This window comes from Delphinus delphis, chromosome 5 (genome assembly GCF_949987515.2).
Source record: "Delphinus delphis chromosome 5, mDelDel1.2, whole genome shotgun sequence".
Classification (NCBI taxonomy): Eukaryota; Metazoa; Chordata; class Mammalia; order Artiodactyla; family Delphinidae; genus Delphinus; species Delphinus delphis.
Window position 1 is genome coordinate 105,642,227 of NC_082687.1, and position 234,070 is coordinate 105,876,296.

A 234,070-nucleotide genomic window follows, 5' to 3' on the forward strand; every position below is an offset into this window, starting at 1 on the left:
GAAAAGATAAATCTCAAATCAGTCAATTTTGCATTTGTCAGCAGCTCAAGTGAAATATTTGGTGGAGTTAGGGTATAAAACGATTACCCAAGAGGAAGATTCTATTCCATTCATCACACATGTATTGAACTCTTACTCGACACTGTTAGAGATTGCAAATGCAGAGAGGTTCTAAATTCAGATGGTTTGGGTTGGAATCCTGGACCTAACTATTAACATGGGTAAGTTTCTTTAACTTTCTGTATTAGTTAGGGTAAAGGCCATGCTTCTGTCACAAAGAGATTCCAAAACATAGCAGCTTAAGTCAGACAGTCATTTATTTCTCTCTCTTAAAATAGTGCAGATGGGCTGTGCTGCACAAGATCTTTCAGGAACCCAGTTTTTCCTAGTTTTGCACTGCGATGTTCCCTAAATATATGGTCTTCATCTGCCTCACTGAAGCTGGGTCACTGCCATGTCTTCATTCAAAGTCCCAAGGGAAATGTTCTAAGGCCAAGATTCAGAAATGAAACATATCACTTTCACTCACAACTTATTTGCCCAAACCCAGTTACAAAGGCAGAGCCAGCTGCAAGGGAGTCTGGAAAGGGTTGTCTCTAGCAGGGCAGCCGTGTCCATCTTAAACTAGAGGTGCAGGCACCATGGGTAGAAGGTCAATAGCAGGACTGCTCACAATCTCTGCCACACCTCCTGGAACTTCTGTTTCTTTATCTCTAAAATGGGATTTATCATAGCATCTAACCCATAGGGTTGTATAAGAATTAAAATGAGAAAGTGGAAGACAGGTTTTAGCACAAGTGTCCAGAACATAGTTAGTGTTTAATAAATGTTAGTGATTATTATATTAAGAAAAAATACTTCATCTCCAATGTTTGCAATCCATCAGTGGAGAAAATTACTTAAATCATTAGTGTTGTAAGAGCACATAGGAGGGTACAATTAATTTTATGGAGTGGAAAGAATAGGAACTAGAGGAAGGATTTTTAGCAGGGGTGACAGTTGAGCAAGTCCTTAAAAAAAATAAACAGGATTTTGCAGGGCAGCAGCACATTCCAACAAAATAAAGCAACAAGAGAAGGCTTGGCAATAAAGAAGTAAAACTAGGCAGCATTTTTCATCGTGTGATCCTTGAACCTCTTACTTTAGCATCATGTGGGTCTCGGCCAAGATATACAAAGTAAAATGGCTGGTCCTTGAAAACTGCTTTTTAAAAACTCTGCCCAACATATTGTTATATGCCTCAAACTGGGTCAGAACATAGAGATGCTAAGGCAGAGGGTGATGAATTTTGTGTGGATTACAAAGAACTATGCTGCCTATTTAATGAAAAGCTTTCTAGATAAATAATATTAAGTGGTTTTAAACTACTAAAATAAAATGTCACCATTTTCTATGCATTCAGTTCTAAGGTCAACCACCTTAAATTAACAAATGTAGGAACTGAGAACAGCTATGGTTATTAGCCAGTACCAAACTGAAGAATACACAACATATTCCACAAAACAGGTGTGTGTTCACACAGATTTTGCCAACACAAAGCTGGTTCTGATATCTTGTAGCCTTTTTGAACACCAAGAAATACTTCTCATCATTGATAGAATAATGTGTCTTCCTAGAAATTGCCACAAGCATATAAAAAAGCATCTTTTTCTGAATGCTAGTAGGTATACATGTAAGATAACAAAAAAATAACTGAACACATGTGATCACTATCTTAACTCTGCAGAGTTTTCCTAACAGATGAACGGTTTTTGTTAAGATTTTTCATCATCTTTCAAATTTGAGTTGCTAAAGAATTATCATATTTCTTTAGCCAAGACCCTAAGAGTATTTTCTAAATAACCACTGTGAAATAAATTGGGATGAGTCATATCAGCAAAACAATAAATTCTAATCAATAGATCAAATATTTTTATTTAATTTTTAATTTTATAGAGCCACAAATGCAGTGTCATTTGAGTACACACATAATACATGCTATTAAAAACTGCAGAGAAAAATTTTACATCCCACAGCTACCGTGACATAGGTGAAGCAATGTGAAAACTGAACAGCAAATTAAGCGGCACCATGAGGTTTTGTTACACTATTTGAACATCAGTTGTGCCACGTGCTGGACACAGAAAGTTCTGTGTTAAGACAGTCAGCGTAAGATGTAGAGAATGAACTCGAGGACACGGGGAGGGGGAAGGGGAAGCTGGGATGAAGTGAGAGAGTGGCATGGACATATATACACTACCAAATGTAAAATAGATAGCTAGTGGGAAGCAGCTGCAGAGCACAGGGAGATCAGCTGGGTGCTTTGTGACCACCTAGAGGGGTGGGATAGGGAGGGTGGGAGGGAGACTCAAGAGGGAGGAGATATGGGGATATATGTATATGTATAGCTGATTCACTTTGTTATAAAGCAGAAACTTAACACACCATTGTAAAGCAATTATACTCCAATAAAGACGTTAAAAAAAAAGAGCGTAGCATGAAAAGTTTTCATCTCAACAAGGAGTTTTTTGTAATGTGCTAGGCCAATACGGTTTGTAATATTTTTAAATACCAGATTCCTTTGAGTTATAAAAATAAATAATTTCATCTATATTTTAGGTGAAAGACAATACCTTTAATAGAGAAGAAAAACTATTTAGATCTTTAGAAAAGACTGTGAGGCACTGTGTGAAGAACATTTCATTCTGTCTTCAACATGTACAGGTGGGTAAGACACAACTGTTTTCAATGTTTCCACAGAAAGGTCTTGATGTCTCTGGTTATTATGAAGAGTAAATGTGACTGTTCATCATTTATATGATGATGCTTATTGTATCAAATTTGGGAGGCTGCAAGCTGCTGGTGAAGGAAGCTAATATAAAGACTTGGGTTTTGCTCTTTGTTCCCTTACCTCTTCCATCCTTCTCCCAATCCAAATTGCCATATGGTGGGACGTTTGTTCATATGATTGCCACGTAGGGCTGGACCATCAGCATGTTTTCTCTATAAAAGGGATGAGTTAATTAATGCAAAATGGCAGACAAGGCAGAAATGTGATTTGTTTGATTATACTAACATATCTCTTTCCAGTACCTGAAACACATATTTACAAATTTAAGAGTAGCACTGAAGGAAAAAAGAAAATCAAAAGGAGACATAACATAAAATTAGAGGAGTTAAAAAGTAAAAAATGCATAATATAAATGCCCTAAAACCCACATGTGCATCTTAAATTTAGCTGTAGGCTACCTAGCAGCCAACCCAAAAAGGGGTATATGATCACACAATTCTAAGACAAACCAAACACCTCTATTTATTTTATAACCAGTGTTTTGTAATGCCCCCTTTACAGTTCTGAATGAAATTCATAGATAATTTAACCTTGGGTATGTAGGTATACATAAAAGAATCAATATAAAGGAAAACATGTTCTAACAAAATATTATGAACACAGTATGCAAATATCCCCACACAATCAGAGTAGAAGACAAAAACACCTCCACAAATTTCCAGTCCCCTAGGTTTTCCTGCCCTTGTTGAGAATCACTGACTTAGACAAACCAGCTGGAGTACAGTATAATTATGTTCAGTAGAAAGACCAGTCAGGAGTTTCTTCTGATGGATCTCATAAAGGGGACATAGTGTCCTTAACAACATCCTGACAATGGTCATGACTATGAGACATAGAAAGTTAGTAGAATTACATGTAAGTTAGTTTAAAAATTGTTCCTTTCTATTTTCCAGTTTTTCTTTTGGATGTCTGTTTTGGAAGATGTTTGCATTCTTTGATAGACTATCACACCAACAGAAGATTAAGTTGACAGGCATAGTGATTTGGAGACAAGGTTCTATGTCACATAACCAACAAGCCACATTCTTTTCTTATTCATTAACTGATGCAAAGCCTGATTTTGCAGTCAGGTTTGCTAATCTCTTCCTAAAGCACTGCTTTCTGTGAAAGGAAAACAAAAACATAGCTATAACATCCAGAAGGCAGTGAGAACCCTGTCCTTGATATACTTTTCAAGGAGTCAGTGCCTCTTGGGAATATCTACAGAAAAGTCTTCCATTTCCACTAATTGATTCAGAAAAAGTACGAGCATGTTCTCTTAAAGAGAAGATTAAATTCACTAAGGAAAACTAAAGACATAAAACAAGAGTGATTTTTAAAATAAGAGATCTGTAAGAATTGAATGATGAAGAATGGCTAAAGAGGGAATTTAAGATGGACTTCACATAATAAAAGAGGGTGTCAAGGGACAGGACAGGAATAAAGATGCAGACGTAGAGAATAGACTTGAGGACACGGGGAGGGAGAAGGGTAAGCTGGGACGAAGTAAGAGGGTATCATTGACATATATACACTACCAAATGTGAAATAGATAGCAAGTGGGAAGCAGCTGCATCGCACGGGGAGATCAGCTCTGTGTTTTGTGACCACCTAGAGGGGTGGGATAGGGAGGGTGGGAAGGAGACGCAAGAGGGAGGGGATATGGGGATATATGTATACATATAGCTGATTCACTTTGTTATACAGCAGAAAATAACACACCATTGTAAAGCAATTATACTCCAATAAAGATGTTAAAAAAAAAAGGGTGTCATAACTACGGAGCAGTATGAGAAAGTGACATGGGGGAAAAGTAAGGAAATAGATTGTTATAGGTAACCTGATTGTACAAAGTGTTCATAAAATTTTTTCCTTCCTTTTTTTCTTTTTCTCTCAGTGGTAATAGTTACGTTGATGAAGTGCACTTTTAGGATACATTTAATTGTACTGACTTCAGAACATTGCCCTTTGGTAACTTTGTTCTTGGGTTTCAGGATGCCATGCCTTTAGCTCTGCAGAGTGTAATGGAGCTCCAAGAGATTTCACACAACAAAGATGAGGATGAGAGGGGCTATTCAGAGGCTCCAAGTAATGCCCCAAATCCCTCTGATGACTTTGTAAGTTATTTATACCCGCAGATGAATACAAATGAAATAGTAGGATTAAGAGAAAAGCTGCTTTTCATTTACTTTTTCGCAGTTAAAAATAAAACATGCACTAAAGCAAATACTAATGTTAAAATTAGTAGATTTAAACAGGAGATTTTTTTATCACTAAATATTTTGAAGTGGATTAGTGAGGCTTTTACTATAATCAAAATTTAAGAGGGCTGCAGACTGTGTTTCTAGGGTAGTCAGTGTCTGTGCAGCTTTTTAAATCAATATTTAGTTTAAGTCTGCATATGGTGTATCAGGGATTTATTAAGTTAGAAAGATGTGATTTTCTTAGAGGAGTCTCTGGAGTTTTTACATGAGAAGCAAAGATACTTTCTGAGGGTGTGACTTTTATTAACATATTATACACTGGAAATTAAGGCCTTCCTATTCAGAAAGTGCTTTATTTGAGTCATATATCTTCTGTTCTGTGGTAAAATATTTGTTTTCTAAGAGTTCTGTAAAATATACAGAATCATAAAACATATATTGGGAATCATTAAAAACATGCTTGGGCTGTATTCCAACTCCAGCCAGTTTCAGAACCCAGGTCGGGGGAAAAAATGCTCAAAGTCTGAAAGTTCTTAACACACAAATAGACATGCCCCAAAGAGGGAATTTATGGCAGTCTTATTTCCCAGAAGTTGCCTGGATCTCTGGATAAGCTGTTCCTTCTGTTCAGTAGATAAAATTCTGCACACATGAGGATGGGAGAAAGGGCCACTGTCCATGGAAAAAGAAAACAAGACCTTCAAGGGAGATGAAGAAACATAGGTTCAAATCCAAAGCTGAGCCCCGGGAACTGTGCAAACAAAGAAGAGAAAGGGAAATCTCTCCCAGCAGCCTCATGAACAGCAGATTAAATCTCCACAATCTACTTGATGTACCTGCATCTGTGGAATACCTGAAGAGACAACAAATCATCCCAAATTGAGGAGCCATGTGAATGAAAGGCTCTTGGTGCTCCAGCCAGGCATCAGGGCTGTGCCTCTGAGGTGGGAGAGCCAACTTCAGGACACTAGTCCACAAGAGACCTCCCAGCTCCACGTAATATCAAACGGTGAAAATCTTCCAGAGATCTCCATCTCAACATCAACACCCAAATTCACTCAATGACCAGCAAGCTACAGTGCTGTACACCCTATGCCAAACAACGAGCAAGACAGGAACACAACCCCACCCATTAGCAGACAGGCTGCCTAAAATCATAATAAGTCCACAGACACCCAAAAACACACCACCAGACGTGGACCTGCCCACCAGAAAGACAAGATCCAGCCTCATCCACCAGAACACAGGCACTAGTCCCCTCCACCAGGGAGCCTACACAACCCACTGAACCAACTTTAGCCACTGGGGACAAACACGAAAAACAACGGGAACTACAAACCTGCAGCCTGCAAAAAGTAGACCCCAAACACAGTAAGGTAAGCAAAATGACAAGACAGAAAAACACACAGCAAATGAAGAAGCAAGATAAAAACCCACCAGACCTAACAAATGAAGAGGAAGTAGGCAGTCTACCTGAAAAAGAATTCAGAAAAATGATAGTAAAGATGATCCAAAATCTTAGAAATAGAATAGAGAAAAAGCAAGAAACATTTAACAAGGACCTAGAAGAACTAAAGATGAAACAAGCAATGATGAACAACACAATAAATGAAATTAAAAATACTCTAGAAGGGGTCAATAGCAGAATAACTGAGGCAGAAGAACGGATAGTGACCTTGAAGATAAAATAGTGGAAATAACTACTGCAGAGCAGAATAAAGAAAAAAGAATGAAAAGAACTGAGGACAGTCTCAGAGACCTCTGAGACAACATTAAATGAACCAACATTTGAATTATAGGGGTTCCAGAAGAAGAAGAGAAAAAGAAAGGGACTGAGAAAATATTTGAAGAGATTATAGTTGAAAACTTCCCTAATATGGGAAAGGAAATAGTTAATCAAGTCCAGGAAGCACAGAGAGTCCCTTACAGGATAAATCCAAGGAGAAACATGCCAAGACACATATTAATCAAAGTATGAAAAATTAAATACAAAGAAAACATATTAAAAGCAGCAAGGGAAAAACAACAAATAACACACAAGGGAATCCCCATAAGGTTAGCAGCTGATCTTTCAGCAGAAACTCTGCAAGCCAGAAGGGAGTGGCAGGACATATTTAAAGTGATGAAGGAGAAAAACCTACAACCAAGATTATTCTACCCAGCAAGGATCTCATTCAGATTTGATAGAGAAATTAAAACCTTTACAGACAAGCAAAAGCTGAGAGAGTTCAGCACCACCAAACCAGCTTTACAACAAATGCTAAAGGATCTTCTCTAGGCAAGAAACACAAGAGAAGGAAAAGACCTACAATAACAAACCCAAAACAATTAAGAAAATGGTAATAGGAACATACATATCGATAATTACCTTAAATGTAAAAGGATTAAATGATCCCACCAAAAGACACAGACTGGCTGAATGGATACGAAAAGAAGACCCATATATATGCTGTCTACAAGAAACCCACTTCAGACCTAGAGACACATACAGACTGAAAGTGAGGGGATGGAAAAAGATATTCCATGCAATGGAAACCAAAAGAAAGCTGGGGTAGCAATTCTCATATCAGACAAAATAGACTTTAAAATAAAGACTATTAGAAGAGACAAAGAAGGACACTACATAATGATCAAGGGATCAATCCAAGAAGAAAATATAACAATTGTAAATATTTATGCACCCAACATAGGAGCACCTCAATACATAAGGCAAATACTAACAGCCATAAAAGGGGAAATCGACAGTAACAAATTCATAGTAGGGTACGGTAACACCCCATTTTCACCATTGGACAGATTATCCAACATGAAAATAAATAAGGAAACACAAGCTTTAAATGATACATTAAACAAGATGGACTTAATTGATATTTATAGGACATTCCATCCAAAGACAACAGAATACACATTTTTCTCAAGTACTCATGGAACATTCTCCAGGATAGATCATATCTTGGGTCACAAAACAAGCCTTGGTAAATTTAAGAAAATTGAAATTGTATCAAGTATCTTTTCTGACCACAATGCCATGAGACTAGATATCAAGTACAGGAAAAGATCTGTAAAAAATACAAACACAAGGAGGCTAAACAATACACTATTTAAAACAAAGTGATCAGTGAAGAAATCAAAGAGGAAATCAAAAAATACCTAGAAACAAATGACAGTGGAGACACAACAACCCAAAACCTATGGGATTCCGCAAAAGCAGTTGTAAGAGGGAAGTTTATAGCAATATAACCCTACCTTAAGAAAGAGGAAACACCTCGAATAAACAACCTAACCTTGCACCTAAAGCAATTAGAGAAAGAAGAACAAAAAACCCCCAAAGTTAGCAGAAGGAAAGAAATCACAAAGATCAGATCAGAAATAAATGAAAAAGAAATGAAGGAAATGATAACAAAGATCAATAAAACTAAAAGTTGGTTCTTTGAGAAGATAAACAAAATTGATAAACCATTAGCCAGACTCATCAAGAAAAAAAGGGAGAAGACTCAGATCAATAGAATTAGAAATGAAAAAGGATAAGTAACAACTGACACTGCAGAAATACAGAAGATCATGAGAGATTACTACAAGCAACTCTATGCCAATAAAATGAACAACCTGGAAGAAATGGACAAATTCTTAGAAATGCACAACCTGCCAAGACTGAATCAGGAAGAAATAGAAAATATGAACAGACCAATCACAAGCACTGAAATTGAAACTGTTATTAAAAATCTTCCAACAGGGGCTTCCCTGGTGGCACAGTGGTTGAGAGTCCACCTGTCGATGCAGCGGACGCAGGTTCGTGCCCGGTCTGGGAAGATCCCACATGCCACGAGCGGCTGGGCCTGTGAGCCATGGCCACTGATGCTGCGCGTCTGGAGCCTGTGCTCTGCAATGGGAGAGGCCACAGCAGTGAGCAGCCCGCGTACTGCAAAAAATAAAAAATAAAATAAAATCTTCCAACAAACAAAAGCCCAGAACCAGATGGCTTCACAGGCGAATTCTATCAAACATTTAGAGAAGAGCTAACACCTATCCTTCTCAAACTCTTCCAAAATATAGAAGAGGCAACACTCCAAACTCATTCTACGAGGCCACCATCACCCTGATAACAAAACCAGACAAGAATGTCACAAAGAAAGAAAACTACAGGCCAATATTACTGATGAACATGGATGCAAAAATCCTCAACAAAATACTAGCAAACAGAATCCAGCAGCACATTAAGAGTCTCATACACCATGATCAAGTGGGGTTTATTTCAGGAATGCAAGTATTCTTCAATATATGCAAATCAATCAATGTGATACACCCTATTAAAAAATTGAAGGAGAAAAACCATATGGTCATCTCAGTAGATGCAGAGAAAGCTTTTGACAAAATTCAACACCCATTTATGATAAAAACCCTCCAGAAAGTAGGCATAGAGGGAACTTTCCTCAACATAATAAAGGCCATATATGACAAACCCACAGCCAACATCGTCCTCAATGGTGAAAAACTGAAAGCATTTCCACTAAGATCAGGAACAAGACAAGGTTGCCCACTCTCACCACTCTTATTCAACATAGTTTTGGAAGTTTTAGCCACAGCAATCAGAGAGGAAAAGGAAATAAAAGAATCCAAATCGGATAAGAAGAAGTAAAGCTGTCACTGTTTGCAGATGACATGATACTATACATAGAGAATCCTAAAGATGCTACCAGAAAACTACTAGAGCTAATCAATGAATTTGATAAAGTAGCAGGATACAAAATTAATGCACAGAAATCTCTGGCATTCCTATACACTAATGATGAAAAATCTGAAAGTGAAATCAAGAAAACACTCCCATTTACCACTGCAACAAAAAGAATAAAATACCTAGGAATAAACCTACCTAGGGAGACAAAAGACCTGTATGCAGAAAATTATAAGACACTGATGAAAGAAATTAAAGATGTTACAAATAGATGGAGAGATATACCATGTTCTTGGATTGGAAGAATCAACATTGTGAAAATGACTCTACTACTCAAAGCAATCTACAGATTCAATGCAATCCCTATCAAACTACCACTGGCATTTTTTCACAGAACTAGAACAAAAAATTTCACAGTTTCTATGGAAACACAAAAGACCCCGAATAGCCAAAGAAATCTTGAGAAAGAGAAACGGAGCTGGAGGAATCAGGTTTCCTGACTTCAGACTATACTACAAAGCTACAGTAATCAAGACAGTATGGTACTGGCACAAAAACAGAAAGATAGATCAATGGAACAGGATAGAAAGCCCAGAGATAAACCCATGCACATATGGTCACCTTATCTTTGATAAAGGAGGCAGGAATGTACAGTGGAGAAAGGACAGCCTCTTCAATAAGTGGTGCTGGGAAAACTGGACAGGTATTTGTCAAAGTATGAGATTAGAACACTCCCTAACACCATACAGAAAAATAAGCCCAAAATGGATTAAAGACCTAAATGTAAGGCCAGAAACTATCAAACTCTTAGAGGAAAACATAGGCAGAACACTCTATGACATAAATCACAGCAAGATCCTTTTTGACCCACCTCCTAGAGAAATGGAAATAAAAACAAAAATAAACAAATGGGACCTAATGAACCTTCAAAGCTTTTGCACAGCAAAGGAAACTATAAACAAGACCAAAAGACATCCCTCAGAATGGTAGAAAATATTTGCAAATGAAGCAACTGACAAAGGATTAATCTCCAAAATTTACAAGCAGCTCATGCAGCTCAATAACAAAGAAACAAACAACCCAATCCAAAAATGGGCAGAAGACCTAAATAGACATTTCTCCAAAGAAGATATACAGAGTGCCAACAAACACATGAAAGAATGCTCAACATCATTAATCATTAGAGAAATGCAAATCAAAACTACAATGAGGTATCATCTCACACCAGTCAGAATGGCCTTCATCAAATAATCTAGAAACAATAAGTGCTGGAGATGGTGTGGAGAAAAGGGAACACTCTTGCACTGCTGGTCGTAATGTGAATTGGTACAGCCACTATGGAGAACAGTATGGAGGATCCTTAAGAAACTACAAATAGAACTACTATATGACCCAGCAATCCCACTACTGGGCATATACCCTGAGAAAACCATAATTCAAAAAGAGTCATGTACCAAAATGTTCATTGCAGCTCTATTTACAATAGCCAGAAGATGGAAACAACCTAAGTGTCCATCATCAGATGAATGGATAAAGAATATGTGGCACGTATATACAATGGAATATTACTCAGCCATAAAGAGAAATGAAGTTGAGTTATTTGTAGTGAGGTGGATGGACCTAGAGTCTGTCATACAGAGTCAAGTAAGTCAGAAAGAGAAAGACAAATACCATATGCTAACACATATATATGGAATCTAAGAAAAAAAAATGTCATGAAGAACCTAGTGGTAAGACAGGAATAAAGACACAGACCTACTAGAGAATGGACTTGAGGATATGGGGAGGGGGAAGGGTAAGCTGTGACAAAGTGAGAGAATGGCATGGACATATATACACTACCAAACGTAAAGTAGATAGCTATTGGGAAGCAGCCACATAGCACAGGGAGATTAGCTCGGTGCTTTGTGACCACCTAGAGGGGTGGGATAGGGAGGGTGGGAGGGAGGGAGACACAAGAGGGAAGAGATATGGGAACATATGTATATGTATAACTGATTCACTTTGTTATAAAGCAGAAACTAACACACCAATGTAAAGCAATTATACTCCAATAAAGATGTAAAAAAAAAAAAAAAAAAGGTTGAGCCAAGAAAGTATTTGGGTGGCAAACCAGTCTGAGTAATACTAATTTAAATTTAGTATCTTGTGTTCCATAGGTATTATTATTTCATAGTAGTATTTCAAGGATTATTAAAAGATATATTAGACTCCATCATCTTGAAGATCCTTGAAACTGCCATTTTTGTAATGTTATTATAGGCATTTGGGGTCAGACAAATCTTCATTGAGTTACCCTTGTGTTGGAGGATGTTTAGCTTTCCTACCAGGCTCTAAATCCCAGTAACATCCCCCATCTCGTATTTCCGAATTTTGGGAAGGGATACTGCGACAGTGCCCACTCCAATAGAAAAATACCCAGAAGCATCTAGCTTTCCTGGCACTGAGGAATGGAAAGTAATGATTACATCTGAACTAAAATGGTAGATTAGATGGATGAGAGGGAGGAAGGGAGAGAGAGAGAGGGAGAGGGAGAGAAAGGAGAAAGTCAGTTTCTACAACATGTTAAATAGAAGAAGTGTGCCTAGTTCTTTATATGTTTTCTGGGCTTAATTACTGTAAGCACATTTTAGAAAAGTCCTTAAGGGTTTGCTCTCTAGCTTAATGCTGACATTAGTTAAGGTAATAACTATTTATTGAACACAGGAAGAGCATGGTATATAAGTTCTCCTTCATCAAGCATGCCCCAGAACTTGACAGAATGAAAAAGAAGGTGTCCTTCCCTACCTTGCATAAAACCACAGGATGATAAAGTATGCTAAATTAAAATAATTATCAGAAAGCTCAATATAAAAGTACCTTTTTATGGTAAGGTATATTGAACTTTTTTTTTTTTTGCGGTACTCGGGCCTCTCACTGTTGTGGCCTCTCCCGTTGCGGAGGACAGGCTCCGGACGCGCAGGATCAGCGGCCATGGCTCACGGGCCCAGCTGCTCCGCGGCAAGTGGGATCTTCTCGGACCAGAGCACGAACCCGTATCCCCTGCATCAGCAGGCAGACTCTCAACCACTGCGCCACCAGGGAAGCCCCTGAACTCTTTTTAAAAGTCAAATATTAAGAGCTCGAATCTATCTAAAGGCAGAGCAATTGTTTTTATCTAATCGTGAGAGGTACCTATCTACACATTTTGTATAGCACAGAATATTAGAATAAAATCTGATTCTTATTCGTTCCAACCATAATTCCCAGGTACAGATGAACTGGTTCATGTCTGTGGGTCATAGGACTTATATATCGTAATTATATTGTAATTCTGTAATTAGATTACCTGTAGAATTCAAGTATGTCACAAACACAGTAATTTATCCCAGAACAGTAAACAGATTCTTTGCTTAGTTGAAGGACTCATTAAATAGTCTGCAGGTATATAATGATTATTTTATAAGATAGACATCAAATTTAATCTGTGTTGGCTATTGCTGGTGCCAGTAAGAGACTGGTTTCCCTCCTCTTCTAGATTTCCCATGAGTTCAGACAAAGTTACTAGAGGTCACTCAATTAATACAAGCTGCTGCTCAGATGCTGATTCCCTAGAACATCTTTCAGGGTACAAAAGAGAAAACTACTTCCAAATTGCCATAACATAATCATGACACCCAAGCATATATGATAAATTTGGGCAGTCAGCAAACATAGGATACTGGTGTACTTCAGAATACAGGGGAGGAAAGAGAAATAGAAGAAATTAAATCTAGGGTGCTCAGTTGCTGGCATGGAGTTAGGCATTAATACAATGTTCATTTTCAATGACTCAGACCTAAAAATATAACAATTTAGGACACAGAATCAGCATCAGCTTAATCCTTCAAAGTATTTAAAGAGGAAGCAATAACTCTCTGGTCATTTCTATAACAGGAACAAAATACCTGTAATAAGGGGGGACTATCTGTATAGGGGATAGGATTCCACTACCAAAATCAGCCACCAGGGTAGTCAGGGAATTGGATGTGGGAGGAGTAAGATACAGCCTCTCCTAAGACCAATTGTCTTCCTTTTATTAGTAGCAAAGAAAGGGAATGATATGTGAATAAATTATGCAGTCTTGGTAGTCAAAGGTGGAGATTACCCCCTAGCCCATGTTCTGGAGAAGCTCCAGTTGGCTCTGGGATTAGAAAGAAGGGGAAGGCGAAGTGTTGTGGGAGGTGACCCCACTGACAAAACCAATGGCTGTAGAGAGAAGGGTGGAGCATAGTTTGGGTGTGCAGGTTTCAATTTTTGTATTCTTCTTCCTGTTCACTCTTCAGGTTCAACGTTAGAGTCTAGAGTTGCTGTTTTAAGTCCTTGAACAGGTTTAGCTAGACTAAAAAAAATGATCCCATGCTCTTTCAACTTGCCTAGATACTTTCCTGCCTTCCTCTGTGCTGCTGCAGGGAGGAGGTAAGCCTACTGATAACAACTCCAGACATGGTATTGGGTGTTCCTCCTTCTGTGATGGAATTGTTTTGCTCTTTTGGCAGGCAGCTCATTTGCAGAAGCTTGTCCTGACGCCCCTGTCAGCCCTGCGGTCCCTATTCCCAGGGCCCCAGAAGCTAATCCAGAAACGCTATGACAAACTGCTGGACTACAACAGCTACCTGCAGCGGGTGGTGGCGGATGAGTCAGACTTGGCCAAAAGGGAATATGAGGCCCTCAATGCCCAGCTTGTGGAAGAGCTCCAGGTGTTCAACCGGGCTGCGCGGAAGATTCTGTTGAACTGCCTGTGCAGTTTCATCACCCTCCTCAGGGACCTGATGCTCGTGGCCCAGAGGGTTTATTCCACGGTGGTGCCGGTAAGCACAGCACCAGCACTTGGCTACCTTGGCCTACGGAATCTGTCAGAAAGTACAGCATGCAAAGCAGCCTGCTCATAGCGTGCCTGAGTGTAGTGTATGGTGTGGCTTCTATTTTAGCTGAAGCCAGTCAGAGAATATTCTGCTCCTTATCGCTCTTCTGCACAGGAAGGTAAAATCAATTTTCCTAGTGCTGGTTTGCTGTGACTTATACCCTTGGAGCTCTTTTTGGAAATTCCTTTTCAAACACCAAACATCTTTCCGCTTTGCTCCCCTCATTGATGGAACCAATGTAGCTCCATCTGCCTGATGCTATGTTGAAGCTTATCAACTTATATTTTGTATTCTCTTCCCATTTAACCGTTTTTAAATGTTAACCATGACTGAGACATGGATCCAAAAATAAGGCCATCTCACTGTAATGACAGAAATAGGATATCAGTCAAACCAGTCTTTGTTTTGCTTTTGTTTTCCTCCAAAGAAGAGAAGCCTGATGTGTGTGTGTAAAAAAAAAAAAAAATATATATATATATATATATATATATATATATGTATAAATATATGTATATATCTTAGCTTTCCATTAGGGTATGATTTTAGAACTATTTTCTTTTTTTTAAAGATTTATTTATTTATTTTTTGGCTGCCTTGGGTCTTAGTTGCAGCACACGGGATCTTCGCTGAGGCATACAGGATCTCTTGCTGCAGCGCGCGGGCTCTTCGTTGTGGTGCGTGGGCTTCTCTCTAGCTTGTGGCATGCGGGTTTTCTCTTCTGTAGTTGTGGCACGTGGGCTCTGTAGTTTGCGGCACGTGGGCTCTCTCGCTGAAGCACGCAGAGCTCAGTAGTTGTGGTGCGCGGGCTAGTTGCCCTGCGGCATGTGGGATTTTAGTTCCCTGACCAGGGATTGAACCCACATCCCCTGCATTGTAAAGCAGATTCTTTACACTGGACCACCAGGGAAGTCCTTATAATTATTTTCTGAAGAGGAAGAAAGATATTTACAACCTAATATCAATTTAAAAAAAATCAGCTTCGTTTCTTGGCCCTTCATTTCAAGTGTATTACTTATTATTCAGCTCGTGTGATATTTAATGGACATTTCGAGGAAAATTAATTGTCCCTACTTTACTTTTTATTGTATAGTTAATTAACTTTTAACTTATCATCTGAATTAAATTAAGTTGAATAAAGAGGTGCTACATTTACTTGGCTCAAAAGGAAGAACTATTTAAAAATAAGTAAGCAGTCCCACACTCATTCTGTGCCCAAACCCCTCCAACTCCTGCTCTCACCCCAACTGATATTAGTTCATTTTTATATACTTAGAGTTTCTTTGTGCCATTAAAAGTAAATGCAAATATATATTTTTATTTCCTACACAAACTAGCAAACTATAGTACATTCTGCAACTTGCTTTTAACATCCATGTTAGTACATAGAGAGCTTCCTCATTTCTTTTACAGCTGTATATTAGTCCACTGCATAGTTGTACAATAGTGTGTAATCAGCCTCCTATTTTTTTGGTAACAACTTTATTGAGATATAATTCACATACTATATGCTCCACCCATTTAAAATGTACAACTCAATGGTTTTTTATATTCGTAAGAGTTGTGAAACCCATCACCACAATCAATTTTTAGAATATTGTCATCACCCCCAAAAGAAACTCTGTACCACTAGCAGTGACTCCACATTTCCCCCTAACCTCCCCAGTCCCAGACAACCACCAATCTACTTTCTGTCTCTACATATATGCTTATTCTGGACATGTGGCATAAATAGAATTATGCAACATGTGGTTCTTTGTGAGTGTCTTCTTTCACTTAGCCTAATGTTTTCAAGTTCCATCCATGTTGCAGTGTGTTTCAGAACTTAATTCCTTTTATTGCCAAATAATATTACATTGTATGGATATGTCACATTTTATTTGTCCATTCATCAGTTGATGAACATTTAGGTTATTTCCACTTTTTGGCTATTATGAACAATGCTGCTATGAACATTCAAGTTCTTAGTGGATGTATGTTTCCATTTCTCTTGGCTATATACCTAGGAGTGGAATTGCTGGATCATATGGTAACTCTATGTTAACCTTTTGAATAAATGCCAGTCTGTTTTTCAAAGTGGCTGCACTATTTTACATTCTCAACAGCAATGATTGAGGGTTCCAATTTCCTCACATCCGTCTTTTTTATTATGGCTATCTTAGTGGGTATGAAGTGATATCTCATGTGGTTTTGATTTGCATTTCTCTTATCAGTCCCCTATTTTTAAACTTTTAAAGTTGAAGTGTAACTTAAAAGATTATATACAGTAAAATAAAAGAAGGAGCCTTAAAACACCCAGTCTTCAAAGGGACAAGGGGAAGGAGTAGCTATAGGAATGTGCAGAGAGAGCTAACTGGAAAGGTTTACCTGACAGGATCTGTGACTATCAGTCAATACTACAGAAAGCAATAAATACTAAAGAAATTTATTGGGAAATAAATTTCCTTATCTCACTTTCCTCCCTTCTTCTGATTTCCTGTGGGTGCTTCTCATTGCAAGAACCCATCTGGAAACCAGAGTGCAAGGAAGCTGTTGATACACTCTATACTGGTCAGCCTTCCAGAGCACAGAGCAGGATGGAAATGGAAAAAGAATAAATTTGAAAAGACAAACAAAAGATATTCAGCACACAAAGTGAATTCTGGTTAGAGTTCAGCAATACCACACTATGATTACTTTTTATGTATAGCTTTTTTGTTTTTCTTAAAGTTAATAATTGTGTTTGTCTTTTATCAGCTTAATTTTCAATTGCCTAACTTTATTTGCCAGTTTGACTGCATCACTTCTTAAGACATTCAGATGTGTGATATATTCTATTAATTGTGTCTTCTTGCAGAAATCTCTCAGAGAACTGGTTATCTTTTTTATCTCATAATTAACTGTAATCCTGGGATTACTTCATCATCATTCTGGGGAATCCCTTTACCTCTCTTCTGTGTGGGATCTCACATTTCCTTATCCCATGTTGACCTTCTTTCTTGCTTTCTGCCTTTATTTGAGGGAGCAAATTTCTGAGTAGTTTCTTAAGAAAGGAAAATTGGGAGGTTAATATTTTGACACCTCAAATATCAGAAAATGTCTTTATACTATCATCATATTTAATTGATAGTTTGTCTGGGTGTAAAATTTTAAGTTGTTCTTCCTGAATTTGAAAGCATTCCATTGTTCCATTGTCTTCTAGCTTCCACTGTTTCTGTTGAGAACTCTGGGTGCATTTTGGTTCTTGATTCTTTGTATGCACTTTCCCCACCCTATCCCATTCTAAAAGTTTATGGAATTTTCTTATTGTCTTCATCAGTCTGAAATTTAATGATGATGAACCTTGGTGTGTCAGATGCTTTGTGGGATCCTTTCAACCTGAAAATTTATGTCTTCCGCTTCTAGAAACTTTGAACATTTCATTGATGATTTTTCTCTCTTCCCTTTCTCTTTTCTCTCTTTCTGAAATTCCTGGGTTGTTCCTCTAATCTTGTATCTTTTTCCACTTATTTTCTGTCTCTTTATTGCTTTGCTCTACTTCCTAAGAAAATTTCCTACTTAATCTTCAAACCCATCTTTTGATTTATTCTTATTTCTGTTCCCATGATTGTAATTTTTGAAAGTTCTTTTTGGCTTTCTTAAGATGAAAACAGGTTGCTTTTATTTTTATTAGGTTCTTTCTTTCTTGTTATAGTTATGACTTAGATGTCTGATATACTTGATCATTCACCACTGATAAAGAGTTGAGGACGAATTGGCAGCATTGAGCACCTAGATAGGCATTGAAAACTCTAAGCATCCACTACTGTGTAGAGTAATTTGACTGCAATTTCATTTGGGAACTCCTGATGATAGCACCATTAGGTCTTTCCTCTTAGGCTGGTCAGAGTCTCCGGAGATGTCCCTTCAAGTTTTCTGCCTAAAGGGTAATGGTTGACTGCTAGGCCTGGTTGGCAGGGTCTCTGGGTCCAGTCTATATCCACTCACTTAACTACCCTCTTTCTAACATGGGTCCCCCACCATTATTTGTGCCTAGTGTCCCCAGTCTAGATACTCTCTGATTTACCATTTGCAGAAAAGAAAACTTCATCTTCTGCTAAGGTAGGGAAGAAGCAATCACCAAGATTCACTGAAATGGAGAAAGAATCTGGGGATACAACTGCTTCAAAACAATTCCAGTTGTCTATATCTGCATAACAAATTACACCAACCATGGTGGTACGAAACAACCAATAGTCATTTCTTACTATTGTTTCTCATAGTTCTGGGGTTCACTGGGATCAGGTAATCATTCTCAGTGTCTCAGTCAGATAATAGCTGGGGCTGAAGTGGTCACAAAGACTTTCTCAGGCCTCTAAGATTGGTGGTGGACAGAAGACTCAAACAGCTGGGGACTGGAATAGCTGGGGCCCCACAGACACCCACCCATCCCACCACCATCCCCACCACTCCCCACTCCATCTTTCAACATGGTCTTCTGATATGGTGGACACAGTGCAACTGGACTTCTTCCATAGCAACTAAAGTCTCCCTAAGGTGAGTGTCCCAAGAGAAACCAGCAGAAACTGCATGATCTTTTTTAGCCTAATCTTGAAAGTCAAACAGCATCACTTCCTTTATTCTATTTATTTCAATATTCTATTCATTGAGGCAATCATAAATTCCCACCCAATTTTGAGGGAAGGGGACATTGACTCCACCTCTTGATGGGAAACATATCAAAGAATTTGCTTATTTGTTTTAACCACCACAGGATCTTAACCAATGTTTCTTGTTTTAGCCTTTTTCTCCTTCCTACTGTACCACCCCACCACATTGGAGAGCACTAGTGCCATCAATTACTGAGTCTTTCTTCCCAAAATTTTATTGCTATTGTAATTTTTTCTCTGCTGTTTCCTTTTATTTAAGCTTGAACTTAAAAAAATCCTTGTCATTTTTGTGGGATTTTTGGAGACAACAAATTAGATGGTTTTGATATAGGAGTTTTAATGTTGCCCTAATTTTTCGCTGTGGAATATGGTATAATTTTTCACTGTTCATCACAGATCTACTAAATTCAATACCTAATATGGTTAAGTATTTGTCTGGGAACGTCGTATTTCTACCTACAGGTACCACTGTTGGCTTCAAGCATCTCTGAAATTCAGAATCGAGTACTAGAAGAGGTTCAAAATCTGAATTTTGTGAAGGATAACAGTGCTACATTTATTGAGAGAAAACTTAGTTTTGAAAGGAAGAAGACTGTGCAAATTCTGGTGAGTTTGGTAGCATTCAGTAACAATGATGACTATCACTTTTTTGCCTTGATCAAATCATAATATATTATTTTCCATATCACTTATGTCATTCTAATATCCTATAGTTTACCTACTTATTATATGTAGAATTTCTTGTCTATTTCTAGCCTCTATACTATGAACTCCATAAGGTCATAGATTTTTTACCTGTTTTGTACATGATGTGTACAAAACAAGTGCCTAAATCGTGCCTGACACAAAGTAGGCACTCTATAAATATCTGTTGGATGAATGAACAGAATTTTATAGAGCAAAATCATTACAGTTCGAACCTTTCATTTTTCTCGATAAGGAATCCCAGTTTGCAGAGATGAAGTGGCTTTCTCAAAGTCACTTAGTGGCAGAGCTGGGACAGGGGCCAGGCCTCTTGACTCCTGCCTAATTTACTGATATTATTTCCGGGAAAAATACATGCACATGTACAATTTACTTAATTAAATATTATTTATCAAGTGCTTAATACACAAGTGATTGCCTACAGCATGGCAAAGAATTAAAAAATTGTTCAACATCAAAGAAGGATTAGAACCTCTGCCTTCGTATTCTCAGCTGAATTTTCTTTTTTCTCTACAACACTGCCCTCATGTGCTAACTAGAGAATCTTTACCTGCATAACTCAGCTAAATACTTTCACATAATAACTTGATCTCTGCCTCAACATTGAAATAATCCTTAATCAATGTATGGCTTCAATAGTTAAAAAATCTCCAGAGAAGAAATATCTACCAATATTTATCTGTGCGGATTTTATTATACATCTATCTGAACCAAAAGCTCTCCTTACTTCTCCCAGCCGGAAGTGCCACGTCAGAATGACACTCACCGCTGCAAACTTCTATCCACGTACAGTACAGAGGAACTCTACCAAGCTAAGCGCAAGTGCAACGCTACACAAGAATATGACATCAGTCTTCTGGAAGGGGAGTTGGTGGCTGTGATGGAACAGAAGGATCCGTTGGGGAGTACCAGCAGGTGGCTTGTTGACACAGGAAGTAAGTTTTTTTCATAAGAAGCAAAGAACTTCCACCTCTCTTCTAGTTGAGATTTTCCCAGGGGGCCTCTGTGTCCTTCTCTAAATGCAACTGTTTGGAAAGAGTTATAAATAACCATGTTTCTTCTTTCTATTTCCTATCCAGTTATAAAAGGATATGTGTATTCCTCCTTCCTAAAACCCTACAATCCAGCAAAAGTGCAGAAGGTGGACGCCGAGAACAGGTTCTGTGATGATGATTTTGATAACATCAGCCTCTTTGTGTCTTCACGACCAGCCAGTGACAGTGTCACAGGCACCCCAGAAGGTAGCATAAGTGATAGCAGCTCATCTCTTAGTGGAACATGTGGGAAGTCTGAAACAAACAGTACTGATGTTGACAGTTTTCAAGAGGTAGATGAACAGGTAAGAATTTGAACCTGATGTAAAGACGCTTGGCTGTTGGAATCATGAAAGATGTTCTGTCTTACTGTGAGACTTGGTGGAAGTGTCAGCTTCTCTGTAGCACTTCTCTCTAGCACTTCCTCTCTGTGCACCTTTTTGCAAGGAATTTAATTCTCTGAGCCTGTTTCCTCAAATGAAGAAAAGAGGACAATAATTCCTACTTTGCAGAGTTGATGTGTGGATATTAGAGATATTAGATATTAGAGATAATTTTATATGTAAAGTACCCAGCACAGAGTAGGCACTGAATAAATAGTAGCTGTTACTACTTAGAGTGAAGTGAAGATGGTCTCTTTATACTTCCCCCATGAGAGGAAAACAGCTCAATACTGAACAGATCACCGCCATCAGCAACATGTGGAAAACTGACCGTAGTTCCTCTGAGAGCAGTATCTTCATTGCGCTATCTATGAATCAGTCATTTTTAATCTCTTGCATAATGACATATACTACTGACATATACTGAAACTTTTAAAAGCTACCTTTCTCTCACTTAACCAGTGCAAAGGCTATTGGCATAACCCTTTCCCAAAATGGTAAGTTAACTATAATATAGGGTTCCTTTTTGCTACCTCAGAAATGTTAATCCCCAAGTGGTGACGAACTAACTGGTCCCTTTTTAAACTTGTTTTTTTTTCCTTAGTGGCCTTTTTTTTAATCTGTATTGGGTCTTCGTTGCTGCCCGTGGGCTTTCTCTAGTTGTGGCGAGCAGGGGCTACTCTTCGTTGTGGTGCGCAGGCTTCTTATCGCAGGGTCTTGTTGCGGAGCACAGGCTCTAGGCACGCGGGCTTCAGTAGTTATGGCACATGGACTCAGTAGTTGTGGCTCGCAGACTCTAGAGCACAGGCTCAGCAGTTGTGGTGCATGGGCTTGTGGGATCTTTCAGGGCTCGAACCCGTGTCCCCTGCATTGGTAGGCGGATTCTTAACCACTGAGCCACCAGGGAAGCCCCTAGTGGCTTTTTATTAATTAATTTTAACTTCTTTTTTAAAAATAAGGTTAATACATGTTCTTTGTGGAAAGTTAAAACAGTAGAAAGATATATGTAAATTAATAGTAAAGGTCTTTATTCTCTCCTCAGTCCTACTTTTCAGAGACAACATGCAGGTATATCTTTTCAGATATTGTATTTACGTGAGTGAATTTATACTTAGACGAGTGGGAACATATACGTGGTACATAATTTTTTTCAGTTAACAATATATCTTAGATAAAACAGTACCTAAATATCTACCTTCTTCCTTAAAAATTCTGCATAGTATTTCATTATCTGGATACATCATAATTTATGTAACTATTACCATAATAATAGACATTCAGAATATTTTGAGGTTTTTAAAATTTCAAACAATATTTCAGGCCAGATCCTTGTTCATCTATTTTTATACACTTATATATGAGTATATCTGTAGGGCAAGTTCCTGAAAATACTGGAGTGTCAAAGGATATGTAAAGTCTTGATATACATTGCCATACTGCTCTTCAAAACTACTTTTATTCAACTTCTTTCAACAATACATTGATTGCTGTCCAATTCATGACTGATACATTAAAAAAGTTTTATTAAGTTCTTATTTACATATCATACAATGTATGCAATTTAAGTATACAATGCACTTTTAGTATATTAACAGGGTTTTGCAACCATTACCTGAATCCAACTTTAGAACATTTCCTTCACCCTAAAAGATCCTTTGAACCCATTTGCAGCTCCTCCTCTTTCTCACTTTTAGCCCCAAGAAATCTTTAATCACTTTTTTCCTCCATAGATTTGCCTTCTTTGTATTTTCTGTATTAATGGAATCATACAATATGTGGTGTTTTACAGCCAACTTCCTTCACTTAGCATGTTTTTTGAGATTCATCCGTGTTGTAGTATGTATATGTATTTTGTTGCTTTTCATTGCCTAACGGTATTTTACTCTATGAATATAGCATATTTTGTTTATCCATTCACCAACTGATGGACATCTGGGGTAATTTCTATTATGAATAATGCTGCTATGAACATTTGTGTGTAAGTCTTTGTGTGAATTTCATTTTCTTGAGTAGATCCCTAGGAGTGGAACTGCTTATTGGTAAGATTAAGTTTTTAAAAAAACTGCTAAGCTGTTTTTCAAAGTGACTGCCCCGTTGTATGTACCCAACAGCAATGTATGAGGATTGTGAATTGCAGTTTCTCCACATCCTTGCCTTATTGTCTGTCTTTTTTATCACAGCCATCTATCTTAATGGAAGTGGTGTCTCATTGTAGTTTTGATTTACATTTCCCTAATGACTAATGCTATTGAGTATCTTTCATGTTCTTATTGGCCATTCCTGCATCTCCTTTGGCGAAAGGTCTTTTCAAATATTTGCCCATTTAAAAAATTGGGTCATTTCCCTTCTTATTATACAGTTTTAAGAATTCTTTATATACTCTGCATAGAGTTCTTTATCAGATATATAATTTGCAAGTACTTTGTCCCAGTCACTACTGATTCTAAGCTCATTTATACATTACTATGTGTTCTTACCACTTTTCTGTCTTGAAGTTTCAAACACCCTGTTTTTCTATTACTCATTCACTCTCTTAGTTTATTCAGAGTTTCTATAAGACAATATAATGTTATAATACCAACTGATAAATGAATTTTTATTAGTGAAATCTATATACTTGATTAAATGTCCTGGCTGGCTTTTAATAACTTCTAGGTTACTAAGATAACTTTCTAAGTTATCTTAATAACCTAGGACAGACACTGGAGGACCAAATTTGTGAAGATGACCTAAAGCTGGCTTGATGTTGAGTTCTAGTTTTTACTTGGCTTTACAGGGACTTTTAGATTAAGCACCTCACTTAGGCTCTTTCAGCATGAACTGTATAGTCTAAAATTGCATCTAGTGCCTACTAGCTGCTACTGCAGAGTAACTGTCTTTGAGTAAACGTATTATGTATCATGAGAATTAGATCCATTAGAAGTTTCCATTGCTGAGAGGAAAAGTAATGAGATAATTTTCTTTTGCCCAAAACAGAAAGTATATTAATGATATCTCTCCATAAAGTGCTACTTGTTTTCTTTCTCCTCTGAGTTTCGAACGAATTCAAAACAGACCCTGGTGTCAGGGATATAAATCTAAACATTACTACAAATATAGCTGGATTAGAAAATGCAGCTTGGATCTGCGGCCACATAGAATCCCCTATACCTTTGCTTTGAGTTGAAATAACACAACCCAAATTGCAGGTCTCTTCTGATCAAATAATAATGGCATGATCTGTATTAGTTTTCTATGCTGCATAACAAATTGTCACAAACTAAGTAGCTTAAAACAACATAAATTTATTATCTCACCGTTTCCATGGTCAGAAGTACAGGCAACAGCTTAGCTGGGTGCTCTGCTTGGAATCTCAGAGAACTGAAATCTAGACGTTTGCTTGGCTGTGCCTCTTTCTGAAAACCAGGGTTGTCTTCCAAGCTCATGGTTGTTGGCAAAACTTAGTTCCTTGTTCCAGTAGGAACAAGGTCTCCATTTTCTTGCTGGCTATCAACCAAGGACCACTGTCAACACTCAGAGGCTGTGCTCAGATCCTTGCCACGTGACTGTCCCTATAGGCAGTTCACGACATGGCTGTTGGCTTGCTCAAGGCCAGCAGGAGAGCATCTCTCTGATTTCAAATCTTTCCCTTCAGAGGTGACTGGACTCTCTTTTAAAGGACTCACCTGATTATGTCAGGCCCACTCAGGATAGTGTTCATCTAACTCAAAGTCAACTTATTAGGGACCTTATTAGGCACCGTTGTAAGATCCCTTTACCTTTACCATGTAATGTAACCTAATCACAAAAGTGAAATCCCATCATATTCACAGAGGGGATTATACAGAACAAGTTCAGCAGGAGGTGGTAATCTTGGGGTTCTCCTTAGAATTCTGCCTACCACAGTATGTAAGATGCCTTGTTTGGCAAGCAGGATGTTGGACTAATGTGATAATCTTTGGTACTTCTTGAAGAGGACCAAGTTTAATAATGGCTAAAACCAAGTTTTAGAGGGAAGTAATGGCTGAGAATCAGTGCTCTTTTCTTTTTTCACATAAATAATACTGAGAACATAATTTTTGACATCAAAAAAGTTGTTTTGCACTAATTCTAGATTCATTGTCCGGTCCCTCCTCTATACATTTTTCAGCTGCTTATGATGATAATGCTATATATCTAGTGTGTCATTATTTTTAAAGTGCTTCAAAAGTCAGCAGGCTGTAACATATTTAAGTAGTCATTAAATGATGCTTTAGAGAGCTATTTATTGACATGAAAAGATTTTAAAATATATTTTGAAGTGAAAAAGCAGGTTGCAAAAATTATGTGTACAATAATTACATGTTTATTACCACTTTAGGTAGGTAGGTAGATAGAAAGAAAAGTGGAAGAAGAAAAGGAAGAAAGGATAAAAGAAAAACAAGATATTAATAAAAATTAGTAAATTTCTTTGTTTACCTTTATTTAAAATTGTTTTTTACAAAAATTACTTGTGTAATAACAATTCATAATTGTTAACTAAAGAACAAGAAAGCTTGCTCCTGGTGGGTAAGAGAGAAGAATGAGCATTTTTCATGCCATATAACTATCTTGGCTTCCTGAGCTAATATAATACTGTAAATGCTGGTTTTGTAGCTTTTTAGTTTTGGAAAGAAAGATTAAAATACATTATGATTTTTGTTGTTGCTAACTGGAGAACTGGGATGAAATCAATAAAATGAAATTCAGTGAAGATAGGTAATGTGGCCCACTAAGGGAGAATAATTAAATGCACAAATATAGCATAAGGAAATGCTGAACTGGCAATGGTACCACAAGGAAAGAGCTGGTGGTTATGAACAGTAGGTAATAAATTGGGTATGAGTCAATAATACAGTAATACAGAGTGTTATTTAAAAAGAGTAAATGCTGTGGAGAACTGGGTTGTAGTCATAAAATATTGTCCATAAAATGCATCAGAGCTTTACAGATTGCAAAGAAGCAACTAATAAAATATATTTTCATAAATGCCAAGGTTTGGAAAAAACGGATTAGACGATTATGTCTTAAATTTACAAAATTTTAATGTGTCTGGACCAAAACATAATAACACTGAAAGTCCAACAGCCTAGAACAATTAAAATATTTTTTTAAAAAAGAGAGAAAACCTTTAGCTCTTAAATCCATAACAGATTGAAAACTTCTAACCTGTAGTCAAACGTGATCAACTACCATCTCTTTAAAAGCAGACTTACTTCCATTTTGAGTATCTGTCTTAAGTGGAAGCACAAACATATATAAAACCCGAAAAATCCTCATCCTAAATTAATTTTGGACTATGACCATCTAAAATATTGAAAGTATATATTATAATTTTGTACTTTAAGTTTACAATTTTATGAGAATCTATATTGAGCGTTTAAAATATAAGCTTTGCCATAATTTCATACCAAATAGATGTAGGTGGAAGATTTTATATTGCCCTTGAGAGTATATATGCCAAATTGAAAGACCACCACAAATATTTAGGAATCATATATTAGCAGGTAATTTGACCTGCTAAAAAATCTATAGCTGCACTGATAAAGTATATACATTATGTATAAAAATTGCAAAAGATGGCTAGCAACTGCTATTGTGGGCTCTTAAGATTATTTCAGAAGCTGTGTTATGATACATGATATTCCTGAAAGCTTTTGCAAACCAAATCCTCCACTCTGTTCTTGTGAATATATTCAATGTCTTCACTTTCTAAACAACAAAACATATTAGAGATTCCAGTCCCTTTCCACAAGAATACACTCTGCACATCCTTGCTAGAACAAGAGTTTGGTTCCTAAAGTGCTATGAGAAATGGACCAAGCACAGGATTTGGAGTTAGAAGATATGGTCCTAGCAGTACCAACTAGCTCTATGATTATGAGCTTGTTACTTCTTTAAGTCACAGCTCACAGGGTTGTTGAGGATAAAGCACATTTGACATGTAAACTGTTATGAGAGTTATAAAAGGTGGTCATTATTGCTACCACTCCACTGCTCAAGAATTTATGGCATCTCCCTTTTTGTTCTCTCTTTACTTTTTAAAATTACAAAATAACCCATGTCCACCAATCTGTCTTGTATGTATCTTGTATGACACAAGATGATCTCTTGAATGTTCTTGTATGATATCCAAGCCCTTCAGCCTTACTTTCAAATCAAATCAACATATATTTGAATTCCTACTGTATACCAGATGTGGTCAATGGAAGTTGAAATGTGGTTCCTCTCTCTGAGGTGGAGCTCATGCTAGAGCTGATGAGATGATATGTAAGTCAGTGGTATCAGAATACCATCAAAAGCTAAATAGTTCAAGATCTAAAGAATAGCTTACACTGTACCTATATAGTTGACCCTTGAACAACTCGGGGGTGAGGTGTGCTGACCCCCTGGGCAGCTGAAAATCTACAAAAAATTTTGTCTCCTCCAAAACCTAACTACTAATAGCCTACTGTTGACCAGAAGCCTTACTGATAATATAAATTCTTGATTAACATATATATTGTATGTTTATGTATTATATATACATACAAGAAAGCTAGAAAAAAAGATTAAGAAAATCATAAGGAAAAGGATACATTTACAGTACTGTACTGTATTTATAGATACTCTAAGTTTATGTCATCTGTTTACAAAATGAATCATTTAATACCCACTTCAATATTGTATTATATGATACAAAACACTGTAGGTGTTAAATGTATTGCTAACACTAGACATCAGAAATGAAAAAATAATATGAAAAAGCAATTCATATTTATTTACAGGTATAATGATTCATGCATTGAAAACAAAGCAGCAGCAATAGGATTGCTTTATGGTAGCCTAGTGTAATCAATATGATTGCTTCATGGTAGGCTAGTCTATACACTAATGACTGAATCATTATCAAATTTTTATGGCATACAGTATTATAGCCATATTCCTAGTACAATATTGGAAACATTGTTTACTTTAAAAAAAAACACTTACCTGTGATGATAGGCTGATACGCAGTCTCTCCAATTATGAGGAAGAGGCATACTGAACAGTAATATAATTCTTTGAAAGTAAAGTTATAAAACAGTAAGAAAACGAACACATTTTTTTATGTTAAATATCACTCATCTTATGCCTATGCAAGTAAGGGTAGACTAGTTACTATATATATTTTAAGCACTCATGACATACCTTACTTTTTCTTAATTTTTTTGATATTTCTAAACTATGTGGTTCATCTGTGAGTTTTTTCAAATAGTTGCAAATCTCTCCAAATTTTTCCAATAATTTACTGAAAAAAATCTGCTTATAAGTGGACCCACTCAGTTGGGTGTTGTCCAGGGGTCAACTGTAGTCCCCCCTCCACAATACCCAGTCTCTTCCCTGCTCAATGGAGTCACCTTATTTCTCATAATTTCCTTTTTATATTGACCTTCAATTTTGAGAAAGTTAATCTGCTTGCCTTTCCCATATACTGTTTCCATGTATTCATCTCTGTACCTTTGAATAAGACATATCCACCCCTTTATCAACTTCGTCACCTGTAAAAGGTTACTTCTTCCAAAACACAGCTCACAATTAGCTGATATATATATATCACCTGCATTTGTAGGGCGTTTTTTGTTTTGTTTTTTTGTTTTTGCATGTGCTCCTTTTTATTGGCATTTGTTTTGCCTAGCTGGGTTATAAGTTCTCTGATAACATAATATCTGGTTATTAATAGATACTTAATAACTTCTAATTAAATAAATGAATGAATAAATGTTGTTAGTTGATTGCTAAATTTTATACCATAACCGAACATTTTTATTAACAGTCTTATGATTTTAGTGGAGGAGGGACTAGTCACTTATTTAGAGGCTTCCTATGCATCTAATAATTATGAAGTACTCTTTTGAGGTTAAAGAAAAATTCTTTTGACAAATATATTTTATTAGTCTCTCTAGGTCACTCAAATAATTTAAAATTATAAATTTAATACATTGTCATTATAAAAGTTTATAAAATGAGTTAACAAATAAAAATGAAAATCACCTCTAATTCTACTACTCAAAGAAAACCATCTAACAATATTAGACACATATTGCACATCTGATTCTGTATCTTTTGGGTGGGGGCGCTGAGCACTTTATCATAAGAATTTTCCTGTGTTATTAGTCTCAGAAAACACTATTTTTATGACTACAAATTTCCTTAATGTAAGTATCTAGAATTTAATTTTTGCTGAACCTTTAGTGTTATTCCAACTTCCCTCCCACTTTTCACCTTATAAGTAAGTCGGTATTGCAGTAACATTATTATGCAATAGTCTGTGCCAATGTTTCTATTTCATAGAAGAGACTCTTAGAGCTATTTCTGAATCAAAAAGAGTTAACATTTAAAAAATCTAATAGAAAGTGCCAAATTGCCTTCAAGAATGGACAGTTTAGACTCCTCCCAACAGAACAATAAGAATGGAAATTTCACTCTATTTTCATCTTGGGCCATACTTTAGCAAAATAAATCCAACAAAGGAGTTGGGGAGTGACTTTGGAAAAATAAGAAAACTTCAGCATTTCTTCTAAAAGCTTGGAAGTCTTTATTATGTTTGTCTAAATTTTTAGGCTCTGCTTCTAATAATGTTATTTGCTTCTGTGTCTAGATTTTCTATGCAGTTCATGCCTTTCAGGCACGGAGTGACCATGAACTCAGCCTTCAGGAATACCAAAGAGTTCATATACTTCGATTTTGTGACCTAAGTGGCAACAAAGAGTGGTGGTTAGCTGAAGTTCAAGGGCAGAAGGGCTATGTTCCAGCTAACTACCTTGGGAAGATGACTTATGCTTAAGAAAATAAGCCTTTGACTTTTATTTTCTGGCAAGTTGTTGACTGACTACCTCATAAAACCGACATTACAAAATGTTGACCTAGGAATCAAGAAACCTCCAAACTACATGAACTGATACCATACCAGGTTTTAAGGAAGACTGTACTTCCAAACAAGATTATTTCAAAATGTATTATGAAGAATACATGTTGAAGGAAACACTAAACAAACAAATAGCAAAACAAACAGTCAAAGCTCCAACTATCAACTAGTTAAAAGTGATCTTCTGAAAGGGTAAATGTATTCTTTATCGTCATGAAAGGTTGGATTTAAGGACAAGGTTTTTTCAATTTACTGTATTTTATTTTTCCGTATTATATATTTTGCCTTCAATGTTTTTGTTTTTCATATTCTCTTTTGCACACGCATGCACATATATACATACACACAAATATATACCATATACATTACATGGTTTACACACATATATGTGTACTATATGGTATAGATTATATACACATATGCATGAACCAGGGAGTGTACTAAAGAGACACAAGAATAGAAATTGTACACTTAATTAACAGTCAACTAGAAGTCTGATATGGACCCTCTATTTTCTTTTTTTGGCCACACGGCACACCACAGGGCATGTGGGATCTTAGCTCCCCAACCAGGGATGAAACCCGTGCCCCTGCATTGGAAGCATGGAGTCTTAACCACTGGACCACCAGGGAAGTCCCTGGACCCTCTCTTTTAATGTAAGTTTCGAACTTAAAAAAAAAAAAGAAACCTGAATAACATAATAGTGATAACATTTACTGAATGCATACCACGTGCCGGACATTGCTATAAACACTTTATATGTGGTAACTTATTTGATACTCACAACATTATGAGGAAACTGTTGCCTAAAGAGGTGAAGTAATCTATTTAGCCCAAGTCACACTGCTAGTAAGTGGTAGGGCTGAAACTCAAACCCAGGTCTGGTTCTGCGGTCCACACCCCTAACCACTACATGGTATACATTTACTATGAGCAAAGAACATAGTGATAAAAGTAATGAACATTGATGAGGACCATTTTCCTCTTAGGTCCATATTTAAGTATTGAGAAGTTTTTCAAAATCAAGGGCTATAGGAACTTCCATGATAAGCCTAGAGAAAAGGAAGCACCTAGGTTTATTATTTTTATTTTTTGCTTAAACATTTTTTAAAGTATAATTGTTTAAAAACTATCCTACGTGATCACTAATGATACTTTAATGAGAAAATATTTTTGGATCACTCAATCATGTAGATGATGAATGGGGAATGTGTGTTCCATGTTCTGAGCTAAGATGTAAATAGTTTTAGTTGCTGATTAGTACTTAGACCAGGTAGGCATTGAGGATAACATCTGCTGTAACACAATGTCCCGGAACACTGAACTTTAATTTAGGAATAGCTCAGAACTGTCCCCTAAGATTTCAGGCATATTTTGTCCCAAGACATTTTATTGAACTAAAGATGCTTCTTTGAAACAGAAAAAAGATTAAATTTGACTTGGTGGTTTCCTTTAAACACCAAAATAAGGTGGATTTTCATTGTCCATATAAAATGTGTTAATACACTAAATTTTAAGATTAAAATTACTTTCAAAGATTTGATCTCTATAATATATATCGTTACATATATTACTGAGGAATACGAAAAACAAATGAAGAATGCTGCTTCTCAGAGAGCTGTTGACTTTAGCATACATATGACATGTATAACCACAGAAATTCATGATAAGGCTTTACATGACAGAAAAATTTATATTTTATGATACTGTTTCTAAAATTCTTAATTTAAACCTGGACTTATAAAGTTCTACTTATAAGTTGTTTCTGCATAAAATTTTTCTTGATGAATAATTTGCACAATTTATTTTGCTTAGTGAGTTGTATGCTACATCATTTAATTGATTTAGAAAATAGAAAAAAATGTAAATATTGGATTTATATATTAATTTATGTTACCATGCTTATTGTTAAGTATTTTGAATATCACCCATGGAAAGGCCCCATATTGGAGCCAGCAAAATGTCCAGTGGCTGTCTTCACTACAGAAGGAGGCATATTTCTTTTATTTTTAAAACTTTTTTTTATTGGGGTATAGTTGTTTTATACATAAAATATTTTTTTGAGTTGGATACCAAAAGAAGACTGGATATATAGGGACTTTTTGTCTTTTAACTTGTGCCAACTATGAATATACCCAACCCGTGGGGAATTTTTATATAATTTAAATTAGTTGTGACCTAAAAACTCCCCCCACCACCCCCAAAATGAAGCATTATAAAAGTAACACATATCTGCTTTTCTGGCTGATATAAGTGACTAGATGTATATGAGAAGTTTTGTCTACCTGTGTGGTCTTAGGATTGATGCTTCCAGTCTGACCTTACAAGACACCACACCACTAAAATCACAGCTGCAGTTAGTTGCTGAGCAAGAGTTGTAATGAAGCCACCTTCTGCAGTCCCCCACTATTGTGCAGAACATCCATTACATTGTTGCTATTTTAAAAATACAACCTACATTTCATATGCCATTTAGGCTTTTTTTTTTTAAACATTATGCGATACATTTGTTTTCTAAGTATGTTATTTCAAATCAAGTAATTGTAATTTTGAGGTCAGGAATTATTTTGTTGGGTCTAAGGGAAATAAAATCCCAAGACAGTTATGATGTATATAAGTCTTCAAGAAGTTTAAAAAGATAAAACTGTTGGTGCCATCATTACAATTTAGGCAAGGTATGCTAATATAATTATATATTCTTTCTTTATATCTTTAAAATTAAATGTTATTTTATAGTATAGAATTCTCTGAAATAGGTATTTTTACCAAGAATGAAGGGGAAATTTTTGTGGCTAGTTTTCTTCACAAAACAAATAAACAGGTGTATATATACATTTTATTTAGTATTTATTTTTAAATACAGATGCCTTAAACTATACACATAATAAAGTTTAGAAATTATAAAAAAAACAGTAATACAAAGTTACCATGGGTGCTTAAGTCATGTGAAAAAGTCACAAGGCCACTATATGAACATTCCTTATATTTTAGAAAAATATCTGGTCTTAGTATAAAAATTCTATGAAGGAGGAATTGTGCAGAAGAAATAAAATGCACATTGTTAATCATATAAATGCAGCATTGCATGGAATACTTTTAAGTGCTGGTATATTCCATATCTTCCCTAAACTATAACTTGGACTTTTAGAGATGCTTGTCACTATTTGTGATGAATATTTAGATGATTTACAAAAATTAGTAAACATGGAATTAAAAACTCTTCACTTTTCCATAAACTTCTTGGACTTTTGTCAATTGCAAAAACCTCTCAAAGTTCTGTGAGTAAAGAGAGGAAATCTTCATATTCTAAGATGGCAAAACCACTTTACTTAAATCCTGTTTGTCAAAACTACAGTTTCTTAAGGCACTCAGTGCACCCTTCAATACTGAATACATCTAGAAACCTCACAAAATTTAAGCTAAATTAGGCATATAAGTTTACATTATAGTTGATGAGGAAGGAATTAAATTTGATTGATTGGAAGGACACTAGACTTTTTACTCTCGAGATAGCCTACTACTTATGGAATGATACTATTTTTAAAGTCTATTTAAAAAAAATTTTTAAATTATCTCCCTCCTCTTATATATACTAAATAGTATATATATAAAAAGCCAGTCATTAAATTCTCTGTGATCTACAAGATTATTCCAATATAAAAATCTTTACTCCAGGAATTCAAGCTGAGTCTCTGTAAGCCAGTTACTGCACACACAATATTACACTCTAGATACAGACAAAATTTGCTTTAATTTTTCAGGAAAATAAGTCATTTTAGTATATACCAGAATAAGATGTTCTTGTTCAAAAATCTAGGGAATGTATTCTTAGTTAATTAAATACAGCTTATCTTACTTTAAAGAAATAATATTATGGTATGTAAATGTATGGCTTTCTCTACTTGCTTATATAATTTTTATAATTATTGCACCAAGTGTATTTCTATAAAATGATGTATTTCCTATATAACCTATGGTCATCACAGTTTATAATCTGTTACTAATAAACAGTACTACCACATCCTTGTTAAGAGTCAGAATCACCTAACCTTTGAATATTAGAGGTCTTTCATTTGATCTCATTCATTATCATCATACAGGGGGAAACCAAGATTACACAGCTAATACATGGAGGGACTGGGATTCAAAAACAGGTCTTCTGACTTTAAGCCAGTGTTCTTTTAACGTTTTCTTTAAGTCACTAAATTATCTGATTAAATAATCTAATGGAAAGCACGATATACAAAACAGAAAAGTGATATTGACCAAATTTCTACTAAAATGGGATTTGAACTTACAATCCTAAAAGCTTGCTTTTTGGCTCAGCTATATATCTGTCTATTCATTCACTGAGCCAAAAGCTGCAGTGGGAATACCATGGTGTGCAAGACAAACAAAATCCTTGCCGTCACACAATTTAAATTCGATGGGAAAAACAAACGATACATAACAGAATAAAAGAAGTGATAAATATTATTAATATAAAGCTGGCCACTTTCATCACATGCTCAGTTAAAAAGCCTTGTAGCTCACTTAATGATACGGTAAAAGCAAGGTCTAAGAGCTACTTGAGGATAAACTCTAATACCAAATATACCTCTATAAAATACCAAACTGAGTGAGTTATACATTACTAGATGTATGCATCCTACACATATGTGAAGATTCTAAATATATATTTATACACATAATCTATACAAAGAGCCATGCTCAATAAAAGTTAAATTACTTCCTAAAGTTTTCTAAAGTCTTCTCTGAAATACTATAGAAAGTAAAATAATTGCTTCTCTTTTCAACTCTCTTCAGCAGATGTTTTGACTATGATGGGATAAAATTTTCCATTACAGGTGCCAATTGCCAATGTACAACTGTCTGCATTATTGCTTTAATTTCTTGTAGGTACTGAGGTTATATTAACTGTTATAGTTGTTGAGATGAACTTGTGTCACACTGTCGTTTTATCCAGTTTAGTCCAAACTGGCCCTGAACTATAAGCAAATAATGATGAATATACATTTTTTTTTTGGTCTTTTGACACTAAAGGGGACTTGGAGTTGATGCCAAATTGGTATTTATTCCACAGAAATCTGAGTTTCTCAAAACAAAAACATCTGCAGGCAGATTTTAAACATGTAAATAGATGTTTACTCCACTTTGTAAGCAATGGATTATTTCAGTACTGAATCGTAATTTACCATGAATAATTTAGTGCCATTATTTAACAAAGCAGTTTAAAATATCTTTCCTTAAAAAAGACCAAGTTTACTTTAAAAAGCTTTAAATTCACAGAAATCATTTATCAATATATTTTAGAATAATAACATGAGGAAAATATAGGAATTAAGGGAAAGGGTTTGAGATTAGAGGTTTATAGTGAAGTGTTACACCAAAAAAAAAAAAAAAAAAAAAAAAAGTAAAAAAGGGCTTCCCTGGTGGCGCAGTGGTTGAGAGTCCGCCTGCCGAAGCAGGGGACACAGGTTCGTGCCCCGGTCCGGGAAGATCCCACATGCCGCGGAGCAGCTGGGCCCGTGAGCCATGGCTGCTGAGCCTGCACGTCCGGAGTGTGTGCTCCGCAGTGGGAGAGGCCACAACAGTGAGAGGCCCGCGTACCACCAAAAAAAAAAAAAAAAAAAAAAAAAAAAAAAGTGAAGTGTTAGTTGCATACATCAAAGCTGAAAGAAAAAGGCTGCTCAGTCTAGTGAATGTAGGAATTTGCTGGACTTCTAGTTTCTGGATGAAATGAGGTATTCATGAAGTATAAAATATATAAAAATGGCTGCTACATTTTGCTATTGCTCTGATCCAGAAAGCCTCATGTCTTCTGTCAGAGTATGTATGTAAAACAAGAGCAGGATAATTTGCTAGCTTGCAAAGTCAACAACTCAGACCCTTCATACTTTCTGACTTAATGTACACACAAACACTTCAAAAGAATCTCAAGAATTAATCATTATATGGGAGCTTCTTTTATACAAAGTTAACTAAAATTAGGTAAATTGCTGTAATATTTTGGGCAGTAAAAATAAAATCGCCTTTTTTTTCATGGTATAGGAAGATGCTATCAGTATGTAAACAAATCAGAAATTATCCATCCACAAAGACTCTTGGAATGGGTATTTTCCTCAAGAATTCTCAGGAATGTGTGTAATCAGGAAAAATCAAAAGTCAACATTTATTAAGCATATACTATGTGCATATGTTACACTGGCAATGTGATGAAACTGGGAAATGTGAGAAAACTATTGCACTGAAAGGGCATGGGGGTTCACAATCTATTGGAAGAGATAAATCCCTAAATAACTGATATGAGGTGACAAAAAGGTAAAAACATAATACAGGGATATGAGAACTCAATTATGAAAAATTAATTTTGAAAATGGGGAGATGAAATATTTGGGGGGAGAGGGAGAATCAATTGAAATGAGGCTGGGACTGCCAATGAATATCCAGACTATGGCAGGGCGGGGAGTAGAAAACTTGGGTCATCCCTGGCTCTTTGTAAGGCATCTTATTCAGCAGGATCAATTATTGGGACTTTGCCAGAAGATGAATTTTTAAAAAAAATTCACATATGCTATCAGTCTTCTGGAATTCCAGAAGTTTTCATCGAGAATTAGTCATTCTAATCATTGTTTTCACATACTATGAAAACTGTCAAAAGAAAAATGCTAAACAGATTTAAAATAAACATTTCCAAGTTTCATTAACTACTAATTAGCATTTTAAGGTAAGAAATAATAAATTTCATTATGAAGATTTTTATTAAATTATAGTATACTACAGTTTATGTCTTAATAATAAGATTTTAATCTTTAGGGTAATATGATATAAAAACCTACTTGGCCACATTACTTCTTGAGTTTCTTTTGGGCAGCCTTCTTCTTGACCATCTGTAATCGCTTCATGGCATTGAGTTGTGATTCTTGTGAAGTTGGACCTTTAAGGGATGCTGAGGGAGAGCTGCTTGATTCTGAAGTGGTTTTGTTAGTGGTACTTCCACTAGGCCCTGATGTCCCACTATTTCCATTCCCACTTAGTTGGCTGCTGCTTCCTGGAACCAAACTACTTGGACTGGGAAGACCTACTTTGCTAACATTGTCACAACTAACTGAGCGACTAAGGCCAGTTTTGCCCAAAGTTAGAGGTGGAGGTGGTTTCAGTGGTACAGTGGGTGAAGTGCTGTTACTGGAACCTATTTTGGAACCTATTCCACCTTTGGATGATGTTGCCAGACCAGTCAAACCCACGGGCTTCTGGTTAGCTGATGAGGTAGCAGGTTTCCCGCTATTGTTTTGGGTTGTTGAACTCAATTTTGCTGTGGATGGACCAGCAGAAGAAGTTTTGGCTGCAAAAGCTGCCCATCCAGTTAGGCCACTAGTTGCTGAAGAGGAAACACTGGTACTAGAAGAATTTCCTGAAACAACCGTGGATGCCTAAAAAACATAATATAAATATTAGAGCCAAGTGTAATTAACACCTAATATAATATTCTTAAATGTATAACAAGTTTAATGGTTAAGACATTTTATACGAAAATGATCTGGGAAATTTAAAGCATAGCATCAAAATTAAGTTCCGCTAAACTGATCTGAAAAAACACATACAAGAAAACCTATCCATAGCTAATGGGTGCTACCATTTATAAAGCAGAAATTATGGGATGTCATATTCTTCTTCTAATCACTGCAGAAAAAAATATATGGGAATTCCTTTTTGAGGACTGTTCCTAGATTTGGTTACAAGCCATATCAGAAAATCAGATTTAATGCTTTAACTTGTTTTTCACCCAAAAAGGTTACTATTTAGCTCAGTAAAACATCTAATTCTTTAGGCTTTGCTCCAAATGACTTGTGGATCATTTCAAAAACAGAATCCACTCTTAATGGACAAAAATGCTCACGCCCAGGATATGTAGGAGATGTCTGAGATGAAGAGATTCACTCAATAAATATTGAGTGAATACATAAGATTTTGAACCTATTTTTAAAAATCCCCCACAAATTTTGAGCAAATAGCTACTGCATTGCAAAATATATACAGATACACCATGTTAACTACTTGGAATTGTACAACTCTAAAGGTCGAAATATACTAAAAAGGTCTCATGACTTTATTTTCACAATTTGTCCATGTTTCCACTGAAACTATCACAAAGAGATCCCTGCTTCTGTATAACATTTTTAATCAACTGCCTCATAAGCTGCATAGTGACATTTTGGGTATGCCTGACTCACTCCCAGATGTATTTCTTAAAGGTATAACACTTCAATTTCTCTAATTAACTTCCTTGGCCAGTCAAAAGCTAACAGTGATACCAATGTCGCTACATAAATATTGTTCTTATTCATATGAGAACAATTTTTTTCACCTTAACGTTTAGGGAAAAATGCACTTTGTTCAAATTAATTATGGACTGAATTTCTCACTGGCACTTTTTCTACCTTCATATTCTTGAGATTCACAAAAGTGTTAAATACGTAAAAGGTAAAGTCTTACAAATAGTATCTTACTTTAAAATATGGTAGTTATCATGCTTAAAATATACTCAGTTATATTTTAGAACTGAACTCTGAATGAGTTGAGAAAAACGTTTTTAGTTCTTACAAAGTAGCCATCAATATTGTCTGCATTAAACATTTTAAACCAATGTGAAAAATAATGTAAACAGAGTTCTCTGAGGTCTTTATCAGAGGAGGGTCCAGATTATTGTTCACATACTCCAAAAAACGATAGGATTTTTTTTTTTTTTTTTTTGCCATACTTGGGCCTCTCACTGTTGCAGCCTCTCCCGTTGCAGAGCACAGGCTCCCGATGCACAGGCTCAGCGGCCATGGCTCACGGGCCCAGCCGCTCCACAGCATGTGGGATCTTCCCAGACCGGGGCACGAACCCGTGACCCCTGCATTGGTAGGCGGACTCTCAACCACTGTGCCACCAGGGAAGCCCCGATAGGATTTTTTACAGTAACATCATACAATGACTATCTCATAAGGTTATGCAAAGAAGATAAACTTTACATCAATTACAAGTTCCTAGAGATATGCATACAGGTAATGAAAAAAAGTTAGTCAAGGAAGCAAAAGGACACAGGTGTAGCAAACTTTTAATTTTCAGTGATGAAAGATCTGATTTTTTCCTTTTTTTTATATTAAACATAAAACTGCCTGCTATATGGCTAAATGATCTTTCAACAAACTTCACAAAAGAAAACCCATCTGAAGTAATCAAAAAGACCAACACTTATGAAGTACAAAGCAAGTTCTGTGTGTATGGCATTTTATTTTAATGGTTTGCTGTTACTGGTATTGCTTTTCAACTGAATGACAGATGGCTTATAATACTATCAGGATGCACAAAAGTAAAATAACACAGACAACGGAGACCAAGTAATTTCTTACTATTCCAGTGCAGAAAATAAATTTCACAATTGTTCTCAACTAAAAATATTTTCTTGCCTATTATCCTAGTTAGAAAGCTATTTTTAAATTGCTTTTTATATATAAATGGGAACAATTTTTTTCATAGTAAAAATTTATTGTATTTTATCATAAAAACGTCAAAACCTCTTCTTAATCAGAACAAACATGACAGCCAAGGCCTTAATTTATTTGCTGTAAAATAATTTCAAATTGGTTTCCTAAAAATAAACTTTAGTAGTAACAGGTTAGTATAAAAAGCTACCTAAAAGTGATTTAAGTATAGAATATAGCAACTCTAATTATTTTCAATAAGTTATTCTTACTTCTATTCTAGCTCACCAAGTTTCTATGTGACAAATCAATAATGGATATCCCTTGGATATCAGCTCTTCCCTGGTAAATTAAATTAAAAATGATCTGCAAATAAAATTATCAGTATCCTTCTCAGAGTACTTTATACTCATATTCTTTATCATCAAACCAATGTTCTTGATCTTTGCTACTTACAGTCACTTGGACAAGGTAACAGCTTTAGAATTTTCTGGGGTTAACCTTTGAGAATTTGGGGCTAACATTTTTTTCTTCCATCTTTAAAATTCCATCTTCTGCTTAAAATTGGAATGTGAAACTCAATAAAAGCATTCTTTTTGTTATAAAATTAGATTAGAAAAATATTTTATTCCATGATATCAAAATGCCAGAATATTAATAATAATGTAGCATGATATCAAGGATGAAAATCTAGGAATGAGAAAGGTGATACTCTCACTAGATAATCTGGCTCCTTAGTAGAAGAGAGGGCCAATTCATGGGGAAAATTCATGATAATAATAGAAAAAAATAAGACAAAGAAGAAAACTTCAATAGCCAATAAGCAGGAAGAAAAAAGCTATGGGGCCAATCAGCACAAGTAATGTGAGGAGCAAAACTACTGCTACTGAGGAAAAAGGTATTTAGGATTTAAACCAAATTCCCAATTGGAGAGAAGTGGCTGACTACATAGGAATGGTAAAGAATGTTATCTTGGAATGCTCACAAACAGTTCCTAATCACCATAAAAAGAGAAATAGCAGAGCTCAAGATTAAATAATTACATAAATATTCTCTTTCTACTTAATGTTAATAGTAATGTAGTCTTAATGTAGTCTTAATTTCCAACATATGGCCATTTAGTATACAAAGTTTCACATTATTTTTTTTCCCAAGTAACTATTAAGTCAACTAAATTTAAATCCAATCTTAGATAAAAATGGAATATACTATACCTTGACTTCTGATCTCTTAAATGCTAGAAAAGTTAACTCTTGCTTGAGTTTAGTTTCTGGTTTCTTAACCAATGGATCTTTAACAGCAGGAGCTACAGAAACAACTGTGGGGGCTGGTTTCTGTGGTGGTTTCTGAGTTTTTTGAGCCTGCAAAAATCAGTGTTAAGATTAAATTAGCTACAAAATCTTAGTTAAATGCACAGAAAGACAATAAAATCTATCACAGGACTCCTCATTGAATTGAAATACAGATGAACATTAAAAAAATATTGTGATGACACTGAAAATATAGATTCTTTGACAAATTATTTGTATCATCATATTAATTAATGGTTTTATAGATTTTATTAGTTTCTAAACAGTAAAGATAATACGAAACTTTAAAAATTATCCAGATTAGGGTTAATTAAATGTCATTTTAACAAAACCAAATTGATAAAAAGAAAAAGAAAAAAAAAATCACATAAGCATTTTCAGTTTTATTTTGACCAAAAATTGACTTTTCCTTTATTTTATATTAGGTACTTTACTAGACTCTCTTGTGAACTCTAATCATTTTTCAGTTTGTTCTTTAGTGTTCTCCAGCTAGATAATATTAACTATATAAACAGTATAGTGCAGTGTTTGAGAGGACAGTCTTTGGAGTCAAACAGAACTAGAATCAAAACCCAGCTCAACTACTTCCCTAGCTATGTTACCTCAAGTAAAATATGTAAATCTCTAAAAGTTTCATTTTCATTTGCAAAATGGGGATAATATCTTGTTTCAAAGGTGGGTTATGAGAATGAATTGTGATTACGTAAGCCTTTACATAGTGTCTGGCACATATTAAGTGCAGACAATAATAGTTACTATTTATTCATTATCATTATTTACAAAAGGTAAGAAAACTGAATCTGAAAGAACCCATCTCTACGGGATGGGTAAAGATGCTCCCTGCCATTCCATTGTCCTTGACAATCCTAATAAGGCCATGCAAGACAATACCAGAAAATTTATTAATAATGTGTTCTCATTTCTGGAAATTTGAATGCAGCTGTTTTATCTCTGTTTAGACTTTCTTGTGCTATGGTTTGCCATACAATATAATTTTCAGCCTTAAGTCTCAATTCATCTCATTTTTTATATTACATACTTTCCACATGAAAGTACACCTAATTTCAGACATCACTTATAAAGCAACACTCAGATCAAGAATATTATTAGGGATGCTGTTAGATATCTATGATAAAAACATCTCTTATGACCAAGAAAGATTATCTTACCCTCTACTGCAAACCACGTTATGAAAATGTAGCCTTCAGAGTAAATCAGAAATACATGGTTCCATACCCATGGCTTTCAATCTTATACTTCCCTCTATGCACATCAGTAGATGTGGTTAGACTCTGAAGACCCACCTAACTTGTATGCTTTAGCAGATGAAGATTCATTACAGTGAAGCCCAGAAAGAACCTCTGCCTAGGAGATCATGTTTGGATCTTTTTCTGCTTCCTCTATTTCACCTAGCCATCTTAGAAGCTGAGTAAGTAATACCCAAAACCCTTTGTCCTTCGCTGGTAATACTAGTTTAGGGAACTAGGATATTATCACTGCCTCAGTGTTGCTCAACAAAGGCACTATAATTTTTCATTGGGTGACTGACTCACATAGTGCAGAATATATGACATTCACCACTCAAGGCGATAGTTGCCAGTATGGCAGCAATCAAAATTACCATGTATTTCTATTACTGCTGAGTAGGAGTGTGTTACTACCTTAGATTGAGAACCACTGCAGTAAGTCATGAGTCTCTCACCTAGTGCTGGGGCAAAACCCATTACCTGGTAGGCAGAAAATTACAAAACAAAAGAATAATCTTGGACCCTGCCACCCACCATTCTTAACTCTGTCTTCCCGTCTTCCTATAATAATGTGTACTGCAGAACCTGCCCTAGTTAAGAAATTAGTGCAAGGAGAAAGGGGATATAAGATGTTATTTATGGTATCCTTGAGATATCTTGGACCAATAACCAATGCACATATATATGAGAACGTCACTGAAAGCAATTATAGTAAGAATGACTGGATTTAGCATCCCCACCATTTCCAAATTTCTTTCTCTCACTAAACATTGTGTTTACCAGATCCTAATCTTCAGGCTCACTTCAGATCACATCTTTTGGTATTTCTCCAGGTCCACTCTTGGTGTATCTAATCATGTTCTGACATTAGTCATGGCCCCTTATTCAGCACTTGACTCTTGGACATACAGACTGAACTTACTGACTGCAGATTTCTGGTGCAAATCTATATTTTCTCCATTTATGTATCTTAAAATGAGAAGAACAGAATGTGGGATGTGTCCAGTCCTGAGCTTTGCTCTGGTGCTTTGCCAGTGAATGAGACTAGGTCTTAATGACAAATTAATTAGACATTTAATTTGCAAAGTTGATAAAGAATAAAAGGTATCCCAGATGAGGAGAAGCTGAGAAGCAGGACATATGGGAACACGAAAAGTTCACCACATACTCAGGGAATGAACCATTTGGTCTGGCATGGCCACAGTATGTGGGTGTATATGATGAAGTGGTGGGAGAGAAGGATACAAAGGTAGAGTTGGGTCAAAGAGAGAAGGTCCATACATCCACCCTAACAAGGAAAACTTCATTATATAGGTAATCGAGAGCCACTGGGCACACTTAAACAGATAAAGTTAGATAATTACTTTAGAAGAATATTCTAACTGCAGTGTGTAAAGTGGACTGAAGGAGCTAAAGCAATAGACAAGAAATGAGGGGTTTGTGGGACAGGGTAACAAAAGTGAAATGAACAGATTTGTGAAATACATAAGAGGTAGAATTAACAAGTTTGGTAAACAAAGGGATGTGGAATTAAGAGAGGCATCAAGGATAATGTTTTCTAGTTCAGGCAACTGAGGAAAAATTGAGTGGAGAAGAAAACAATTTTAATTTTAAAAACATTGAACTTAAAGTAACTGTAGGATATCTGGTCAGCTGCCAAAATTCATTCCAGGAAGAGGGTTAGAACTATAAATATAGACCTGGTGTAAACTAAGTCACAAAATGTAAGGGAGTAAAATCTTAGGAGAGAACGGTACTTAACTTTATTAAGAGACTTACAATAAAATAATAATAAACTTTGAAGCTATACTAAAGAAAGATTACTGTCACAAATTATTTATTTTGACTACCAATTCTTAGTGACTACTTGTGTCAAGGCACTGGAATGCACTGTTGTGCTCACCCGTAATTACTTTGGTTGAGGTCCTGGGGGGCTAGTTTAAGTAATAAACTAAATAAAAATCAGATTGAGCAGAGAACAATTGTATCATGTCAAAGAAATTTCCCATTACAAACAGAAAGTATAAATACTACTGAAATGTTACTACTTTTCCTAGGAATAAAACATAATCTATTTCTGATTTGAGTGATTAAAAAGTAAAGTAGGCATCTTGATTTTTTTTTCTTACTTTTAACTAAGTATTTCTAACTTTAAAAAGATATATTTGGTCAGAAAAATTTATGTAGAAACTCACTTGGTTAACAATATGAGAACTCTTCTATCAAGAGTCCCTAATCTTCTGGAGAAAACTACAATTCAAAATGATACATGCACTCACTATGTTCACAGCAGCACTATTTACAATAGCCAAGACATGGAAGCAACCTAAATGTCCACTGACAGATGAATGGATAAAGAAGATGTGGTATATTTATACAATGGAATATTCCTCAGCCATAAAAAGAATGAAATAATGCCATCTGTGGCAACACGGATGGACCTAGAGATTATCATACTAAGTGAAAGAAAAAGACAAATACAATATGATATCATATGTGGAATCTAAAATGTGACACAATTGAACTTATTTATGAAACAGAAACAGACTCACAGAAAACAGACTTGTGGTTACCAAGGAGGTGGGAGAGGTGGGGGAGGGATGGATTGGAAGTTTGGAATTAGCATATGGAAACTATTATATACAGAATGAGTAAACAAGGTCCTACTGTATAGCACAGGGATATTCAATATCCTGAATCACTTTGTTGTATACCAGCAACTAACATAACATAAATCAACTATACTTCAATAAAAAATAAAATTAAAAAAAAAAACAAAAAGAGAGTCCCTAATCTAAGGCAGGGGAGGGCGAATGGGGGAAGCAAACAAGTCACTGAAGTAAATAACAACTTGATTTCTTTAAAAGGAAGATGATAACATTCATCCATCTACTATTTAAATAAGTTAGAAAACTATCCAATATAACAAATGAAAACATGTTTCAGTACGAAATTAAAGACAGTTATGTTTGTGAGCAGTAAACTGAGAAAGTACTGGGGAATATAGGATAAATGGTCACTTAAAGACAATGAGAAGGAAAGACTAAGGAACAGAGAGAGAAACACAGGAGGAAAGACAAAGATGTATATACAAATACTGCCTCTGTACACAGTTTGTCAGTTTGGTGGTTTACACTCACTCAGGAATAGATATTTCTAATATTTCCTTACCAGACTCAGCAGAGTCTGGGGCTTTGTATCTCACCACTTCCCACAGTGCTTTGTAGTATTTCTAAATGTTTGTAAATACACTGACATACCAGTAAGGAATATTTATATTTTGTGGGTCTCCAATTCTGATTTTTATAATAGAACAAGTTAAAAGCTGAGCAGAGAAAAATGCATATACATGGTCTGGTCCATTTAGGCATAGACACAAAAATCACACATATACACAAACATTTAAATCATCAGCTTATAAGATTTTTTTTCAATAACATAAATGTTCAAATTTTTATCTTAAAAAGCACATATCAACAAAGAAATTGACAGAGATTGTTTAAAATAGAGAAAAATGATTCCTACCATTCTTTTCATTTGTCTGGTACACCGGGCACAATACCACACAAGGCGAGGGTCATTCACTTCCTTGTCTGTCACCTGTGGCTTATGGCAATCTTGGTGGTAGAGATTATGGCATTCCTGACATTCTACTAATTGATTACCAGATGCCACTGTCATTTGCCTAAGAAAGTATACCATTAAATATTACATTTATTTGAATGCAACAATTTAAAGCCATTTTAGGGTTGTTCTGGTAAAGTTTGATAAATTAAAGAGGGTAAAAACCCCAGAAAAGCCAAAGAGCAAAGTAACGAATCCCAACATTGTAGCCTGCACAAACAATTCATTTCTTTTAAAGGTTATGCTCAGCCATTAAGAAATGTATAAGATGACTTAAAGACTAAATTTGGCTATATTCTCCTTGTCATTTCTCATTGCAATTTTTTTCTTTCTCCCAGAAGGTACACAGTAGACTTTGGGTAGTCCTCCAACAGTCTCATAACATCTTCTTTGTACCTCTATTAAATTCATTTATATTTGCTGCCTACATATTGTTCTATCTTCTTCATTAATATTTGAGTTGCCTAAAGTTAGAAACTGGACCTAATTAACTATAAGGCCTAGCACATTACTGCGCAGACACAGGGTGTTCAATAAATAAATGTCTTAATCAACTAAATAGAATGCAGTAATATGTGTATCAAAAAAGTATAAATTCCAACAGCAACAGCCTTAGACTATCATAACAAGTCTCCTTAAGGAGGGTTACAATTACTAGTCCTTTCCCCCTTATTTTTACCATTTACTTCTTTATATAAAAATGATAACTCTTATAGTAGATAAAAGTTGAAATAAACAAATATATGTTAAAACAATGAAGCTCTAACGAAATGATCCTATTCAGAAGTACATTAACTGATTCTCTATAAGTTTCACAAAAGTTTATAGGTATGCACTCAGTCCCAATGCACCAGAATTTAACATTTTCATGAAGAAAACAGCAACAAAGGTGGTAATTTTTTCTGTTGTGCTAGGCAATGAAAGTCATTAACAATTAAAGACATAGCTCCTGGCATCAAGGAGTTTAAAATCTAATTATTCTGATTTTTAAGATGCATCTTCTACTAAGCAGAATTATCTATGTTTTTATAATTATGAATCCATGTTTCAAAACAACACTCAGAATAACCTACATGATCCATTAATTTCATTTCCATTATCCTTAGGAAAAGATTTAATGGTATTTTAGAAAATGATATATAACCATTTACTTTATAAATACTATCAACACTTCAGGAAAAAAAAAAGCAACATAGTCTTCTTAAACAGAAAGATGAGGGGCTTCCCTGGTGGCGCAGTGGTTGAGAGTCCGCCTGCCGATGCAGGGGACACGGGTTCGTGCCCCGGTCAGGGAAGATCCCACATGCCGCGAAGCAGCTGGGCCCGTGAGCCATGGCTGCTGAGCCTGCGCGTCTGGAGCCTGTGCTCCGCAATGGGAGAGGCCACACAGTGAGAGGCCCGCATACCGCAAAAAAAAAAAAAAAAGAAAAAAGAAAGGTGAAAATAATTAAGTCTGCTGAACAGACTCTTTCTCACTAAAAAATAAAGCAATAATTGCTTTCCCTCTAGAAGCCAAGAACGCAGAAAATATTACTACAACATAACTGATTAAAGATGCCTGTCAAGAATATAAAATTTTGACAATTTTTAAGACACTAAATTGCCATATGGGAGGTTTATCTACTTATCGATCTACTTATCTCCTACCCACCTCCAAATTATAAAAACAAAATAAAAAACACACCCAACAATTGGTCTTTTTTTTTTTTTTAAGTTGTTTGCTCTTTACAAAGACACAAAAGAATCTGTGGCAAGGTACAACTAACCTACAAACAACACAGGCCAATCCCATCTCCATGGCAAAATCATCAGCACTGGTCTCCTCAAAGCTGGAAAGGTCAGTCATAGCTAAATCCTTGCTGGTTTGGACAGTAATGGGAGAGGACCGTGTCTCTGGTTTCTCCAATCTAGGTTTCTTTGGAATATCAACTCCTTCAGTGATGTCTGATTTCATCTATAAAAAGCACCCAATCAGAAAGTAACACGTTAGAATAAACTTTAAATCACTGAGAGATGTGATAGACATCTATCACATCTATCACAAGATAAGATAGACAGTGTGCAATGACCAAGTCCACTCAACAGATATTTTCACATAGCTAGGGAGAGATGTACACACTAAAGACCTGGAGAACATTTATAATAAATTCATAATCAGAATGTTAAAAGACTCCAACAAGGTAGAAATAAATAAATCAGAACAGCTTAGCATGCATCTGTATTTCTCTTTGTACTCTTTTATCCATTAAAGAATCCTGGAAGTTCAGTGGATTTACTTACAGTGCCCTCCCAACCCCCCATTGGATGCTTTGAATTGAGAAGCCATAGTACTACTAAGGCTATTTTTAAGGCTATTTTAAAATTTTAAATAATGAAGTAGCGATCGTTAATATATATTGAAAAGAAGTAAATAATGAACTTCTACCAGTCGTTCAGGCTTAACACATTGCCATACTTGCTTCAAACATCCACTATGTCTAATAATGTTGAAGATGTACCCATCCTATTACATCCACTTATAGGTATACATCCTATAGAAACTACCACCATGTGGGCAAAGACATACGTATAAAGCAGCTCACTGAAACCCCACTGTAATAGAGGAAAAGGAGAAATAAGCTAACTGCTCATCAGCGGGGGAATGGATTAACTGGTTTATTTATAGAATTAATATTCCACATGTTAGCTGAAAGAAATGTTCAAATCTACGTGTATCAACATAGGTAAATTTCAAAAGCACATTGCTGAGTGGAAAAAGTTGCTAAAAGATATATATGAGATATATATATGGAAAATAGAGATATATTTTCTAAATATTGGCTATTCATACACTATATTATATTGTTTTCTGTGCTTTTAAATTTATATAAAAACAATGCAATATAGTGTATGAATAGCCAATATTTAGAAAGAAGTATGAAAACACCCCACCTTAAGGGCAGGGGTAGTAAAAGTTTTTTTAAATGTATTTTTTACTAAGTGCTAAAATCCTAATAATTATGTGCAGAAATCATTCAAAATAGACAATCCAAGAGTTATCTGTATCTGTTATCTGTAACCCTGTTAAGGTACACCATTCTGTAACAAATTTCATGTTTAGTCATTTACATCTTTATTCTTTCCTCGCCATCTTTTCTTTTCAACAACAGTTCCATCTAGAATACTTGAGTTATACATGAAATTAGTACATCTTCTAGCGCTCAAATATTTATTGACAACGACTTCAGTAAATGGTTTTAAAATGTTTCTAAATTTTAATTTCAAAAAACCAATATCCATAATTATCAAAATATATTTACTGAGTGGTTATTATGTACTTTTACCCACTATTATATACAAAAAGTAAGCACAAAACGTTTTCTGGCCTATAAACTGATTGATTCATTGACTGATTTACTAGAGTAAAATAAAATCTTACTTTATCAGCAGGTCTCTTTTCACCTTCCTTCTTTACCTTTTCAGTTGTTAGGACCTTGCCATTATTATTGCCAGAAGGAAGAGTGGATGATGTTTTGGGCTCTTGCTTAATGGAAACAGTTTTTGTGCTTGAAATTTTGGGTGGTTCCACATCCTATAGGTGAAATTAAAAAGATACCCATAATTAAATATTCAGACTATCTAATATACTATTAAAAAAAACAGATCATAAATCTAAACAACTATCAGTTAAAAATTAAGACATCATGTAGTGACCAATGTGTTGCCTTCTTCTTTAAACAATTTTATTGAGGAATAACTGATATACAAACTGCACCTAGTTAAAGTATAAAACTGGATATGTTTCGCTCTATGGTTTCACGACAATCAATATAAGGAACATATCCATCATCTCACAAAGTGTCCTGCTGGTTGACCTTTGTAATAACTCTTAGAGGTAGACATCCTAGAAAAACTTCACTCTTAGAGGTGGACATCCCAGAAAAACTAAGCTACCCAGTCTCAGGCAACCACATATCTGCTTTCTGCAACTATAGATTAGTTTGCGTTTCCTAGAAATTTTCATAAATGGAATCATGCAGTATATACTCTTTTTTTCTGGCTTCTTTCACTCAGCAATATTTATTTTGAGATTCATCAATGTTGTTGAGTGTAGCAACACTGTTGCTGAATAGTACTCCATTGAACAAATACACCATGATTTGTTTATTCATTTACCTATTAATGGACATTTGGGTTGTTTCCAGTTTGGCCTATTACGAATACAGATATTATGAACATTCAGGTACAAATCTTTATATGGACATATACTTCCATTTCTCTAGAATAAACATGTAGGAGTGGAATGTCTGGATCACATGGTAGGTTTATGCTTAACTTTTTATGAAACTGCCAAACCATGTTCCAAAGTGGTATACCATTTTACATTTCCATCAGGAGTATATGAGAGTCCCAGTTCCTTCACATCCTCATGTCCTCACCAATGCTTGGTATGGCTAATTTTTTTAATTTTAGACATTTTAATAGGTATGTAGTGGCATATCACTGTAGATTTAATTTCCATTTCCCTAATGGCTAATGGTGTTAAAACATTTTTTTCAAGTGCTTATTTGCCACACATTTATCTTCTTTGCTAAAGCATTTGTTAAATTATTGAGTATAAAGAGATCTTCATAGATTCTGGATACAAGTCCTTTATCAGATACATCATTTGCAAATCTTTTCTCTCAGTCTGTGGCTTATCTTTCCCTTATGTTTTAAACTTGCAATCCTTGTTATTTTTACTCTTTGATATGTATATATATTTGTTATCTGTTGCTGTTAAAAGAAAGCTTATGCATATAGTAGCTCCTTGGAATTATCCCCAGTTGATAATGTTTATAAGCACACCACTGCTTCTAGGTGATTCTCACACAATTCTAGAGATGGAAATGTCCAGTTAAAGACTAAAATTAAATGAATCTGTTTTAAAAACACCTAGCAGAGTATTTTCTCTAAACTGACCATGAGAAGTCATTTCCAGTTAGAAACCTAAGGGCAGGAGGCTTTTTAATTGTAACAAATTTCTTATGTACTTTAACAGATGAAATTCCTTCTGTTTTAGAATCTCAAAATACTGCTTCTTTAGTAATAATAGGAATTTCCTGTTTGGCCTATATCCATACTCAGAGCAGAATGAATTTGTTAGTATATTTTGTTGAGTTTTATTAATTTGGTTGGCTTGAGCTCTTTGAACCTACCAGAATGAGAATGGTGAAAGAAATGAAGTCACAATGGCTTTAGTACTCAAAAGACAATAAAAAAGTTTGAGAATACTAGAGGTAGCTTTCAAAGAAGGCTGGGAGCAAAATATCACTGATCACTTGGACACTGAGTCTGGGACTTGGCCCTGTCTTGAGTTTGAGATTCTGGATTAGACTGAGCTAGTCGTGTAGTTCTGTCCTCTCCTTCTCAGTTTGGTATCTAGGTGTTCATAGACCTGGGTGACACGAAGTTTCAAGGCTAGAGCTTTAGAATGGTTTGAAAGAATGTCTTAGGTATTAGAGAATCTAATAAGAGCTATCATTCACTAAAAGTCTATTATGTACCAGGTAGACACTGCACTAGGTGGCTGACATACTTTATCTCTTTTAATTTTCACAACTTTGTAAGGTAGTTCTTATTATCCTCATTTTAATAATAAAGAAAGGCTGGGTGAAATGAAGTTACTATGTACCTCAATTTCCTTACTGTAAAATAAAAATAAATAATACCTATCTCAAAGGATAATTACCACAACTAAAATTAATGATAAACATATACCACTAAGAAAAGTACCTAGGACACAGTAAATGTTCACCACACTAGTAAGAGGTAAGCTGGGATTTAAAACAGGTTTGTCTGGTTCCAAAATGTATATTCTTTTCACATAAAGCTGCTTGGTCACTTTGTTATTATTATGGGAGCTACACAGTTCTCACATTTCATCTATATCTCCTTTATTCCTTACATTATCCTATACATATTTAATTCACTTCATTGCAAAATCCCTGTCCTTTTATTTTTCGCCCCTAAAACATTAGAGAATAATTATAACACAGGTTATGGTTTCATTCAGCAGCTTAAAAAAATACTCTGATCATAAGGAATTAGAAACTGAAATATATCTTAAGTGGGTTTCTATAGGAATAAAGTAGTAGAACTGAATATCCCCCACTCCCAGCTAACTTCTCTATATAGTGTAACAGTTCTCTGAAAGCTTGAAGGAAGAACACTATAAATTTCTTCATTCCACAAGGAAAGATTATTTGGCAGAGAGATTGTTTCGAGACATTCTAAATGTTAACACTGTTCTACTACAGGCTTTACAAAACTTCCTCCAAGCTTTTTATCCAGGTAGGTACCTTTTGAGATGGACGGTAACTTGAATCAATGCCCCGAGCCAAAGATTCATCAAGTAGTGCTTTTAGCTTTTCAGCAGAATCCTTACTCTTTGAATGTAAGAAGCCTAGTGCTTTCAAAAAAATGGGATCAAGTTCCAAGTTCACAGTAGCAGCCATTGCAAACACCTGAAGTAAAAAAAGAGAGGAAAGTAATTTACAGACAACGGGTAATTATCTGTCAAAGTTTTTCTTATTCTTTTGTTTATAATAGGTAATACTGTGCACCTGATACAAAATTCAAACTGTCCAAAAGGTTATTACGGATAAAAGTAAATTTTCTTCTTTTCTCTAACTGGCATTATCCAGTTCCTCATTAAAATGTCCATGATGAAAAGGAGTAAAGCTGCCACTCCTGAGTGCACTCCTGAGTGCACAAGGGAACACAGCCTAGTCTTTCTACTGACCTAACTTTTTTGGTTAGCTAGAGAGCTAACAATCTGTATTATGAGGTACTGAAAATATTGAAACTTAGAAGAATCCTTTTAATATACTAGAAAAACCGTTACTTGAAATTTCTATGCTGAAAATTAGAAGCCAAGTATTTATGGTTATGTATTTCCATAATCACAGATAAAAGGTTTACATTACAGATTAGGTGACAAGAGTCAGCACCTAGATTACGAGACCAGACCACAGATCACGTCATCAACACCAATTTGGAGTCAGTTCTTTTTATATGATCCTGCAATTATAAAACTGAACAGACTTTATACCCCTGCCCTAAATTACTAACATATTCCTCTAGCCAGTGGTCTCCACAGTGGAATACAGAGAAAAAAAATGTTAGAATTTCTTTTTTATTTTTAATCTTTTATTAAAAAAAGCTATTAATATACATAGTGATAGCAGTGTATGCATATAATTGGCAACTAAATACACATATAAGGAAGTGAGCTCAATTTTTTTACTCATGGAATGAATGATGAGAATACTTTGGAGACAAATACTTTAGCCTTTCTAGCAACTTCCAGTTTCCCTTTCCCTATTATATATACATAGTGGCTGCTTTAAGGTACAAACTTACCTTCCCCTTGAAAATCCCTCCAGCACTCATTCAGCTCAGCCCTTCCCGCTCTCCACATTAACTTCATTGCTAGTTGCCTGTCGTCTTCTAGCCCCTACTTATTACCAACGTATTCCCCTATATTTTCCATTTTTTTCTCAAGCAGTCCTTTTATCGCTTTACCTTTACTATCCCCACTCATCCACACAGACATCCCCTGTTTTACAGCCTTCTCCCAAGTAATGAGTTGTTCCTACTCAAAGAGCAAAGAGCAATACTCCATATCGCTGCTTTTGGAAAAATATTCCACGATCACCATTTATCAACATCTTCTCCTGAAATCCACACCTGCATCGTCATTGCTGCTATGTACAGAACATTTGCACCAAGCTCATCTTTTCCTCTCCCCCTGCCATCATCTTTGGTAATTTTAGCATATATATTGATGTTCTTCTCCAACTTCCTGCACTAGTTTTATTTAGATCTTCAACCTCAAGGAGCTTCATCTTCAGCCACTGAAACCTGAAACTTGACACGAGTATTCTCCTGCTTGACTACAGTCAATTCTCCTTTTTAACTACAATCTTCCATCACTCTATCTCTTTTACTGCTTTGACCCAGGAGCCTCCTCAGGGTACCAAGTCAATCTTTCTTTCTTTTAAAAAATTTATTTACTCCCATTCGTCTATCCTTTGAATTTATAGAGACCTCCACTTTATTGGTCCCTCTGCTTTCTCCTTACTGGCACCTTCTTGACCTTGTCCAACAGAAAAAACAGGAGTTGGGCCTAAAATAAAACACTCATGGTTATGTGTTTTATCCTTTATATTTTAGTTTTCTATCTTCCTTTCCCTCTCCCTTTTCTATTGCCTTCTCCAGTTTCTATTACTTCTCCTTTCTTACCAGCAAACGCACACACAGCAGTCCCCCTATTACCTGTGGTTTCACTTTCTGATATTTTAGTTACCTGCAGTTGGAAAATACTGAATGGAAAATTCCAGAAATAAACAATTCATAAGTTTTAGATTGCACGCCATTTTGAGTACTATGATGAAATCTCATGCCAGCTCCTTAGCTCAGTCCATCCTGCTTGGGATGTGAATCATCCCTTTGTCCAGTGAATCCCATCTGTTAGTCACTAGCCAGCTCAGTTATCAGATTGACTGTCATGGTATTGCAGTGCTTGTGTTCAGGTCACCTTATTATTATTTATTTAATGCTCCCAAAGAGCCAGAGTAGTGATGCGTGCTATTCAGATATGCCAAAGAAGTTGCAAAGTGCTTCCTCTAAGTGAAAAAGTGAAAGTTTTAAACTTAATAAGGAAAAAAACTGTATGCTTATATGCTGAGGTTGCTAAAATCTATGGTAAGAACGAGTCTTCTATCTGTGAAATTGTGAAGAAGGAAAATTTGTGCTAGTTTTGCTGTCGTACCTCAGAGTGCAAAAGTTATAGCCACAGTGCATAAGTGCTTAGTTAGAATGGAAAAGGCATTAAATTTGTGGATGGAGGACATGAACAGTATATGTTCCAACTGACAGCAATATGTTGGGCCAGAAAACATTGAACATCTACAAAAACTTCAGCAAGAAATCCCCTGAAATGAGTGACACCAAGCCATTTACTGCAAGTAAAGGATGGTTACACAGATTCAGGAATAGGTTTAGACTGAAAAATATAAAAATTACTGGAGAGGCTGTGTCTGCCAATGAAGAAGCCACTGCCACATTTCTGGCAGAGTTGAAGAACCTGAGGAGAGAGACCATGTTCACATAACTTTTATTATAATATGTTGTTATAATCATTCTACTTTATTATTAGTTATTGTTGTTAATCTCTTACTGTGCCTAATTTATTCATAAAACTTTATCACAGGTATGTATGTATAGGAAAAAACCCAGTATATATAGGGTTTGGTACTATCCATGGTTTCAGGCATCCACTGGGAGTCTTGGAACATATCCCACATGGATAAGGGGGGGCTACTGAATAGTGAAAGAAATTTATTTCCTGCTACTGAAGTCCTAAAGAGGTCAGCAACTGTGTAAATTTGTGTAAATTTGTCACTTTATCTCCTTTATTATTTCCAAGAATATTTTCCAAGAGTTACACCAAATCATGTTACTTCTATATAGTTCTTTCCTGTATATTCTAAAACTCATGATCAAAATAGATTGTAAAAGAGCTTTCTTATTGTGGATTAGAATTCTAGAAAACAAAGTCCTAGGTGTGTGTAGATATAGATACAAATATATACAGAAATTTAATGCTTTAAATGTAGATTTAATTTCAAATCTAGATGTTGCTTTAAAAAAAGAAGAACGCAGAAAACTAATAATAATCACCACTTTTAAAAATGTCAATGGCCTAGGAAGGTGGCAATAGTGGTGTTGGTGGGAACAAAGTCTTAGCTCACGTTAGGAGCTAAGACTTATATAACTTAGTTATATACAGTAAATGTATATAAGTAACACAGAAATTCCTACTTCTAAATAATCATCTTTTTTCTCCATCCTTTTTATCCTTTATGGTCCAGCCTTTCAAAGACTCTCTTTTAGCACTCTAAGCATCCTTGTCCCATAGTTAGTTCTACAGTTTCTTCTACTTTACAGTCATCCATCCTATTTACCTTCTCCCTGCCTGCACCCAAAATCTAAGTGCAGCTGAGAGGAATACATACACTCTGTATCTTCAGAGTCACTAATCCCACCTAGGCACTCAACACAACTTAGCAATCCTATCATGTTTCTCTGGTCAACTCACTTCCCCACTTTCTGCAAAGACCAGTCACATTTTCTCCATTTTCCTTGAAACTGCTTCTCTATCTTAGTAGATGTCCTCATCTACTTCACAGAGAAAACAGAAACTGTCAGAGAGGAACCAAATCAACTTTCTGGCACATCTACAAATATACCTGCTCCAATCCTTTCCTCTTTCCCACCTTTTAAATAAGAGGGTGGCTCTCCATGTAATGCCACTTATGCCTGGAACCTATCTTTTTCCTCCCCCCTGAAACCTTGAGCTATGAACTATTCCTATGTCTTCTCCGCCACTCACAAACCTCCCTCCCCCGGCCTCTTTCTTTCTACTGGCATCTTTTCATTGACCTTTAAATATCTTCTATCCTATCTTCTTCATTTTATAGCAAAACTTCTCCTACATTTTATACTTTTTCTTCACTCCTTCTGCTTATATAGCATTTCCCGCAATTTGGCCTTTGTGCCACCATACCATGGAAATATTTTCACCAAAGTATTCACAGCCTTAGTCAGGTAAGTATAATAAATACTATTTTTTCCTCCTACTTCTTTCTTGGTCTTCTTTGTAGATTCCTCAAAAATCTTGAGGAATCAAAAATGAGTTGCTCAAGATTAGGTTCTGGGTCTCTTCTTTCACTCTACACCTTCTTCTCAAAATGTCCCCTTTGGATCAGCAGCAGCAGGCATCACCTGGGAACCTGTTAGGAATTCAAACTCTCGGTCTCCACAACCATAGCTACTAATGAAAACACTCTGGGAGTGAGGCCCAGAAATTTGCATTTAATCTTCCAGATGGTTCTGATCTACTCTAAACGTTTCAGAATTACTGCCCTAGACAATTTGACCTATACCCTTTTGCCAGTAATTATATATTTATCTCTCCAGCCCATGCATCTCTTCCAAGATTCGACTGCCAGCTTGACTTGGATATCTCACTGGTGCCGCCTATTCAACATGCCCCTAACAGAGCCACTCATAAACTCTTCTCTCAACCAGTTCTTCCCCTAATCTTCCCTTTCTCAAATGATACTTATCCCATTGCTCCAGCCAGAAACCTGAGAATCAGCTTTAACTCCTTCCACTTCAACTCCTGCCTCCCATTCAATCACCAAACCTCTTATATATATTTCAAATTCATCTACTTTTTTCAATCCTTATTACCACACCCTAGACCAAGCTACCATCATGCAGCTATTATCTGGCCCACTGTAAGAGCTTAATCAGAACCCCACAATTGGGACTTCCCTGGAGGCATAGTGGTTAAGAATCCACCTGCCAATGCAGGGACATGAGTTCGAGCCCTGGTCCAGGAAGATCCCACATGCCATGGAGCAACTAAGCCCCTGCACCACAGCTCATGAGCCTGCACTCTAGAGCCCGTGAGCCGCAACTACTGAGCCCACGTGTCACAACTACTGAAGCCCGCGTGCCTATAGCCCGTGCTCCGCAACAAGAGAAGCCACTGCAATGCGAAGCCCGTGCACTGCAGAGAGTAGCCCCTGCTCGCGGCAACTAGAGAAAGCCCGCGCCAACAACAAAGACCCAATGCAGCCAAAGAAAAAAAAAAGAAAAAATTCAAAATCACTCTTGCGCCTTTCCAAATATTTTTATATCATCCACTTGCTTAAAATACTCCTTTTCACTTCTTACTGTCCAAAGGTTAAAGAACAAGATTCTTAAAAAGGTCTCTAATGCCCTACATGATCTGGTAATACATGTAAAGCAGTTACAACAGCACCTGGCACAGAGTACAATTGCTCATTAAATGTTACTTAGTATCTCAAGCTATTCCCACTTTCTGTTGTAACCACATGACTTATTTCAAATCTTTCAACATATACTCTTTCTTACCCCAGCTCTTTAGTAGAAAGCGTCCCTTGCCTCATCTTATTCACCCTTCTCGTCTCAATTTTTTTCTGTACATTCCCCTAACAAAATAAGGAGTCTTACTGTTATATGGTCCTAAAACATCCTGTATTTACAAGTCATAGCTATTACACTGTTAACTGTGTAAACAGGGTTTGTCTTTCTCACTAGAACGTAGGTTCCATGAGGGCCAGCACTGACCTTACCTACTGCTGTAATCCCTGTTTGTAGCAGAGTACCTGGCAGATAGCAGGCACTCAGTAAATGCTGGCCAAGTGAATACATGTTATTCACTTTCTCTTTCAAAAATCTTCCTCCTCCACGAGTAACACTCAGCTTTCCTGGTTTTCTTTTTCTATCTCTGGCTACTCTTTCTCTGGGTCATCTCTTCATCCCCATTGCTCTTGGTATTGCCCAAGTATCTATTCTTGTCTATTTTCTTTAGTTCTGCTACCAATTTCTTCCGTGGTAATCTTATATATATCATGTTTTCAACTTGATTTCACATGTTTATCCCCATTCCAATCTCTATTAAGCTCAAACCCCACAATTCCAACTGCTTAGTAAACATGTGTACCTGGTTGCCTTAATGGTATCTCAAATTCAGTTATGATTGAAATTGAGATTATGAATATCTTCCCCCAAAAGTTCCCTGTCCTGCACTTTCTTTCAATAAATGACACACTCTCCATTAATCGGGTCTGAGGCCTAAATCTCTGCCTCACTGAGTCCTCCCCAATTCCTTATATCTAAACAATCTGCAGGCCTTTCCTGTGAATTCTGACTCTGAAACGTTTCTCACATCTGTTGCTGTTTTTCATTTCCACAGTTACTATTCAGATTGAGGTCGTTATTTGCCTTTTGTACTATAGCAACAATCTAGTTATTCTTGACTTCAACACTGTTGCCATATTAATGTTACTGCAACACATTTTTTTCTTCCTTCTTTCCTCTCTTTCTTTTTTCATTTTTTTCCCTCAAAAATTAAGGCTTCCCACTGCCTTTAAAATAAAGCCGAATTTCTTGGCCTACCATTTAAAAAGATTCAGTAACTGGCACAAAAACTTTAATTCTTCATCCCCAGACCTTCTGTAGTGCAGAGCCATTAGCTGGGCTTGCTAATTCTACTCATTTTTTTCTGACAAGCTTATAACCCATTTTTATATTTCCAAATGCTATCAAGTCCCAGTTCAAATACGCCTTCTCATGAGAACGTTACTCACAGCTACTGTGTTCCTCTCTACCCCTTATACAACTAATCTTGTCCTCCTAGAATATCTCAAAATGCATTCTCATGGTACTGGAACTTTCCACCTTGAACCACACTCTTTTTTTGTACATTTGTATATTCTCTATAACACTCTGAGTACTTTAAGGGGAGAGGCTCTCTTTTTTGCCTACCCCTTCGCTATTTTGCAAAGTACCACAAAATAATGGCTTTGGAATTAATAGAGATCAAAGTATAAAGGTCTTTCCTCTTCTTCTACACAATTCTAATCATGTCCAAAATCTCTTCACAAAAAGCAATAAAAAAGAAATTCTAAGCCATCCCCACCTAACTGCCCCGCCCCACAAACCCTCAAACATCAAAAAAAGAAAAGCAATACAAAACAAAAACACCTCTTTCATGACTGGGGACTTGTACAATGTCCCTATCTGCAATACTCTCTTCCCAATCCTTCATCCGATTTAAATTCATTAATCCCACTAGACTGTAAACTCCATGCAAGCAGGGACTTGTTATTCAGTTATATACCTAGTGCTTGGAACTTCACAGATTCAAAAGTATTTGTAGAGTGAATGAACTAGGTTTCGTTTAAATGTCACTTTCTAGGGCTTCTGTGATTTCTCCAACCGAAATTGGGTACTCATATATAAATATATTCTTTCCTCTAGATCTCATTTCCCACCCTATATGCGAATCTTAAAAGAAGTCTAAAGTTGGTCATCTGCATGTGAACGAGATGAAGGAAATCAACCCTTTTCACGCAGAGTGCAATATTAGGGTTGCCATCACATAACGGCTCTAGAAAGCTTTTCTCTTTATGTCTTTGCAAGCTCTTGCAACCCATTCTATAAACAACCTTTTAAAGATGCTGCCCTTTTCATTCCCTCACTGAGTTCTTGGCCCTGGATTACACTGAAACCTTAGGCATACGTCCGGAAACATAAGGGAAGCGGAAAGACCCTGATTCCAAACCAACCAAGTGATAGTGAATCTGAAGAGCGACCAGAGACACGCAGACAAGGACTGCCAATCTTTTTTGATCAAAGTCATAACACACCCAAGGCCTAGCACAGGGGAAGGTCCTTGACAAGTGAGCTCGAGAGAAGGTGAGAGGCCGACAGAGGGAGCTGTCGAGAGAAGTCGCCAAAACCTTCCGAGGAAGGTCGGAGACAGGGTTCCAAGGACCTAGTCCCTGGGGCTGTGCCCTCGGTCCGCGTGCCCCCGGTCCGCGTGCCCCAGCCCGCCACAACCTCCGAGGAAGCACTACCCTCACTTAAGGGGTGAGCAGTCATCCTGGGCACTCGACCGCCTGCAAATTACGAGGTGTCCCCACAGGGAACGAGGAAACTAAGACCGCACGGAACTACTCTCCCACCTCGCCCCTCGCAAAAGTCTTGAGCCTCCCAGAGTCGACTGGGAGCCGGTGAGCTGGTAACAACTCACCGCTCCGCCCCGCTGCCCCGTCAGTTCCCAGTGGCCTCACGAACCGCTCCCGGCAGCAGCCGGCTCCGAGAGCGGAAAAACAAAGGTTCCCGCAGCAGGGTCGACCGGGGAACGTATTGGCTGTGCGACGGTAGGAAGTGACGTAACCCACTCCTTCCGGTCCGCCGGATTATGAATGATTGCGGGGGTCGCTGCTTCCCTGGCGCGATCTTCGTTGTTTCTTTCCCGGCTTCGTTGGCTGCGTGTGGCCCGCGGGCGAAAACTTTCTGAAACGGCCTCGGGAAACCCGGCTCGGGCGGGGCAGGAATGAGCTAGCGGTCCGTGTCACCCACACGCTCACGCACCCTCCCTGCCTGGCCGCGCCTCTGCGACCAGGTAAGGAGGGCGGGCGCTCGGGCCGCCGGCTCCGCAGTCCCTGAGACGCCGTAAAGCCGCCTCTTAGCATCTGGGGAAACAGAGTTGAGGATGTGGGGAATGGCGGGAAGGGTGGAGGGGTCCGGGCCCCTTCTCAGTTTTTCCAGGACCAGTCCCCGTGGCTTCCTCTATTGATGGGGGCATGGAGCAGCTTCCAGTTGCAGCAGTCTGGGGTCGTTTGCCATTTGCTGCTAGGTGTGGTTTTAAGGCCTCTTGGACCGCGCTTTAACTTTTTTTTTTTTTCCACTTAGTTTTTTATTCCAGCCCTTCCTCACTGGAGAAAGCAGTTGTATGTGAATACTACCTAACAGTTACTCTAGTGAACTTGCTTCATTTGGGGCCATTTGCTTCTGTTACACCATCAAAGCAGTGTTTCGCTTTGGTTTTAAACTTCTATAGAAAGTTAGAGTTTAACTTACATGAAAATTGCTTTGACTTCCAAAACGTTTACTGATACGAGTACTTTCTCTACTTGGTTTGGGATTAGGTGATTCGTTCCCCCACTCCCCCTCTTTATTCTTAACGTCATGATACCCTAATGCCGTGATCCCATTCCTTGTCATAAGTTCTTGAATATCAAGAAAATGCCAGCATTTAATAATATGTCTTCTGTTAAATTATTGATAAGAGAAGATAGAGTACTACTTTTTTCTAAGCTTATCTAGAAACTGTTTAAAGGAGAAAGTGCAAAAGCTGGCAAAAACTAGTGGTGACAATTTAAATTTTAACCATGGTCACTTAAATATTGTGAAAATAAATTCTTTGTTATAAATACAACTGAGTGATTTGCTATCATATTTAATAAATCAAACGTTAAGCTATGTGACTTTTCAGCTGCCTGGTGGGGAATATACACTACTGAAAGGATTGCCTTAAGCATACTTATTATTTGAAATTATGTTTGAGTTATACCTGAAGGCATTGTTTTAAGAGTCCTAACTTCAAAAATAAATCTGAAAAAGTGAGATTTGACATTTATTTTATCAATTCTTTTATTTTTTTACACTTCTGTTACATGTTTGCCTGCTTTAAACAAAGCTCAAACTTTAACTTCTGTAGTAGAAGGCCCATAAGGGTCTTGGGGGGTTTGTTTTTAGTTTTGTTTTAACCTGTGTTTACTTTGTAGCTTTTATATCACCCGTGATTTGAAATAAGAATAAAGACTGAGTATGCAAGTGGGTAACAGCAGCAATTTAACAGACCTTGAAACTTAACAAATTTTTTTTTGAAACTTAACAAATTTTGAGGCCAGTCAACTAAAATATCTGTAGTATACACAGTTCCTTAGCATATGTTGTTTTTATCTTCAAGTTTTTAAAGTAGCCTACTGAATTCTGTTATGATTAGTACTTGGAAAGCAAGGATTTAAACCATTTAGTTCATAATAAGCACGGGTATTGGTAGCTGTGGGTATTCAGTAATTTTATTTCAGGCTTGCCGATGTTTCTAACATGTTAGCATTTCATGCTGTGGATCCCTATTAATTTTGAGGTCAGGCTTAGCTGCAAGCATTATGATTCTATGGCAACAGATGATTCCCTGATTCTCCAGAGAGGACACACTTCCCTTATGGCTAAGATTACAGTACGCTTTTTTAAACTGTTTTTTTTTATTTTTCACTTCTTGCCCAGATAAGCAGCTAATTTTAATCATAGGATTTTGTCCTCTAGGACTTAACGATATGTGTCCTCACATTACATAATGTAGTGAGCACTGAAATGGCTCAGTTTTTTCTTTCCTTTTTTAAACTTTACTATCTAAGGTAATAAGCTGCTATCTAACTCTGTAGAGGCAGGCTTTTCTTTGTTTATCTATATTATTGAAAGAAAGTAGTGAGATTTGCAACCAAATACTGTTATTGTTATGTATAAAACACAAGCTAAGTTCTAATATTCATAATGTTGAACATTTGATTGTAGTGGGGAATTTTAATGGGTTCAAATTTAAATTTGAATCTTTAAGAAAAATAGGAGTTTGTGATTTTTTCGTATTTGTAAACTGCTTTGAACTATTTATTCTGTACAATATAAGCAGTTAATATTCAAGTGGACTTAGGGTGTCACATTTATATTCCAACATTTTGTGACTCCCCAGCTTTCAGCCTCAGTAACAAACAGATTTTTTGAATATTTGGTTGGAGAAAATCTTTTCAATTCAACACAGATCCCTTATTTTCCCTGAGAAGTTTGGAAGTATAAAGCATAATTTAAGGCTTGAACTAAACATTCCTTGAACTAAAATTTGAGTACTCTTCAGCACTGGAGATATGTGAGGTAATAAGTGCTGTATTCCTCGCACATAGTAGCAAACTCAGTAAATATTTGTTGAATGAGTGTATGGGTTTCTCAAATAATTGACCTAATAATTCCAATAAACGTCTAGAATAACAGCTGAAAAAAAAAAGTGATGTAAAGAAAAAGAAAGCAGAATAAGGGGCTAGGAAGTGATGGGAGTCCTTTTTCTCAGGATAGACTGCTCTGAGTTAAAATTCAGAGACCTCAGTGAAATGAAGGAGCAAGCCATGTGAATATCTTGGAGAAGAACATTCTAGGCAGAGGGAATAGCAGGTACCAAAATTCTCAAGCGTGGGGACATTGCTGGCGTCTTCCCAGAACAGCAAGGAGAACTGGCTGGAGGGAAGTGAACAAGAGGGAAGATGGGTAGAAGATCAGGTCAAAAAAGAAACACAGCTAGGGTCACATCAGGCCCTAGAGACCATGATAGGAAATTTGGATTTTATTTTAAATGTTCTGGGGAGCCATTGGATGGTTGTGAAGAGAGGACATGGACTGATTTATGTTTTTAAAGGATCACCCTGACTATAGTTGCAGAATGGACAGTTGTATTGAGTGGAGGAAAATAGTTAATGAGCTTTTGCAGTAGTCTTTGTAAAAGCTAGTGATGACTTAGATTAAAGTTATTGGTAGGGGTGCTAAGAAGTTAGATTTAGCATGTATTTCAAAGGTAGAAATAGGGTAAGAGAGAGAAAAAAAGAAGTTGAGTGAGACTGCAGAATTATGGGCCCAAGCATCTAAGTAAATGGTATTGCTGTTTTATCAAGAATGGGGACTACTGGAGGAAAGAGGAACAGGTTTAGAAAAATGTCCAAGTGAAGATGTCAAGTAGGATACATGTATAGGAGTCTTAGATGATATTTACCCCTATGACACTGTAAATCACCTCGAGTAGTGCCGTTGTAAGTTGTGGCCCATAGATCATGGAATCACTTTAGTGAGTACTAACCAACATTAAAACAATGACACAACCCTGGAGGAGAAGAAGAAGAAAGAAAAAGCAGGGTGAACTGTCAGTTATATCTCATGTGGTAGGATAGTTCTTGGTGATTCTTTTGTTTCAGTATTATTCAGTGTATAATGACTTTCATTATAAGGTTTATTTCTTATTGAGTGGCATGATCAAATTTTGAAAGCCAGTAATCAAAGGGGTGAGTGTAAGTTGAGAATAGGGTAAAGTACTGAGCTACACGTCACTAAGAGGTCTGAGGAAGATCCAATAAAGGGAATTAGGAAGGAACTATCAAAAAACTTAATCCAGTGCTGAGAATTGTCAAATAACTGCCTTTAGCATGGAGGTTTTTATCAAGGACAGTTGCTTAGAATAACATAATTTCTGATGGTTTTCACTCTGGTGAAATTGTTGCTGTAATAAAATTGCAATATGCTTCAATTTATGAAGTTTATAAAGTAATGCTATTTATGTTAGAAAAATACCTATTCCTTAATGTTTTCCAATAAGATCCTTTTATAGATTCAAATAATGCTTTTGGATTGAAGTACAGTTCTTATCTATGTAGTGGGAGTAAAATGTACTTTTAAAGATTATTAGGATTGAAGTAGTGCACAAAAGTTCTGTGTGCTAGCACATAGCTGGTGGACAATAAAATGTACATAATATTATTTAGAGTTGTATTCTTTGTTCATTTAACATTTATTAAGCTCCTATCAAATCCCAGGCCCAGTGATAATTTCTTATTTTAAAAAAATCAACTGGTTAATATTTAGTTGCAGTTGTACACTTTTTGGTCTTTATATATAATATACAACTTATTTATCTATTATGTAATATTTAGTTGCCATAGATCCAGACTTGAATTTTGAGCACAAAAGTTTTAAACTATTTTTCCAGTTTCCAGAGAAGTATGCTTATTTTCATACTTATTTATGGTATTTTTTTCTTTCTCTCTCTATATACATATGCAAGGAGTAAAGTAGTAAAATGGTTTTAGATAAGAAAACACCTATTAAACTCATTTCCCCTTTCATGTGTGAAATGTTTCATTTTATCAACACCAAGATATATTAATTGGAATGAGAATGAAAAAAAAAGATTAAATTCCTAATTAAACCTGTGACTACTTCGTTTGTTTAAAAATATCTTTAAAGATTCCCAAATAATGAAACCAAGGCTTAAGTATTTTCTTTTTACCTGTTTTTATTCCCTCTGCAACATTCCCAAGCAGGCTGGCCTTTCCAGGGAGGAGATGCACACTCCATCAGCTCTGTTCAGTATCTCACATTTGTGGTGTTGTCTGCTGCTTTCTCAGTCCATCACAGGAACAGTTGCAGTGTGGCACCTGTCAAAGCTGAGAAAGCAAATGACATACAGCACTTCTGTGCTTGGCAGGAATGTAGTCTGGACTAACAAGAGCTATGCCCCCAGCTCTGTGTGTTGGAGACCCAGGGGATGATTCTACAGCACCTACCTTTTTTAAAGCTCATGACATAAAAGTAATAAAATAAGGAATTCTCTAGGTAGAAATGGAGAAGAAGAAGAAAAAAAAAGGTTTCTTTTGAGGGTATTTGCAGACTTTAAGCAAAAACTGTGTTCTACTTTCTTGAAAAATTAAAGACATAGTACAAGCCAAAACGAGATATCAAATTTGTACAGGTTTGCTAATACTTAATATTTATTTTTGAAATTACAGTAGTATTTAATGTGGAGAAATTGCCCAGGGAGAGTAATTTTTTTTTTAACTCTTCATTAAGTAACATGTTTAATCTTCAAGGGGAAGAAAAAAAAAACATCTATATTTAAAGAAATAAATTATGTTAAGAATCAACAGTACTGGGACTTCCCTGTCGGGCCAGTGGTTAAGACTTCACCTTCCAATGCAGGGAGTGCCGGTTCGATCCCTGGTTGGGGAGCTAAGATTCCACATGCCTTGCGGCCAAAAAACCAAAACTTAAAACAGAAGCAATATTGTAACAAATCCAATAAAGACTTTAAAAATGGTCCACATCAAAAAAAAAAAATCTTTAAAAAGAATCAGCAGTACGTTGCATTTTCTCTTAGGCATCTCATTAATTTTTAGATATCTCCAAGGGCAGATTATTGCTATTCTATTTTGTTGACATTTAGCATTTATTAAGTGCTCACAGCAAAAAAAGTTTCTAGAATGTGTAAAAGTTAATTCTCAAGGTTCTTATGTGCCTTGGGAAGTGGCAAATATACATGTACTTTAATTTTTAAAAAAATGTTTCTGCATATCCTAAATCAAAAGCTGTAAAATAGTATGATGTTTTTAGTTTTTTTTGTGTGTGTGTTTTTTTTAAGTGTTAGCAGGACTAGTCTCTAATTACTATTTCCTAGACTGCTGGGCAAATGAGGAAATCGATTATGTTTTCTGTCAAATCTGCTTATTGGGGAAACATTTAGGGATCTTTATAGCATCTCACTGTCAACAAAGGGAGTTAAGAGGATTGGTAAATTAATCAGCAATAGATATATAGGGATAAACTCTCCAAAGAGACTATCGATTTTCTACAAAATGTTGGTTTCTTTTGCCTGTGAGCTTTAACAAATGCCCTTTAATATTTTGTTTTAAAATCAGCTCTAGGTGGAGGAAAAAATAATCCAAAAGGTAATTAAGTTAGCTCAGGGAGAAAATGGTTTCCATGGGTTAAAGTGTTGTTGCTTTTAAATTACATGAAATAAGTTACCCTTAGATAATCTTTTAAATAAGTAACAAACCATGGTGCAGATCTGTTATGTTTTAACAAAAGAAGTATAAAACACTGGTGATCACTTGCATCATCAAGAAGTTTTCCATGACAGTACTTTACTAACAATATCCCTTTGTTATAATGGATTATTAGCCCTTTAATAAAAAAGTTGAGGACCAAGATGATTAAAGAGTACTTAACTATTTTGCTTTTGAATAAAAAAAAAATCTAAGGAATTTAGAATATAAAGGAAATTTAGTAAATTTTAGCACCCTAAAATTCAGGTGCACTAATATTTCAAATACACTTAAAAGAAAGAGTTGCATGTGTACTTTTTAAAGGCTTTTAATATAATTTTTAAATAATTTAAAATAATTTTTTCTCCAATATACCATTTTCCTGTTACATGGTGAATGCTTTTAAAGAGTGCCATCTAGTGTCAGTTTTGGAATTTTGATTTATGTATTAGAACATGGGGAATTTTAGACCCAGGAAATGTAGAAATCAAACAAAAAGTCATAATTGACAAAAGTCTTAAGGATTGTGACTTGAAAACACCCATCAATAATTTGACCACAAGATTGTGTACGTTTGCATCTTTAAAATAACCAACATGTCTATTCGTCCATGCATTCACTCAATATTTCTTGACTATATATATATATATGTATATATACACACACACACACACACACATATATATACATATACACATATATACATATATATGTGTGTGTGTGTGTGTGTATATATATATATATACACACACACACACACACACACACACACACATATACATATAGCAGGTCCTGTTTTAGCATAGCAGTGAATAAAATAAAATTTGTACTCTCATGGAACATTCTATTGGGCTAAGACCAAAATAGATAGCGTAGTATGTTACAGTAGTAATAAATGCTGTGAAGAAAAGCATAGAAGGGGATGGAAATGTTTTTTCAGGAAAAGTGGGAGTTGGGGTTTGCAAGTTAAATACAGTAGCCAGGGAACATCTCAAAAAGTTGATATTTGAGTAGGTACTTAAAGGAGGTATGGATGTGTTCTAGGCACTAGAAATATCAAGTGCCAAGGCACTGGGGTGGGAATGTACCTAGTGATTTAGAGGAACAGCAAGCCACTTTTGCTGAAGCAGTGAGCGAAGATGAGAGCTGATGAGATGGACAAAGAGACAAAGAGAATTAGATCAAGGAGATCTTTGTAGACCATTGCAGGAGCTTTGCCTTTTCTCTGAGTAGGATGGGAAGACATTAGAGCGCTTGAGCAGAGAAGTGACGTGATTTTATTTCATTTTTAACAGTATCATTTTTGCTAGTATGTTGAGAATAGACTAGAGGATGGAAAGCAGGGTTAGGAAGCAATTGCTATAATTAAGAAGAAAGGTGATGGTGGCTTGGATCACAGTGGAAGCAATGAAGATGGAATGAAATAATCAGATTCTAGGTATATATTGAATGTAGTGCCAAAATAAATTTTTAATGGATTAGTTATGGGGGTGTGAAAGAAAAGAGTAATTTAAAATGATTGTCCAGGTTTTTGGCCTGAAGAGCTGAAGGATGGTGTTCCATTAACTGAAATGGGGAAGATTCATGAGGAACAGGTTTTGGGCGTAGGGAGAGAATAAGAAACTTGATTTTGGACACGTTAACTTTGAGATATCTCAGTTATCAACATCTAAGTTATGGAGAATTTCAAATATTTTTTTCTATTGTGATTCAGCATACAATAGCTCATCACATATCAAAATCCACCTTGGGAGAATCCATTTCTTGTGAGAGAATGAATATTTCCCCCCCTCAATTATTATATTTTAGGAGCATAAAACAAGCAGTATTCATCAAGCTTCTCAGAGCTATTATCCCCAGACAACTCTAGGTATTCTTGGTTATTTCTTATGTCCCATTCTATTCATCTTTTGTTCTCACCTGTGGTGAGACCCCGAAGTATCAATACTTGACTGGGAGAGTTCTATTGCCAAGCACCTGAGGTATGCTCTTTTTAAAGGAGCTGGATATAAAATCACCCTTAAGACTAGTTAATTGGGCAGGGTAGGAATCTTTCTTTTGGAAGCCATTTATTCATTCCAAGAACCAATTCTTGTAGAATCATATCTATCACAAATCCCTGCTGATTTCTAGAAAATGTTTTTAAAATGTTCATCTTTTATTTTAGCTTTGCAATTCCTATATTCTAAGACCTATAACCACTTCAATTTATGCTTCAGGTAACCCAATGAAAGAAGAAAATGAAAGGCATTAAGAAAAGTCTTACAGAAGAATATCTATACTTGGACTTTTCTCACCAAAAAGAAGGGTGCATCTTTCCTCTTCATACATCTATAACTTTATTTTTGTTATCATACTGTGACTGCAAAATCTTTAAAGTTTGCTTAGTCCTCACTGGAGAAAGCACAGGCATTTCACTACTTAAAAGTGTACTGTCTGAGGATGTTGAAATACAGATTATTTCAAGGCAAGAGCTTCCACCAATAGTCCAGAGTTGCTGTTTACCTGCAGTAGTAGAAAGACCAGACAATTTCTGTAGAGCAGGACTTGCTGTTGTTCTGAGACACATAATCCAGAAATCATATGAAGCAGACCCCTCAAAGAAGGAAATTTTGGAACTTCTGGGTTTTAAGAAGACTTGCTTGAAAGCCTGTGCTGAAGTAAGTATAATGTCTCTTTTCTGTTATTTAAAGCCATAAGTGACAACACATTCACTTGAATATTTATTTGAACTTTCTGTTGGAAAATAAAATTTAATTTACTTAAAAGAAAATACAGTAACCAATGAAAGAGTTAAAATAGCCCTTCACATATACCGATATTTCAGTGCAGTATTGGAAGATAAGAATTTAAGATTTAATTTATGAGGTTTAGAGACATTATTTTTAGGGAAAGATTTCTCTTTTTTTTTTTTTCTTTACCTTTTAATTACGTTGAGGATTTTTAAAGGGGATTTTACATATGAACAGGAGCTCAAAGTAGCAGTGTTTCGGAAACCGAGCTTTTTTAGGGGGAGTGTACTTTAAAGGCTTTGGGAAGTGAGGATTTATTCGGTAAGTGGACACAGGAGAATAGCATATATTCCAGATACAGGAATGCTGAACCTCCATTGTTTAATGTTATCACTTCTGAAGCACTGTAATGTCTCTTGATAGAGCGTAAAAGCCTAGCCCAGAGATGGTTTAGCTCAAGACTTAAATTCTCTAAACCAGTCTTATTTCCCAATAGAAAGTTATTTTTCTTCAAGCTATGTTGAAAGTAAAGAATCCTTTCATTTCTTGTTTTGTTTTGCAGGTTAGTCAGTGGACCAGGCTATGCGAACTTACCATCCCTTTAGCTATTGAGAATTTTCTCAAAGAATCTTCTGACCAGCCCCCAGCTATCCCTGCTGAAATACTAGAGCTTGAGAAGAAGCTTAGTGAGCCCGTTAGGGTACATAATGATGACAAACTCCGGCGGCAGAAGCTGAAGCAGCAGAAGGCTGCTGGGGTTAGGCCTTCCCTTTCTAAGGAAGAAACGAAGAGCAAGGTCCATAGACAGGAAACATCTGAAGAGGTGGACTCTTCATCGGCGAGCCTGGAACTGAGAGTGGCATTTTCAAAGCTCACAGTACATGAGGAACCAGCTCCTGCCAACAGGGAGCCTGCTCACGTCAGAAAAGCGAAAGCTTCTGACCTTCCGCCTCTGGACCATGTGTTTGTAGAAGGCCTGTACTTCACTTTGGCAGATATTGTGCTCTTGCCCTGTATCCATCATTTTTTGGTAAGGTTTATCAGGAGTGGATACATTGCTGTATGTTTCAGTCTATAAACTGCCCAGGTTTGAGTCCCTATTTCATTTCTTAATACCATTATGCTTCTGGGCAAGTTATTAATATCTGTCTCCATTTTCTTATATGTAAAATAGAGATGATAATAGTGCCTTCAATACATGTTAGTAATTATTATGACTTTTAGTTTTGAGTTGCTAAAAACATTAGCATTCTTTATAATTATTAATTTTAAAATGCTGTGGTGATCACCTTCTAATACTAGAGGTTCCAGTATTAAAATACTAAAGACTCTTGTCAGCTATATTTTATAATTATGTAGTTTCTTCAAATGCTAATTTCATTATGTTAAATATTTTTAAATCAGAAATATTTTACCCTCGTCTCTGTTATGTTACATAGCTGGCAGTACTATTCAGTGCTGTGGGAGATTATATAAGGAAAGTTTCCTTTTTCAGGTACACATATATGTATATGTCTGTGTACATATATGTGTGTGTACATATATATACATATTTATATACATACATATATAAGTGTATGTATGTATGTATTTTTTTCTGTCTGTGGAGGGAAAAAGGACAAGGTAAAAGTAGTATCAGAGTGAACATGGGAAGCTAGAGCTCTCTGCAGCTTTCCAGTTGGTTTTCCAGAACTGCATTTTTCTCACTTTGAAGCATTTCACCGTTTCCCTTATGAAGGAATCAGATATTAGATTTCATTTTGATTATATATCACCAACACTTCAGGCATCTCTACTGACAGATGAGAAGAGATTTCTAATGAAAATCTATATATTTGGGGACCAGGCTTCACTAATAAGTTAGGTGGCATTAATCAATTGGCATTTTCTTAAAGAACATTTTTCTTTAAAATGTAAACGAAACAAGATTAGAAATCAAAATAACTTCAGAATCAAAGGATGTGAGAACAAGAGATCTAGGAATCGTTTAGATGTTGATTAGTATTGTAAACGTCATGTGTATTCATATTGTCCATGGTGCTGGGTGGGGAGAAAAACATAGATTTTTTTCTTTTTCGTAGTCAAACGATTTCTAAATTCTCTTGTCCCTGACTCCCCCCAGTCCCCCACCTCTGCTGTTATTACCGACTTCAATCATTAGAGCAGTCATTTGGTGCATATTAGGAAATACTGTTGGTATTCATGGCTTCTTGGTCTCCTTGGATAACTATTTGTTCCTAATTTCATAAAAATCGAATCAAAGCGGCACTACCATTAGTTCATTCATTTGAGAAATTTATTGAAAGCCTACTGTATATGTCATGCCCTGTTGTATGCACTAGGAATACAGTGATGAACAAGACAGAAATGGTCCCAGCCCTTATGGAGTTAATATTCTAATAGAAATAGAAGAATAGGGAAGATAGAAATGAACACGTAGACAAATAAATAATACATATTTAAATAATGGTAAGTGCTACAAAGAAAATCAAACAAGGTGATAGAGAAGACTTGATTATTTGCTTTCAAAGGCAACAAAACATAAAAATTGGATTCACCTGCATAAAGGTTATTTTTAGATCATTATCCAGACATCTATCTTCAGCTAAATTGCATTTAATTTTAGCTTAATTTAAATACTGTTTACCTGATGAGGATCAATTGAGGTGGAGGTGTTCCTAATTGAGAGGATTTTTTTCCCCCTTTAATCAGGTGGGACATCAGCCTGACCACTGCTGAGTAAATCTACCTAATATTGATACAACTAAGGAACTCTGTTTTCATCTCAGTTTAAAATAGCGGAAAACTTTGTTATTACATTTATTCTATGATTAAATTCTTCTGTTTTGACATTATGTAAACGAATTCTCTAAATATTTTCCTTTGTTTGTTTGTATTTTTCCTAGATCATCACATTTTCTTTCAGGAGTTAATCTTTCTTTGCCAAAGCTTTGATGTTATTTCTGTTGTATTTATTTTCCTCCTGTAAGTCATCTTGGGTTATGAAGCAGCCATTTTAGTTCAGACGGTGGCTATGAAGCTGAGCCTTTACACTTGTATTAACACACATTGAGGTGATGGAGTAGTGGTCCAAATGATCAGAATTAAGATCAAGTTCATGATCAGGAATGAAGTTCAAGTTACTAGGTTTGGATCAGAAACATGGAGTTGAATCTAGGGCCAAAGTATTTAGCCACAGGAATAAGATCAAGAATATGAAAGAGCAGTCAATTTTGCTAATTCAAGGTTTGGTATACCAGAGGTCAAAATTAGAAGAGTTAGGGAAAATACCCAGTTTTGCTAAACAGAATAAAGCCAAATATGCAAAACAACAGCAGGGAGAGAGGCTGAGGTGTTACATCTAAACCTCTGCTCCAAGCTTCTCTTCCTCTTCATAGGATGTTAGTGTGCAAAGTTAACCACTGATAGCCCAACACTTCTTCCTGGAAGGTGCCTGATAAAATCCTCTCCTCTGGAAAGTTTCAGGAATGGATTAAAAAAGAATAAATTAAAATGCATCTTATGATTCCCCCCTCCCGTTATTTGTTAGAACCTTCTAGTACACAGAATAGGAAGCAGATGGGAGAAATAATAATGAATAACCATACTAAGGCAAAATCTTGCTTCTCTCTGATGCCAGAACATTTTATAGTTATTTTTAAGTTACTGCTACTAAACAGGTACACTTTGATAGAACTATTTAAAAGATTATTCTACTCCTGGAAGACAGAGAAGTTGACATTTTATGAAATATTTTTGTAACTTGAACATTTATGATTTAACTTAATACATTTTAACTTCTAATGCTTTGAATTTAGTTTTTTAAAAGTATGATGCATTTATTACTAAAGTAAAATCATTGTAGAAATTGATTTTTGAGCAAAAATACCTATGTTAATTACCTCTTTCACTGTTCCCATTGGCATAAAATTGAGAATAAAATGGGAATCTCACTACTGGCTGGCATATTGCAAAAATTATGGATTCCATAGTTAATTTATATTTTCCATCCCCTGTCCTATTCCTTAGGTCCTTAAGAATTTTCAGTTTTAACTCACCAGTTCTAGACAATAAGAAAAGACCCTGAACTAGGATTATATTTCCATTTAGACAGGTTGTTTACTATTTTTTATACTGCTTACACTGCTCACCTAAACATTTGTTGATTATGATGTGTTTTTGAAGGGGTAGACATGACTGAGGAAATGACATAAAAGAATTACAAAATATTTTATATAATAAGTGACTGGAAAGTAATGCAGAGGAGGAGATCTTTTGGATAGGTGTAATATCTTGCTTCTCTTTTTATTCATACAAGTTTTTCTGCCTCTTGCTATAATTAAATACAAAGCCAGTAAGATTTCAGTTTGTGGTCTTGATAGCAATTTTTTACCAATATTTTGAGAATAAATTATTTTCTTGTCCTTAAGTAACTCTGGTATTTATAATGTTTTGATCTTATCAGCCAGGTAACATCTTTTAAAAATTATTTCTTAGGAACAAATTTAATTTTCATTTCACACATTTAACATTAGCCTCATCCTTAAATATGTCTTCTCAGGTGTAATTAATGAATGTGGTGCCGTACCTCCTGAGCTGTCTGGGTATTAGCAGAGCAGCCTGGCATATTGATTAAATGGGATGACCTGTCATGCAGAGTAAAACTCAAATTTTTTAAACATGAATTATTGTTTAATCACAACTTATTTTCAAAAGAAGGGCAAGATGTCATATGCGTCTAGCAAGTAAGAATAAATCACTACCAAGGGGAGTAAAGGAAAGGTGAGGAAATGAGAAATTTCTTATTTGATTAATTTATCATGGCTTAAAGTTCAATTCCCATAGCACATAATCTGTTTCCAGGCAATTAAGTATTTTGTTGAGATTTAGAAACTTTTTGGCTCCCAGAGTACCATTTAGACAATATTTTTCAAACTTTTTTACTTTTCACAGTAAATAATGCATTTTACAAGGTGACCGAGCATACAATTACAAATATACATCTTTATATTATATATATGAATATAGATATATAAACAGAAAATAACCCACCTTACTACATGCTATGTACTCTGATATTTTCTATTTAATTTCATTTAAAACAAAAAAAATTTTTTTAATTGATTTTTAAATCTCCTAATGGGTTGTAAGCAGCAGTTTGAAAAACACTAATTTAGGGGATTATTCTTTGAGGTCAATAAATGGTTTCTTGATCATTTGTTCATTCACTCAATATTTTTTGCAAGGCAGTGTTTTAAGCGCTTGTAGTATACAAAGAGAATTACACATAAACCCTATTCTTATAATCAATTCTTATTTAACCTTAAAGTCCAGTTAAAATAGACTATATATATGTGTGAAATTTTTCATTAATTTTCGTCCTTTCTGACTCCTGTTTTGGCACTGATTATAGCTAGATACATTTGTCGAGATTTTCTGTGACTTGACCTTTTCATTTTATCTGTTCATAAGTCATAATCTGTTTGTAACATTATAACTGTTTCTATGGAAACAACATTCAGTGTCTCACAAAGAAGCAAGAACATTCTAATTTTTAAAGAAATTGAAGTTTGGTGGTGGTGCTGGAGAGAAAGCATCTGACCAAGAGAAAATAAACATATTAATTTACATCAGGGGTAATGGTTTCAAATGCTTCTAATTTGAATAAATAAAAGGTTTACTTTAAATGCTGCATCATAATAAACAGAAACAAACTACTGATAAATGCAACTACATGGATGAATCTCAAAATCATATTGCTAAGTGAAAAAAGACACATTTTGTGATTCCATTTAAATATATGAAATTTTAGAAAAGGCAGAGTTATACACATGAAAAGCAGATTATTGATTGCCTACAACTGACTGTGGAGCAGAGACTGATTGCAAATTGTCACAAGGGAACTTTTTGGTGTGACGTTGAGCGTAATGGTACTGGATTATGGTTGTGCAACTATAAATTTACTAAAACTCATTCTTTAAATGTGTGAGTTTTATTGTATGTAAAGTTACCTCAATCAGCTCTTATAACAAACAAAAATTATATAATAATGTGTTTTGTTCTTTGTAATTGCCTAGGTAATTATCTGCAAGAAACTTTCTGAAAAGCTGGTAGAATTTCCACTGCTGGCTGCCTGGTACCAGAGAATTCAGGAAGTGCCAAGAGTAAAAACAACAGCTTCTCAGTGTGGGATCCAATTTCTCAATTTACCAGAATTACAGACCACCTCGAATGAACAGCAACCAAGCTTAGATGAGGTCCCATGTGTAGAGGAGCAAAATGATCCTTCATTTATAGGAGGACCAAGACCCACCATGACTAAGTTAATGGTAATTAAATTGTTTTTATTAAAATTTTGTTTGAAAGATTCCATGTAATAAAGTTGCTGAGCATTTTACCCCAACTTGTATAACATTTTTGTTTTAACATTTTATAAATTTTATTTATATCTCTCTTGACCAATTAATATTTGTACTAGTCTTTGGATTTAAGTGAAATATAGTAAATTGAAGATTTTTAATATTATGTGTCTTTGGAGCCAAACAAGTCAGAATATATATTTTTAAGAGTATTTTTCTCAGAATTTTTTGTTTTTATATTCGAGACACCAAAGTCATATCACACCTGGTCAAGTTTATTGTTTTAACCTGACGTTTTTCTGTTGCAAGGAACTGTTTCTCAGTTTCTTAATTTTGAGGTGATGATTTGAATTAAAGGAATATGAAGATGATTATCTCAATATATTTTCCAAGGTTTTGTCTAAATTTAAGATTTTTGAATTCTTTGAATTCTGTTTTTACTTTATTCTTTGATTTTATGACTTTTTATGTAATAAGAGCACATGATTTCTTTTTCTCTCTGCAGCATAATTTGTTTCTAATAGTACTAAGTGTAAAAGTTTTCACCAATAGGCTTTCTTTTCTCTGTCATTCAAAACAATCTGCGAAAATGTTTTGCTTTTAACTTAGACTGTTTGAAGATTTGTTCGAATAGAAAATTCATGAAGTAATTTAGCTAGTCATCTGAGTTGTATTGGAAAGAAAATCATTATATTTTTTAACTTGGGTTAGGAAGTATTTGAGTTCTATAGTTAACAGAAAGTTTGCTGATTTAGAAAAGCAGATTTTAGTAGTGACACCAACCCCTTATCTCTTCAGCTAAGCTTTGTTAGCCTAGTGGTGAAACAATGAAACAGATGGTACAGTTGATTATAGAAGATATCAAAGCAGGTCCAAAGTTTGATGTGTCTTGATCAGATGGTTATATTGCTCAGTGATCTCTCGTTTACCTCCTGAGTGTTTTAAAAAAAATAATTGTCAGGAGAGTACTCTTGTATTAAAATACTAATTTTAAAAATTTCAACAAACCAAAAATCTGTACTTTTATTTTAATTCATACGTATGCAGTCTTGAAAAAGAGATTGGTAATTCAAACTTTTGTACCTGTGCTTTTCCAGCAATAAAATGACATCAGGAAAGATATTTGCATTTGATACATTTTAAAATATTTATAAAAAAGAGACAGGTGACTAGAATTTAAATTCAGAAAAAGTTAATAAACAATTGTACCGTAGAAACTAACACAACATTGTAAAACAACTATACCCCAATTTAAAAAATAAATAAAATACATATGGACAATAAAAAAATTATAAAAATAAGCGCTTTTGTAATAATATAAAAAATATAAAGGAATCCTGAATTTTTAATTTACAGGGGATGTGTTAGTTCAGGTCCTCCAGAAACAAATTCCAAGATGGGGTTAGATGGGCAAGAGGTATACTGAGGGAAACATCTGTGAGGGAAAGTGGGGAGGGAGCCAGAGGAAGCTGCGGAAGCCTTCAGAACGTGGTGCAGTTTTGATCCCTGTGCTTGAAAATGGGAAAGGAAGGAAGGTTGGGTCAGAAGAGTCAGACTTCAGTGCAGTTCTAAGAAAGTTTTGTTAAGCTAGTGGGGAATCCTTGAGCCTGAGTCATCTGTCAGAGAGTTCCATATTTCTCAAAAATGGTCTGCCACTCAGTCTCTGAGCCCGAGACTCTCAGTCATTGGCTTGGGAACAGTCCATGGGAAGGCTATACTAGAGACCAGGTGACTTGGGTTCTAGTCCCAGCTTTGTAGTCAAGCTAACATTATTACCTTCAGTAAGTCACTTAACCATAGGGTCTCACTTTCTCCTTTTATAAATTAGGAGAGTGTACTCCTCTGTACTCGTACAGAGGAGACTCTGTACGAGTCATTTCTGATTTTAAATTTTATGATTATATAAAAGTTGACTAGGACATCACATCTGCAATTTTATAAGAACGGAATGTTCAAATCTAAAATGTTATCATTTCAATTTTCATGTAATTCTAACTTGATAGTGTATATTGGATACATTTTCTTTTTTTTTTCTTTTTCACTTTTCCAACCTTATTAAAGAAGTTCACCATAGTAACATTTTCCTTTTTAATAGGGCATTGTTTTTGCTACTTATGAGTTTCTCTATTGTCACATATTTGAAAGACAATATTATATCAAATTAACATATTCTATGAATGTATTAATTTTTCTTTATACTGTAACGTTTCATTTCTGTATAGTCAGGGTTTTTTTGTTGTTTTTTTGTGTTTTTGCTTTTTTTCTTTTTCTTTTTTGCCAATTGCAATGAGGACACATGAAATTGGCCCTAAGCAGATGTGTAAAGTAGGAAAGGTTTTCTTAGGAACACTCACATCTCGCCTTTTTTTCCTTCTGTTTTCTTACGCACAATCTTGCCTCCAAAATCTCCCTTATTCTATAGAGGTTTTAAATTTATTTATCCAGTCAAAAAATGTGTATGTGTCTACTAAACACCAGACATTGTTCTGAATGTTGGATGTATGAAGAACAAATTGGACTGCCTTCATGGAGCTTACTTTCTGGTGGAGGAGGTAAATAAAGAAAAAACACAAATAAATGTATAGCACATTAGGTATTGATAAATGCTATAAAAAAATAATGTGGGATGAGGGGGGTGCAGATGATTGAGGTCAGGATCAATTTTTAGATAAGGTGGTCAGGAAGGCTTATCTGACTAGGTGAAGACATTGAGCAAATGACCTGAATGAACATTTGAAGATTTGGATGAAGTGTTCTAAGAGGATCCAGCTAGTAAGAAGACCCTGAGCAAATCTACAGAGACAGAAAGTGGATTAGTAGCTGCCTAGAGCAGGGAGCTTTGGGGAGAGAATGGAGAGTGTCTGCTAATGGGTATGGGACATCTTTTTTGAGGTGATGAAAATGTTCTCAAATTAGATAGATAGTGGTGATACACAACTGTGAATATTTTAAAAACCATTGTATGCTGTAAAGGGACAGATTTTTATGGCATAGAAATTATATCTCAATATAGTTGTATTTTATGGAAGACTCTAAGTTAGGAATAAGTGTGATGAAATGAGGAATAGCAGGAAGTTCAATATGGCTAGACTAAGGGAGATAGGAGAGAGGTAGATGATGTCAGAGAGATGTGTTTAAAGTTAGGAATAAGTGTGATGAAATGAGGAATAGCAGGAAGTTCAATATGGCTAGACTAAGGGAGATAGGAGAGAGGTAGATGATGTCAGAGAGATGTGTTTATCTTTCTGGGGGAGGTAAGTACTCTAGACCTCTATACTTGTAGCTATACCTCTACCCCAACAAAAGAACTTTGTACTATTTCCTTTGGCACTGAAATTCAGCTAGTTTTCATAATGGAAAGTAATCTCACGAACTAACCGATACAAAGGGGTTAATGATAGATTCTCAGGGATTTTTCTTTTGAATAGGATATTCCTGCAGATAAAAAAAAAATCTAGAACCATGGATATCTATCCTGTAGGCTGTGGACACAGAATGTGATTGAAAAGGTTCTGGGAATCCATGTGTATGCCATGCCACTGTCTATAGATCAAATAAATAAATGTATAACTTTTAACATGAGGAAGGAACCTGAGAATTGTTTTATATATGGAAGAGGGATGATCATTTTTTAAAATGGTGGGGAAAAAAATGTTGGGAACCATTTGGTTAAAACAAAGGGATCCTTTTCTAGAGACTTTGTAGATACTTGTAAAAGACTAGTATGGATGATATTTTGGGATGAGTGTTAAAGTAGGGACTTTTTGATTCTGTGAATATAGCTCCTAGGCTGTGGCAATTTTTGTATAATCCAAGACAGAACTTGATGGACATATGCAGAGTCAGTTTTGATTTTGTGGATTGTTTTTGACAAAACTTTTATTCTCAGGTGACTTTTCTTTTCGACACGCAATATTTATAAGTAGCTTATTACTTCTGTGTCACTTCAGGTAATAATTTAAATAGGAAATTTAATAATAATTTAATAGGAAAGTAACCATGCTGTTAAGAAACTCAACATATGTTTCTTATGTAACTAAATATTTTGAGGAATACTTGATGATTATTAAAATCTGTGTCCCTCCTTGCCAGTATAGGAAATAGAAATTTGGTCTTCTAGATCATAACAGGATTTTATTAATTTATTAATTTGGAAAGGGCTTATCTCCTTTTCTAGGAAAAAGGCATTGAAGTGATGTTTTCTCCCCACCCTTGCCCTACTTGGACCCTTGACTGGGATGCTCTTCCTGCAGCAGTGAGCCCAAAGGAAGGTAAGGTTGTTTTTTTTTAATCTTTTTTTTAAAAATAAATTTATTTATTTTATTTTTGGCTGCATTGGGTCTTTGTTGCTGTGTGCGGGCTTTCTCTAGTTGCAGTGACCAGGGGCTCCTCTTCGTTGTGATGCACAGGCTTCTCATCGCGGTGGCTTCCCTTATTGTGGAGCACGGGCTCTAGGCGCATGGGCTTCAGTAGGTGTGACTCACAGGCTCTAGAGCGCAGGCTCAGTAATTGTGGTGCACGGGCTTAGTTGTTCCACCGCATGTGGGATCTTCCCGGACCAGGGCTCGAACCCGTGTCCCCTGCATTGGCAGGTGGATTCCTAACCACTGCGCCACCCGGGAAGCCCCTTTTTTTTAATCTTTAAATATTACTCATAATCTGGATACCCTCTTCAGATCCATCTTCTAGTTCTCTAGTTCTCTCTTTGTCTATATCTAATATTCTGATCATACTATCCACTGAGTTTTCATTTTATTTTTATTACAAAATTTTACAGATACACATTGCTCTGATTTAATATTTCTCATATTTTCCTACACTGCTTCATCTGTTCCTTTTTTTGTCTTTGCTGAAGTATTTTGAAGCCTATCCCAGATAACACATCATACTATAGTACACACATCTAAAAAATATTGACATCTTAAATAATCACGTCATTATCACGCTTTATAAGAATCAGCAAAAATTCCTTCATCATCTGATAACCAGTTCATAATCATTTCCAATTGTTTAAAATATTGTTTGAAAAAATATTTTGATAGTTAGATTTTTAGTTAAATAATATTTTTATTGCTAAAAACTATATTTGGTTTGTTTTGATAATAAACTTTTCCTTGTTCATGTTTCAGTTTCCTCTTTTTATAATTGTTTAACCATAGTGATTTTATATTGTGTATTTTAACATAGTGATTTTATATTCTGTATTTATTATTTCTAATAGCTGATGTTCATAGAGGTCTAATTCTGCTGTTTGTTGTTTCTGTTGACTTCACTGCCAGTGTCTCATATCCCTATTAGTTCTGTAATTTTAGATTATAAATTGATTTTTTTGGTTATTTAAATCTTGGAATCTTGTGGGGCCTGGGATAGGAATGAATTCCCATGGAAAGGATTTATATTTGTTTATGCCAGACATCTTAAAGTATTTAACTTAAGGCACTAGATCTTAACATATTATTTTTTCACGTTGAGATTCCTTCAGCCTTTTCTGTCTGGGACTGAGGTTTAAACAGAAAAGTTAACTTTTTTCACCTTCCTTTGCTGTTGGGTAGAACTCTTTGTTTTTCAATGCATTTTTTCATAATCAATATAGCTTTTCAAGGTTTCTGCTTTCATGTAGTGATATTAGTTTCAACTCTCCATCATGCTAGGGATCAAGGACTAGCCTATCTTCTTTGTCTTGCTGTTAAAGCCTAGATCTCTGTTGTCAGCAAATACCCTCCAGGGAGCTATAGTGTCAGTTCAAGATTATTACACTACTTTTTAGTTCCTATCCCCCTTTTTAAGGCCCTATGGATTTTCCTTACTCTCAGAAGTCCAGTTAGACATGTAAAGGATGATTGTTGAATTTTAAATGCCATTGTAGGTATTTTTAGGTGAAGAATTTTTTTTAGCTCAATGTTCTATTTCTTTAACTGTTCATGTATTCTTTAGTTTTATACTAATCCAAATATGTTTTGATTTTTCAAATGCTCTTTGAAATCATTTGTCTTCCTTTTTCATATTCTTCTCTTCTATGATGCTTCCTGATATTGCCTGTATCTTACTAATCAATTCTGTTCTGTCAATCGAGGAAATACTTTAGTATTGTTCCAAAATGGAAGAAGATTATGTTGGATAGTTAAGAACTCTGTTGCAAAGATATTTGTATAAAAATGAAATCTATTTTTTGTCTTTTATTAAATATATGAAAAATAGTCACTAATGAATTTGTTAATGTTTTACTTTAAAATATTTTGACATTTTACAAAGCTTAAATGTTTGTTTTTATGTGCAATTAAATTTTCTATACTCTTCAGTTATAGTATAGATTCCGAATGGGTTAAACCTATAATTTACTAAATAAAAGTCATATTTTTATTAATATTTATATTAAAAATTAAAACAGCTTTTAAGTGCCACATGCTTTGCTTTGTCTATAATGTCTGCTATGAAGGCAAAATAATATTTTCACTTATTAATATGAGGACTCAATTACATCTGCTAACAACTCAAAGTTGACATTAAGCATTCGTGTCTAGTCATTTTACTGGTTAGAAGTGCATATCTAATGGAGCTCATGGAATATATTACTCATTATATCCCTTTAATTGGATCACCTTGTTTTCATAAATATTATGACAAAGATGGAGCTATAACAGCAAAGCTACATGGTGTACTCACATTTCATTTACTGTTTCCTAAACGTTTATAGTCTTGTTAAACTAAGGTAGAATTGTGGCATTTTAGATGTTCTGTTTTCAGTTCTGGCAGTTTCAATATTGCATAGTCATAGGATCTTTGTGAAATGAAATTATTCACATAGAGGTGCAGAGGTCACTATGAATGTGTTCTCATGATTTGTGCTCTGGTACCGTCTTTTAGGAGAAATTGAATTGTAATAAGGTATTATTGGTACTTGGTTCATTTAGATGTTTCACAGACTGCGTATACTGACTGTATTGAGTTACATCAAGATTGTGGTGCATATTATAAGAATCAGCTTCTTTACCATCAAAGACTATATTATATTAATTCTCATGATGGAGTCTAATATATTTCATAAGCCTGTCTAGTCTCTTATCCTCTGCTCTCACCCATTTCTCTCCCTACATCTTACATAACATTCCCTGAACTTTTTGCTGTTCCTTATACAATCTATATTTACTGTCTCCCTGCCTTCACCATTATTTTTCCTCCAGCCTTATATATTCTTCTTTCTTCTTCCCATTCCACTGAAATTATTATCATCTTTTAAGGATTAACTCAAATGCTGCTTCCTTCATTAAGCCTTCTTCATGGATTATGGAGTCAGCCTGCCTGAGTTTGAAACTTGGGCTACTAGCTAGCTAGGTAACCTATGGCCAGATTCTCTACTGAGAATGTCTGAATTCTCTGTTTTCTCAACTGACAATTCTCTGTACCTCAATGGCCTCATCTGTAGAATGGGGATAATAATACTACCTACCTCATGAGATTGTTAGTACATTCAATGAATTAATATATAAAACAGTACAGTGCCTAACTATAATAGTAAATGTTAAATAATACTAATATAGTAGTCAGAGTAGTCAGTAGTAGTCAGTAGTCAATCATTTTCTCTCAACATTCCTTTAGTACTTTCTTATACTTCATTTTGATACTTATAGAATACTTCTGTTATACTAGTTTACATGCATGTTTTCCTTCTCCAATAAACTGTGAGCTCTTTAAATATAGGACTCCTGTGGATAGGTCCTCAATAATTTTTTATTAAATTGAATTGGATTGAGACTATAGATCCTTTTTTTAACTTCCCAAGTTTCTAATTAAACCATGCAACGTTTTTGTCTCATATAGATTTAAAAGGCTAAAATAATTGGGATTATTTAGTTTTAAGAAAACAGAACTGAATATTTAATTTACATTATCATTCTTATAGTTATCATTGTTAATATTATTATTATTACATATCTTTAAATGGACTTTTTAGGAGTAAGTTGCAGACATCATGACTCTTCACTTCTAAATACTTAACTGTCTCCTTTAAGAACAAGAACATTTTCTTATATAGCCATAGTACAATGATCAAAATAGGATATTTAATTCAGTACATACTATTGTCTACTATTCAGTTCAGTAGATTGTAGTACATTTAGTTGTCATGTCTCTTTAATTTCCTTTAATGTGAAACAGTTTCTCAGCCTTTCTTTGTCTTTCATACCATGGACTTTTTTGAAGAGTTCAGGCCAGTTTTTTGTAGAATATTTCTCCATATGGATTTGTCTGATGTTTTCCTCATGATTAGATTAAAGTTACACATTTTGGGCAGGAACAACACAGAAATGATGTTGTGTCCTTCTCAGTGCCTCATTATCAGGAGGCATATTATGTCTGTTTGGGCCCAGTGATGTTAACTTTAATCATTTGTTTAAGGTGGAGTCTGCCAGGTGTCTCTACTCTAATGTTACTATTTTGCTCTACTGAATTAATAAGTAGTTCATGGGGAGATATTCCAGACTACATAATAACTTGTTTCTTTTCAAACTTTCACTCACCGATTTATATTCGTTTGATGCTTTCTTGCCTGTGATAGTTGCAAAATAGTGATTTTTCAACTCCACCATATTCTATATTTATTAGTTGCCACTCTACTGTAAGAAAGTCTTCTTTCTCTCTTTTTTGTCTTTCTTCCCTTTCTTTCTCTCTTTCTTTCTCTCTTTCTTTCTTTCTTTCTTTTCTTTCCTTCTTTTGACTCATGAATTTTTGTTTTATTAAATAAGTTATAATATATCACTGTCATTATTAATTTCAGTGCTCAAGTTGTCCCAGGTTGTAGGTGCCTTCAAGCTGGCTCCTGATCCTTTGGAAATGCCCCAATCATTCTATGATCATGTCCTTAATTTCTGGCATAACAAAATAATTACAGGCTCATTTTGTCATTTCCCTGCCCCAGCCATAGAATCAACTGTTTCTCCAAGGAGCCCTTGTTTCTTTTAGTAGAGAATAGTATTTAGAAACTACGATTTGGGCACTAGGTATGCTCGTTGCCAACAGTATTGCTTCTAGGTTCTTTCGGTAGAGAGATGTATATATAGACAGATTCATTAGGAAATAGCTGTATGTATACATAACATCTACATACACACACATACATAATCATACACATCAATACCTACTATATCTATATATCTATGTCTATTATCTACATATATTGAAAATCATGAGTTTATGCAGATACCTCTAATTCCAATCCGATACCACAAGATTCTTCCTAGTTTTTCTGAATTCAGTATCTGTATCTACATTTTCCAACAGTAAAAATTAAAGCACCAAACATCACCTATGTATTTGCTCATTTGTTCAGTCCTAGAATATATGGACAGTAATTTGAGTTGCTTTACCCATATCTCTGTGAAAAATACACCTACTAAGTTGAGTTCCAATTTGTTTGCAGTTATTTTCATCTTTGAATTGAGGGTATATGGTCACAGTTCTCATGCAGGTAACTGTGATCAGATGGTTCTATGGAAGATGAACTATGAAAAGTGAAAAATGAAATGTTTAAGTTAGTATTAGTCATGTCCCCTGATAGAAAATCTTCAACCAACATTTCCCTGCACTGAGAAGATCCAGGCAATTGCATGTTCTCTACTACCTGTTGTCCTCACATACCTGTGATTTCTTACTCTAATGAACTAGGATAAATACTGTGAACCTGAAGACTCATTTTGTTAAGTCCAGAGACACCTTTTGTTCTTGACCTTTGAATTTTTGCCCTCTGAGTATGAAAGAAAGAATGGATATAGTCTTTTGCCTTAAGACCTAGAATAGAGCTGCTCTAAGTCACACTCCATCGATATTTCCCTACGGCCTTTCTGTTCTCCAGTAGTTTTTACATGGCTGGTTCCTGTATTAGGAGTGGCTCCTAGTCCCTAATAACCACATCAATCACGTAGAAGGGAGGAGAGTCAGAAGCATAACCTTATAGAAGAGAAAGGCAATAAAAAGATAGTTGCTTAGGTGTTGTTCCAGTTATAATCTCTTCTTTTTTGTTTTTTAACATCTTTATTGGAGTTTGCCTTACAATGTGTTAGTTTCTGCTGTATCACAGAATGAATCAGTTATACATATACGTATGTCCCCATATCCCCTACCTCTTGCGTCTCCCTCCCACCCTCCCTATCCCACCCCTTCTAGGTGGTCACAAAGCACCGAGCTGAACCCCTGTGCTATGCAGCTGCTTCTCACTACCTATCTGTTTTACATTTGGTAGTGTATATATGTCCATGTAACTCTCTCACTTCGTCCCAGGTTACCCTTCCCCCTCCCCATGTCCTCAAGTCCATTCTCTACGTCTGTGTCTTTATTCCTGTCCTGACCCTAGGTTCATCAGAACCACTTTTTTTTTTTTTTTTTTTAGATTCCATATATGTGTTAGCATACGGTATTTGTTTTTCTCTTTCTGACTTCACTCTCTATGACAGACTCTAGGTCCATGCACCTCACTACAAATAACTCAATTTCGTTTCTTTTTATGGCTGAGTAATATTCCATTGTATATATGTGCCACATCTTCTTTATCCATTCATCTGTCGATGGACACTTAGGTTGCTTCCATGTCCTGGCTATTGTAAATAGTGCTGCAATGAACATTGTGGTGCATGACTCTTTTTGAATTATGGTTTTCTCAGGGTGTATGCCCAGCCTTGGGATTGCTGGGTTATATGGTAGTTCTATTTTTAGTTTTTTAAGGAACCTCCATACTGTTCTCCATAGTGGCTGTATCAATTTACATTCCCACCAACAGTGCAGGAGGGTTCCCTTTTCTTCACACCCTCTCCAGCATTTATTGTTTGTAGATTTTTTGATGATGGCCATTCTTACCGGTGTGAGGTGATACCTCACTGTAGTTTTGGTTTGCATTTCTCTAATGATTAGTGATGTTGAGCATCCTTTCATGTGTTTGTTGTCAATCTGTATATCTTCTTTGGAGAAATGTCTATTTAGGTCTTCTGCCCATTTTTGGATTGGGTTGTTTGTTTTTTTCATATTGAGCTGCATGAGCTGCTTGTAAATTTTGGAGATTAATCCTTTGTCAGTTCCTTTATTTGCAAATATTTTCTCGCATTCTGAGTTGTTGTCCTTTCATCTTGTTAATGGTTTCCTTTGCTGTGCAAAAGCTTTTAAGTTTCATTAGGTCCCATTTGTTTATTTTTTTTTTATTTCCATTTCCCTAGGAGGTGGGTCAAAAAAGATCTTGCTGTGATTTATGTCATAGAGTGTTCTGCCTATGTTTTCCTCTAAGAGTTTGATGGTGTCTGGCCTTACATTTAGGTCTTTAATCCATTTTGAGTTTATTTTTGTGTATGGTGTTAGGAAGTGTTCTAATTTCATTCTTTTACATGTAGCTGTCCAGTTTTCCCAGCACCACTTATTGAAGAGGCTGTCTTTTCTACAATATATATTCTTGCCTCCTTTATCACAGATAAGGTGACCATATGTGTATGGGTTTATCTCTGGGCTTTCTATTCTGTTCCATTGATCTATATTTCTGTTTTTGTTCCAGTACCGTACTGTCTTGATTACTGTAGCTTTGTAGTATAGTCTGAAGTCAAGGAACCTGATTCCTCCACCTCCATTTTTCTTTCTCAGGATTGTTTTACCTTTAGCATTTGTCGTAAAGCTGGTTTGGTGGTGCTGAATTCTCTTAACTTTTGCTTGTCTGTAAAGGTTTTAATTTCTTTGTTAAATCTGAATGAGATCCTTCCTGGGTAGAGTAATCTTGGTTGTAGGTTTTTCCCTTTCATCACTTTAAATATGTCTTGCCACTTCCTTCTGGCTTGCAGAGTTTCTGCTGAAAGATCAGCTGCTAACCTTATTGGGATTCCCTTGTATCTTATTTGTTGTTTTTCCCTTGCTGCTTTTAATATGTTTTCTTTGTATTTAATTTTTGACAGTTTGATTAATATGTGTCTTGGCGTGTTTCTCTTTGGATTTATCCTGTATGGGACTCTCTGTGCTTCCTGGACTTGATTGACTATTTCATTTCCCATGTTAGGGAAGTTTTCAACTGTAATCTCTTCAAATATTTTCTCAGTCCCTTTCTTTTTCTCTTCTTCTTCTGGGACCCCTATAATTCGATTGTTTGTGTGTTTAATGTTGTCCCAGAGGTCTCTGAGATTGTCCTCAGTTCTTTTCCTTCTTTTTTCTGTATTCTGCTCTGCGGTAGTTATTTCCACTGTTTTATCTTCCAGGTCACTTATCTGTGCTTCTGCCTCAGTTATTCTGCTATCGATCCCATCTAGAGTACTTTTAATTTCATTTATTGTGTTGTTCGTCGTTGCTTGTTTCATCTTTTTTTCTTCTAGGTCCTTGTTAAATGTTTCTTGCATTTTGTCTATTCTATTTCCAAGATTTTAGATCATCTTTACTATCATTATTCTGAATTCTTTTTCAGGTAGACTGCCTATTTCCTCTTCGTTTGTTTGGTCTGGTGGATTTTTACCTTGCTCCTTCATCAGCTGCGTATTTCTCTGTCTTCTCATTTTGTTTAACTTACTGTTTGGGGTCTCCTTTTCGCAGGCTGCACATTCGTAGTTCCCGTTGTTTTTGGTGTCTGCCCCCAGGGCGTAAAGTTGGTTCAGTGGGTTGTGTAGGCTTCCTGGTGGAGGGGACTGGTGCCTGTGTTTTGGTGGGTAGGGCTGGATCTTGTCTTTCTGGTGGGCAGGACCACATCCCGTGGTGTGTTTTGGGGTGTCTGTGACCTTAGTGTGATTTTAGGCAGCCTCTCTGCTAATGGGTGGGGTTGTGTTACTGTCTTGCTAGTTGTTTGGCATGGGGCGTCCAGCACTGGAGCTTGGTGGCCATTGGCTGGGGCTGGGTCTTAGCATTGAGACGGAGATCTCTGGGAGAGCTCTTGCTGATTGATATTAAGTGGGGCCAGGAGGTCTCTGGTGGTCCAGTGTCCTGAACTCGGCTTTCCCACCTTGGAGCCTCAGGCCTGAAACCAGGCTGGAGCACCAAGGCCCTGTCAGCCACATGGCTCTGGATCACTGTGATGATAGAGGTGCTCAGCACCCTGTACCTTGGGAGGATGCTCTGCCCCCTCAATCTCTTTTATTCTTATATTCAGAGTTGCACTGTCTTCGAAATATGGCCCACTTAGGTATACATAAGGCCTTGGTTTTGCTTTTGAGGTACATGAGAGCACTAACTCCTAGGGATACTGATATGAGGGTGGTATCTAAAAACTTTAAACATAACCACTCATTCACCCTTACCCCCTGCCCCCCAGTTTAGAGTATATACTTATCAGCTGAGATAAAAGAAAAATTTAATGGCAGAGTTTTACAAGAAGGAGGTAGTAAGATCTCACCTTTCAAGAGGGTTTTAAACCTAGTAGATTTCATTTGCTTGGGACAGGTATGTATGAATTCTTAGAACAAGAATTACAACCTGCTATATTTTAGTTCCTGTTATGTAAGTCACTGATTGAATTTATGGTTCTAAGGGAATGTATCATTTTTCAATCCTAGCGGCAGATTATTCAATTAGTAGTGAGATGTTCCTTTTTATCAACCTTTATATATAGCACTTATAGATGACTGAGGTTTTTAAATTTAAAAGTGTATCCTGATGAGGATCATTTATGTAAATACTCATTTTTTCCCTCCATTTGTTTTCCATAGAGTATTTGGGGTGTAAAAGAATGACTGATCCTTGACGTTAGGAAAAAATATAAAATAAGACAGTGATACATGATATAACTAGTAAAAGTTGGCCTCAGTGCAAAGTCTCTGCCCTCCCCTGACCTCTTTGTTATATGCTTCTATAAACCAACAGGGTCACCCTTTCTTTTTCCAGCAGAAGTGATGGAAGGGAAGGGTGTGGTCAAGGTCTTTGGAGAGAGTTGTATCCAATGTGGAGAATGGAAGGACTAAACAGAGCCTTTTCCTCTATCAGTGATTCTTAACAACGTTCTTACCAATGCTAAAGGATATGGTAAATAGCATTATTTATTGCTGTTTGTGCCAGAAGACCAGGGATGCTAAAAGTTCACCATAATGAAGAATTGTCTCATCTGTAATATAAGCATTGCCCTCCTTTGGGGAAAACATAAAAGTTTGTTTTAGAGTCTCTAGTCAGGGTATAAGAATGCTACATTGTCCTAAACCATTGCTTCTCAAACTAGGACATCCATTGGAATCATTTGGATGGCTTGTTAAAACAGATCGATGGGCCCTACCCCAGAGTCTGAGAACAGGCCCTAGAATTTTCATTTCTAAAAAGTATCAACTAATGCTGCTTCTGCTGCTTTGGGGACCACAGGGTGTGAAGTTTCACTCCAGGTAACTGGTATCGTGCATGCATGGGCTGCTTTGATTGCCACCAAAGTAAGATGAACAAGATCAAAGTTTTCTAATTTTTTTTTTTTTTTTTTTTTACAACCTGAAGAATTATTTTTTGGCCCTTAGCACGGAGTACATCAAATATAAGCATTTGTGCATACCTCTGGACCATCTGGTAACTATGAAAACTTCTACTTTAAGCCAAATATGCTAGCAAATATAAGTGGAAGTAGAAATATCTTGATAATGTAAATAAAAGTAACTGTCTCTTTCAAGAAATTTTTTTTCCTGAAATACTTGTCCTAGATTCTTACGATGAGACTCAAAATTAGCATATTTGTTTTCCTACTTTAAAAAAATTATTCTCCAGTGAGACAATGTAAGGATATAGTCTCCAACACTTTATTTATATTGAATAACTTTAGACTATAAGGCTGTTACATTTTGAACTTTTTGGCACTTAAAATACTAAAAGCACACCAAGAGAATGAGATCAAAGGTTTTTGGGGGGTTTTTTCTCCCCACTTTTCTGGAGAAGAAATTCTCTAACATAAATGTTTTTCATTTCTCTAAGTTATACTTAGCTGTGAAATTCAAAACCTGACCATATTTGACTCAGAACTCTACAAATTTGTAACTGTTTTCTCTCCTTTCAAGAGTGAGGTTCTCAACAAGAATTTTGGTGCTTTACCAAAAGTAATACAATCTTGTATTTAAACTGCATTTTAATCTGAAGCTAAAAGCCTCTAAAACATAGTATGTATAAATATAGACAGAATTTATGTTAAATGTTTTAAAATATAACAAAGTTGCAAAGAACAAGTTTGCTGTTTGCTTAGTGGTGCTCTTTTGATTTAGTGCCAAACACGAATACATATAGATGTAGAGACTGCGATAGAGAGATATATCACATATGTATTATATTATTATATATTATGTATACAAATGATATAAAGCAGACCACGTGTTAAATTCATCTCCTTTTCTAGTAGAAAGTTAGTCAGCTAAAGTAATAGTAGAAGGAATTGAAACTGGCAGAGAGATGTGTAAATTTTTACTAGGCAAATTCTTCCAATTATTATAGCATTAGACACTCCTTATATAAAAATGGTGGTCTTTTATAAACTAATTAATTGTACTAATTAATTGTACTTGGTAATCAAGAGAGGTTATACTGATGGTAGGAATTTTTTTATGTAAGTTTGAATGAGTAACCATTAGGTGAATGTTTTAATTAAAAAGAATTAATGTACTGTATTGTAATCTTTATTTGAAAGGAAGGTAATATAAAGAGGTAGAGAACTAGTGGAAAGTTATCTTTATTTTTTCAGTGTTACTTTCTTCATGTGGAATTTTAAAAGGTTTAAAGTTTCTTCATGTGAAATGTTAAAAGTTTAAATAAGAAAAAGAGAACTATGTAAAATACACACTTTTGTTATGTAGTTGACCTTTGAAAAACGCAAGGGTAGGGGTGCCAATCCTTCCTGCAGTTGAAAATCCCTGTATAACTTTTAGTCAGCCCTTGGTATACAAGGGTCCTCTCATATTTGCGGTTTTGCATCCACAGATTCAAGTAACTGTGGATTCAGTTAATACTATTGTATTACTGTGAAAAAAAATCCACCTATAAGTGGGCCTGTGCAGTTCAAATCACAGGTCAACTGTAAATGTGTAATAATAATTCATTGATTTTTGTTTATTTAAACCTTTTTAATTTAAACCTTTAAAAAAATGATATACCTGTTAAAATTTCACATGAAGTAGCACTTTAAATAATTTAATCAAATTCTCCTCAAATTTATCTATAGGTTCAATGTAACTTTTATCAAAATCCCAACAAGATTTCTAGTAGATATAGACAAGCTTATTCTCAGTTTTATATGGAAAAAAAGAATTTAGAAAAAAAAAATGGTAGAAAGAATCATTCTATTCCATGTTAAGACTTCCTGTACAGCTATGGTAGTTGGAGAGGTAGACATCATATAGATCAATAGAACAGAATAGAGAACCTTAAAAAAGGCATAAAAGAAGGACAGTCTCTTCAACAAATGTTGCTGGATCAATTGGACATCCATAGGCAAAGAAAATGAATATCAAAATGCATCCCTTATGTAAAAGTTAACTCAAAAAGGATCATAAATTTAAATGTAAAATTTTAAACTATAAAACTTTAGAAGAAAATGTGGAAAAATATAAAAAAACTTTGGGAACTGGGAGTAGAAACAGAATTCTTATACATGACACCAAAAGCACAATCCATAAAAAAATTTTGATAGGTTGGACTTCATCAAAATTTAAAATGTTTGCCAAAGATTCTGTTATGAGGATGATAAAAGAAGCTAAAGACTAGAAGAAAATATTTGCAAACCAGAAATACATGCAAATCTGACACAGAATTTGAATCTGGAATGTACAAAGAACTCTCAAAACTCAGCTGTAAAAAACAAACAAACAAGGAATCCAATTAGAAAATGAGCAAAAGACATGAACAGACATTTTATCAAAGAGGATATATAGTTGGCACTATGCACATGAAAAAATTTCTGCTTCTTAACCATCAGAGAAATGTAAATTAAAACTACAGTGAGATATAATTACACACCTATCAGAATGGCTAAAATTAAAAAAGTAACAAGAGCAAATGTTGACAAGGATGTGGAGAAACTGAATCACTCATACCTTGCTGGTAAGAATGTAAAATGGTGCAACCACTTTGGAAAATAGTTTGGTACTTTCTTACAAAACTACAGATACAATTACCACAAGACAGTTGCACTGCTGAGCATTTATCCCAGAGAAATGAAAACTTATATTCGTTCAGAAACCTGCACCTGAATGTTCATAGCAACTTTATTCATCATAACCTCAGACTGGAAATAACACTAATGTCCTTCAATGGGTACGTGATTAAACAAATTCTGGTGTGTCCTTGCTATAGAATCCTACTCAGCAATAAAAAGGAATGGCTTAGTCATACTTGTAACAACTTGGATGGATCTCAAAGACATTATGATTAATGAAAAAAAGCCCGTCTCGAAAAGTTACGTGTACTATATGATTGCATTTATTTAACATTCTCAAAATGATAAAACTAGGGAGGTGGAGACAGATTAATGGTTGGCAGGCAACAGGAATGGCCGTGGAGGGGTGCTACTGTCAAGGGAGTTCCATTGTGGTGATGAGGTGGTTATGTGAACCTATACATGGGATCAAATTGCATAAAACTGTACATATGCTCACAAATAAAGGCGTGTGGTGAAAACTGAGCAAGGTCTGTGGTTAACAGTATTGTACTAAAAATAATTTCTCAGCTTTGGTATTGTACTGTAATTATATAAGATGTCACCATTGGGGAAACTGGATGAAGGGTTCACAGGATTCTATGTAATATTTTTGCAACTTCCTGTGAGCCTATAATTATTTCAAAATAAAAAGTTAAAAATAGAATTTAAGTAGAAATTGGAAAGATCAAGAAAATAAAGAATACTGAAATTATTTCTCAGCTCATCTTTTTCAAAAATATCAGAAAACTTCTAGAGACTATTTATAAATCAAATGATAGTTTGATACAAGGCAAGAACTACAAAATGAATAACAATGCAATGCTAATATACACAGTTAAACCTTGACTTTAACTTTGACAGACAGTCCATTTCACAGGTTGCTATTCTCAAGCTCCTAGAGAAATGGAGAGTCAAGCATAACATAATTTGAGTCTTTTTATATGAACATTGCTTCAGAATATTAATTGGTATGATCTAGGAATAGCCCTAGTATAAATCCTGGCTGATAGTTTGCACTAGGGCTCCTGGCTGCCACCAGAAAACTTCAGGGTTCCTTGAAGCTGTCATGGTGTTACATATGTTATGGTGATAGAGAGGGATGTTATGTTCATGAGGAGAAGTAGAGAGAGATCTTTCATACTGAAAGTTTAGTCGTGTCCAATTTCAATTATACATTTGTATTTCAAAGTACTGAAACGTAGGACTGAGTGTTTTGTTTTGGCTGTCAAAATGGTTGAGTGATTAAGTTTATTTTGAACTTTAAATCAGCTCAGGTGTGGAAATGACCCAGGTGTATAATGTACTACTAGCTAAATCGTCTGGAGCCACTTTGCTGTAAACAAGGCCTGAAAAAGAGTAGCAAGATTAAATTCAAGTTTTATTACTTCCATGTCTGCAACAAAAATAAGTGCCGGCCAGTATCAACCAGAGAGGCAGATATTCTTTAACTAGGGGAGCATTGGTAAAATGGTCTCACAGCTTTGGTACCTTATATCCACATAGCATTGGGCTCACTGGGTTTCTTATCTCTTTTTTTTTTCCTTTTCTGTTTTTAAGCCATGAAACTGGGCTGTCTTTGTAGGAAAATACAATGCTTTTTTTTTTTTTTAAGTGCACTTAATCATGGCATGTGATTAAAGAAAAAGTTAAAAGTCTTTTTTTCTCCTGGAGTTAGATTTGTTGTAATTCCTTCCAGTATTACGTTATGCTTTGTTCTATCCTTTAGGATTAGACTTCAAGAACCCTATTTATAGACCATGTTTTTAAGTACTTTGCAAGCAGAGCCCATGATGACTGGTTACCAAGAAAGGTTTTAATGGCCAGTTTATCTAAGGTGGATTACATGGAATCTTCTAAGAGTGTTGCTTTTTAAAACAAAATAAATAAAAGTGTTTGATGTGAGGAAGTATCTATGTGAGTAAGCAATTATCTGAATTTATTAATTAGGTCATATGGAGAGTATGAAATTATTTGGAAACTTTTTGTCTGTGTACAAATGAACAAATTGAGAATTTATTGAACAATCAAGGAGATTTGGGTCTATTCCTAACTTCACTAAGTCATTTATTATAGCACTAGGCAAGTTTGAAAGTTACCATGGTTTGTTTTAGGAATATTATTAATTCACTGATAAGAAACCTCAAATTATCCATTCAGGTGAATATTGTTTATTAGTATGTTTCAGAGATCAAATGGCTTCAACAGATTGAAATAGGTTTATGTGAGTAATGAAGTACTTATTTCTGAAAACCAGTACTAGGCAAAGGTTCAGATCTCTTTAGTTTGTGTTGAAATGTAGTTGGGATGGGACCATTTTAATTCAACAAGACTTACCTGGTCGGTAGGTCTGGAGCATCCTTCTAGTCCTGCTAAGTTTTTAGCAGCACCAAGTTCTCTTAGGGCTGGAGATGTGTACCCATTTTAAGATAAGACTTTTCCTAAGAATTTCATTCCATTTTTTTCTTTCAGAATTTTTCTGATGGGTACTGTAATAACAGGGTTTGATGTTTTATTTACTTATTTATTAAAAAAATTAATTTTTTTAACATCTTTATTGGAGTATAATTGATTTACAATCGTGTGTTAGTTTCTGCTTTATAACAAAGTGAATCAGCTATACATATACATATATGATCACATAACAAATATTTTATAATACTAGGGTAAACTCAATTTCTAGGACAATTCCTTATCTTAAAACAAATAATTTATTTTTTTGTATTTTTTAAAAATACTTCAGTATAAGTGAGATCATACAGTATTTGCCTTTGACTTATTTCATTTAGTTTAATGTCCTCTAAAACAAATTATTTTACATGACAGTTTTACTCTTTGTCTACTGCAATGAGAAAACAAAAGTATTAATATTTTTGTGGCAGTGTGCACATCTAACAAACTAGACATGCATGAAAAACTACAGGGTTTTTTGCAGGGGAGAGATTAGATAGGGCTAAGCCCTCCCCTTTTTTTTTTTTTTTCTAAAACAACTTTATTAACTAAATACTTTCATGCCCAGGGTACCTATTCATACTTAAATTTTTTCAGCAACAAGGAAAGGAAGGAAAACCAAGCTGTCAAAGGCAGTGTTAAACAAAATGACTTTCCAGTCACGCCTCTCTGCTTTCATCTAATCTAGATGGTTTACTGTAAAATCAGGTAATTGTTGGACTACTATGATCTAACCAAAAAGTGTTTTAAAATAATTTTATGAAAGAAGTGCTTTTGATAAGTTTCTTTCAAGTGACCTTAAATCTCTTTAATAAGCAATATTCACATTTATAGTTACTTTTCATCAGATTCTGACTTACATTCTTGATCCAATTCTATAAAAAGTGATTGTATGAGTCAGATTCCAGAAAGGAAAAGATGACACATTCAAATTGGGAATATTTGAGGGGGTTTATATGTAGAGACATTAATTATAAAGTTGTAGGCAGGATGTCTTAACTGTAAAGGGATAGGGCAGGAACTTGGCATTAGTAGCCACAGAGCTGTTTCTATCTCTAGGCCTGATTGGACACAAAGAGGAAAAAGAAAAGAGAAAGTCCATAGAGCAAGCTGCTTTGAGAGGGGCAGAAACCTTCAGGCAAGAGACAGAGGCAGCCTCAAGTGACTGAAGGGGTGAGAGGAGAGTAAAATTACCCTGCCCTCATTCTCCTTTATTATTACCATCTATCTGATCTCCTGCTGGGGCTTTTCCCTGACCAAACCCATCCAGATGCCAGAGGGCAAGGAAGCCTGTTGATGTACCCTATGCAGGTCACCACCAGGGCAGAGAGCTAGCTGAATTTGGAGGAGGCAAACCTACGATACCTGGCAGAGTAATTATGGAATTCAGGGCTGAGAGAGACACTAGAGATCATCTAGAATGAGGAAATCTGAGGTTTGTGGAGAGGATAAGCAGCCTGCATTGTGTTACACACAACAGAGACGCATTGTCTGTCAGTCAGCTGTGCCCAGAACTGGAGCTCTACATTCATTATGCTTTGTAATTATGCCACAGTCACCTCTTACAACATCTGTGCACATCTCATGTGGGAAGTTACACTGATTTGTACTGCTGTTAACAAAATTAATAAAATTTGAAAATTTTTAACCTGGTGGGTTGCACTTATTAGAGGAAATGTTTTGGCATAGTACTTCATCCCATAAATCTTATATCAGCCCATACTATAATTGCCTGAAAATTACTTTCAATGACTGTACTTGCTATAGAAAATTGCTGTTTAATGTGACTTTTCTTAAATCCTAGAGTTGTGGAGGTAAGATAGGGAGAGGAATTAGAATAACCCTCTAGCTATTGGAATCTTTGCTTTAGAGGTTTAAAATTTGGGACTCATTTGATTAAAATTAAAAGCAGTCTATAAAACTCTTAATATATTAAGAGTATATATTGTTTGCCTTTTTTATTTTAGAGAATATTGTTTGCCTTTTTTATTTTAGTTAGCAACATGTTTTTCTTAAAGCTGAGAAATTCCAGTTTTATGTTTTAGTTCTATTTTGTATACAGAAAACTGTAGCAGAAGTGGGCAGTTTCTATAGGTCCTTAAGAGGATGACAGTCTCAGGCTAAACACTAGCACAGAGTCTGCACTCTAGGAGTCAGCTAGCAATGGTAAGATCAGAAATCTGAGATTATTTTTTAAGTTGTTTGTGTTTATTTTTCCCATTGAAAAAAAATTTTATTGGAGTATAGTTGATTTACAATGTTGTGTTAGTTTCAGGTGTACAGAAAAGTGAATCAGTTATACATACACATATATCCAATTTTTTTAGATTCTTTTCCCATATAGGCCATTACAGAGTATTGAGTAGAGTTCCCTGTGCTATACAGTTCTTATTATTCCCTGTGCAATATAGTTCTTATTATATACTTTATATGTAGTAGTGTGTATATGTCAATCCCAATCTCCCAACTTAGCCCTCCCCCCACTTATACCCTGGTAACCATAAGTTTGTCTTCTACATTTGTGACTCTACTTCTGTTTTGTAAATAAGTTCATTTGTACCCTTTTTTTAGATTCCACATATAAGCAATATTATATATTTGTCTTTCTGTGTCTGACTTATTCACTCATTATGGCAATCTGTAGGTCCATCCATGTTGCTGCAAATGGCATTATTTTGTTCTTAAACTATGTGTTATTTTATTTTATTAATTTCCTATTTTTTCTACCTGGAGTATTTAAAAAAGTCTTTTAAAATCCCAGCCTGTCTCCATTGTGCTAATGGGAGCCCAAGAAAGGTCTTTCTATTATTATTTTTAGTTGAAAGAGAATAACATACCCTGAGAAGGCAGCATGAAGGTGGAGGTGGCAATTCAAGTGAAGCTCAATTGAAAGGTGAAGCTGAATGGGACAAAGGGAGGCTACTTGGTCCAGTTGTCTTACACCTGGAGGGTTAAATGTTAGTAGTTGGTTTTAGTTCAGTAAAGAAGGTGATTGATTACTTTCCCAGATACTGTCTCTCCCCCAGACAGCTCCTTGAGAGAGAATCAGGTATTTGTGTTTGTAACTCGTGCCTGACTGAGGGACCAGTACAACGAAGGCAGAGATTTAATGAATTCCTGAATGAAATAATGAATGAATCAAATGGGGGGAAATAGTATGAGAGGCAATTGGAGTTTAAAATATAATACTGATTCTGACTACTGAGCATCCTCAGAAGAAGAAAATAAATTAAGAAATATCTCCTCGTTAAAATGGCCATACTACCCAAAGGAATCTATAGATTTAATGTGATCCCTGTCAAATTACCCATGACATTTTTCACAGACCTAAAACAAATAATCCTAAAATTTATGTGGAACCACAAAAGACCCAGAATTGCCAAAGCAATCTGAGGAAAGAGAACAAAGCTGAAGGCATAACCCTCCCAGACTTCAGACAATACTACAAAGCTACAGTAATCAAAACAGCATGATACTGGCACAGAAACAGACATATAGATCAATGGAACAAAATAGCCCAGAAAAAAAACCCACGCACTTACAGTCAATTAATCTTAGACAAAGGAGGAAACAATATACAATGGAGAAAAGACAGTCTCTTCAGCAAGTGGTGTTGGGAAAGCTGGACAGCGGCATGTAATCAATGAAGTTAGAACACTCCCTCACACCATACACAAAAATAAACTCAAAATGCATGAACATGTAAATATAAGACATGACATCACAAAATTCCTAAAGGGTAAAACAGGCAAAACAGTCTCTGACTTAAATCATAGCAATATTTTCTTAGCTCAGTCTCCCAAGGCAAAAGAAATAAAAGTAAAAATAAACAAATGGGACCTAATCAAACTTATAAGCTTTTGCACAACAATGGAAACCAAAAACAAAACAAAAAGACAACCCACAGAATGGGAGAAAATATTTGCAAACACACACACACACACACACACACACACAATGGAATACTACTCAGCCATAAAAAAGAATGAAATAATATTTGCAGCAACATGGATGGACCTAGAGATTATCATACTAAGTGAAGTAAGTCAGACAGAGAAAGACAAATACCATATGATATCACTTATATGTGGAATCTAAAAGATAAGACAAATGAACTTATTTACAAAACAGAAACAGACTCACAGACATAGAAAACAAACTTATGGTTACCAAAGGGGAAAGTGGGGGTGGGATAAATTAGGAATAAGGGATTAACATATACACTACTATACACTACTACTATATATATTAAATAAACAAGGATTTACTGGATAGCACAGGGAACTATATTCAATATCTTGTAATAACCTATAATGGAAAAGAATCTGAAAAAAATCTGAAATATATATATATGTATGTAACTGAATCACTTTGCTGTATACCTGAAACTAACACAATATTGTAAATGAACTATAATTCAATTAAAAAATTATATCCAAGTTCTGATTTTTTAAAATTTACTGAAAACAATATTTGCAAACATCTGGATGGTCTCAGAACAAAAATGAACGTTTTTCTTTTCATTATTACAGTGAGACTCATGTTTTTTAATGGAATGGTCAATGAAGTGCAATACATTAATTCTTCGAAACCAGTGTTTTGAGATAACTCATTCTTATAATTGTGTCCCCAAAGACCTGAGCATGATAGATTTTGTACATCCTCCTCAGTAGGACATCTCACTGAATCTCTGAAGCCTGCGTGTTCTCTACTTTCACAATATGAAGAAGACCAGTCCAGAAAACTGATGTGTAACCTAGTAGTTTGGTCAGTTAATAGCACAAACATTTTGCTAAGATTTACAGAAAAGGATGAAAGAAAGAAAGAAAGACACAGAGAGAAAGAAATAAAAAATAACAGAAACTTCATGTACAAAATACAGAGTTCTAGGTCAGTAAGGGCTTCCTCAAGAGATTAGAGCCACCTGATGTTGAACTTGGAGAGTCAGCTTCAGCAGCAGGATTTCCTATTTGGAAGCCCATAGAAGGAGATAGCTCCAGTAAATCTATATTGTTTTAGAATACATATCTTCTAGAACTTCCTTTTTAAGGAAAACGGATTTAAAAGAATTAATTTTTTTCTTAATCCCCTGTTTACTGAGACTTTGATCTTACCAGCTAGGTTTTGCCAAACATATTACGTTTTAGGAACATAATTTCTGCAGTGAAAGGATTACTGAATTGGAAACACTGAAGCAGTAGCTGTTGTAAAAGGCCACAAAAAAAGAATGTTGATTTTTAGTTGGGAAAGATGTCAAGCAGTTCTTGAATTTGTCCTTGAAACAGAGTAAATTTTAGATTAAAAGAAAGAAGAATGTGAATTATTCTAGTGAGAGGGAAGAGCATTAACAACCCTAGGGAAAATGGGTATGGAAAGGAAATTTCAGGTGAATATCAGAAAACTAGTTTTATGATGTAATACCAACTAGGGATGATTGTTTAAGAGGAATCAGCTCATTGAGAGCCTTTAATGTCATACTTTATGGGGTTTTTTCCTCTCATAATAAAGGCCAGTTTTTGTGGGGGGTTTTTTGAGGGGGAAGTGGAATTGCTGTTTTTTTTTTTTTAACTTCTTTATTGGAGTATAATTCCTTTACAATGGTGTGTTAGTTTCTGCTTTATAACAAAGTGAATCAGCTATATGTATACCTATATCCCCATATCTCCTCCCTCTTGCGTCTCCCTCCCACCCTCCCTATCCCACCCCTCTAAGTGGTCACAAAGCACCGAGCTGATCTCCCTGTGCTGCTTCTCACTAGCTATCAGTTTTACATTTGGTAGTGTATATATGTCCATGTCACTCTATCACTTCGTCCCAGCTTACCCTTGCCCCTCCCCGTGTCCTCAAGTCCATTCTTTACATCTGTATCTTTATTCCTGTCTGCCCCTAGGTTTTTCAGAAACATTTTTTTTCTTACATTCCATATATATGTGTTAGCATACGGTATTTGTTTTTCTCTTTCTGACTTACTTGACTCTGTATGACAGACTCTAGGTCCATCCACCTCACTACAAATAACTCAGTTTCGTTTCTTTTTATGGCTGAGTAATATTCCCTTGTCTATGTGCCACATCTTCTTTATCCATTCATCTGTCAATGGACACTTAGGTTGCTTCCATGTTCTGGCTTTTGTAAATAGAGTTGCAATGATGAACACTGTGGTACATGACTCTTTTTGAATTATGGTTTTCTCAGGGTATATGCCCAGTAGTGGGATTGCTGGGTCGTATGGTAGTTCTATTTTTAGTTTTTTAAGGAACCTCCATACTGTTCTTCATAGTGGCTGTATGAATTTACATTCCCACCAACAGTGAAAGAAGGATCCCTTTTCTCCACACCCTCTCCAGCATTTATTGTTTGTAGATTTTTTGATGATGGCCATTCTGACTGGTGTGAGGTAATACCTCATTGTAGTTTTGATTTGCATTTCTCTAATGATTAGTGATGTTGAGCATCCTTTCATGTGTTTGTTGGCAATCTGTATATGTTCCTTGGAGAACTGTCTTCTTAGGCCGTCTGCCCAGTTTTGGATTGGGTTGTTTCTTTTTTTGATATTTAGCTGCATGAGCTGCTTATAAATTTTGGAGATTAATCCTTCATCAGTGGCTTCATTTGCAGATATTTTCTCCCATTCTGAGGGTTGTCTTCTCATCTTGTTTATGGTTTCCTTTGCTGTGAATAGCTTTTAAGTGTCACTAGGTCCCATTTGTTTATTTTTGTTTCATTTCCATTTCTCTAGGAGGTGGGTCAAAAAGGACCTTGCTGTGATTTATGTCATAGAGTGTTCTGCCTATATTTTCCTCCAAGAGTTTTATAGTGTCTGGCCTTACATTTAGGTCTTTAATCCATTTTGAGCTTATTTTTGTGTACGGTGTTAGGGAGTGTTCTAATTTCATTCTTTTACATGTAGCTGTCCAGTTTGCCCAGCAACACTTATGGAAGAGGCTCTCTTTTCTCCAATGTATATTCTTGCCTCCTTTATCAAAGATAAGGTGACCATATGTGCGTGGGTTTATCTCTGGGCTTTCTATCCTGTTCCATTGATGCATATTTCTGTTTTTGTGCCAGTACCCTACTGTCTTGATTACTGTAACTTTGTAGTATAGTCTGAAGTCAGGGAGCCTGATTCCTCCAGCTCCGTTTTTCTTTCTCAAGATTGCCTTGGCTATTCAGGGTCTTTTATGTTTCCATACAAATTGTGAAATTTTTTGTTCTAGTTCCATAAAAAATGCCATTGGTAGTTTGATAGGGTTGGCATTGAATCTGTAGATTACTTTGGGTAGTATAGTCATTTTCACGATGCTGATTCTTCCAATCCAAGAACATGGTATATCTCTCCATCTGTTTGTATCATCTTTAATTTCTTTCATCAGTGTCTTATAGTTTTTTGCATATGGGTCTTTTGTCTCCTTAGGGAGGCTTATTTCTAGGTATCATATTCTTTTTGTTGCAGTGGTAAGTGGGAGTGTTTCCTTAATTTCTCTTTCAGAATTTTCATGATTAGTGTATAGGAATGCAAGAGATTTATGTGCATTAATTTTGTATCCTGCTACCTTACCATATTCATTGATTAGGTTGTCCATTTCATTGGCATATAGTTGCTTGCAGTAATCTCTCATGATCCTTTGTATTTCTGCAGTGTCAGTTGTTACTTCTTTTTCTTTTCTAATTCTACTGATTTGAGTCTTCTCCCTTTTTTTCATGATGAGTCTGGCTAATGGTTTATCAATTTTGTTTATCTTCTCCAAGAACCAGCTTTTAGTTTTATTGATCTTTGCTATTGTTTCCTTCATTTCTTTTTCATTTATTTCTGATCTGAGCTTTATGATTTCTTTCCTTCTGCTAAATTTGGGGTTTTTTTGTTCTTCCTTCTCTTATTGCTTTAGGTGTAAGGTTAGGTTGTTTATTTGAGATGTTTCTTATGTGTGTTCTTAAGGTAGGACTGTATTGCTATAAACTACCCTCTTAGAACTGCTTTTGCTGCATCCCATAGGTTTTGGATCGTTATGTTTTCGTTGTCATTTGTTTCTAGGTATTTTTTGATTTCCTCTTTGATTTCTTCAGTGATCTCTTGGTCATTTAGTAGTGTGTTGTTTAGCCTCCATGTGTTTGTATTTTTTACAGATTTTTTCCTGTAATTGTTATCTAGTCTCATAGCGTTGTGTTTGGAAAAGATACTTGATACGATTTCAATTTTCTTAAATTTACCAAGACTTCATTTGTGACCCAAGATATGATCTATCCTGGAGAATGTTCCATGAGCACTTGAGAAGAAAGTGTATTCTGTTGTTTTTGGATGGAATGTCCCATAAATATCAATTAAGTCCACCTTGTTTAATGTATCATTTAAAACTTGTGTTTTCTTATTTATTTTCATTTTGGATGATCTGTCCATTGGTGAAAGTGGGGTGTTAAAGTCCCCTACTATGATTGTGTTACTGTCGATGTCCCCTTTTATGTCTGTTAGCATTTGCCTTATGTATTGAGGTGCTCCTATGTTGGGTGTATAAATATTTACAATTGTTATATCTTCTTCTTGGATTGATCCCTTGATCATTATGTAGTGTCCTTTGTCTCTTGTAATAGTCTTTATTTTAAATTGTTTTATCTGATATAAGAATTGCTACTCCAGCTTTCTTTTGATTTCCATTTGCATGGAATATCTTTTTCCATCCCCTCACTTTCAGTCTGTGTGTGTCCCTAGGTCTGAAGTCGGTCTCTTGTAGACAGCATATATACGGGTTTTGTTTTTGTATCCGTTCAGCCAGTCTATGTCTTTTGGTGGGAGCATTTAATCCATTTACATTTAAGATAGTTATCGATATGTATGTTCCTATTACCATTTTCTTAATTGTTTTTGGTTTGTTATTGTAGGTCTTTTCCTTCTCTTGTGTTTCCTGCCTAGGGAAGTTCCTTTAGCATTTGTTGTAAAGCTGGTTTGGTGGTGCTGAATTCTCTTAGCTTCTGCTTGTCTGTAAAGGTTTTAATTTTTCCGTCAAATCTGAATGAGATCCTTGCTGGGTAGAGAAATCTTGGTTATAGGTTTTTCCCTTTCGTCACATTAAATATGTCCTGCCACTCCCTCTGGCTTGCAGAGTTTCTGCTGAATGATCAGCTGTTAAACTTATGGGGATTCCTTTGTATGTTATTTGTTACTTTTCCCTTGCTGCTTTTACTTTTTTTTCTGTGTATTTAATTTTTGATAGTTTGATTAATATGTGTCTTGGCATGTTTCTCCTTGGATTTATCCTGCATGGGATTCTCTGTGCTTCCTGGATTTGAATGACTATTTCCTTTCCCATATTAGGGAAGTTTTCAACTATAATCTCTTCAAATATCTTCTCAGTCCCTTTCTTTTTCTCTTCTTCTTCTGGGACCCCTATACTTCGAATGTTGGTACGTTTAATGTTGTCCCAGAGGTCTCTGGGACTGTCCTCAATTCTTTTAATTCTTCTTTCTTTATTCTGCTCTGCAGTAGTTATTTCCACTATTTTATCTTCCACGTGACTTATCTGTTCTTCTGCCTCAGTTATTCTGCTATTGATTCCTCTAGAGAATTTTAAATTTCATTTATTGTGTTGTTCATCATTGTTTGTTTGCACTTTAGTTCTCCTAGATCCTTGTTAAACGTTTCTTATATTTTCTTTATTCTTTTTCCAAGATTTTGGATCATCTTTACTATCATTAGTCTGAATTCTTTTTCAGGTAGACTGCCTATTTCCTCTTCGTTTGTTTGGTCTGGTGGGTTTTTACCTTGCTCCTTCATCTGCTGTGTGTTTTTCTGTCTTCTCATTTTGCTTATATTATTGTGTCTGGGGTCTCCTTTTTGCAGGCTGTAGGTTCGTAGTTCCGGTTGTTTTTGGTGTCAGTCCCCAGTGGCTAAGGTTTGTTCAGTGGGTTGTGTAGTCTTCCTGGTGGAGGGGACTGGTGCCTGTGTTCTGGTGGATGAGGCTGGATCTTGTCTTTCTGGTGGGCAGGACCACGTCCAGTGGTGTGTTTTGGGGCGTCTCTGACCTTAATATGACTTTAGGCAGCCTCTCTGCTAATGGGTGGACTTGTGTTCTGTCTTGCTAGTTGTTTGGCATAGGGTGTCCAGCACTGTAGCTTGCTGGTCACTGAGTGGAGCTGGGTCTTAGCGTTGGGATGGAGATCTCTGGGAGAGCTTTCACCGTTTGATATTACGTGGAGCTGGGAGGTCTCTGGTGGACCAATGTCCTGAACTCGGCTCTCCCACCTCAGAGGCCCAGGCCTGACAACCAGCCGGAGCACCAAGTCCCTGTCAACCACACGGCTCAGAAGGTAAGGGAGAAAAAAGGACAGAAAGAAAGAAAAAAATAAAATAAAGTTATTAAAATTAAAAATTGTTAAAAATTTAAAAGTACAAAAAAAAGAAAGAGAGCAACCAAACCAAAAAGCAAATCCACCAATGATAGCAAGTGCTGTAAACTATACTTTTAAAAAAAAGCAGAAACGAACAAAAAATAATTCCTCTGTGTGGGAATCTCTCCTCTTTGCCCTCTGCACCCCTATTGCTGCGCTCTCCTCCGTGGCTCCGAAGCTTTCCCACCACCACCCCCCGTCTCTGCCAGTGAAGCGGCTTCCTAGCATGTGGAAACTTTTCCTCCTTCACAGCTCCCTCCCAGAGGTGCGGGTCCGTCCCTATTGTTTTGTCTCTGTTTTTTTCTTTTTTCTTTTGCCCTACCCAGGTATGTGGGGAGTTTCCTGCCTTTTGGGAAGTCTGAAGTCTTCTGTCAGCGTTCAGTAGGTGTTCTGTAGGAGTTGTTCCACATGTAGATGTATTTTTGATGTATTTGTGGGGAGGAATGTGATCTCCACGTCGTACTCCTCCACCATCTTGTAGGAGGTCTCTCTTGCTGTTTTCTTTTGATTTCAAAATAATTTTTATTATTTCAGAACTCTTCTTAAGGACAAATAGCAACTAACAATTGTATATATCTCTTTATAGGTTTGCTTGTTAATTCCTAAAAATGAGCTTTCAGGAGAGAAACAGATGACCAGTATTGATATAATCTATTAGTTTTCTGGACCTCTGGACATTAATAAGTGACATTATAGAGTATGAGTACTGGAAACCTGTGACTAGTCTATTAAAAGAGCAGAATAGATTATCTTTCTCTGCGAGAAGGCTGCAGTAAATTTACTATATTTATTGAATATTAAGTGGTGTTTATCCGGCTTCTTGATTCTCCGGACCTTTATTTGACTCTGCCTGTTGTCTTTCACGTAAGGGCTAGAGCATTTTTATGAATTCCTCCTTGACCACGATTTTGTTTATGATATAATAAAAACCTGGTATTTCAGTGCAACGGACAGCTAGCTGACTTGTTTTGCCATTTGTGTCTGGAGTGTAGCAGTGTGGGCACACACCATGGAAAGAAACTTGACCAAAAGCACATGGAGAGAATTCCCTCTGTTACTTTTGCTAAGGGTACATTAGCCTTTTTGTGTGCTTTAAATCTAAGTCACCTTTTTTGTGTGTGTGCTTTATCACCCTCAATTAAATCTGCTTGAATTTGAAAATTGTATTTCGGGAGTTGTTCTTTACTTGCACATCACTGAGAGACCTCATTTACTTATGTCAGGGAGGGACTGGATAGTGCTGGGTATGCCACAGCCCCAGCTCCCTGAGGCAGAAAATTCCCCAGAGGCTCTGAGTAAGACAGCAACATATTCTTTTGTTGTCAGATTGGAAGTATCTTTGCCTTCAGTCCCTGAGGCCAGGTTTCAAGTGTTTTCCCAAAAGAACTTCTCATATGGAAAATAGTCAGCCCTCCCCAGAATAATTTTTATCACCAAAAAAGTGATTCAGATCGGGGCTGTCAGCACTATGGTGGACACCTGACTGAAGAGGGCATGTGAGCGGCAGATCGTAGCAGTAGGTTATATATTTCAGGCTTCAGCCTGAAATCCTAGATGAATATGTTCTACTTCACTTAAGTTTCCCCCACCTGCTTTTTTAGGATATTCTTAGCATTTACTTGTATTGAGCCAAACTATGGAGTTACTTGGAGTTAACTGCTTTTTCTAGGTCAATTAACACATCTTATTTAAAAGTGATAAACACTGAAACAAATAGAAAATGATTCCTGAGTGGGTAGGTCCTAGTGGATGCAGTTTTGTACCTGACCTGGCTAATATGTCTGACCTGTTACTTCAAGGAACGTAGCATCAGGTGTTGCTATTTTTCTGAACAGCAGTTTGGTCGGATTTTGTAGGTTGTAGGATATGCTTAGCGCAGTGTGAAATTGACATTTCAGAGCTCCAGGTTGCCATTTACAGTGACTGGTTTCAATTGAGGAACTTTTTGCTTTTTTTACTTACAGACCCACATAAGCTTTTAAAAATTGACTGTTTTTTCTGTTGATTTATGCCTTTATTTCAGATAAGGTTATTTGAATTTGTCTGAACATTTTTATTGCTGAGAGAAATATATCTGTTGACGAATGTCTTCCATTTTACTCTTTCCTTCATGTTTCTAAGTAAAGAGAAATTTTAGATTTTGAAAGGTTAGTCAATTCAGCTGTTTTCAGTTAAGAACAGACTTAATTTATCCCAGAAAGTACAATCTATGTCATTAAAAAAAGTACATTCTAGGTACGAAAAATACATTCCAGTTATAAATGTCATGGAGATGTAATGTACAGCACGGTGACTATAGTTAATAATACTGTATTGCATATTTGAACGTGGCCAAGAGAGTAGATCTTAAAAGTTCTCATCACAAGAAAAAAATTTTCTCTGTAACTATGTATGGTAAAAATGGTAACTAGACTTAGTGTAATGATCATTTTGCAATATATACAAATATGGAATCCTTAGGTTGTATACCTGAAGCTTGTATGTTATATGTCAATTGTACCTCAATAAAAATGTATGCATACTATACATAGCCAGCTGTCACTCCCTGTCATGAGGCAGAGAGCCGCAGAGGGTCAGTCTTTGTGAACTAATAGTCTATTGATGATGAAGGAAGCAGCCCGTAATGCATGGGCAAAATTGACATACCCTTGGTGACGACATTTTATGAATCCACAATTGGAAGATGCAGTTTATTATCTGTTGCAGCCTCATCTTTCACCACCACCCTGTTTTCCCCAGATTTGTATTCCAATTTTTTGCTATCTTTAGATCCTTGCAAGTCTCTATATGATTTCTTGCCTCTGTGCCTTTGCAACTGCTGTTTTCTTGTCCCAGGGTCCCCAGAATTGTTATCAATTCTTTAAGCCAAATTTTTAATAGTAGCTGTTTTTGGCTGGTGAATTTTATAGTTGATTCTTTTATTTGTTTTTTAGTTTGGTTGGTTGGTTTTTCAAATTTTCTACCACTGGTATAAATCAATATATGTAACTTTTACAATCAGAAGACAGATTTAATTTGTTTATTCACATCTGTACTTTTACAGGGCATAACAGAGATTGCCAGAAGAAAAAAAATTGTGTAAAAGTACATTTTAAGTTAACTTCAGAGTGACAAATTGTATTGAATGTGAAGCTCAGGCAGGTCTTAAAAGTTCAGCACAGGGCTTCCCTGGTGGCGCAGTGGTTGAGAGTCCGCCTGCTGATGCAGGGGACACAGGTTTGTGCCCCGGTCCGGGAAGATCCCGCATGTCGCGGAGAGGCTAGGACCGTGAGCCATGGCCGCTGAGCCTGAGTGTCCGGAGCCTGTGCTCCGCAACGGGAGAGGCCACAACATTGAGAGGCCCGCGTACCACACACACAAAAAAAGTTCAGCACGGGTATAGCTGTTCTTTCTCTGTTCTATTTCTTATATTTTTCTTCTGTTTAGTCTCTTGTGCTCAGCATATTTTATTTTAGCACTTCCCCACATATACCTTTTTGAGAATTACTTGCTTGACAAAAGTTAACTATTTGCCATTTATAATCTTAAAGATTCTATATTTATCTTGTCTCGGTTTCTTTATCTCTGGGATAAGGAAATTTTGTTGGATGATCTTTATGGGGCCATCTATCTCTAATATGCTATAGTATGATTTAAGGAGTTGTATTACTTTATAATTGTTCCCCCAGCCTTCATTTTCTACTTTCCTGCAGCCCACTCTTAAGATTGCTGCCAGATTTATTTTCACAGTGTATAACTCTGATCAAATCTAACGGCTATTCTGGAATGGAAAAGACTAAAATGATAGTAGCTTTCTTCATGTGTTGGGATTATTATGGAATATGATTTATTAAAAGCCTACTAAATACTTGTTAAGCAAAAATATATTGACACGTTTTTGTGTCTGGTACGTTCTTAGAACTAGGGGTACTGAATTGATTTCACATTTATGCATCTCAAACTAAGGGGAAGTTCAAATCCTATAATTTTGTATTTAACCTTCATAGGGGATATATATGCTTGTCTTTCTAGTGTTAATATTCCTAATGCAGACTATGGACCTTCCAAACATAACATTCCCAGAATTCCCAACACCTCTCCATCACTGCCTGTTCGGAATGGTTTTCCTCCCTTTCTCACATATCTATTTATCTTTCAATACTCAGATGTTACCTACAAGGTTTTTCTCAACCTCTTCCTTTTCTTTTTATACAACATTACTTTTTTACCTTGTGCTATAATTTATTTAGGTGCATGTTTTCTTCTCCATTAGACTATCACCTTTGAGGGCAGTAAGTAGTTTAAGAGCATAGGCTTTAGAGTCAGACCAGGCTCTGTCATTTATCAGTTATGACTAATTAGACAAGTTCATTGTTTTCTCTAAGCCTTAGTTTCCTCATCTGCAAAAGGGAGATGGTAATAATGACTTCTTTATAAGGTGATTAGTACCCTGCTGGGCATATTGATAAGTGTCCAATAAATTCAAGGCCTTCTTAATAACACCATTGTTTTATTATATAATTAAAATTATGTTAATAATCCCTTCTTCTTCCCTGTGACCTCTTGCAAATAGCTAAGTGTCTAATGCATACTTTAGAAAAATTTTAATGAATGCTGTTGAATAAAGGCTTATAGAAACTCAGAAGAGGGAGTGATTAATTCTGATTGTGGGACTGAGGAACACTTGATTGCAATTGGCATTTGAACTTTCATGTCTGAGGTATGATTTTTACAGGAAGAAATGAGCAAAAAAGGGCATTTGAAGCCAAGACAATAACGTGCAATTTCAGAGAGAAGTGCAGTCTTAGCTTAACATTAATAATAGAACCTACTTCATAGGATTATTTTGGAGAATAAATGCATCTAAAAGTACTGGCATAGTAAGAATGCAGTAAGTATTAGCTGTTGTTTTAATAACCCATATATAGACTATATGTTAAATAACAAAAACTCATATGTATATATGTATGTGTGTGATGCACGCATTCTTTCATATAAGCTTGAAGGGCTTCTATATGGCAACATTTCCTTAATATTTTTGTTTGCAATACCTGTTAGAAAGTAACAAGATAACATTTATTTTAAAATATTGTTTATTCCAGCTATAGATTATTTTTCCTGTTTGTTTGAGTTAGTGAGATAATACTTTGCAAATGGCTTTTAAATTATCAGCTGTTAAGGATTATCATGCCATTGTTCCCCATTGGTTTAGCTAAATTTGAGAAAAAACTATTTAAGTGACAGCTTACAACAGCTGTAACTGCATGATATGTGAAAACAATCAAGGGATATATATTATGTGAAGCCCACGGTCACTTTATTTTAATTAAAATTGCCTTGAATTATAGTAACAGGATTTTTTTGGTTATAGTTTCTTTAAAACTTTTATTTTGATATACTTTCCAGACTTACAAAAGTTGCAATAATAGTACTAAGAATTCTCAAATACCCTTTATGCAATGTCAACATTTTGCCATATTTTCTTTATTCCTTCCTTCCTTCCTTTTTCTTTCTTTCTTCCTTTCTTTCTTTCTTCTTTTCTTTCTTTCTTTCTTTCTTTCTTTCTTTCTTTCTTTCTTTCTTTCTTTCTTTCTTTCTTTCTCTTTCTCACTCTCTTTTTCCCTTCTCTCTCTCACTCTCTCTGAACTATTTAAGGTGGTTGCAGGCATGATGCCCATTATTTACTCCTGAATACTTCAGAATATATTTTCTAAAAACAAGAAAACACCAGGACATTTTCTTAAATAACCAAAAAATAATCATCAAAATTAGAAAATTAACATTGATACAATATTACAGGTCTTATTCAGATTTTGCCATTTGTTCTAACAATGTTCTTTATAATAACAGAAAAATTCCATATTTTGGATTGCATTTAGTTGTCATATCTCTGTCTCTCCTTTAATCTGGAACACTTCCTCAGTCTTAGTCTTTCTTGACCTTGACAATTTTAAGAAACACAGGCCAGTTACTTTGAAGAATGCACCTCAATCTGGATTTATCTGATGTTTTTTATGATTAGATTCAGGTGATGCAGTTTGAGGATGAATATCACAGAAGTGATATTATTTTCTTCTCAGTGCGTCATGTCAAGAGGACACTAGAAATCTTAAAAGATGAATTTTAGTATGGAAAAGAAACACCATTATAATTCTTTAGAATATTTGCAAATTTATATTTCTCTATTTTTATTTCATATTTTTATTTTTTAGCCTATCAGTAAAGTGTTCAGTATTGTATAACACTCTCCCTGCAATGTTCTCTCTGTCAAATTATTGCAGTTTGTCAAGTATATTTATTGTTAAGTGAAGGTAAATGCAGAGACTCTTTAGTAAGAAATTTAGTATCTATGGCAGTAAGTGATGACATGAGTTTGAGATGAAACAGAATATTATGGCAAGTTTTGTTTGTCTGTTTGTTTTTGTCAGATATAGACAAAGAGCTTGAAGTAAGTGGTTTGAGAGATATATTTTTACCAAATTTTGTCACCAAAGTTTGAGGCCACTGACAGGGAAAGAATTGAGGCATCTCCTATTAATGTTCATTTAGTATTGGTTAGCTTTTCAAAGACGTTCAAGAAAAGTTGTATTCTGTTAGGTCAAAATTCATTTTAAATCAGCGGTGCTCTTTATATAGATAAATATGTAATACTCAGACTTTAAACCTGATCTTTCTTTTTTCCTTATTTTCCCCTGAGTACTGCCTGAATACAAAAGCTGCTGCACAGATGTTGTATCTAATTACATGTTCCATATTGTTCCTTGCCAACAAATACATGTTAATAATAATGAATAATCAACCTTGCTTAACAAGGGCAGCACAAAATATGTTTCTGCCATTTCCCATGATGGATAGACCCAGGGTTGCGTCAGAGATGGTGTCCTCACCACATTGGTGGCCCATGGCTTATTAACAGCAACCTGCTCTAGATGATGAAGTGTGAAATTGATGGCTCTGTAGGGAATTTGATCTGAGCCTTTCAGACTAGGAAAGAGCTGTCTTATAATATTCAACTGCTGTGTTCACTGGCTCACTGGTTTCCCCTAAGGCCTCTCTTCATCATGCTCTGGAAAATTTTTCCTGGCTAGGTTAACATATGTGCTACTGTGTCTGGCTAGCAACCAGATTGCTAGGTTAAAGCTAGGAAATTTTACTATGTCCTGTTCCCCAGCTGGTAACAAGAAGTCTGAGCCATATAAAAGCTGATTGGACAGAGAACAAGTGGATGAAATATTTGAGTGAGTCATTATGAGGGAGCGTAGTCTTCACTAAGGAAGATATTATAGACATCAGAGGAGAAAATGTACTGTTATCACCTCCTACCCTTTTTTAAAAAACATTTACAGATTAGTTTCTTAGTGATTCATACAGTTGACACAAGTCTGGACATTCTTTTTCAATAAGAAGGGTTAATTTATAATTTTTATTTCATCTATGAAGTTGATCAATTAGTCAAATTACATGTAGATTAATTTGTCAGAGAGTCTAAAAGGCCAGTATATATTATATCCCTAAAATTCATTTCAAAATTTTTTGTTTATTTCTAGAGTTCTTTACCCCCTGATTTATTTGAAAAGTCAAGATATTCTTTTTTTTTTTTTTTTTGGCTGTGTTGGGTCTTCGTTTCTGTGCGAGGGCTTTCTCTAGTTGCGGCAAGCGGGGGCCACTCACTGTCGCAGCCTCTCTTGTTGAGGAGCACAGGCTCCAGACGCGCAGGCTCAATAGTTGTGGCTCATGGGCCTAGTTGCTCCGCGGCATGTGGGATCTTCCCAGACCAGGGCTCGAACCCGTGTCCCCTGCATTGGCAGACAGATTCTCAACCACTGCACCACTAGGGAAGCCCAAGTCAAGATATTCTTATGTTACTGTAGTATTAGAAAAATTCCAGGGAGGCAGGAGAGGGACACGCAAGGTAAACTTAGTTTTCAATCAGGCCTGAATTTAGAGTCATTTCCTAGGTGTATAATCTCAAGTAAATTACCTAATCTCTCCAAGCTTTAGTGCTCAGAGAATCATATTTATCTCACATTGATAAGTAAAATAGTATGTAAAGTATCTTGCCCAGTGCCTACCTCAACTTTCTCCTCTCACCCAGTACTTTATTTTTTTTGTTGAGACACAGAAAATGGAAAAGAAATGTTAACATTACCTGGTATTTTATTTTATCATGAGATTTCATTTTTCTTTGAACTTCTTAAATTTGATTTTCCTTTCTCTAAAACAAAAATAACTTTGTGGATCTATTAGCATTCTTAAGAAGTATTCTGCAGCAGAATAAAAGTAGAATAAGCAGGGAAAGGTGAAAATATTTCTTTTACTAAGGGAAGGAAGTACTAAAACACAAATGTATTTTTGGTAAGATGGTTAAAGATGAAATCTAAATTTTCAGATTTTTTTTGGTCATTTATGACCCTGTTTCTTGGTTTCTTAAACTATTTAAATTTTTCTTTGACAAGGAGAATACAGGTTTGGGGAAAGCAGCTATAAATCAAAATGCACCTTACACAGCTGTCAGAGATTGACTGACATGGTGCTGTTGTTCTGGAAGGCGTGTAGTATCTCAGTGGGGGGCAGTTCACATTCTGAAGCCCAGGGACTGTTCCCAGCAGGAACTGTTTTTCAGTAAGTTGCTTTGAAAGATGTTTTGCTTCATTTAAATGCCCTGTCAGAATAAACGTGCCACTTCTTATGCCCACCTTGTACTAGGCCAGCAACCTCTGTACTCTGATTGCCCCTGGCAACACTAAGCCATGCAGGTTAGCCTGCACAGGCAGGGTGATTGAAAGAAAAAAAAAAAGGGAGAGAATATGAGGAACAGAGGAAGAGAAAGAGAAATAAAAAAGGAGACAGACAAATCTTTCATGGCTTCATAATACTTAGAAATTATGATTGCTTCAGAATTTTTAATAATCACCTCTGATCTCTTGTCTTAATAAATATACAAAGAATTTACTTCAGGTTTTTCATTTTAAGTTATATAAAAAGAATTATTGTGTTTTTGTTTGTATATTGTATATAAAAAGAAAAAACTGCACCCATTTAGCCTAACCTCAAGTAATTTTTTCTTTAACGTCAGTCATCTTGTTGCTAATAGCAACTGCGCCAGAACATAAGTCCACCTTATTTATACAGGGCACTTCTCACATTCTTTCTTTTTGTTTGAGATGGACGATTTGTTCGAATTTTGACCTTTCTTGCTCTTAGAGGCATAAGTTTGCACTGATTTATTTGGTTAAGACTGGATATTGCACCTGGTGTGGATAAGACTAGATTACATCTTCAGGAAATTGAACTTCTTTTTACCCTTTAGAACAAACAGCTTTCTGAAATAAATATGTTGGGTACAGTGTTAGCTTTTTTGTTTTTTATTTTTTTAACTTAACTCTGCTACCTAGAATCTTTTGGCTTTACGAAAAAGTAGTTTCCTTTTGCTTTATCGAAATGATATACACACTTTCTGAAACTTAATTTCTTGGTATGTTCTTGATAAAACTCAATGTTTTTTGGTAGTTGTTGGTATGTATGCTTTAAAACTTTTATTTTAATATAATTCAAACTTACAGAAAATTGCAAAAATAGTGCAAGAAATAACCAGATTCACCAGTTGTTTACATTTTGCCCCATTTGCTTTATCATTCATGCTCACTTCTCTCTCTCTCTCTCTCTCTCTCTCTTTCTCGCTCCCTCCTCTAGTTCTCTCTATATGTGTATCTGTGTGTATACATATGTGTGTATACATATGTATTTTTTTGAACCAGTTAAAAGTAAGTTGTAGATGTTTTGCCCATTTTTATATAACCCATTCTCTTATGTAACCACAGTACAATGATCAAAATCAGCAATTTTTATGCTGATACCATATTATTATCTCCATAGTCTATATTCAAATTACATCAATTGTCCCAATAATGTCTTTTATATTTATTTTTTATCTGGTTCAGAATGTAGTCCAGGATCATATTGTATTTAGGTTGTAAGTTTCTTTAGTTTCCTTTAAGCTGGAATGATTACTAGGCTTTTCTTTGTTATTTATGACCTTGACATTTTTTTTGACCAGACAAGTTATTTTGAAGAATATTTCCATGAATTTTGGTTTGTTTGACACTTCGTCATAATTAGATTCAGGTTATAGATTTGGGGCAGAAATACCACAGAAGTGATAGGCACAGAAAAGGCACATGATGTCAGTTTATCCCATTATTGGTAATGGTGATGTTGGTTACCTGGGTTAAAATGGCACATGCAGGTATCTCTACTATAAAGTTACTATTTTTTAACAAATAATTTGTGGGGAAGTACTTTGTGATTATGTATCTTGTTCCTCATCACATTTCATTTAGCATCCATTAATGATTCTTGCCTGAATCAATTACTATTAATTACTATAATGTTTACAAAATGGTGATTTTCTAACCTTCATCATTCCTTCTATATTTATTAGTTGGCAAACTAAGGAAAAATTTTCCCTTCTCCCCCATTCATTTGTTTATTTATTATTCTCTATATCAGTATAGATTTCTGGATTCCTATTTTTTCAATGGGTTACACTCCATTACTATTATTATTGACTTTGATACTCAAACTGTCCCAGGTTTGACCAGTAGGCACCCTTCAAACTGACTCCTACATCCTTTTGACATGTTTCCATCATTCTTTGAGCACTTCATTAATTTCCAGCACAACTAAATATTCCAAGATCATCATCTTGTCATTTTCCTGACCTAACCCTGGAAGGAGCCTTTATTCTGAGATCTGCTTACTACGTATAATAATTGAAACTGGGATGCTACTGCTTCTAGGCCTTTTCAGTGGCCACAGCTAGGATATAGGTGTGTCAGTTTATGTGTGTGCTATATCTAACAGATGCACTTCAGGTTCTAACCCAGCAGCAGGGAATTCATTCTAGTTCTCTCACGTTTGGATTTCTTCTCTATGTTTATATTTGCTTTCTCCAACAGTAAGAAACCCGAGAATGCTATTATTCTTAATATATTTAGTCATTTGCTCAATTGTAGAATACACAGAATGTAGTTTCAAAGTTGCTAACCCATAACACTTTTAAAACAAACCTACTATAAAGTCATCACATGAAATTAAGAAACAGACCAATATCTCTTGAGTATAGATGTGAAAATTTTCAGAATATTAGCTAACCAAATTCAGCAGCAGAGTTTAAAAAGAATTACGTACCATAATCAAATGGGATTTACCACCCCCCCCACCCCACCCCACACCACCCCAAGAAGGCAAGGTTGGTTTAACATCCAAAAGTCAGTGGATGTAATACACTATATCAAGAGAACACAGGACACTTATTTATATCAGTGTTCATCATGGAGTCTTATTCCATGGAGTATACTCCATTATTGTCATAATTTACTTTGACATTCAAATTGTCCCAATACATACACACAAAAAGGCATTTGACAAAATCCAACACGCTTTCATGATAAAAACACTCAACAAACTAGAGGAAAAAAAGGAACTCCATTAACCTGTTAAAAGACATCCACAAAAAACCTGCAATTAACATCATATTTAATGGTGAACGTCTTGAATGCTTTTTCCCTAAGATCAGGAACAAGACAAGGATGTCTTCCCTTTCCAGAACAATTAGGAAGAGAAAGAACTAAAGAGACATCCAAATTGGAAAGGAAGAAGGAAAACTATCTCTGTTTGGAGATGGCATGATTTTATATATAGAAAACCTTAAGAAATCCACTAAAAGACTATTAGAACTAGTAAGTGAATTTGCCAGTGTTTCAGGGTATAAAAGCTATATACAAAAGTTAGTTATTCTTTTATATACTAGCAATGAATAATTTGAAAATGAAATCAAGAAAGCAGTTCCATTTACTATACCATCAAAAAGAATTAAAAAGAAAACCCTACATCAAACCATATTCAAAAACTAACTCAAAATGGAGCGATGGTATAAAAGTAAAACCTAAAACTATAAAACTCTTCGTAGAAAACATAGACATAAATATTTGTGATCCTGAATTACACAGAGCCTTCTAAAATACAACACCAAAATCAGAAGCAGCGAAAGAAAAAAATAAATTGAACATAATCAAAAGTTTAAAATGTGTATGCTTCTAAAAATATCATCAAAAAAGTAGAAAGACGGCCCGTATAATGGGAGAATATTCTTGCAAGTAATATGTCTGATAGGGGGCTTGTATCTAGAATATGCAAATGATAAAAAGACAAATACCCAATTAAAAATGGGCAAAGAAACAAATAGGCAAAGGATCTGAGTAGATATTTCTTCAGACAAGGTATATAGATCAACAATAGCACATGAAAATATGCTTAACATCACTAGCCATAAGGGAAATGCAAATTAAGACCACAATGAGCTACCACTTGCCACCTAACAGAATGGCTACAAACAAAAATGACACATAATAGCATATATTGGTGAGTATATGGATGAATTGGCATCTTCGTACACCACTGTTGGGAATGTGAAATGGTGCAACCCCTCTGGTAAGCAGTTTGGCCGTTCCTCAAAAGGTTAAACAAGATAATATGACCTAGCAATTCTACTCTTACGTCTATATTCAAGGGAAATGAAAACATATTTACATAAAAATGTATGCAGTGAATGTTCATGTGTGTGACATATGTGATATATGGATTAGCAGTGATATATTTAGGTAACTTATAAATATTGAGAACTGGAGACATGCTCAAAATATTTTTTTACTGATAAGGAATAAATAAGTGTTCAAAAAGGCTTAGAGACCGTGGCCTTAGAGCAACAGTTCTCATACATTTGCATGCATCACACCCAGTAGAAATGTCTGTTGAAACACAGATTTCTGGGCCACATCCCCAGAGTTTCTAATTCAGTAGGTCTAGGATGGGGCCTGAAAGTTTGCATCTAACTGATTTCCAGGTGATGCCAGTACTTCTGGTGCAGGGGTCATTCTTTGAGAACTTAGTTGTCCTTCTTATTCTAAAGCTTACCTAGGAGGCTTGTTAAAGTATGGCTTTTCAGACCCCGTCCCTAGAAATTATGAATCATTAGGCGAGGTTTGGCTTCAGATTTTGCATTAACAGTGACAATAGGTGATTCTGACTCCGTAGGCCTGAGGATCATCACTTTTTGAGAAATACTGCTTTGGGGCTTGCAGAGTAGAGTGGTGGGATGTCAGGTGTCAGGCAGGAAGGAGCAGCACTGTCCCTTTTGTGAATTGGCAAACTGTTCTTCAGATACTCTCTTGGGCTAGGAATAAGTTCAGAGTCAGGAAAATTCTCTTTAGCTTTCCTTTTAAAGGACCTTGATAGAAAAGACATGAGTGAGTGTAAAGCATTCAATAAAGGAGAAATATTTAGGGGCTTCCCTGGTGGTGCAGTGGTTGGGAGTCCGCCTGCCGATGCAGGGGACACGGGTTTGTGCCCCGTTCCGGGAAGATCCCACATGCTGCGGAGCGGCTGGGCCTGTGAGCCATGGCCGCTGAGCCTGCGCGTCTGGAGCCTGTGCTCCGCAACGGGAGAGGCCACAACAGTGAGAGGCCCGCATACCGGAAAAAAAAAAAAAAAAAGTAGAAATATTTAGAAGCTTTTCTTTTTCCTTGCAAGCTAGATTTATACTTAAGTTTTATTTGCAAACGCTTTTTCAAGACTGTGGATATTATGTAAAGTACCTTTTTTGTACCATTATTACATATATTTACAACTGTTTCTTTTCATTAGATACATTTATTGACTAAAAAAACTGGCAAAATGAAAGGAAAAAATATTCATCCTGATCTCACTAACACTGTAAAACTTCTGAATTTCTTGGCAGTTCTTTTTTTTTTTTAAATGCAGAGTTGTTGTTATTTGATTTCTTGGTGTCTTTACTTTGTATTAGTGATGATACTGTATATGCAGCTTTGTTTCCTTTTCTCCCTCTGAATTATTTGTCATAAATAATTTCCCTATGGTTTTGTGAAAACTTTATAAGTATGACCTATTGAATTATAGCTGTATCACCATTTATTTTACATTTTTAGATATTTAGGAGTTACAGTTCATACATTTTCATTAGACCCATAGAATATTATAATTGGAACTTTCAACTTTCCCATTTTACAGATAATTTAAGTGACTTTCCCAAAGTCACAAAGTTAAAAAGTGGTGGAGGTGGTGCTAAAACCTATTTCCTCACTTCTATGCTACTGATTATTCCAGTGTTATGCTGTGTACTTTAAAATTGACTAGAAATAGCATTAAATTTAAATTCACCATTTGCTAGTTGTTTTCTGTCTGTCCCATTTGGTAGTTGTTTCTTTTTTCCTTTTTTTTCAACCTGCTTTGGGATATTTTGAGTATTTTTTATGGTTCCATTTTTATCTTCACTGTTGACTTGATTGTTCTATCCCACTTTTAAAAAAATTTTAGTAGTTTTCCTAAGGTTTAAAATACACATCTTTAGTTTATCGTAGTCTCTCTGCAAATACTTTTTTCAAAAAGTACTTTAGAATAAAATAAATTCAGGCACATAACAAATATATCTTATTGATTTAGCATAGATAGATGTGACATTTTCTACATTATTGACTTAATAATAAAGTAAATGTATTTCTCATATCATTCCCGATTTTTTTTTAATACAAAGGCTAACAAACCTGCTTTGTTCCTTAATCCAATTTCTGAAGTGGACAAATGTGAATTTTGGAATATTTAATTAGCCTTTATAGTCATATCCATTAACAATGCATACTTTATAAGGAAAGGTTTTTTCAAGTTTTTCTTCTTAACTGCAGTATTGCTAAGTAGACTTGGGACCATAGCATGCCCAAAGGCAAATAAACAAATCTTGAATCTTACTTTAAAACTATCGTGGATTTTTAAACTATGAATTTTACTATAAGGACATGAAACTGGAGTTTGTGTGTCTATATGTGATTTCTCTATGCATTTGCTATCAACATAATATGTTCATTGAAGCAGAGCTATAAAGGGACTCAAAAAAAAATCACTAAACTTTTTTTAACAGAGAAGAAAACAGAGACTGTACTAGTTATTTATTGCTGCATCCCAAAATTTAGTGGCTTAAAACCGGTAACATTTACTGGTATTATCTCACAATTTCTTTGGTTTAGGAACCCTGATGGAACGTAGCTGGGTCTTCAGGCTTAGAACTTCTCACAGGCTGCAGTCACCATGTCAATTAGGCTGTGGTCTCAACTTGGAGACGTTTCACTTCCTTACCCATTTGTATGTCTGTTGGCAGGATTCAGTTCTCAAGTACTACTGGAATGAGGGATCACTGACTTTTGACCTTATTTCCCATAGGCTTCTCCATAGGACAGCTCACAGCATGGCATCTGGCTTCTCTCAGAGTGAGCCAGAAAGAAAGCAAGCTAAAGAGAGAAATCACAGTCTTCTTATGACTTAAGTATTGAAGTAACATCCCGTCACCTTTACTGTATTCTGTTCATTAGGAGTGAATCACTAGTTTCAGCCCACAATCAAGGGGAGGGGATTGCACAAAGGTGTGAATATTGGGAGGGGTGATCATAGAGAGCCATCTTGGAAGCTGCCTCCCAATACAGATCCAGAGAAGTGAAGTATCCAAAGTCATACATACAGTTTCTTAGTGGCAAAGTAGGGTCAGCTTTCTGATTTCTCAATTCCCAGTCCACTATGCTTTTGCATTTTAGTCATTGAAAAGGAGTTGATGACATAACTCTTTCTCTTTGAGAAGAGAAATGACTTTTAATTTCCCCAGCTCATGAGATTACTTATAATATTGCAGTAGGGGAAGGATGCAGAGAGGGAAGCATAGCATAATATTACTAATTTTGCTTTCTACTCAATGGAAATCATGCCAAGTTTAGAAGCAAGGTTGTAAGGGAGAACTTAGAGATCTCCCAACTAAGCCTTCAAAATATGCAGCTAGACCCATATTTCTTAATTGGGCACTTCTATAATAGGCTCACATTTTAAAAGAAAATGATTGATGAGAACATTAGTATGCTCCGTAAGTCCTTACATAAATTACAGTACTAATACAATATATTATAGGCAAGTAGTGGTGTTAATAAGATTTAAAAATATGAAAGGCATCAGTAATAGTGTGCTTGGGTCCGTTGGTGCTATTGCCATCAAATGCTGAGGAATAACCTTATAGCGTGCTAGGGGTTGGAGTACAAAGGAGGACACCCCCAATTTGTGATTTGTAGAATAGATGCGTTAAAAAATAAGCAAGACAAATTATCGCTACTGCTGCCTTCTTAATGTTATGTTCTTAGAGCAGTTGTTAGTTCCAGAGGAAGTGATAAGAATCAACATCCAGTCAAACTTACTGTTTTATCACTGTAGTAAAGCATGGCTAGCTAATATACACCTAGCAAACAAGGATTTGTTATGTCTCTCTCAAGTACTTGAGATTTTTTTTTTTATGGTCTAAAATACAATCCATAACAAAAATAGAAGACAGACATTCCTCTGTTATAGATTGTGAAGACTGCTAAGAAAAAAAGAACAAGGAATGTTAAGATATAGAACTTGCTTGGTTATTAATGAGTAAAACATGTTTTTTTAAAAAGATGCTTTGAATGACCCCCTCTTGTCACTGATATATCTCAATGCAAAAATTACTTCTTCAGAGAGGTATTTCTTGACCACCCAGTCTAAACTTACTCCTTCCCTGTTACTGTCATTATCAGGTTATCCCGTGTAATTGTTCATAGCACTTACCTATTTTTAAAAATTGTCTATTATGAGACCAGATACTTTTTCTATCTCATTCACAACTGGATTCCAAGAATTTAAAATACTACCTGGAATATAGTAGATATTTAATACTTATTTGTTGAATACAGTATTCCAAACACATACAGCAAAAGAATATGTATATCAGAGTTTTCCAAACTTTCACCTTTAGAGTGCCTATAGTTTTTTTCACAGCACCCCTAGACCAATGAAATTAATGAGCATGATTTACAGTTAAAACTGTGAACTATCTCATCTAGTAATTTGTGTGGTATCCAATAGATGTTCAGTATAGCTGTGTTTCCTTCAAAAATTTAAAATATCCTACAATACTGCTGTAAGTTCACTATAGCTCCCTGGGGAACCATAGTCTAAAATGATTCATCTCATTTTTTAATGCCATAAATTGAAAGTTTGGATGTCCAGGAAAGAGGCTCAGTCTATTCCTATGAATACATGCAGTACAGAGAGCATCAGAGTCATTACCAGATCAGGGTCTGATGCATCGACTTAGAAGAATCAATCATAGTAAATACCTAAGTAATTAGAATCGGGGCACGTTAAATAATTCTAGAGCAGAGTCAGGCTGCTAAACAACTCAAGAACCTCTAAGGTCAGATCTAGAAGTGGGTGAAATATCATAATTCAGAGTATTGATAGGTAGATGTGTAAACTCACTGGCCTTTGTATAATAAAAAGACTTCTGGGCTAATTCTGCTGTTTTTCAATCAGCAGCTGAGAGGATGGCGTAGCACTTCACCTCCTAATGGATCCTCTCTTCTCTGGCTCTTTTTGGGTATTTCCCAAGATTCTGCATAGGATCTTCCTTTGTGACGAGGATTAAGATAGATACAGATTACAATTGTTTACAAAACATAGAATTAAATAGTTTATATTTCTAAACACTCTACAATACCAAGTGCATTTCAAGATATTTTTTGCCTCTCTTTGATTTTCAGTTTTAATAAAATGTCAAATAAATATTCAGCTTTGTACTGAAAGCACTTTAAGCTATTTATAGTTTCATTTCTTTCCCTTCTAATTGCTGGAGTCTTTAACAGTTAGTGTATATCTTAATAATTGTGTTAACTTATCTATATGAACTTAGGTTAATGTATATCTTAACTTTTCTAAGAATAAAATATGACTCATAAGTATGTAGTATTTTAAAGATTCAACTGCACTGAGTCAAGGCAAGTGAAATAATCTTAACTCTTTCCCAAAGAGTCAAGTGATAAATGTATTTTAGCTAGGAAAAAAAAACTTCCCAAATTAGAATTTTCAGATAGACACACACTGGTGTAGTAGAAAAAACATAGTAGAAGACAGAAAATCCATGTCCTACCCCAGCTCTGTGCTCATTAGTGGCATAACCTTGGGCATGGCTGTAAACTTGCATAATTTTTCTCATTTGTAAAAATCAGAATAGTTTTCCTACCTTGGCTACTTCACAGTATTGTTGTAATAATTTTTTAAAAGTTGCACCTGTGTTGTACAAAGGACATAGAATATGAACTCAGAAGAATTTGATATTGATACATGACATTCTTTTCCATTTATTCACTGTGTGGTTCAGCCTAGCCATTTTCTCTCTCTTAGTCTTGGTTTCATACCTGTAAAATGAACATGCTAATAGTATCCTCATAGAATTATTGGGAATATCAAACAAGATAATGCTTTTAGTATCAAAATTGTAGTCTGAGTACAAAATATTATTATCATATTGAGGAGAGTTTCCCTGCACTGAAAATGACATTGGGCCAGATGACCCATAGGATCCTTTGTAAATCTCTTTTAGATAAATGATCTACATAATATCACAATATTATGATCTACATAATATGGCAATATTTTTATACTTATGAATCTTTTCTGCTAGAAGGAAACTTAAAAATCATCTCCTTAAATGTCCTCTCCGTTATTCTAATTATAATGGCACTCAGCCCAGGAGTCAGTTTTATGTACAAAGGTGAAACAATCACACTAAAAAAAGCTTGTTTTTATGAACAAGAAAAGCCTACAGTTTTCATGACATAAAGCTTTTAAATACTGGGATCATTGAGATAATAAAATCTGTAATCTTAATGTATATAAATTTAAATTAAAATTGGTTAAAATAGGCAAGCTTATGGTGAACACTTTTTATAAAAGCATAAGAACAGTACTGATATGTATTAAAATCTTACTATATGCTAGGCTTTATAATTGTTAGCAAATTCTTAACCCTCTTCTAATCAGCCACCACCAATTAATTGGAGTTGAAACATCCCTAACTTGTAACAACCTATAATAGTAAGATGCCTGCTAGTTTATTTAGCATACATGACACTGTAATTTAACAAGATCTTAATAAGGGTTCCTTGTATTCTGTTAGCTTATTTTCTAAATTCTATCTCTAATCAAAATGTATTCAAGCAAACAAATATATTTTGAATGTTTTTCTTACATGGACAGGTTCCTGGCCATTCCTCTTTCTACCTACCTTGTAGCTTGGTAAAATACAGCAAGAAAAGATGTGGAAAGGTTGGAAAGTAGCAGCTTTCTTCCACATATCTCTTTATACTTAGAAATTCAGAGCTCTTGTCCCCAGCCCCCGTTTTTTGAGAGAATCTCTGAATAAGATCTCCATTGTCATCCTCTGGAGGACAAAGAATTTAATAACACTTCGTTTAAGATTTTGCCTTGATTTCTTCTCTAAATGATAAATTAGTTGGATGCCAACTGATTTAACAAATTAGAACTGGAAGAGTAAATAATTAGAAAGCGTGAGTGGCAACAGCAAGAGATGTTATTGTCAGTAGGTTCCTCTTAGCAGTATAATCTACTTTTATGAAATCAGTCAGAAGTATCTAGAAGGAAAATGAATAGGTAAAGCTAGCCACTTTTGTGAGGAAAAAAAAGAAATAAGAGAATGGGTAACTGTTATAGAATAAAAGATGTAAGAGACATATTGACTTAATCAGTAAAGAACTCATTTCAATCTTGATTCAAGTAAATAAATTGCAAAAATACATCTTTGAGAGAGTTGAGGAATTTGCACTCAAACTGGGTATTAGGTGATATTAAGAAATTATTGCTAATTTTGGGGGGTATGATACCATGAATATGTTAGAAAAAAGAAGGCCCTTATCTGTTAGAGATACATACTGAAATATTTAGAAGTAAAATAATATGATTGTCTGGAACTTTCTTTAAAATTGCCTCAGGGGGGCTTCCCTGGTGGCGTAGTGGTTGAGAATCCGCCTGCCGATGCAGGGGACATGGGTTCGTGCCCCGGTCGGGGAAGATCCCACATGCCGCGGAGCGGCTGGGCCCGTGAGCCATGGCCGCTGAGCCTGCGCGTCCGGAGCCTGTGCTCTGCAACGGGAGAGGCCACAACAGTGACAGGCCCGCATACTGCAAAAAAAAAAAAAAAAAATTGCCTCAGGGGGGAAATTCAGGTTGGAGGTAGATAAAACAAGATTTGCAGAATTGTGCTATTTATTGAAGCTGGGTTATAGAATTTCATTATACTGTGCTGTCTACTTTTGTATATGTTTTTAAATTCTCGTTTCTATTTTTTTTTTTAATTGAGAAACAATGTTAGCCACTTTCTCCCAGCAAAAAATTTATCATGGTTGTTGGTGGTTATTAGTTGCAAAGTTAATTATACCACTGGACGATTTCAGAGTTAGAGTCTCACCTCAGATTTTCTGTAGCATTCTTTGGTAGAAGATGTCTGGTTTTTCTTTGACAACCGCCTATTTCTTGGTAGAGAACAGGACCAAAATCCTTATATGAAGATGTCCTCCTATCTATTTAGTTTCCAAAACCTGTCTCTGTGTGTAATCTTTATATCTTCAAATTTAATTTTGAAAAAAATAGGACAAAATAGAGAATAGGCAAAATCATGGTTAACGTGGGGAAGTAAAAGCAAGAACAGATGGGAATGCATGGTGAGAGGGAATTATAGTGCCCAAAGTATCACTGACTGGAACCAGATGTGACTGTATTTTCAGGTGAGAAAATTCTCATGAGGGGGTAATTTCCTATGTGGTAAAGCTGTAGACGCATGATAAAAATATTGTGGAAGATGTTACTCAAGACCTTCAGTCAACCCAAAAATTAAACTTAGCTGCTATTTTATATCCTTTCCAAAGGAAATATTTTCTTTTTTAAAAAAATGTCTTAGGTTTAATTTTAATATTGTGAAAGTGACATAGTAATATAACAGGAAGCTTTTTGAAAAGAGAAAACTATATAAACCAAACAACTGATATCATTTGTGTATCACTCTTTCCAGTCTTTTTATCTGCATGTGATGTAGTCATACAGACAAAATACATGTTGTGATTTTTTTCACTTATAGTTATTTCATTTGCATCTTCCAAACGCTTTTTAAATCTCTTGCAATCTCACAGACTTTCTGAAAAGTACATTTATTCATGAGTACAGTGACAAACGACTATCAGACATATTCTCAGAAGTCCTAATTATGATTTGGCCTTTAAAACATAGTTAACCATTAGTTTTTTAGTTCATTTCAATATATTTTATTAGGACTAACTCTTATACCCGAATAATGTAAAATATATTTCCTTAACTGGGTATGTGCAAGAGTGGTTTTGATCAAAGAACATGAAAATCTACGGAATCACACTCTGTTTTGTGCACCAAGACTTGTGCCTTGCTTGAAGCATCTGCTTCTTTGGCTGAACTATAGTTAGAAAGATTTCATTCCAGTACTCTTAGGTGAGATAAAATTTGAATATATTATATGGTTCAAATGCCTTGCTTTCCACCCTAGGATATCACTGAAATCAGTGGTATGATACACAATTCAGTGACCCAAGTCTGAGATTTGCCTTGATAAACTCTGAGTAAGAAGATAAATTCTCTGTGGAAGCAACCACTTTACTTTCTATGTTGAAGACAGACAATTGTGCATCTCATCGTTGGAGCATTACTTATTCATAGTTGTAAGAAGAACCCTGCTGAGCCACTATAAATATTTAAGTAGTTATCACTACCAAAGAAGATACAAAAGAGGAAGTAGGAATTACAATGGGAAAAATTAAAGACAGAATTATTTGTGTTTTGATTCTAAGTTGGCTCTAACACATGAGAGGTTCAGCTCCCTTCCCAAGCCTGAGCTAGGCTCACAATGGGGCTGGTAATCGGTTACCTTGTAAGACTGCTGTGAGGATGACATGAGATAATGTACTTAAAACACACAGCTCGGGCTTCCCTGGTGGCGCAGTGGTTGAGAGTCCGCCTGCCCATGCAGGGGACATGGGTTCGTGCCCCGGTCCGGGAAGATCCCGCATGCCGCGGAGCGGCTGGGCCCGTGAGCCATGGCCACTGAGCCTGCGCAGCCGGAGCCTGTGCTCCGCAGCGGGAGAGGCCACAACAGTGAGAGGCCCGCGTACCGCAAAAAAAAAAAACAAACCAAAAAAACCACACAGCTCTTGGCACACAGTGAATGCTAGAGAAATGGTAGCTGTTATGCTTGATTCCCTCCTTCCCCTCATTTCACTCTACCCCTATCCATTTAATCACTACGTCTTATGGTTGGGTTGTTTTTTGAGTTATATCTCTGAAATTTCTTTCACACCCTGTGTCCTCTGTCACTGCCCTGTTAAAGGCCATCATTGTCTCTCAGACGGTTTACTGCAAGAGGCTACTAATAGGTCTCACTGCCTGTAGTCCATTCTCTACTTCACATCTAGAATGATCACAAAGCTGGATATGTCATTCCTATGCTTTAAAATTCTTCAGTGCCTTTGGACAAAGTCCTACTTCCTTAACATGGCTTGTGTATTGCTGCTGCCTAACTCTCGCCATTCTCCCGAACTCTCTGCTTTACCTGTGCTGCACTGTTTTCAGCTCCACTGCCTGAAACATTCCTCCTCCCCCTTCACCCTATCTTTAAGTGTTGGTTCTCCTAAGAGCTCCCTTTGTTCTAAGTAATATAGATTTTAATTATGTTTATTTCTCAGTGCTTTATCCTCCCCAAAACTGTTTTAAGTTCCTTGATCAGGGACAATGTCTGTCTTGTTGGTTAGGAGCTTTATAAATATTGGAAGGGAAAAGTAACAGGGGGAAAGGAGGAGAGAGAGAGAAAAAAACAACAGAATTCTTTCTAACACATGCACTATTTTTGTGTTGTTGAGTTGAATTGAGTTGCAAAAAATTTTGCCTTTATGTTAAATTCAACTTCTATTTTTGCATTTGCTTTTCCTAATACCATACTTATATTTTTACATGCATAATTAAGGGGAGGTGCTTTACAATGTATAGCTTCTATCTCAAATCTCAGTATACTACATAATCTTGCGTCTCACCCCCCCCACTCCTACCCACCCCAGTAAAAATCTGTCCTTTTTCCACTAGCCAGTAAAAGGGATTAATTGGTTTCTGGGTATTTTTTACCTGTATAAATTATGTGAGTGTAGCATAAAGCCCACCCTAACAGAGCTATGCTGTGCTCTTTTTGAAGTTGGATTAAGGGTGCACTAAACAGGGTGTGCCCATTAAATTATAATGTTGAAAAGCTTGAATCCTGGCAACACATACTGCCAATATTTGGGGTTTTAGTAGGATTAGCTCTACTATGAAAGAATTTGAGAACTTATGTTCCTGTAAAACCGTGTTTGTGGGTTAATTTGATATGAAAAGAGATGAGCTGCTTTTCCTTCTATGCCCAAAAAAGATTTATTTGTTTATACTCTGGGGATTTGAAAAATATATAGAAAATTAGCATCTCATGAGGTATTTTAATCCTCATTAATCTATACAATAATGTTTTCTTATTCATGTTATTGAAATATAACACTAAAAACACTTCTTAACTAAATGACATTCTGGGAAAGGAAAAACTACAGCTACAGTAAAGAGATCAGTGGTTCTGGCGGGGGGCAGTTGGGGGGAGGGATGAATAGGTGGAGCACAGGATTTTTAGAGCAGTGAAAGTATTGTGTATGATACTACAGTTGTGGGTACATGTCATTTTACATTTGTCAAAACACATATAATATACAACATAAAGAGTGAACCTTTTGGACTTTGGGCTATATTGATGTAGATTCATCTTTTGTTTTTTGAATTTTCTTTTATTCATTTTCTATATAGCAAGTTCTTATTAGTTATCTGTTTTATACATATTAGTGTATACATGTCAATCCCAATCTCCCAATTCATCTCACCACCACCACTCCGCCCCGCGGCTTTCCCCCTTTGGTGTTCATACGTTTGTTCTCTACATCTGTGTCTCTATTTCTGCCCTGCAAGCTGGTTCATCTTTGTAACAAATGCACCAGTCTGGTATGGTTGTTGGTAGTGGGGGCGGGGGTTGTGCATGTGGAGGGGATAGAGGGAATATGGGAACTCTGTAATCTCTGCTTAATTTTGCTGCAAACCTAAAACTGCTAAAAACACAAAATTATAATTATCTTTAGTGTATTTTTTCCTGAATTGCCCACAAATTTTTAACAACTTGGATCTATAGAATGTCTTCTATTGTAAATTATATGCCTACCAGCAAAGTAGATTCATATATGAAAAAAAACTTATTGAAATCTTTTGCATTTTCAAAATTTGAGTTGGCTTTTTCTTTTTCTTTCTGCCATGTTTTTTAGTTTATTATTTCTGCTTTTATCATACTATTTTCTTCCTTATATATTATGATTGTTATTTACTTGATTTCATGGGTCAAATGCTTCAGTCATTTACCTTTCCATGCTTCTTGTTTTCCAATAGATTTATGTCTACTAAAGCCTCTAGACTTTTTTTTCTGAGACCTGCTTTGGCTATATCTCATAAATTTTTATATAGTGTTCTCATTGTTATCTATTTCTTAATAGTATGCAGTTCCTTTTTAATTAATATTTAATCCTAGAGGGTTTTTTTTCAGTTATACATATAAATATATCTATTCTTTTTCAGATTTTTTTCCATTATAGGTTATTACAAGATATTAAATATAGTTCCCTGGGCTATACAGTAGGGCTTTGTTGTATATCTGTTTTATATATTAATGTATATGTGTTAATCCCAAGCTCCTAATTTTTCTTCCCCCCGCACCCCAACCATCCCTTTTGGTAACCTTGAGTTTATTTTCTATGTCTGTGAGTCAATTTCTGTTTTGTAAATAATGTTCATTTGTATCATTTTTTTAGATTCCACATATAAGTGATTTCATATGATACTTGTCTTTCTCTGTCTGACTTACTTCACTTAATATAATAATCTCTAGGTCCATCTGTGTTGCTGCAAATGGCATTATTTCATTTTTATGACTGAGTAGTATTCCATTGTATATATATACCACATCTTCTTTATCCACTCATCTGTCAGTGAACATTTAGGTTGCTTTCATGCCTTGGCTGTTGTAAGTAGTGCTGCTATGAACATTGGGGTGCATGTATCTTTTTGAATTAGGGTTTTCATCTTTTGCGGATATGTGCCCAGGAGTAGGATTGCAGGATCATGTGGTAACTCTATTTCTAGTTTTTTTAAGGAGCCTCCATACTGTTCTTCATAGTGGCTGCACTAATTTACATTCCCACCAACAGTGTAGGAGGGTTCCTTTTTTCCACACCCTCTCCAGCATTTATTATTTGTAGACTTTTTAATGATGGCCATTCTGACTGATACAAGGTGATACCTCAGTGTAGTTTTAATTTGCATTTCTCTAATAATTAATGATATTGAGCATCTTTTCATGTGCCTGTTGGCCATCTGTATGTCTTCTTTGGAGAAATGTCTATTTAGGTCTTCTGCCCAGTTTTTTATTGGGTTGTTTGGGGTTTTTTTGATAAGCTGTATGAGCTGTTTGTATATTTTAGAAATTAATCCCTTGCCAGTAGCATTGTTTGCAAATATTTTCTCCCAGTCTGTAGGTTGTCTTTTCAGTTTGTTTATGGTTTCCTTTGCTATATAAAAGCATTTAAGTTTAATTAGGTCCCATTTGTATATTTGTTCATTTTTATTTCCACTATAGGAGACAGATAAAAAATATATATTGCTGTGATTTATGTCAGAGAGTGTTCTCCCTATGATTTCCTTTAGGAATTTTATAGTATCCCATCTTACATTTAGGCCTTGAATCTATTTTGAGTTTATTTTTGTACATGCACTAATTTCATTCTTTTACATGTAGCTGTCCAGTCTCAACAGAGACTGTCTTTTGTCCATAGTATATTCTTACCTCCTTTGTCATAGGTTAATTGACGATAAGTGTGTGGGTTTATATTTCTGGGCTTTTTATCCTGTTCCATTGATCCATATGTCTCTTTTTGAGCTGGTACCATACTGTTTTGATGACCATAGCTTTGTAGTATAGTCTGAAGTCAGGGAGCCTGATTTCTCCAGCTCTGTTTTTCTTTCTCAAGATTGCTTTGGCTATTCGGGATCTTTTGTGTTTGCATACACATTAAAAAAATGTTGTAAGGGGCTTCCCTGGTGGCACAGTGGTTGAGAGTCCGCCTGCCGATGCAGGGAACACGGGTTCGTGCCCCAGTCCAGGAAAATCCCACGTGCCGCAGAGCGGCTGGGCCTGTGAGCCATGGCCGCTGAGCCTGTGCATCCGGAGCCTGTGCTCCGCAACGGGAGAGGCCACAACAGTGAGAGGCCCGCGTACCGCAAAAAAAAAAAAATGTTGTGTTCTAGTTCTGTGAAAAATGCTTTTGATAGTTTGATAGGGATTGCACTGAATCTGTAGACTGCCTTGGGCAGTATAGTCATTAACAGTATTGATTCTTCCAATCCAAGAGCAGAGTATACCTTTCTGTCTGCTGTGTTGTCTTCGGTTTCTTTTATCAGCATCTTATAGTTTTTGGAGTACAGGTCTTTTGCCTCCTTAGGTAGGTTTATTTCTAAGTATTTTATTCTTTTGTATGTGATGGTAAATGGGATTGTTTCCTTAATTTCTCTTTCTGCTCTTTTGTTGTTAGTGTATAGGAATGCAAGAGATTTCTGTGTATTAATTTTGTATCCTGCAACTTTACCAGATTCATTGATTAGCTCTAGTAGTTTTCTGGTAGCATCTTTAGGATTTTCTATGTATAGCATGTCATCTGCAAACAGTGACAGTTTTACTTCTTCTTTTTCAATTTGGATTCCTTTTATTTCTTTTTCTTCTCTAATTGCTGTGGCTAGGACTTCCAAAACTATGTTGAATAAAAGTGGTGAGAGAAGACATCCTTGTCTTGTTCCTGATCTTAGAGGAAATGCTTTCAGCTTTTCACTGTTGTGTATGATGTTAGCTGTGAGTTCATCATATATGGCCTTTATTATGTTGAGGTATGTTCCCTCTATGTCCACTTTCTGGAGAGTTTTTCATTGTAAATGGATGTTGAATTTTATCAAAAGCTTTTTCTGCATCTATTGAAATAATCATATGGTTTTTATTCTTCAGTTTGTTAATGTGGTGTATCATATTGATTGATTTGTGGATACTGAAAAATCCTTACATCCCTGGGATAAATCCCACTTGATCATGGTCTATGATCTTTTTAATGTATTTTTGGAGTCAGTTTGCTAGTATTTTCTTGAGGATTTTTACATCTATGTTCATCAATGATATTGGCCTGTAATTTTCTTTTCTTGTGGCATCTTTGTCTGGTTTGGGTTTCAAGGTGATGGTGGACTCATAGAATGAGTTCAGAAGTTTTCCTTCCTCTGCGATTTTTTGGAATAGTTTCAGAAGGACAGGTGTTATCTCTTCTCTAAATGTTTGATAGAATTTGCCTGTGAAGCCATCTGGTCCATGGACTTTTGTTTTTTGAGGGTTTTTAAATTACTGGTTCAATTTCATTACTGGTAATTGGTCTGTTCATATTTTCTAGTTTTAACTGGTTCAGTCTTAGGAGATTGTACCTTTCTAAGAATTTGTCCATTTCTTCTAAGTTGTCCATTTTATTGGCATATAGTTGCTCATAGTAGTCTCTTACGATCCTTTGCATTTCTGTGGTGTTGGTTGTAACTTCTTTTTCATTTCTGATTTTATTGATTTGGGCCCTCTCCCGTTTTTTCTTGATAAGTCTGGCTAAAGGTTTATCAATTTTGTTTAACTTTTCAAAGATAAAGCCAGATTTTAGTTTCATTGATCTTTCTAATTTTTTTTAACCTCTATTTCATTTATTTCTGTTCTGATCTTTATGATTTCTTTCCTTCTGCTAACTTTGGGTTTTGTTGGTTCTCCTTTCTCTAGTTGCTTTAGGTGTAAGATTAGGTTGTTTGAGGCTTTCCTTGTTTCCTGAGGTAAGCTTGTATCACTATAAACTTCCTTCTTAGAACTGCTTTTTCTGTGTCCCACGGGTTTTGGATCATGGTGTTTGGATTCGTTTTTCTTTTTTGTGTTTATATGTATTATGGATTTTTGGTTTGTGGTTACCATGAGGTTTTTGCATAGCATACTATAGTTATTTATGGAGTGTTTTCAATTTACAGGTGCTTGCTTAGTATTTGTTTGTTTTGATGACTTTATGACAGTTTTTATTGCATTATGATCAGAATCTCTAAACCAGTGCATGATCAGTTTTCAATGTTCATTCAAAAATGTGTATTCTGTCTGTGCTGGACAGAAAGTTCATATGTGTGCACATGTATGTGTTCATAAATAAAATATCTTAGATTCTTTTGAAACACCTAGGAACATTAGGCCTATAATCTCACTGGGAATAGCTGGGTGAAGCTGAGTAAGAAGCCTACCCCCACATACACTTAGTTAGGGAGGTCATTCACTCCTCGGCTCCAGCCAACTGTCTATATATGTACACATACATATAAACATATACCTATAGATAGTTGACCTGGTTCATTATTTAAACACTCAGTCCCCTTACTTATATTTTATTGATTAAATTGTAAAATGTATGTTATAGTTTCCACTTTGATAATGGTTTGTCAAAGTCTTCTTTCATTCTAAATTATTTATTTGATATACTTCGATACTTTGCCATTTGTGCATAAAAATTCAAAACTGCTGCATGTCATATAGTCTACCTTTCATTAGAGTGCTTGTTGATTATTTTAGCCTTGACTTCTTTTATCTGACATTAATATTGCAACTCCTTTTTTTTTTTTTTGCTAGCTTTTTACCTGGAATATTGTTATTTGTCCATTTATTTCCATTTTCCCCTATCATTTTATTTTAGTTGAATTGTCGTCTTTTTTATTATTATTAATCCTGAGCATCCATATATAACATTTACCACATTTGGTCTTATTTAGGCCATCTAGCTTTTTTTTTTTTTTTTTTGGTCATCATTTCGTATTATGTTTAGTTTTCTCTTTTTCTGAATTTTGCTAGCTTGATCACATTTTCTTGCCCCCTCCCCACCTTTTTACTTTTGGTTCGTGGTGTGAAAGTCAACAACTGGTGCCCCTTAAGCCAGATGAAAACACACTTGTGTTCCTTGGCCCACACACTGCTAAAACATTTTTTTTAATTATTTGCCAACTTTTAAAAAGCTACAGATTTGTATATGGGTATTTTTTGGAACTGGCTAAGAGGAAATTGGATTGAATATACATTTAGTTTGGATTTGGGGACTATATTTATGTGGCTTAGAGTCACTTTCATGTATAGTAGAGTTCTTGCCAGCCATCCCAGCAGAAGATTGCCTTCAAAGAAGTTCTTACAGCCCACTGTGCTGACTCCATTTCTTTCTAGGCCAGAAAGGTTACATCACCTCAAAAAGACCCATTAGGGTATGGAGGAAATTGGGGAGGGAGCAGTAAGTGATGAAGATATGTGGGTTGTGTTTGGGATTGAGCAAAGGAGGCCTAGTTTGTCAGTATAGGTACACAGACAGCAGCACGTCTCTCAGGAGTTTGGTGCTCAGACTTATTAGATAGTTTGTTAGAAAATGTAACTCATATTCTTTCCCACTACTTCACCTTTCTTCTTGCCTTTTACTTTCCTGTTCTCTCCCTCTCTTTGGAATATGTATATAAGTAGTTGGGGTAATATCACATGAAGATTGCTATGTTAGTGTACTGTACTTCAGAAAGGAATGGAATTCTAAAGAAAGTTTGCTAAGAGTACAGAGCATGAAGCTCACATGTTGGAAAACAGAAACTCCCTCAACTTCATGGCAATCTTAGCTCAGAAAGATACTGTCTCTACTGGCTTAGGCTAATCCCATCCCTATCATTTCCTGAGTGTCTACCATAAAACCTCTTCTCTCCCATGTCTCCCCTTTGGCTTCAAAGCTTAGCTCTTTGAAAGTGGGTTTGCCCTGTGTCTCTTTCCTCTCATCTCATTTACTCTTAAACTTGCTGCAGTCTGCCTGCTCTTTGCATCACTTTGCTGAAACTAAGCTGCCTAGAGTCATCTCTCTAGGATGACCTCCCCTCTGTCAAATTCATTGAACATGTTTCAGTTCTTAACTCACTAAACCTCTCTGTGGCATGTATCACTGTTGTTCAGCCCCTCCTTGGTAATAATCCAGGCTCTTGCTCTTGCATCTGTGTCAGTATGCTCTCCTGGTTGTGACTTTACCCAGTCTTGTTCAGTGACTTCTCTTCCTTGCTGTGCTCTTTAAATACTAGTATTCCCTAGGGTCTGATTCCACTTTCTTCTCTTCTAAATCCCACATTCTACCTGGGACACTTTATCTTACTTCCATGGCTTCGATCACCACATATGTGCTGTTAACTCTCAAATTCATTTCTCTTCTGAGCTCCTGACCTATATTTCCAAGAGTGTTTTGGTGTCTCTGGTGGAGGTCCCATTGTATCAAAAATTGGACATGCCAAAAGCTGAACCCATCATTTCCTCTGCCCATATGCTCAATTCCATTCCTGTGGTCTGTGCTTCCTTTTAAAACTGTTTCTCTTCTATTAAGAGTGCAGTGTTAATATCTCCTTAATTTCCCAAGTTAGAAGCATGGGCGGCATCTTCAGTTCTTCCCCTCTCCCTCATTCTCATTTGAGCATTCTACTGATTTCTCAAATTCTTCATCTCTTCTTCATCCCTTCTACCACTTTTCTGTCTAGCTGTCACCTGCTGAGGTTTAGTCACCCTCAGAAGTCATTCCCAGACTTCCCTCCTTTTCTCTCATCCCCCCAACACACACACACACACACACACACACACATACCCAGAGGAGAGTACTTCTCATATATGCTTTCATAGCACTCATTATGTAGTTTTGTTTAGGACTTACCACAGTGCATTATAATGGTGTGTTTACCTGCCTGTTCCTATATATAGCCTTCCCTACACTTTGAGATCCCAAAGGGTAGTGACTATATCATATTCATCTTTGTGACCTCTGGGATATGGTCGATGGTAGAAATAAATGCTTATGGAATAAATTTAAATTAGAAGCAAGAGATATTAGCCATTGAAGTAGGTTTCACAGAAGGTTGTAAAATCCGTGTTTTTTTGACCTTATATAAAAATTTGTAAATACCATGTAAGCAGTCTTGCCTCCTGTCACTATGATTTCTTGGGGACTTTTCTAGGTTTTAAGAATCTTGAGTTTGAAATTTCTTTCAGGCATGGACATGAAGAAAAATTACAAATATCAATTTTATTCTTACAAAGTAATGATTTTTATAAATTCACTACACAAAATGCTAAAATATTTTGAATTATTTCACCGAGAGGCAAAGTGTGGAAGGGAATACTCAAAAATTATATCAGTTGCTGTTGATGCGTAATATTTGCCCAATAATGACAGTAAATTCCATTATTCATGGTAGTTATGTCTATAAAATCACTGCAATCAGTTTAGCAGAAACTGAACCATTGCTCTTGGAAGAATATAGGATTAGGTTCCTGCAAGCCTCTGGTCACATTTTTGTCAACTGAGCATACATAACTTTATGTGTGTTTCTGATTAAAGACACCTTATTTAATATATAGTGTTGACTAACTTTGAACTCACAGCCAACAGCACTATAATGCGTGCCTGAACAAAGCTCATCTACTGCACGTATTTTCTCCATAAGGCACATCACAACCTTCTTGCACTTAGAACACTAGACAGTATTTCAGCACTGTGCTTGGGAGCCATTTTAAATCTCAAAATCACCAACAAAAAAGCATGAAAATACGGGACCAAATAGACCATGGAAAGGACACTTGTTTACAGTATGATAGCTGAAACATGAAGGCAGATCATCGCCTCGTTCAACCTCAGCTGGGAACATGTGTATCAGGCAACTCATAGTTTTTGCTGCTCTGTGCATGTCCACAAATGACTACAAAAGCACCACAAGTATTGATTTTGAGGTTACAAATAAATTTTAGTGAGTAAGAAGATTGACAAATACAGAATCTGTGAATAATGAGAATTGACTCTATTTGATGTTTTCATTCTATGCCAGGCCTTAGCGATATCAAGATGAATGAGTGCAGACCTTATTAAGTGGATTGTGTTAGGGTTTTTGTGTTGAGATGGTTTTCCTTCTCTTCCTCCTCCTCCTCTCCCTCTTTTTTCATCTTCTTCAAAATTTCTTTAATAAAATGACAAAATAAAATGACAAGTTTAAACTCTAATTTTATAACATTGAATTAAGAAGTAAATAGTTATCTATTATGGGTGGTAGGACTTCTGTATGAAGTTCATCAATATATTACTTGATTCACACTCCTGAAATAGTCTCTGATTTTTTAACAAAGAGAGAAATGGGTATTATATCAGGAACAAAAATTTAAAGTAAATACAATTAAAAGCAAGCTTTTGGTGCCAGATTTAGAGAGGCTATCCACACCAAGATTACATAAAACCACCTGTCATTTTCTTATAATAATTTATGTCTACTTTTCTATCTTCTCTTTTTATAATTTTCTCTTCCGGCAGACGTTCAGTGGGTGCCTACAAAGCCAAACTGATGGAGTCTGATGGACGTGGTTTCTAGTACTTGTTTTTTGTACTTATTAGCTATGTGACTGGGCAAGTTTAACTTCCTGAGCATGCTATTTCCTCAGTTGTAAAATAAGGATGATGAGGGATTTCTCCAATTGTAAAATGAGAATAATATTAATGAGAATATCTTCACTTGTAAAATGAAGCTAATATTATGAGGATGAAATGAGATACTATATAAAAACTATGCAGACTAACTAGAGCCTGACATTGCTTTTTTTTTCTTCATTTCCCCAGAGAGAGTAGTAGACTCTCTAAACACTTGTGTATTAGAGAAGATGGCTCTATTGCCTTCATAGGTAAATGTTGCTGTGTAAAGAATTCTTAAGCCACAACTGTCTTCTTCCAAAACTTTTTAAATATTGCTTTCTTACGTTTCATGTAATCCTGTAGAGAAATCTGAAGCCAACCTGTCTTTTGTATATATGTAGATAAACAGTTATCCTGCCTTCATGCCATAATACTTAAAGTTTTTCATCTGATCAAATTCTGTCTTAAGTTCAATTTTTTTTTTCCTTAGGAAAAGCAATAGTCTTTTATTAACTTCGCAGTAGCAGGTGAGTTCTTTCAAGTATAATTCATAATCTGTCTAGGAAGATTTATTTCCCTCAAGACAATATTTCTTCAAATAAAATTTTCATTCCATTTATTCTGGTCTTCATGTCAGGAGCACTGGTTATCCACAAATTGACTTTTCATCGTCTCTTCACCACATTCCTCAATTCTTTCTTTTCTTTAACTTTTTTTCTTTGCCTATCTTTTTTGCATTTGAGAAGGTTTTAAGTCATAAACCAGTTTTTCTGCAGTAGCAGTTCTGCTTCTTAACATTTATGAGGTTCTTGCTATGATTTTTAAAGCTATAATAATACCCCACTTCCATGGATGTCATATGTCTGGAACTGGGTAGAACACATCTCTGAGCTGGGTTTAAGCCAAAAAGTCACTGGTCTCTTGAAGTACAATAGTTGGGCAAATACCACACTCTAATGTAAAGTAGATATGAAGGAAAAGCAACCTACATTTACTGAAGGCCAGTGGCTTAGCTGGGACCATGCTATGGTATGATTTATTTCTCACAATAATCCTATCAGATAGGATTGTTACATACATTTTACAGATGAGAAAGCAAATACTCTCAGAAAGATCTGGTAACTTGACAAGGTCAGACAGCTAATAAATGCCTGAGCCAGACTTGAAATACCAAAACCTTTGTTCCTTCCATAATACCATTTTATCACATTCAGTCTAGAAAAGCTCCCATTTGGTCTTTCATTCATAATCTATTTTTTCTTCTTGTTGGCACTGTACTCAGATTTCATTGGCTAGGCTCCAGGTCTACAGGGAGGAAATTGAAAATAGAGAATGTTAGAATAAACATTGTATCAGCAAGAAGTTTCTTTCCAATAGCTGGAGAGTAAGAGAGAAGAACTATAAAAAGCAGATAAAATTTACTAATTCTAGTAAAAATACACATATGTGTAGAATATACATCTCTATAACCTCTGAGGGCATTATTATAATGCTGGATCGTATATAATTGGTAGTCGTAAGTATGTCTTGGACTCAGTAAGGAAAATTTTAATTATATTCAGGTTTTTAAAAGAGGGCTAACAAATATGCAGCCAACTTAAGAAATTCCAAAGTTGTAGAAGATGTTTTCAGTTGTTTGTAACTGCAAAAAAAATGAAGCATTCCAAATGACTAGCAACAGGAAAATAGATAAACTATATGACAGCTCTACAGTGGAATACTTAGCATAGTGAAAACAAAGTATAGCTTCATATGTATACATGGATGAACCTTAGAAAACAGTGAAAAATGCAATTTGCAAAAATAATTTATAAAATATAATTCCATTTACCTACAATTTAGAAGTATTCAAAACTAAATAATATAGTATTAGGGTTATACATCTATGTGGCAAAACTAAAAAGAAAGCCAATACAATGGCAAGCACAAAATTCAGGATACTGATTGCCTTAGGGCAGGGAAAGGTGAGAGAGGTACAGTTGGGTAGTGAAATATACATAGGATTTCAAGAGAAATAGTAATGTTCTATTTCTTAGGTTAGGTATTGGATATGCCAGTATTCATTTTATTACCAGTAGTAGTATTTATAATATACATATATAAAATACAGTTGTATGTATGAAATATTTAATAACAAAAAATTTTACTTCTTAAGAAAGTTATGTTTTAGTTATCTAGAAAATTTTAGTTATGAGAAATACTTCCAAAGATATCAGATATGTGATTCATTATCATTATTAAAAGGAAACATAAAAATAACCAGATGGCTATATCAGGGAGCTCATTTCAAAACCAAAATTTATTAGTTTACTTACCTAAAGAAATTCCTTTATACTGGAATGTTGGGTACTAATGTACATAAGATGGTTTTTAGAGCGGGGAATTTTTCAAATAGAAGTCAAATCCCCTAAATTATGACATGCTCTGTGAAAACCTGTTTTCTAAAATTTATGGTGCTTTGGGTGAATAAAGAGCAAAATTCCAGTAACAAAACACTGCCTTAAATTCTAGAGAAAAGGTCACCTAATTCAGAGAATTTACATGTTGTGATATTTATTGTTAAGCCCTGAGAGTGTTTTAGAAATTTGAGCGGACATTTTGGTCCTCTAGTAATGACTAGGCATATTACAGTACTATCCTTCTATAAAATATTTTACTTCTTTATTATTATAGCTAAGTGATTATTTTTATTTAGATTATATAGGTAGGTAAGCTATATTATCTTTGCATTTTACTTCATAATAGTTAAAGAGAATATTATAAAACAATTGTTATAAAAGAGGTATTAGAACTATTAGGGCTGAGAAAAAAATAATCTGTACTCACTTGGATACATGGACACATTTTTCTGAAGGGTTAAGATCGAGCCAGAAGTCTCTAAGGAAAATTAAATTATGTGAAGATTTAGGAAGCTTTATGTATTTCCCCATTGTGTTTGTGTTTGTATTTTAATTGCATTATAATCCATAATTAATAATCTAATGCAGATTGACATCCATGATTAAGAAGAAAAGCCTATTAATTTTCATTTCTTGCTTATGAATAAAAGGATTCAGCTTCCTTCTGGTTAAAACTGTAGAAGGCACATATGTATTTTGAAAGCTTTTCAAATATTTCTTGGAGAAATATTTTTTCATACACAATAATTTTAATTTCATCTGTAATTTTGGGAGAGAATGAATATTGGACTCTACTTCGTTTTTTATTTCTTTTTAACAGGTGATTTGGGAACAGAGTACACTCAGATGCCTTGTATGAGGGTCTCTCTTTATATGCAAAATGCTTTACTCCTAGAAACTAATCTCCTTAAAAGCTATACCCAAATCAAACAATGTACCCTTTTCAGTGCTGAATAAAAATAGGTCAGGAAGGGATTAAAAGGCTGGCACTGCAGTAAAGTGAAGCAATGCGTTTCACTCTTTAAACTCCCCCTTGTTATGTGAGAGTTTATAAATTACCAGTTAATTCATACCCCTTCCTTCTGCCTACTCTAGCTTGCCTCTCAGTAGGTAAGCCTTACTTGTTCATATATGTATGAAACATTGTTTTGTTAGAAATTTTTTCGTTGCATCTGTTAGAAATGTTTTAATATCAAGCAACATTGAGTCCAGTTTGCTTCATGTGTGTGTTTAATCAGTGGAGAAACTTAGGTTGATTTTGCATGATATTCACTTCTTCGGTTTCTGCTGCTGTTTCTTCTTCATTCACCTCTCCTTTTCTCCTAGGTATCTGATGATCAGCACTATGCCCTGAATAGTCTTAGATTTCTTAATAGCCTTCAGGTTACTAAAGTGTTTGATTCAATAAGCATATTTGAAAATCTACTTGGTACCAGGGAGTATGAAATCAGTATAGAGCTGGATAAGATATAAGAGTTTGAAGTCTCATTGAGAATTCCTTAAAATAAGACTGTGATAACTGCAGTAAAAATGTAAATTCCACCAACTGATGAAAATAACTATATGACTTTGCGGATGGTATCTAAACTTTTTGAACCTCTTTTATTCATATGGAAAATGGAAGTTAAAATGTATACTTTTTATACGTTTTTATATAAGTAGTTTTCGATATGGGAGATAACGTATACAAAGTACTTATCATGGTAGTGTCATGTAAGGGGATTCCAATAAATGGTTTATATTCTTTGTACTATTGTTATATTTGGCCAGTTAACCATGTTCATTATCTCTACATATTCTGTTTTTCCTGCTCTCAACCTATCAATTATAAAAGGATATCCAAGTCTCCATTTCTTTGCCTACAAAATGACAGGATTAGATGATGCCTTCTAGGGTTTCTTCCATTTTTACAATTATATAGATCTTTGGGCCCTTAGGACTAATAATCCTTATCTAAGAATTTCTCAGTCTACTCAGTATGTATAACTTTTTCATATATCTTCTCTCTTCAAATTTTTATACTTCCTCCCCTTCTCTCTTAATTCACAGAATAAAAGTATCTCTTAAGAACAAGGGCATTCTCCTAGATAACCATAATCCAATACTTACAGGAAATTTAACATTAGTACAACAATATTATCAAATTTACTAACCATATTTAAATTTCCCCAATTGTTCAATAACACTTTCGCTCTCTCTTTTAATACCGAGTATCCAATCAAAGATTGTGCATTGCTCTTAGTTGTGATATATCTTTAGTCTCCTTTAATCTAGAACGCTGATCTTTATAATTTTGGGGGTTTGTTTTTGAATTTTCTTTTCTTTTATTTTTTTATACAGCAGGTTCTTCTTAGTTATCTACTTCATACATATTAGTGTATGTATGTCAATCCCCATCTCCCAATTCATCCCACCACCACCACCACCACCCCTGCTTCCCCCAGTTGGTGTCCATACATTTGTTCTCTACATCTGTGTCTCTATTTCTGCCTTGCAAACTGGTGCATCTGTACCATTTTTCTAGATTCCACATATATGCATTAATATACAGTATTTGTTTTCCTCTTTCTGACTTACTTCACTCTGTATGACAGTCTCTAGGTCCATGCACGTCTCTGCAAATGACCCAATTTCATTCCTTTTTATGGTGGAGTAATATTCCATTGTATATATATAATACATCTTCTTTATCTATTGGTCTGTCGATGGGCATTTAGGTTGCTTCCATGACTTGGCTATTGTAAATAGCACTGCAGTGAACATTGGTGTGCATGTGTCTTTTTGAATTATGGTTTTCTCTGGGTGTATGCCCAATAGTGGGAATGCTGGGTCATATGGTAATTCTGTTTTTAGTTTTTTAAGGAACCTCCATACTGTTCTCCATAGTGACTATATCAATTTACATTCCCACCAACGGCGCAGGAGAGTTCCCTTTTCACCACACCCTTTCTAGCATTTATTGTTTCTGGATTTTTTGCTGTGAGGTGATACCTCATTGTAGTTTTGATTTGCATTTCTCTAATAATTAGTGATGTTGAACAGCTTTTCATATGTGTCTTGGCCATCTGCATGTTTTCTTTGGAGAAATGTCTATTTAGGACTTCTGCCCATTTTCTAATTGGGTTATTTGTTTTTTTTAATATTGAGCTGTATGAGCTGTTTATATATTTTGGCGATAAATCCTTTGTCCCTTGATTCGTTTGCAAATATTTTCTCCCATCCTGAGGGTTGTCTTTTCATCTTGTTCTTAGTTCTCTTTGCTGTGCAAAAGCTTTTAAGTTTCATTAGGTCCCATTTGTTTATCTTTGGTTTTATTTCCATTACTCTAGGAGGTGGGTCAAGAAAGATCTTGCTGTGATTTATGTCAGAGAGTGTTCTTCCTATGTTTTCCTCTAAGAGTTTTGTAGTGTCCAGTCTTACATTTAGGTCTTTAATCCATTTTGAGTTTATTTTTGTGTATGGTGTCAGGGAGTGTTCTAATTTCATTCTTTTACATGTGACTGTCCAGTTTTCCCAGCACCACTTATTGGAGAGACTGTCTTTTCTCCATTGTATATCCTTACCTCCTTTGTCATAGGTTAGTTGACCGTAGGTGCATGGGTTTAACTCTGGGCTTTCTATCCTGTTCCATTGATCTATATTTCTGTTTTTGTGCCAGTACCATATTGTCTTGATTACTGTAGCTTTGTACTATAGTCTGAAGCTAGGGAGTCTGATTCCTCCAGCTCCATTTTCTTCCCTCAAGATTTCTTTGGCTATTCGTGGTCTTTTGTGTCTCCATATAAATTTAAAGATTTTTTCTTCTAGTTCTATAAAAAATGCCATTGGTAATTAGATAGGGATTGCATTGAATCTGTAGATTGCTTTAGGTAGTATAGTCATTTTCACAATATTGACTTTTCCAATCCAAGAACATGGTATATCTTTCCATATGTTTGTGTCATCTTTGATTTCTTTCATCAGTGTCTTATAGTTTTCTGAGTGCAGGTCTTCTACCTCCTTAGGTAGGTTTATTCCTAGATATTTTATTCTTTTTGTTTCAATGGTGAATGGGATTGTTTCCTTAATCTCTCTTTCTGGTCTTTTGTTGTTAGTGTATAGGAACACAAGAGATCTCTGTGCATTAATTTTGTACCCTGCAACTTTACCACATTCATTGATTAGCTCTAGTAGTTTTCTGGTGGCATCTTTAAGATTCTCTATGTATAGTATCATGTCATCTGCTAACAGTGACAGTTTTACTTCTTCTTTTCCAATTTGTATTCCTTTTATTTCTTTTTCTTCTCTGGTTGCTGTGGCTAGGACTTCCAAAACTATGTTGAATAATAGTGGCAAGGGTGGACATCCTTGTCTTGTTCCTGATCTTAAAAGAAATGCTTTCAGTTTTTCACCATTGAGAATGATGTTTGCTGTGGGTTTGTCATATATGGCCTTTATTATGTTAAGGTAGGTTCCCTCTATGCCCACTTTCTGGAGAGTTTTTATCATAAATGGGTGTTAACTTTTGTCAAAAGCTTTTTCTACATCGATTGAGGCGATCATATGGTATTTATTCTTCAATTTGTTAATATGGTATATCACATTGATTGATTTGCATATATTGAAGAATCCTTGCATCTCTGGGATAAATCCCACTTGATCATGGTATATGATCCTTTTAATGTGCTGTTGAATTCTGTTTGCTAGTATTTTGCTGAGGATTTTTGCATCTATATTCATCAGTGGTATTGGACTGTAATTTTCTTTTTTTGTAGTATCTTTGTCTGGCTTTGGTATCAGGGTGATGGTGGCCTCTTAGAATGAGTTTGGGAGTGTTCCTTCCTCTGCAATTTTTTGGAAGAGTTTAAAAGGATGGGGCTCTTCTCTAAATGTTTGATAGAATTCACCTGTGAAGCCATCTGGTCCTGGACTTTTGTTTGTTGGAAGATTTTTAATCACAGTTTCAATTTCATTACTTGTGATTGGTCTATTCATGTTTTCTGTATCTTCCTGGTTCAGTCTTGGAAGGTTATACCTTTATAAGAATTTATCCACTTTTTCCGGGTTGTCCATTTTATTGGCATAGAGTTGCTTGTAGTAGTCTCTTAGGATGCTTTGTATTTCTGCAGTGTCCATTGTAATTTCTCCTTTTTCATTTCTAATTTTATTGATTTGAATCCTCTCCCTCTTTTTCTTGATGAGTCTGGCTAAAGGTTTATCAATTTTGTTTATCTTCTCAAAGAACCAGCTTTTAGTTTTATTGATCTTTGCTATTGTTTTCTTTGTTTCTATTTCATTTATTGCTGCTCTGATCTTTTATGATTTCTTTCCTTCTACTAACTTTGGGTTTTGTTTGTTCTTCTTTCTCTAGTTCCTTTAGGTGTAAGTTTAGTTTGTTTATTTGAGATTTTTCTTGTTTCTTGAGGTAGGATTGTATTTTTATGAACTTCCCTCTTAGAACTGCTTTTGCTGCATCCCATAGGTTTTAGATCATCATGTTTTCATTGTCATTTGTCTCTAGGTATTTTTTGATTTCCTCTTTGATTTCTTCAGTGATCTCTTAGTTATTTAGTAACATATTGTTTAGCCTCCAGGTGTTTGTGTTTTTTCATGTTTTTTTCCCTGTAATTGATTTCTAATCTCATAGCGTTGTGGTCAGAAAAGATGCTTGATATGATTTCAGTTTTCTTAAATTTACCGAGGCTAGATTTGTGGCCCAAGATGTGGTCTGTCATGGAGAATGTTACGTGTGCACTTGAGAAGAAAGTGTAATCTGCTGGTTTTGGATGGAATGTCCTATAAATATCAATTAAATCTATCTGGTCTATTGTGTCATTTAAAGCTTGTGTCTCCTTATTAGTTTTCTGTTTGGATGATCTGTCCATTGGTGTAAGTGAGGTGTTAAATTCCCCCACTATTATTGTATTACTGTTGATTTCCTCTTTTATAGCTGTTAGCATTTGCCTTATGTATTGAGGTACTCCTATGTTCAGTGCATATATATTTATAATTGTTATATCTTCTTCTTGGATTGATCCCTTGATGATTATGTAGTGTCCTTCCTTGTCTCTTGTAACATTCTTTATTTTAAAGTCTATTTTATCTGATATGAGTATAGCTACTCCAGCTTTCTTTTGATTTTCCTTTGCATGGAATATCTTTTTCTATCCCCAATTTTTGTCTTTTATGACATTGCCTCTTTTTTTTTTTTTTAAGAATCTCGGCCAAGTGTTTTACCGAATATTCTCAATTTGGGTTTATCTGTTTCCTTTATTAGATGGTGGCTAAACTGTTGGCAGGTCTGCAGTAAAGTGACTCCTAAACATTTTTGGCAAGCATGCTACAGAGTGGATGTTGTACCCCTCTGAGTGCACCATAGAGGGAGAACATGGTATCAGTTTTACTCATTATTCATGATAACTTTATCACTAGGTTAAGGTAGTGTCTCTCACATTTCTCCATTGCAGAGATACTCGTTTTCCTTTGTAATAATAGGTAATCTCTGGGAAGCTACTTTGAGACTGTCTTATTCCCCAGTAGTCTTTCACCAATGGTTTTAGCATCCATTAATGATTCCTTCTCAAATCAATTTTTACTATAGCTATTGTAACATGGTGATTTTCTATTTCTTTTAGGCCTTGTATGTTTATTAGTTGTCCTTCTCTTGTGAACTCATGATAATCAGGCTTCTGCCTTACCACTCCTACAAAACTGCTGTTGTCAAGGTCACCAATGACTTCCATTTAGTATATCCAATGGACAAGTCTCAGTCCTTATTTTCCTTGGTTTATCAACTACGTTTGACAAAATTAATAATTCCCTTCTCCTTGATATACTTTCTTCAGTTGACCTCTGAGAAACCATAGAATGACTCCGTATCAGTCTCCTTTACTGGTTCTTCTTCAGACTCTAAACTCTAAACATGGAAAAATGTCAGGATTTAGACTTCATACCTCTACCTCTACTGCAATTCAACATGTGACACTTTGGTTCTTCTAGTTGCTCGGGCCCAAAATTCTGGAGTCATGCTTGACTCCTCTTTCTTTTACCCTCTACATCTAATTCATTAGCAAATTCTGTCCACTCTGTTTTTAAAATATACACCAAATCTAGTCACTGCTCACCACTTCCATTGCCCTATCCCTAGTCTGAGCAACTATCGTGTCTGACCTTGACTACTACAGTAGTGTCCTAATCAGACTCCCTGCTTCTACCCTTGCTTGCCTATAGAAATTTTTTCTAAAAAGTCAAATAATGTCACAAAATCCACCTAACTCAAAATAAAATCCAAAGTTCTTACATAGATTATAGAGCCATGCGTACTCTCACCCCTGGCTATTTCTTTGAGCTTTTCTTCTGCCAGTCTCCTATTTACTAACTCTATTTGTTATCCCCTTTGCCTGGAAAACTCTTACCCCAGACAATCCATATGCCTGACTCAGCCACTTCATTCAGATCTCAAATGTCATCTTATCAGAGAGTCCCTTTCTGATCATCCTATCTAAAATAAGTCTCCTCTCCCTCACTCTTTGCCCCCTTTCTCTATTTTTCTTCCTAGCCCCTGATGTAGTATATGTCTGTTTTGTGTGTATCATCTGCCTACCTTCACTGGAATATGTGTTCTGTGGCAGCAGGGACTGCTATATCCCCAATCCTGAGAGCAGTGCTTAGCACCTAATAAATATTTATTAATTGGCTGTTGAAATTCCTCTTATCTGTTAATGATAGAAAGAAAATATTTTTTTCCCACTTCTAGTGAAAGTTTTAGTTTTATAACTGCTCTCCTTTTCCTCTTGAAATGTTTACAGTGTTTCAAAGTATACTTTAGCAAAAATATTATTCTTTTGTGTGGGTTGTATAAATTAATGGGTTATTTATAGTTTTGCTGCTTCTTATTCCTAATCCCAATATGTTTCTCCTCAGTGTTTGGATATGATTCCTTAAAAGGCAACTAAAATTCTCATATGTTAACCTAGTGTTTCTTTTACTATGAATGAAAGTACAAAGTCTTTTGCTGAATCATCCACATAATGGATTTTAAAGCCCATCAGTACAAGTGTTTATTTTAATGTCCTATTCTCTAGGAAGTCTACCTGTTTTCTACTAGCTTATGAAGAGAGGAGTTCTTGCTTCTTTTATTAACTTGAAAGTAAAAACTAATTACATGTTTATAAGATTTGAGTAAACTGGTAGAAATTGATGGAGCTTTTTGACTAACTACCATTTCCAGGTGTTTTTTTATTCTATATCTTTGGTGTCTCTATGTATCATATATGTGGGATCTAAATAATGGGAGGAAATGTATGTGACTTCAAATCTGACTTTAACAGGCTTGAAAGTGACCAAGATATGTTTCCCTGTTTTAAAGAGTGAGGAAATTTCATCACCTGTTTTGTGGGTATGGAGATATGTAGGTGTTATTCATAAATGCCCTTATGCTACCATGTCGGTATCACAAACATCAGATGATAGATTTTAGGGCTATTCATTAGGGAGGATATTTAGATGTTAATATTATATATTTCATTGGGTATCTAGAAATGTTTAGTTTGAAGCATTTTCCTCAAGAATTCTCATAAGCAATTAGCTGTTTCTGTATATAACTAAACAGAGCATCTATTTTAACTGTGGTGAACACTACTTATGACTCTGTTCTCAGAATATTTCAAAAGTTTACATTAATATGTCATGTCATTTTCTTTTCTAAGTTAATATTCAAGAAGAAATATTATGATAGCTAATGTCTTTGAGCTTCTAAACACAGCTTTCATAACTCACTTTCAAGAAAAACGTTTTGGTGCCTTTTGTTGCTTTTTGTTGCTGACTCATTGACTTGAGCCTAACTAGCATGTGACTGGGTTTTGTATATTAAGTAATTTCTGGAGGTCCCTGCGAAATACTCTTGTCCTGAGGTAGGAGGTTGTGTAGTCTGAAGAATCTGGTCTGTGTCTCTGTTGTCTCACTGCATTCATTGGAAGTGAATTTGAAGGATGAGTAGGCATTTTTAAGCAAAGAGGTAGGGTAAAGCAATGTTTTCTAAAGTGGGTTCCTAAAATAGTCCCTAAGGAGAATTAGATAGTCAAAGCAGTCAGTTGTCAGATAATTTTGGGAAACACTGTATTTCTACCATGAGACTCTTTAGAGTCTTTACTCTGCTAATGGGCATTGTGATTCTCTAAAAAATTAGATAATATATGAATTTGCTAAGGCTACCTGATGGAAGCCACTTTATCTCTTAATATCCTAAGGGGCTAGTGCTCCAAAAACAGTTTGTAATTTCTGGGACAGTGGTATGCATGACAAAGCAAATAATATGTTTAAAACCTCAGAAAAGTGACAGAGCCTGGTTTATTTGGAGAATACCTGGTGGTTCTATCTGACCAAAGAGTGGTGAAAGGGAAGGAGTAAAGAGGCGGCAGGAAGTAAGCTGGGTCAGGCAATGACGTCTCAGTGTTTAAAATCTGGTCTGTCAGCCGGGGGCCATTGAAGACTTGCAGGAAGAGGAGTAGCATGAACACATTTGCATTTTTTAAAAAATGGGTACGAAAAGGTGAGAATATAGGACAGAGTGTTTAATTAGAAGACAGTTACAGTAGTAAAAGTGAGAAATAAAAAGACTGTGAACTGAGGATATGGCTTTGGGCGGAGGATGATGAATAGAGGATGGTGAATAGATGGTGGTACCATTAACAGAGAGAATTCCAGAAAAGAAACAGTTTTCATAATGGAAGATAAGTGAGTTTGGGTTTTGGACATGTTTGGTTTGAGGTCCCTGACTGGCATAAACAGAGATATTAAAGATACAATTGGAAAACCTGATCTAGATCCCATGTAGCGTTCCAGAGAGCAGTGTTAGCTGAATTACAGATTCGGGTGTCTTTGCTACAGATATGGTATTTCAAACCACTAGAGGAGGGAGAGAAAAAAACACTTGTTTCGAATAAGGAAGGTCTACCCATCCTGTTGCTTCAAATTTACTTCCAGGTTCTTCTGTTCTGGGTTTCTGAAAATTATTTTTAATGATCATGTGAATCTGGGAAGCATTCCTTTACCAAGTAAATGCCAAGAATGCTGTGATTCTTTTGGGCATTTGGTTGGTTGGTTGGTTTTGTTATGTACATTTGTGCATACTCACACACTATAGTTTTTAATTTGCTATTGACCATTACTTTTGCACTTAAAAGTCTAAGCAATGAAGATATGGAAGTATTCATATTTATTGAACTTTGGTTGTGACCAAAAGGAGCACTTGCCCTGAATATACAGTAACCACCCAGATAAGTCCTGAACTACTTTTTTTTTACTATGTCAAAGCCATTTATGCACATATGATTCAACTCCAGCACTCTCATTGCATGACAGTTCCCTGAAAAGTTGACTTTAGCATGCCTTTCATGCTGATTTTGGGATTAGAATTAAGTATATTACCAAAATACAAAAGAATGATATTTGATAATGATGAAAATTTCTCTGCTGTCAAAATACAGATGAAACACATATCTATACCACACAGAGGAAACAGCATAGTGTATACTAAAATAGAGAAAAGTTCTATTTGTTTTTTCTAAAAAAGACAGTAAACTTTAACAGACAAATATTTAACAGACAAATTGGTAGTCCCATATATATTTGTGTCCTATTCAAAAAAATTTTACTAATACAGATTTGTGATTGCTGGGGTGGTGGATAGGAGCACAGGCCCTGGACTGAGACTGGCGAGATTCAAACCCTGGCTTTAGCATGGAGTAACTATGTGACCAAGGCAAGTTACCTTTTTTTTTTTTTTTTTCAAATTTATTCATCTGACAATGAAGTAACAGTACCAACCTCATGGCAAAAGATTGAAACAATAAATGAAACATGCTTAGCACATAATAATCCTTCAGTTGTGCTAATACCAGCAAATAAGAATGTCCATTCAATGACTTTATTTATATGTTAGTGATAAGGATAAATATATATATATATAAAATTATAATTATCTTCCTCAAACATTCTTTAGCTCCTCTCCACCTGATGACTACATCAGCAGTTCTCTTTATATGGAGTGTCTTTCCTCCTGTTTCCCGTGACCGGATTCTTGTCATTCAGATCTCAGTTTTGTTGCTTGCTCAGTAAGGCTTTTCCTGACCACCTAATCTAAAGTATTCACCAAGTCAATTTCAACCACATCATTCTATTTTAATTTTCTGCATATCATTTATCACTTGATTTAATTGTTTGATGTCAAACTCCCTTCTCTGACATATAAGAATCTCCCTTGTTCACCATGGTGTCCTAGCTCCTTGATCAGGGCTAGACATATAATGAGTGCTTAAAAACTTTTGCTAAATTAATAAACTACTCTGTAGAGGTTACAATGAAAGAACCAGAGAATGGGAGGAAGATACAAAATTCCAGTTTAGGAAAAAAAAGGTCAGTACCTGTCTTACCCTGCTCTACGCAGGCCCTGAATCAGTGTGTCCGTATATCAGTAAACTCCAGCCTCCCAAATGGTGCAGTTTCAGTGCAGCCTTGTTCTTTTAGTTCTGTCATCTCTTATGATTTAGTATAAGCCCTGCCACCCACATGTGCAACACCTATTTGGGTCACGGTCGCCATCCCTACCCATGCCTATACCTGGGTTAGTTACCATAATCCTTTTCTTTCAACCATCCCTTACTGCTGAGATCCCAACAGTCTTTACAGTTAGGCTCATGAGGTTTAGGACCATTAGAAAGAGAAAAGGAATAGTAGGGCTGGAATTCAAGACTGCCTTTCAGGTTTGTAGAGGAGTCCCTCTGTAACTTGCAATGAATACTACTGCCTTGATCTGTTAACTCTTAGGTATAATAACTATTTTCTATTTTGGCTATTGTCATAGTATCCAGCACCATTCCATGTATAGGTAGATGACTTAATAAATACTATTCAGTGATGATAATCCTTACAAGCCCAATTTAAGATGTTGTTCAGATGATCTATAGCTGCATAAATGCACCACAGACCTTAGTGCATTTAAATAACAATTATCTATTTTATTCACAAATCTTCAACTTAGGTAAGACTTGGTGGGAAAGCTTGTTTGTTCATACAGCATCAGCTGGGGAGGCTTGGCTTCCTAAAGCATGGTACTGTCCAAGAGCAAGTGTCTCAAAAGATAGGACATGGAAACTACCAGAAATGGGCACAGTCTTTCTTCTATATTACACTGGTCAAGTGGTCATAGAGCTCAATTAAAGGGAACAGACACAGATGCCATCTCTTGATGGGAATACTGTATATTAATATAGTATTAATATTATAAAAGAATATGGAGCCATGTCACCTTAGATATATTCATTTTCTTTTTTTTAATCAAAATAAAATATATGAAAAAATCAAACAAGAAAACCTATGGGTCATATCATAGTAGAAATTAGAATACTATGTATATAAGAGAAGTGATTTTTAGAAAATCACTAGACTCCAGGAAAGTTAACACTCACCATTGCAGGCTACTATCATTTAACCGAAATACAGTGAAACACATCAAATTAGAACTCAAATTGAGGATTACTTGAATGATCTCAAAAGTTAATGAAACTATTAAAATACCTTACTGTTGTTAACTTAAGCCTCCAAAAAAAAGAGGGAGAAGAAATAAATACCTATTTTCTAGAGTTAACTTTTTTTGTTCTAAAGCATTTCAATTTGGTCTTGTGGGCAAGTTGGAAGATATTGTGAAATGTTTTTTTAACTAAATTCCAGGGCAAAGAAACAATTACTTTGTGTGGTATAAATAGCATTTGAATGAAATGAAAATATATGTGTTCAGTTAACTCTGGTGTCTGGTATTCTGAAGTCAAAATGTTTTATTCATCTTAGAGAAAAAAATAGCAGGAATAACAAGTTTTAAATTTTCCACTATTCAATGTATCTAAGCTCTTTTATAAACAAAACAGAAGTTTTGATTTGGCAAATAATGTGGCTATACTTTCTTCAACTATTGTTCCTCAACTGTGCATCTTGCCTAAGTACTTGTAGTTATTGTTTTTTTAAAAGATGCCCTGGAATTAGATATGGAAGGGTGAAGGTGCATGCTATATTTGTCAGCATCTGCAGTACTATAACGAGAAAGATCATCCCAATCTATTTTCAATTTTTCCTCCTGGATAATCCGATTTTGCAACAAATTGATTGCTCAACCACCCCATATCACCTTTCTATAAAACTTAAAAGGTTGCTACATTTCCAAGGTGAGGAAATGGTCTTTTTCTGGAAAGGGTGACACTCGAAGTTCAATTCATTAAACAGAGTGACTTATGAGACCTGCAGATAATGCCTTAGTGATATATTCCAAAATATTGAAGTTCAGAACTTAAATTGAGCCTTTTTACTGGTAAGCCTGCTTTTGGAAATTTTATTTAGAGGAAAACTGAAATAAAATGCATTTTATGACTGATTCTGAAGAATTCACTTTTTTTTCCTAAGATATAATTGCTAGGGATATCCCTCATTTCCCTGCTAGAAAGTACCTCATTTCCTTGAACAGGTAAAAGAAAAAAAGGACCAGCCCTGAAATTCTGAAATCACAAAGTCATCTGCTTAAGAAATGGCAGACCATATTGCAAAGAAGACTGAACCTAAAGTTAGAAATCCTTGGTTAGAGTCCCATGTTCACTGCCTACCAGCTGTGTCTTTAAACAAATGCTAAGTTTGAGCAACCTCTTCAATGCTGTGTCCTCATTTGTTAAAACAAGGAACAGGTTACCCACCTAGCAACCTGACAATATTGAGGTTAGATGATGTATCAAATGTGCAAGTGCTTAATAAACTGCAAAGCATTATATAAACAATTATCAATCATTTTAGAAGCTTTAAGGAAAGAAGTATGGATTCTTGTAAGTTAGGGCTGTTAAAATGTCATTAAAAATACGGTACAATGTGGTTAGTAAAATACATCTTCTACGGTCATATATAATGTTTTTGTACTATTTTAAATTAGGTGTAAGTTCATTAAGGACAGAAATCAAGCGATAGACATCTTTGTGACCCTAACATTGTCTAGAACAGTTCTGTATAGGTCAAGTTAGTTGGTTGATTTGTTGGTTGAATGATTGATTGATAAAGATATTTTATGAGGTCAGTATTCCTCAATTTAGAGAGGAATAAATTGGCTTCTTTTGAATTTTGAATTTCTAATTGATAATTATTGACAACTCATAATATCTATAACAAAACTATCAGAGTGAAAATGCCATCACACTGTTACAGTATTACTGATTTCATAGACTGCACTGTAGGATGTGTGAATGGGCCGGGGATGGGGGAGAGAGGGAAAAGGTATCCACTGTTGCAAGAGTATTGTCACTCTGGGGTCAGTATGGCTAAGAGGATTAGTGATGCTAGCCTGCAACTGGCTTTAAAAAATGTAAATTCCAACTATTCTAAATTTTCAGTATTTCCAACAAGTCATTTCCGAAATTTAAAACGAGGTTGCCCTAACCTAAAATGTAAACTTCATGTTGCCGCTTAGTTTCATGCTTCTCAGGAGTTTCTTTAGGAATTTTATTTACGCTGTTCTAGTTTTTGGTATAGCTTTAAAGGGCAGCTTTCTTATTCCCTCATTAAAGTTTTTGGAAGCTTTTCCATCCCCAGTTTTAAAATTGTTTCATAGTTGACTTCCTTTTCTATTTCAATACAGTATATTTTCAAATACAGTTGAATTTGTTTTCATAATATGTGCAAAAGTTAACTTACTGCCTTGAAATGCTAAGTCATAATTACAGAGAAAATTCATTCATTAAACTTTTATTTAGCACTTGTTATATGCCTGTCAGTCTCCTAATACTCTATCCATTTAATTGGGCCCAAGCTTATGTAGTTCCAGGAAAAATCATCTGTATCTATTTCATGCACACAGAAGCAATTTCAGCTAACGGTCCTTTTTGGGTAGTTGGTATAATGAATAATGCCTAGGTAAATCATTTTATAATAAGAAAACTTCTTCAGTAGTTAATAATAACAGGAAATATAATAAATAGTTTGAAACAGTAACTTTTTTCTCTTTTGTCTTTAAAAAAAAAAAAAACTTATTACAAAAGGAATACATGTCAGTGTAGCCAGGAGCGAGGAATAGGTTTCAAGCGAAGAGAACAAATTTATAAAGCAACTTGACTCACCAGCCATGATAAATTCAAGGAACTATATCCATTGTTCAGAGAGGCTGGAACATAGGGGATATATTATGAAAGTAGCAGAAGGTAAGGTCGGCAAATTAACAGGGCGCAGATCATTAAAGGCCTTCGCCAAGAAGTCAGGACTTTTTTCATAAGGCATAAAGGTTTAAATACCTTTAAGCCTTTAAAGGTATTTTAAGCAAGGACAGGTATTTTTCCTAGGCAGTTTTGGAAGGGACTTTAGTAATATACTCAAGAAAATCACACTCAGTGATGAGCTATGGCACAGAGACAGAACCTGGTGAGCACAGCATTTCAGGGACTGCCATGGGAGAGGAGCCTGGGAAGGAGAGTGGGAAGGACAATCCAATAAGGAGACCAAAGGCTTTCTCGTCTAGAACAGCAGAGCTCAAAATGATTCAATGAGCTCAATTTATTCAATTCCATTTTCTTAATTAAATCATTTAATGACATTAGCATCAGTTGAAGTTGAATGCTCCACATAATTTTATGAATAATTCTATCTAATTTTGGGATATACTCTATCCAGAATTAAAATGATGCAGGCTAGCAATATAAAAGAGCATCTTTCGTATGGAATAATGTAAAAATAACAGAGCTGTCTATTCAAAGAGAACTTGTCTCTAAGGAGCTCTAAGCATACATATTAAGTATTAAAGCAAGGCCATGTTTTCTGTACAGCACAGAGAGGCAAGATAACAAGCAATGCCATTTCCCATCTGTCCCTGCCAAATTTTCAGTTCTATCTTATGCTCTACCACTTTCTCATTGACCCTCATTTTCAAGCACAAGTGAGCTAATTGCATTTTCCCCCTAAGTATGCCATATCATATCATGCTTTCCCTGCCATTCATTCTACCTGGCAAGTTTCTGTTCCTCCTTAAAGACTCAGCTGAAATGCCCCACACTTCTCTGCAAAATCCTCTGTGATGTCTCAGTTAGTGCTTTATCTGCAGTGCACATACCTTTGCACATAATGAACACCCATACCGTTTTCTTAGATACCTTCTTAGCTCCTGAAGGACAGGGACTGTCTTATTCACTTTGAGTTGTGTCCTCGGTACCTGGACAAGTACTGGGCATATAGTAGGAGCTTAGTGATGGTTCCAAGCATGAAAACCTTAGCTACCCTGAAGGTGGAACTTGGCCTTCACTGTCCATTGCCCTATGAAACATGATAAGTGACCATTCATCAGCTTGTCTTAATGTTGTTAATCAGGCCTCTTAAAAACATTAAAAGTTGTGGTTGTCACCTTCCTTCTCACCTGCCAAAGGTTCTATTGGTGCCACCTTGTGTATTCAGTTGTCTCCCACCTTCTCTACAACCTCTGTACTGCACCCATCACTGTTGAAGAAATTTACTCTTGCTCTCTTGGTTTTATAGCTTTTCAAACAAAAACATATTTTAAAAATCTCTGAACCAGGCTTCCCTGGTGGCGCAGTGGTTGAGAGTCCGCCTGCCGATGCAGGGGACACGGGTTCATGTCCCGGCCCAGGAAGATCCCACATGCCGCGGAGCAGCTGGGCCCGTGAGCCGTGGCCGCTGAGACTGCGCGTTTGGAGCCTGTGCTCCACAACGGGAGAGGCCACAACAGTGAGAGGCCCGCGTACGGCAAAAAAAAAAAAAAAAAATCTCTGAACCATTAGTTTTAGCCCTTTTCTTTGTCTCCATATTTAATTATATTTTTTAAAAATTCACAGAATGTGGGTGGTATACTACATCTCAAAGAAATACTTGGAAAACAAAACAGCAAATAAAGTCTAATATGTATCCCAAGCACCCAACCACTTTCCTTTTACCAGTATATTATAATATTCAAGGTACTTTGTTGCTTCAGACTAAGAAAGAGTAAATGAAGAGCTGCCTGATCTTAAGCACAATTTACTAGACTGAACAGGTGTCCTGGCTGCACATGTGCACATTTTCCATCCATGGCTTTTTTTTTTTTTTCTGCTTTATTTGATGCTTTGAACTGACCAAAGATGCGGATATCCTAATATGGCTCTTCCTTAGTTTAAAAATTGTCTCCTTTACTTTTCCTTGTACTTTCTTTTTGGGTAATGCAAACAACATTGAAGTTGTCTAATCAGGTTCCTCCTAACTTGAATTAGACAAGGAGAAGACTCCACGGTAGGAGGATTACATTGCAGGACAAATAAGATCATTTATATTAAAACATTTGATTCTTGGGTTTTGTTTTTCCATGATGACACCTAAAGAACCATCGTTTTTAGTCAAGTTAAAAATATAGGGACTTCCCTGGTGGCACAGTGGTTAAGAATCCACCTGCCAATGCAGGGGACACAGGTTCAATCCCTGGTCCAGGAAGATCTCACATGCCGCCGGGCAACTAAGCCCGTGCACCACAACTGCTGAGCCTGCGCTCAAGAGCCCACGAGCCACAACTACTGAGCCTGTGTACAACAACTACTGAAGCCCGCGCCTAGAGCCCGTGCTCCGAAACAAGAGAAGCCACAACAATGAAAAGCCCGTGCACCGCGACGAAGAGCAGCCCCCGCTCACCACAACTAGAGAAAGTCCACGCACAACAACAAAGACCCAATGCAGCCAAAAATAAATAAATATGTAAATATTTTTATGCTTGTAAATAGTGTCAGGCACAAGAATGTTGGATATAAATAGAAAGTAGAATTTGGTTTTTAAATGAATATGGTGTCTCAAAATAACACTTTATTACCTTGTTCAATGTGTTTAAGACCCTACTCACTTATAAAACTAGAATGATGAGGAGGAATGCTTCATTAGAGGCAGTTTTTCCATAAAGCACTGAGGCACCATGCAAGTGTATTTTTAGCCCAACCTGTGAATATTATGGGCACCTTAATAGTCTCTCTATTTAAACACAAACCTGAAAGGTACCTCTTTGCCTTCAACCTTCATTTAAGCACAGATTCTTCATATGCAAAGAGGCAGGCTTAGCAAGAAAAACAGATCTTCATCAACATTTGCTTTTGAAACAGACCTAAGAAAGTTAGGTCATTCTAAATATGTAATAGAAGTACAGTACAGAACTTACTATTAGATATTCCATTAAATAAGTTTTATTTTCTTATCTCCTTGTTCTTAACAAAAGATAATTTCTTTTGACTTTGTTTTATGAAAATTCTTTGTCTAAGAACTGTTAAGAAATCCACAAACAGAGCAAAGTCTAAAATGCTTGTGCTCATTTCTTGCCTCGTGGTGGCTCCATTTAATAGCAGCATTGGTGACTCTCGCTCTCCCAAGGGCCTCAAAAGTACTTTTCCTTTTTGCCTTCTGTTCCTCCCCTTCTTCCTCCCCTTCCTTGTTCTTACTCTTCTTCCTCCAAATCAAAACTGCATTGCCATAATAAAAATAAATAATTAGGTGGATTTATGACTGAATGGATAGAGGGATGGATAGATAGATAGACGTGTGATGAACCAAGCCTAGTAAGTTGCTAGTGGTAGAATCTAGGTGGAGGGTATAGAGCTATTCACTGAATCTTAATTCTTTCAACTTTGCCTTGTGTTTGAAAATTGTCATAATAAAACCTCTTAGGAGTGGCTATCCACTGAAGGTGGGATCACAAGGGCTTTCACTAACTCTGTGTAAATATTTTGCCATTATATTATTAGAGAAAAATGAAAATAATTTTTTTAAAGCTACATGAAACTGTCTTCACAAATGAAGTCACCAAACGATTGATTTAAATGCTTTTCATGTTTGAAATTCACATTAGGCGATGCTAAATAATTAAGAACACACACAGTGATTCAGTTGTATGATGATGACCGCATTGTTACAATAGGAAATTGGTTAAATAAGTTGTGTATAGATAGTTAATAAAATACTATGCAGCCATTAAAACTTGTAGAAACAAATTCATGGGCACAGAAAGATTTATATTGTAATGTTTCCTATGCCATCTAGAAAATTATGAACTTATGGGTATAGCTGGAAGTACATATATACAGAAATATTACCTATGAATTATGAGATAATGGACTTCTTCTCTCATATAGATCTTTTTAAATCCACATTTTCTATTTTTTCCTAAAAGTTTCCCAGTGTTTTAATTTTAGTAACGTAAGAAAGAAGGAAAACAGAAAAGAAAAAATCCATGCAATTTTTCTGTGAAAATGGAGTGGGGAAACTTTGTATCTGTAAATAATTTTTGATCAAGCCAAAAAGATTATCTGGGTTTTTTCTTTTATCTATATCACTGGGAGCTACTCTCTTACATTTTCTTAATCTTGCTCTTATGAACAGTGCATTTGAAATGTGTAAAAACAAATAATTTTATGCATTCTTCTGAAGATATTTTAGTGGACTTGACTAGTAGCTTTTGAAAGAAAAGTAAGGATGTTTTCATGCTGCTAGGCCCAAGGCATTTTGTACTTGGAAATGCCCTGTCCTCAATCCCTAATTGCATTAAATTTCTGTGTCTGACACACTCATGAGGAAAGGAAGTTTCAAAGTAGAAATAAGAAAATCTAATTTATTTCTAAATACAGTAACCATTGATATATTTTAAACAATGTGACACCTATGTTCCAAGTGTCCTAACTAGAAGAATTAAGAGATCACGGATGTGCCAGTTAAATAATAAAAGTGTTTTTATTATTATAGGTCTCTTTTCTCCAAAGCGATTTAAGCAATGTGCTGAAATTAGGTAATCTTTACACTATGTCTCTGAGAGGGATAGAGGGAAGAGATTATTACTGTTAATTTTTATTCATCCAGTAAACATTTATTGAACACTTTATGACTCTGAAGTTAATGTTTCACTTACTGTTTCCTCTCCTTCAAAGGCATTTTTTCATAGATTTTCTGTTAATGACCATTGAAAGAAAAGTTGGGTAGGAATAAAAGTAAAAAGAAGCAAAATAGAGTTCACCTCTGGGTTCCAGTTCTCTAATCCTCTCATGGAGGATTACATGGAATGTGTAATCCACTTACATCTGTACCGCTCTTCCTGTAGGCTGCTAGTCTAGTCCACGAGTGCCATCTCAGTCCCCTACAACATATAACGTGTCATTGTCTTCATCTCTTGTCTTTCACAGGTAAAATGTCCAGTGATCGAGCTTTGAGGAAGCAGCAACAGTTAAACAACCTTGTTTATGTGGTGACAAATCAGGCCAAACCTGGTGACAGAATTGTGGATTTCTGCAGCGGTGGGGTATTCTATATCTCCTTTATTCTCTTTAGCCTTTCCAAGATGATGTGGCTTTACTATACTACATTAAAGGTCATGTTTTTATTTGGCAAGATTATTGTCTCAGAATAAACAAAAGCCTTAGAGACCAAAGTTAACTTGTTTCTTTTTTTTCCTTTTTCAGGGCCATGTTGGGATTGTCCTTGCTCACATGCTGCCATCATGCCAGGTAAAGTCTGAATAATAGACAAAAGGAAACTACACAGTTCAGTTAGCTGAGTCTGGCTTTTTCCTTCTCTTTGAGTTTATAATCATTCACCCAGGTCAAATATGTGGCACAGGCATTTTATATTTCTTTGAACTAAACTTCTAAGATTCAGAATCATAGGGAAGAAAAGTAAGTAGGACCACTACATTTTTTATTTTTTATAAAAGGGCTGTATTTTTAAATAATTTTTAAAAGAAATAATTATTCCACTCAAATAAAATAATTAATGATGAAGCCAGTTTAATTGTCAACATAGTTTTATACTGGAAATACTAGGTTCTGAAACTTGTTGAGCATATTCTTTGGTAACTTGATTTTTATTCATTGTATCAGAATTGTAACAACAACATTTTTTAAAGAAAAAGAAACCGCAAATCTACCAACTGATCCACCAAATGCATTTCTCCCCATGTTCTTTTTGTCATTGTTCATGAGGATGCTTATTGCTGCAAATTCTAAAAATTCAAGTACAATTTCAGTCCTGCTTTCACTCAATCTTATATCATAAATGTTTTTCGCTGTTGCAAATAGTTTCAAATATCATCATTAAAATATCACTTAAAATGTGACTGCATAATATGTTTTTAAGTAAATGTACCATAATTTATACGATTGTTGCCACCATTTGTTAGAAGTGTGTGCTGCTTTTAGTCTTCTGTCATATTAAATCATCTCCTCACAGTGACCATCTTTCAGCATAGAAGTCTAGAATCTGATGATTGAACCGGGGCAGATCCTTTGTTTGTGAGCTCTCCGGAAATTACAAAATAATTAAAGTGATTATTCTCAGAAGAAAAAATGTGGAAGAACTCATAGACTAGCCAGAATGATATGTAGCAGAATGATAGAGAGTAGAGAGTATTTTTCTTTATCTTTCTTAGAAAATAAAGAGCAAAATAAATGAGGAATACTGAGAGAAACAGGCAGATGTTCATTTCATCACTAAGGAAAACAACAATTTCATGGTTGGAGTAAGAGGAATAAAGCTCATAGAGCAGAATCCTGGAGATGTAGAGTCAGGCAGGGATATGGTGTCTTTTTTACCCTTCCCAACAGCTCTGGAAACTTAGAAATGTTGAAACTGGAAAAGGGAAGTCTTGACGGGAATAAAGGCTGGAAAACCTTTGACCCCAAGTATCCTCTGACAGGCTTTTTATACAAAGGGATCCAGGATTTTTCCATAAAGACAAGCATAAGGACAAAATAAGGACCAAACTAGGAATGATAGTGATGAAAGGGACTTAACTTTGCTGCCCACTTTTCTCCATCTAAACCAGTGATGGTCTCCCACCTTCCTTGGCCTGGATTACTGTTAGAAATTCTGAACTGGTTGCCCTGCCTTCTGCCTCTCCCCCGCCAGTCCATACTATGCATTGCAGCAACCAGACCTCCTTTCATTGCACATGATCTGGCTCCTGTTACCTCTCCAGCCTGATTCCTACATCCCACACCCTGTCTCCCTACCTCCACCGTCACCATCACACACTGTACCCCAGCTATACCAGTTTTCTCAGTTCTTCAAATACACCATATCTTTCTTACCTTGGGCCTTCATACATGTTTCTCTCTCTGCTAGAAACACACCTTTATTCCCGCAGCTGATTTCTATTCACTCTTCAGGCCTCAGTTAATATGTTACTCTTTCACATTAAATGACTAAAACCTCCCTTAGTGTGTGTGCTCTGATAACACATTATATGTCTTTCATTAAACACTTATCACTCACTGTATTATAATTGCCTGTTTCACTTATATCACTATATCTAGGAGCTTCAAGAGTTCAAGGACCTTGTTCTTTTTTTTTTTTTTTTTTTTTTGCAGTACGTGGGCCTCTCACTGTTGTGGCCTCTCCCGCTGCGGAGCACAGGCTCCAGACGCGCAGGCCCATGCCTCAGCAGGCGGACTCCCAACCACTGAGCCACCAGGGAAGCCCTCATTTTTGTACTATATTATGTGGCCTACTTCCTGGCATAGGATAAGGATCAATATAATATGATCTACATTATTAAAGCTAGTAAACACAGTAATAATACTTTACCCTAATGTCTGAATTATGTTACTGAATATACTATTGTTTCCTGGGTACAATCTAGGTTACATTAATAGAAAACAAGGAATTATCGTTAATTCGTGCTAAGAAGAGAAGTGACGAACTAGGGTTAAGCAACATTTGGTTCATTCAAGCAAATATGGAGTATTTTACAGGGACATTTAATATTGGGGTAAGTAATCAAGCAATTTCAATTTCTTTAATTAAGTAAATAAAAATAATAATATGTCTTAGAGTAAATAAAGGTGATAATTTTATTTTCTTTGCTAAACAAGAAATTTATAACTTTTGTTTTCTACTGTCTGTAAAGCCTAGCCTATTAATGAATATTACTTCATTCACAGCATATCATCATTACATGGTAGAGATAATATTTGTTCCTCTACCAGACAAGAATTTTATTTTCTTCACTGCAGAATCTCCAGTGCCTAAAGAATTGTTTGACACATAGCAAATACTTAAAAATAGTTACTAATTGAATGAATAAATGAATTCTAATGAAGGTGACTTCTCTTGGTTTATTTTACATTTTTAGAAGTTAATGAAAGAAGAGAAAAACAGAGAATATAATAGGACAATTAGCTTGTTAACAGCCTGTAAATACTAGAGTTGCTTTTAGATAATACTTTCTTTAGCAAGGATTTACTATCTACATGTATTTTAAGTTTCCAGTAGACAGAAAGTATATTGGTGATGTTTCTGAAACCTTCAGATCAAATTGTTACTGTTTGATACTACTAAAAAGACCAAAGATAAAGTGATTCTGCCAGTTCACTTAAAACCAGGGTTGTATGCTCTGGTGGAATTTGAGTTTCATTAAGATGTTAACATTGCTGCTGCTATTGTATCTGTTTTAAATAATTTTTTCTTATTTTTATAGGACTAAGTGCTCAATATAGAAAACTACATAATAATATAAAGAAGAATCACCAGTATTTCTGCTAGGGAGAGATAAATACTGTCAAAACCCTTTAGTCTTTATGTATTTATGCACACAAACAAATGCATGTTTACACATACGTTAACATTATTGAGGTCATACTACATAGGTCCTGCTTTACCTGAAATTGTCATAAATACTTTACTCATTAATCATATTTCTTTTTTGTTGTTATTATAATGTAATTGTTACTATTATATATATCTTATGCATCACTTAAGATTTTTGATACCTTTGCCTAATCACTTTCTAGGTAGGTTGTGCTAATTTGCATTCCCAACTGTATATGTTCATATAACATATACAGTGGGCTTGTCTAGGTGGAATTCTTGTCCAATCTCAGAAGTTCAGACCTTTTGTAGTACTTATGATTTTTGTCCAATGAAGTTCATTTCTTAAATACCAGCTACTGCAAAGTTGTGGGGTTTATTGTTATTTTTATAGCCTAAAAAGTATACAGTTTGTTTCCTTTGTAGATATAATATAGATTGGTTATCTCAAGCCAAGCTTATAGAAAGAGAAGTAAACTTTTACGAAAACTGTTAATAAGGATATTCAGGAAAATATAGACATCTGATATAGCAAATTCAAATTAAATATATATTTATATGCTGCTTAAATTTTACATAAATGATGAGGTAGAGGATAAAGCTTCTCCCACAAAACAAGCCATTAAACCAATGCACATGTTACCAGTACACCAGGCAGAATGTATAAGGTAGTATGATACTGCTGCCTATTTACTCACCTCTCAAATCACAAAATTCCCGGCCTATCAGCCATACATCTCTTTACCCTTCTGTGACTTAAAGGTGATAAATCATTCTGGCATATTCTTGTAACTTTCAAGGTCATATAATTCACTAACACCAACTAACAATGTATATGTCTTTTGGGAAGTGATATTTTTCCCAAATATCATAGTAATGTATTCATAATGGGGTTTTTCTTTCATAATTACTTTGTCAAGATATATGGAAAATGAATTAAAATTACTTGGAGGGTTAAACCAAAATTAGATTTACTCTCAAGAATATAATTTGCGGGCTTCCCTGGTGGTGCAGTGGTTAAGAATCCACGTGCCAACTCAGGGGACATGGGTTCGAGCCCCGGTCCGGGAAGATCCCACATGCTGTGGAGCAACTAAGCCCATGCACCACAACGACTGAGCCTGCGCTCTAGAGCCCGAGAGCCACAACTGCTGAGCCCGCATGCCGCAACTACTGAAGCTTGCGTGCCTAGAGCCTGTGCTCCGCAAGGAGAAGCCACCGCAGTGAGAAGCCTGCGCACCACAACGAAGAGTAGCACCGCTCACTGCAACTAGAGAAAGCCCGTGCTCAGCAATGAAGACCCAACGCAGCCAAAAATAAGTAAAATAAAATAAATAAATTTATTAAAAAAGGAATATAATTTGCCTAGGATGATAATTGAAGTATTGTCACTAGATAAATCAAACTAAATGCACCAGTGGCTCTAACTCTTGTATTAAATAGATTCCAATGAAAATACTGTAACTAGAGAGGAAATCAGAATAGCATGAAATGCATGAAAACTCCATTAATCAGAAATGCATGAAAACTCCATTAATTCACAGTTTTGTGGTATTTCAAATAAGGGTTTAGTTGGCATTTATCTTTGCCTTTTTCGTCTACTGTTTTTCTTTAGACATAAAAGTTAATGATGTAAACAAGATTTTAAGGGGAGAATTTTAAAGTCTTCGAACCAACTATCTTGCAGAACTTAAAACAAATCATTTATACATGAGAATTTAAATACTAATTATTATTCTTATCTCCATTAATACAAAAACCTATTTCAGGCAAAAATGAATAGATTTACTAATGTTGTTAAACTAGTGTGACTTGAAATAATGGAAGAGAACAAATCTAAATATTTTCACGTCTTTAAACAAGGTCTTCCATCACCCCCAAGGGCTGTGCCTCCCCCGTGTAACCAGAATCAATGAGGTAATACAGTGTTTGTTCCAAAGAGCATTTTGTAGTTTCTGATTTACGTTGTGCTTACTTGAGAAATATATTTCTTTAGAAATACAAATGTCCAATAAGCTTATAAATAACATTCAAAGTCTCTAGTAACCAGATGCATTTCAATTTGAACAACAATGATATTCCGTTCTTGCTCTTAACATTTGCAAAGATTTTTAAAATATTATTACTGTAAGGCTTTTAAAATATTATTGCCTGCAAGGCTTCAGTGAAGGGGGCCTAATCATATGGGAGCTTTGAAATTTTTCATTTACATGATATTTGTAATGATTTGTTAATGACATGAAATGTTATAATGGTAAACAGAGAAAATTATATAAACATAATGGTTAAGTGTATGCATTTTAACATTGAATTTAACTTGTGCTAGAGTCTCAGCTTGGCCACGTACTAGTTTTATGGCCTCATCCTCAATCCTCAGTTTTTTCATCATGACATGGACATAACATATCTGGCTCATGGGATGTTGATATAATGTGCATGAACCACTTAGCAAGTTGCCTAGCATTTAGGAAGTACTCAAAAAATTGGTCCTCTTTTTACTCTGTGCAGTGTGATCTCAACCATGTGAAAACTGCTTAAAAAGGATGAGAGGAAATTATGCTAATATGTATTTTTTTAAGGTGGCTATCTCTATACACTATGTATTTTTCTTTATTCAAAATTTTCAAAATGTTACATATTTAACATGTTACCATTTTTATATTCAAAGAATGTAAGCAGTAAAAATAGAAGAAATAAATATATGTGCTTAATATTTTATAGATAGATACCTAGCTTATTTAGCCAAGAAAGGCTAATAGGACCCTAAGGATTACTATAAGATATCTAAAAGAATTCTGAACATATAAAATATGTATATAATTATATATGTATATATAATTTCTTTTAAAACAAGTATTTGATTATCATAGAAATACCTTTTGATTTTGTTTTTAAATACAAAACTCTTTTCAAAATTGAGAAACATCTGAGAAGGTTTTTTTTCCTTCCAGTTTGAATGTATGCAGCTGTATGACCCTGAATTGAGTATGTGTTATGGACTGAAAGTTTGTGCCCCACCTCCACCACCAAAAAATTCATGTGTTGAATTCCTTAACCCCTCATGTGATGGTATTAGAAGGTGGGACCTTTAGGAGGTAATTGGGTCATGAGGGTGGTACTCTCTGAGTGGGATTAGTGCTCTTATAAGAAAAGAGCTTGTGCCCCCTCTTAGCTCTCCACCATGTGATGATACAGTGAGAAGACAGCCATCTGCAAACCAGGAAGGGGTCCTCACTAGACATCAGATCTGCCAGCACCCTGATCTTGGACTTCCCAGCCTCCAGAACTAAGAAAAATGTTTGCTGTTTAAACCACCAAGTTTATGATAGTTTTTTAAGAGCAGCCCAAACTAAAACAGTATATATCAATTACCATACTCTTAAAGGGCAACTCAGAAAAGATTGCTTTAAAAGTGGACTTTTTAAGGCTATTTTTTTAAGAAGTCTATTATCACCTTCTTGTCTAGTGCAATATAAATAATCTTCCTTGTGAAAACATACTTTTTAAGACCTAATTTATTATGTGTAGTAATACCTATGCTCTCAAACAGTATAACAAAAACCTTGCTGTCAAACAGTATTACTGAAAGGGCCACGACTATGGAAGAACACACTTTGCATTGAGAAACAAAAACTGTGTCAGTGCTGAACAGCTTGCCCACCGAAATGTTTTAGTTGGGTAATTTCAATAGTAACATAGAGTCATCTCAAACAGGTGATAAGGCATTGATTTCTAACAGTATTGGTGAATATTTTCTATTTATCAATATATATCAAAATCTCTAAACAGTTTATTTTTGAGTTATCTGTATTTACTTTTTTCTATTTCACCCATAACAATTTTTAATATGATTGTTTATGATTCATCAGTGCTGAGTGCTTAATTACAAGCTCATTTCTAGTTATGTATGTTAGTATACAATTAGAAGAAGCATATACAATTATAGAATGTAATTCAGTAACACTTTTGATGAATGATTTATGTAATCCTTGTTTTAAAGGGAAAGGAACTTGAGAAATTATATATTCTGCAAACACAATTTTTAAAAAATCATTAAGGCAATGAAGGACTTTCCAGGTGAAGGTGGCAGATAGAGGTATTGCACCCCCCTTCTCCCCAAGAGAGATCAGACGCCCAAATAACAAAGAGAACAAGAACCAGAAAAATCATACTCCATCCTTAATGAAACAGTGTTCAAGATTCTATAACTTGAACTACAATATTTGAAGATAGAAAGCAGACTGAAGAAAAAATTAGTGAGTAGAGAAGAGGAAAATCAAACTTAAACGCATGGGGAGAGGGAGGGTCAAGAGGGCTATCAGGAAGCAAGTCACTTTGCTCTCACAGAATCCCAGAAAAATTTCAGGAATTCAGGATACCAGAAACCACAGAGGAAGGGTATAAGAAGGGGCTGGAATCATGTTTAATTAAAAATTTTATTTAGAGACTCAGATTCCCACCACCACCTTGTGTAGGCAAGTAACTATTTCCCCCAACTCCTGCAAGAGACCGGAAGTTTATTCTATGAGAAAAGTGTAATAGAGACTCCAAGTATAGGGAGAGAAGGGTGAGAATGATGTGACACCAAAAATAAGAACTAAGTGCCCTTAATTCCAGAATTCCTTCAGAATCTAGAATCATCTCCTCAATCAGAGATTAAAAGAGCCTCCTTTACAGAATCAGAACTATCCCCAGAGAAAATACTATAGCTGTAATTTAAAAAAGCCAACTGGCCACCTGGTCACCCAATCACTAAGGAAGCCCACCTTCAAGCCTTTCATTCAGACTTCTGATCAACTTTTTAATGATTCACTCTTATATGAACTGACAGCCAAGGAATAACAAAATGTGGAAAACTTCCAAAATAGAAGAGACCAAAGCAACAAACACAATGAAAGGAGAGATCAGAAAAGATGTTGCATAATGAAACAGGGATAGAATGAAAAAGAAAAGGCATCAGAGAACAAGAAAGAACTTCTAAACACATGTTAGCCAAAATAAAAAGCAAGTAGAAAATCTAAAAGATGAAGTGTAGGACATCATCTGAAAAAAACAGGACAAAAAAAAAAGAGAGAGAGATAGGAGCTGAAAGAAGCATTTTTTTTTCAAATAGAGATTTAGTCCATGAATCCAATACCTCAATATTCTCAATAATAGGAGAACCAGAAAGATAAAACGGTGGGGAGGAAAATATCAAATAACTAATATAAGAAAATGTGTCAGGATGTGTTTCTCTTGACGGATGCGGGTTCGTGCCCCGGTGTGGGAAGGTCCCACATGCCGCGGAGCGGCTGGGCCCGTGAGCCATGGCCGCTGAGCCTGCGCGTCTGGAGCCTGTGCTCCCCAGCGGGAGAGGGCACAACAGTGAGAGGCCCGCGTTCCGCAAAAAAAAAAAAAAAAAAAAAAAAAGACATAAAGCAATGCACATTGTTATAGGAGAAAAGCATTAAAAAAATTTTTTAAATGGATAAGTGTTGTGATAAAAAGAAGTTCCTAACAGCTTCCAAAGAGAAAAAAGAAAAGAGGTCGCATAGAGAAATTCTGGAATCAAAATGCCGTCACACTTCTCAATAGCAACATGGAAAGCTAGAAGACAGTGAAGCAATGCCTTCAAAATTCTAAAGGAAAGTTTCCAACCTAAAATTTTATGCCTGACCAATCAATCAATCTTGTATGAAAGTAATAAAGAAAATGTCAAGGTCTCAAGAAAATGTGCATCAGGAAACTATGTAAAAGAGTGCTTCAGGGCTTCCCTGGTGGCGCAGTGGTTGAGAGTCCGCCTGCCGATGCAGGGGACGCGGGTTCGTGCCCCGGTCCGGGAAGATCCCACATGCCGCAGAGCGGCTAGGCCCGTGAGCCATGGCCGCTGAGCCTGCGCGTCCAGAGCCTGTGCTCCGCAGCGGGAGAGGCCACAACAGTGAGAGGCCCGTGTGCCGCAAAAAAAAAAAAAAAAAAAGATGTGCTTCACTAAAATAAGAGAGTAGGGCTTCCCTGGTGGCACAGTGGTTAAGAATCCGCCTGCCAATGCAGGGGACACGGGTTCGAGCCCTGGTCCAGGAAGATCCCACATGCTGTGGAGCAACTAAGCCCATGCGCCACAAATACTGAGCCTGTGCTCTAGAGTCCGTGAGCCACAACTACTGAGCCCACACGCCACAACTACTGAGCCCACACGCCACAACTACTGAAGCCCACGTGCCTAGAGCCAGTGCTCCGCAACAAGAGAAGCCACCGCAATGAAAGGCCTGCTCACTGCAAGGAAGAGTAGCCCCCACTCGCCGCAACTAGAGAAAGCCCGCGTGCAGCAACAAAGACCCAACGCAGCCAAAAATAACTAACTAAATAAATAAATTTAAAATAAAAATAAAATAAGAGAGTAGGTAATAAAAAGAAATAAGTGGTATCTAATCAGGAGTGGGTGAAGAGAGTTCTTGGTATGATGGCAAAGGGAAGTCACAGGACCAGACAGAGCTAGGTAGCAGGCAAAGAAAGCAGTGAGTCCATGTTTTAATAAAAGGTCAGGAGGCCCAGGAAAGATGTCTTCAGGAAAAAAAAAATGGAGCTGGCCAATTATTTGACAGTTTTCACACAGTGAAAAATTTTACCATAGAGCATCTTACAGAACTTCTGTGCAGGAAAAGTCTTGGATGTTAAAAAAAAAAAAAAATCATATGGCACAGTTAGTTTTGATTTGAAAGAGCAATATACATTGATTATATAGAAAAACAGAGATGGATTTCAGGAAAGAAAACCAATGAGTTGAAAAGCATTAGCTTTGGTCACCAGATTTTCTTTCGGGGTAGAGAAGTGTGTACGGAACAAGGAACTTTTTTTGTCATTACATGCCTTTTAGCATTATTTGAGTCATTACATGCCTTTTGGCATTATTTGAATTTTAAAGCCAATTACCTATAACATAATTGCGTGAAAGTTTTTAAAGAGGAGCAACAGAAGCGCACAACTGGGACCAAGCTTTCTTCTAAGATATCTGGTTAAGAATCCTTCTTTGAGAAGCAAAGGCTCAGAGCATGATTGGGTTGGGGCAAATTTAGAGGTCATTCAGTTCAACCTTCTCATTTCATAAATATAAAAGTTGAAGCTCCACCTGGGGAACAGGAACATAGCAAGTTAATGTGAGAGCTGGGACTAGAATCCAGTCATTGACTTCCTGTTCACTCCCCACATCTAAAGGAAGGAGTAAATGGGAACATAGAGAATTAGAATAACTTTTGGTATCAGAGGGATTGAATTTAAATCTTGTCTTCATCATTTGTGACCTTGGACCAGCCACTTGGCCTTTTTGTAAAATGGGAAATAACAACACCTATATGCATCGTTTGGACTAGGAAAAGGCTAATAAATGTTAAATGAATCTTTAAAAAGTAAACAAACAAAAACCCCCCAAGGACAGGATGCCTAGTACAGTCATAAATACATCTAGCACAAGCTTAGTTTTGGGAGTATGAATAAGGCATAGTCTTACTATCTTTCAAAATATGTCTTACATTAAAAATCAATACATACTCTTTACCAACATATATGTTCTTAGACTATCTGTGTATCTTTACCAACATATATGTTCTTAGACTATATGGGTATCTTTCTCAACATATATTGAGAAGAATCAATCAGTTTGTCTAGAATCTTGCCTTGTTTTTTAGAAGCTGCCAGTTGAAAGACATTCTGAGAGTGAGTGATGATTAATTTTGTTTATTTACCACCACATATAGCAAAGATACGTGGATTGAGGTTTCCTGGCTGTTTGGTTATGTTTCATTGGCTTACATCATAGGATGTGTTATAGTTAAAACTTTTATGACATATAGATTAATTGAAGTACAAATGTGAAGGAAAGGTCCTTAATTTATAGTCCATGAGTTCTGCAGCATTTATTTGGATCAAAAATATTTACATTTACTTTGGAATATGCATTACCTTGGCCAATAGATAAGTTTACAATTCAATTTTTATCCTTTATTAGAATTCAGTGTATGTACAGAGAACTACAATACCGAATTTTGGGGGTCAGTCAGTGAAACACTTGTTTGCTATGTTGTCAGCGAACCATTGATTAAATATGGGTGTTTTTCCCCCAGCACGTTAACCTTTATTAGATACTCATAGTTTATGTTTTGATACTCTTTCTACAGTTGTCAGATCTATCGGTGTGTATATTAATAGATCTATCTCTCCATTGTATATTATATTACAAACTCTCTGGGTCAGATGCTTTAAATGTAATTAGAAATTCGATTTCATACCAGTTTCTGTAGATAGGAATGGTTTAAGAAAAAAATTTAGATGTATTTCTCTTCGTTCTTTCCTTTCTTTGTCACTTCCTTTATGTGTAACCAACACATATCCCATTCCTTCTTCTCTTAAATCAGTGGTGAAGCTAAGAGTGATACCCAGAAATTCTTCATTGAAAAAGATGGTCTCTAAGGTTCCTTCCAGCTCTAAGTATGTTGGTCAGAGAAGGCATAGCATGATGTAATGGAAAACCTGTGAGCTTTGGAGTCAGACCTGGATTCAGAGTTCATCTGGAATGTTTGCTGGCTAGGTGATCTTGTCATGTTATTACAAGAGATAAGAAGAGCTATTTAAAGTATTAAAAAAAATTTTAAAGAATTAAATGATTAAATCAAGAAAAAATCTATGTAAAGATTTTGACATCTAGCAGACACTGCATACATGCTAGTCCCCTGTGGTGTTGTAATTCCAGAAGATAGTAGGACCAATGAGATGAATAAAATGAGAGGAAGTATACAATAGTCTGCCCATATCTATGCTTTTGCTTTCCTCTGTTTCAGTTACCTTTGGTCTGTCATGGTCCGAAAATATTAAATGGAAAATTCCAAAAAGAAACAATTCATAAGTTTGAAATTGTACACTCTCCTCCAACCAGCCCAGGACGTGAATCATCCCTTTGTCCAGGGTTTCCATGCTGTATACCCTCTCCCCCTGCCAGCCACCACCCACACCCCCAGCATAGGAACAAGCATAGTATAGTTGATTGACCCTTGAACTACATGGGTTTGAACTGCACGGGTCCACTTGTTTTTTTCAGTAAATATATACTAGAGTACTACATGAGCTGTGGTTGGTTGAATCCACAGGTGCAGAACCATGGATAAGGAGGGCCAACTCTAAAGTTTTACTCAGATTTTTGGCTGCGTGCGGTAGGGGATTTGGGGGAGAGGTCAAAGCCCCTAAACTCCGCATTGGTTAAGGGTCAACAGTATTTATAGAGTTCGGTACTATCCCTGGTTTCAGGCATCCACTGGGGGTCTTAGAACATATCCCCTGTGGCTAAGGGGGGACTACTGTATTTGCATAGAGTAGTTAGCTAGGCTGGAAGACTCCAAACTGTCTGAGTTGGGATCCTTAATTTGTTGTGTCACCTGGAACAAGTTACTTGACCTCTCTGGGCTTCAATTTCCTCATCTTAAAACAGTACCTACTTTAAGATATTTGTACATCCATGTTCATAGCAGCAGTGTTCGCAATAGCTGAGGTGGAAGCAACCCAAATGTCCATGGATGGATGAATAGGTAAACAAAATGTGGTACATATATATACAGGTGTCCCTTGGTATCCATGGGGGATTGGTTTCAGGACCCCCTCATATACCAAAGTCCGAGGATGCTCAAGTCCCTTATAAAAAATGGCATAGCATCTGCATATAACCTACACACATTCTTTCATATATTGATACCTTAAATAGTCTCTAGATTACTTATAATACCTAATAGAATGTAAATGTTATGTAAATAGTTGTAGGTACAATGTAAATGCTATGTAAATAGTGGCTGGTGCATGGCAAATTGAAGTTTTGCATTTGGGGAACTTTCCGGAATTTTTTTTTAATATCTTCAGTTCGAGGTTGACTGATCTGCAGATGTGAGACCTGCAGATATGAAGGGATGAGTGTATACAATGGAATATTATTAAGAAGTCCTATCAAATGCTACAACATGGATGAGACTTAAGGACATTATACCAAATGAAATAAGCCAGTCACAAAAAGCCAAATACTGTATGATTCCATTATATGAAGTATCTAAGGTGGTCACATGCATAGAAACAGAAAGTAGAATAGTGGTTACCAGGGGCTGGAGGGAGGGAGGGAGAAAAGGGAAGTTGTTGTTCAACGGGTATAGAGTTTCAGTTTTGCAAGATGAAAACATTCTGAAGGTCTGTTTCACAATGATGTGAATATACTTAACACTATTGGGCTGTACACTTACAATGGTTAAGATGGTAAATTTTATGTTCTCTGTTTTTCTACCACAATAAAATAGGTAGAAAAAATAAATAAATATATATAGTACCTACTTCATAGGGTTGTGCATTAAACAAGTAAATCCATGTAAAGCAGTTAGAATAAGCACTTAGCATTACTCAGGAATGTTAACTCTATATTATTATTATTAGCATTATTATCAGTGTCACTCCATGCTTCAGGAACGTGCTTTCTGCTGTTTGCTGCTGTGCTTCTTGCTCCTTTGCTTTTGGAATTCCTTTCTATCCTACAAGGCCCTCCTCAAACACCACCTCCTCCAGTTCACCATCCCTGATTTTTCCCCATCTGGATATCCCACTCCCTCCTTTGATGTTTCTATTTGTACTTTTTTAATGGCACTTAATGCATTCTGTCTTGTATAATACAGGTTTGGGTACTACTTGGATGCTGTTGATGTGTAGTGTTTTATTCTTTGTATCCCCTGTGAGTCACACATGTTAGCACATGAAATAACCAGAACTTTGTGAGTTGCCTAAACCTATGCAATTTGCACTTGAGTTAATTAATGTATTACGTGATTTGGATTAAGTTGTCACTGTTGACAGAGCATCAGAAAGGGATCATAGTTTTGACCTTTGTATTCCAAGCCACTACCATAATACTGATATATAGGAAATGCCCAGTGATTGCTGAGTGAATTAATGAATGAACTGATTAATGAATCAATGAATTGTGCCGTTTCTAGAACTATTAATAATTATAGACCTTTAATGATCAATAAGAAAGAATAACAAATTCCTCAACAAAATCACTCAACTTCATGTTGCTGCAGAAGCTCTCCACGCCACTTGTCTCATGATTTTTTTTTTCATGTATTTATTTTACTAAGGATTGAAATAAGATACAAAGATGGAAATGGTTGATGTGAATCTTAAGGCTTAATATCTATAGGTTTTCATCTGCATTCATTTTCTATTTCTGCTGTAGCAAATTACCACAAATTTGGCAGCTTAAAAATAACATATATTATCTCAACATATAACAAATGTTATCTTAAAATAACTTATATTATTTCTGTAGGTCAGAAATCCAGGTGGACTCAACTAGTTTGTCTGCACCAGGTGTCATTAGGTCAAAATCAGCTGTTGACTTGGTTCGGCTCTTATCTGAAGTCTCTGAGGGAGTGGTCCCAGGAGTGTTCAAGTTGTTGGTAGAATTCAGCTCCACACAGTTATAAGACTAAGGTTCCTGTTCCCTTGCTGAGTCAGACGGGAGTCGTTCTCAGGTTCTACAGCTACCCACACTCCCTGTCTCATGGCCTCCTTCACCATGAAAGCCAGCAATGGTGGGTCAAGTCCTTCTCTCTGACTTTTCTTTCTATTTCATCTCTTGTTTCCTGCCTGAGAAAGTTTTTTTTTTTTTTTAAGATGTTGGGGGTAGGAGTTCATTAATTAATTTATTTATTTTTGCTGTGTTGGGTCTTCGTTTCTGTGCGAGGGCTTTCTCTAGTTGTGGCAAGTGGGGGCCACTCTTCATGGCGGTGCACGGGCCTCTCACTATCGCCTCTCTTGTTGCGGAGCACAGGCTCCAGACGCGCAGGCTCAGTAGTTGTGGCTCACGGGCCTAGTTGCTCCACGGCATGTGAGATCCTCCCAGACCAGGGCTCGAACCCGTGTCCCCTGCATTAGCAGGCAGATTCTCAACCACTGGGCCACCAGGGAAGCCCAAAAGTTCTTTACTTTTAAGTCCTCACATAATTAGATTGAGCCCACCCATGTAATCCAAAATAATCTTGTTATTTTAAGGTCTTTAATCTTAATTACATCTGCAAAAATTTCTTGCCATGTTGACGGATTCCAGGTATTAGGATGTGAACATCTTTAGGAGATCATTCTGCCTACCATACCATCCCTGTCTCTTTTTTTTGCAATTTATTTGTTCACATAACCATGTCATTTGTCCTTTAGAGTTTCCCGCAGTGTGGATTTTGCTGATTTCATCCCCCTGGTTTTGTTTCACGTACTACCCTGTTCCCTGTATTGCCTAGAGATTGCTACTTAGGTCTAGATTGTAGAGACATAATCAGATCCAGGTTCACTTTTGGGATAAGACTACATCACAGGTGGTGGTGTGTTCTATCAGTAGACCCATGTCTGGTTGTCTCTTGTATAATGTGAGCAGCGTTCATGGTCATTGCCCCAGCTCATTATTTCAATAAGGATTGCAAATTGCTGACAGTCTTCTATTTTAATATTCTGCCTCATTTACTTTCCTTTATCAACTATTTGGTTACACTGAGGTACAGTTCACATAGGAAAGGCCAGAGAAAACTTTATTATTTTTCTGTATTTTCCAGTTTTCAAAGTGAATTGGTTATATGCCAGATGTGACCAGTTAGGCTTTTTTTTTTTGGTATAATTATTATTGACTTGCCAATTTAATATTTGAAATACTTCAGTCCACTGATGTTACAGTTCTCATTGATGCTTAGATATTCCCATTGGCTCCTGAGTGTTTTTGACAAGGCTTCAATGGTATCTAATAGCATCCATGCTTTCAGTATAACAAGCCGTTCCAGCTCATCTTGTATATTTCCTGCCTCATGTCTGACATCAGCTATGTCTCCATGGAGCTCAAAATTCTTTTAAGAGCAGATGCTATTATTTACCACAGTGTAGGTACTCGGGATGGTCATTGCTACTGGTTTGGTCTTTGTTTCTAGGCTTTTCAGTCATCTGAACTAGGCAATACCTTTTATTTATTTATTTATTTATTAAACAAAATCTTCATGGGTTCGTACTGATACTTCCAACTTGAATTCAGCACTGTGGGATTTTAACCTAACCTCACTTGTCTATCTCTTATATTTTCTTCTATGCTATAAAAAATTCTGTTTCCTAATGACATAGCATGTTTCTTGTTTTATCCCATAATATGCACATTAGAGTTCTAAAACAACAAACAGTAACAATGATTACTGAAAATAGTTTTGAGAATTTTTAAACGTTATTTTTTATGCAATAGCATCTTCCATAGCCATGTATATTCTTCATTCCTTTTTATAGCTGCAGAGTACTCCATTACATTTATTCTACCAGTGCTCTGTCAGTGGGAAATTGGCTTGTTTCCATTTTGTTGTTATTTCAAATATTACTTCAGTGAATAAATCTTTTTATATGTTTGTCAGTGTGTCCACTGGATAGATTTTATTACAAGTTAAAGCACGAATTACACATAATTTTGCTGAATATTGCTAAGTTCTTCCTCCAAAGGGTTGTGACATTTTTGTATTCCCACCAGCAATATATGATGGTATCTGTTTCCTTACAGTCTGGCTGATAGACTGTTATCAAATTTTAGGATTTTTGCCACAGTAATAGGTGATCATTAGATAATTATCTTAGTATAATTTCAATAATTATTTCTCTTATTTTGAACAGTATTGAACAACTTTGGTTTATGGCCTATTTGCATACTATTGTTCATGAACTGTCCAAATCTTTTACCCATTTTACTATGAGATTATTAGGCTTTTTCTTTATATTTAAAAGCTTGTTATATATTAAGTATATTAACCTTTTGTGCTATAAATTGCAAATCTTTTTCTCTCTTTATCATTTGTCTTTTTACATATAATTTTTGGGTTTTGTCATTTGAAAGGTTTTTTTTTTTCATTTTTACTTTGATGTACTTATTAACCTTACCCCTTATTATATGTGGACTTTCAGACATAGTTAGGAAATTATTTCCCACTCCCCTAGGTTATGGAGAAATTTACTTATGTCTTTTTATCTATTAATTTGTTTTTGCATGTTAGATCTCTAACCCATTTGAAATTTATGTGTGGTGAGAGGAAAGGATCTAATTTTATTTTTTATAGAGCTATCAGGTTAACCCAACGTCACTTATTAAAAAGTCCATCTTGTCCCCAGTGGTTTGAAGTGCCACCTTTGTTGCATGTTAAATTTTTGTATTCATATGGTTCCATTGATCTATATCATTATTTGCCTGTTTTTTGTTTGTTTTTCGGTATGCGGGCCTCTCACTGTTGTGGCCTCTCCCGTTGCGGAGCACAGGCTCCGGACGCGCAGGCTCAGCGGCCATGGCTCACGGGTCCAGCCGATCCGCAGCATGTGGGATCTTCCCGGACCGGGGCACGAACCCGTGTCCCCTGCATCGGCAGGCGGACTCTCAACCATTGGGCCACCAGGGAAGCCCTATTTGCCTGTTTTTTTCTGACCTGCGTTTGATGGCATGGAAATTAGGAGCAAGTGATGCAATAAAACCTTTTAGACCTAATAAAATCCATCATGTAAATAGTTCTTAGAATTAGTTGTTTTGTTTAAGTGAGGGAAATAAACTCACTCTTTAGCATGTAGCAAAAGGAATGTGAACCTAAGTAAAGGGAGATTTATAAAAATAAATTGTCGAAACTTTTCTTTAAGAGAGTTTCATGGGGAAGCAGCCTGATGTGATTAACACTGAGGTCAGGTTCTGGATCAGGATCCCACCCTTCAGGAGCTGCTATGTTGTGAGCATATTCTTCATTTCCCCGAGCTTTAGTTTCCTCGCTTCTCAGATGGAGATAAAAAAATCTTTCAGGGTTGTGGTGAGCACATAAGGATCTGCACACCGTCACCCAGCATAGCTGCCAACACGTAAAGGGCACTAGGTGAGTGTTGGATCTCTTCTCTCTCCCTCCAGGGAAAAATGCATCTATAATTTTCACTATGAGGTTTTCTCCAGCTACTCACGAAAATAAGAACTAACCCGATTTTTACCCTGCAAAGCTGGTTAAATAAAGGGGCAGATGAGAAACCAAGATTCTTTAATTCTCCAGTAGTTGGTGCTGCCTTCACTGGACGGCAGCCTGCCTAGGCTCTTTTTTCACGGTGGGGCAGGAAGGGAGGTTGACAGCAACCATAGGGATTGTTGACTTCTATGGAGGTGATGGACGCCTGGTAGGAGGGGAGAATTCAGGAACAGGGTTGCGAGCAGAGAGCTTGCTTTCCTCTTCTCAGTACAACTTTGTTTTTGGTTTTCCAGTTCAAATGGGGAATCTGACTTATACTTAACATCCAGAAATTTCCAGAAAATCTCTTTGTCTTTACCCTAAAAGTGCCTCCTTACCCTGAAGTTGAGAGATTTATGTCTAGAAAGAACAATTATTATCCAATACAATTTGCCTCTGTTCAGAATGAAATGGAGATCTGAGCATTTTTCTGACAAAATGCTTCATCTTTCAAGATCCCTACATCTGATTTTCTTTCAGGTTTCTAGTTTTCCTTATTTAGCCTAATAATTTTCACAATTGTCTACTTTAGATTGTAAAACAGTATAGATATATTTAAGAGATTTGTTCCAAAAACATGTTTTAAAATCATTTTAAAGTTATTTTTCTTTTCATGAATTATTGATGTGCTAATCATGACTTCAATCCGTAATGTTTTTCCTTTTTAAATAAAGCCATTAAAAATATTTCATACAGTTCATCATTCAATGTTAAGAATTGTAATTATATGAATATGAACAGGTGCTACATAAATATGATTTGATCAGTTTTAGACAACACTGATTAGAGTCTATTCAGACAGCATTTGAAATACTGTTTTCACATACACTTCTATTAAATCTTTGCAACAGCATTGTCAGTATTATTAACCATAGTTTATGGTTGAGGAGACTGAGGCCCAAAGAAGTTCAATTTTAAGCAGCCCAGGATCACACAGCCAATTGCAGTTCTGGACTAGAAATTCTGAGTCCAATGTAGAGTTCTTTCCGCAATGCTACAGCTGAACTGAATTTTCAATCAGCAAGAGCATTAGTTTAGACATGCATACATATTGAATTCTCCGTATTTAACATGACATCAGATTTTCCATTGAATGAATCCTGTGCTTCATTACAAATGTTCCATTTGTAATCTTGCAACCTCTTGCTTAATTTTCTTAATTAATATGAATAGCTAATTAGTCCTTTGGTATGTCCAAATGAGAACTATTTAAACTACTATGAAATAATATTCTGGTAACTTGAAACCTCTTAAGGAACAGTCCTCACAAAAGGTTTTTGCTTTTTTTTTTAAATGGCACAAAGTAGCACTCTTAGTTAAAAAAGAACTTAGTGCTGAGGTCTGGTTTTGTTTTCCAGGTGGCGTTGCATGCTTGTGGAGTGGCAACAGACATGGTGATTGAGCAGTGCATCAAAACACGAGCTTCCTTTGTCACGTGCCCTTGCTGTTATGGTTTCATTCAGAACACTTCAAAGTTTAATTTTCCAAAAAGGTGAAATCTTGTATTCTGCCAAAGGCACCAATATGAGTATTAAATTGGTACACAAAACTCATTTGGTATAAAGTTGCAAGGAGGTTTCAGTTTTGAGCTCATTTCCTTTTCCACAATGGCAAGTATTGTTTATAAGCTGTATAAGGAAGAGAGGATCTCCTCCATGTCTGCCCTTGATTTTTTTCTCCTAAATCCAGCTCTTGCTGAAATTTAGAAGCGAGTGTATCCAGGAGTCAGCTGACTGGAAGTCTGCCAGCTTCAGCACTTCTCTGTGTACTTCTAAATGGAAATCATCACCTGTGAGAGGCAGTAGAGTGTAGTGGTTAAGTGCTTAGGACCTGGAAGTATTCCACCTGGATGCAAGTATTGACTTCTCATGCTTTTTTTTTTTTTGCGGTACGCGGGCCTCTTACTGTTGTGGCCTCTCCTGCTGCGGAGCACAGGCTCCGGACGCGCAGGCTCAGCGGCCATGGCTCACGGACCCAGCCACTCCGCGGCATGTGGGATCTTCCCGGACCGGGGTACGAACCCGTGTCCCCTGCATCGGCAGGCAGACTCTCAACCACTGCGCTACCAGGGAAGTCCAGCTCCTCATGCTTTTGTAAATTGTTTCACCTCAGGCAATCTACTCAAACTCTTTTTGCCTACATTTGCTCATCTACAAAAGGGGGATTATAATAGTAACTACCCCAAGGTTTTTATGAGAATTGAATGATATATATGTTAATCACTTAGAAGTGGCACAGAGTAAGCACTCCATAAATGTGAGCTGTTATTAACTAGTAACAGTAGTAGTAACAGTAGTAGTAACAGTAGTAGTTTTAAATTCTGCCCGCGAGTGGTGGTGGTTAACCTGCAAGCTCAATGGCCATTTTTACAGTCCTCCTTATCCCACATAGAAAAGGGAGACATTTTAATTCTCACCACTTTAACTAAACCTAGTGGAGGGCCATTCTTGGTGTTTATGACATTTCACTCTGACTTATAGTTACGGAGAATCCAGCTGATCATTTTAATTATAGGAGAGATTAAATATGCTAGTTTTGGAAAGTCTGTCCTATCATGTATCAAAAAAGACTTCTTGATCATTTTCATCATTGCTTTTTAGAAACCTTCGAAATTTCCATTTGAATTTGTACTTAAGAGCTTCTAAGTAATTTAAAGTAAAAATAATAGCCTTCTTTTTCTTTATTTCATTATTTTGTTGTTTCCTATAATTTGCAACTGTTGAGAGAAGAACAAAGGATCTATGGAAAAGCAAAAAATAAAATATAATTTGAGGGTTATTCAATACTTGAAACTTTATTTTATTCTAAATCTATACAGATAAAATGTGTAGTTTAAACCCATCAAGAAATTTGTAAGTCTAGCACTATAAAGATTCTTAAGAATGGTAATTTGAGTTGTTCAGCCTGCAATCTCACTTAACTGATTTTTAAAGCCTCAATTTAGGGACTGTCAACTTTTTCACATCTCTGTAGATTTACTGATATTTGCCCCCTTTGTCATTAGAGGACAACTCCCAGGTCACTAGCCCTTTGCCCTCATCACCCTAGGGCCAGGTGCCAGACAACTAAGGATAGCCCCTATGCTTCAGAACCTACTGACATTGTTCCAACCGGCCAGTCCTAAGCTTGATCACTCTGCCCTGCCATTCCTGGAATACGTAATAAAGGCTATTGACCGTGTTTTACCCCATTGTCTCTGCCTCCTGATCAACCGGGTGCTTCCCCATGTGACCCTGTATGACATGGCTTGCCCCCTCTTCTTGGGAACTCTGAATAACAAACTTTCTTTGCAGTGGCAGTCCTCTCCTGATTTGTTGGCCTCACCGCACCTGAATAACAATAAAACCTACATTTTTAAAGTGCCTGAATCTGTGTGCACCCATGTGGGGAAGAGAAAAAAGTTATACTTCTCTACTAGTGTAAACAATCTTTGAAAGAAATTCTTTAAAATTCATTACATACCGATGGTATACTTTTGTCTTTTTATAAAGATATTTCAAACTGGCATAGTTTTTAGTTCAGGACAGTATTATATACTCCTCAGATAAAATACATATTTTTGTTTATAATTTAATTTCAAGACTATTTCTACTCTTAATCTTTGGTATTTAAAATGAGTAATTCTTTTCTCTTTTCTATTTCAGTGAACAATTCAAGAAAACTTTATCATACAAGGTAACTTTAAAAAGATCTAGATGTTTTCCTCACATACTTTTCATTGCTTCTTTATTTTCCCTCTCAAATTTGTAATGGAGTGTATAATCTATAGTTATACTTGAATTACTCATGAACATCTAATACAGATATTTTTTCTTGTTGGCAAATCAAGATTAATCTTCAAGTAGTTGACAAGATTTGTGAAAGGTCCAAGAGTTTACCCGACTCACCAGCTAACAAGTTAGCCTGCCACAGTTTCATGGATGCTGGCAGAAGATAGGAAACTCCTGAGTCAGAGACAAAGGATAGAATTGCTCACAGCAGTAGGAGTAGCCAGACTATCATCATTTTTACACTGACTCTCTGAGGCCCAGTTCCCACAGGGCAGCACAAACAGGGCTAGCGGACACCTACATATATACAGTGAGTTGCATTATAGGGGAGGAAACCTGAGTTTAGGAAACTCAAATGTTTTACGATGTAGTCTTTAAGTAAGCATGCCTCCCCTTTTCTCTAGAGGGAGACACTGTATAGCTTCCAAGGCCGTTCACTATACAAATGTCTTTGTAAAGATAATCTGGAACAGAGGTGAATTTTTCTGTAAAAGGTAAGATAATAAATAGTTTAGGCTTTGCTAGCCACTTGCAAATCTCCCACATACTCTACATTGTCCTTGTCATTGTTTTTATTGGTTTACAACCCTTTAAAAATGTAAAAGCCATTCTTAACTTTCAAGCCATACAAAAACAGTTCATAGGCTAGATTTGGGTTGCCAGCCCCTGGTCTGGAACAAAGACAGTGCCTCTGCTTATAAGATGTGAAGAAACACAAGAGACCCACAGAGAATTGTCTTCCAGCGGTAGTCAGAACATTACATAGTTTTGAGACCCACAGAGAATTGTCTTCCAGCGGTAGTCAGAACATTACATAGTTTTGAGTCACCAGTCTGAGCAAAAAATAAATAAACAAAAACCAAAAACTAGACCTTTGTTTTTAATCCGTACTTGAGTGATGCTAGGTAAAGCAAACTCTTAAGAGGGTATATGGGAAAAACCTAGGGCAGTGAGGAGGTAGGCTGCCACAGCCTCACTGGCTGGGGAAAAAATGTAAACTTTCTAGAGTTGGGAGAGATGGGACACCCAGGCTCTTTCAGAGAGCATAAAACTCCCTAGTACCTCAGTTCATCTTTATCTCCTCTTTCTCCCACACCCCCAGAGCTGCTTGGCTACCCGCCCTTCGAGTGTCTTAGGTGTAAATGCTCTACAGAGAAGTCTTAACCTCTCGGATGCTATTGCAAGATGGTATCTCAGTATTTCTTAACCATGGTGGGTGGACTGGCAGGCAGAACTAAATGAACCTAGTGCCCGGATATCTTGAGAGTCACCTTGGAAGTATTTTTCTCCATAGTTCAGTTTAGGCAGCAAGCCTTTACTGAGTACTTACTATGTGCCTTCCCCTTTCAGAATTTAACTTCTACTGGGGAGAACACATACACAAATAATTCCAATAAAATATGATGAGACTTATCAGGACAAGGGAAACAAACCTCATCTGAGGTTGTGATTGCCTTGACATTACCTTTACTTAAAGTGAACCTTAATTTACAAACATGAGGATAAAGAGCATGCTTTTCTTCAAATTATATAATTCTAAATTCTTCAGTCTCTTTATGCCAGTTCATAGGAGCTTAGTAAATCTTACTCATTTGAATCATTTTATTAGTATCCTACCCATTGCCACTAAATTTTATAGTGGCCATTAAAGAAGTTTTTTTTTTTTTAGAGTTGAGACAAAAGTAACCCTTCTAAAAGAACCAACATCACACAATCACTTACTTAATAAGGTAATCAGAATAAACTTATTTAAAAGTTGAGACAAAAATAACCCTTCAAAAAGAACCAACACTGCAAATCACTTATTTAATAAGGTAATCATGATAACCTTTTTAAAAGATGTAGGCCTCAAATTGAATGTACAAAAGACCAAGGAGACAAATGATTGATCTGAGTTCAACACTGTTTGCTAAGCTGACAGGTGAGATCATTTACACACTTGGAAACTACAGCTGTTTTGAATGAACAGTTGTCACGGGAGCAGTGCAGTCATCTCAACTCTGAGTAATCACTCACCTTGGGCTACTTGCAGATAGATATAAGAGTGCAGTGCAGACTCATCACCTCTCTGTCCCTTTAAAGGCTTGTTCTTTTCATTAAATTAATCTTTCCTAAAATTGTTAAGCAGAAGCAATAATCTCCCTCCCATTCTCTCCAGTCCCCTTTATAGTCTGTCTTAAAGCACAAATAATGCACCTCCTGCAGCCTTCTGGAGTGGGAGGAGGGAGTGGGCCAGCCTTCTCTCCTCTGAAGGGATGGAGGGAATGGAAGGGTCCAGCCAAGCAGAAGAGGAGCCAGCACCCTGCTGGGGATGTGGGAGAACTGCAGAGGCCACAGTAGTGATCTTCTATAGTACTTCCTTTCCTTCACGTAGTAGAGGCAAAGCCACTTAGAATGTCTTCTTGGAGCCATGTTCCTGAGACTCAAATTTTATTCAAAGGAAAATATAAGTGACTTTTAGGTCTTTTAGTTTAACACATTATAACCACAAAATTGTAAGCATATTTTGGCTAAAAGCAGCTGGGTAAAGAGCCCTGAGGCCCTTCCATGCATCTGTTCTTAAGAACTGTATCTGAAGAACAGTCTACTTGAAGGGAGAAAAAGTTATTGAGTACCATTTTCTGAAAATGTGCTTCTTTCAAAAATACTATTTGTGCAGCACTTTATGCAATTAAACAATGTAGAGTTCCAGAAAAAGGAGTTCGTTTTTTGTTTTTTAATTTTGAAGCAGATTAAAGTAAAGCTACAGTCCATTGCTTTTTCTTTTAGGAACACATGATTCTATGCAGATTTGCAGATCAGACAGCTGTCCAGCTTCCACCCCAACGAAGGCTCATAGGTATGTGTTTTCACAGAGCAGCTGTTGAGTAGATTACATACAAGATGCCTAGGAATCAATGGACCAACTCTATACGGGAAAATGGGGAACCTCTATTTTGTCCATTTATCAACAAGACACTAAAGTTTGTTTTTCCCAGAAAAAAAAATCTATCTTGAAAAGGGCTCTAACTATAACAATATTTTGTCCCATTTTTGTCAACATTAATACTTTCCAATGTATTTTCAGTGTTTGTACATTGAGTAGAATTATTATGTTAAATCTTATTGTCACAAACAAACTGAAGAATCTATCAAAAGCCATAGAAGAAAATATTAAAGATGGAAAAATCAGCTATGCATGCCAAAATTGATATATTACAAAATGTATAAACAAGGATGATGATGTTTTCTTTTCAGAAAAAAGTATACTCGTATATTATTAATCATAGACCAATTTATTTGACATTTGTATTATTAAACATTACCTAACTTGGAAGAAAAATAGCATTTTAAGTTTAAGTAATGAATTTATCCAAGACTTTGCTTTAGAAAAAGTGATCACATTTGGAAGGATAATAACAGCTAACAGCTATTGCACGTTTAAGCTCTGAGCTAAATGTCCTCCACCCATGATCTCAATAAATTCTTATAAAAATAATTATGGAGTATGTGCTGTTGTTTACATTTTATGGATGGGAGAGCTTGCCCAGGATCCTTCAGCTGGTGGATGGTGAAGCCATACTGTAAACCCTAATTATTTGATTCCAGACATAAAGCTCCATTTTTGCAGTGACCCCCAGTGATAGAGTCACATCACTGGAAGGTTAGGTTCCAAAATTAGGGCTTAACATGATTAAATAAAGTCAAAACTAATCTTAAAAATTATTCAGAAAAGCCCTGCATTGGAGACCATCATGATATAGCAGAAAACAGATTGCTGTTTCTTTGGCTCAGCACCAGGTGTAGTAATTAGCTTGCATTCAGGGACCATGTTGCATGAGAAATAGTTATCTTTAAACTGTAAACTCAAGGTCAGCATAGCAAGATAATCACAGTTGGAGAGGCATTTGAGACGTGAGTCTGAAGGAACAAGTGATTTCCTTCTTTTTCTACACCCTGGAGCATAAACATATGGAAGAAGCTTGCTCTTTCCTGCATGCAACCTCTTTCATTCTCTTTCCCTCTTCCTCCTCTTTTTCCCATTCCCAACATTTTGAGTAGTTGAATGCACAGTTGAATCTATATAGAGAGAGAGGTGTAATTTACGTGTGTGTGTGTGTGTGTGTGTGTGTGTGTGTGTGTGTATGTATGTGTATCAAGTTACATTTGCTACAGCTCCACTAGAGTCAATGAAGGCATAATTGGTGTGATGGATGGGGGTGTATATGTTGATGTTTAGGCATCAAACCAGAAGGAGTGGCTGGGAGGGAAATTGCTAGAGTGGAGGAGGAGGACCATTTGGCAAGATCGCCGCATGAAGGGAGGGAAAGTCAGGTTCAAAGTCACAGACCCCATGAAATGTCTACATCTATTCTTTGAACCATACTTTTGTTCTGTGAACATTTTAGGAAGCTTCCCAGACCCCGAAAGGTAGACTACCAACAACTGACTTTCAGTTGTGAAGACACTTCTTCAACATGTAAAAACATGAGACTCTTCTATGTAATGCAAAAGGAAAAATTAACTGGACTGGGGTCAAAGCCAAGGGTAAATGAGCTGCAGTGTAAACCCAAAATGGGTACTGAAGGAATGTAGAGCATCCCATTCTGACAGAGAATGTTTCATTTTAAATTGAAAGGTAGGTGGGGTGGAGGGGGGAGCATTTACAGATGTCTTAAAGGAGGAACAGTATTTTAAGGAAAAAAAGAATGTCAGCCATGCAGCTGTTGATGACGAGGGGGCCATTTAGCCTAAATAGAATCCTAGACATCTCTTTTTATATCGTTTCTATCGCAGTTCATCCTTTTTGGCATGGGGCCTTTTAGGGGAAATGTACAACATATTTTATTTATTTATTTATTTTTTGCGGTACACGGGCCTCTCACAGTTGTGGCCTCTCCCGTGCGGAGCACCGGCTCCGGACGCGCAGGCTCAGCGGCCATGGCTCACGGGCCCAGCCGCTCCGCGGCATGTGGGATCTTCCCGGACCGGGGCACGAACCCACGTCCCCTGCATCGGCAGGCGGACTCTCAACCACGGCGCCACCAGGGAAGCCCATACAACATATTTTAAATCTGAATCTTTCGTTGTCAATTTCTTACCTACTGATTTCACCTTCCACTGTTTTTGTGGGAGGATTCATCTGTCTTCCACAGAAGAACTTTTCTATTTCAGTTACGTCTTTACTTTTAAAGCTGTTTTAGCTTAGCAATTTCTGCTGTCATTCAAATAAATCATTTTAAAATAATGTATAGGAATTATTGTAATTATTGAGGAAAAAATGGAACGAATGAAGTTCTGCATAGTCAGTAACCTTTTTCCAAGAAGATGAAAACGTTTATATATTGAATTTAAAGAAATTGAAAGTGTAAAAGTAAACCTTAGCTTTGAATATATTCAACCCCAAATCAGTTTTTTTTCCTTAGCTACGTTGAATTAGAAGTTTGCATTTGCCAAAGGGCACAAAATAACTGCTTTGCTTGCCAGTCAAGTTTCCTCTTTTGTTTTCCAATATTAGAAAGAAAATTGAATTACCGCTATTTCATAAGGGTACAGGAGCTCTATTAAATTAAGATTATATTACACTCAACATTACACATCCACCTGAAATAATCAGCACACAGTTGAGAATTTTCTCAAATATTTTTCTGTTATTTCTTCATTGTCCTAAAAACTCCATGTGCAAAATGTAATATGTCTTTCGGGTATCCCTTTGTCTGGATGTTATTTTAGACATTCTTAAAGACAGATTTTTTTTTTTTTTACAATATTGCAGATAATGTATTTTCATAGGGCATGAAAGGAAAAGGAAAGGTGTTAAAATGGATTTTTAACCAAAGTGGGAAATGGAATCTGTAGTTTTTATTTGAGATTTATATATAAATACATTTTAAAAGGTTAACATTCTTTAAATTACTAGCAGAAACAAATCTGTGAAATGTCCTATATTTGTAATTGTCTTCTGTCCGTACTGATCAAGAATTAAATTGAAAGAGACGGAACAGGACTTGGGGGCAAACATCATTTTGCATAGTACTCGTAGATTTTGTCATTGTAGAGAGTCCCTTAAACAAATTGAAGCTGCACTGTTAGCTGAAGGGTGTCTCATGTTACCATTTTACTGTATTTCAGGAAAACAGTGCATGTTCCTGGTGGATCTGGATCGAGCAAGAGCTGCAGAAGAACGTGGCTACTCCATTCAAGTGATGTCCATGGAGCCAGAGAGCTGCTCTCCCAAAAATAACATGATTGTGGGAGTCCCCATTTAGAATGAGATATTCCACGTTTGATGTTTTGCCATCCGTCTCTGTGATGAAAGCCCAGTGGCATTCAGGAGGGTCTTGGCATAACTAGGAAACAGCATTAGCCATCTTGAACCTATTGTGCTCAGGGAAGAACACAGCAGGAAAGTCTTGGAGGAAGGCTGCCTGCAAAGCATCACAAATGCTCTTGTAATTGTGATTAAAGGACTGCTGGTTTTCATAGTGAGAATCCCCAGAAGTCTCAGCTGCCAGCAGAGTGATACTCATGAGAGGAGTTTCCATTACTGGAATAACGATTTCTTTCTCAGTTCACAGCTTTTCTGATCTTGCCAGTGTGGGGTTCAGTTCAAAAGAATGTACTTGCAGCCTTAAAACCATTTAGAGATTCAAGTGGAGACCAAAACTAGACTCAGTGGGGTTTGTTTGTTTGTTTGTTTTTTATATTTTTAACAATTGTAGTTTTTAAATAATTTTTTCAAAAATCTAGTCAGATAGTTACAGTGTGCTTATATTTTTAAGCCGGGGTGAGTTAGACTTATATATCATTTCATATACTCCTCTTAAACATATTTCTCATAAATTACCAAATAAGATCATTGCTGGTTCAAACATTTTATATGAAGATTTTAAATAATTTCAGTAAACTTCCCATTACAGGAACATGTAATTTGGACTTAAATTCTAACTAATCAGTAAATACATTGATTTATTAATTCAAGTCAATAAATAATTGTTACAGATCCATTATTTTCAAGATCCTGACCTAGATTCGTCTAAGGATACAAAGATGAGTTGCAACAGACACAGTGCCTTGCCTGTAGAAGTAAATCATGTACAAGAGAAAGGTTCATGAATTAGTTAAGTTCTTTACATCATAATATAATGTATGGTCACAGGATTTGTTTTTCAGATACCAATCTTTTTTTTTTTTTTTTTGGTGGAAGGAGGTGGAAGGAGTTGAGTATGGAAGCTTATTTGAGTAGTTCTCTCCACCCAAATTGTCCTTATTCCACCAGCCAAAGTTTTTAAAACCAGATGGCAGGTCTTTTCTCACATGCTGCTAATTATTTTTTACATGTCCTGGGTTATTCCACTTGAGCTGAGATTTATTTCATCGATTTTGATGTTTTCAACCCCCCGTATGACACATATCATGAGGAGAAAGGGCTTTAATAAATAACTCTTTCGTCACTGTGGATTAAAATACAGGAATAATTTATAAAGGGTATGGGGGTTTGAACTCTTGCTTTCTGGGATAAAATTAAAAGAATTAACCATCAGCCCTGAGTATCTTAGTCATTTGCACGTATAAACACACCATGCTCTTTTATCCAGGGCTTTTTCAATTGAGGAAAAATTTACAGCCAATAAAATAGCAGATTTTTTTTTTTTTCTTTTGCGGTACGTGGGCCTCTCACTGTTGTGGCCTCTCCCGTTGCGGAGCAACAGGCTCCGGACGCGCAGGCTCAGCGGCCATGGCTCACGGGCCCAGCCGCTCCGCGGCATGTGGGATCTTCCCGGACCGGTGCACGAACCCATGTCCCCTGCATCGGCAGGCGGACTCTCAACCACTGCGCCACCAGGGAAGCCCAAAATAGCAGATTTTAAGTGTTCAGTTTGAGAAGTTTTGACAACCATATATACTCATGCAAGCACCACCAGAAATAAGATATAGAATATTTCTGTCAGTCTAGAAAATTTTCTCATGTGCTTTCAGTTCAATTTCCCCCACCCCAAAGGCAACCACTCTCTGATTTCTATCACCCTACATTTGTTTTGCCTATTTTTATCCTTCACATAAATGAAGTCATTTAGTATGTAGTCTTTTGTGTCGGGCTTCTTTTGCTCAACATGGTATTTTTTGAGAAATATCCACTTCATTGTGTGTATCAATGCTCTCTTCTTATTCTTAAGTAGTATTTCATTATATCAAAATGTGTTTATCCATTCTCCTACTGGTATTTATTTGGATTGTTTTCACTTTGAGGATATTAAGAATAAGGTCTATGAATGTGCTTGTACAAGTCTTTTTGTAGACATATATTTTCATTTCTCTTGGATAAATACCCAGTAGTAGAATTGCTGGGTCATTGAAGAAATGAATGTCAGTTGCCAAACAATTTTCCAAAGTTGTTGTACCATTTTATATTCCCACCAGCAATGTATAAAGGGTCTGGTTCTCTACATCCTCACCAACATTTGATGTTGTCAGTTTTTTAAATTTTTACCATTCTGGTGGATGTGAAATGGTATCTCATTGTGGTTTTAATTTTCATTTCTCTGATAACTACTATGTTAAGCATCATTTATAAAGTGTCTACTAAAGTCTTTTGCTCATTTTTAAAATTAGGTAATTTGGGGTATTTTTTATTGTTGATTATATATTCTGGATATGAGTCCATTGTCATATAAATGTATTGAGACTATTTTTCCCAGTCTGTGGCTTGCTTACTCATTTTTATAATGAATGTTTCAATTTTTAATAAGCCTAATTTATATTTGTCTTTTATGCTTAATATTTTCTGTGTCCTCTCTAATAAATCTTTACCTACCCTAAGATTATAAAAATTCTTCCTATGTTCTTATAGAAACGTTATGATTCTAGCTTTTTACATTTAGGTCTATGATTCATCTCAAATCAATATTCACTCATAGAGGTAAGTTTTGAGGAATATACAGTTGTTTCAGTGCCATTTGTTTAAAAAACTTTCCTCATTGAATTGACTTTCAACTGAATTCTCAGTTGAAAAACGATAGATGTATATGTATGAGTCTATTTCTGAATTCTCTGGTCTGTTCCATTCATCTGTTTGATTATTGGAGCTTTATAGTAAGTCTTGAAATTAGGTAGTTTGTCTTCCAATTTCACTTTTTATTTTGCAGATTATTTTGGCTGTGCTAAATCCATTGTTTTTCCATATAAATTTTTTAATTGGCTTGTCAGTTTCTTTTAAAAACAAAAAGGCTGCTGAGATTTTTGGTATTGCCTGGAATCTTTAGGTCAGTTTAGGGAAAATGGACACATTAACAATATTGAGTCTAACAACCCATGAACATAATGTACCTTTCCATGCATTTAGATCTCCTTTAATTAATCTCAGCAATATTTTATAATTTTCAGTGTAGATGTTTTATTTATTATTCTTTGATAGTTCTGAGGCTGTTACCTTGAGTTTTTGCATACTGTTCCCACTACCCAGAATAGCCTCTTTTACCCGTCCCACTAACATCATCTCATTCAGCCTTCTGTTCTTAAACTCAACCTCCTGAGGGACGCCTTTCCTAACTTCCCTGGAGTTAGGTACCTATTATAGAATGTGCACCATCCAGAGGAGTCTTCTCCATCCTCCCCAAGTGACTCAAAGCACCCCTTCCCCACCCACAAAAATAAAAGCCCATATGATGAGTATGGAGAATAAAAAAGGAAGTGATCCCACTGTTCTCCCACCCTTGTTCTCAGGCATGGACTTCTTCAGCTGTGATGGCTGTGGCCAGTCCTAGACATGGGTATTAACAATTGCTCTTGATTTTTTCTGAGTAAATCCTTGCCAAGGCTGCTTCTCAGCCAGAGCAAATAAAAGGGGTTGGATACAGGCAGCAAGGTTGTTGCAGTGACAACAATCCCAGAAAGTGACCTGGTCTCACCCCTACCCTTGTCCATCAAAAGCAGCGCTGCTCCTCAATGATTTGTCTCCCCCATGGTTGTAATATTAGAAGCCAGAGCTTATCGTTCATTGACTTTTGAGCCTGGCCCAAAGAAGCAGGGGACAACTTTATCTTATTTAAGGAGACAAATTTCATATTAGAAAACAAAATATTTTCAGAGCATACATGCAAAGTAAAATGTGCATAACAACAGTTAAATATTTTACCTCATTCTCAAGATTTTGGCTACAAGTGTTGCCAGCTCTGTGGTTCCAGAAAATTGCTGTTAATAGAACTTCCACATACTGACACCTGTTTTTCTATTGACTTTCATAGTATAATTAGAGCTATGTTCCTGTGGAAGTCATGGAATTGTAATAAGGCATACATTTTGTTTAAAGTACAAATTTTTGAAAACAGCCTCTCAATGCAAAGTAGTTAGGAGTCTTTGAATAGGTTTTTAGATTACACCAGAAATACATGCCTATTGAGGAAAAACTAGATGTGGCTAAACAAAAAGAGGAAACATTTTAAAGTAACTTAATACTGTGTTGTATTCCTTCCTAGACTTTGTTCTGCACACGTGCGCACGCACACACACACACACACACACACGAATTTATTTAACAAACACTAATACTGTATTTAGTATTTGCTACGTACTATTCTTTACAAATAATAACTTATTTATTCTTTTTTTTAAGTTATTTAATCCTCGTAATGACCCTAAAAGCTAGACACCATTAGTAATCCCATTTTACAGAACTAAGGCCAACGTTTCATAGTAAGAGCAGACGGAGATTTGAACTTAACCAGTGAATGGCAGAGATAATATTCAAATTCAAGCTCCTCAACAATCCTCTTAGGATCGGCTGAAACAGCCTATACTAACTAAGTCCCTGTACCTTTTGAAGTTCTACACAAGAAAGATGTATTTTTTGCTCACACTACATATCCACGTTAGCGCTGATTCTACATTATCTTCACATCTGACCAGGCAGCCTCTACTAGGAACGTAGCTTGTCTCATGGCAAAGGAAAAATAGGCTTGGCAAACTATCAGCTGGCTACTAAAGATTCTGCTCAGATCCGTTATACTGCACTTCCCTTATTTTGTTGACAAAAGCCAATTACATAGCCACTCCTGAGTTTAACAGGGTGGGGATGTGTATATAACCTTGGTGGGGGGCGTGGGGGGAGGCGGGTTGCAGATAATTGCAAACAATAATGTACCACCAACAATATAGTTGAAGGAGAAGGAGAAGAAAAGGAAAAGAAGGAAGAAGAAAACAGAAAGAAAAGGCCATTGTATCTTCCAGTTTAGAAACAGATTCTGAATGCTATTGCCTTGGTGTAGGGCATTTTACTGGGTCCATCAAAGAGAGAAAAGGCATGTATGTGCCACAGGCTTTTCTGACATTGCTCTGTGGACTTTTCATACTTACTTTCAGAAAGGAATTTTCCAGAAGATGCTCAAAGGGGTTGTTTTTATTGTTATAGAAGGTTGGAGAAACTTCTACTAAATGGAGTCTCAAATTTGCAAATTCTGCCTCCTGTGTTAAAGTGCTTGATCTATAATGCCAAATATTCCTTCAGGAAGGTATGAGTTTACATGCCTAGGAATGTACGATTGTTTATATCCCTGTACTCTTAACCAACACAGGCATTATCAGAATTTTGTTTTAATCTTGGCCAATTTGATGGTCAAAAATCCTATTTTGTTTTGATATTCATTCTTGAAATTATTCATATAATTGCATATTTTTCATATGTTTATTGGCCATTTACATTCTGCCAATTCATCAATTTGTTCATTTAATCAACGTATATTGACCTCTTGCTTTGAGGTCAAGTATTGTGTACATATTTCTGGCTCGTTTTTCATCTGGTACTTTCATTTTTTATATAAGGATTAGTAAAGGGTTTTTAAAATATATATATATATATTTCTCAGTTGTTTTATTTTTAAAATTTTTATTGGAGTATAGTTGATTTACACTAAAGGTTTATTTATGGGTTAAAGACTTTTGTTAATTACATTACAATTTAAATTGGCCTTTATGGGGGAAGGTGTTGTGTCTGTTTTTGTTTTGCTGTTATAAAATTTAAAATACACATTTTATCATATGTGTCACTCTTTTTCTTGTGATCTCTGCTTAGAAAGATTTTTCCCACCCAGTGATAAAAAAATACTCACCTATATTTTTGGTATTCTAATTCTTTAATAATTTTAGTTTTTACATTTAAATCGTTTACTCAGTAAGAATTCCTTTCGGTGGGTGGTTTGAGGTAGAAATCTAATATTTGTTTTCGTGTTATTAGCTACTTTTCACCATACTATTATAAAAATCTAACTTTTTCCATTGATTCCAGATGCCTTTAAAATACTAAGTATGCACTGGACTTTCTTCACTTTTATTCTTTTCTATTGAATTCTTGTACCAGAATCATACTCACTAAATTATTGCAGCTTTATAAGACATTTTGACATCTAGCAAGTAAGTTTCATGTTTGGTAATAATTTCAAGGGTTTGTGACCTGAGACAGAGAATGTCTCTCTCCTGAAATTGTACCCTATGGTTCAAATAGACATGCATTTTCCTAGAGAGAGGGGCCATAGTCTTAATTAGATTCTCAAAAGGATCCGTGACCCCAAATAACATTATAACTGATCTAAAGGAAGCAAAAATGTAACAGAATTCAATGTGCTGCCCGAAAGAATTAGCCAAATATTAGAATCTTTTTTCAATATTTACAATAAAAGAATCATTATTTGCTTTTGCAGGATTCCTTTTTCATAGCTCTCTAAAGAAGCCAGGTTTTGTTCATTTGTATTTGTTTGTTTGCTTGTAGGTCTAGTTTATCTGACCTGAATAACGACATGTATAATCGAGCAAGAAAACAAAGTTCAACAGCAAACAGAGGAGAATATTTACTGGATGACTGATCTAAAGCATCCTGAACGTTTCCGTAATGTGAGTCAGATACTGTGTTAGCTGCTGTCACCTTCTAGAAGGAAGCTTTCTGCCTAACTAAAGTGGCCTCTCCCGGTTACTTGCTATCTCCCCACAATACCTCTGTGTACATTTATTATTTGTCCCTCCATAGAATTTAAGCTCCAAGCAGTCTGTTTTATCTACCATTATACTTTCAGTACTTAGTCCAGTGTCAGGCACATAGTAGGAACTCAGTGAATGTTTATAAAATGAATACTATATATTTAACACCTTCCATATGGGGTGAAAATGCATATGAGGTTTTCCTTTCCCATCTGTAGACATACATCCAAGCATCAGGCGTGTGGGCTTTTCTTATTGTTTGGGTTTATGTTGTTTTTATTTTGTTTATTGTTCTTCAAACACATTTAGCAAATCCAGTGTAAAGAAGAATAAGCAGTGACAGTTATTGCCTATGTCATCTGAATAGCTTTTATGCAGAAACTACTGGTAAATTATTTTCGCTGTTCAAGGAGGAAAAGGCAAAAGGGAATATGCTTAAGCTAAAGTGAGAAGAAAAGTTTCTCAACAAATGTCAGTTGGATGTTTACCGTTATAAACCTGTCCCAGCATAGAGCAGGGCTCACTCGAAGTGATTAGTAAATATCTGTTAAATGAGTGTTACTGAACGACCATTAAAGAAAGAAAACCATGGAATGTGTAATCTGTAGGGAGAGGGCATTTCTCGGTCAGTGGGGCTGCTTCAGTGAGAAAAGAGATGCTTGCTCTTCACATGTCTGATGACTGGGCTCAGTTACTGATCAATTCTCACCATCTGCCTGCCTTTCAGTCAGAAGGGGACCGTATGCACAGCCTGGGAGTCTCACAGACTACTTTCCTTGTATGATGCTTCCTCCTTTGCACAGAAGAGCTCGCTCAATTATCTGAAAATAATAGATATCCCAGTATAATTTTGGAATACACCACATATTTTGTTGAGAACGACAACCTTATCCCTTACGAAGTTCTCAGTAATTAAGTGAGCTAGAACTTCTTGGATAGGCAAGGAAACACAGCATAAGGGTAAAAATTTACCATACACAGTTAAGACCATGGTCTATACACATAACCAACTAGGCATTGACTATATATAATAGTAATAAAGGTGACTTTTCTGTATAACCAAATTTACTTTCACTGCAAATTTTAAATGATCATCTGACTCATTTCTTTGTTTCAAACCTGTCTATTATTTCTATTAGATCCTTCATAGATCATCCCACAGTTTACTTTGAATTTAATGAGACTAAAAATACATAAGTACATTCCTAGGTAAATGGCGACTGTTCTTCCTTTATTATATTTTGAGTTTAGAACTTCCACAATGGAGGGATGACAATGATACTCTTTAATTGGATTTTTAACTGAGTACTTGGAGGCACGTTTGCTGCTGAATTGAGAGCAGATAGTTACTTTGGGAAAGCATCTGTGTGTGTATTTGGGGAAGTGAAAGAAGGTCATGGGGAGAGAGGAAACAATGCATATAAATTAATACAGCTCAATTCCCTCCCCAATCTCCCCATAAGAGAACATCTTCACGTTATTCCCAGAATTACACAACTAGAAATAATTGATGTAGCAAAACATGAATTTCAACACCTTTAGTAAATTGAGCACCCAAATTTCCCGACAGACTAAAGTCAATCTGATTTTTGAAGAAACCCCCAGCAGATTTTAGCTTATTTCTCCATAAATCTTTAGTATATTTTCCATATCTCACCTCAAGGAAATTCTCTTTTAACCACATTCTTTGTGCTACATTTAAAAGGCATCTCAGGTGCTTATGTCAGTGGAAAGGAGCGGGAGCTATGAACTAACTTTCTTTGTTTTAAATTTGAAGAGACTTGAAAAGTATTATTTTTACCTGTTTATTATTGCTTATGTAGTATTGTTAGAATTATCATCAGAATGAACCATCCTAATTTTACCTTTTGAGTCTTAGGGGTAAGTCTTTCAATATTCCTAAGGCTCCCTTCCAAACCTAGCTCAATTTCCACCTCCTCCTGGGCTGTAAATCTTGGATGCTTTACAGAAGCTACCTGAATAGAATCATTAATGCTAATTACTGTCTTAATGACCTGCAGCTTTCTAAGTCTAGATGTCTGGCAGGGAGAAGCCCTGCCTTTGTTCTTCCTCAAAATAATCTTGGCTATTCCTGCCCTTTTGCTCTCTTCCATCTAGAATTTAAGATCTACTTGTCAAGTTCTATGAAAAAGCCTTTACTGGATTTAGAGATTGCGTAGAGAAGAATTAACATCTTAACAATGTCCAGCCTTCTTACTTTTGAGCTTGGTGTATATGAACAAGGTAGTTCCCTTCAATTCCCACTTTATCATGTATGGATTGCTGATTTAGCAAATGCTTTTTTTGTATCCACTGAGGTGATCATCTCTTTTTCCCCTTTTAGTATTTTAATGAGGCTAATTCCATTAATATATTGTCTAATGTTAAACTGTCCTTATACTTTTGGGAAAAACATAAATTGCTCAAGATAAGTTTTTTTCTAGCTATTAATGTTTTATTTTTAATTTTATCTTCTTTGTTCATAAGCATTATTGTCATGTGATTGTCATTTTCTGATGTTATCCTGATCTGGTTTAGGTATCAGGATCAAAGCTATTCTAGCACATTTTTAAGTGATAAGAAAATTATTGTTTCTGTTCTCTAGTACAGTTTTTATAACCTAGAAATTGTCTTCCTCAAATGCTTCGTTCACTGGCCTGTAAAACCATGCAGTATATTTGGGGACAGGATAATAGGAATTAGATTTTAAGCTGCTTATTAAATGTCTTTGGTGATCATTGGTATATTTAGATTTTCTATTTCTTCTTAAATCACTTACCTATTTCTAAGACACTGTCTGGGTTGACTTTTTTATTTCTTTATCTAGGCTGGTGATAAAACGTAAAAAAAAATCTAGGCTCCTACCTGACTTTGAAACACCTTGTATTATTTTTTGACCCTCTAGCAATTTGTATTCTCATCTAATAGTTATGCTGTCCAGACCACGTTTTCTAAATTTATTGCCTCATACAACTGAATCACCTAACCTTCTGAGAGCCAAGATAAATTAGAACTATCTCTTTTTCTTGATCTACCTGGGACTTTTATCCTAATAGATGAGGTTAGTCTGACAATGTTTATTCTTCACGAAGACTTGCTGGCAGCTATCAGCAAGATGCTTGCAAGTTTTTCTTTCAATGATGTTTAAATGTACAGACATTTACTGTATAGAATTTATACTCACATTGCTACAGTTTTTGGAGGATTTTACTGTGAATGTCATCAAGAGTGGTTTCCAAGAACAAATTTTAGAAACAGTAATAATAGACAATAGAATGGAACCCTGAACAGATTCCTTAAAGAGGCCTCTTGTCCTTAAGAAGACAAGGTGGGATGTAAGTATTGAGAAATGTGTACTAAATCCTGAGCGTTTGCTACCTCCCCAGTCAGAAATTAAATATATTATGACTTATGTCACTGATAAGCACTAATGGATAGCTCTGGTGATGTTCCAAAACAACTGAAAGAAGACACCAGCTGCCATCAGATGCAAATTAAAAGATTGTTATCAAATATGATAGGAGAGGGAAGATCATCTTATCCCATCTTAGGCATTCCAGAGGAAAGGATATATAGCTGCTGCTACTCTTACTGTGGATTTGTATGGCCTTTGTAGTGTGTCTGTGTATGTGTGTATTCAAGAGTTTCCCAGTTCCTAACTACTGCAATCCATTCAATCCTTTGAAATAATTAATTCATGGATTGCCAGACTACATCCCAAGGGCCAAACCAGCCCAAAGCCTATTTTTGCAAATAAAATTTTATTGGAAAGCAGTCATGCTCATTTGTTTATGTATTTTCTATAACAATTTTTGAGTGCAAATGCAGAGCAGTTTCAATAGAGACTAGGTGAAAGGTGAAAGTATGTAACCTCCTGCTTTTCACAGAAAACACTTGCTAATCCCTGAGTTAAATCATTAGGTGTCGAAAAAGCTGGAAAATCACTTAATCTAGGCAAGTGACCTTAAACTGGCCTTCATAAATATGTATCTGGGGTCCATCATTTCAAGAAATAATTTGTGTTATTTATTGTATGTGTGCATTTTACTGGTAAGAGAATCCTGTGTCTTTCATCAGATACTCCAAGAGGTCTTGTGATCCAAAATGTGTTAAGAACTAACTTTTAGGTGAATACTGTTTATTTGTTTATTTTGTTATTTGTTTATTTGTTCTTTTGAAGGCTTATGGGCTAGAAGAAAAAGCAGTTCACAAAACTGACCCAACACAATGAAATACCATTAGACCTGTTAGGATGGCTATTATCAAAAAAAAAAAAAAAAAAGATAAATGTTGGCAAGGATGGGGAGAAACTGGAACCCTTGTACAATATTGGTGGGAATGTGAAATGCTCCAGCCCCTACGGAATCAGTACAGAGGTTCCTCAAAAAATTAAAATAGAACTACCATATGATCTAGCGATCCCACTTCTGGGTATATACCTGAAAGAAATAAAATCAGTTGCTCAAAGAGATAGCTGCACTCCCATGTCCATTGCAGTATTATTCACAGTAGCCAAGCTATGAAAACAACCTAAATGACCATCAATAGATGAATGGGTAAAGAAAATGTGATATTGATATTATTCAGCCTTAAAAAAGATGGAAAACCTGTGATATGTGACAACATGGATGAACCTGAGGACATTGTGCTAAGTGGAGATAGGCCAGTCACAGAAGGACAAATACTGAATGATTCCACTTATACGTGCTATCTAAAATAGTCAAACTCACAGAAACAGAGAACAGGATGGTGGTTGCTCGGGGCTGGGGACGGGGGCAATGCTGTTCAATGGGTATAAAGTTTCAGTTAGGCAAGATGAATGAGTTCTAAAAATCCGATGTACAAAAAATACGAGGTACAATACTGTGCCTATGGTTAACAAACTGTATTGTGCACTTAAAATTTTGTTAAAAGGGTAGATTTCACATTATGTGTTCTTACCACAATAATAATTAAAAAACTGACCCAAAGAGTTTTTTGAAAGAATGAGGAAGTTGGTGAATACTGTTGGCTAAGGGAATTTTGTGTGCAAGAGAAAGAATTCTATAACTCTCCAGAGTTAAGTCTAAGTCATTTATTTCTATTGATTATGTGCCACATATTGTTCATAATGTCTGGTTTTCATGACCTTGCCTGATGGGTATTAACCCCTCATTTTACAGAAGCACGAACTAAGGCTCACTAAGGATACATAATTTATTGTCAAGTAATAGTAAAGATTTGGGGCTTCCCTGGTGGCGCAGTGGTTGAGAGTCCGCCTGCCAATGCAGGGGACACGGGTTCGTGCCCCGGTCCGGGAAGATCCCGCATGCCGCGGAGCGGCTGGGCCCGTGAGCCACGGCCGCGGAGCCTGCGCGTCCGGAGCCTGTGCTCCGCAACAGGAGGGGCCACAGCAGTGAGAGGCCCGCATACCGAAAAGAAAAAGTAAAGATTTGAAAGAACGTATCATTCCTAAGACTGTGTACCACACACCCTCTTCACCAAAGTTTCATACATTATCAGAAGTTGTCTATGACATGTTGTTAAGGAATTTAAGTTTTAAATTGAGAAAAATCTTCACTTGTTGCTCCACTGGGAAGCCCAATGCTTGAGGTCCATTATACAGCTCTTCCCTCTGAACTCAGATCACCTCTAGAGAGTGGAGTAGAGGGCTGCTCTCTTCAGAGAACTCAGACTTTCCACAGTCTGGGGAAAATTTTCCTCTCACCAATGCCTTTCTCAAAGTCATTCCTCTCTCTCCCCTCCTTGGCTTTGATACATAGCTTTGCCTTAGCAATGAATTCAGGCTTTCAAAAAAGAGAGAGGGTTATTTTCAAGTTGTGTCTGTTTTAGACCCTGAACAGATCTTTATGCCAAAAAAAGTACAAACTTGGTCGTGTGTGTGTGTGTGTGTGTGTGTGTGTGTGTGGAGTGGGAGGGTTATAAGTGGGTTTAGGTAAAGAGAACCAAACCACAGACTAATTTGTAAATACATTATCATGTGACAATCTTATTGGCAATGAGAAGCCGTTCGGTTCTTTGTGGAGGGGAGTGAAGGATGGAAGCATTGTTTTAAGAAAGGGGAAACACATATTTGCTGCAAACTTAGGATCAAGCCTTAGACTTTTCACAATGTAATTATTTCACAATAAAATTACTGTGAAATAAAGTTTACTGAGGTTACTTGAAAATAGGTGCAAATACACAAATGGCCAAAATCTACCTTAAATTGTAACTTGCAAATAGAATGGAATTGAATGGGCTGTCCTACTGCCCACCACCTTACACCTTTGGTGACTTCTACACGTGAGAAAAAGAAGTGAAACACTGGAAATTTTAGCTTTTCGGCTGTAAAATCACTAATACGTTAAATCACCCTTTAAAACTAGTAACCAGCATCTTTCTTTGTGATACTAGTGTTCTGATGCTCTTTTTCAAGCTTTTTCTTGGGAAAGGTATTCTGTTTTCTGAATGTACAAATCATTTATATGATGTTCAATCTATCACTCTGGATCAAGTTGCCTTTGGTCTTTTTATATAACTGCACTCCAAGAACATCAGGTCCTGGCAATGATATTTGCGCTTCCTGAAGTGGGTGCTGTCCCTTCTGGGTAACCTTTTGTGAAGTCACATGAGTGGCAGCTAGCCTAACTCTGGTTGTCCTCTAGGCAACGACATTTGAGCTGTTGCTGTTTCATCTTGCAGCATCTCAAAGCCAATTTTTCCTCCAGGTTTGATTACTCTTTTCCTTGCTGAATTTGTAAAATGTGTCTTGGCATTTTCAATTACCCAAGCATTCAAGAAGACAGCTTTTGTGTGTGTTGACTCAGGCCCACACCCACGGTAATGATAGAGGCTCTGTAACCGCCCAGCCAACTGCCTGTAATAAGAGTGAATGCACACATAAACTGAGTTGGGATTTAATCTATTTTTTTTCTTTTTTCTTTTTTCCTTCTTTTTTTTTCTTTTCCCCTAGGTTCTTCAGAACCATTTCTTTCTCTTTTTTTTATAGATTCCATATATATGTGTTAGCATACAGTATTTATATAATCTATTATTTTAATCAACAAAGTAAAATTCTGGATTACCCTTCCTAAATTAGAGGAGCACTTTACAGCTAATCCAAAATATCTTTTGTGTATTAGATTTGGCTCCTTGGTTACAATTTACTACTAACAACATAATAACTAATGAGAGGAGGAGGCAGCACAAAAACATGTAATTCTTGCAGCTAGAATTTAGTAAAAACATAGAAAATAAAACGTGGAATCAAAAACAGAGTTTAGATTTGAAAACAGTCACGGATCCACAAAGTAAATAGTCTGTGCCTAAAGCATGGAGCATGGTTTTAAATGCCCGCTATAAATTGTCTTTTTAGAGAGTCTGAGGGTTTTCCTTATATCGTCCACACACCCCCTAACCACTTCCTGCTCTGCCAGTGCCCCCAGGAAACTGACACTGGGGGAGCATGCGCAGAAATTCTGAAGGTAGAAAGGAAGGGAGAGAGAGGTAAGGGTATTACTTGCTGCTTCAGGGAGGGGTCTCCAGTACTCTGTCTGCCCTAAAGACTACAGCTCCTTTTGATGGGCCCTTCCTCTTCCTCCATGGTTCCAGTCTGGGCTATGGTTTCCTCCTCTTGTCTTTTTACACCCAAGGCTGTTTACCTGCTTCCCACTTTTGCTGGTCTTTTAGCTTTTCACATCCCTTCATTATTCCCTTCCCCAGGCCTTCACATGCTTGTGGTCCCTGCAGTAAAACCTCTTCATTTGAACCACCTGCTGCAACCCTGATTGATACAAAGAAACTACACTGAATAGCCATGGAGTGCTTTGAAAGGTATCTTTTTCTTTTTTACTGGCCATATTGGAATGTAGGTGTGTATGGGGGGAAAAATCTTGTGATCAAGCCTCTGACTAATTTACAGATCAAACAGTTAAGGGTTGGCTATTCATAGCTCCTTTGTTAACCATTTATCATGGTGGCCTCCTAGAATTACACTTCCTGAAGTTAGGTCAAATCGTCATTGTGTTTATAATTTGGTAGCATAGAAACAGGGATTCTTTCATTTATTTCAATTTGGTAACTTCTCAGTCTGGTATTATTTGAAGGAAAATAGAGTTGTGTGACCATAGCAAGCATAAAATATCTATTAGTAAATCTCAGCATTCATTGGTCATAAAGTCAAACACTTTAGCAAGTTTCCAAATGTTGAACATTAAAGTAGGTAAAAGGCATTAAGATTCCTCAAAGATCAAATCAAAGTCAGTAATAGAATTCAAAATGAATAACTTACTTATTTGCATAAGCAATCTGAACTTTAACTCTCAGTATTCCACATCAAATACTAATTTCTTTTATATTGTGCAGGTGTCTGTAGTAATGTACCAACTAGCAATGTTAATTTGCTAAAACCTCATCCAGTACTAGCATACTACAACTACATCTGTTAAGTGTGTTTTCTTGTTAACATTTATGTCTCAGTGTAAGATACACAGGCACCCACACACACATGTTTTAGAGAAGCTATTTAAGGTTTTTTCAGTGAAAAATAGAAGTGTTTCTGGAGTGTAGATTTGAGTTCATCCCAAGTAAAATTAAAACAGTCCCTCAGAAATGTCTCTTGTTTGCATTTGGTCTGAAACATTGCTTCTCTAAACTGTCTACTTGTCAGAATTGCCTGGAGAGCATTTTTAAAACACAGATTCCTGATTTCAATCTCAGTCCTTCTGTAGAGGCTGGGGCAGAATGGGACTATATCTGTTTCATTCATCACTGTGTATCCAGAATATCATGCAAGGCCCTCAGTAATCATTTGATGAATGAATGAATCAGAATGTCTGAAGGTTGAATCTAGGAACCTGTATTTTTGTAAGGGCCTCCAGGTGATTCTGCTGACCAATCACTTCTGGAAAACACTGATCTTTAACTTAGAATTTTAGACCTGGAGGAGATCTTAGCCAGCATTTAATTCAACACACTTACTTTGGAAATGGAAAAACATGAAGTCTGAGAGATTAAATAACATATATAATCATAATATTTTCATACTTAGCAACACATTTTAGGACAAATGATGAGAAACAAAGAGAAAGGGGGACTAAAAGACACACTTTTACTTTGTGTGTGTGTTAAAATGCCAATATGGCTAGAATAAAGATTTTTTTTTAATTTGAAGTATAGTTGATTTACAATATTATGCTAATTTTAGGTGTACAGCATAGCAATTTAGTATTTTTACAGCTTATACTCCATTAAAAGTTATTACAAAATAATGGCTATAATTCCTTGTCCTATACAATATAGCCTTGTTGCTTATCTGTGTTATACATAGCAGTTTGTATCTTTTAATTCCATACCACTAACTTACCCCTCTCCCCCCAGTGGTAACCACTAGTTTATTTTCTATGTCTGTAAGTCTGTTTCTGTTTCACATATACATTCATTTGTATTATTTTTTAGATTCTACATATAAGTAGTGTCATACAGTATTTGTCTTCCTCTATCTGACTTATTTCACTAAGCGTAATATTCTCGGGGTCCATTGATGTGGCTGCAAATGGCAGAATTTCATTCTTTTTAATGGCTGAGCAATATTCCACATCTTCTTTATCCATTCATCTGTTGATGGGCACAAGAGTTGCTTCCATATCTTGGATATTGTAAATAGTGCTGCTACGAACATTGGGGTGCATGTATCTTTTTGAATTAGTGTTTTCATTTTTTCCAGATACGTATCCAGGAGTGGAATTGCTGGGTCATATGATAGTTCTATTTTTCATTTTATGAGGAATCTCCATGCTGTTTTCCACAGTGGCTGCACCAATTTACATTCTCACCAACAGTGTACAAGGGTTCCCTTTTCTCCATATCCTCTCCAAGATTTGTTATTTGTGGGGTTTTTTTTTTTTTTTTTTAGATGATAGGCATTCTGACTGGTGTGAGGTGATACCTCATTGTAGTTTTGATTTGCATCTCTCTAATAATTAGTGAATAGTTAGTGATGTTGAGCATCTTTTCATGTGCCTGTTAGCCATCTGTATGTCTTCTTTGGAAAAATGTCTATTTAGGTCTTCTGCCCATTTTTTGATTGCATTGTTTGCTTTTCGATATTGAGCTGTATGAGCTGTTTATATATTTTGGATTCAAAGATATTGCTTTTACCTTAAAGACAAGCCATTTTACAGCTTGGCCTTAAGGACTATAAGAGGTCAGCTGAAGGGCACTCACCTACCTGAGGCTCTTGGTCAGGATCCTATTTCAGGGATAACTAAGGAGACTTCCCTCCTCTGCTCCCTTTCACTCCCACAGACTTTCATCCAGTTATGTCAAATACTTGAAGAAAAGTGTTTTGCTTTTGCTTAAAGTGTCTATAATAGCCTTCTCTTCCAATGAGAATTTCTCAAACAACTCTCATGTTCTCTGTGCTGCATATATTAGGCAAATAGTAGTGAAGTTATTTTTTTTCTTCCAAAAGAATCTGTCAATAATGTAAAATTCACTTGCTAACATAATATTTTGTGCAAATACACCAAAAAATGTTTCATACCTAACCTTCTTACTTCTGCCTGCATATTAATATGATTAGAAAATATTAGTGTTTTGATAGTCATCAGAAAGTAAACATTTAGTCACCTAGTTATTATTCACAAAATTATTTCACTATGTTTCAATGGAATTTACTGCTGACCACAGTAATTCTTATCTCTCTTAAAAGGAGCTATGCAGCTCATATCTTCAAGAGTATTCAATAGCCCAAAATAAAAGTGCTGGCATAATTTTTTAAAGTACTGGCAAAGTAAAATTTAGCATTTGCTAGAAAATGAGCCTCATTCTTTTTAAAAAGGGTGTATATTGTCTTAAAGACTGTAATAATAACAAAACTATAAGTAAGAATAATAGTAATTAGCATTGATAAAGCACTTACTATATGCTAGTTATATGCTAAGCAATATGCATAGAGTACTTCATTTATCTAAAAAATGTAAGATACTTAAGCAAGTATCATGTGTGGATATTTGTGTGTATGTGCATATATATACATATATGACCATATATATGGCATATCCATACCTATGATACAGTATATAGTACTCACAATATATTTACTTAAATACATACAGAAAATTTCTGGGCAGATATTAAGACACAGTTGATCATTTTCATTCTGGCCATCACTCGTGGTTGCCTGCCCAATAGCCATTGCCCTTCTTTCTTGCCAACAGAACACTGGTTTTGTTGAGGCAGCCATGTGCCCACCCAAGGGAGGAGTTACTATGAACCTAAATCAGTCACAGGTCTCATTCTCTTCTGCCCATGGTGGGTCTAGGGCTAGGAGTCAGTTCTTGTCTGGGGCATGAGAGATTACGGGAAGTCTGCTTAGGGCTTCTAGGAGGATTTCCCTCCTCGGGAAATAAGGATGTGCATGAAGAGAAAGCTTTTTCTGCTTCTAGCCCATTCCCTCCTGCTTAGGAAACTTTGATTTGAAAACGCCTAGAGCCGTGTTAGCCTCCTTGTGGCAATGAGGTGTGACACTGCTGGTACACTGTGAATAGAGGGTGACTTCTTGATTATGTCACAAAGTACAATCAACCCTGACCACCTACCTCTGAATTTCATATAAGTTAACAAAAGCCAGTATTAATAGGGGTTCCTGTTACTTGCAGCCAAAGTATTCATGACTGATACAGTTACTTCTGGGAAGTGGTATTGAGGGTACAGGAAGGGAGAACAGTGTCTTACTTTTGATTGTATATTGTTTTCTGCTGCTTTAATTTGATTTACCATGTATGGGCAATACTTCAAAATTAAAAAACAGGGGCTTCCCTGGTGGCGCAGTGGTTGAGAGTCCGCCTGCCGATGCAGGGGACATGGGTTTGTGCCCCGGTCTGGGAAGATCCCACATGCCGCGGAGCGGCTGGGCCCGTGAGCCATGGCCGCTGAACCTGTGCTCGGCAACGGGAGAGACCACAACAGTGAGAGGCCCGCGTACCGCAAAAAAAAAAAAAAAAAAATTATAAAACAACTCATTTAATTTTTTAAAAATTGCATTTCTGAATAACTGGTATATTAATTTAGAGAAAATTGAGAGCCATAATGTTTTAAATAGTACCTCAACTAAGTAGCTCACAATTTATACCCAGGCACTCTTTGACCAACATACATATATGCAATCACTTGGAGTATTTGAGCAGTTAGCTAATTTTGAATTTTAACATCAAATTGTCCTTCTTTCCAAACTATCAATATTTGTGTTTGTGTATCTCCCAAACAATGTAAGTATGAGTCTCCCTAGCATGTGTTTGGAGGGGAGATGTTTAGTGTGTCTACTGGGATTTACTTCCTACCCACAGTTTTTTTCTGAGTAACAGAGTGAGAATGAAGAGTTGCTTCCACTAGCTGGGGCTAATATGAGTCAGGAGATATTTACACCAGGTAGATGCGTTGACCGGGATGAGGAAGAAGGGCTGAGGCATCAGGCAACATGAGCTCAAGTTCTCACTGGAATTTCTCCAAGAAAGGACCTTTATCTTTGTACAACCCAACTGACACTAACATCAATTTAACAACTATCAGCCTAGGAGAAGGGTTAGGATTGTGCTTGTGCAGGATTTCTGGGGACTAGGCTTGCCAGGGAATCCATTATTTCCTTCCCATTTCTCCTCAGAGCTCTCACATCTCAGGCTTCTTTCTCCCTTAAATGAGGGTGTAGGAATTGAACAGAAGTTGGTTCTCTGATACTACCGCCTAGAGAAATGACAAACTACTGCATCGTGAAGAGCTAACATCCCCATCCCCATCAGCAATATTTAATTAGATGGATACAGGGTGAAGAATCAGGATCAAGACAGTCAGAGCCAGGCCAGTCTTAATACTGCCTCTCCTGTGAAACTTCCCAAGGAACAGTCCTCGAATTCGGCCTCATGTTGACTTCATTATTTATAATGCCATCCTCTACGCCTGATCCATCATCAAGACCTGTTGAGGTTTTCTTGGTTAAAGTTCTTGAAAACCTCACTTCTTTTTCAGTTCCCTGTGCTCTTTTATAACTACGGTATCCTCCCTTCCAGATCTCCACTTCTCCAGGTCATTTACATATAGCTAGCATAATAATCTTTCTTATTTGTCGTCATATTATTCCCTACCTAAGTTTTACTGAGAGATAGAAACAAACATTGGAACAAGTGGAGAGATTAAAAAATCAATCGTTTAATGACAAGTGAGGGGATCCCCATTTATCCATGAGATAGTCCTTCTCCCAATTTTTTTGTCCCACTTGTACATATAAACTTTAAGGGATATAGGGAATTCCCTGGCAGTCCAGTGGTTAGGACTCCGTGCTTTCACTGCCAAGGGGGCCCGAGTTCCTTCCCTGGTTGGGGAACTAAGATCCTGCAAGCCGCATGGCACGGCCAAGGCCAGAAAAAAAGAAAAAAAAAAAAACTTTTAGGGATATAGATGAAATAACCATAAATCTATTATTTATTTATTTATATTATATTAAATACCCTCACTACTTAAAATCACAAATGAGAAATTTTAGATTGATGAACTTAAAATATTTCTTTTTCTCATCAGTGAAGGAAAAAATAATTTAAACTCTTTCCATTGCAACTTCTACATGGTATCTTTGTCACGGTTAGAGCTCCTTTTTATCATCTCACAAAAACAGATGTGCATGGCTCTCTCTCTGGGGGAACTTTACTTGAGGAGGAAGGTAACAGAAAACCTAAAGGAGGCTCTGAGGGGAGATCAGGAGGAAGAAACTAAGTCTCCGGCTCAAAACTCCTGTGCAGACAGTGCTTGGATAAGGCATTTCCTGGCCCCAGCCTCCTGGGTCTGATACACCACCTCAGTGCTCACTTAGACGTTACATTTTGTTTGGGAAGCCAAAGGAATGTCCTGATTTTTACTAGTTCCATCCATGACTCTTTACCTTAACTTACAGAAGATGCTGTGACATATCCATTCTTCTTAATCTCAGTCTTTACCCCGTCAGCTGAGTATAAATGGCTTTGAGACCTTTCCCCAGTAAGAAAATCTCCAGAATCCCCCAAGAAAAAACAATGTTCCTTTTACCATAACTGTAACAATCATCAGTCTTAGAACACTCAAATAGAATAGCCTTGGCTGCACAGACCAGAGGCAGAGGCCTGGGCCACTCGGTCTGTGGGGGGACCCAGGCCCCGCCAGGTGGGAGGAAGGAAATTGGAGTGTGAGAGGTGCCCCCCGCGGGTCCCAGATGCACTGGATGAACCCACAGTATTTTCTATATTGCCGTGGAGCCTGAGAGGATTACCAAAGTGTGTCTGGTGAAGTAGGGCCAGGGGACCGGGGTTGGGGAGATGAGGGACAGTGGGTTAAACTAGAGATGAGGGAGGTTTAGAGAGGCCACTGCCACTGTGACTGTGAGCCCTGGTCAACAATGAGGTGACCACTGTGCAGTCCGCGTCCTGGAAATCAGGTGATGGAGTGTGTTCTGAGAACCGACTGAGACTGGGGAAAAAAAGAGAAAAGAAAGCCTTGATGTTGCTCTTTTCATGTAATTACATTATAATGTCTGTGGGTCTACTTCTAGATATAATAATTCAAACCTAATGAGAGTTTACTGAACAAGTCTCTATAGCCAATATATTATCATTCTCCTCTTTTACAGGAGAAAGTGGGTTGTCATAACGTTACAGTGAGTGTAATTTTGTAATGATGGAGTGAAAAAATCACTTTCCTACCACCCTAGCATGCTCCTACAGACACTTAAAATGGAGCTTTAAATTGAAGTGGGCTATAACTAATTCAAACATACATGTTCTCTGCCCTAGGAATACCTGCTGTGAATCTAAGTTTGTGGAACCATCAGACCACACGGTGCGAGAGACCATGGGTTTCGGAATCAGACACACCTGAATTAGCAACCAGGCTCTGTCACTTACTAGCCGTGTGACCCTGGGTGAGTTACCTAATCTCTCTAAGTCTCAGGTTCTTCATCTGAAAACCAGGAATAGTGCTGACCTACCAGCGCTGTTGTTTTTCCTGGAAAAGTAACTGAAAAATTCTGCTTATTTGTCCAACTTCCTTTCCCTCTCTGCAAATAAAGGCCAAGGAGGGCTTCCCTGGTGGCGCAGTGGTTAGGAATCCTCCTTCCAATGCAGGGGACATGGGTTTGAGCCCTGGTCCAGGAAGATGCCATATGCCATGGAGCAACTAAGCCCGTGTGCCACAACTATTGAGCCTGTGCTCTAGAGCCTGCGGGCCACAACTACTGAGTTTGCATGCCACAACTACTGAAGCCCACGAGCCTAGAGCCCATGCTCCGCAACAAAAGAAGCCACCGCAGTGAGAAGCCTGAGCACTGCAACAAAGAGTAGCCCCCGCTCGCTGCAACTAGAGAAAGCCCGCACACAGCAACGAAGACGCAACGCAGCAAAAAATAAATAAACTAAATAAATTAAAAAAAAAAAAAAAAAAGGCCAAGGAATAAGTAGTGTATGCCAAGTGCCAATGCCCAATTAATTGCAGATACATTTTCTTTCCCCTCTGGAAGAATGTTGTTTGTCTTTCATTAACAACTATAGCTGCGTTTAAAATAAGATATCCTCAAGTGTTAAAACCATATAAAACTTTTTTATTTTAACTTTTGGCTGAAAATGACAACCACTCAATTATACATGTTTAATGTAAAAGGGTTCAAACAAAATAACAATACAGTGACAAAGTGACATGGAAACTGTATTTCAAAAGAAAAAAAGATCAAGCACACATGCGTCAAACAGAATACAAAATCAAGGTAATAGACAAAAATAAAAAATTTACTTTAATTATAACTGAAAAACTAAAATAAAAAAATCCAAGTTTCAAAATTTTCTAAAGAATATATATAACTGCATAATCAAATGATTTTTTTTTGCTTGAATAGGATGTACAACCATTTTTTAAAACAGTGGATATAAACATTGAATATTTAAAAGATTGCATATCCTACATTTTAGTTAAAAATTAAAAATAACGTAATATTCAAAAAATGAGAATATTTTGCTATTAAACTATTCCACTGCCAGAGATAAATTCTGATCTGAAATGATGGCCCTGGGAAGTTGAGTCAAGCCAGTTGATTACATCCTGTGAATTCCCCTCTCTCTGGCCCCCAAATCTGGGCAGGGCTAGGATCTGGCTCTGGCTTTGATCCTATTGGGGGTGACGGAGGCAACAGAAGCTGTCTCTCTAGGAAATTCTTGATCCTGGCCCTTCTCTGATTTAGAAACAAACTTCAACCGGGTTAGGTGAAGGTATCAGAGAAAAAATGAAAAATTCTACTCTCTGCTGACTCTCCTGAAAATGTTTACATTGTCTCAGTCAAGCTATAGCACAATAAAGAGGCATTTTGCTTCAAAATCATGTATTGATAAATATTTATTGCATATACCTGAGTTGGATATTGTCTGCCTTATGTATCACATTATGTTGATCTTAGATACACAACTCCATCGGTGTTTGTCCTAAAAAATCTTCAGTTAATGTTCGAATGTGTCACTAAAAGTTTTTATTTCAATTTTAGAATTTCATTTCATTGGTGGAAAGTAATTCATGAGTTTAAACCTCATTTGGTGGAGAATAATTTACATATATATTACTTTTTCCATTTTAATGGCTTTTTTCCCAAAGCCTGACCCAATATTTGAACTTGTCCTTGGTAGTTATTTAAGATACTGTGAGGGTTCCAGGACAATGAAGCCCTGGGTCCAGACTGTAGTGATTAGAGACACATTTTGAGATTTCTTCCCAGCTCTCTTCTTGAAGAACACCTCTCACCCTCGGCCAACTAGAGCACCAGCCCTGGGCCCTTCGTTCCTATGTTTATACCAAATAAACCCAACCCTCCTTGATTAGATAAAAGGTGGACACCTGATCCATGAACCAGACAAGTCTGATTATTTTTCTCTTGAGAATTTGAACTGAGAGACACAGGCTGGGGGTCAGGTGCCAGGTGGTCATTAGAGCTTCAAGGTCTTATGGAATGAGAGGCTATGACAGTTATTAAGGGCCATGCATGCGAGGGGCTCTCACAGAGAGCCAGTCTGCAGGGAGAGACTGGACAAGGCAGGGGAAACAGAAAATGTAGGTGAGAGAACTTGCAACCTGAGAACAGCTGCGTTGTCCTGAAGCCTTTTCAGTTTCCAAGTCTAATTCCCCATGGGACTCGACTCTCCTTCCTGTCTTGAATCCCATGAGGAGCTGCTGTATAATAAATCCTCATTTACGTGTAGTAGCCGGAGCGAGGTTCTGTTCCTTGCAACCAAATGAGCCCTAAGACCAAGTGAAGCCTTATTGTTTTAGAAATTCTACATGTTTCACTCCATTGACAGCAAGGGAGCATTTGATAATGGCATCTTCTTTGAAATACTTCCACCAAAGAGTTGCGGATTCACTTTTCTGAGACTGATGACATTTACAACTCAATGTTAATTACACTGTTGGATTAGATATCTATGGCCTTAGAGAAAATCAGACCATCATATTTTATAACTTAATTCCTTTGTAGAGAGTGGCTTGTAAAATTATGGCTCGCTTTACATTTGCCCTACTCTTTTCAACGTGAAGATGCTCCATTTTCCTTGAAGAAGAACGGCAGCTATTGAAAGTCTTTGCCTCCTCCCGGCATCTGTTAACGTTTACCATCTTCCCCAAGCAGTAGGCCTGTTCTCTTCATGGTGATTTTCTCCTTCTAAATGAGTTCTGAGGGCCTTAGCATTTTTGTCGAGCTTCAACTTATTTGGGACCTAGCAAAGGACTATTTCTGATAGAAAGCCAGTTCATTTACCTTTTAACCTAAGGGATAGGTAAAAGTAAAATGAACTTGGGGAGATATAGAAATAGGAGAATGAAAAATACGTGATAAAAATAATTGTGGTAAAGAGATGAGTTAAGAATTCACCTTGTGGGGAAAATACACATGACTGCATAGGTTCTGAAGAAGTCCTTAGAGCCAAATGGAATAGCTTGAAATTTCCTATGTGATCATTTGCCTTCACTTGGACATCTCTACAAAAAACGGTCTCTCACAGCCAAGGTGTGTGCTATTTTTAACAGCCATGATTAGGATGCTTCCAACCTTGTCCTGGGGGAAACAGTCCACTCTCTCTCGCTCTACTTCTCTTATTAATGAATAATAGTATAGCAAGAGCAGGAAATGTGATGGTTACAAACAGGTTCTAAAGCCAGACTGCCTGGTTTTGGATTCCAGCTCCACCACTGAACAGCTGTGTGACCTTGCAAGTTACTTAACCTCTCTGTGCCTCTCTGTGTTTTAATATGTAAAATGGGAGAATACTGGCACCTACCTCACAAGAAGGATGTAAGAAGTAAATGAGTCCTGCTGTATTGTATGTGCTCCAGGAAGTCAGCTGTCATTGTGAGGGTTGTCGTTAGTATTATCTGAGCAAGTAAAGCCTAGGCAGTATGAGAGAGAATGGAAAGTTGAGTCGTAATCTCCCATCAGGAGTTTACTCTTTCTACTGGATGACATAAGTGAGGGGAGCCAGGGCCATGAAGTCAGGCTTTACTTCTTTTTTTTCTGTTGATTTTATTTATTTATTTATTTTAACATCTTTATTACAGTACAATTGCTTTACAATGGTGTGTTAGTTTCTGCTTTATAACAAAGTGAATCAGTTATACATATACATATGTCCCCACATCCCCTCCCTCTTGTGTCTCCCTCCCACCCTCCCTATCCCACCCCTCTAGGTGGTCACAAAGCACCGAGCTGATCTCCCTGTGCTATGTGGCTGCTTCCCACTAGCTATCTATTTTACGTTTGGTAGTGTATATAAGTCCATGCCACTCTCTCACTTTGTCCCAACTTACCCTTCCCCCTCCCCGTGTCTTCAAGTCCATTCTCTACATCTGCGTCTTTATTCCTGTCCTGCCCCTAATTCTTCAGAACCATTTTTTGTTTTTAGATTCCATATATATGTGTTAGCATACGGTATTTGTTTTTCTCTTTCTGACTTACTTCACTCTGTATGACAGACTCTAGGTCCATCCACCTCACTACAAATAACTCAATTTTGTTTCTTTTTATGGCTGAGTAATATTCCATCGTATATATGTGCCACATCTTCTTTATCCAGTCATCTGTTGATGGACACTTAGGTTGCTTCCATGTCCTGGCTATTGTAAATAGAGCTGCAATGAACATTTTGGTAAATGACTCTTTTTGAATTATGGTTTTCTCAGGGTATATGCCCAGCAGTGGGATTGCTGGGTCGTATGGTAGTAGTTCAAACAACCCAATCCAAAAATGGGCAGAAGTCTTAAATAGACATTTCTCCAAAGAAGATATACAGATTGCCAACAAACACATGAAAGAATGCTCAACATCATTAATCATTAGAGAAATGCAAATCAAAACTACAATGAGATATCATCTCACACCGGTCAGAAGGGGCATCATCAAAAAATCGACAAACAATAAATGCTGGAGAGGGTGTGGAGAAAAGGGAACCTTCTTGCACTGTTGGCGGGAATGTAAATTGATTTAGCCACTACGGAGAACAGTACGGGTTCCTTATAAAAACTAAAAATAGAACTACCATATGACCCAGGCTTTACTAGCCCTCTGACCTTAGCCAAATGACTTAACTTCTCTAAGCCTTGGCTCACTTATCTAAAATTGGGCATAGTAATAGGGGCTACCACATCACAAGTGCTCAAAGTTAGTTATATATATGGTGCAGAGCAGGATTTAAGTACCAATATAATACAATATCCATTGTCATAAGAAAACACAATAAGGATTTTGAAAATGAGGAATGCTGCCTCAGCTTCCTCAAAGTAACTGACAATGGACAGAAACACAGAGTAAAGCAAAGCCAAGTTCACTTGACCACCTGTGGTCTGTACAGGCCTGCCACACAACGCTCTCCTCTTAGCCCCACCCTAAGAAAGGAAGTAGGAATAGCCAATGAAATTTTTATGTCTTTTTTTTTCTTTTACCTGCTTTAAGATTTTGTCTTTGATCTTACCAGCATCATCTAGGTGTGGTTTCCTTTGTATACATCCTGCTTGGGATTCATTATGCTTTGCCTCTCCCGTTGCGGAGCACAGGCTCCGGACGTGCAGGCTCAGCGGCCATGGCTCATGGGCCCAGCCGCTCCGCGGCACGTGGGATCCTCCCGGACCGGGGCACGAACCCGCGTCCCCGCATCGGCAGGCAGACTCTCAACCACTGTGCCACCAGGGAAGCCCCCATGGCGCTTTTTAAATCTGGCTTGATATTTTTGCAAATATTTTGGAAAATTCTCAGCCATTATCTCTACATACCTTTACTCTGCCCCATTCTCTTTGTCCTGATGTCTCTCTCCTTCTAGGATTACGATTACATATGTTTTAGACTTTTTCACCTGTCTCAGATGTCGCTTATACTCTTTTGTATATTTTCTAACCGTTTGTCTCTCCATGATTCAATCTAGATGTTTTCTTCTGACTCATCTGATTCTTTTTCAACTGTATCTAATCTGTTATTTAAACCTATTCATTGAATTCTTAGTATCAGTTATTGTGTTTTCAATTCTAGAATTGCCTTTTTTTAACTTTTATTTTCATTCCCCATTCTCTGCCAAATTTCTCAAGCCAGCCTTTTAATTTCTTAAACATATTAATCCTAATTTTCAAAAATTCTATTGAATAACTCCAATGTCCATACTCCCTGCAAGCCTGTTTCTATCGTCCTCTGTTTTTCTTTCAGTCTCATTTTTATACACTTGATACTTTTGAATTGATAGCCAGACTTTGATATGAAACGTTCAGAGATGATTTGTGGCCACAGGTGATGTTGTCTTCCTCCAGAGAGGGTTCGTTTGGCCTCTGGCGGGCCGCTGGGCTAGAGCAGTAGCAGGTAGAGATCACCTAATCAATTAGGCTCTGACCTTTGTGAGGCTAGTCTGTAGCCAGCATACTCTTACTCTTCAGGTATACCCCTCTGAGATTCCAAAAGAACATCTGGGGGGTTGCCCAGGTCCCATCCTCCCCGGCAAGCTCTGAACTCTAACTTTTCTTCCCCCGACCATACAACTGCTGAGAGCTCCGCTCGGGGTCCTACCTCTCAGCTCCCACTTTTAGAATTGACATTTGCCTGAAGAAGCGAAGCGGGGAATTTCAGGCTCATTTTTGGGGGGTTCCCTCTGTTCCCATGTCCAGACCCCTCTAACCCAGTTCCTTACCACCTAGGTAGCTTTTCTAATTCTTGAAGAGAGGGTTGGTTCAAAACATTCTAGTTCACCATTGCTAGAAGGAGAACTCTTTTTTTTTTTTTTTTTTGCGGTACGCGAGCCTCTCACTGTTGTGGCCTCTCCCGTTGTGGAGCACAGGCTCTGGACGCGCAGGCTCAGCAGCCATGGCTCACGGGCCTAGCCGCTCTGCGGCATGTGGGATCTTCCTGGACTGGGGCATGAACCCGTGTCCCCTGCATCGGCAGGCGGACTCTCAACCACTGCGCCACCAGGGAAGTCCCTAGAAGGAGAACTCTTGACTATGCTTTTGTTGAAAATCTGATGACCTTACTCTTCATATTGCAAGCAGCATGCAGATTTCTAAAAAAATAATATTAATAAAGTGATAAAGTTCCAAACAGCTTGCCAAATAAACCTTTAGTGGAGAAAATGAGTTTTAAAGACATAGGTAGGTCAATGGGAAAAGATGGAAGCATCCCTAAGGAGATCCAAATCTTTACCACAGATGGTAAGGCCAACATATTACTTCAGGTTATAAATCACATTATCTATACCTTGAGGAATCTTGTGTGACCCCTTTAGTTTCCAGGATGTTACTAAATTCCTTGGGAGTCTTTATTCCTGCCCTATTAGTTTTTTTGGTTTTGTTTTTGTTTTGGACATCTTAAAAAATTATTTATTTACTTATTTATTTATTTGAAGTGTAATTGATTTACAATGTTTTCATTTCTGCTGTACAGCAAAGTGATTCAGTTATACATATATACACATTCTTTTTTAAATATTCTCTTCCACTATGGTTTATCATAGGATATTGAATACAGTTCTCTGTGCTATACAGTAGGACCTTGTTGTTTATCCATTCTATATATAATAGCTTACATCTGACCCATGAGGGTTTTTTTTTTTTTTTTCGGTACACGGGCCTCTCACTGTTGTGGCCTCTCCCGTTGCGGAGCACAGGCTCCGGACGCGCAGGCTCAGCGGCCATGGCTCATGGGCCCAGCTGCTCCGCGGCATGTGGGATCTTCCCGGATCAAGGCACGAACCTGTGTCCCCTGCATCGGCAGGCGGACTCTCAACCACTGCGCCACCAGGGAAGCCCCTGACCCATGAGGTTTTAATCTCCTCTCTCCTAGCCCATCCTAAGGTTACTTTTGGTGAGTAAAACAGATTGATTCATTACTATACAAAAGGCAAGAGCATGGTGACAATAATCTGTTTTACAGGTTTGAGGGCGGGGGGGGGGGGGGGCGTTTGAGAAAAGAAAACCAAATTAAATGACTGTAAGGGATGAAGCTGTCTTCAATCCCAGACTGAAAGGTTGGATAGGACTTAGATGTACCACAGTACAACACACACGAGAGTTATGCAATAGATACCTGTTGAATTATTTATTGAAAAAAATAAATCTCTCTTCTAGACTATAAAGAAATTTGAGTTGATTTCACCAAGGGTTGACATGAGCTGAGAGGACATCTCCCGCCAGGCAGGGAGCATTTGGCGCTGCTCCTAGAAACTGAACCTGGATATCAAATCCAGACGGTGCTTTCTTTTCATTCTTTTGAGTTGGTATGTGTCACTTTCATCTTTATTTCATTAAAATAATAAACTCTTTATGTCTCTAGTCCAGGTGAATCCTTCCCTCTCCGTGAGCTTCAATTGGCTAGTCTGTTGGCAGAATTCATACCTGTTGTTGAAAGACAGGAGGTCTTCTGCTTCCAGCCTCTATTACAGTAAGAGATAGGAAATCCCTGTGGCAAAAAACAAACAAACAAACAAAAAACTGATGTGCTCATAATAATGCAGAAATGGTCAGCATTCCTTTCCATCCCAGATGCTACATCAGGAGACAGAGGGGCAGACACTCCATGGCTTTATATTTAGATAAAGCATGAGCGTTGGACAGTGATCCAGGTCATAATGTTGGAGTTATACCTCCTAATCAGGCTTACTTTTCCTAACAGCAACCATTCATTGAAGGTTTTCTACATACTAGGTGCTGTAATGATGGCATGATATTTTATTTTATTTTATTTTATTTATTAATTTTTTTGCGGTACATGGGCCTCTCACTGTTGTGGCCTCTCCTGTTGCGGAGCACAGGCTCCGGATGCACAGGCTCAGCGGCCATGGCTCACGGGTCTTGCCACTCCGCAGCATGTGGGATCTTCCCGGACTGGGGCACGAACCCGTGTCCCCTGCATCGGCAGGCGGATTCTCAACCACTGCACCACCAGGGAAGCCCGGCATTATATTTTAACTGATTATATTTTCACAGTAACTCTGCAAGACACATGTTGGTTGTGTTATATTCTTTAATGAGATGGTCAGTCAGGTGAGGCCACAAGAGGAGTCAGAGGAGAGGCTTAGGAAGAAACAAAGTTTATTATACTCACAGGTCCTAGAGGCAGGAGGCACACCAAGCAGGGCCATGTGGAAAAAAACAGGGTGATCAGAAGGCAGAAAACCAGATGGGGGGTGGGGAAGCACTTAAGCTACTTCAGTGAGGTTTCCATGGGAAATGCAAAGCAGGGCGGGGTAAACAGTTTAGGATTAGTGAGTGTGAATAATGTCATTTGGCTCTGGCCTATAAGGGTGGTCCCTAGTTGTCTGGCACCTGGCCCTGGGATGATTAAGGCAGAGGAATATTGCCTCTGTACATGCCAGATAGAAGAGATAGGGCTCTGGATAGGTTAGCTTGCATAACAAAGCCATGCTCCAGGCTGGGCCTTTTGCCATCTCTAAGAATCAGCTAGCCCAGGGAGGGGTGGTCTCTCTGTAGCTAGAATGGTTTCTTCTGATGTCAAAACATCATAATATACAAGAAATTATGTATATACGATATATTAGTATTCCTATGTAACAGAAGAGGAAATTGAGGTTCAGAGAGGTTCATTTAGAGCTCAACTGGTATTTATCAGAGTAAGATTAATTTTGAAGCCTGAATGACCGTTAATTGCTATCCTGCATTAATTTTTATGTTAAGTTGTTCCAAGTCATAGTATTTCTAGATATGCATTTAGAAAAATGAGACAATACTGCTAGAGTGATTTGATTTCTTTGATGGATTATTTTGCAAATTAATTGTAGTTAATATGCACAGTTATCAGAGTTGAAGACACTCTGTAATTAAAAACATTCATCTACCAATATTCTTCAACTGTTCAATTTTAACAAATTTTATATTTCATGTTATTTGCACTGGGGAGTAGGGCTTTGCTCATTCAATAGACCATATAGCTTGAGCTGTATAGTGTTTTGTTTTCTCCAGCTGGGACAGAGCAAGTAAAAATGGTCTTCACTGGGACTTCCCTGGTGGCACAGTGGCTAAGAATCTGCTTGCCAATGCAGGGGACCCAGGTTCGAGCCCTGGTCCGGGAAGATCCCACATGCCGTGGAGCAACTAAGCCCGTGCACCACAACTACTGAGCCTGCATGCCACAACTACTGAAGCCCATGTGCCTAGAGCCTGTGCTCCGCAACAAGAGAAGCCACCGCAATGAGAAGCCCGCACGCCACAACAAAGAGTACCCCCCACTTGTCGCAACTAGAGAAAGCCCACACATAGCAATGAAGACCCAATGCAGCCAAAAATTAATTAATTAATTTTGAAAAAATGGTCTTCACTGATTTAGGTTATATATAAGGAACTTTCCAACAAACAGCTGAGAGGTCTTGGAATTGTATTTTGCATCTTCATTTAGGAAAAGGCAATCTATGCTATGGGAGACAGATTTTACGTTTGAACAGAAGGGGCAAAAGTAAACTGTTATAAAGAATGTGAACTACAAACATACAGGTAAGATAGTACAATTCGAAATTTAAAGAACTCCTGGGAACAACTCAATGTTAGAAGTAGGGAAAAAGAAAACTTTGATGAGAAATCCTAAAATAACAAACAAGTAACTAAGCTACAGCTTTTAGATCAAGCCTAAATCTTAATAGTTGGGAGACTATATATATATATATATATATATATATATATATATATATATATATATATATATTTTTTTTTTTTTTTTTGGTACACAGGCCTCTCACTGTTGTGGCCTCTCCCGTTGTGGAGCACAGGCTGCGGGCATGCAGGCTCAGCAGCCATGGCTCACGGGCCCAGCCGCTCCACGGCATGTGGGATCTTCCCAGACTGGGGCACGAACCCATGTCCCCTGCATCAGCAGGCAGACTCTCAACCACTGCGCCACCAGGGAAGCCCAAGACTATATTTTTATGATTTTATTTATTGAATTTACTTTTGTCCTGCTTCTTTCCAAAATGGACTTGGAGAAAAGCCTAAAGGTATGGCAATATAAAATAAGGGTAATAAAAGAAAACTCTGTTTCTTCCTACTCACAACACTTCTGATACCAAATGTGGGGGTTTTCCATGCCAAGCAGTTCTCCAGTTCTCTGTGACACCAGCTGGGTGTCCTACAATTTAATTCATTATGACACTAACTATCCAGATTTAGCACAAATTCCACAAGTTAAGGGCTCAGTCCCCTAAGACTGCCCCCACTTCAGACACCAGTCACAAGTCCCACGTTGTCACTGGTATTTCTGACTAACAGGCTCTAAACCAGAGGTTCCCATGACCCTCTCCTTGAGTTCCATACTTTGTTAGAATGGCTCACAGACTCAAAAAAATACTTTACTTACTATTACCAGTTTATTATAAGGGATACAACTCAGGAACAGCCAAATGGAGATACACAGAGCAACATATGTGTGAACAGGTGAGGAGTTTCATGCCCTCTCCAGACCACCACCTCCTGGTATGTGGATGTGTTCAACAACCTGGAATCATTCTGAACCAAGTCCTTTAAGACTTAATGGCTGATTAAATCTTTGGCCATTGGTGATTAATTCAGTCTCTGGCCCTTCTCCCCTCCTGAGAGGTCTTGGTGTGGGGCTGAAAGTTCCAACCATCTAATTGCACGGTTGGTTCCTCTGGCAAACAGCCCCCATCCTCAGGCTACCTAGGGTCCCATTGAGAGTCACCTCATTAACTTAAAAACAAGAATGGTCAAAAGGCTTATTATGAATAAGAAAAGACATTCCTCTCACCCTTATCATTCAAGTAATTACAAAGGTTTTAGGGTCTCTGTGCCAGAAACCAGAACAAAGACCAAATATATATTTCTTATTATATCACAACATGTTAGGTAATAAAACAGAAAGAGAAAATCCAGACTAGTGAAAGAAAAAAAAGAGCACACATGCTAATACACCTCAAGAATTTAAATAACTCTTGTGGCAGAGTTTAACTCAGAGAGACTGGTTTAAGATGGCGGAGTAGAAGGACGTGTGCTCATTCCCTCTTGAATGACCATTGGAATAACAACTAACTGCTGAACAATCATTGACAGGAAGATGCTAGAACTCACCAAAAAACATACGCTACGTCCAAAGACAAAGGAGAAGCCTCAATGAGATGGTAGGAGAGGCACAATCACAATAAAATCAAATCCCATAACTGCTGGGTGGGTGACTCACAAACTGGAGAACACTTATACCACAGAAGTCCACCCAATGGAGTGAAGTTTCTGAGCCTCACATCAGGCTTCCCAACCTGCGGGTCCAGCAACATCAGGAGGAATTCCCAGAGAATCAGACTGTCAATACTAGCGGGATTTGATTGCAGGACTTTGACAGGACTGGGGGGAAACAGAGACTCCACTTTTGAATGGCACACACAAAGTAGTGTGCACATCAGGACCCAGGGGGAAGGAGAAGTGACCCCACAGGAGACTGAACCAGACCTATGGGCTAGTGTTGAAGGGCCTCCTGCAGAGGCAGGGGGTGGCTGTGGCTCACCCTGGGCACAAGGACACTGGCAGCAGAAGTTCTGGGAAGTACTCTTTGGCGTAAGCCCTCCTGGAGTCTACCATTAGCCCCACCAAAGAGCTGGGTAGGCTCCAGTGTTGGGTTGCCTCAGGCCAAACAAGCAACAGGGAGGGAACTCAGCCCCACCCATCAGCAGATAAGCGGATTAAAGTTTTACTGAGCTCTGCCTACCAGAGCAACACCCAGCTCTACACCACCAGTCCCTCCCATCAGGAAGCTTGCACAAGCCTTTACATAGCCTTGTCCACCAGAAGGCAGACAGCAGAAGATAGAACTACAATCCTGCAGCCTGTGGAATGAAAACCACACTTACAGAAAGTTAGACAAAATGAAAAGGCAGAGGAATATGTACCAGAGGAAGGAACAATATAAAACCCCAGAAAAAAAAAAAAAAACTAAATGACATGGAGATAGGTAACCTTCCAGAAAAAGAATTCAGAATAATTATACTGAAGATGATCCAGGACATCAGAAAAACAATGGAGGCAAAGATGGAGAAGATGCAAGAAATGTTTAACAAAGACCTAGAAGAATTAAAGAACAAACACCTAGAAGAATTAAAGAACAAACAAACAGAGATGAACAATACAATAACTGAAATGAAAAATACTACAAGGAATCAATAGCAGAATAACTGAGGCAGAAGAACGGATAAGTGACCTGGAAGACAGATGGTGGAATTCACTACTGTGGAACAGAATAAAGAAAAAAGAATGAAAAGTAACAAAGAAAGCCTAAGAGACCTCTGGGCAACATTAAACGCACCAACATTCGCATTATAGGGGTCCCAGAAGGAGAAGAGAGAGAGAAAGGACCCGAGAAAATATTTGAAGAGATTATAGTCAACAACTTCCCTAACATGGGAAAGGAAATAGCCACCCAAGTCCAGGAAGCTCAGAGAGTCCCAGGCAGGATAAACCAAGGAGAAGCATGCCGAAACATAGTAATAAAATTGACAAAAATTACAGGCAAAGAAAAATTATTAAAAGCAACAAGGGAAAAATGACAAATAACATACAAGGAAACTCCCGTAAGGTTAACAGCTAATTTCTCAGCAGAAACTCTACAAGCCAAAAGGGAGTGGCATGATATACTTAAAGTGATGAAAGGGAAGAACCTACAACCAAAATTACACTACCTGGCAAGTATCTCATTCAGATTCAATGGAGAAATCAAAAGATTAACAGACAAGCAAAAGCTAAGAAAATTCAGCACCACCAAGCCAGCTCTACAACAAGTGCTAAAGGAACTTCTCTAAGTGGGAAACACAAAAGAAGGAAAGGACCTACAATAAGAAACCCAGAACAATTAAGGAAATGGTAACAGGAACATACATATCAATAATTACCTTAAATGTGAATGGATTAAATGATCCAACCAAAAGACACAGGCTCACTGAATGGATACAAAAACAAGACACATATATGTGCTGTCTATAAGAGGCCCACTTCAGACCTAGGGACACATATGGACTGAAACTGAGGGGATGGAAAAAGATATTCCATGCAAATGGAAATCAAAAGAAAGCTGGAGTAGCAATACTCATTTCAGATAAAATAAACTTTAAAATTAAGAATGTTACAAGAGACAAGGAAGGACACTACATAATGATCAAGGGATCAATCCAAGAAGAAGATATAAAAATTACAAATATATATGCACCCAACATAGGAGCACCTCAATACATAAGGCAAATGCTAACACTTATAAAAGAGGAAATCGACAGCAACACAATAATAGTAGGGGAATTTAACACCTCACTTACACCAATGGACAGATCATCCAAACAGAAAAGTAATAGGGAAACACAAGCTTTAAATGACACAATAGACCAGATAGATTTAATTGATATTTATAGGACATTCCATTCAAAAACAGCAGATTACACTTTGTTCTCAAGTGCACACGGAACATTCTCCAGGATAGATCACATCTTGGGTAACAAATCGAACATTGGTAAATTTAAGAAAACTGAAATTATATCAAGCATCTTTTCCGACCACAATGCTATGAGATTAGAAATCAATTACAGGGATAAAACCCACAAACACATGGAGGCTAAACAATACATTACTAAATAACCAAGAGATCTTAAGAAATCAAGGAGGAAATCAAAAAATACCTAGAGACAAATGACAACAAAAACATGATGATCCAAAACCTATGGGATGCAGCAAAAGCAGTTCTAAGAAGGAAGTTTGTAGCAATAAAATCCTACCTCAAGAAACAAGAAAAATCTCAAATAAACAATCTAACCTTATGCCTAAAGAAACTAGAGAAAGAAGAACAAACAAAACCCAAAGTTAGTAGAAGGAAAGATATCATAAAGATCAGAGCAGAAATAAATGAAATAGAAACAAAGAAAACAATAGCCAAGATCAATAAAACTAAAAGCTGGTTCTTTCAGAAGATAAACAAAATTGATAAACCTTTAGCCAGACTCATCAAGAAAAAGAGGGAGAGGACTCAAATCAATAAAATTAGAAACGAAAAAGAAGTTACAACAGACACCACAGAAATACAAAGCATCCTAATAGACTACTACAAGCAACTCTATGCCAATAAAATGGACAACCTGGAAGAAACGCACAAATTCTTAGAAAGGTATAACCTTCCAAGACTGAACCAAGAAGAAACAGAAACCATGAACAGACCAATCACAAGTAATGAAATTGAAACTGTGATTAAAAATCTTCCAACAAACAGAAGTCCAGGACCAGATGGCTTCACAGGTGAATTCTACCAAACATTTAAAGAACAGCTAACACCTATCCTTCTCAAGCTCTTCCCAAAAATTGCAGAGGAAGGAACACTCCCAACTCATTCTACTAGGCCACCATCACCCTGATACCAAAACCAGACAAAGATATTAAAAAAAAAGAAAATTACATACCAATATCGCTGATGAATATAGGTGCCAAAATCCTCAACAAAATACTAACAGATTCCAACAACACATTAAAAGGATCATACATCATGATCAAGTGGGATTTATCCCAGAGATGCAAGGATTCTTCAATATATGCAAATCAATCAGTGCGATACACCATATTAACAAATTGAAGAATAGAAACCATATGATCATCTCAACAGATGCAGAAAAAGCTTTTGACAAAATTCAACACCAATTTATGATAAAAACTCTCCAGAAAGTGGGCATAGAGGGAACCTGGCCATATATGACAAACCCACAGCAAACATCATTCTCAATGGTGAATGAATTTTCCTCTAAAATCAAGAACAAGACAAAGATGTCCACTATCACCACTATTATTTAACATAGTTTTAGAAGTCCTAGTCACAGCAATCAGAGAAGAAAAAGAAATAAAAGGAATACAGATGGGAAAAGAAGAAGTAAAACTGTCACTGTTAGCAGATGACATGATACTATACACAGACAATCCTAAAGATGCCACCAGAAAACTACTAGAGCTAATCAATGAATTTGGTAAAGTTTCTGGATACAAAATTAATACACAGAAATCTCTTGCATTCCTATACACTAACAACAAAAGATCAGAAAGAGAGATTAAGGAAACAATCCCATTCACCATTGCAACAAAAAGAATAAAATACCTGGGAATAAAGCTACCTAAGGAGGTAAAAGACCTGTACTCAGAAAACTATAAGACACTGATGAAAGAAATCAAAGATGACACAAACAGATGGAGAGATATACCATGTTCTTGGATTGGAAGAATCAATATTGTGGAAAGGACTATACTACCTAAAGCAATCTACAGATTCAATGAAATCCATATCAAGTTACCAATGGCATGTTTTACAGAACTAGAACAAAAAAATCTTAAAATTTGTATGCAGACACAAAAGACCCCAAATAACCAAAGAAATCTTGAGGGAAGAAAATGGAGCTGGAGGAATCGGACTTCCTGACTTCAGACTCTACCACAAAGCTGCAATGGTCAAGACAATATGGTACTGGCACAAAAACAGAAATATAGATCAATGGAACAGGATAGAAAGCCCAGAGATAAACCCACACACCTATGGTCAACTAATCTATGGCAAAGGAGCAAGGATATACAATGGAGAAAAGACAGTCTCTTCAATAAGTGGTGCTGGGAAAACTGGACAGCTACATGTAAAAGAATGAAATTTGAACACTTCCTAACACCATACACAAAACTAAACTCAAAATGGATTAAAGACCTAAATGTAAGACTGGACACTATAAAACTCTTAGAGGAACACATAGGAAGAACACTCTTTGACATAAATCACAGCAAAGTCCTTTTTGACCCACTTCCTAGAGAAATGGAAATAAAAACAAAAATAAACAAATGGGACCTAGTGAAACTTAAAAGCTTTTGCACAGCAAAGGAAACTGTAAACAAGACGTAAAGACAACCCTCAGAATGGGTGAAAGTATTTGCAAACAAATCAACAGACAAAGGATTGATCTCCAAAATATATAAACAACTCATGCAGCTCAATATTAAAAAAACAAACAACCCAATCAGAAAATGGGCAGAAGACCTAAATAGACATTTCTCCAAAGAAGACATGCAGATGGCCAAGAGGCACATGAAAAGCTGCTCAACATCACTAATTATTAGAGAAATGCAAATCAAAACTACAATGAGGTATTACCTCACACCTATTAGAATGGGCATCATCAGAAAAATCTACAAACAACAAATGCTGGAGAAGGTGTGGAGAAAAGGGAACCCTCTTGCACTGTTGGTGGGAATGTAAATTGATACAGCCACTGTGGAGAACAGTATGGAGGTTCCTTAAAAAACTAAAAATAGAAATACCATATGACCTAGCAATCCCACTACTTGGGCATATACCCAGAGAAAATCATAATTCAAAAAGACACATGCACCCCAATGTTCATTGCAGCACTGTTTACAATAGCCAAGTCATTGAAGCAACCTAAATGCCCATCAAGAGACTAATGCATCGGGAAGACATGGTACATATATACAGTGGAATATTACTCAGCCATTTAAAAGGAACGAAACTGGGTCATTTGTAGAGACGTGGATGGACCTAGAGACAGTCATACAGAGTGAAGTAAGTCAGAAAGAGAAAAACAAATATAGTATATTAACACATATATGTGGAATCTAGAAAATAGTACAGATGAACCCGTTTGCAAGGCAGAAATGGAGACACAGATATAGAGCACAAACGTATAGACACCAAGGGGGAAAGCGGGGGGCGGGGGGTCGTGGGATGAACTGGGAGATTGGGATTGACATATATACACTAATATGTATAAAATAGATAACTAATAAGAATGTGCTGTAGAAATAAATTAATTTAATTTAATTTAAAAAAAATAAAAAGAAAGAATTTAACTCAGAGCTTCCTGGTAGACACTTAGAAAATACATATGAATTTATTTATTTATCCTCCAAGTTTACATGAAAATTTTAATTGTCCATAATTTAAACTAAATAACATTAAACACAACTGCCATATGAAATTTAAATTACTGGGGAAAATTAATGTTATATAAACCCTTTTAAAAAAATTTTAATAGATTTATTTTTTAGATTCACAGCAAAATTACATGGAAGGTACAGAGTTTTCCCATACACTCCCCTGCTCCCACACACTCATAGCCTCCCCCGTTATCAACATCCCCCACCAGAGTGGTACATTTGTTACAATCAGTGCACCTACACTGACACATTATAATCACCCAAAGTTCATAGTTTCTTTGTTTATTTTTTATAAAATTATTTATTTTATTTATTTTTGGCTGTGTTGGGTCTTTGTTGCTGAGTACATGCTTTCTCTAGTTGCGGTGAGCGGGGGCTACTCTTCGTTGTGCTGCATGGGCTCTAGGTGTGCGGGCTTCAGTAGTTGTGGCTTAGCAGGCTCTAGAGCACAGTAGTTGTGGCGCACAGGCTTAGTTGCTCCGTGGCATGTGGGATCTTCCCAGACCAGGGCTCGAACCCATGTTCCCTGCATTGGCAGGTGGATTCTTTAACCACTGGGCCATCAGGGAAGCCCCAAAGTCCATAGTTTCCACTAGGGTTCACTCTTGGTATTGTGCCTTCTATGGGTTTTGACAAATGTATAATGGCATGCATCCCCACCATCACCATATGATACAGCATTGTTCCACTGCTCTAAAATTTCTCTGTGCTCTGCTCATCATCCCCTTCTCCTCATTAACACTTGGCAATCATTGATCTTTTTGCTGTCTCCATAGTTTTCTGGAAGCCACTTTTAAAAGGGAAACGATATAGTAAGTGTTCATCAGAAAATAGAAGACATAAAATTTTCTCCAAAGAAACAAAATTTTTATTGGCCTGAAATTCTATAAGAAATTACTTTATGGTATCAAAACATATACATCAGAAAACATCCACAACAATCTTCCAGAAAGTGCAGGTGCAGATCTTATTTAACTATATCTTATAATAAACTCATTTAAGCTGTAGGTCCAACTTAGTAAGAGAAGAATCTTCCAGGTTCTAAGTTAAGTTCCAAGAGACTAACTTGATCCAAAGTTAATATCTGGGAAATCAAGAGGACTTGTTAGATAGCACATCCCCTTATCTAGGTTGGCTTCCATAAATATCATTTAAGAGGGATTTTTATAAGCACTGAAGTTTTGCCTAAAGAATTAGTCTTCCATGTTGTTTGAGAACAGATCCATGCTCTAGAGACCAGAAGAGTAGGTTGATAATTTATTATGAAAGGTGAAAAGCTTAACTAGTACTTCCCCCCGTGTGGCAGTGGGATGCAAGAGTATTTTAGGCACCTTTGAATTTGCCCAAATACTTTGATAAAAGCTAAATTGAGATTAGAGATTCACAACACAGCATTGTCAGAGATGGTTTAGGCATAGAAAATATTCAGGCAAGTGTTTGCGGTTGCCTGTCTTAGACATCAAAAAATCTTAGAGAATCATTTAATTCCCAACAGTAAAACCAATCAGTATTTGTTGAGCACTTATTACATGTACCATGTGCTTGACTAGGTACTTTACACAATTTATCTAATTTAATTGGGTGAGTTATACGTTAAGAATTCCCAAATAAATATATTGACTTACTGTATGATGAAAATCATAGACTAAGTGAATTTTGGAGAATGATTTTCAAGTACAATGATTTTTCAGTGATGCCATAGTTAGTGTTAAGTTTTCTTTCTGGCAGTAATTAAATACTAAGTTTACTGATTTCTTGAGGCTATGGCAAAGACAATGCTAGATATTCCATTAAAAGTTTTCATTTTCCTCCTTGGCACACTGGAAAAATATATTTTCCAAATTCTCTTGCAGTTACATTGGAGCCATGTAACTAGGTAGTGGCCAGCGGAATGCCACAAACCCCCAGGTATAATTGCCTGGGCTCTCTCTCTCCCTTGGCCACGTGGCTACAGGAGAACTCCAGGAAGATAAAACCACAGGACAGAAGGGGCCCAGCTGCCCAAATAGCCACTTGCAAAGGATCACTTAGGAGAGCTGTCCAACCTGCATTAAATTTTTGCACTAATGAAAGGAACTGAATTGTGTTAAACCAAAGATATTAGGAGTAATGTGTTAAAGAAGCTGGCCAGTGTTACCACTCTTGGTTTTGTGCTACTAATCATTAAGATACAAATTTAAAACAGCTGAAAGGTAAGAGGCTAAACATAACTATTTCATAATTCTTGTAACTGCTTTCTAATGTGTTGGTCAGCCATTCATGCCTATTTCAATTCTTCCAGTGATATTAAAATAGAATTGAAGGCCTATCAAACAAAGTCTTTCATTGTCTTTGCAGAATTCCTTGAAGATGGATGAGAATCATTGACAGTGAGTACAGTTGTCCTTCCATATCCGCAGGGGATTGGTTCCAGGACCCCCACGGAGACCAAAAGCCACAGATGCTCAAGCTCCTTAAATAAAATGGTGTAGTACGGTTGGCCCTCCCTTATCCGTGGGTTCCCACATTTGCAGATTCAACCAGTGGTGATCCGTCTTCAGTTCCATCTTTGTGACCACCCTATTGGCCTAGTGTCCAGTCTCTGCAAGGGACATGCGCAGTCACTGAACTCAGGTTGTTCCAAAGCTATGGTTTGCCATCTGGCATATTTGGTTCTCCCTGTCTAAATGCAGTTTACCAATCAGGGGTCCATTTTTACCAGCCACATAGCTACACAGTTCACAAATCACCTTATCGGGTTGCCAGGGGAACAATGCTAAAAAGTTAACATAAGGTCAAATTCTCATGAAGGATGGGAAAGGATTTTGTTAACCGTTTACCCACATAGAGGTTTCTGTCAACTTGACTGTAATGGATTCTTTTAATGTATTCCTAGATTGTACTTACTAATCATTTATTTAGGGCTTTTGCATTGATATTCATATCTGTACATGTGTGTATGTTTGTGCACATATAAAAAGGCTATTTTTTCAGGTGTAGATATCAATGACTTCTCAGGAATAATTCGTAAGCATTTCTTTTTTGATATTTTAGAGGAATTTAAATAGTATTAGAATTATCTGTTCTTTGAAGGGGTGGTATGCTCTGATTGTGGTATAGCTACAGCTGCTGTGTGTAGGCTGGAAAGCTTGTGACTCATGTTATTTTGTAAAATTATTACTGTGCTCGCTTGGAAGGTACAGTATATCCAGACAAAAGGAATATCATTATAGAAAATAAGAATGTTAGTATATTTGCTGCTCCTTGTTGCTTTTACAAGGTATCTTAAGAAAGGGATGGCCTCGGGCAAGAACTGGCTGTTTTACAAGCAGAAATGTCAGGAAATGAGAATGTCCAGAAATTTCGGGCCTCCCAGGGTTGAAAAAGACAACTGCTTTTATGCCCTGAACATTAATATAAATATATATCTGATCCCTGTGGCAAGGATCAGAGTAAGGGTGTGGCCCTCCCAAACAACCCTATAATTTCAGCTAGCCTCAAGGTGGCCTCCATTAAGATGAAAGAGTAAGGTATGGACACAAGGAATCAAAGAAATAAAGCAGGCTTAAGAACTAGGACTAGAAAAGACTTTGGTTATGTCATCTGCACAAGGAACTGACTGGAAGCAATTAGATCAGAAGTCTATTAGGGTTTTAAGGAGATCTTAAAGCCACAGAAACCATGAGTCTGGCCTGAAAATGTGGTCTCTCTTAGCTCCTTAAAAGCAACACTCAGGCCTTCAAATCTGTACCAGTAGAAAAAGAACTGTCAGTGATGTACAGTCCCCAAGGAAGGCATATGCTCCAATAGTCACTTCTGATGTGGCCCTAGAGGATGGATGAACGGACAAGGTAGTAGAAGCAGGGGTGACCTGATTGTCTGACCCTCCCTCTGCTGCCAGAGAAGAGCATCTCCGTAATTCTTGCTCACCTGGGGTCAGAACTGCTGTCAAGGGCTTCCCTGGTGGCGCAGTGGTTGAGAGTCCGCCTGCCCATGCAGGGGACACGGGTTCGTGCCCCGGTCCGGGAAGATCCCACATGCCGTGGAGCGGCTGGGCCCGTGAGCCATGGCCGCTGAGCCTGCGCGCCCGGAGCCTGTGCTCCGCAACAGGAGAGGCCACAACAGTGAGAGGCCTGCGTACCGCAAAAAAACCCAAAAAAACAAAAAACTGCTGTGAATGAGCAGCTGTGTGTTCCTCATCCTTCTCTTTTCTTAATAGGATTTTTTGAAGCAGTAATCCTGTCCCTGTGTCACCACCGCATATGGGACAGGAGGAACAATAGCTTGCTTAACAGCTTGCCTGACACTGTGAGAACTTGGTAGAGAAAACACATTTTCTCTCTCCTTTGCCCGAACACTACCGCTACCCAACACCCTCACTTTATCCTGACTCTGCTCAAATGACATCTCCCAGAGGTGAACATATCACTCCACCTAAAATCACAGCCCATCTCTTTCTATCACCTTATCCTTCCTTTACTCTATTTACACCTTTATCCTCTCTTTATAGCACATATTGTCTTGCTCCCCCAATGCAATGCAAGCTCTTTCGGGGCATGACTTTGTCTTGTTGCTGAAGTCCTAGCACCTAGAAATGGCCAGTACAGGGTAGGCTTTCAATAAATATTTGCTGGGGGGAAAAAAAAAAAGACTAAATAATTAAGAGCTTCTGATTTCCAGGTATTGGAAGTTGTGTGCGCTTAGTTCTGTTTTGCCGTTTATCTGTATCACATTGTAACCAGCAATAGACGATTATTTGTGTGCAAGGAAATTGGGATTACTCCTTGCAAGGTGGCATTATCTGGTATGAAACCTAACCAAAACGTACTACCGGAAAAGTACAGATATTGCTAAAAGCTGTTTGGTATGGTTCTTTCTTATTTTATATATATATATATATATATATATATTTGGCTGCATTGGGTCTCAGTTGAGGCACGCAGGATCTTTCCCTGTGGCACGTGGGCTCTAGAGCATGTGGGCTTAGTTGCCCCTCTGCATGTGGGATCTTAGTTCCCTGACCAGGGATTGTTCCATGTCCCCTGCATTGGAAGGTGGATCTTAAAAACTGGACCACCAGGGAAGTCCTCTTGTTTGTTTTTAAGACTGAGATAGTGAAATGTCACTCCCATGGGAACTCCACCTCTTTTTTTGGAATGGGCACTGGTGGTCATAATAGCAGCAGATTACCCAGTTAGACCTTGGAATTCCTTTAGAGTCTCCTCACTCCATGATTCAACAAAGACTGATATAATTAGCTACGGCTGACTCAAGGGAGAAGCTAAAGTTCACCAGGCAGAATTTAATCCAACCCAATGCAATCTATTTAATATTTGCTGAATTTAAGCTTTGTGCCAGGCATTGTGCTGGGCGCAAGGGATACAATGACGACTGCCC

At 36.4% G+C, this 234,070-nt stretch overlaps 3 protein-coding genes, 1 long non-coding RNA gene and 1 other non-coding gene across 7 annotated transcripts in view; 4 read left to right on the plus strand and 1 right to left on the minus strand.

The window, feature by feature from the left end:
* Positions 1 to 30,118, plus strand: part of LOC132425544 (rho guanine nucleotide exchange factor 38) — a 35,162-nt gene extending 5,044 nt beyond the window's left edge. Inside the window, exons 3-8 of the mRNA XM_069540715.1 lie at positions 4,804 to 4,926; positions 14,203 to 14,514; positions 19,656 to 19,799; positions 20,635 to 20,833; positions 20,978 to 21,237; positions 29,933 to 30,118. Coding sequence (XP_069396816.1) covers positions 4,804 to 4,926; positions 14,203 to 14,514; positions 19,656 to 19,799; positions 20,635 to 20,833; positions 20,978 to 21,237; positions 29,933 to 30,118 — 1,224 coding nt within the window. The remainder of the gene's footprint in view (positions 1 to 4,803; positions 4,927 to 14,202; positions 14,515 to 19,655; positions 19,800 to 20,634; positions 20,834 to 20,977; positions 21,238 to 29,932) is intronic.
* A 6,842-nt stretch (positions 30,119 to 36,960) lies between these two features.
* Positions 36,961 to 60,591, minus strand: INTS12 (integrator complex subunit 12). Of its 2 annotated transcripts, XM_060011823.1 has the most exons (7): positions 60,507 to 60,591; positions 52,171 to 52,335; positions 49,269 to 49,421; positions 47,617 to 47,804; positions 45,752 to 45,911; positions 40,884 to 41,030; positions 36,961 to 37,632 (listed from the first exon to the last, which is right to left on the minus strand). In XM_060011823.1, exons 2-7 carry the CDS (start codon positions 52,324 to 52,326, stop codon positions 37,048 to 37,050), a joined length of 1,389 nt encoding a protein of 462 aa, XP_059867806.1. In that variant the 5' UTR covers positions 52,327 to 52,335; positions 60,507 to 60,591; the 3' UTR covers positions 36,961 to 37,047. The 2 variants fall into 2 exon arrangements, with proteins under 2 accessions (XP_059867806.1, XP_059867807.1); XM_060011824.1 differs by lacking the exon at positions 49,269 to 49,421.
* A 110-nt stretch (positions 60,592 to 60,701) lies between these two features.
* Positions 60,702 to 192,075, plus strand: GSTCD (glutathione S-transferase C-terminal domain containing). Of its 2 annotated transcripts, XM_060012843.1 has the most exons (12): positions 60,702 to 60,881; positions 69,120 to 69,560; positions 70,195 to 70,662; positions 75,710 to 75,961; positions 80,169 to 80,262; positions 161,082 to 161,197; positions 161,358 to 161,402; positions 163,535 to 163,663; positions 180,875 to 181,008; positions 183,161 to 183,191; positions 186,056 to 186,125; positions 189,398 to 192,075. In XM_060012843.1, the coding sequence occupies exons 2-12, from the start codon at positions 69,141 to 69,143 to the stop codon at positions 189,532 to 189,534; spliced, it is 1,896 nt and encodes a 631-aa protein (XP_059868826.1). In that variant the 5' UTR covers positions 60,702 to 60,881; positions 69,120 to 69,140; the 3' UTR covers positions 189,535 to 192,075. The 2 variants fall into 2 exon arrangements, with proteins under 2 accessions (XP_059868826.1, XP_059868827.1); XM_060012844.1 differs by lacking the exons at positions 180,875 to 181,008; positions 183,161 to 183,191; positions 186,056 to 186,125; positions 189,398 to 192,075 and adding an exon at positions 172,869 to 172,914.
* Positions 192,076 to 203,974: 11,899 nt separating this feature from the next.
* Positions 203,975 to 219,003, plus strand: LOC132425546 (uncharacterized). Its single transcript, XR_009519455.1, has 4 exons — positions 203,975 to 204,046; positions 211,027 to 211,154; positions 218,398 to 218,594; positions 218,858 to 219,003. It is a non-coding gene; the product is annotated as an uncharacterized lncRNA (long non-coding RNA).
* LOC132426354 (small Cajal body-specific RNA 18) lies at positions 210,624 to 210,706 on the plus strand. Its single transcript, XR_009519652.1, has one exon. It is a non-coding gene; the product is annotated as a small Cajal body-specific RNA 18 (non-coding RNA).
* Positions 219,004 to 234,070: the final 15,067 nt, after the last annotated feature.

Excerpts from the sequence above, each read along its gene's own strand:
- GSTCD (XM_060012843.1), top strand. The coding sequence starts at position 69,141 with ATGAAAGGCATTAAGAAAAGTCTTACAGAAGAATATCTATACTTGGAC. Across the intron at positions 181,009-183,160 it reads AAGTTTAATTTTCCAAAAAG|TGAACAATTCAAGAAAACTT; the intron begins GTGAAATCTTGT and ends TTTCTATTTCAG. Across the intron at positions 186,126-189,397 it reads ACCCCAACGAAGGCTCATAG|GAAAACAGTGCATGTTCCTG; the intron begins GTATGTGTTTTC and ends ACTGTATTTCAG.
- INTS12 (XM_060011823.1), bottom strand. The coding sequence starts at position 52,326 with ATGGCTGCTACTGTGAACTTGGAACTTGATCCCATTTTTTTGAAAGCA. Across the intron at positions 45,912-47,616 it reads TTGGCCTGTGTTGTTTGTAG|GCAAATGACAGTGGCATCTG; the intron begins GTTAGTTGTACC and ends ATACTTTCTTAG. Across the intron at positions 41,031-45,751 it reads CCAGACAAATGAAAAGAATG|GCTCAAAAAACTCAGAAACC; the intron begins GTAGGAATCATT and ends TGATTTTTGCAG.